The sequence below is a fragment of the Protopterus annectens genome, chromosome 6.part0 (genome assembly GCF_019279795.1).
Source record: "Protopterus annectens isolate FY-2018-M chromosome 6.part0, PAN1.0, whole genome shotgun sequence".
Classification (NCBI taxonomy): Eukaryota; Metazoa; Chordata; order Ceratodontiformes; family Protopteridae; genus Protopterus; species Protopterus annectens.
The window spans coordinates 586,768,575-587,056,932 of NC_056737.1; positions in this window are offsets into that span (position 1 = coordinate 586,768,575).

Sequence of the window (288,358 nt, forward strand, 5' to 3'; positions counted from 1 at the left end):
CGTCTAACGCTACACTAAACTAAGCATACACTACTATCTACCCACTTACCTTAACCCAAACCCTAACCCTAAGGTCCGTCACTATCGCACACTCACCTAACCTGCGCCCTAACCCTAATTCACTTAACCCGCCCCTAACCCTAATGTACAAACAATAGCACACTTACCTGAACCTAACCCATAACTTTCCACCACAGCGCTAAGAATAGCAAAGCCACAGAAACGGCCAACCGAATTCTTTCCCGAGAAAATAATTTGCTGCTCTGCAGCTTCGCTATTCTTAGCGTTCGCTGAATAGTGTTCGATATCAGAACATTCGAAGTTTTAATACTTCCATGTTCTGATATAAACCCGCCTAAAAGGTACCCTGGCTTTTGCCACCAAAGAAAATTATTTTCCTGTGCCCCTGTCAAGCAGAACCACAGAGGTGATCCCTGGGGTGAATTTCCTATTTCCCATCCAATCATCAAGATTTTTCTTGAAGAGTGCTAATGAGGAGCTTTGCTTGATATAGATAGGTAGTTTGTTCCAGAGTATGGGAAGTCTCTGTGACAGGAATCTATCCCTCAAGCATGTTCTGTTGATTTTGGTGACAAGATTTAAGTCCCTAGAGCATGTAGCTTGGAAGGATCCCTCCAGCATGTTCTGTTTATTGTGGTGACAAGATATAGGTCCCTAGAGTATGTAGCTCGGAAGGATTGGGATTTCTTTAAGTGGAGCATGTCCAGCAGCTCTGGGTTTGACATAGCTTTGTATGTTAGGCGGAGATCGCCTCTGAGTAGGCAATATGCGATGGAGTAAAGCTGGAGTTTTTTTAGATGGTCTGCGTAGGGCATCTGTTTGAGGCTGGTAATTCTCTTTGTGAGGTATTTCTGTGGCCTTTCCAGTTGTTATAGATGTCTTGTGAGGTACATACCAAAAGGAGCATTCTACTCTATAATGGGTCTAATGAGAGATGAGTAGAGGAGAACAATGACCTCTTTTTTCCTAGATGAGAAACCTTTTGTGATGAGGTGTGCCACATAGAAGGATTTCCTGACTACTGTGGCGATGTGATTATCAATGGAGTGACTACTGTCACCCTGTGTCCCAAGGTCTCTTATCACACTTTCTATGTTAAGTAGACTGCCACCTATGTGGTAGCTTATGGGGTACAGAGTTTTACCAAAGTGGATGACAATGCAATTTTTGGCATTGAGCTCGAGGTCATGGCTTTGACACCAGGCATCTGTCTCAGTGAGGCCCTTTTGTAGGATGTCCACATCATTTGGAGTTTCAATTATGGCTCCTAGTTTGCAGTCTTCTGCGAACTTCATTAGCCAAAGACCTTCTGTGTTAGCCTGTACTTTAGAAAAGTAGATACCAAACAGGAGAGGACCCAGGACTGAACCCTGTGGTAATCCACTTGTCACTGGTCTGAAGTCAGATTTGGAGTCTGCTACTTTCACAGTGTGGGTTCTGTCAGTGAGCCAGATGGCAACCCATCTTGTGACATAGGGATTTATACCTAGTTTAGTGAGTTTATCTATAATTCCAGAGTGGGGGATGGTGTCAAAAGCCTTGGCAAGATCTATATAGGCTGTGTGAACCACCTTACCCTCGTCTACGGCTTTGGTGGCTGCTTCAAAGAAGTCTATCAGGTTTAGGAGACATGATCTGCCTTTTACAAACCCGAACTGGGTGGGGCCTAGAGTTTGGAGATTACCAATGTCTTTGTTTATAAGTTCCATGATGATATGTTCCATGGGCTTGCAGACCAGGCTCGTTAGGCTAATGGGGCAGTAGTTCTCATGGTGCGTGGTGGCTCCCCCTTTGTGGAGTGGGATAACCATCACTGTGTGCCATTCAGTGGGCACAAAGCCTGAGGAGAGGCTATAATTGAACATGGTGTTTAGGTGAGGTGCCAGTTCATTCTGTAGTTCATGTAGAATGCAGCCTGGGATGCTGTCAGGTCCCATGGATGCTGTGGTCTTGGCTTTGGAGAGTGTGGTTTTTACCTGTGCAGCCGTGATTACAGGAACTTTGCATTCTTCCGGTATAAAGATGGGCCCTTTAGGGGGTGAGAGGGGAGTAACGTTAGCACTGAACCTATCTGCCAGGATGTTGGCAATATCAGTTGGTTATGTATATTTAGTGTCATTGTGCTGTAACTCAGAGCAGATCTGAGTGTTGCCATTGAGATTCTTGACATAGCTATAGAATGCTTTGTGGTTGTCTTTAATATCAGTGCTGATTTTGTTTTCGTAACTAGCTTTGGAGGATTTTATGAGGGATCTCAGCTTCTTACTGAGGCTGACCAGGGAGTTCCTTCAATCATGGTATTTTATGCTTTTTTGCAACAGTTTCTTTCTTCTGTTGTAGAGTTTGTTTATGGCAGGGGACCAACAGATTGCCTTCCTTTTTTTGGAGGATAGCATATTGGTTCTGTTAGGGTTAGCACAATCCATGCCTCGTGTAAGTGCTTATAAAGTGCATTTGTTTAGTCATACCTCTATTGTTCGTCTGCATGGGTTTCGTGAAGTTCACCACTTCTGTCTTAAGAAGTGTGAAGTTGGCTTTGGAGAAATTTTTTACAGTGGTTTCCCTAACTGGGGGTGGGGTGGGATGTGGATGTCTAGGGTGATTAGCTTGTGGTCAGATCTGACCAACAAGGAACTGACCTCTGGTGTGGAACACCAGTCACCCATGTTGGTAATGACCAGGTCTAGGATATTGCGGCCTCTGGTGGGGGTGTGGATAAGTTGATCCAAGGCATTGGAATTTATGAAGTCCAGAAAATGTGGAGCAAAAGAGTTGGTACATGAGTACTTTTCCCAATTAATGGTGGAGTAGTTGAAATCACCCATTATTAGGGTGTTGGGATGTACCCTAATATTTTCCAGTGTATTAAGAAATGAGGAGTGGGAATCCTGGGGCATGGTGGTGGATCTGTAGCAAGTTACAATTTGGATTGCGGTTTTGCCCAGGGATATTACACTTCCTTTCACTATCTTAAGCAACCTTGTGAGTCCAAACATTTTTCCTGTTAGACTCAGGGTTTCAGTAATTCTCAAGAGGAAGACAAGAGGTAAGGTATTATGCTACAGGTTTGATTTTCTGTTAAACAGAGTTGCAGAGAAGGTTGGATGATGTGTGAATAGTGAATCATGAAGTGCAGTGGATTAGCAAGGAGGAAGTAAGGATAGCTATGAAGAGGATGAAGAACGGAAAGGCTGTTGGTCCAGATGACATACCTGTGGAAGCATGGAGGTCTTTAGGTGAAATGGCAGTGGAGTTTTTAACTAGATTGTTTAATGAAATCTTGGAAAGTGAGAGGTTACCTGAGGAATGGAGAAAAAGTGTTTTGGTACTGATTTTTAGGAATAAAGGTGATGTGCAGAGCTGTAGTAACTACAGAGGGATTAAACTGATCAGTCACAGCATGAAGTTATGGGAAAGAGTAGTGAAAGCTAGGTTAAGAAGGGAGGTGATGATTAGTGATCAGCAGTATGGTTTCATGCCAGGAAAGAGCACTACAGATGTGATGTTTGCTCTGAGAGTGTTGATGGAGAAGTACAGAGAAGGTCAGAAGGAGTTGCATTGTGTCTTTGTGGATTTAGAGAAAGCATATGACAGGCTGTCTAGAGAGGAGTTGTGGTAAGGAAATCGGGAGTGTCAGAGAAGTATGTAATTGTGGTACAGGATATGTATGAGGGTAGTGTGACAATGGTGAGGTCTGCGGTGGGAGTGACGGATGTGTTTAAGGTGGAGGTGGGATTACATCAAGGATCAGCTCTGAGCCCTTTCTTATTTGCAATGGTGATTGACAGGTTGACAGACGAGATCAGACAGGAGTCCCCGTGGACTATGATGTTTGCAGATGACATTGTGATCTATAGTGAGAGTAGGGAACAGGTGGAGAAGACCCTGGAGAGGTGGAGATATGCTCTAAAGAGAAGAGGAATGAAGGTCAGCAGGATTAAGAGAGAATATATGTGTGTGAATGAGAGGGAGGATAGAGGAATGGTGAAGATGCAGGGAGTAGAGGTGGCAAAGGTGGATGAGTTTAAGTACTTGGGATCAACCGTTGAGAGTAATGGTGAGTGTGGAAGAAAGGTGAAGAAGAGAGTACAGGCAGGATGGAGTGGGTGGAGAAGAGTGTCAGGAGTGATTTGTGACAGACGAGTACCAGTAAAAGTGAAAGGGAAGGCCTACAAGAAGGTAGTGAGACCAGCTATGTTATATGGGTTGGAGACAGTGGCACTGACAAAAAGGCAGGAGACAGAGCTTGATGTGGCAGAGTTGAAGATGTTAAGATTTGCACTGGGTGTGATGAGGATGGACAGGATTAAGAATAAGTATATTAGAGGGTCAGCCCAGGTTGGAAGGTTTGGAGACAAAGCCAGAGAGGAAAGATTACATTGGCCTGGACATGTGCTGAGGAGGGATGCAGAGTATATTGGGAAAAAGATGCTAAGGATGAAGCTGCCAGGTAACAGGAAAAGAGGGAGGCCTAAGATAAGGTTTATGGATGTGGTGAGAGAGGACATGCAGGTGGTTGATGTGACAGAGCAAGATGCAGAGGACAGGAGGAAATGGAAACAGTTGATCTACTGTGGCGACCCCTAACGGCAGCAGCTGAAAGAAGAAGAAGAAGAAGAGTAATATAACACCTGCATTAATAAAGACAGAAATTTACTCTGTGAAAGTGAATTGCATAGAAAAGGTGAATGTACTTTTTGTATTCATAGGGTGTGCAAATAAGTAATTGGAATATTATACCTGCTTCACTGACATGTAACAATAATGATTGCATGCTAGTGGCCACTGTGGCCATGGCAGATAGTTTATGTATGCCTGATGATATTAGTAGGCATTGTATAACAGGAAATGCAATTGCCCTGTACAAGCCAGGCCAAGCATCAACATTTGAAACATTGTGCATGAAACCCTGCTCAGCTTCAGACAGGATCTGCAGTGACTGATGATAGTGAGCAGGTGCAATTGCTTGTATCTGTTGATTTAATCACCCCATGGAAGATTGAGATGTCATCTGGGAATGACATCCATCACTGGCTACCATGAAACAAAGGACATACTTTTGGTGATCTTGCTTTACACAAAATGTCAGAGGGTGATGTCCTTGCACAACATGCTGACAGCCACTGGACAAGTGTTGAGGTACAAATGTGGACAGTATATGTCCTAGAGGGAGCTAAGTGGAATGTGTCCTGCACACTGGATGGTATGTGTGTGCACAGCAGGCCTGCACCATCAGACTACAAATGCAAGTGCCTATGGTTCAGCTGATGCAGAGACAGTCATCTGTACTTCACATATGTGCCATGATTGCCATGATGGTTGTACACTCAGGGGTGTTCTGACCGGACTTGTCAGGCAGTGTCCTTTCAGTATCTCTCAACATACTGTTATGTCTCCCTAACTGGTGCCTGTCTTAGAATCTGCCAAACTATTTTCTGGAACTCTTAGTGCTTGATTACAGGAATACCAGTGTATTTGTTGGGGGAGCAACATCTTCTTTGCCATACATGTGACAATGCTGCTGGTATTATACCCAGTCCCATTTGTATACGCCATGACCAGGATGTTAGATCTGTGACAGGCATGATTAAATTTCCCTGCAACCATTTTCAGACTCCTGCTTCTGATGTATCTGCAATTGGGGTTGTTGTGTAGCCACTGGTCAGACAGGGCAATATATTCATGGTATTCAACACAAGGATAGCAATACATGTGCTATTGATGGTTATCTCTGGAAGGCAATATTTTATTTCCTAACTATAGGACAAATGAAACATCTGATTCACGGCAATATTTCTGTGTCTGATGACAACTACACATTGGTCATCATTCTTATGCTTACCTTATGTATATATGCATGGCCTGCCTACATACTGAACATTATGAGAAGACGTTAAATAACTAAATCTTGCATGTTTCTGGTCCTTGTCTGACACTGCTGCATCCAGCCTCCTATAGTGCTAGTGCATGCAGCTATATCCAGCCTCATATGCTGATAGCGCATGAACCTATATCCTGTCTCTTATACTGTTAGTGTATGCACCTATATCCAGCTTCCCATGCTGCTAGTGCATGCACCTATATCCAACCTCCTATACTGCTAGTGCATGCACCTATACCCAGCCTCCTATACTGCTAGCACATACACCTATATCCAGCATGCTATGCTGCTAGTGCATGCACCTATATCCAGCCTAATATACTGCTAGTGCATGCACCTATATCCAGCCTCCTATACTGCTAGTGCATGCACCTATATCCAGCCTCCTGTACTGCTAGTGCTTGCACCTCTATCCAGCCTCCTATACTGCTAGTGCATGCAGCTATATCCAGCCTCCTATACTGCTAGCACATGCACCTATATCCAGCCTCCTATACTGCTAGTGCATGCACCTATATCCAGCCTCCTATACTGCTAGTGCCTGCATCTATATCCAGCCTCCTATACTGCTAGTGCCTGCATCTATATCCAGCCTCCTATCCTGCTAGCGCCTGCATCTATATCCAGCCTCCTATACTGCTAGTGCATGCACCTATAATTACCCTTCATCTTTGTTGGCAGGCTGTCCAGTATTCCATGGCTGTCAAGGTGTTTCATCAAGGCTGGAGGGGTTCATGCCACACTTCTTGGAGCATACAGTATGCAATCAGTGTTTTACATGCTTCATCAGGACTGTACCTCAGCATGGCACATGTCTCATCCAAGCAGTGAGAACTCATCTTCAAGTAACCAATCACAGAGTGTGTACAATTTCAAATCCAACAGTGTGCTTTGCTGAAAGCCTCCTTTGACAAGACAATATCATGAATTTTCATTTGGTCAGCCTTGTGGGATTTTTCCAGTTTGGAAGCTGATGTTTACTGATGAGAAAAGAAGGCTACGCATTGTGGCATTTTGTACAATTTTACATACATGTACTGTCCTGCCACTGTGGTTATAGATTATGTTCATTGAAACATATTTGTGCAAGTTTACCTAGCACTACATGTACCGCTTTCCTGGATAATCTTTCTCTAACCTTTGGGCCAAACAAGGATGATCTGTCAAAGGGTGCATTGATGAACGCAGACTTAAATGGCTCTGCAAAGTCACAAATTCACATCCAAGCATGTCTCCTTATGGCTACACTTGAACCCACTGCTCTGGTAGTCCCTTCAGCTGCATGTGCAATGAGCTGCATGGTTGAATTAGATACAGACTCCATGGTAGCAAACTGAAAGGCAACTTTGTCTTGTACCTCCACAGATACAGGTCCTGCCAGGGTTCCTGAGAGCTCCTTGATCAGATCCCTTTGAAGCCTGGTGAAATGTGTCAGAAAATTCAAAGACTGTAATACAAAGGTCAATGATGTGTAAATCTGCTTGCCAAACCTATCCATCATCCGGGATTCTCTGCTGGGTGGATGGATAGGGGAACTTTCCTCAGCCAGTTCCTTTTTCATGAAAGCCAATTATATATATACCGTGATATGACCAAAATGGGCACTACAGTGCCAATCCAGGTTTGTATGAGAATTGGTCTACCATCAGTGCCATATGACTGCATCTTACATAACTAGCTCAGGGTGCTTCTCCCCATATGTTATCTATTCAGTGTCCTGACATGTCATTGTGGAGTTTACCAGCAGAGCACATTACAATGAGGCAATATAAGTCACATCTATGCACTTTATTTTAGATTTATTTATAAAAAATCTTGACATTTTTGTTAAACTTTTCAATAATATTTGCAAACAACACTTTCTGTGTCTCAGACTTTATCAGGTGAAGGGCAACTGTTAGCTGCAGCTTTATTTAGCTACACGTTTACTCTCAGGCGACATCATGCAGCAATATGTGCCTCATTCATGCATATAGATATGTATTTATTGTTAACAGTCATAACAGCTACTATAAACAATCATTTTACCAGGCAACTAGTCATAAAAGTAATGAATTGCAGCAGAAGGCACCACTAAATAACCACTTACATCACAAAAAACAACCAGGTAGTAATGTAACATTATTGCAAGGTTCACATGATAGCCTGTTAAAAGTGTGTGTGTGTGTGTGTGTGTGTGTGTGTGTGTGTGTGTGTGTGTGTGTGTGTGTGTGTGTTTCTTTTGTTTCTTTCAGAAGTCATAATAAGAAGTATAATACACATGCATGCTTCATTAAAAGCAACATGGATTGTATCTGGTTAGTAGTGCAGCTGATCATGACAATAGCATGATGATACACACACACACACACACACACACACACACACACACACACACACACACACACACACACACACACACACAATATTCAAATATACTGTGGACAGGGACTATGCATTAACCTCAGAATGTACAGTGTAGGACATCTGCTCTTTGGACTTGACAAGGGACTAGCACACATCATTGCATAGCTGCACAATTTCAACATGTTGTGGAATGCCACTGTGCATTTATATAATAACAAAATGGTAGTAAGGTAATAAAGGTGGTCACATACCTCTCAGCTGTACATCTTATGATAGAATGTCCTGATTCTTGCCTCATATTTTTGGTCAATTTTTTATAAAATTGTGGTTTTCTAGCAAATTAGTGGCAAATCATTAATGACTGAAGTTAGAAAATAATGACAAACACAAGTTTCAGACTTCATAGCCTTTAGAAAATGTATGCTAATGCAAAACCTGTTATTCTAGCAACCTTCTAAGTTTATAAGAGCAATATTTAAAAAGTATCCCTATTGTTGAGCCTTTGTCCCACTTTTATTTATGACTTTGTCCAGATTTCTTGCTGTAAGAGGTTGAGAGGTACGGTGTATAAATAGTTACTGCAGGAGGCTAAGATGCTGAAAGATGATTATGCAAGAAGTGAAGGTAGCTCTCCATCGTTGGAAACAGGCACTTTTGACAGAGACAGAAGGAATGAGATAGTTTTACAGTTTGATGCTAGAGAGCAATTATACTGACAGCAATGGCCTGGCATTGTTTCTGTACTTTTTTTTTTTTTTTATCAAACAGACTGGTTTGAGGGTACCATTAGATTCATAAGGGAGGCTTGCTTCTTCTGGTTTATGAAGAAGGGGGTCAGTAAGTGGGTAGAATTTCACTATGGGCACAAGAGGATCTATCCCTGCTCCAGTATCAGGTACCAGTCAAGCTGAAGACTGTCCATGTAAAGCGTGACCACAGCATGGACATACTGGTGGTCATCATAACTTTGTGCCTGAAATGAGCAGCATCCTTTATGGTACTGCAAATGTTTCCTGGAGTTTTCATTTTATTTTATTTGACTTTTTTACTGGAGTAGAACTCTAATCTCCAGAAGTAAAAAAGTATGAAAACAAAAGTATATCAAATATTACAATGAAGAAAACATAGTCACACTTGAATAAATTCAAACTGGAAATATTATTCAGGTCAGTAACACACTTAAAGGGCTATGTAAAAACAGATCACAATACACACAGTACTACACATTTACACATACACATTATGTACAAAACAAAAGAATCCGAAGACCTGTACCCATAAAGTACAGTTATGTACACTTACCATAAATGCAGATGTTCGAGTGTATTCACTGTTGCAGTCATCACACTTGGGTTATCTGCCTGCAGGTAGCCCTCAGTTGGCCGAATACCAGAGTCTTGGGATTGCTGCGTTGGATACTGTTGCCTCTTCCATGATGTCAGATCATCAGGGGTATAAAACATGCAGCCGATGCCATAGCATCAGTTTTTCTTGCACCAGATGTCAGGAGCCCCCAAAATAGGAAGCAATCACATGGTGTGGAACACCTCCAGTAGAAAGTAAATACCATTGCCATAAGATATGGCCAAAAAAGAGGATAGGTGAAAAGTATAGAAAAGACAGGGAGCTGGAGGGATGGTAACCAGGACCACAACAGTGAATACACTCAAACATCTACATTTATGGTAAGTGTACACAACTGTACTATGTTCTTCATGTTTCACTGTTGCAGTCATCACACTTGGGTTGATTCCCAAAGCTGAGGAAGGGTGGAGGCTGTCAAGAAGTATTAGGGCTGGCTAGCAGGCCTTGTAAGACTGCTGTGGCAAATCCAGCTCTGGATTTAGAAAAGCTAGGTAAGTGGTAATGTTTGGTGAAGGTGTGTACAGAACTCCAGGTTGCAGCTTCCAGGATGTCCCTGGTAGGGACTCCCCCGAGAAATGCTGTAAAGGTTGAGGTAGCCAATGTGGACTGAGGTCTGATCCCCTGTGGGGTAGGTTTTCCATAGTGTTTGTAGCAGAAATGGATGCAGTGTGCTATCCATTTAGAAATGGTTTGCTTTGAAATGGCCTTGCCATCTGCCCCTGTAGCAAAGTTGACTAGCAGCTGGTCAGATTTTTCTGAAAGGTTAAGTCCTGTCAAGGTAGAACCTGAGTTGAGTCTCTTTTTGGACTGTGGGTATTCCTGGCATTCCCAGCAGAAATGCTCTCTTAGGGTATGCAAGGTTTCACTGAAAGAAAAGTCCTCTGGGGGGGAAGGCAGAGGGAATGGAATCCTCTGCATCTGAGTCCTCATAGGTAGATAAGGGTATGTCCTGGTAATCACAGTGGTCAGAGTCATTGGACACATGGTCTGTAGAATCAGAAGGAAAATCAATTCTTTGTCTTTTAGAGGGGGAAGGCTGGCTACCCCTAATTAAAGTAATAAGGTCTTCAGCCATTCTAACCATTTGTTTCTGTGGCATGTGAGCTTGAGAATGCACTTTGGTCGTCGGTTTCCTAGGCATAGTGTGAACTCTGGGCCTGAGAAATTTGGTAGTTTTAGTCATAAATTAAATCATCAGTTTAATACGAACATCGGAAGGTCTGAATATACCCACAGAAGCCGGTGCCTGCACAGCGGCTCCGGACCCATCCGAGGTAGAGACATCCGCAGGTTCCATAGTTGAAGAAGCATTTTGCGGCATACTGGACTCCAAATGTGTCTCAGTAGAGGCCTGCGAATCTGTAGAAGTAGGTAACGGGCTGTGAAAGCACCTCACTGAGTACTGGTGGATTGGTGACTAGCTTAACGGAAGCGTCATCGGCAGTTTGGACCTATGCGGTCTGTCTCTGTCTTTATCCTTGCATTTTTTTGGAAGATCGGTAGTCAGATGGCTTATCAAAGCCATTTCAGAATATGGTGAATGAGAGCAAAAGAATTTAGTGACAAAAATAGCCCAACGATAAATAGTTCAGGTGTTGAACAAGGCACAAAACCAACAGTGAGGGATGTTGTGGTCTGGGCCTAAACAGGTGACACAGTAAGAATGAAAATCTCTGTGAGGTATTTACTTTCCACATGCAAGACAATTGTTAACTTTTTCTGACATCGGTTAGAGCAAGAAAAAGGGATCCCCAATGGGGTACTTAGCTTTAGAAGACTTCAGGTTTGAAACTCGAAAAATGAAAATTTCAGGAAGTGGTCGACTGTCACTTGCAAACTGCTTCGGGCTCCCGCGCAACAAGAAAAGCTGATGTAATGGCATTGGCTGCATGTTTTATACCCCTGACAATCTGACTTCATGAAAGAGGTGACAGTATCTGATGCAGCAATCCCAAGACTCTGGTATTCGGGCCGACTGAGGGCTACCTGCAGGCAGATAACTCAAATGTGATGACTGCAACAGTGAGACACGAAGAACATCTGTTGTCCTCAGTGCATAAACTACTATATAAATCTGACCATTAATTCCGTAGTGGGTTAGTATCAGGCTTCCACAGGCTAGGCAAGATTCCTATGACCTATTCTCTCCTGTCCAGCATACCTCACTGTCTCATTCATTTGCAGTGAGAGTCAAGCAATAGGGTGTGGGCCAGCTTCCAGCTCCGATGAGGTAGTCTATCCCTCTGCAGCAGAGCACCTCGCTCCCTCATGGCAACTGTAGAGAGCATGCCTCAATGTGCTGTCTTAGCTGCATGCTAACGCAATTGGGCAGCACACTGCTCATGCTCTCATGCTGCACAGATGCAATACTTAGAGCTATCAATAAGTGTCACCCTGCATGGTGAAACAAGGTAACCTCCTTTTCCCCACAATGGGTGATCCAGCTGCAATCTCCTATCCCCTTCTCTGCCAGTTCTGACAGACACCCAAGTTGATAATTGAACATTGGTCTACTCAAGCATAATCAGGGTTATATCCCTCTATACCTCTGGAGCTGGCTATAGTGCTATGCAGTTTAGCAACACAATAGCCACTATAAATAGAGGGATGACAATTCACCATAATATATTCTCTATTCCACAGTCATTGCAAAGGACAGTTCATAGAAGATTCACCTCTTTGTCCATGACAGCAAAGCCGGATGAAGATGTATATTATGCAAATGAATGGGGCTTATCACTTTGTAGTGCCTACTGGTAGAATCAATGCAGTGTCATTCTGGGCTGGGCACAACAGGTTTTGCTAGTCATGCAGAGATGCTGTGCTTGGTATGCCTTCCAGCACAGACTCCAAATCAGCTCTGTACACTGTCATGTTTTGATGCAATAGCTTTTGTGTTGTGTCCTTATTTCACCAAGTTCCTTTGAAGACAATAAATGTTCCAAGATCATTATATAAACTGGTTTGTTTTTTTTCCTTGTTGCAGTCAGTTAACAGTTGGAATCACATAAATTTCAGATTCAGATATGCTCTATACTTCACATTTTACATATTTGTGAATCTCAGATGATACTGAAAAATCTTTCTTTGCATGCTTACAATGTACCTAAATCCCACTAGGTGTACAGTAGTGCATGCAAGCATTTCCTGGCTATACAGGACATTTGTAAATTGTGTACATCTTGGGTAGAAGATTATCTGTTGTGTACATGTAGTAGGCAGTTGAACACCATGTTCATGAATTCTGCCCCAAAACCTTTGTGTGATCTATGAATATGGACTATAGCTTCTGTTAAAAAAACTTACTTATGATGATTCTGCTAGTCACAGGATACAATGTTACTCTTGTCCTGATGACTTTCTCACCGTAAAATATAACAAAGTTTGAGTAATCTTCAGAATTTTAAAAAGACATAAAGCTACAAAGTGCAAAAATGCATATATCGGATTGTGAGCTTAAGTGAGAGATTTCTATGAATTTCTGATGTGTTTATAGGATAATATTTAATGTGTTAGAGCAGCCTGGTTTTTGAAACAAAGTTAAATAAGTCTACTAACAATAACTGCGTGACAAGGAAAAACATTAAGACAGACATTAAATGACTTAATACATAGAAAATATCAAGGTGGTGAAAGAAGAATCAACTTCTCACTTATCTGAAGGATTAATAGGAAAGAATAGGCTGGATGCATTCAAGTTCTGTTCATGAGTTTTATTCACATTATAAACTTACAGAAGTTAATCCATTTGCTGTGTCTGCAAGATGTTAAGTAGTAATAGTAAGCCAGCAATTTCTATCAAAGGGTAATTTTTCAGGAGGGATTACCCAGAGCAGGTACAGAGTAGAACACTGTTTATTTATTAGTAAAGATTCAAAATACACATACTGATTATTAAAGATTCATGGAATATTTCAGACTTTCAATATTGTATAGATGTTGGCAGCTTAGAATGCATGCATGCATGTATGTATGTATATATTTAGAGCCTGACTTCTCATTCCTTAGTTTGGATAGTCATACAAAAGTATAATACATGTAATAAAAGGAGTCGCTACATTCATGTCATTAAATTCACTAGTTACCTAATCAATGCAATATTTTCTACATCCTTAAGACAAACATTCTGGCTACCTACATGTACTTGCAGTTAGACCTGACTTCAGCTAGATGAGGTTAGCTTGGTAAAGCATGTCCTTCCCTTTTCTCTGTTTTGCAACAGGAAGATCTTCTCCATCACCTACTGTTGTCTACTCCATGGAGTGGCAGCTGAAAGCACATTGCCAGGAAATTATAAACAGGGTCTCTTTTTCCATTCCAGCACAGCTGCAGCATTTTGAATGTTGCCATAACTGTGTTTGAACCTGCTGATTCTGTATAATATGATGTAGAAGACAAACGTATAATTTCAGTATGCTGTAATTTATTGTTGTTTAATTAGCACCATTTTAAGATCAAGAAATACCTGTTACTATTAATCTGCACTGGCCTTCCTTGGTTGTAATTCCTGGTAGCCATTTCAACATGAATGTTACTTTCCTCTATCAAATCTCACAGAAATGAATTCTCATTATCTAGAACAGGCTCCCCATCAATGTGAAACAGAGTTCTTCCTTATTTAAGAGCAACTTGGACCAATGGATGGGTAACTGGAAATCCACCTCTGGTCTGGAGGCTATACCACAGATAGACAGAGGTAGTCAGTAAATCATCCCCTATATAAATGAAATTTGTGGGTCATGTTTGGGTTGCAGGGCTTATAAGGGCCGTAGTGGTCATTAGTCTAGTATACATCTATGAACACTGAATTATTTTTCTTTGTGCTTCTAAAAGATAGAGATGAAATGATGACAAGACACCATTTGAAGCTGTATGTTTGCATTGGTGGTTTAGTGGTAGAATTCTTGCCTCCCATGCAGAAGACCCATGTTGAATTTTCAGCCAATGCCGCATTTTGGGTTGTGGGAGGTTGGCTTAATGGTTAAGGTTATTATCGGACAAGACCAGCTTATTAAATTGTATATTCATTTCAGTTTATTAATGATCCTATAATATGATTGTTAAAAAGCAAATATAATTTGTATGCAGGGCTGGGAAAAATACAGCTTCATATGCCCACAGTATTACTGTTTTTTTTTTTTATTGCATTTTTTTAGTATGTAATAAGAGAGAATAGTACATGTTGCATGAAGTGAGGCATGTAGCTATACAAAAAGGAATTTGTTAGCCTGACTCCTCCAGACTAAGAGTGCATTGTTGCTAAAGCAGGTTTGAAACATCCAAGGTCATAAACAAGACCATTTGGAAGCAGGTGAATCATGTATAGGAAGGTGTTCACGTGAAGTCTAAAGTGAAAATCACAAGGGATGAGAACATTTGCAAAATTTTCTATAAGACACAGTCATTATAATGTCATGAAACTGCATGAGCAGTCTGCTAAGAAAATGTATAAAAATTACAGTTTTTGTATATAAAGTGAGAATGCTTTATCAACAATTATGAAGAATAACTCCCAGCACTGTAAGAATAAAATTTCTGTTTGCACATCCTGAAGTGTTGTTCCTGACTAAAGACATATAAATTCTTAATGTTATTTATTTATGACTTTAACAATTTGGTGCTGTGACTCGGATGTGAACTTTGGTATTGCTGCAGGGCAGTTCTGGAATAGGGCCCATCACAAATTTTCTGTGAATTCCACTCTGCTTTGTATGGAATAGTCAGAGACTCAGATGTGCAGCTATTCAGGGTGTGCAAACATACTAGCCTTGGCAGGGAAATTGTTTTCTAAGGAAAAAGGGTTGGTTTGTGTTTTTTTTCTCTCTCTCTCTTTTAGACAATTTTAGCAAAATGTAGTATAAGTGCATGACTGTGTTTGTAGAATAAATGCATAACTGTGTTTGTAGTATAAGTGCATGACTGTGTTTTTGTTTGATTGAGTGGTTGTAAGATATACAAGTAATAGTGGGAGAACCCCACAGTAAATGAGTATAGTAAATGTATGTGCACATACAGTAAAGGACAAATTAACACAAGGAGGCACCTTGTGTCAAGGGCGGTACTCTCAGGATTGAAAGGTAAGAAGTATGAGAGATGTTTTATTCTGTCAATGTATGAATGGATGAGAGAAAGAAAATAAAAAGTTAAAAGTTAAAGATAAAGTTAAAACAAGTTCATGAGCCTACCACATTTTTGGGACGTAGACTGTAAACTGTTAAAACAAGTTCATGAGCCCACTGCATGATTGGGACATAGACTATATACTCTTAAAACAAATTCATGAGCACACCGCATGATTGGGACATAGACTGTAAAGTTCGAACAAGTTCATGAGCCCACGACATGATTGGGATGTAGACTGTAAAGTTAAAACAAGTTCATGAGCCCACTGCATGATTGGGACATAGACTATATACTGTTAAAACAAATTCATGAGCACACCGCATGATTGGGACATAGACTGGACTGTAAAGTTAAAACAAGTTTATGAGCCCACGACATGATTGGGATGTAGACTGTAAAGTTAAAACAAGTTCATGAGCCCACTGCATAATTGGGACGTAGACTATACAACAAGTTCATGAGCCCATAGCATGACTGGGACATAGACTATATACAGTGAAAAGAAATTCATGAGCCTACCGCATGATAGGACATAGAGGTATGTGTTGTTAAAATAAATTCACGAGCCTAAAAGCACGTTGGGACTTAACAGTGTGATTGTGTGGAAGTACCCTCAGAGGGTCCGAAAGAGTGGTCAGTTCTGGACACAGTACCTATCCGCCTCGTTATCCCGACTGCAATGCTGGAGCTGTAATGTTTGAGCTCGCGCAGGGACAAAAGCAAGGGGGTGCTGTGGGAAAAGGCTGATCAAAACCTCTCCTCTGTTGCTGCACGGTGACAGACTTGTTCCTACCCTTCCCTCCCTGTATGGTGTGTGGATTACTACAGTTATTTTCTGTCTTCGGAATTGCCAGAATCAAGGAGTTGTAAGGTAAGACTAACATTTTTATTATTACTTATTTATAAAATAAGAAAAATGGGAGCAAAAATAAGCAAGCAAGATCAAATAACAGCTGCATATTTTATGTAATTTAACTATGGGAAGGAAAGTTGTAAATATTTGCATGACTGGTTTCAGCTTACTAAGAATTGTACTGGTGGGGTATTTCCATTAAATGGAACTTATGATAAGACTAAATTGCTGACATTGAAAGGTATTTTGGAAGAAAAGAAACGCAAAGTAAGTGGGGAACAAATGACAGCATTTTATTCTTGGTACAGTGAAGCACTTAAAAGGGAGAAGGAATCAGCATTAAGAGGGTTGCAGGATGTTAATAAGAAATTGTTGCAACAAGTAAAAGAGGTTAAAAAGGCAGTACAGACCAGTAAAATGGGATCCCTTTATCCTGTCTTAGCAGGTTTGGAAAAACTGAGGATGGCCCAAAAGCAGAACCTTCTGAAGACAATGATAATCCTTCAGTAACTACTGCACCCCCACCCCCATATGCACCAGTACGGGTACCTCTTGTACAAGACTCCGCTGTTTCTCAGACTCCTACCTTTCAGTCTACTGTCCATTGGACACCCAATTCACGTGATACTGGTACATCTCAGACTGCTTCCCCTGTTCAAACTTCATCTTTTGAACAGGCATCAGCATTCAAGGGGTGTTCTTCTTCCTATCCTTCTCAGATAGCTTCTACTTCCCCAACAGGGGCATTAGTATTTGACACTCCTGTATCTTACCATACACGCTCACATGACAGAGTACAATAAGAAGAGATTACAACCTCTAGAGGGGATCTGTTGGGACCTCTCAGGGAAATTTTGGGGACTAACAATAGGGAACTTGTTCATCGTCCTTGGACCCCTGCTGATTTGCATACTATGTCTAAAACTTTTCCAAATATTAGAGAAAATCCATTAAAATTCAAAGAAGAATTAAAAACTATAACAGAATGCTACAATTCTACTTTGACATATTTAAATCAACTGCTGAGGGTAGTTACTTCACATGAAATAAGAAAGCAGTTACTGGAAAAGGCTGAAATAGATTTCATTCTCATAGGAAATGCATTAATAGATAAACGAACAGCATTGTTAAACAAGATTACAGATGTGTGTCAAGTTAGGACTGACTGGTCTAAAATACAGGCATGTAAACAAAATAAAGAGGAAGCCCCTGCAGACTATTTGGGTCACCTTAAAACAGTATTTGCTAGACATTCAGGAATACTAGACCCAGAAGAGCAAGCTAAGCCAGCTATTGCAGCAGCCTTTGTGCAGGGTCTACAAGCCCCTGTACAAAATCAAATAAAGCAGGTGCTCACAGACTGGCAAGGAAAGGACTTAGTGTCTTTATTAAGTGCTGCAAATCACTGTACAGTGTATTAAGAAAAACGAAGGAAGGATACTGAGGATAAGCTGTTAACTTTACAAATCAGGCAGCTGGAAAACCCAAGGGGTCGAGGTAGAAGCAGGGAAAGGGGTAGAGGAATTGCTAGAGGATTTAGCAAAAGTGCTGGTCAAGGGGAACAAGGTGCAGCTGGTTGACAACAATGAGCTGGCAGTGCCCCTCCAGCTTCATCTAATACATCTTGCTTTAACTGTGGAGAAGAAGGACATTGGAGAGGCCCACACAGGCAAATGCAGAGAGCCCAAGATACTTGGACTGAGTGGCAACCAAATTATAATAATGCAGTTTTTCCTCCACCACCTCCTCAGACTGAAAGGAGTCAAGAAGCTCCATACTGACTAGGTCAAAAAAATAATACAGAAGTGAATCTTAATCCTCTACTGCCAATAGATCAAAATGGTCCCTACATTAAGATAAAAATTAATTCAAAGAAAACCCCATTTCTGGTGGACACTGGAGCTACTAGGTCAGTGCTAAAATTTACTTCAGATAATAATCAAATACCAGTATCAGAAAAGAAAGTAAAGGCAGTTGGAGTAAAAAATACTACGGTTATGTATCCTGTTTCAGAACCCATCCCCATTTCTTTAGATCCGATTGAAGAAAAGCATTCTTTTCTTCTGAGTACTACTACACCAGTAAACCTACTAGGAAGAGATTTGTTATGCAAGCTGGTTAACTTGTGGGCTAAGCATGCAAATGAAGTAGGTATACTGAAATCAGCAGAACCAATAAAAATAAAATTAAATCCATCAAAACCTCTCCCCAGAGTTTCACAATATCCACTAAAGCCAGAAGCAGAGCAGGGAATCAAACCTGTAATTCAGTCTGTAGTACATCAAGGAATAATAATACCAGCTAAAAGCCCTTGTAATACTCCGATTTTTCCAGTGAAAAAGCCGGAAAAGAAAACGTATAGATTTGTTCAAGACTTAAGGGCTGTAAGTAATGCAGTGCAACCTACTTTTCCTGTTGTTCCAAATCTAGCAAAAATACTGAGTTGCATACCACCTACAGCTAGTTACTTTTCTGTGAAGATTTATGTTCAGCATTCTTTTCTATACCTATTCACCCTAACAGTCAGTTTCTGTTTGCTTTCACTTATCAGGGACAGCAATATACATGGACACGGTTGCCACAAGGATATACTGAATCTCCTTCATTATTTTCTCAAATTCTAAAAAAAGATTTGGAGAATGTGACATTTCTAGGTGGGTCTTTGTTAGGACAATATGTAGATGATTTACTAATAACATCAAACTCCTTTCAGCAATATCAGCAGGATACCTTGCATCTTCTGACTATCCTTGCAGAAAAGGAACACAGAGTGTCTAGAAAAAAACTACAATTGTGGTCATCTCAGGTACATTATCTTGGTCATTTAATTTCCCAGGGTAGCAGGCAAGTGTTACCATCTTGTATTGATGCAATATCTAAGGCCCCACGTCCGGCTACTCAGAGACAGCTTAGGTCTTTCCTAGGTATGACAGGATACTGTAGACAGTGGATCCCTAAACTATGCAGAAATTGCCAAACCTTTGACAAATCTTTTAAAGCAGGATACACCAGAGCCTCCCCTTTGAAATAGTGAAGAGAAAATCTCATTTCAGAACTTGAAGCAAGCTTTAGCTACTCCCCCAGCTTTAGGTTTGCCAGACTATGATAAGACTTTTATTTTATTTTGTCATGAAAGAAATGGATTCGCACAAGGAGTACTTGCCCAAAAACATGGGGACAGCTATCATCCTTTGGCTTATTACAGAACAGCACTTGATTCTGTTGCAAAAGGTTTTCCACCTTGTTTAAGGGTAGTTGCCACCACTGCCATTCTAGTTAATCTGGCACAATCGTTGGTGCTTGGGAATGATCTCACAGTAGCTGTCCCTCATTCTGTATCATCTCTTTTGCTTAAAATGAAAACTCAACCACTCTCGACTGCACATCTAATTAGATATGAACTTACACTTCTTTCTGATCCATCTATTTCTCTGATCCGCTGTCCTGTTCTAAATCCTACATCTCTGTTGCCTACTGCTGAGGATGGTGAAGAGCATGATTGTGTGTGTGTGTGTAACTAACTATTTGCTTTCTCCTAGGGAGGACTTAAAGGACTCTCCTATACCCAATGCTGACATGCATCTGTTTGTGGATGGTTCCTGTGGAAGAGATCAAACAGGAAAGTTGATCTCATGAATAGCAGTCTGCACCGAGGAAACAATATTGTTGCATCAAAGATTAGAGGGTGTTCACTCTGCTCAAATAACTGAGCTAGTGGCTTTGCAAAGAGCCTGTGAGTTAGCCAAAGACAAGGTGGCCAATATTTTTACAGATAGTCATTATGCTTTCGGGATGGTACATGACTTTGGGCAACTTTGGAGAGAGAGAGGGTTTTTAAAGTCTTCAAAAAATCTAATTAAAAATTCAGGATACATAAAATCATTGTTAGATGCACTTTTGTTACCTAAAAAGCTGTCTGTAATCAAATGTTGTACAAATCAAAAGCTGATAAATGTTGTTACAAAAGGTAACAACTTAGCAGACTAAGCTGCTAAACAAGCAGTAGTGAATTGTTGTAAACATCTTTGTATGTTGACAGCAACAAAATACAACAGTAATGATGTGTTTAATTTCGTAAAATGGTCAGCCTTTCAAGCTGAAGCATCACAGGGAGAAGTTCTGAGGTGGCTCAAGGATGGATGTAAAAAATCCTCTGATGGCATATGGTGACATCTGGATGGCAGACTGGTGGTGCCTGCCTCTTTGCTACCTTACCTAGTAAGGGCATATCATCTACCAGCCCATACAGCTTTATTAAATCAAATTACCCAAAGTTGGTATGCCCCTCATGTCTCCTCTTTGATACTTCAGTATGTACAAAATTGTAGTATTTGTTTGAAGTATAACATAAGCAAACATGCCAACAGCAAATCTGCATGTTTACCTCCACCCTGGGGACCTTTTGTTAATATACAGCTGGATTTCATCCAAATGCCTAAGACTAATAATTTACAATTTATTTTGGTGGTAGCGGATATGTTCTCAGCATGGGTTGAAGCTTACCCATGTCACAAAGCTGATGCAGTCACAGTTATTAAAAAATTGTTATCTGATTATATACTGAGATTCGGTATATCCAGCATTGTTAACAGTGACCAGGGAACTCATTTTAATAATAATCTGTTTAAAGAGTTATGTAAAGCTTTTAATACTAAGTTGAGTCTTCACTATCCCAACCATCCCCAGTCATCTGGATTAGTGAAAAGGGTAAATAGGACCCTTAAAAATAAAATTTCGAAGATTTGTGCTGAACCCACTTAAAGTGTCCCGAAGCCCTTCCTTTAGCATTGATGAGTATGAGGGCCTCACTGAATGCCATCAGGAAATTGAGTCCATATGAGATAATAATGGGGAGGCCCATGGACCTTCCAGTTAGCCCTCCAATGGGAAATTTCGATTTAACTTTGTCAGATGATGCTATGATTTCTTATTGTAGGAGACTCCTCAAAATTTTGCAGCAATATCATCAAACCAGCGTTGGACCAGCGTTACCAAAGCCTCCTGACCAACCCTGTCACCAACTACAACCAGGTGATTGGGTTTACGTTAAAAAGTTTGAGAGGAAAAACTGCCTGAGCCCAAGGTGGAAGGGCCCTTTCCAGGTCCTACTCACCACTGTAACCACAGTTCGCTGTGCAGGACTACTAACCTGGATCCATTCATCTCATTGCAAGAAGACCTGTCATATAGGGACCCCAGATGAATCATCGCAGCCAACAGAGGGAGATCAAGGTGTGACAGATAAATCATTTGCCCAGTGAGAAGGTCAACTTCAGTAGCAGTCCATGATGAATCCAGCGACAACAGGTACTTTTGCTTTGCTTCTGCTGCTGTTCCCTTCTATAAACCGATCGAGAGAAACAGTTTCTTGCTGGTCCTTCGACAATATGCCAAAAATTTAAACAAAGCAAACTGCTGGATATGTTCACATATACCTCATCATTCCAAGGCAGGGATTCCCATGATTCCCATCCCTGCATCACAGGTGTCATTTGAAAAGGACCTTAATGACATCAGCTTAATCTGGCATAATGTAACTGATTTTTCAAAGGTTGTGTCTCTTCAGCTTACAACCGCACAACATGGAGACACATGTTATGCCAGAAATGGGACTGTACCAGTAGGGAAAAGCAAATGTAATGACACCAAGCATAAAAGTTTGTTAGACTCTTTGCACTTAAAAAGCTATGACTGGGGGCATGGCATGGGCATGATAAGTGACCATTACTACATCTGTGGTAATCGTGCCTACCCCTGGTTGCCTACAGACTGGTCTGGATGTTGCTTTGTAGGCTATATTACTCCTGCTATTCAACATTTCGAACACCCACCAGCAGGTAGACTGAAAAATAAGTGAGTAATCCACTGGACTGAACAAGTATTTTCAATTTTTAGTCCTGGGTATGGAGTACAAAGGACAATGCTTGAAATCACCATACTTGCCCAAATTCCACAGGAGGTGGCCAACAAAACTTCACATCACATCAGGATGGCAAATCGAAAAATGACTGAAATGTGAATTGTGGTGTTACAGAATCAAATGGCAATTGATATAATGCTTGCTGCAAAAGGGGGGTCATGTGCCCTCATAGGGAGCCGTTGCTGTTCATATATTAGTGACTATCATGATGAACAGGAAAAACAGTCAAACGTCATGGAAAAAAGGGCCAAAGAGTTGGACAGCACATCCAAAAGTTGGACACTTTTTGGATTGCTGGGCAGTATTTTTGGCAACCTGGGAACTAGCATAATCCAGGGTATTGTCATTGTACTTTTTATTATATTTGTAATCATTTTAGCATTTTCTATTCTAAAGGCTGTGATTACAAGATGTTTAACCTCATCTGCACATGAAATGCCAGTGCATGCACAAATCAATGACAGTTCTATTTTGAAAAAAAAATGATGATGACTACTATGACGCTGAAGTGTATTTTATCAAGTTAAGAAAAAGAAAAATATAATTATATGGTATGACACTGAAAGTGTTAGAGGGAGAAAACTGTTATGGGACAAGACCAGCTTAATAAAATGTATATTAATTTCAGTTTCTTAATGATCCTATAATATGATTGTTAAAAAGCAAACATAATTTATATGCAGGGCTGGGAAAAATACAGCTTCATAAGTCTCAGTATTGCTGTTTTTTTACTGCATTCTTTTAGTATGTAATAAGAGAGAATAGTACGTGTTGCATGAAGTGAGGCATGTAGCTATACAAAAAGGAATTTGTTAGCCTGACTCTTCCAGGCTAAGAGTGCATTGTTGCTAAAGCAGGTTTGAAACATCCAAGGTCAGAAACAAGACCCTTTGGAAGCAGGTGAATCATGTATAGGAAGGTGTTCACGTGAAGTCTAAAGCAAAAATCATGAGGGATGAGAACATTTGCAAAATTTTCTATAGGACACAGTCATTATAATGTCATGAAATTGCATGAGCAGTGTGATAAGAAAATGTATAAAATTATAGTTTTTGTATGTAAAGTGAGAATGCTTCATCAAAAATTATGAAGAATAACTCCCAGCGCTGTAAGAATAACATTTCTGTTTGCACATCCTGAAGTGTTGTTCCTGACTAAAGGCATATAAAGTAAATTCTTTATGTTATTTATTTATGACTTTAACAAGGTGTTTACCTTACAAACACAAGATGTAAGGCTTGATTCTCACCTGCGGTATTTGGCTAGACTTAAAATAGCCAATAAGGGCAGTTTGCCTAGTACTAAACTATATATATATATATATATATATATATATATATATATATATATATATATATATGTGTGTGTGTGTGTGTGTGTGTGTATACTGGTTCAAAAAAAAAAAATAGCAACCTCTTACAATAAGTGACCAGTCTGTTGTTAATGTTTCTGTAACAAAAAAAAAAAAAAAACTTTCAGAACACAAAGCAACATTTCTAGCTGGACTCTCCAGTCATGAAGCACTGGTACAACTTCAGTAAAGCTCCTTTGTATCAGCAACACATATAAAAGACGCATGAGTATTTATTCATCTCACAATTTAATGAGCGAATCAGGAACTGATGTTGAATTAAATGTACTCAAAAATGTCACAGAGAGTCATAACAGATAGAGTAGATTTATTCACATCATAACATAATGGATTTGTTTAATCAATTTTAATTATTGATCCTTGGACTTATTTAATCAGTTTTAGCCATTGATTGTTACTTAAAATTTCAAATACATTAGGTTGTATTATGAGGTATAGTCAAATCTCTTATGATCAAGTCAGTACTGATTTTTTTATCCTGCATTTCAGTGCATTTTCTGATCTCTAAAGACCTAGCCCCATTTTCATGCTGTCGACAATTGTTTGGGTTTGTTATGCATACATACTGGACGTTAACACATTATTTTATTTTTCTTCCATTTCTCATTGTCTATAAAACAAAAACGATCAAGAAGAAAAGTAATCTGTACAGCCTCCATATGGAGTATTACATGTCCCTGCTGATCTTATCGGCATTCTTTACTAAAATTTCTATGAGTTCTCTAAGGACATAAAGGAAAAACAATTCTTGTAGTACTCCTTTATTCAATCATTCATGTTCTTTTTCCTTTTAACAGCGCCTGTTTTTCTGTCAAGTTAATTGGCACTTCACATAAACTTCCCAGTTATCTCTTGCCACTCTACTCCAGCTTCAGACTCTACTTGTGTAGAACATGTGGTTTGTAATACTAGCTATGTTATATGTACAGTTTTTTCTCTGATTTTTAGCTGCCCACGCTATGGCATTGTTTTGACAAAGAGCTGATATAAGTGAGATTTTTGAAGAACACTCCATTTGCAAAGAACTGCTGTATTGCTCAGTAATGCTCAGATCCTCATTCTTCAGTGAGCTACAGAGGACATCAAACTAATTAAAGACAACCTGAATACTAATGAAACTTTAAGTATTATAGCAATGACTCATCAGTACTAGAACTGTGTGCTGTCATGCTCAGGACTTACTTATAGCTAGTCAACATATCTCTAAACCTCTTAGAGCAAGAAATCTGGACACTGCCATAAATAAGAGTGGCACAAAGGTCCAAAAATAGGAACTATTTTTAAATATTGCTCTTACAAACTTAGAAAGTTGATAGAATAACAGGTTTTGCTTTAGCATGAATTTTCTGAAGGGTATGGAGTCTGAAACTCAAATGTCTGTCATAGTTTTCTAACTTCAATCTTTAATGAATTGACATAATTTGGCAGAAAACCACAATTTCATGAAAAACGGACCAAAGATATGAAACAAAAATCATGACATTCTGCAAAAATCTGTACAGTTGAGATGTATACTAGTCAATGCATGTCATTAATATTTTTCTACATAAAAGAATCATGTTGCTGTAACTATTTTGTACATCTATACATTTCTTGTTTCATGACAATAATTTTGATTCTGTCAATAGCTGTAGCTAAAACAGTTATTCAAACTCCATTTCTTGATAAAATAATCACATAACTTGTAAGAAATGAGTACTGTTTTTCCAAACACCTGCTGAAAGACTACAAATGATAAGTGCTCATTTTCAACTGTTTTCTGCACTTTCTGATTAACTAAAACAATACTTGTTGCATATCTGCTTGTTTTAACTGTGCAGCTGTATTTTCCTGCATGTTTTAGATTGTCTTCTATATGAATTCCTCTTACAACTGTAATTACTGTTCATCTGCTTGTTTTGATTATTTTACTTGCTTGCTGTACTTCAAAACACTAGCTTAGACTAGGTTCAGGCTTTTGCTGACTCTAGTGCTGTTTGTGACTCCTGAGGATTGTAAAGCAGTTAATCTTTTAATCTTTTGTTTGGAGAGGCTACATTGTGCCCTGGTACAGTTTGGAGAATTACTGTTGGAGGGCTCTGTTTAGGGTTTTTTGATTGGATAATTTGAAGTTTGGCTGTTTCCTGTTTTTCTGCTTTAAAAGGCCTGTGTTTGAACTGGGTTGTTCTTGTTTGTGCATCATGCAGCATTGTGCACTACTGCTCAGAGGGACTGCCTGCTGTCTAGCCTTGCAAATATTACCTAAACCAGAGCTCTTCTGACCTAAACCTACTAATTCCTTTCCCTGCTGTATTCTGTCTTCAACTGTTATAGCCAGACCAAGGTTATTCCTGGGACCATGAATGGTCAGATTCCCTCTTTTTCTCCAATTAGGCTGGTTGACATGGGTCTACTGAGGCAGTGTAGTAACTGCCTCATGTACACTGACAATCCCCTACTTCTAAATCATTCCTGTACCATTTGTGAGATGCACCTAAATTGTGAAACTGGAATCACAGCTCTCTCACTCACTAGCTAATAATATAGAGCAGGTTGTCAGCCCAGCTACAACAACTCCTACTCATGACACACAGGATACACATAGACTGACATATGCAAAGGTACTCATAAAAAAATCTACCTAAACACCAGAGACCTCCAAAACACATACATACTAAACCAACCATAACACCCAAAACACACAATACACATAATGACACAGGCACAAGTGTCTCACCATCAAAGCCCATAAGGCAACGCACATCCACACCAAATATTTTAGTCATAGAAGACTCTATACTGAGACACCCAGATGTTCCCCTTCACCAGACTGAACAAGGAGAAAGTCATGGTCAGTTGTTTTTCTGGTGCCAGGATTCGTCAGATCACACAGGCACTCAAGTCTCTCAACATCAAGTACCACTGTGATTTGGTCATACTAAATGCTGGTGTGAACAACTTAAGACATACCTCCCTGGACTACATGAAGAGAGACATGACTGAGCTCTCTGATTGTGTGTTACAGGGAGGTATGAACCTAGCCTTGAGCAGTATACTGCCCTCACCTAGGATGATACCACAATATAAACAGAAAATCATTGACTTCAGTAATTGGCTCAGCTTCTGGTGTCATTCTAAGGGAATCCAGTTTCTGGCATTCTAGGATGACATAATCAATAGACCTCTATGCTTTGCCAGAGAAAGTTTTCATCTGTCACCCTTGGGATTTTGGCTACTGGCAAAGGCTCTTGCCAACTCCATAGTGCCTTTTTTGGCAATGCCACAAGGACAAATTTCCAGATGCAAAAATTTCATACAAAAAACACTTTAAGGTTATGCTGCTAAATGCCAGGTGTCTAAGCATGAAACTGCACTCGCTGGAAGTAGCCCTTACCTTGGAATATACTGACATCTGTACAGTCATGGAATCCTGGTTCAAGGCTGTGGACAGCACCCCAGCCATACTGGGTTATACCTCCTACCACACATTCAGACCACAAAAGGAAGGTATGAAAACTAAAGGATGCTGTGTATCAATATTCATTAAAGTTAAATACACCTCCAGAATGGTTAAACAGTATAATTCCCTGGAGACACTTCAGGTGCAGTTAACTGTTGGTAGGACACCTATTCAAGTCATTGCCAGCTACAGGACCCACTCCATGAATCAAGACACCCATTCTGCCTACCTGGATCTACTAGAATCCATCAAGGTACATCCAAACACCATGGTTCTGGGTGATTTTAAATACCCATCCACTGATTGGGTAAATTATTTGTGCTTACATTCACTTGCCCAAAGGTTTCTCAAGTTCATTAACTCCAACGCCCTGGACCAGCTGGTAGGCACCCCGACTAGGGATGTCAACATCTTGGATCTGGTGCTTACCAATATGGGGGACCACTGTAGCACCCCCACTGTGAGGTCTTCCTTTGTCAGACCTGACCACAAATCAGTCTCATTTGAAGTAACTATAACACTGGACTCCCCCCCCCCCCCCCAGCAGCAACTATACCAAACAAATTCTCCAAAGCAGATTATATCCTTCTAAGGGATGGTATAAATAGCTTAGCTGCATCTCCCCCTCAGATGGACCTGTCAGCTATGCTGAGTCCTACATCAATACTTTTTACAAAACACCCGCATAACTGCACTGATGTGGTTGTACCAGATAGGACCAAAACAAGCTCTTTAAGGAAGAACAAACCTGCCTGGTGGACAACTGATATTAACAGGCTTTACAATAAGAGAAAAAAATTGTTGTTAAAAAGTAAGAGGGAGCATGCACTAAACTGGAAACACTCCCTCCAAATCTTAAACAAGCAATAAGACTTCTTGTGGAGTCCTACAAATCATACTACAAATCCAAATTAGCATCCTTAACTAAGGGCAACCATAATGCTTTCTTTAGTTACATCCGTAGCCTAAAAGGTAAGACCCAGATTTGCACTGAACTGGTAGTTAATGATACCATATACACTAAGCCTATGTACATAGTAAAATTGTTAGACATCAGGTTCTGTGAAAACTACAGTCCCCTGTCCCCACTACACATAGTGCGTGACATTCCTTCCACCTGTCTCCCATCTTGTATTGCTAGAGAACAGGTCATAAATACCTGTCTAAGGCCAAAAACACAGCATCTATGGGACCTAATAACATCCCAGGCTACATCCTACATGAGCTCCAACAAGAATTAGCAACACCATTGGTTACTCTTTTCAATCATAGTCTAAGCACAGGCGTCACCCCCGCTGAATGAAAACAGCCACCATTATACCCCTGCACAAAGGTGGTCCTTCCACTGACCCCGGAACTATAGACCTATGACTAGCCTTATCTGCAAGGCCATGGAGTGACTCATCATGGACCATATCAGCAAAAATATAGGTACTCAACAAACACTTGACCCTCCTCACTTTGAATTTGTCAAAGGGAGCTTGTTGCTCATCTCTGTCTCTCTACTATAGATGATGAACAGGCGGGGTACTTTATTTATATCCTTTATTACATGAAAACACATCAGGATGAATAGCAGCTGAGCAAATGCTCTTCATGACTCCAATCTGATCATAACCTTTCGATGTTTGCATCCTTATCACTTCTCCCTCTCGTAATGGATTAAGTGATTTGCTGGTCTTATCGTAATAGGACTTCTGGGATAAGCATTTCTTCAACAGATTGGCTTTCACTGACCTGTTGTTCTTGACACATGGAGCCAGCAATTTGGTACTGACTGGTAACATGGTTCTGGTTTGTCTTAACAGAAGTCTCTGAGCTATGGGTGCTGGAACCATAAAGCCCACCCCCACCACTTTTACAGCTGCAAGACCTGTCAGGAAAAATTAATGAAGTGGAATTTTCATGCTAGTGTGGATTTGCATGAGGAAGTTAAACTAACTAAACTAGCTGTTCTTGTTCTCTTATTGTTCTGTGTTACAGGAGTTATGCTGCTGCTGTTCCACTGGTGCTGCCAGAGTTATGCCGGTAAGGAGAGTTATGCTGCTCCCATGTGTGTAAACCGCCCCAGTTAGGTATACCTAGTGGTTAGTGTTACTCAGTCTCAAACAAGAACCTGAATTCTCTACCAATACCACCACTTGTGATTCAGGGAGTTGATTCCATAGTTGTCCACTGTCCAGATTTTCACAGAATATTTGGCTCATATGTTTGGTCTGTTCCTCTAAAGATTTGTGTATTTCTGGCAAATCAGTAAGAACTGACTTCACTAAATAATGATAGTTCTTTAAGTTTCAGTCTTCCTATCTTTCAGGGAACATATGGTAACACAAAACACAACTTTCTAAGATTATACAAGTAATATTTAAAATGTGTCCCTGGTTTTGTGCCTTTGCCCCCAAATACATTTTGGCTTTTTCCAGATTTCTTGTGCTGCGAAGTTGAGAAATTAAGTTGATTGTCAAGTGGATTTTATAAGGAGCTGAGAGCTTCAGGGGAAGAGCAGTTTAATGCTACTTATGCTAAGTTGTTTGCATTGTTAGTAGCACAACAGGTAGTTTACTTGCTTTTGATGTAGAAGGCTGTGGGTACTACTCCCACAGTATGCAGATGTATCACTGATACTGTACTGTGTTGTACTTTAATGGGAGTGGATGCTGCAGTCCTATGAATGTCCTCCTTTGGAAGAGTTACTTAGTAACTATGAACCCGTTATCAGTTTGCCATCCGTTCCCCATTGCAAAACTACTAGCTTATAATTTTTTAATGTAGCATAGGCAATTTATTCTTCAAGGGCAACAGGTGCATTATTTGTAGATGAAACAGTGAAAGATAAAGTTGTTTGCTAGCAGCAACCTCTTCATTAGTTACAGATCCCTTTAATATGGAATTATTTAGATGACTTACTTCTGCAGAGATTTTGCATATTTACTGATATTGATGGAGTGTAATGACAGAAGTTTGAGTGGCCTTTTATGGTTGAAATTTTCTGAAGTGGGTAGTTTTGTCATTATTGGTTCATACATTTTGTTTCATTGCTAACTAGAAGACTGTATCAAACTACAAATTTAAAACACATTCTAACAAGTGGTCCTGTATTATTCAAGGAATATAATTTAATACAATCAGGTTAATAAATCAGGAAGGTGAATCAAAGAACGTATACAGGTATGCTTGCTCACAGGATGCAGGAGATCAAAACAGGGGAAGACACCAGTCACCAATGGTGTTCCCCAGGGTTCGGTGCTGAGACTTTTTCTGTTTGGCATATACATCTCAAAAGTAAAAGGAAATACCAAGGGGCTTTGGCCGACTAAGTATGAGATGACTGCAAGCTAGGAGCAGTTATTGAATCCCAAAATGATTTAACCATCATGCAGGAAGGATTGTCCCAAATAATAACTGGTGCCAGAATTATGAATTGAAACTAAACTCCAGGAAATACATTATCATATCCTTTTGGAAGTCATCTGCTCCAGGGAACTGCCAAACTGACAATGCCCCTTGAGAACTGACCCAGTTGTTTGGTATCTGGGAACTTGTGGAAGAAGAATTTCTCACTTTCATAACTTCAAAATCAAGTGGCTCATTCTCATGCTGTTCAGTAGTAGTACTGGGTGATCTGCATAATGTATCAGCAAGATAAAGAAGTTTGCCTTTCTTGTAGACAACATTGAAATTATACTTTTGCAACTTCAGCATCATGCATTGCAATCTAGCTGGAGCTGTATGCATTGGCTTTTTCAAAATAGAGGTTGGTGGTCTGGTTTGATCAGGATAAGTCTGCCATAAACATAATCATGGAACTTCAAACATGCAAACACAATTGCCAAGAGTTCTTTTTCTATCTAAGCATACTGCATTTCAGTTTGAGTAAGAGTTTTGGGTACACAGGCAACAGGTTGACCCTCTTGCAGAATGACTGCACCAAGACCAAATTTTGAAGCATCACATGAAAGAGAAACTGGCTTGTGAACATCATAGTATCTGGGAGTTGGTGGACTGGCAAGTTTCTGTTTCAGGACATCAAATGCTGCCTGGTGTTGTTCTAACTATGACCAGAATACATCTTTACATATCAGCTCTCTGAGTGGTGCTGATACTTGACTCAAGTCTGGAATGAACTTGCCTAGGTAGTTATCCATCCCAAAAACATTGCAGGACTTGAACATTGCCTGGAGCTGGCATCTCCAGAATAGTTGTTTGCTTGGAAGGGTCTTGTTGTAAGCCTGAACTGATAAATAAATGACCAACATAAGTGACTGCTCGTAGCCTGAATTTGCATTTCTGAGGATTTAGCTTAGGATTCACTCACTAGCTCTTTCCAGAATTTTTCTGAGGTTTCTGTCATACCTTCACCATTACCTCCTAGTAGTATAGCAACTACTATAATAACACATGAATACCCAGAAAACAATTTGCTCCTTTGCACATTGAAAGACTTCACTGGCAGAATTAATCTCAAATGGCATTCTTAAAAATCTGTATCTTCCAAATGGAGTACTGAAAGTGGTTAGTAATGAAGATTTTTGGTCAAGCAAAATTTGTCAAAATGAACTCTTTGCATCTAAGACAGAAAAAACAGTGGCATTTGGCATAAGTGCTGCAAACTTCCTCGACTGTGCACATTGGATGATGAGGTCTCTTCAGTGCCTTGTTAAAATCTCATGGATCAATACATATTCTGATGTCATCTGAGCTTTTCTTATGAGTTACCACCATTGAGGTACCCATTCAGTCAGTTCATCAACTGGACAAATCACACCTTGTTGCACCAATTTGTTTAGCTCGGCTTTGACTCTGTCCTGCATGGCTACTAAAACTTTCTGGGCTAGTCTGACAACTGGGCTGACATCTGGGTCTAACTTCATGGAGTACACAACTGGAAGCTTGCCTAGTTTGTCTTCGAAGAGATCAGCATAGGTAGAGAAAATATACTGGGCGAAATTAAAACAGTGGTCTTTTAAGTTAACATGGTGGACTTCCTTATTAAATAAAAGCAGTCCTATTTTCAAACTGTCTCTGAGGTCTAATAATGACTGGATATGCCTCTTGACCACATAAAAAAACAAGTCATAGCTTCTCCTAGGAAAGTAACATGAAAGTACAACTGAGCCTTTGGTTTGAATCTCTTCACCACCATAAGCAACAAGCTTCGCACATTGCTAAATCAAGCCTCTCACCAGCACACACTCTAGCAAATGTTTCTGCAGACATTTTTTTTTTTTTATTTTATTTAAGTTTGATGACTGGGGAAGTCCGCTGGGCCAAGAAGAAACAGTTTTCTGTGGAGGCCTGGGGAGAAAAGCTCCACAATAATTGCAAGTTACATTTCACATATTACAAAAGGACATAGTTTATACTGCTAGTTAAACATTTATAGATAAGTTCCATGATATTTGCAATTGGCTTGTCACATTGTTACAAAAATGTAAAGACATAATTCAATACAGAAATTTCACCATTTACATAAAGTGAATATTTTTGTTATAAATTTAATTGTAGCTACTAGCCATTAGTAGGGTAAAAATATTATGCATGGGGAGGGTAATAGTATATTTGAGATTGGAGAGTATAGTACAATAGATATTAGAGAGAAAATTAGTTTTTGGTAGGGGAGGGATTGTTTTGGGTGGGATGAAGTAATCGTAGAGGTAGTTGGATAAGTCAGTGCAAGGTGGAATGAAACATAACATTGCACTTTGAACCTGTGTCAGCTTTGAGCTCTATAGGTTTTTCATTTATCTAAACAGTACAAAATACTTCATTCTTTGCCCACAAATCCACTGCATCAACTGTTTCACTAAACACTGACACAACATCAACAAAGAAAGAAGGATCACAGGTTTCTAATTGATCAACTATTTCTTGAAATGTTCCCTTTCAATAAAAGAATGTGGGCCTATTGATTTACATAACCTTTTGAAATGATTCTACTTATTGCACTTGTGGCATTGTTGACCAAAAGCTAAGCATTTCTCCCTTTTAGACATGATTTTCACCACAATTGTGACAATTAGCAATGAAACTGGGTTGGGGCCCATTCTTTGAGTTTGCTGACTCCCTCTTGTGCTTCACTGAGACTGTGTGAAATCTGGAATTTGCTAGAAAGCTCTGAGGTTTACCAGTGAGTGCTGCAGTGGTGATAGTTGTTGCCATGTGCCTGGGCCTGTTTCTTTTAACCATGTGCTGCATATTATCAAAATGAGCTTTAGAAGTTACTGGAATGATGCATTTCTCATTTGTAAGCATATCTGTGTGCTTTTCTGTGAGCTCATATATCTGACAAGTCTCAATGGCCTTATTCAAAGTTAAATCACTGTTACAAAGCAAAATCTTTCTCACAACATCATCTTCAATACCACACATAAATATGTCTCTTGTCAACTCATCCCTTAAATTACCAAATCTACACATTTTAGCTTTGGTTCTCAAATCAATTATATATGCTGGAAAAGTTTCACCAGGCTTTTGATCCCTTGTGTAAAATAAGTGCCTTTCCATTGTAATATTCATTTGGGGGTTACACATTTCTCTAAATTTACATTTTAAGCACTCTGTGTCTTCCCTTGACTCAGCTGGTACAACAATATAATGGTTCCCCCCTCCTGCAAACACAGCAGGTGCATACACAAATGAACGCTCCCTTTCAATGGTTTCTGAACCAGCTAAATTAAGCAGAGTAAATGCTTTTGTATGATCACCTTTTTCAGAAAATGCATCCTGTATAAAAATATTGTACTCTTGCTTAAACACGCTCCAATTCTCTGCAATATTAGTATCAGACACATGTGGACTTGGTTTTCAATATCCATCTGCCATGGCAACAAAGTATGCACAAACACACTGTAAAATATGGCCCTTGTAATTATATATGAACAAGCTCTCACAGCAGCTTGTAATAACATTCAAATGCAGAATAAATTCTTCAAAATACTCCACTTTGCAAGATATGCTTTGAAATGGCTGTATTTTGCAAAATAACTGTACTGTAGTACTGCACAAACATGTGCACACTTCATTCACTTCTGATATCTCAGATAGCTTTAATTAGTACAAAAAAAGTATCTCTAGTAGACTGGTGAAGCTGGATTCCTTATCCAACAATCTTCTCCTTTTTGGGGATGAAGGCAGACAAAGCAATTGTCTACGCCTAAGATCATCAATATGGTTCTGCTCCAACTGTACTGCATGCAGGATATCGAGCATGTACAATTTTTTTTACCCATTAAACTCCGTAGTCTCCTGTGCCACCCCTCGACTGCATTCTGACTGCATGGGTATCCCATCACACAGTTGCAATGTTGGTTCCAGAATGAGCGATCGAACAGAAGGGGTACTTTCTCAGATATATTCCCACGCATTCCATACCTACGTGGCCTGCCATGGATGTATGTTTCTTTAACATAGGTACATAATGGCTTGCCCTCCTCCGGCATGTCAGCCTCTATTTCAGCAAATGTGTTACAGATAACCTCAGGTGCCATAAATGCCAACACCGGTATCTCTTTGCATAACATGGCAAAAGACATACTGCTACCAAAGGTGCCCACCAGATGCAACTTCTGGATGCTCCGCTACACTATTTGACAAAAATGGAACCAACAGCCCTTAGCTAGGGTGTTGGGTAGGTGTCTCCTGATAGAGTTAACTACGGCACGTTCAAAATTGTTAAGGACCATGTTGGGTAACAGTGTCAGTTCATTGTCATTGCATAATTGCAGTATCATTCCCCAAAACTTATCATAACAATCCTCACTTTTACTGGGCATTATCCCATACATCACTGGCACTACCTTTTGCTCACTCTGCCATTAAGTGAACAATGTAATGTGTAAACCTGTCTGCATTCAGTAGTGCTGATGGGAAAGGTCCCATCTGTCAGTATATATTCTGACTCGCACATCATTCTAAGATTATCCATAGTGGTGATAACAACAACATTTGTGTCACTAGGTGTGTCTGTGCTGTGCCATATTACAAATGTACTTGTCTTCAAGGGTAGCATATCGGCTGTCAGTACCCTCAAGGAATGGAAGTCTTTGAACATGGCTGACCTCTGTTTATACCTGTGCCTCCCAATACTTTGCTTCAGTGCTGTGGTATTTGGTAACTCATTCACCACATCCACTGATGTACCTGCTAGCACCTCAGCAACAATTTTACAGGGTTCTTCTACAGACTGCTCTGCTCGATGTTTGAGATGATGTTTAACTCGCATTACCTCCCCTTGCAGCACATCAGGTGCATGATAATGGGAGTTGCTCTTAACCAATTTATAACCATCCTTGTCTGAGTCTGTAACACATCTACCCTTACATTTTTCCTTGTTTTTACACGTACAACACCAATACTGCCTAACTTGTACACACTTCTCTTGGTAGTATTGAAACCCATCTATGATTAGCAGTTCACATCCTTTCTGAGTCCTGTTTGTAGTGTACACTGTACTCACCGTACCTGGCACATACTCCTGTGAACTACCTTCCCCAGGCTGAAAGACAGGTGACAGCACACACTTTATTCAGTGAACAACAACAGATAAGACATATTAGGACAGACATGACAGCTATGATGACATTAGGGAATGCACATATTAACTTTGCTTCTGGTGTTTGCTGTTCCACATTATGCACTTACAAAGCACAATTAACCTTGCCACTTACTGCACCATTTTACATACCATCACATACATGAGCCAAGCATTACAGGATTACCTGACCCACTATATAGAATACACAAACACCATGCTCTCTATCAAATACAGTTTAGGCATTCCTACATGCGCTACAACAGCATTTGCAACTGTGAGACACACATATGGCTGGAATACTTTCCATATTATGCCTGTACTGTACATTAAACACTATACACGATATGACTCTAAGGTCACTTCATTATGTATGGATTTCACATAGTTGCACTTGCGGTTACTATCTGGTATGCTATAGAGATACATCACATGGATATTTACTACAGATAGCATGATCTTTACATATGAAAACACATTGGAAACTGTGCAAAACTAGCAGCAGTAGCTACATTGCAGTCTTTCTTTATAATTTCCCTTACAACAATCATTAACAATACTTCATACCTCTATCCTGCATTGATATCTGCTGTACACAATAATCCAAAAGAATGAAAAGCAGGATTTCAGCTTGCTGCAAATGAATTTTGAATAGTACTTGCTCAAACAGAATATAGAAATGACGTACACACGTATACGATGTCCTTTAAGGTCGTACTCATATTGTATGAATGTTTAATGGCCGAATGCAATACAGCATTCAACCTTTATTCTTTCGAACATTGTCAGCTCGATATTCTGTGATTTTGAAATAGTACTTTTGAACATTTGCTGTTTGCATGAGTGATATCCACCTTTGTAAAGATAAACCTATTCACGCCTCTATATTCCTCCAATCTTAACTGAATGCCTCTTGATCTTGAATCGGGAGAAACTGGATCCCATTCTGGCACTATGTCGCTCATCTCTCTCTCTATATAGATGACAAACAAGCAGGGAAGATCATTTATATGCTTTATTACAAGAAAACACATCAGGATGGATAACAGCATTATAAAATATAAACAAACTGATTAACTGAAAGACTATATAGACATACATGCTTACAGCTCAACAGCTTACTACAAAATGGCAGTCAGGCTCACACATGCTCGGTATTTATACACTTGTGCTAGCCCCTAGATAGATTCTTAAAGACATACACACACACTGATCTACAGAGATCATACCTGTTAAACCTGGAGGACTTGTTCGAGACACTCACCAGAGCCCTGAATAAGAGGGAAAATGTGCACATATACTACCTGGACTTGACCAAGGCTTTTGACACTATTCCCCCACTCAGGCATTATTAACAAACTCACCCAGCTAGGTATCAACCCTTATATCATTAGGTGGGTTGCTAACTGGCTTACCCATAGAACCTATACGTCAAAATAGGGGAGTCCACCTCCAAAAGCAGACCCATAAACAGCGGTGTTCCACAGGGATCAGTCCTGGGACCTCTACAGCTTGGAATCTATTTTTCCAAAGTACAAGCAAAAACTAAAAGTCTGTTGCTGACAAAGCTTGCTGACAATTGTAAACTGGGAGTCGGCATAGAATCCCCAAACGATGTCAACATCCTACAAGATGGCTTTATGCAAACAAATAATTGGTGCCTGAGTCATGGCCTTAAACTCAAATAAAAAAAAAATATTAACATCCCTTTGGGTAAGAGCAATGTTCCAGCTAACCACCACATCAATAGAAACATGATAAGCATGCACAGAGTGGTGACAGACCTGGGCACACAGGTTGACAGCACCTTTACTTTTGATCACTATGTCTCCACAGTAGTAAGAAGGACATTCTATATTGCTCATCTCCTATGTAAGGGCATTGCCTCCTGAAAAAAATAAGTTATTACCTCCCTATACTCTTCCCTTATCAGACCAATAATTGAGTACAATGCCAGTTTTGTTGTGTACCTTTTCAGGCACCTGCAACAATTGGAGAGATCACAAAAGTTCCTCACGAGGTGAATTCAAAGTCTTCAGCATCTGTACTATGTGGATCAGCTGAAATCACTCTCAGTTTATTCTGTTTCATACAGACTACTGAGAGGCAATCTCTGCCTGGAATATGGGACAATCTCTGACTCTGCTTTATTGGAAATGCTACATATCTGTAAGTCCAACTGCTCATGGGTTACTCGCTCTAAAGACGTTAACCTGGTATGTGACATTAATAGAACCTGCTAAAGGGACAGATTTGTCTCCCAGAAGTTACCATACCTCTAGCACAGACTCCTAGTTCATGTCAAGCAGAGCACTTCTTTGGCCCTCTTCATGCGCAATGTAGATGACTGGATGGGTAACCATAAATTTACCCTTGGGGTTCCCCCTGTGTCTCACTTGGACAGAGGCAATAGGTACTTATGGTGGAAAGAAGGGCAGAACTTGTTTAGGCTTATAAGGGCTCTTGGACCATTAGCATAACAAATTTTTATGATCATATGGTATGTCAGCTAGAGGATAGGATAATGTATGACTAAAATTCTTACAATTTAAGATGGAAGGGAAAAGACTTGGGAACATGCTGGATGAGGAAATATAACTGCTCTGTGGATCAGTCCACATGTATGGTCATGCCTCCATGACAAAAGCATAAATGGTCCAAAATAAAGAACTATAATAATATGGGGCTTCTTGAAAAAGAAACTTAGCATGACCTGCTCCAATGAAGGGTTGATGTACAGTTTGTAAATGGGTTCTTCCCCAGGAGAGTAAAGTAGTGGGGTGGAACTTATTTGATTTAGGTCATGATGGGTTTTCATTTCTCTCTGTAGTTAGATTGGATGTCCAGTAGTTGTAATGATCAGTATGAACCCCCCATGTTAGATATATCAAAGAAAGAAGACATGAAAAGCTGTGTGTAGGGTTTTATGAGCCTTTAAAGGTACCAAAGGTTTTCAGGCAGAATCATGAAAGTGACTAGGTTAATCTAAATAAGCAACACCCACACTGGCTCAGAACTGTGAATCAACTATAGGACCTATATCAGTTAAAAGGGATACTTTTACATAGTCAGATGAGGTTTGTCCCGATTTGGGGGTCACAGCTAAAGTTGCACTGTGATGCACTGCAGCTTATCGCAAACATGAACAGCCTCTAAAAAAATCTTTTTATTGAAAATAAAGTGAAATACAAAAATTCTGAGCTTACACCCCATACATACTAAAATAAAGCATGCAGTGCCATATAATATTACCGTAAAAACATATAAATATTATGAACTTGCATCTTTTAAAATAACAAATGCAAGCAAGCTGTTCGTAAAGTTTTTTCCTGTTGGAAGGTTGTGGACCTGAGTACATTTCTTTTAAATCTGAACCAGACTCAACCATCACTAGAAACACAACAGCTCTGTGTTATGACATGTCTGCATGTTCTAAGGTAAATAAAGACAGCTTGCCATTTTAATTTAGTGAGGACAATGGCAGCAGTGAAAGGTATTAGCAGCAATATGAATACAAGCTTGAGAGCTCCATTCTGTAAGTTTAAAACTCATACAGATAAATAAGATTGTTAAATAAACTACTAGAGGTGCTTTTACCGCATACTAAATAATAGAAAAAAATTCCATATAACAAACTACTGCATAGAATTTAACTACCTGTTCATTTAATATTACTTTTTTTTCTGGAAGTCAAATCCCTCTTCACCCCAATGTAACGTGCTCTGCAACCAAACCTTCAATTTAAATATTCTATTTTTGAAGTTGTGTTAGATGTGGAGAATGGAAGAAATGTTTTTCCTGCTTTTTTTGCAAAGTGACACTCCCTTGGAGTTACAATATTTATGCAGAGGCAAATATACCGTGCGTCCCTGCATATCAATGGAGTACAAGTAGCCATGCCTTAGGAGAAGAAAAATTCAGACATTTTATTCTTCTAGAACAGTGGTTTAAAATGTCCGGCCCTGGGGCCAAATCCGGCCCTCGACGCAACACCATCTGGGCCCCAGAAAGTAACCAAAAATTTAAAAAGTGAAAAAATGCTATGCCTTACTCCAGTCATGCAAACTTTTCAGCACTGTCTTACTTACCTAATTGACTGCAGTTGTGCACACCTTTAATTTTAGCTGTGGAAGTAACTGTTCTTTGTTGTTTATAACTTGTAGTCTGTAAACAGTAGTAACTTTATGCAAAAGTTTTACAAAACAGAGAAAAACCACAAATTTTTCTGAAGAAGTTCACAAATTAAAAGTGAATGAAAGCACTAACTGATTGTCCGGTGGTGGTCATTTGAGTTGAACAGGACTGTTTTTTCTCTGTTTTGTGGTTCGTGGTAGAATTCAAGGTGTTTTGGATTATTTATGCAAGAGTTTGTAATAAGTCATGGCTGCAAGCCAAAATAAAGTTAAATGCAATGTTGATGTACAAAACAGGCAATTTCATGACTGCTGTCAAGTAAAAATGGCAGTCACCAGTACATATTGTTAACCTATAACAGCGTACTATGTTTTGAGGTGGCCCGAAGATGCCTTAAGAATTTGTGTAGTGGCCCTCCCCACAAAAAGGTTGCGCACCACTGTTCTAAAACATAGTTATATTTTAGCTTGTGATTTAACATAGCTTTTGGCAGGACTGATTATCTCACAAGTTTTTTTTTTTTTCTTTTTTTTCACTGATGAGCTGGCATGTATTGGCAAATCTGTTGTCTGTTGAGTCTTGCTGCAATAGCATACCATTTTATCAACCTGTACAAAATTATGCCCAGGGTGTCTGACTTCAAGAACTGTTACATTAAATAAGGTGTACATGTGATGCTTCAATGTTTAATGAGGACCAGTGCATGGGCTGCTGTAAGGTCATGGCCCCTAGCAGCTAAAGGAGCAAATACACATCAGTGACACCATATGGAAAACAACTGGGCATACACAAATAATGTACGTACAAACAGTAATGGAACCACACAGGACCAGCCAATGCAGCTCAACTCAGGCTAATTTATTAATAACTATATCAGAAAACACTGTATACTAACAGCCACCAACATACATGTAATACACTGCACAAACAAAATCAGCATGCAACACTCACCAACACAGTTATAAGTGTCCATTTTGCAGCATATACCACATAATGCATGTGCTCACCACAGCTGCATACAGTGAGATTGAAAAAATATGTCACATGATGGAAAGGAAAAGATACTGTTCATGTGAAGTGTGCTATCTTATCCACAACAATACTTCATAAAATTTGGTAGTAAACATATAAAACTCTGCCTGTCTTTATCAAAAGTTAGGGCACCACCAGTAACCCATGTGGGACTCAGACAGTAAATCCTGTGACCATTCTTTTCATATTCATGTCGCTCAGTTTTTCTCACTGAGATCAGATAAAACTGGTATCTGTTGTTTACATTTGCCTTGTGACAACAGTGAGCAATGTTACACCATCTGCACTACACATAAACTTAGGCAGTGTCGTAGGGAACTGCAAAGATCTGAAACTGTCACCTTCTCCACATTGTAATTCCTACTAAGGACCACATTAAATGGCTATACTGTGGTTGTAAGCAGGTAGCCATGACAGATGATTCACTTCACTGACACCTGATGACTACCACTAGGAAATCACAACAGTTTTTCTCTGCAGTTCTCCACTACACTATGCTTAAGCTTCACACCATATTTATAAAGACATATCCTCACACAGCAACACGCAGCAATATGCAGACATATGAGCACACACACACAGACATACACACACACACACACACACACACACACACACACACACACACACACACACACACACACACACACACACACAAACACACACACATACATACACAAACAGATATACCTTGCACACCACACTACACACTTTCTGTCACCGTCACCCATAGACTAACATCTCCAGAAGCACATGCAATCACTTGTACACACACATTCTGTAACACACATTAGCATCTTCTTCACCATAGCTGCCACCCCCCCCACATACACAGCCACACCTTCCCACTACACTATACACTTTCTGTCACAGTCACCCACAGAGTGACATCTCTAGTAGTATATACAAGCACATGTACACACACCTTCTGCATCACAAATTGGCATCTGCTTCACAATTGCTCCCCACGCATGCACACAAAATAGAGACATATGCACAATACATGACTAATAACCCTAATTCATTGTCCACTTATAATCACAATACATGACTAGTAACCCTAATTCACTGCCCACTTCTCAATCTCACATGGATACCACACTTAAAAGGGACATGGCATCTGATGTATTTCTTATCAAGAGCAGATCGGTGGTTTCAGAAAAAAACAGGTATGCTGACACCAACTGGCCATACCTTCAGCAGCAAGCAGCTGTTATTATGCTTCTGCTCAGCAGTTCTCAGCTGCATCATGAACTCTTCATGCAGTAATACTTACATCTAAATGAAAATATGAGGATAGGGGGTAATTAATTGATTCTGAAATTTAATTCTAAAAGGACAGGACTTGCCCACACTTCACTTTTACTATCCAAATCTTCCCTTTTCCCTGAAGTGGATGTGCCAAAGGTTATCAAGAGTTTATCAGCACTACTGTCCACATTCCCATCTCCAGCTTGGGATAGCCAAGTACACTGGCCTGGTCATGGCAATTCCAGCACTAAGAAAGACTACTCCTGCATGGTGCTGACCGGCTGACCAAAGCTGCTACTTCCCTCACTGAGGAAAGCTAGTGTGGCACCAGCCACTTCCTCTTCCAGTTTCAGAGATACTAGTTGAAATCAGGTTATCAAGGTCATAGAATACTTTTCTGTACCTCAGTACTGGACTGCAATGCAGCTTATGAACTGCAGATGGTTGGACAAATCAAGCACTAAAAAGGAAAATGTGACAGTGTACGAGAATTCTAAAAATGAACAAGGTGAATGTAACGGTGATTATATATTTATTTAGGTGAAGAGAGTGTGCTTAAGTGATATATAAAATTACATATATATATAAATATATATATATATACACACACACACACACACACACACACACACACACATTAAGAGCCAGAAGACAGATAGGTTTATACAGATGCACGTGTTTGTGTGTGTTTATCATGTATTACAGACACACACACAAATATTAGACGTCCACACCTGCACACACACACACACACAGACACACACACACACACACACACACACACACACACACATATATATATATATATAGAGAGAGAGAGAGAGAGAGAGGGACAGAGAGAGAAAGAGATATTTTTGGGGGAACCCTTTTCTTTTAATAACAATTAATGGCATAAAATCTGTATGTGTATTATCCTAAGCTGAAGGATATCTATCCCTAGTTATGTAAACATCTTAGGTTCATAGGTTCATAGGTAGGCACTAGGCTATCTGCCCAAAGGTAATTATATGCCTAGCCGGAATGTGTTGGCTTTCGCTGCCTCCTTAGACTAGTTCCCTGTGCATCTGTCCAGCAGAGCCATTGAAGTGATCCCTGGGGTAAACTTTCTGTTTCCCATCCACTCGTCAAGGCTTCTCTTGAAGAGGGTTAGCGAAGAGCTCTGCCTAATGTAGATTGGAATATTGTTCCAGAGCATGGAAAGTCTCTGGGACAGGAATCTATCCCTCCTGCATGTCCTATTTATTGTTGTGGTGAGGTTTAGATCCCTGGAGCATGTGGCTTGAGGGGATATGGTTTTCTTTAGGTGGAGCATGTCCATCAATTTTGGGTTGAACTTGGCCTTGTATGTCAGGCAGAGATCACCTCTGAGTAGGTGGTATGCAACCAAGAAAAGCTGGAGTTTCTTCAGTCAAGCTGCATAGACATCTGCTTGAGGGCAGTGATCCTCTTGGTGAGAAACTTCTGTGGTCTTTCCAGTTGTTGCAGGTGTCTTGTAAGGTACATCCCAAATGGGGCATTGTACTCTATGATGGGTCTGATGAGTAATGCATAGAGGGGCCCAATGACCTCTTTCAATCTGGATGTAAACCCTTTTGTGATTAGGTGGGCCACATAGAAGGATTTTCTAACCACTTTGGCAATGTGAATATCAAAGGAGAGGTTACTATCTACTTGGGTCCCCAGATCCCTTATTATGTCTTCTGTATTTAGGGGCTACCACCTATGTGGTAGTTAGTAGGTACGTTGTTTTTTCCAAAGGGGATGACTATGCACTTTTTGGCATTTAGCTTGAGGCCATGCTTTTGACACCAGGTATCTGTCTCAGTGAGACCCTTTTGGAGGATGTCTGTGTCAGCCGGAGAATCAATTATAACCCCTAGTTTGCAGTAGTCTGTGAACTTGGTCAGCCACAGTCCTCCTGTGTTTGCCTGTACCTCTGAGAAGTATATGCCAAACAGGAGGGGTTATAGGACTGAGCTCTGGGGAATGCTACTTGTAACCGGTTTAGAGTCAGATCTAGCTCCTGCAACTCTTACCATGTGGGTTCTGTCCGTGAGCAAGTAGGCAACCCATCTTGTGACGTAGGGGTTTATGTTCAGGCTGGTGAGCTTGTCTATAATACCTGAGTGGGGAATGGTGTCAAAAGGCCTTTGTAAGGTCTAGGTAGGCTGTGTGGACCACCTTTCCCTCGTATATAGCCTTAGTAACTGTCTCAAAGAAGTCCACCAAGTTTAAGAGGCATGATCTGTCCTTAAGAAAGCCAAACTGGGTAAGGTATAGTGTTTGGATGTTTCCAATGTCTTTGTTAATGAGATCCATGATGATGAGCTCCATAGCTTTGCGGAACAAGCTAGTCAGGCTTATAGGGCAATAGTTCCCGGGGTCCAATGTGGCACCACCTTTGTGGAGCAGAATAACCGTTGCTGTGCACCACTCTGTGGGCATGTAGCTTGTGGGGAGGCTGAGTTTAAACAGTGTGTTTAAGTGAGAGGTTAGTTCATCTTTGAGATTGTTTAGGACGCAGCCAGGGACACCGTCCGGTCCCATTGATGCTGTGTTTTTGGCTTTGGAGAGGGCTGTTTTAACTTGAGTGTCTGTGATTTGAGGGGCACTACATTCTTCTGGTATAGTTATGGGCCCTTTTGAGGGTGAGAATGGGGTGAAGTTTGCACTGAACCTGTCTGCCAGGATGTTGGCTATATCGGTCGGTTCGGTGTATTTTGTGCCATTCTGCACTAACTCTGAGCAGATCTGAGAATTGCCACTTAGATTCTTGACATAGCTAAAGAATGCCTTGTGGATATCTTTGGAGTCCATGGAAATTTTTCTTTCAAAGCTAGCCTTGGATGATTTTATGAGGGAACGTAGTTTCTTGCTGATACTGATCAGGGATGTCTTCCCTTCTTGGGATTTTACTCTTTTCTGTACTAGTTTCCTTCTTCTGTTGTATAGCTTGTTTATGGCAGGGGTCCACCAGACTGGTTTCCTTTTCATGGAGGAGTGAGTCTTGGTTTTGTTTGGGATAGCACGATCCATGCATTTTTGTAGGTGCCCGTAGAGTGCATTAGTAAAGAATTTTGCAGCTTAGACAGTGTTACCCTTTAGCATGGGGGCTTTGAAACTTCCCACTTTGGTCTTAAGTAACATGAAGTTTGCTTTTGAAAGTTTTAAACGGTGGTTTCTTTGACCGGGGGTGGTGGCCAAATGTGGATATCCAGAGTGATTAGTTTATGGTCAGATCTAACCAGCAAGGGGTTGACCTCCGGTGTGGAACACCGGTCGCCCATGTTGGTGATGACCAGGTCCAATATGTTGTCACCTCTGGTGGGGGTGTTGACCAATTGATACAGGGCATTTGAGTTTATAAATTCTAGGAAATGTTGGGGAAGGGAGTTCATACTTGAGTAGTTCTCCCAGTTAATTTTTGGGTAATTGAAATCCCCCAATATCAGGGTGTTTGGTAGGACCTTTATGTTTCCCAGTGTTTCCAAGAATGCAGAGCGGGGATCCTGAGACATGATGGGTGATCTGTAGCAAGCTACAATTTTATTTTATTTTATTTTATTTTATTTTTTTTTATTTTTTTTTGACCGAAAGTCCGACTGGATACATGTCCATTTTCAGCGGAGGCCCGGGGAGAAAAGCTCCACAATGACAATAATGTAATGCATAGATATAGTATTTGAATAGCAGTTTTGCCCGCTGTTAGTTGCACTTGGCTGATCTCTGAAGCATTGTGCTGTGCCACTAACCTGGAGGTGTGGGTATCCTTGATGAATATGGATACTCCACCGCCTTTTGTATTTCGGTCCAGGTTTTGTGGCTGAAATGTATGGTATGAGTTGTAGCCTGGTAGTGCTAGGGTGCTCTCTGGAGCCTTAAACCAGGTTTCTGTTACTGCACATATATCGATTTTCTCCATGCTGAGGAGTGCCTCGAGTGCATGCATTTTGAGGTTTAGACTTTTGGCATTGAGCGGCATTACCCTCAGTTTTTTCTTACTTGTGCTATTTATGATGGTGGGTTTGTCTTTTGAGCCTTGCCTAAAAAAGGCACTATTGGGGTGGCAAGAGCCTTGGCCAGTATTCGAAAGCCTAAGGGTGACAGATGCAAGCTGTCTCTAGCAAAGCAACATGGCTTGTCAAGCATGTCATCCCAGGATGACAGACACTGGATCCCTTTTGAATGACACCAGAAGCTTAGAAAATTGTTGAAATTGATAATTTTTTTCTCTATACAGTGGTATCATTCTTGGTGAGGGCAGGATGCTACTCAGGGTCAGGGTCATACTGGCCTGGGCTATGTTATCAGAGAGCTCCTCCGTGTTTCTTTTCATGTAGTCCAGGGAGGTATGACTCAGGCCATTCACACCAACATGGACAATGACAGAGTCATATCTGTACTTGTTCTGGAGTGACCCAAGTGCTGGTGTTATGTGGCGGATCCTGGCAACCAACAGGCAACTAACAGTAACCTTCTCCTTGTTCAGCCTAGTGAGTGAGACGTCAGTGTGCCTGACTATAGAGTCACCTATTACTAGTCTGTTGGGTATGTTATTTTGCCTTAAGGGCTGTGATTGTGTGGCACACTGGTTTTGTGAAGTATGTGTTTCATGGTTTGTGTTGGGGGGTGGAGGCTGCTTGGATGTCTGCTTTGGAGGTCTCTGTTGCTTTTGCAGATCTTTATTTAGAGCCTCCGAGTATGTTTTTCTGTATTTATGTTTGTTTTTTGCCAGTGCTGGTTTCATAGGTCTATGTGAGACTGGTGGTTTGATGCAAGTAATTCCCTTCTGCTCTTGACTGCCTGGTCCAGTCTTGGGTTGAGAGAGCGTAGCCTTCAGTTTGGCTGTATAATTGCATCTCTCACATGTATTAGTGTTTGGTGGAAGGAGGAGAGGGTTGTCTGTGTACATGAGGCAATTGTAACATTGCCTCAAAATGCCCAGATTCACCAATTGGATTGGAGAGTACACCTGAAACTGCCCATTGGGCATGCCTGGATAGGTACAGTGAACTGTTTTACTGATTGGCTGGTAAGGTCGAATAGAGAGCCTTGTCCTTCTCTACAGTATAGGGGGGCCTAGTGCTAAGGTTTATTAGTGCTTGCTATGAGTTTTGGGCAAGTGCAGGGATGAGAAGAGAATGATATGAGTGCTTAAGTTGAAAGTTTGTCTAATTCCAAGGGAAAAATTGAAGAGTAGACTTTGTGGAGCCGGGAACAGTTATACCCTAGCTAACAGGTGCTGCCCAGCGTGCAAAACCATGCAAATGCGGGGTTTATAGCAGGGAAATGAAAGAGATAGAAATTGGCCCAAAATGGCCAATAAACTACTAATTTTGGGGCTGAAACCACTCCTCCTAGGACAGATAGGCTGCTCAAAGCTCCCTCTCTCACAGTGAACAGAGAAACTTCCTTCTATCCAAGTAAGGTATGGGCAAACAGAGAAACTTGTAACACAGCCATAAATTCAGCACAAACCAGCAAACTGGACTAAACTAGCTTAGAAATGGGGGAAAACAAGTATTTTTTTTTGTTTCTTTCAGAAAATAAAGCAGATACAATAAAAAAACACTTTAAATGCACAGAAATGGCTATCACACTTAAGTGTGTAGCCTACAACAGTTAAACAGGTAAATTAAACACAAAAATGACTTTGGAAAAGTGCAGGCAAAAAATAAGTACAGTATGTCGCTGAAACAAGCTTTTTAAATCACAGAAACTCTAGAAAATCGGTATTTTAGGTGGAATTAGCTAAAAGCAGCAAGAAAATGCAGAAAAATGATACTTAATCACTCCAAAGTCTCTCTTTTGTCTCTCTGCTCCTGTAGAACTATGCAGGGCACCAGGCAGGAGCTTGCTGAGCTGTATACTAGCACAAAACCTTGCAAAGGCAGGTTTTATAGCAGGAAAATGAAAGAGATAGAAATTAGTCAACAATGGCCAATAAACTACTAATTTATGGGCTGAAACCATTCCTCCTAGGACAGATAAGCTGTTCAAAGCTCCCGCTCTCACAGTGAACAGAGAAACTTCCTTCTATCCAAGTAAGGTATGGGCAAACATAGAAACTTGTAACACAGCCCTAAATTCAGCACTAACCTGCAAACTGAACTAAACTAGCTTAGAAATGGGGAAAACAAGTATTTTTTTTTTTTTTCAGAAAATAAAGCAGATATAACCAAAAAAACACTTTAAATGCACAGAAATGGCTATCACACTTGAGTGTGTAGCCTACAACAGTTAAACAGGTAAATTAAACACAAAATGGCTTTGGAAAAGTGCAGGCAAAAATAAGTACAGTATGTAGCTGAAACATGCTTTTTAAATCACAGAAACTCTAGAAAATTGGTATTTTAGGTGGAATTAGCTAAAAGCAGCAAGAACATGCAGAAAAATGATACTTAATCACTCTAAAGGCTCTCCTTTTTTCTCTCTGCTGCTGTAGAACTCTGCAGGGCACCAGGTAGGAGCTTGCTGAGCTGTATACTAGCACAAAAACCTTGCAAATGTGGGTTTTATAGCAGGGAAATGAAAGCGATAAAAATTAGCCCAAAATGGCCAATAAACTACTAATTTCTGGGCTGAAACCACTCCTCCTGGGACAGATAGGCTGCTCAAAGCTCCCTCTCTCACAGTGAACAGAGAAACTTCCTTCTATCCAAGCAAGGTATCGGCAAACACAGAAACTTGTAACACAACCCTGAATTCAGCACTAATCTGAAAACTGGACTAAACTATCTTAGAAATGGGGGAATACAAGTATTTTTTTTTCAGAAAATAAAGCAGATACAATAAAAAAAAACACTTTAAATGCAGAGAAATGGCTATCACACTTGAGTGTGTAGCATACAACAGTTAAAAAGGTAATTTAAACACAAAAATGACTTTGTTAAAGTGCAGGCATAAAATAAATACAATATGTAGCTGAAACAAACTTTGTAAATCACAGAAACTCTAGAAAATTGGCATTTTAGCGGGAATTAGCTAAAGGCAGCAAGAAAATGCAGAATAATGATACTTAATCACTCAAAAGTCTCTCTTTTGTCTCTCTGCTGCTGTAGAACTCTACAGGGCACCAGGTAGGAGCTTGCTGAGCTGTATACTAGCACAAACACCTTGCAAACATGGGTTTTATAGCAGGGAAATGAAAGAGATAGAAATTAGCCCAAAATGGCCAATAAACTACTAATTTCTGGGCTGAAACCACTCCTCCAGGGACAGATAGGCTGCTCAAAGCTCCCTCTCTCACAATGAAGAGAGAAACTTCCTTCTATCCAAGTAAGGTATGGGCAAACACGGAAACTTGTAACACAGTCCTGAATACAGCACCTGTAAACTGGACTAAACTAGCATAGAAATGGTGGAAAATAAGTAATTTTCTTCCAGAAAATAAAGCAGATACAATCTAAAAAACACTTTAAATGCACATAAATGGCTATCACACAACAGGTAATTTAAACACAAAAATGACTTTGTTAAATTGCAGGCATAAAATAAGTACAATATGTAGCTGAAACAAGCTTTTTAAATCTAAGAAACTCTAGAAAATTGGTGTTTTAGGTGGAATCAGCTAAAGGCAGCAAGAAAATGCAGAAAAATGATATTTAATCACTCCAACATCTCTCTTTTGTCTCTCTGCTGCTGTAGAAATCTGCTGGGTTCCAGGTAGGAGCTTGCTGAGCTGTATACTAGCACAAAACCTTGCAAAGGCAGGTTTTATAGCAGGAAAATGAAAGAGATAGAAATTAGTCAACAATGGCCAATAAACTACTAATTTATGGGCTGAAACCATTCCTCCTGGGACAGATACGCTGTTCAAAGCTCCTTCTCTCACAGTGAACAGAGAAACTTCCTTCTATCCAAGTAAGGTATGGGCAAACATAGAAAGTTGTAACACAGCCCTAAATTCAGCACTAACCTGCAAACTGGACTAAACTAGCTTAGAAATGGGGGAAAACAAGTATTTTTTGTTGTTTTGTTTCAGAAAATAAAGCAGATACAATCAAAAAAACACTTTAAATGCACAGAAATGGCTATCACACTTGAGTGTGTAGCCTACAACAGTTAAACAGGTAAATTAAACACAAAAATGACTTTGTTAAGGTGCAGGCATAAAATAAGTACAATATGTAGCTGAAACAAGATTTCTAAATCACAGAAACTCTAGAAAAATTGGTGTTTTAGGTGAAATTAGCTAATAGCAGCAAGAAAATGCAGAAAAATTATACTTAATCACTCCAACATCTCTCTTATGTCTCTCTGCTGCTGTAGAACTATGCAGGGTACCAGATAGGAGCTTGCTGAGCTGTATACTAGCACAAAAACCTTGCAAATGCAGGTTTTATAGCAGGGAAATGAAAGTGATAAAGATTAGCCCAAAATGGCCAATAAACTACTAATTTCTGGGCTGAAACCACTCCTCCTGGGACAGATAGGCTGCTCAAAGCTCCCTCTCTCACAGTGAACAGAGAAACTTCCTTCTATCCAAGCAAGGTATGGGCAAACACAGAAACTTGTAACACAACCCTGAATTCAGTACTAATCTGAAAACTGGACTAAACTATCTTAGAAATGGGGGAATACAAGTATTTTTTTTCAGAAAATAAAACAGATACAATCAAAAAACACTTTAAATGCAGAGAAATGGCTATCACACTTGAGTGTGTAGCCTACAACAGTTAAAAAGGTAATTTAAACACAAAAATGACTTTGTTAAAGTGCAGGCATAAAAATAAATACAATATGTAGCTGTAACAAACTTTGTAAATCACAGAAACTCTAGAAAATTGGCATTTTAGTTGGAATTAGCTAAAGGCAGCAAGAAAATGCAGAATAATGATACTTAATCACTCAAAAGTGTCTCTTTTGTCTCTCTGCTGCTGTAGAACTCTGCAGGGCACCAGATAGGAGCTTGCTGAGCTGTATACTAGCACAAAAACCTTGCAAACACGGGTTTTATAGCAGGGAAATGAAAGAGATAGAAATTAGCCAAAATGGCCAATAAACTACTAATTTCTGGGCTGAAACCACTCCTCCAGGGACAAATAGGCTGCTCAAAGCTCCCTCTCTCACAGTGAACAGAGAAACTTCCTTCTATGCAAGTAAAGTATGGGCAAACACGGAAACTTGTAACACAGCCCTGAATGCAGCACTAACCTGAAAACTGGACTAAACTATCTTAGAAATGGGGGAATACAAGTATTTTTTTTCAGGAAATAAAACAGATACAATCAAAAAACCACTTAGTTCATAGTTCATAGATTAGTACTAAGCTAACTGCCCATAGGAGCCATTTTAAGCCTAGCCAATTATCTCTTGTGAGATTCAAGCTCTGCACCTTGTGCTTGTAAGGCAAACACCTTAACCATTAGGCCACCCTCCCAACCCTTTAAATGCAAATAAATGGCTATCACACTTGAGTGCATAGCCTACAACAGTTAAACAGGTAATTTAAACACAAAAATGACTTTGTTAAAGTGCAGGCATAAAATAAGTACAATATGTAGCTGAAACAAGCTTTTTAAATCTAAGAAACTCTAGAAAATTGGCGTTTTTGGTGGAATCAGCTAAAGGCAGCAAGAAAATGCAGAAAAAATGATATTTAATCACTCCAATATCTCTCTTTTGTCTCTCTGCTGCTGTAGAACTCTGCAGGGCTCCAGGTAGGAGCTTGCTGAGCTATATACTAGCACAGAAACCTTGCAAATGTGGGTTTTATAGCAGGGAAATAAAAGTGATAGAAATTAGCCCAAAATGGCCAATAAACTACTAATTTCTGGGCTGAAACCACTCCTCCAGGGACAGAGAGGCTGCTCAAAGCTTCCTCTCTCACAGTGAACAGAGAAACTTCCTTCTATCTAAGTAAGGTATGGGCAAACACAGAGGCTTGTAACACAGCCCTGACTTCAGCACTAACCTGAAAACTTGACTAAACTAGCTTAGAAAGGTGGGAAAACAAGTATATTTTTTTTTTTTTCAGAAAATAAAGGAGATATAATCAAAAGCACTTTAAATGCACATAAATGGCTATCACACTTGATTGTGTAGCCTACAACAGTTAAACAGATAATTTAAACACAAAACAACTTTGTTAAATTCCAGGCAATAAAATAAGTACAATATGTATCTGAAACAAGCTTTTTAAATCACAGAAACTCTAGAAAATCGGCGTTTTAGGCAGAATTAGCTAAAGGCAGCAAGAAAATGCAGAAAAATGATACTTAATCACTCCAACATCTCTCTTTTGTCTCTCTGCTGCTGTAGAACTATGCAGGGCAGCAGGCAGGAGCTTGCTGAGCTGTATACTAGCACAAAACCTTGCAAACGCGGGTTTTATAGCAGGAAAATGAAAGAGATAGAAATTAGCCCACAATGGCTAATAAACTACTAATTTATGGGCTGAAACCATTCCTCCTGGGACAGATAGGCTGCTCAAAGCTCCCTCTCTCACAGCGAACAGAGAAACTTCCTTCTATCCAAGTAAGGTATGGGCAAACATAGAAACTTGTAACACAGCCCTAAATTCAGCACTAACCCACAAACTGGACTAAGCTAGCTTAGAAATGGGGGAAAACAAGTATTTGTTTTTGTTTTTTTTGGAAAATAAAGCAGATACAATCAAATAAACACTTTAAATGCACAGAAATGGCTATCACACTTGAGTGTCTAGCCTACAACAGTTAAACAGGTAAATTAAACACAAAAATGACTTTGTTACAGTGCAGGCATAAAATAAGTACAATATGTAGCTGAAACAAGCTTTTTAAATCACAAACTCTAGAAAATTGGCATTTTAGGTGGAATTAGCTAAAAGCAGCAAGAAAATGCAGAAAATGATACTTAATCACTCAAAAGTCTCTCATTTGTCTCTCTCCTGCTGTAGAACTCTGCAGGGCACCGGGCAGGAGCATGCTGAGCTGTATACTAGCACAAAACCTTGCAAACATGGGTTTTATAACAGGAAAATGAAAGAGATAGAAATTAGCCCGCAATGGCCAGTAAACTACTAATTTGTGGGCTGAAACCATTGCTCCTGGGACAGATAGGCTGCTCAAAGCTTTCTCTCTCACAGTGAACAGAGAAACTTCCTTCTAACCAAGTAAGATATGGGCAAATACAGAAACTTGTAACACAGCCCTGAATTCAGCACTAACCTGAAAACTGGACTAAACTAGCATAGAAATAGTGGAAAACAAGTATTTTTTCCAAAAAATAAAGCAGATACAATCAAAAAACACTTTAAATGCACAGAAATGGCTATCACACTTGAGTGTGTAGCCTACAACAGTTAAACAGGTAATTTAAACACAAATACGACTTTGTTAAAGTGCAGGCATAAAATAAGTACACTATGTAGGTGAAACAAGCTTTTTAAATCACAGAAACTCTAGAAAATTGGCGTTTTAGATAGAATTAGCTAAAGGCAGAAAGAAAATGCAGAAAAATTATACTTAATCACTCCAAAATCTCTCTTTTGTCTCTTTGCTGCTGTAGAACTCTGCATGGCACCAGGTAGGAGCTTGTTGAGCTGTATACTAGCACAAAAACCTTGCAAATGCGGGTTTTATAGCAGGGAAATGAAAGAGATAAAAATTAGCCCAAAATGGCCAATAAACTACTAATTTCTGGGCTGAAACCAATCCTCCCGGGATGGATAGGCTGCTCAAAGCTTCCTCTCTCACAGAGAACAGAGAAACTTCCTTCTATCCAAGTAAGGTATGGGCAAACACAGAAACTTGTAACACAGCCCTGAATTCAGCTCTAATCTGAAAACTGGACTAAACTATCTTAGAAATGGGGGAAAACAAGTATCTTTTTTTCAGAAAATAAAGCAGATACAATCAAAAAACACTTTAAATGCACAGAAATGGCTACCACACTTGAGTGTTTAGCCTGCAACAGTTAAACAGGTGATTTAAACACAAAAATGACTTTGTTAAAGTTCAGGCACAAAAATAAGTACAATATGTAGCTGAAATAACTTTTTAAATCTCAGAAACTCTAGAAAATCAGCATTTTAGGTGGAATTAGCTAAAGGCAGCAAGAAAATGCAGAAAAATTATACTTAATCACTCCAAGTCTCTCTTTTGTCTCTCTGCCACTGCAGAACTCTGCTGGGCACCAAGCAGGAGCTTGCTGAGCTGTATACTAGCACAAAAACCTTGCAAATGCAGGAAATGAAAGAGATAGAAATTAGACCCAAATGGCCAATAAACTACTAATTTCTGGGCTGAAACCACTCCTCCAGGGACAGATAGGCTGCTCAAAGCTCCCTCTCTCACAGTGAACAGAGAAACTTCCTTCTATCCAAGTAAGGTATGGGCAAACACGGAAACTTGTAACACAGCCCTGAATTCAGCACTAACCTGAAATCTGGACTAATCTAGCATAGAAATGGTGGAAAACAAGTATTTTTTTCCAGAAAATAAAGCAGATACAATAAAAAAAAACACTTTAAATGCACATAAATGGCTATCACACTTCAGTGTGTAGCCTACAACAGTTAAACAGGTAATTTAAACACAAAAACAACTTTGTTAAAGTGCAGGCATAAAATAAGTACAATATGTAGCTGAAAGAAGCTTTTTAAATCACAGAAACTCTAGAAAATTGGTGTTTTAGGTGGAATTAGCTAAAGGCAGCAAGAAAATGCAGAAAAATTATACTTAATCACTCCAAAGTCTCTCTTTTGTCTCTCTGCTCCTGTAGAACTCTGCAGGGCTCCAGGCAGGAGCTTGCTGAGCTGTATACTAGCACAAAAACCTTGTAAACATGGGTTTATAGCAGGGAAATAAAAGCGATAGAAATTAGCCCAAAATGGCCAATAAACTACTAATTTCTGGGCTGACACCACTCCTCCATGGCCAGATAGGCTGCTGAAAGCTTCCTCTCTCACAGTGAACAGAGAAACTTCCTTCTATCCAAGTAAGGTATGGGCAAACACAGAGACTTGTAACACAGCCCTGAATTCAGCACTAATCTGAAAACTGGACTAAACTATCTTAGAAATGGGGGAAAACAAGTATCTTTTTTTCAGAAAATAAAGCAGATACAATCAAAAAACACTTTAAATGCACAGAAATGGCTATCCCACTTGAGTGTGTAGCCTACAACAGTTAAACAGGTAATTTAAACACAAAAATGACTTTGTTAAAGTGCAGGCATAAAATAAATACAATATGTAGCTGAAACAAGCTTTGTAAATCACAGAAACTCTAGAAAATTGGCGTTTTAGGTGTAATTAGCTAAAGGCAGCAAGAAAATATAGAAAAATGATACTTAATCACTCCAAAGTCTCTCTTTTGTCTCTCTGCTGCTGCAGAACTCTGCAGGGCACCAGGCAGGAGCTTGCTGAGCTATATACTAGCACAAAAACCTTGCAAACATGGGTTTTATAGCAGGAAAATGAAAGATATAGAAATTAGCCCAAAATGGCCAATAAACTACTAATTTCTGGGCTGAAACTACTCCTCCAGGGACAGATAGGCTGCTAAAAGCTCCCTCTCTCAAGGTGAACATAGTAATGTCCTTCTATCCAGGTAAGGTATGGGCAAACACAGAGACTTGTAACACAGCCCTGAATTCAGCACTAACCTGAAAACTGGACTAAACTAGCTTAGGAAGGTGGGAAAGCAAGTATATATATATTTTTTTTTTTTTCAGAAAATAAAGCAGATACAATCAAAAAACACTTTAAATGCACATACATGGCTATTACACTTGAGTGTGTAGCCTACAACAGTTAAACATATAATTTAAAAACAAAAACAAATTTGTTATATTGCAGGCAGTAAAATAAGTACAATATTAATTTGAAACAAGCTTTGTATATCACAGAAACTCTAGAAAATCAGTGTTTTAGGAGGAATTAGCTAAAGGCAAGAAGAAAATGCAGAAAAATGATACTTAATAACTCAAAAGTCTCTCTTTTTTCTCTCTGCTGCTGTAGAAATCTGCAGGGCACCAGGTAGGAGCTTGCTGAGCTATATACTAGCACAAAAACCTTGCAAACGTGGGTTTTATAGCAGGGAAATGAAAGAGATAGAAATTATCCCAAAATGTTCAATAAACTACTAATTTCTGAGCTGAAACAACTCCTAAAGGGACAGATAGGCTGTTCAAAGCTCCCTCTCTCACAGTGAACAGAGAAACTTCCTTCTATCCAAGTAAGGTATGGGCAAAAACAGAAACTTGTAACACAGCCCTGAATTCAGCACTAACCTGAAAAGTGGACTAAACTAGCATAGAAATGGTGGAAAATAAGTATTTTTTTCCAGAAAGTAAAGCAGATACAATCAAAAAAAAACACTTTAAATGCAAATAAATGGCTATCACACTTGAGTGCATAGCCTACAACAGTTAAACAGGTAATTTAAACACAAAAATGACTGTTAAAGTGCAGGCATAACATAAGTACAATATGTAGCTGAAACAAGCTTTTTAAATCTAAGAAACTCTAGAAAATCAGTGTTTTAGGTGGAATTAGCTAAATGCAGCAAGAAAATGCAGAAAATGATACTTAATCACTCCAAAGTCTCTCTTTTGTCTCTCTGCTGCTGTAGAACTCTGCAGGGCACCAGGCAAGAGATAGAAATTAGCCCAAAATGGCCAATAAACTACTAATTTCTGGGCTGAAACCACTCCTCCAGGGACAGTAGGCTGCTCAAAGCTCCCTCTCTCACAGTGAACAGAGAAACTTCCTTCTATCCAAGTAAGGTATGGGAAAACACAGGGACTTGTAACACAGCCCTGAATTCAGCACTAATCTGAAAACTGGACTAAACTTTCTTAAACAGATGGGAAAGCAAGTATATATTTTTTTTTGTTTTTTTTTTTTTGTTTTTTTTTCAGAAAATAAAGCAGATGCAATCAAAAAACACTTTATAAATTCACTGAAATGGCTATCACACTTGAGTGTGTAGCCTACAACAGTTAAACAGGTAATTTAAACACAAAAATGACTTTGTTGAAGTGCAGGCAGTAAAATAAGTGCAATATGTAGCTGAAACAAGCTTTTTAAATCACAGAAACTCTAGAAAATCGGCATTTTAGGCAGAATTAGCTAAAGGCAGCAAGAAAATGCAGAAAAATGATACTTAATCACTCTGAAAAGTGAATGCCCTACATACTTTATGGTGATTCAGTCATTCACCTCAGACTGACCTAAACGTATCCTTTTTTAATGTAGATACTGAGTTGCCATACATAGTCTCGCTTGCATTTTGATTTTGCTGCATTGTAGATGAAAAGGAAAATTCCAGGTTTTTACTGCAGTGGTAACTGCTACACTTTTGTATACAACTCCTAATCAGGCTGCTTTCTTTGAATTCACAGATGTACATATGCCTTTTGCAGTGATATGCCAAATTGCTATTCCGTGTGATTACTGATGCTGACTACATTTTGATTTGAATGTTGATACTGTTATACTAAATAGAATACAGTACAGTGCACCTTACTGATATCCCATCTTAGTTTCTTTAAATCTATCACTAGCAGCAGCTGCAGCACAGTTTTGTTCATAGAGCAAAATATACAGAAAAAACATGTTGCATGTATCAAAATGTATTTGTTACTGTTCTACTGCCCTAAGCTTTAGTTTAATATATTTTCATGTACACTTGGCAACCTTAGAGGCTGCAGTCACCAGTCACTACAAAACATGCCTTAATAGCTGTTTTTATATATGAAATTAATATTTGCTATCTTTCTACCAGTCATCTATATTTAAAGCTTTAGTTCTGTACTAGTTATTATATTATAGCTTTATATATGCCACACAAATAGTTTGCATTTGATCTATGACAGCTGTACAATACTATACTACTGCTTTACTAACCAAATAAAGAAGAAAAAAGAATCACATCTGACTGTTGGTGGAATCTGATCTTTCAATATTTAATTGCACAGGTGCATTAGTAACTTATATGAATGACAGATGTAATGGTCACCATTGGGATAATCTCATGATCCAAACCACAAGCATCAATATGTGAGGACTAAGAGGTCATGGTCCTTCAAGCCACTTCACTGCCGCAATAATTATTGATAAATATCAGCAAAGAAACAAAATAAAATAGAAAGATATACAAATATAAATCAGCATATATCAGTAAGTGAAGTTTGGACTTAAGAGCATGCAAAAATATGCACCATTTCACAAGCTTATGGTACAGCCCCACCACACTCAAAAAAGTTCCAGAGTGAAAAACACAGAGCAGTGTTATAGGTCCTGGCTTCTTAAGCCCTAATCACATCTCGGTCTAATATTAATGCCTTAAAGTATTAAATTATGTACATATCTTTTTTTAATCGCTGCCTTTAATAAGACCACTCATTTTACAAAGATAGACAGACCACATGCAATAGTGTACTTATCTTAAGTTGGTGACTGGCTCTTTTTCTCAAAAAGAGATTCTCCATGTGCTTTTTTGTTTAGATTCTCCATCTTCCTTCCTTCTCCTGACAATTTATGTAGACAGCCAATCTATTATCAACTGTTACAATGCAAACATTTCTTTTGACACTTGCCACATTGCTGTAGTATAGTCCCATGTATGGGGTGGTTTATGGAGTTTCCTGTTCTACACTCAGTTCCCTTGGCCCCGCTCTGTCTTATTTAGTTCTCAGGCTTAGTCCTTATTCTTTTTTACTTCCCCTCTGCATCAGTTCATTGCTCTTTTCCCTTAAATTGAGTCTTTATTTCATCCCATTGTTCCCAGTTCTTTTTATGGTGTCTGTCTGTCTTTCCTCTAAGCAGTAGCTTCTCCTGTTGTCTAATTTATTTTATCTATTTTTTGACCTCCTTGATTTTTGGCTCATCTTTTAACTTCCATTTTCTGGTTGTCTCTTTTTTAGATGCCAGCACCACCAGCAGTGCCTGTGCTTTATTTGTTTGGTTACCGCCTTGCCTTTCCATAAAATTTATCATATATTCTCCTTCATCCATTTCCCAGGTGTGCCATAAAATCTTCCCTGTTCAAAGTTTTAAATTCTAATTGAATTTTCTCAGTTTGTTACAAGCATACCTGCAGTTTTGGAGTCACTTGCCATACAGCTCAGCACCTTACTCATGGTTGATTTTAATTATCCTACCATCGACTGAGAAACTTACATGACCAAAAACATGATGGCTCAGAGGTTCTTGGTCTTCTTCCATGCAAATGCACTGGAACAGCTAGTCAGAACACCCACAAAGGGGTCTAATGTCCTGGACACAGTACTCACTAATGTGGGTGAACATTGCGCCCTCCCCACCATGTGATGTCCTATCTGGTAAGATTGGAACATAAATCTCGTTCAATGTAATTATAAGGGCAGATGCCTCTTCAAGTTCCAAAACACTTAAGAATTTTTCAAAGAAAAATGTCCTCCAACTAAGCAGTGATAAAAGATGTTTCAAAGCCTCCTCAAACATAGATAACACGGACTCCTGTGCAGAGGTATACACAAATGCCCTGTATAGCACTTAAGCAGTTGTATAGAATCATCTGTATCTGACCTGATAAAAAAACGGGTCTTGTCAAAAAAATAAGTCACCCTGGTAAACCCGTAGAATAAACAGGCTATACAAGACGAGAAAGAAACTAATGTCCATGAACAAGAGGGAACTGGCTCAGCAGAGGAAGAAATCCCTCTTTAGCTTAAACAAGCAAATTAGAGATCTGCTCAAGTCCTCCAAGGCTAGTTACAAAGTAAAAATAGCCTCCCCAGCTAAGGATAATCACAAGGCATTCTTTAACTACATCTGACATCTAAAAGGGAATACTCAGCTATGCACTGAACTGGTTGTGGGTGGCACCACCCATATGCAACCAGAGATAATAGACAACTTGATGGCTGACAGATTTGGAGTAAATTTCACCCTCCCCATCCCCACCGATCATTCCCCAAAGTATACTTGCCACCATTCCTCAGCCAATTATCTCAAGAGAGCAGGTCATCTCTATGTTCTTCAAGGCCAAAAACATGGCATCAATGGGACTAGGCAACATCCCAGGTTGCTTTTTAAGTAACTTAAAACATGACCTAGCAGACTCACGTGGATCCCTGTTAACCACAGCCTGCAAACTGGCTATGTTCCACCACAATGGAGGACCACAATCTGTCTTTGCCAAAAGGGAACCATCAACTGACCACAGGGATTATAGACCCATAAACTGACAAGCCTCTGCAAGGCCATGGAAAAATCATTATGGAACTTATCAGCAAAGACACAGGTAATCTCCAAACTCTGGACCCAACCCAGTTTGGATTCATTAAGGGTATATCATGCCTGTTAAACCTGGTTGAAGTCTTTGAGAAAATCACCAAGGCTCTGGATAAGGAAAAGACAGTGCATATCACCTACCTTGACCTAGCCAAGACATGTGACAGAATCTCCCACTCAGGTATTGTAAAGAAACTCTTCCAATTGGGAATTAACCCCTACATCACCAGATGGGTAGTCAATTGGCTCACTGGCAGGACATATACTGTCCAAGTAAGTAACTTTACCTCTAGTAAAAGACCAGTCACCGGTGGTGTACCACAGAGTTCTCTGCTGGGCCCATTACTGTTCAGAATTTATTTCTCAGAAGTCTAGGCAAACACAGACAGCCTGTGGCTGACTGTGTTCACTGATGACAGCAAATTGGGAGCAATCATTTGAGTCCCTCAGTGATGTTAATATACTTCATTAATGGTTAATGCAGACATGCCTTCTGTGGAAGGTTGGGCACTGGGCTGGCAACTCAACGCTGTAAAACTCCACTGCCAATCATGAGTGGACAGGTGATCTGCTGTGGTGACCCCTAACCGGGAAAAGCCAAAAGAAGAAGAAGAATGGTTAATGCAGACAAATGATTGGTGCCAAAGCCACAGATTAAAGCTAAATGCAAAAAAAAATGCATTATTAAACCCTTTGGTAAAGCTGACACCCCTACTAATTACATTAGAGACAGCACCATGTCCAAGTATAGACCCAGTGGTACATGATCTGGGTACTCAGGTTGATAGTCAGAACTTTGACCACCACATATCCTTAGTGGTAAGGAGATCCTTCTATGTGGTACATCTCATAAGTTAATGCATTGCATCAATATCTAAGGATGCAATGATTAAATTATAATTATAATTATAAATAATTGACCAATAATTGACCATAATGTTCTCTTTTGCATGTACCTCATGAGCCACCTGCAACAGCTGGAGAGACCACAGAGGTATCTCATCAAGAAAATACAGGGTGCACAAAACAAGTCGTATGGGAAAGACTGAAAGCCCTGTTACTGTATTCTGCCTCCTACAGGCTGCTTATGGGTGACCTGTGCCTGGCTTACAAGGTGGTCTCTGACCTGGCCCTGAGGGAAATGCTACACATTCATAAATCAAACTGCATGGCTTTCTAAGGAAACTAAGCAAAAACTCAACCTCAGGAACAAATACTGGCACAGATCATGCTTAACTAAGAACCCCATTGACCTCCAAAACTTTAAACAATTAAGAAATGAAACAAAAAAAGCCATAATGACTGATAAACAAAACTACTACCTTCATTCACAGCAATCCCACCACAATAAACCACAAAAATTCTGGGCAAGCATTAATGAACTATTACACCCCGGTCAATCTATTACACCAAATCCACAAGGCTCTGACCACAACAACACCAAACAAACTGCCAATACCTTTAATACCTTTTTCACCGAAACTATTCAAACTCTAGCCAGTCAACTCTCGCCACAAAATTCAAACACATCTACGACTGAATCCAACCCACCTCCCCCATTTCACTTCCAACCTGTCCCTACAGCTTTTATTCTCACCCTTCTACAGAAACTCAAACCTTGCACTCCCACTGCTGACCAACTACCTGCAGAATACTTACAGCTTGCAGCCAAATCTATTGCCTACCCCATCTCCATTCTCATCAATAGAAGCATTACTGAAGGATACGTCCCCATTCTTTGGAAAGTCTCACATATTATTCCCCTTCACAAAGGGGGAGACTCCACTGACCTTTCCAACTATCATCCCATAGCCATACTCTCCCCTTTATCTAAGGTTATGGAAAAGTGCATCCACAGGCAATTATTAGACCATCTTCTCCATAACAACCTGCTCTCCAACTCCCAACATGGCTTCAGACCTTCCCACAGCACTACTACCACCCTCCTCTCCTTCATGGACACCATCAACAAAAACCGCAACCTTAACATGCTCTCTTCTGCCCTCTTCATTGACCTGTCCAAAGCTTTTGACATGGTAAATCACAATATACTCATAAACATTCTGAAATCCATGTCACTTGATGCACTAGCTATAAAATGGTTCCTATCCTACTTAAATAACAGACATCAAGCTGTGCTCTGGAATACCACTCTTTCAACCCAACTACCCATTAATATTGGTGTCCCTCAAGGGTCCATATTAGGCCCACTCCTGTTTTCCTTATTCATCAGTGACCTTCACAAAGCAGTTCCCCAAGCTACATGCATACAATACGCAGATGATTCTACACTTATATGCTCAGCCAAATCTGAATCTGAACTTCACTTCCTTACACAGAACTTATTTAGCTCAGTAGAACTATGGTTTACAAAACACTGTCTCTTATTAAATCCCAAAAAAACTAAACTTCTACTTTTTACACCTACCAATAAATCCTCACCAATTGACTTCACTATAGCCTCCAATAATAGCACCATTATATCCCAGGATCTTACTACCAAACTGCTAGGTATCACCATAGACAACAACCTTAACTTTGACACTCATATTAATAATATCTTGAAAACGACTAACAGAAAACTAGGCTCTCTATATAGGATCAAACCCTTCCTCACCCCTGCAACTAGAATAACTATTGCCCGCACCCATCTAATCTCTACCCTACTCTATGCCTCTCCCATTTTCACTAATCTGTCAAAAACAACCTTAAAAAATTAGAAAACACCTACAACAACATAGCCAGATTTGCCACTGGTAACCCTTTTAAAACACGCCACTGTATTAATCTAAAATACCTAGGGTGGCTGGAATTAGAGCAACAGCTGAAATATAATCAACTGACCATTGCCCATAAAATTCTTTATCAGCCTGCTAAGACACCCATACTATCTAACCTTATTCATCCCTACAATAACCTGAGATCCCTAAGATCTTCACATAAACTCCTCATAAATATTGTCAAATCAAACAATAGAGCTGGAGACTCTCTCTTCACTAACACTGTTGGGAAAATCTGGAACTTACTCCCCACTGAACTTTCAACACTTCCCTCTATTTCCTTGTTCAAAAATAAACTTAAACTCTTCCTTAAAACTCATTGGATGTGCCCCTGTACTAAACCTGACTAACCTACATACTCTCACTATTTGTTTCAACCCCACCTTATATGATCTAGCTACCTGTTTCTACCTCACTGTCTCTGCTCAGTAACACTCTCATCTAGAACTCAACTACCATTCTACCTCTACTACCTAACCTTTCCAATTAGTATACTCTCATAAAAGTTCCAATCTTCCTGATTACAACTTTCTTACCCATCTTCTGTCCCAATCTTACCTTCCTTTTCTCCCCTTCTTATATCTGGAATTATATTATGTGCTTTACTATCAATCTTCCTAACAGTTAAAATACAGCTTCTTGATAAATTGTATTATGTTTAGTCAATATTTTGTGTTATTTACTCTATATACCTGTAACCACTTCTTATCTAATACTGCCTTTCTTATTATTAATGTAGTTGATCTCATGTATTTACTTCTGTAGATATACTGTTATTGAAGTTTTGTACTGTTATTGAAGTTTGGAGCTTATCTCCCTGGGCCTCTACTGAAAATGGACATATATCCAGCTAGACTAGCCCGGTCAACAAATGTAAAATAAAAATAAATAAAAATAAATGAGGGTCACTTGCTCCAAGGATCTTAACCTAACCTCTGACAGAAACAAATCAGATGAGGCAAGAGATACATATCCTGAAGACTGCTACTTCTCTGGAACAAGCTTACAATTCATGTGAAGCAGAGCCCCTCCCTGACCCTCTTCAAACACAACATAGATCAATGGATGGGTGACTGCAAATTCACACCCGGGGTCGTGCCCATGTCCCTCCTGGACAGAGAAAGTTGGTATTAACCACCACAGACCTTTACCTCTATGAACTTCATTCACCTAACCACAGACAACTGAGACACTTGGGATAAATATGGCTAGGCTTGTAAGGGCTCTATGGCTGTTAACCTAGTAATCTTCAATGAACCTAAGAACAACCCAAAAAACATGTCTCTAGTCCCCAAGCCTATTCTGACCAAGTCTCCAGCAGTGTGGACTAGTCCCTTGGAACACTATACTTAGTCTACTTAGGGTATAAAAATATTCCTGAAGACATTTCTAGCCAAACAGTTGAAACTTCCTAGCTTTTGTGACTTTTAGTGGAACCTCACAAATATCTTGCCAAAAGTCTCTTAGTCCTACTCTGTGAAGTGATTTTTGTCATCTAGTAGTTAAAAGTATTTCCACCTATTCCTTGCTAGCCTCTGTTATGGCCCTGTACATTTTACTGACTATTTTGAAATTCAAGGCAGAGATGGATACAGCTTTATACAGTACTTTAATCAATTGTGGCCTATCCTTTCCACTCTTTATAGCTTTGCTGTCATAATTATCTTATATTTTTAATAGGCTTCAGCAATGTAGCTCCACATTTCTCAATATATCATAGGTTTCACAAAGCAACTTTTTAGTCTCCCTTCTTTAACTGTTCCCAGAAAAAATATATATTTTATCATTTTTAGGTTCATAGGTTCATAGATACGTACTAGGCTATCTGCCCAAGGGCATTTATAAGCCTAGCCAGAATGTGTTGGCTTTCACCACCCCCTTAGATTAGTTCCCTGCGCCTCTGTCCAGCAGAGCCATTAGTTCCCTGTGCCACTGTCCAGCACAGCCACTGCAGTGATCCCCGGGGTAAATTTTCTGTTTCCCATACACCCGTTAAGGTTTCTCTTGAAGAGTGTTAGTGAGGGGCTCTGCCTGATGTATATTGAAATCCTGTTCCAAAGCATGGGGAGTCTCTGGAATAGGAATCTATCCCTCCAGCATGTCCTATTTATCATTGTGGTGAAGTTTATATCTCTAGAGTGTGTGGCTCTCTGGGATTTGTTTTTTATTTAGGTGGAGCATGTCCATCAATTCTGGGTTGGACATGGCCTTGTATGTCAGGCAGAGATCACCTCTGAGTAAGCGGTATGCAACCAAGTACAGCTGGAGTTTCTTGAGTCGGGCTGCATAGGACAACTGTTTGAGGCCAGTAATCATCTTGGTGAGGTACTTTTGTGGTCTTTCCATTTGTTGCAGGTGTCTTGTAAGGTACATCCCAAATGGGGTGTTGTATTCTATGATGGGCCTAATGAGTGATGAGTAGAGAGGCACAATAACCTCTTTTGTTCTAGATGCGAACCCTTTTGTGATTAGGTGGGCCACATAGAAGGATTTTCTAACCACCTTGGCAATATGATTATCAATGGAGAGATTACTATCTACTTCGGTCCCCAGATCCCTTATTACATTTTCTGTATTTAGGAGACTACCACCTATGTGGTAGTTCACGGGTACTTTGTTTTTTCCAAAGGGGGATGACTATGCACTTTTTGGCATTTAGCTTGAGGCCATGATTTTGACACCAGGCATCTGTCTCAGTGAGACCCATCTGGAGGATGTCTGTATCAGCCGGAGAATCAATTATGGCCTCTAGTTTGCAGTCATCTGCGAACTTGGTCAGCCATAGTCCTCCTATGCTTGCCTGTACCTCTGAGAAGTATATACCAAACAGTAGGGGTCCTAGGACTGAGCCCTGGGGGGTGCCTCTTGTAACCGGTTTAGAGTCGGATGTAGAGCCTGCAACTCTCATCATTTGGGTTCTATCCATGAGCCAGTTGGCAACCCATCTCGTGACATAGGGGTTTATGTTCAAGCTGGTGAGCTTGTCTATAATACTAGAATGGGGAATGGTGTCCAAAGCCTTTGCAAGGTCTAGGTAGGCTGTGTGGACCTCCTTTCCCTCGTCTAATGCCTTGTTAACCATCTCAAAGAAGTCCACCAGGTTTAGGAGGCACGATCTGCCCTTAACAAAGCAAAACTGGGTAGGGTCCAAGGTTTGGAGTTTCCCAATGTCTCTGTTAATGAGTTCCATGATGATGTGTTCCATAGCCTTGCAGACCAGGCTAGTCAAGCTTATAGGGCAATAGTTCCTGGGCTCCGTTGTGGCTCTACATTTGTGGAGCGGGATAACTGTTGCTGTGCACCACTCTGTGGGTACATAGCCTGTAGAGAGGCTGAGTTTGAACAGTGTGTTTAGGTGAGGGGTTAGTTTATTTTGGAGCTCTTGCAAGACACAGCCTGTGACACCGTCCGGTCCCATTGAAGCTGTGGTTTTGGCTTTGAATAGGGCTGTTTTAACCTGTGTGTTGGTGATTGATGGGGCCCTACATTCTTCTAGTATGGTTATCGGCCCTTTAGGGGAGTGAGAGTGGGGTGAAGTTTGCACTAAACCTGTCTGCCAGAATGTTGGCAATATCAGTCGGTTCAGTGTATTTTGTGCCATTCTGCACTAACTCAGAGCAGATCTGAGAGTTTCCACTTAGATTCTTGGCATAGCTAAAGAACACTTTGTGGTTATCTTTGGAGTCATTGGCAATTTTTCTTCTGAAACTAGCCTTGGATGATTTAATGAGGGATTGTAGTTTTTTGCTGATACTGATCAGGGATGTCTTTCCTTCTTGGGATTTTACTATTTTCTGTACTAGTTTCCTCCTTCTGTTGTATAGCTTGTTTATGGCAGGGGTTCACCAGACTGGTTTCCTTTTCTTGGAGGAGTGAGCCTTGGTTTTACTTGGGATAGCACGATCCATGCATTCCTGCAGATGCTCATAGAGTGCCTTTGTAAAGGTTTCAGCAGCTTGGACAGCACTGTCCTTTAGCATGGGGGCTGTGAACCTTTCCACCTCGGTCTTAAGTAATGTGAAGTTTGCTTTTGAAAAGTTTTTCATGGTGGTTTCCTTGACTGGGGGTGGGGGCGGAATGTGGATACCCAGAGTGATTAGTCTATGGTCTGATCTAACCAGTGAGGGGTTGACCTACGGTGTGGAACACCGGTCGCCCATGTTGGTGATGACCAGGTCCAATATGTTGTTCCCTCTGGTGGGGGTGTTGACCAGTTGATCCAGGGCATTCGAGTTTATAAATTCTAGGAAGCATTGGGCAAAGGAGTTAGTACTTGAGTAGTTCTCCCAGTTTATGTTTGGGTAATTGAAATCACCCAGTATTAGGGTGTTTGGTAGGACCTTCATATTTCCCAGTGTCTCCAGAAATGCGGAATGGGGGTCCTGGACCATGGTGGGTGATCTGTAGCAAGCTACAATTTGGATTGCAGTTTTGCCCGTTATTAGTTGCACATGGATGATCTTTGATGCATTGTGCTGCGCCACTAACCTGGAGGTGTGGGTATCCTTGATGAATATGGATAAACCCCTGCCATGGATACACCCCCACCTTTTGTGTTCCGGTCCTGGTTCTGTGGCCAAAAGGTATGGTATGAGTTATAGCCTAGTAGTGCTGGGGTGCTCTCAGGAGCCTTAAACCAGGTTTCTGTTACTGCACAGATGTTGATTTTCTCCATACTGAGGGGTGCCTCGAGTGCATGCATTTTGAGGTTTAGACTTCTGGCATTGAGTAGCATTACCCTCAGTTTTTGGTTACTTGTGCTATTTATGGTGGTGGGTTTGTCTTTTGAGCCTTGCCTAAAAAAGGCACTATGGGGGCGGCAAGAGCCTTGGCCAGTATTCGAAAGCCTAAGGGTGACAGGTGCAAGCCATCTCTTGCGAAGCAACATGGCTTGTCAAGCATGTCATCCCAGGTGGACAGATACTGGATCTCCTTTGAAGGACACCAGAAACTTAGCCAATTGTTGAAATTGATAATTTTTTCTTTATACTGTGGCATCATTCTTGGTGAGGGCAGGATGCTACTCCGGGTCAGGGTCATACCGGCCTGGGCTACATGATCAGAGAGCTCTTCCATGTCTCTTTTCATGTAGTCCAGGGAGGTACGTCTCAGGTCATTCACACCAACATGGACAATGACAGATTCATATTTGTACTTGTTCTGGAGAGACCTGAGTGCTTCTGTTATGTGGCGGATCCTGGCACCCGACAGGCAGCTAACTGTAACCTTCTCCTTTTCCAGCCTAGTTAGTGGGACATCAGTGTGCCTTTCTATAGAGTCACCTATTACTAGTGTGTTGGGTATGTTATTTTGCGTTAAGGGCTGTGATTGCATGGCACACTGATTATGTGAAGTATGTGTTTCATGGTTGGTGATGGGGTGTGGAGGTTGCTTGGATGTCTGCTTTGGAGGTCTCTGTTGCTTTTGCAGATTTTTATTTAGATCCTCCGAGTATGCTTTCATGTATTCATGTGTGTTATTTGCCGGTGTTGATTTATTAGGTCTATGTGAGACTGGTGGTTTGTTGCAAGTATTACCCTTTTCCTCTTGACTGTCAGTTCCAGTCTTGGTTTGAGAGAGCTTTGCCTCCAGTTTGGCTGTATAATTGCATCTCTCGCATATATTAGTGGTTGGTGGTAGGAGGAGAGGGTTGTCTGTGTACATGAGGCAGTTGTAACATTGCCTCAAAATGCCCAGATTCACCAGTTGGACTGGAGAGTACACCAGAAACTGCCCTTTGGACATGCCTGAATAGGTAGAGTAAGCTGTTTTTCTGATTGGCTGGTGGGGACGAATAGAGAGCCTTGTCCTTCTGGACAGTATAGGGGGGGTCTAGTGCTAGGGTTAATTAGTGCTTGCTATGAGTTTTAAGCAAGTGCTTGACTGAAATGAATGGTTTGAGTGCTAAAGTTGAATGTTTGTCTAGTTCCAAGGGAAAATTTGAAGAGTACACTTTGTGGAGCCGAGAATAATTACACTCTAGCTAAACGGCGCTGCCTGGTGCACAAAACCGCACAAATGTATTTTTTTATAGCAGGGAAGTGAAAGAGATAGAAATTAGCCCAAAATGGCCAATAAACTACTAACTTCTGGGCTGAAACCACTCCTCCAGGGACAGATAGGCTGCTCAAAGCTCCCCTCTCTCACAGGTGAACAGAGAAACTTCCTTGTATCCAAGTAAGGTATGGGCAACACAGAAACTTGTAACTCAGCCCTGGATTCAGCAGTAACCTGAAAACTGGACTATACTAGTTCAGAAAGGCGGGTAACAAGTGTTCTCAGACCATTGCCTTATATTATTTCTAAACTCTGGTTGTCCTTGGCCAATTAGTTGTAGTCCAAAGTTCCAACACTTTCCTAATCTCCTGGTTTACCCCCTCTTCTAACCACCATAGTAATTTAAAGTTCTGTCTATTTCAATTTGTGCTTTTTCTTAACAGTGCTAAAATCCCTGTTTTCCTAACTAGTTGGCTGGGCACATTTTCCAATCATATTAGATCTTCCCAGTTAGAGAAGTAGGCTCTATCCTGCAAGCTGTAACATAGCCTTAGTTGTGCTGCCTCAAAGTTTGCTGGTCAATCAGGCATCATTAATTCCCTTTCCACTTTTGGTTTGTTCAGAATTTCCATTCTAACTTTAGGCTTCTGTTTTTCCCAGAAATATCTAATAATAAAGCTTGTCAAATGTTTGCACTTTTTTGTCAGGGTGATATACAAATGCCTGACCTATGCACTATAAGAGTGACTATGAACATTTTGATTGCTTGAACCTTTTGATCTAGATCAACGTTTCATCTTCTCCCTGTCTCCTTATTATATTAGAAACTTTTATTAGCATTTCTTCCCATGTTATCTCTGGTGAATCTTTTGCCTTTGCTGATATCCAAACACCCATATATTTCAATTTACTATGTTCCCACAGGCTTGGGAAATTTTGCACCCGTTCATGTGTAGGAGTATAATTAACACTTATTGCTGAATTGTTTTGTTCACCTTTTATCCAGCAATTACAATAAAGTGTTTTCACACATGAAATAAACATTCTAACTCCTTATCAAGATTGATTAAAAAATGTATATTACCTGCAAACATTGCTGATCTATATTCCCTGCCAACTGTTGTCCACCCTTGTATGTCTGATGATTTTGACGTTTGAACTAGTGGTTCTAAGCACAGAGCAAGCAGTAGTGGACAGAGTGGACAGTACGGCTTTGTGCCCTGTCTTACATTAATACTTGGTATAATTTTTCCATTCACTTTAAACCTGGTCTAAACATTTCTGTACATTTCCTTAAACATCATAATCAAATCCTGAGGGAATACATACACTTGGAAAACTTCCTACATATATCTCCAGCAAAGCATATCAAAAGCCTCTCAGTGCCTAGTCCTACCATTAGAAGTTTCACAGTTGACTCTGCCTCCTGATGTATTGTGATAGTCAGTAAGATGTTGTCAAATGTTTGTCTCTCTTTAATAAAGCCACATTGACTCTGGTAAATTATCCTTGGGCATATGTTTGCTAATCCACTGTTATTGATTGCTGTAAATACGTTATAATCCTGATTTAATACTGCTTTAGGCTGATATGAGCCAGGGTTTATAAGGTTTCTCCTCTCCTTAGATACAACTAAAACTACAGCCATTCTACAAGATTCTAGTATACACTCTTGTTCAAAACTTACAGACTATATCAATTCTCAATGAGGTCCTGGCCTCCCAAATACCATACTTCCACTTGTAGTCCATTTCAACCCAGGGACTTTCCTTTATTATTTAACATCTGGGTTGCAAGGCTTATAAGGGCCGTAGTGGTCATTAGTCTAGTATACATCTATGAACATTGAATTATTTTTCTTTATTCATCTATAGAAGTGAAATGATGACAGAATACCTTTTGATTCTACATATAAATATATATACTGGTTCAGAAAGAAAAAAAATAGCAACCTCTTACAATACGTGATTAGTCTGTTGTTGATGTTTCAGAACACAAAGCAACATTTCTAGCTGGAGTCTCCAGTCATGAAGCACTAGTAAAAATTCATTAAAGCTCCTTTATATCAGCCCTTTGCAATCAGGTGTCACAAAAGATGCATGCATATTTTTATATCACAATTTAATGAGAGAATCAGAAAATGCTGTTGAATTAAATGCACTCAAAAATGGCATAGAGACTCATCACAGATACAGCAGATTCATTTACATATCATAACATGATGGATTTATTTAATCAGTTTTAGCCATTGATTGTTACTTAAAATTTCAAATACATTAGGTTGTATTATGAGGTATAGTCAAACCTCCTATGATTGAGTCAATACTGATTTTTTTATCCTGCATTTCAGTGCATTTTCTGATCTCTAAAGACCTAGCCCCATTTTCATGCTGTCGACAATTGTTTGGGTTTGTTATGCATACATACTGGACGTTAACACATTATTTTATTTTTCTTCCATTTCTCATTGTCTATAAAACAAAAACGAACAAGAAGAAAAGTAATCTGTACAGCCTCCATATGGAGTATCACATGTCCCCGCTGATCTTATCGGCATTCTTTACTAGAACTTTCTGTGAGTTCTCTAAGGACATAAAGGAAAAACAAGTCTTGTAGTACTCCTTTATTCAATCATTCATGTTCTTTTTTCTTTTAACAGCGCCTGTTTTTCTGTCAAGTTAATTGGCACTTCACATAAACTTCTCAGTTATCTCTTGCCACTCTACTCCAGCTTCAGACTCTACTTGTGTAGAACATGTGGTTTGTAATACTAGCTATGTTATATGTACAGTTTTTTCTCTGACTTTTAGCTGCCCACACTATGGCATTGTTTTGACAAAGAGCTGATATAAGTGAGATTTTTGAAGAACACTCCATTTGCAAAGAACTGCTGTATTGCTCAGTAATGCTCAGATCCTCATTCTTCAGTGAGCTACAGAGGACATTAAACTAATTAAAGACAACCTGAATACTAATGAAACTTTAAGTATTATAGCAATGACTCATCAGTACTAGAACTGTGTGCTGTCATGCTCAGGACTTACTTATAGCTAGTCAATATATCTCTAAACCTCTTAGAGCAAGAAATCTGGACAAAGCCATAAATAAGAGTGGCACAAAGGTCCAAAAATAGGAACATTTTTTAAATATTGCTCTTACAAACTTAAAAAAGTTGATAGAATAACAGGTTTTGCATTAGCATGAATTTTCTGAAGGGTATGAAGTCTGAAACTCAAATGTCTGTCATTATTTTCTAACTTCAATCTTTAATGATTTGCCTCAAATTTGCCAGAAAACCACAATTTTATGAAAAATGGACCAAAGATATGAAGCAAAAATCATGACATTCTGCAAAAATCTGTACAGTTAAGATGTATGCTAGTCAATGCCTTTCATTAATATTTTTTTTCTACATAAAAGAATCGTTGCTGTAACCATACCTCCCAACTGTACTGAATTGCTTAGTTATTACCGAGTTTTGGGGTCAAATAATGGGGTGCCATGATTCCCCAGTGGCACCCCTTCATTTCCGATTTTCCCCGCTTCTTTTTTCAAATTTTTTATTTTCTGAGTTTTTAGCTGACGTCATCACTTGTGCAATGATGTCAGCTCTGTCAGCCTGTTGGAATTGAGCGCCTTGCATGCTTCGTGCATGCATTTCAAGTGTTGAACGCAAGTGGGAAGGAAATTTTTGAATGCGAGTGGGAGGAAACGCGACTGACTTTCAGGTACATGACTGCTGCTCTGAATGGATCTGCTGCTGCAGGAAAGAAATGACATTTCCTTCATGACTGCTGGTCTGCTGCTGTGGGAAAGAAATGATGTCTGCAGCAGGAAACTCCCAAAAAGATGATAAGGTAAGTTAGATGTGCTCTTAAAGTCTCTTACATCTGAAATGACTTGCAAGGAAGAACATCTCTCTCGCTCTTCTGTTACTGGATATAACAGCAGCTATGGTTCTTAAAGAGCAGTTTCTTCTTATTCTATACCCTCTCAAAATATACACTCTTGAACGTCTGTTTATTAGAGTTTCAGCATGTTTTATGTAAGTGTGAATGTGACCATTTTTAAATAATATAACGTTTCGTTTTTTTTTTTTTTTTTTTAATACCAAGTAGCTGAATACTGACACACATTTGCACAAGTAGTAATCACTGTTTGGGTTTAGGTGGACTAGTATTTACCTGTGTGTGTGTCTGAGTTATACCATGGAGATAAAAACTTAGTGGTTGAACAGAAGCACAAACTGGCTATTCTGTCATGATGCCACCAATGGCTAATGCTTTTTTATCTTGGCTTTCCATTCATCCGTGTTTTACTTTTTTTGTTGACTATTGCATACATTTTGTTGAGAAATTCCTCTAAAATACTCCTGAATTTTTGGGTGGGGATTGCCTTAAAAAAGGGAATAAACAGGCTGTGAATGTGACAAGAAAATATAAATGTTAAACTAGCCAATGCATGTTACACTTCTGTTACTGCAAAAATGTATAAAACACATTGCAGCCCGCACTTTCTTAGTGATCCCTTAATTAGACTAGCATGTTTATACGGCTAAGCTTCTTATGTAATCACCTCCACTATAAACAGGCTAGTCGAACGGTGTTCGGTGTACAAAGCCACATGTTGTAAATATATTTAATAAAAACATTTTAATTTATAGCTAACCATTTTCTTTTGATTACAACAAGTATTTTATCTGTTTACTTTTAATTTATTCATTATGTTAGTTTTGAGAAGCATGCTTTATTTAATTTGCTTCTTTAACAACAGCTGTCATAAGTAGCAGTGTGACTTGATGTGAAACTACCAGGGTGATGTCCCTGTTGAAAGTTAAATAACAAGAGGTGCAGTCTTTGTAACTGTGATGATTTAACTGCATGTAAAGGAAAATTATAGGCCAAGTGCCAGAATGCTGTATCCGTCTCATTCACGACTGCTGCTTTTGAATAGATCTGCTGGAAAGAAACGACTTTTAGATAGGGAACCGGTGTGTGTGTGTGTGTGTGTGTGTGTGTGTGTGTGTGTGTGTGTGTGTGTGTGTGTGTGTGTGTGTGTGAGTGTGTGAGAGTCTCTCTCTTTGGAATGTTTGGCTCATACATACTTTTGGTCTGTTCCTCTTAAAATTATTGTTTTCTGGCAAATCCAATGAGAACTGAATTCACTAAATCATAGCCATTTAAGTTTCTGTCTTTCTGTCTTTCAGGAAATGCATGGTTGGTAACACAAAACATTTTATACTAGCAACTTTTCTAAGATCATACAAGCAATGTTTAAAATGTGTCCCTGGTTTTGGGCTTTTGTCCCCTTCCCAATAAATGTTGGCTATTTACAGATTTCATATGCTGCATAGGTCTTCAGGGGGAGAGATATGTAATGCTGCTTATGGTAAGTGTGTTTGTGTTGTCAGTACTAAGATGGGTAGAATACTTGCTTTTGATATAGAAGGCTGTGGGTTCTACTCCCGCAGCATGTAGATAGATTGCTGACACTGTACTCTGTTGTACTTTGCAGCCCTGAGGATGTCCTCTTTGGCAGAGATACCTAGTAATTATGAACCTGTTATCAGTTTGCCATCCATTCCCTGTTGTAATATTACTAGCTTATCGTTTTTTTTTATGCAACATAGGCAATTTATATCTCAAGGGCAACAGGCACTTTATTTGTAGATGAAACAATGAAATATTAAGTTGTTTGCAAGCAGCAACCTCTTCATTAGTTATATATCTCCTTAATGTGGAATTATATGACTTTTACTTCTGCAGAGATTGTGTATATTTACTGATAATGGTTTATTGTAGATATTACAGACTTTTATGATGGAAATGTTCTGAATTGGGCAGTTTAGTCAATTATTGGTTCATGCATTTTGTTTCATTGCGTACTGTAAAAATGTTCAAAACAAATTTAAAATGCGCTGTAAAAAGTGTGCTGTATTATACAAGGAATATAATTTAATACTGTCGGAAAGATGTATCAAAGAACACACGTATGTTTTGTGTGCAAGGGGGCCTATGATTTGAAAACAGTCCAAAGCTAGTCTTTAACCACCACTGGCCAAATGCATTTTCTTTGAATGTGGGTATCAATGCTGTTTCAATGAATGTGAGTTTCAAGGGCAGAGAAGTTATAATGCTAAGTCTATTTTAATTGTGAGACTGTACTGCTTTGTTTAGCAGAGGTCTAGTAGTGTTTATGCTATAAAATGTAAAATAAAAATTTTAAATGAATCCAAATAAACATTGTAGAAGTAAAGCAGTATGCACATTATAGTGTTTATGATAAATAGGGCAAAATAACCAGGTAATGGGTCATTGGAATGGCTGCAGGGAGGCTCTGGTGCCATATTTTGGTTCTGTTCAGTTTGCGTTTGAATGTTTATCCCACAATTCCATTGGAGTGGGTGGGGTTACATAATTATGTATGCAAATTATATGTTAATCAGCATACAGATTTGTACCTATTTTTCATGGGCCTTGTCCAGATTTTTGATATTTCCATGTTGAGAGATATGGCTGTAACTGTTTTGTATGTCTATACATTTCTCATTTCATGACAATATGATTCTGTCAAGAGCTGCAGCTAAAACAGTTATTCAAACTTCATCTCTCCATGAAATAATCACATAACCTGTAAGAAATGAGTGAGTAAGGCCCTCTGTCCTTGCTGTACTGTTTTCCAGATACCTGCTGAGAGACTACAAATGATAACTGCTTATTTTCAACTGTTTTTACACTGATTAACTAAAACAATATTTGTTGCATATCTGCTTGTTTTGATCATTGTCTGCTAAATGAATTGCTCTTACAACTGTGATCACTGTTCATCTGCTTGTTTTGATCATTTTACTTGTTTGCTGTACTTCAAAACACTAGCAACGACTAGTTTCTGGCTTTTGCTGACTCTAAAGCTGTCTGTGACCTTTGAGCTTGTAAAACAGTTAATCGTTTAATCTTTTGTTTGGAGAGGCTACATTGTGCCCTTGTGCAGGATGGTACAGGTTGGACTGATCTAGCTAGAGTTACTGTTGCAGGGCTCTGTTTAGGGTATTTTGATTGGGTAATTTGAAGTTTGGCTTTTTCCTGTTTTTCTGCTTTAAAAGGCCTGTGTTTGAACCAGGTTGTTCTTGTTTGTGCCTGTTTGTGCATCGTGCAGCATTGTGCACTACTGTTCAGAGGGACTGCCTGCTGTCTAGCCTTGCAAATATTACCTAAACCAGAGCTCTTCTGACCTAAATCTACTAATTCCCTTCCCTGCTGTAATCTCTCTTCAACTGTTATAGCCAGACCAAGATTATTCCTGGGACCATGAACTGATAGTTTCCTTCCTTTTCTCCTATCAGGTTGGTTGACATGGGTCTACTGAGGCAGTGTAGCAACTGCCTCATGCACACTGACAGCACTCTACTTCTAAATCATTCCTGTACCACTTGTGAGATGCACCTAAATTGTGAAACTGGAATCACAGCTCTCTCACTCAATACGTCTGAGGGTCATGCTGCTCAATGCTAGAAGTCTAAATCTCAAGATGCACTTGCTTGAAGCACTCCTCAAAATGGAGAACATCGACATTTGTGCTATAACAGAGACCTGGTTAAAAGCATCAGAAATCACCTCTACACTACCAGGCTGTAACTCTTTCCACAACTTTTGGCCCCAGAACATGGACTGAAGCTCCAAAGGCAGTGGTATCAACATATTCATAAAGGATATGCACACCTCCAGACTAGTAGCCCAGCATAACACAGCCGTGATACTTCAGGTAGAACTAACATTGGGTAAGATGATGATTCAGGTCGTAGCCTGCTATAGGTCCCCAACCATGTCCTAAGACACTCACTTCACATTCCTAAGCACCCTGGAAACTATTAGGGTCCAGCCCATCACTCTCATACTAGGTGACTTCAACTATCCCTGGGAAAACTACTCATGCACTAATACAGTGGCCCAATGCTTCCTGGAATTCATCAATTCCAATGCCCTGGACCAGCTCATTCTTACCCCCACTAGAGGAAGCAACATCCTTGACCTGGTTATTACTACTATGAGCAACCATTGCTCTACACAAATAGTCAATTTGTCCCTGGTTAGATCCGACCACAAACAAATCACTATGGAAATCCACATCTCACCCACACCCCCTGCAAAGGTAACCACCATGAAAAACTTCTCCAAAGCTGAGTTTGGGCTCCTAAAAAGAGAGGTAGTTAACTTCACGGCACCTATATCAATGGAAAATAGATGCATGACTGCTGAATCATACACTGATACACTGTACAAACATGTGCATAAATGCATGGAACTAGCCATATCCAACAGAACCAAGGTGCTCTCCCCCCAAAAAAGGAAGCCAATTTGGTGGTCCCCTGCCATTAATAAACTCTACAACAGAATGAAGAAACTGTTGCAGAAAAAGGTGAAGTCCCAAGACTGGAACAACTCCCTTAATAGCCTCAACAAAAAGTTGAGATCCCTCATCAAAACCTCTAAAGCCAGCTATGAAGGCAGAATTGTGGCAGACACAAAGCCTTCTATAGATATATCGAGTATCTCCAGGGCAATATCCAGGTTTGCTCTGAGTTACTGCACAATGGTACCTCCTATACTGAGCCAACAGATATTGCCAACACACTGGCCGACAGATTCAGTGCCAACTTTACCTCTCTCTCCCCCCCTTAAAGACCAATCACAGTACTGGAGGAATGCCAGGCACCCAGCATTACTGCAGCACAGGTTAAAGCTGCATTGGTCAAGGCCAAGAATACAGCTTTCATGGGACCTGACAATATCCCTGGATGTGTTTTACATGAACTACAAAGTGAACTGGCATTACATCTGTGTGCCCTGTTCAGTCACAGCCTCTCCTCAGGCTTTGTCCCTATCAAATGGCACACTGCTACACTCATCCCTTTCCATAAAGGGAGAGCGACTACAGACCCTGGAAATTATCACCCCATTAGCCTGATGAGTCTGATATGTAAGGCTATGGAGTGCATCATCATGAACCTAATTAACAAGGATATATGGAATCTCCAAACTCTAGATCCCACGCAATTTGGTTTTGTTTAATGTAGATCATGCCTGCTCAGCCTGGTTGACTTCTTTGAGTCAGTCACCAGAGCTGTGGATGAGGGCAAGGCAGTTCATACAGCCTACCTTGATCTGGCCAAGGCCTTTGATACCATTCCCCACACAGGAATTATTGATAAACTCACAAACTAGGCATCAACCCCTATATCACTAGGTGGGTTGCAAACTGGCTCACAGATAGAACCCACAGTGTGAAAGTAGCGGACTCCAAGTCAGTTTGCCAACCAGTCATGAGTGGAGTCCCACAGGGATCAGTCCTGGGTCCTCTCCTGTTTGGCATCTACTTCTCAGAAGTCCAGGCCAACACGGAGGGACTCTGGCTGACTAAGTTCACAGACAACTGCAAGCTGGGAGCCATTATTAACTCCCCAAGTGATGTAGACATCCTGCAGAAAGGCCTCACTGAGACCAAGGACTGGTGCCGAAACCATGGCCTTAAGCTTAATGCCAAAAAATCCGTTTTCATCCCCTTTGGGAAAAAATCAGTTCCCACTAATTACCACATCGATGGGAGCCCACTGAACACTGAAGGTGTTATAAGAGATCTGGGGACACAGGTTGACAGCAACCTCTCCTTTGACCACAACATTGCCACTGTGGTCAGAAAGTCCTTCTATGTGTCACATCTCATTACCAAGGGTTTTGCATCCAGGAAGAAAGAGGTCATCATCTCTCTCTACTCTTCCCTCATTAGGCCAATCATCGAGTATAATGCCCCATTTGGCATGAACCTCACTAGACAGATGCAACAGCTGAAAAGGCCACAAAAATACCTCATGAAGAGGATCATAGGCCTTAATCACATGTCCTACACAGACAGACTCAAAAAACTCCAGCTGTTCTCTGTCTCATATCATCTACTAAGAAACAATCTCTACTTGACTTACAAAGCCGTATCTGACTCAGCTCTGTTAGAAATGCTACATCTAAAGAAATCCCAATCCCTCCGCACCATACACTCCAGAGACCTCAACCTCATTACAACAATCAACAAAACATGCTGGAGGGACAGGTTCATAACTCAGAGACTGGTCATGCTTTGTAATAGACTTCCCATACATGTCAAGCAGAGAACATCACTGGTCTTCTTCAAGAGAAATCTTTATGAGTGGATGGGAAATAGAAAGTTCATCCCCGGGATCACTCCAGTGGCTCTACTTGATAGAGGCACTAAGAACTAACATCAGGCGGCACAGTGCCATGGCACTTCTATGGGCTAGGCTTGTAAAGGCTCCAGGGCCATTAGCCTAGTACACACCTATGAACTATAAACCTATGAATAGATAGTAATATAGAGTGGGTTGTCAGCCCAGCTACAACAACTCCTACTCATGACAGACAGCATACACATAGACCAACATATGTAAAGATATTCATAAGAAATCTACCTAAACACCAGAGACCTTCAAAACACATTCATAATAAACCAACCATACCACCCAAAACACACAATACACATAATGACACAAGCACAAATGTCTCACCATCAAAGCCCATAAGGCAACACACACCCACTCCAAATATTGTAGTCATAGAAGACTCTATAGTGAGACACACATATGTTCCCCCTCACCAGACTGAACAAGGAGAAAGTAATGGTCAGTTGTTTTTCTGGTGCCAGGATTCATCAGATCATACAGGCACTCAAGTGTCTCAACTACAAGTACCACTGTGATTCGGTCATAGTAAATGTTGGTGTGAACAACTTGAGACGTACCTCCCTGGACTACTTGAAAAGAGACATGATTGAGCTCTCTGATGGTGTGTTACAGGGAGGTATGTCCCTAGCCTTGAACAGTATACTACCCTCACCTAGGATGATATCACAATATAAAAAGAAAATCATTGACTTCAATAATAGGCTCTGTTTCTAGTGTCATTCTAAGGGGATCCAGTTTCTGTCAGCCTGGGATGACATGATCAGTATACCTCTATGCTTTGCCAGAGATGGTCTTCATCTGTCACTCCTGGGATTTTGGCTACTGGCAAAGGCTTTTGCCACCCCCATAGTGCCTTTTTAGGCAATGTTCCCTGAACAAAATTCCTGCTGTAAAAATTTCATAAAAAAAACACCTCAAGATTATGCTGCTAAACGCTAGGTGTCTAAGCATAAAATTGCACTCGCTTTAAGTAGCCCTCAACTTGCAATACACTGACATCTGTGCAGTCACGGAAACCTGGTTCAAGGCTGTGGACAGCACCCCAGCCATTCTGGGTTACACCTTCTACCACACATTCAGATGACAAAAGAAACGTGTTAAAACTAAAGGATGCCATGCATCAATATTCATTAAAGTTAAATACACCTCTAGATTGGTTAAACAGTATGATTCCCTGGGGACACTTCAGGTGCAACTAACTGTTGTTAGGACACCTATTTAAGTCATTGCCAGATACAGGACCCCATCCATGAATCAAGACACCCACTCTTCCTACCTGGATCTTCTGGAATCCATCAAGATACATCCAAACACCATGGTTTTGGGTGATTTTAAATACCCATCCACTTACTGGGTAAATTACTGTGCTCAAACTCACTTGCCCAAATGTTCCTCGAGTTCATTAACGTCCACACCCTGGACCAGTTGGTGGACACCCCAACTAGAGGTGCCAACATCTTGTATCTGTTTTTTACCAATATGGGGGACCACTATAGCACCCCCACTGTGAGGTCTTCCCTTGTCAGACCTGACCATAAATCAGTCTCATTTAAAGTAACTATCACAATCACACTGGACCCCCCCCCTCCCCCAGCAGCAACTAAACTAAAAAAATTCTCCAAACCAGATTATAACTTTCTAAGGGATTATATAAATAGCTTCACTGCATCTCCTCCCTCAGATGGAACTGGAAACTATGCTGAGTCCTACACCAATGCTTTTTACAAAACACCTGTATAACTGGACTGATGTTGCTATACCAGATAGGACCAAAACAAGCTCTCCAAGGAAGTACTAACCTGCCTGGTGGACAACTGACATTAACAGGCTTTACAATAAGAGAAAAAAATTGTTGTCAAAAAGTAAGAGGGAGCATGCCCTAAACTGGAAACACTCCCTCCTCAGCTTAAACAAGCAAATAAGACTTCTTGTGAAGTCCTCCAAATCATACTATGAATCCAGATTAGCATCCTTAACTAAGGACAATCATAATGCTTTCTTTAGTTACATCCGTAGCCTAAAAGGTAAGGCCCAGATTTACGCTGAACTGGTAGTTAATGATACCATATACACTGAGACTATGGACATATTAAATTTGTTAGACAACAGGCTCTGTAAAAACTTCACTCCCCTGTCCTCACCACACATAGCCCATGACATTCCTTCCACCTGTTTCCCACCTTGTATAGCTAGAGAGCAGGTCATAAATACCTGTCTAAGGCCAAAAACACAGCATGTATGGGACCTAATAACATCCCAGGCTGCATCCTACATGAGCTCCAACAAGAACTACCAACATCATTGGGTACTCTTTTCAATCATAGTTTAAGCAAAGGCTTCATCCCAGCTGAATGGAAAACAACCACCATTATATACTTGCACAAAGGTGGTGCTTCCACTGACCCCAGGAACTGTAGACCTATGACTAGCCTTATCTGCAAGGCCATGAAGCGACTCATCATGAACCTTATCAACAAAAATATAAGTAATCTCCAAACACTTGACCCCCCCCCTCCAGTTTGAATTTGTTAAAGGGAGATTGTCACTCGTCTCTCTCTCTACTATAGATGATGAACAGGTGGGGTACTTAGTTTATATCCTTTATTACATGAAAACACATCAGGACAGATAGCAGCATTACAAAATGTAAACTAACTGATTAATTGTCAGACTATACAGACATACATGCTTACATCTCAACAGCTTACTACAAAATGGCAGTCAGGTTCGCACGTGCTCAGTATTTATACACTCATGCAAGTCCTTAGATAGCTTCTTAAAGGCATACACACACATTGATCTACATCCTCCCTCTTAAAAAGACTGCCCTCAAATGAAATGAAGTTGGAATAAGATATGCAATGATATAGACATTAGAAGCAAACACAATGTTCATGTCCAAGTTGCCGTGTATCTGTGAAATGGTCTGGAAATGCAACCTGATCTAGTAGCATAGTATTTTGAACTGGGTTTAGCAACAGGGACAGTCTTCGGTGAATAACTCGTATCAGAAACTTCAGGATTCATCTCTGGAACAGGGATATTTACTGGAACATCTTCTGGAACTGGAATTCTGGACAACTCATTCTGAGATATAGAGTCATTTTCACAGGCTATATGCCGCAGTATAGGCTCGGACACTGGCATCAAATGTTTCTGATTCCGCCCAAATTCTATGCCTTGTGATTCCACAATGTATGATCTCAGTTCTGAGCAAATACTCTTCATTACTCCAATCCAATCATAACTTTTCAATGTTTGCATCCTTACCACTTCTCCCTCTCATAATGGATTGAGTGATTTGCTGGTCTTATCGTAATAGGACTTCTGGGATAAGCGTTTCTTCAACAGATTGGCTTTCACTGACCTGTTGTTCTTGACACATGGAACCAAAAATTTGCTACTAACTGGTAACTGCTAAGCCCCCCCCCCCCATCAATCTACCAATCTAATCCTTACCAAAGTGTTTAGTAGAGAGGGAGCCATTTTTAAACTCACTAGCAGCTTCAAATCCTTCTTGGCGTAGGAAGCTCCCACAGTAAGAAATCTATTTTGTATTTACCTTAACTAAAGTACTAAATATGTGCTGTTTTGGCTCCTGCCATTGATGAAATGTGTTAATAACTTAACTACTGCTGACTAATTTAAACTGAAAGGCTGTGAACTGCTGCCAGATCTCGAAACTGTATATTCTCAGTTACTGCCTTTGCTCAGCCTTAATAGTTATGTACAATCCTACATGTTGGCTTGGGCACTTGTCATTATTTTACTGCTGCCAAGGAATAGTGTATTGTGCTTTTGGGAACATCTGCTTATCTGATGCTACATTCTTGTTCTTTTTACTGTATGATTGTATTAGTGTTGCTAAACAAACTATTCAGAGCCGCCGAACTCAAAAACAGTATTACGTTAGACAGGAACGGCTCGCATACTGCAGGAACGTTAATTTGAGTAGTTTTGTTTAAATAGCTGTAGTGCTGTACAGAGTTTTTTTACTGGAAGAATGCATTATTGTTGCTAAGCAAGCTAATTCAGAGCCGCCAAACTCAAAAACAGTATCACAGTAGATAGAAACGGCTCGCATACTGCAGGCAAAGTTAATTAGGGTAATTTTGTTTAAATAGCTGCTCGTAGTGTTGTTATAAAGAGGTCTGGCCTGATCTAAATAGCCAAACTCAATATAGTTAACTTGATATACCAAAAAGCAGCATTCATTAGAGGAGGAATCGGTTTGTTTACTACAGGCACAGTTAATCTGGGTAGTTTTGTCTAAAAAAGCTGTTCATAGTTTAGTCTAAATACAAGGTGCACTCCAAACCTAGTCCAACTACACTTAAGATTGATTACATGGACTAGCTGTCTCTAATTATTGTCCATGCATGGTATTTATGTATAGGTTTGCCTGGATGCTGTATTAGAACTGTGATTAGCGACAACGCTCCTCAGGGGCTTCCAGCCAGTAAGAGGTGCTCATTAGAACATAAGACTGCTAACATATGTGAACTAAATGAATGTGCTGAGTTTTTGAAACTGTATTCCTATGTATACTGCCTTATCTGAGTACATTATGGTAAAGGTAATATAAAGTGAGTGTATATACTGCACGTGTTGACTATTAAACTTTTCTCCTCTCCTAGTAACCAACCCTTCCTCGCTACCTCCCTGCTGTACACCTTTCCCTACAGCTGGCATGTGGTCAGTTTTTACATCCTAAGGACCCCCAACAGCAACCGCGGACACCTAATTAATGGGACACTGGGCTGAAAGAGCCTCAAACTTCTAATGAAAGTGCTTTGTGACTGTGTAAGACAAAGCCAATATTTTTTTCTTACTACTACTACCTAATTACTGCCAGGCTGCCTAATTTGTAAAGGTTTTACTAGGGAAGCATCTTGCCAAGAGGGATAGCTGCTTAGTTACATTTAAATAACCCTTGAGCACTATATGCTCAGCCCTGCCTTATAGTTAGCTTATACTACAGGCCCAAGCCTGCTTCATATCTATTTTTATGACCCATAGAGCACTATTTGCTCAGCCCTGACACAAAACCTATTAAACCTACCTGTACTTAGGCATAGCTCACTCTCTACATATACTATCATTTATACTATAGCAGTGTACTCAGTTACCTGATTGTTTCCATCCCCTCCTAAGAGCTACTAACAGGGTCTCTTGCCCGCTTCACTCCCCTCCCTGCCCCCAATTTCCACCCCCCCCAGTAGTCCTACCTTTATTGGTAACAGTAACCACTCCCATCTTTCAAACAGCCAACCACATCACTTACACATCTACTACCTCCTCCGTCTTCCCACTACTATCCCTCCTGCTCTGCTAACATGTACAAGCACACCATACCTATAGTCACCACATGCACACTCCTTGCTAATATCACATCTTACCAAACCTACACCATTCCCCCACTCAACCACGACCACTGTACTACTACACTCACCACCACTCATACCTCACCCCTACTCTACTACTCTCCCACCAGGTCAAAAACCTTCCCTATGCACCCTCCACATAGTCTATCAGTCACAGTACCTAAACATAAATCATCCCCACAACTTAACATAATAACCCTACCACCATACCTATTACATACAGAACATAATCATAAAATTCCCCTTATAAGCAAGCATATTCAAAAGTTGATAAAACTAATAATCTCATCCATTTCTAAACTAGCACTCAGTGGAGACATCCACCCCAATTCTGGCCCCTCACTCTCCATCCCCACTCCTCATAATCAGACTAAAAACCACAACTTCTCTCAAATCACAGCCGATAGAAAACCAAGCGACCTCCTTCTGCTAAGCCTAAATATTAGAAGCATATCCAACAAGGTACATGAACTCCTTGCCACCATAGACTTGTAGTCCCCTGATACAGTGATCCTTACAGAAACATGGCTAAAACCACACATTACCAATGAGCAAATCCTCCCTACCAGTTACAGTATACTAAGAGTAGACCGGCTAAACAAGAAAGGAGGTGGTAAAGCTATAATATTTAAACAGCATCTAAACATCCAAATCTTAAACTTAGCAGCTCCCCAAATAGGTAAGGAAGAAATAATATATACCAACCTTAAAATAAACCAAAATAAAACCATCAACATAATAGGATGCTACTTCCCACCTGACCAAAACATCCCTCTACTAGAAAACCTCCTCAACTGGACTACCGACCATCTCCCCCAAGAAACTATAATTTTAGGTGACTTCAACACTGAGTATCAACCCTGTTCTAGCAACCACCCAATCCATCATATAAACCTTCATGGCTTCACCCAACTAGTCCAGTCACCTACTAGGATAAATAAAAGCATCAACAAACACACTACCCTGGACTGGATACTAGTCAGCAAGAGCCCCCAGTCATATATAGCAGGCTGCCTAGCGGACAGCCTCAGTGATCACTCTCCAACATTCCTAGTCAGAAAACACCTATACCAAGCAAAACCTGTCATCTACCATCAAATACGCAAAAAAATAAACTTTAACCCTTTCTCATTCAGCTCATCCCTTAAAGAATGTAACTGGCAACCTCTAAAGTACCTCAGTCTAGATGACGCAGTTGACTACTTTAATAATACCTTCCTGAGCATCCTTAATTACCACGCCCCCATAAGAATTTCCCAAACCAGAGTCCAACCATCCCCATGGCTACAGAAAACCACTAAGTCTGAAATGAAAATCAGAGATAAAGCCTGGGAGCACTGGCACAAAACCAAAACCCCCTCTACTAGACAGAAATTCCTAGAACTACGCAATAGAGTCAAAAAGCTAATAAAACAGGACAAAATCCAATACTACCAGTCTGCCCTTACCTCCTCCCAACACAACCCCAAACAGTTCCGGTCCTCAATAAACTCCATCCTTCACCCAGGTAAAGTAAGTACCCCTACTCCTAACATCACTCACTCCTCCAAAAATATTGCTACCTCTTTCAACACACATTTCACACAAACCGTACTATCACTAGCTAGACAACACAACCCTTCCCCCCCTCAAACCCACACCTTCAACTTCAACTAGCAATCTCCCCACTAGCTTCTTGTTCTCTCCTATTCCTACCTCCAAAATAAAAAAAAACTGTTAACTAATCTGAAACCCACCAAAGTAGCAGCAGACAACCTCCAAAGTGAATACCTACAACTCGCAGCTGATGCTCTAACCTACCCAGGATCCATCTTGATTAACAGATCTCTACCAGAAAGTTACGTTCCCACACTTTGGAAAGCATCACATATAATTCCCCTTCACAAAGGCAGCTCCTCCACAGAGCTAACCAATTACCATCCCATAATTATTCTCTCTCCACTCTCCAAAATACTAGAGAGATGCATCCATTCTCAGGTCTCAGATCACCTCCTTGCTAACAACCTCCTCTCCAACACCCAACATGGTTTCTGACCAAACCATAGCACCACCAACCACTGCCTTACTCTCTTTCACTAACACTATCCTACAACATAAAAATGCTGGTTACCTTTCCTCAGCTAGTTTCCTAGACCTATCTAAAGCTTTTGACATGGTACCACACAAATAACTCATCTCTCTTCTCAATAACCTATCCTTCTCTCAATCAGTCACCAACTGGTTTCAAAGTTACCTGCCTGACCACCAACAATCCATTGTATGCCAGGACGACCTATTCCCCCCGACTACCTGTCTCCATAGGGGTTCCCCGAGGGTCCATCCTTGGACCCCTACTCTTCTCTGTTTTCACCAATAATCTAGCCTCTGCCACCACACATGGCACACTCATACAATACGCAGATGACTCAACCATTATCTGCTCAGCCCACTCCCTACCCGAGCTGCAAAAAGTCACACAAGATGCCTTTTCCTCTGTTGAAACTTGGTTGTCTGATGCCCAATCAATACTCAACCCAAACAAAATTAAATTACTAATCTTCCAACCCACTAAACTTACCCAAAACCTCTCTCATTTTAACATCACAGCTAAAGACAACACCACTATCCATCCTACAGAACACACCAAATTGCTAGGAGTGGAAATAGACAATAAACTGAAATTTGACATTCACATATCCATGACCATTAAAAAAGTCCACAAAAAAACTAGGAGCATTATATAGAAATCAGCAACTACTTACCAAAGCAGCAAAGATCTCAGTAGCAAATTCTCACCTTATCTCCACTCTACTTTATGCCTCTCCAATATATACAAACCTAAGATAATGCGATCTAAATAAGCTTGAAACCTGCTACAACAAAATCACCAAATTCGCCACAGGGGCATCCTACCGTAGTCAGCAACTGTCTCTCACTGGCAGAGCTGGGCTGGCTAGAGATCCCTCACCTCCTTCAATGGTACCAACTCACATGCGCCCTTAAACTAGTAAACCATCCACTAAAAGTCCCATCCCTTCAGAATCTACTCCAACCCTCTCTTACCACCAGACCACTAAGATCCAGCAACAAAAACCTCCTACAGGTCATGAGAGCCAATAACTCTGCTGGAGAAGCATTATTCTCCTGCGCTATAGCCAAATGATGGAATTCCCTCCCACCCTCAATTACCTCTGTAACATCTTGCACCCACTTCAAAACTTTACTATAAGTGGACCTACGAACTTGCGGAATATGCCCTTGCAACTTCCCCTCTAATAGCACCCACTTCACCCACCCACTACCTCTCTCTGCACCCCACTAACTACCTTGATTATAGCAAGCTCAGTTGCTCATTAACCTACTTACCATGCAGATAATAACTTCTTATTGTCTGTTATTACCTCACAAACAACATTGTTTCAGTTCTCTACTGAGGAATTACGTTCTACATCTGTAACTATGTTCAACACCTGTCACTATGTTTTAAACTTGTATTTATGTTGTATAGCTATTTACCACTTTGTTTTAATCTTGTATTATGTTCTACAGCTGTAACAATGTCTATAATGTTTTTAAAATTATATGTTTCTCAAATTGTATAATGTTTGTAACATTTGAATGTGGAGCTTTTCTCCCCAGGCCTCCTCTGAAAATGGACCTGCGTCCAGTCGGACTCTCCCGGTCAATAAATGAAAATAAATAAATAAATAAAACATGGTTCTGGTTTGTTTCATCAGAAGTCCCTGGGCAGGTGAACCAAGATGTTTATTATGAGAAATATTCCTGAGATACAAAAGATTCAGGAAAACATCACTATTGTCTCTCTTTGACTTCTCTAGTAATTGTTTTAGACTTTAACTGCACATTCTGCCAAGCCATTTGACTGTAGATACTCAGGGCTGCTCATGACATGAGTAAAGTCCCACTTTTAACCAAATCTTTTTAGCAGTTGGCTTGTAAACCATGTGTCATTGTCAGAAATAATGTGCAGACTACCATGGACTGCAAAATGATGCTTCATCTTAGTAATGACGGTACTGGATGCTAGATTAGGAAGTAGGTCACTCTCGAACAAATTTGAATAAGAGTCTACTAATATCAAGTATTGCTGACCATTCCATTCAAAAATGTCAGTGGCTACTGTCAACCAAAGTAGTTCAGGAATCCTTTTAGCTGAAGTTGTTTAAACTCTTGATGAAACAGTACTATTACACACAGAACAAAATGATAGCACTTTCTCAATATCTTGTGACATAGAAGGCCAAAATACTAGTCTTCTGCCCTTCTTTTGGTAGAGTTTGCTCTTGGGTGACCACAGTGTAAAATAGTAATATACTCTTGTTGCAAGGACTTTGGAACAATAACTTTAGTACCTTTCATGACGATACCATCGTCAAGCAAAATCTGAGCTCTGTATGGAAAATAAGTGTGCACTTTAGGTAAACAAGATTGCTTTACTGGCTATCCTTGTTTGATAAAGTTGATGAGCTTCTGTAAAACTGGATCTGGGGGTGTATGTCTTCTCAGCTCATCAAGACATGTGGAAGAAGAATTTCTCACTTTCATAACTTCAAAATCAAGTGTTTCATTCTCATGCTGTTCAGTAGTAGTACTGGGTGATTTGGATAATGTATCAGCTCATGCACTGCAATCTGGCTGGAACTGTATGCATTGACTTTCTCAAAATAGAGGCTGGTGGTCTGTTTCAATCAGGATAGGTCTACCATAAACATAATCATGGAACTTCGAACATGCATACAACTGCCAAGAGTTCTTTTTCTATCTGAGCATACTGCATTTCAGTTTGGGTAAGAGTTCTGGATGCACAGGCAACAGGTTGCCCTCTTACAGAATGACTGCACTAAGACCAAATTTCGAAGCATCACATGAAAGAGAAACTGGTTTGTGAACATCATATCATCTGAGAGTTGGTGGACTGTCAAGTCTCTGTTTCAGGACATCAGATGCACTCTGGTGTTGCTCTAACCATGACCAGGATACATCTTTACATGCCAGCTCTCTGAGTGGTGCTGATGTTTGACTCAAGTCTGGAATAAACTTGCCTAGGTAGTTAACCATGCCAAGAAAACATTGCAGGGCTTGAACATTGTCTGGAGCTGGCATCTCCAGAAAAGGTGCTTGCTTGGAAGGGACTGGTTGTAAGCCTGAACTAGTAAATAAACAACCAACATAAGTGACTTCTCATAGCCTGAATTTGCATTTCTGAGGATTTAGCTTAAGATTCACTCATTAACTCTTTCTAGAACTTTTCTGAGGTTTCTATCATGCTTAGCTTCACCATTACCTCCTACTAGTATATCAACTTCTATAATAGCACAGAAATACCCAGAAAAATTTGCTCCATTGCAAGTTGAAAGACTTCACTGGCAGAATTAATTCCAAATGGCATTCTTAAAAATCTGTATCTTCCAAATGGAGTACTAAAAGTGGTTAGCAATGAAGATTTTTGATCAAGCAAAATTTGTCAAAATGAACTATTTGCATATAAGACAGAAAAAACAGTGGCATTTGGCATAAGTGCTGCAACTTCCTCAATTGTGCACATTGGATAATGAGGTCTCTTCAGTGCCTTGTTAAAATCTCATGGATACATATTCTGATGTCATCTGAGCTTTTCTTATGAGTTACCACCATGGAGGCACCCGTTCAGTCGGTTCATCAATTGGACAAATTACACCTTGTTGCACCATTTTAGCTAGCTTGGCTTTGACTCTGTCCTGAATAGCTATTGGAATTTTCCAGGCTAGTCTGACAATTGGGCTGACATCTGGGTCTAACTTCATGGAGTACACAACTGGAAGCTTGCCTAGTTTGTATTCAAAGAGATCAGCATACGTAGAGAAAATATACTGAGTGAAATTAGAACAGTGGTCTTTTAAGCTAACATTGTAGACTTCCTTATTAAATGAAACAGTCCCATTTTCAAACTGTCTCTGAGGCCTAATAATGACTGGACATGCCTTTTGACCACATAAAATAACAAGTTATAGCTTCTACCAGGAAAGTAACATGAAAGTACTACTGAGCCTTCGGTTTGAATCTCTTCACCACCATAAACAACAAGCTTTGCACACTTTGCCAAATCAAGCTTCTCACCAGCACATACTCTGGAAAATGTTTCTGCAGATATAACATTGCACTTTGAATCTGTGTCAACTTTGAGCTCTATAGGTTTTCCATTTATCCGAACAGTACAAAATACTTCATTCTTTGCCCACAAATACACTGCATCAACTGTTTCACTAAGCACTGACACACCTTCAATACAGAAGCAAGGGTCACAGCTTTCTAATTGATCAACTCATTTCTTGAACTTTTTTAAATGGTTTCACTTATTGCACTTGTGGCATTGTTGACCAAAGGCTAAGCATTTCTCCTTTTTAGATTCATGATTTCCACCACAGTTACAACAGTTAGCAATGAAACTGGGTTGGGTCCCATTCTTTGAGTTTGCTGACTCCCTCTTGTGCTTCACTGACACTGTCTAAACTCTTGACTTTACTACAAATGTCTGGGGTTTACCAGTGAGTACTGCAGGGTTACAGTTGCTGCCATGTGCTTGGGACTGTTTCTTTTAACCACATGCTGCATACTATCAACATGAGCTTTAGAAGTTACTGGAAGCATGCATTTCTCATTTGCAAGCATATTTGTGTGCTTTTCCGTGAGCTCATATATCTGACAAATCACAATGGCCTTATTCAAAGTTAAATTACTGTCACAAAGCAAAATGTTTCTCACATCATCTTTAATATCACACATAAGTCTGTCTCTTATCAACTCATCACTTAAATCACCAAATCTGCATATTTTAGCTTTGTTTCTCAGATCAGTTATAAATGCTACAAAAGTTTCACCAGGCTTTTGATCCCTTGTGTAGAATAAGTGCCTTTCCATTGTAATGTTCATTTGGGGTTACACATTTCTCTAAATTTATGTTTTAAGCACTCGGGGTCTTTCCTTGACTCGGCCGGTACGACAATATGATGATTCCCCCTGCCCTGCAAATACATTAGGTGGTTACACAATTGAACGCTCCCTTTCAATGGTTTATGAACCAGCTAAATTTAGCAGAATAAATGCCTTTGTATGATCCTCTTTATCAGAAAATGCAGCCTGTATGAAAATATTGTACTCTTGCTCAAACATTCTCCAGTGCTCAGCAATATTAGTATTAAACACATGTGGACCTGGTTTTCAAAATCCATCTGCCATGCCAACAAAGTATGACAAACACACTGTAAAATATGGCCCTTGTAATTATATGTGAACAAGCTCTCACAGCAGCTTGTAATAATATTCAAATGCAGAATAAATTCTTCAAAATACTGTACTTTGCAAATATGCTTTGAAATGGCTGTATTTTGTGAAATAACTGTACTGTAGTACTACACAAACATGCGAACACTTCATACACTTCTGATATCTCAGCTTTAATTGGTATGAAAAAAGTACATGCTGAGTGAAAAATGCGGTCGTTTGCTTTATTTTATTCATTTTATGCAATTCTGACTTTATTTCAAACATTTTCTGTAGTAATTCGAATATATCTAGCAATATGAATCCAAAAGGCAAACTAGAAATACCAAACCACAACAAGGAAACCATTTGCTGCTTAAAAACACTCATTTATTGAGTCAAAACACAAGGTTCTTCTAGCAATATGTCACAGTATCAGACATTTCATTAACTTAAAATGTCATTTACAGCATTCTGTATGCTTTATTTCATATTTTAAGAATAAGAATTAATTTGAGAAAGTTTTAATATCTAAAATTCGTTTCTGACCTGTTTTGCGAGTTATATGTGCAGTAGGGATGATTTGCTCCTCTATATTCTTTCAGTCTTAATTGAATGCCTCTCAGTCTTGAATCTGGAGAAACTGGATCCCATTCTGGCACCATATCATTTATCTCTCTCTGTTATAGATGACAAACAGGCAGGGTAATTCATTTATATGCTTTATTACATGAAAACACATCAGGATGGATAGCAGCATTGTAAAATATAGACAAACTGACTAACTGACAGACTATACAGACATACATGCTTACAACTCAATAGCTTACTACAAAATGGCAGTCAGGCTCACATGTGCTCAATATTTATACACTTATGCAAGCCCCTAGATAGCTTCTTAAAGACATACACACACACTGATCTACAGTGATCATGCATGTTAAACCTGGAGGACTTATTCGAGACACTCACCAGAGCCCTGAATTATTTATTTATTTATTTTATTTATTTGCAGTTTGTTTGCCAGGATAGTTCATTGGGCTACACAGAGCCCGTTTTCAATGGAGTCGTAGGAAGAAAAGCTCAAGAAAAATACATATACACATAAAAAGTACACATTTTACATATACATTACAAAAAGATATGCAGGAATACAGAGTAAATATGCTACTTAACAAGAATATATCAAATAAATTTCAATAGAGAGCAAATATAAATACAATATAATTATTTTTTTTAAAGCAAGGGATAACTATTCAGCAGTTGGTAAAAAGAGATGAGAGGGCAGTTTTGGAATATTTAGTTTGTAGGAGAGTGGGGAGGGTATTAGAAGTATCAGGTAGGATGGGAGCAAGAGCACTCACATTATGAAGTAAGGTGTGAGTGAAGTGAGCTTTTAAAAGAGGGGAGACTGCTGATAGAACGGATAGTGGGTGGTAAAGAATTCCAGAGGCGTGCTAGAGAGAAGGGCATTAGTTGATTTTCCTGCTGGACATGGTTTGTGCAACTTAATTAATTTTTGAGAATTAGAATTTAGAATGCAGTCTGGCTCATGCATTGTCAAGGTAGTGGCTAAGGAGGGACAAATAGAGAGGTTGTAAATCACTTTGTGTACTTGGATGAGTTGGGTGAAAATGAGGAAGTTAGGTAGCTCAAGCCAGCTTAGTTGGTGAAGGGAATTGCAGTGGTGGGAGCTAGTTCTGTGACCAGCAGCAAATTTAGATATCTTGTTGTAACAGGAGGAGAGTTTTGTATTGAGGGAGGATTGCAGGTTGGAGGGGATAGATGCACCATATAGGAGGGATGGGACGAGATAAGTATTTGCTAGCGTAAGCTTGGTGGAGGGGGAGATATAACGATTATGGTGGTAAAGCATGCCAAGTTTTTAATGTTTTTTTTTTAATATTTACATGTAAGTCTTTGTCGAATTTTAGTTGATTGTCAATGATTAATCCTAGTAGTTTGGTGTCAGAGACTATTTCTAGGGAAGTATTGTTTTTGCTAATGACTACTAATGAGTGTATATCTAGGGAGAACGTTTTGGTGGGGGTGAATAGCATAAGTTTGGTTTTAGTTGCATTTAGTGCCAGATGGTTGTCAAGCATCCACTGCTCAGTAGAAGAGAAAGCGCTTTGGGTTAGTTTGTTAAGAGTGGAGCTAAAAGGGGAGTAGCAGATGATGGTGGAGTCATCAGCATATTGGATGAGGCTGGAGTTTGGAATGGCTTGACAGAAGTCGTTAATGAAAATGTTGAATAGTAAGGGGCCCAGAATGGAACCTTGGGGGACTCCTGTGGGAGTATTAAGGAAGGGTGAAATAGCTTTGCTCCATTTAACTGCTTGCTGTCCGTTTGTAAGATATTTGGAGAACCACTTGGTACAAGAGGGGGATGGGTTTAGTTTGGAGAGTTTGTTAAGAAGTAGGTTGTGGGAGATAGTGTCAAATGCCTTGGAGAGGTCAAGGAGGAGGGTGGACACGAAATTGTCAGAATCTTGGGCTTTGTTGATTGTTTCTAGGAAGGAGAGGAGTGCAGTGGAGGTGCTATATCCGGGTCTAAATCAATGCTGGGTGGGGGTGAGAAGCTGGTTGTTTATGAGGTAAAGTAAGAGTTGTTGTTGGATATATTTTTCAAGGAGTTTAGATATAGGGGATAGGATGGCGATAGGGTGAAAGTTTGAAATGTCATTATTATTGCCACCTTTATGGAGAGGAATAATAAAGTCTTTCTTCCATAACTGGGGACCTGGTCTTCTGAGATTGATTGATTTATACGTTTGCTGATGAGGAGAGCAATTGCTTCTGCCCCTACTTTTAGGAAGTAGGAGGGAATTTCATCTGGGGCATTGGTACCAGATTTTAATTTTTGGAGAAGTTTTTTTATGGTGGATGCAGAGACAGGCTTGATAAAGAAAGGAGGTGAATGGGGAGAAGGATTAATGGGTGAAGAAGGGGCTGATGTAGGCTGAGGAGTGGTTGCTGAGTTGTTTGTGATGGATGAAGTTAGCTTATTTATGGACTCTATGAAGAATGAGTTAAATTGGGTGGCTAGGTCAAAATTTTCCCTAGAATGAGGAGAGATGAGATTCCTTTCCAAAAGAAGTTTAGGATTGGTATTATGGTTGGTTTGGAGAGTGAAGAAATAGGCTTTGCGGTCTGAGAAAATACATTTTTTTACTTTATTATGTAGTGTTTTATATTTGTTGATGTGACAGTGTTTTTATTTTTATGGTACCGTAACCATGTTTTGTCACAAAGTTGCATGGTAGCTAAGGTACTTTTGGTTAGCCAGGGTACAGGGTTACTTTTTGTACTTTTGGTTTTTAGTGGAGCAAAGGAGTTGAGCAGGTTTATGAAAATAGAGTTAGAGTAGGAGAGAGCATTATCAAGGGGAAGAGTTCTTAATGGGTTCCAGTTAGTGTTTTTTAGGGAATTTGAGAAGGCTTCTGAGTTGAAGTTTTTTAGGCAGTGTGTGGATATATAAGTATGAGTTTGTTGTATAGATAAGGGGAGACGGTGGGCAAAAGTGGGGTAATGGTTGGCTAGTGGGTCTGGGAGGATACCACTATCTGAGATATAGTGAGAATGGCATACTAGAATCCAGTCAATTGTACTTCCAGTATTTCAGTTGTTGGCAAGCCTGGTAGTGGAGTTAATTAGTTGTGTGAAGGTGTATAAGTTAATATTGAGTGAGCTAGAGGGGGATTGTATTGTGGCCCAGTTTATATTTACATCAACCGGGTTTATGGTTTCATGAGTGATGTTGATGGAGACCTAGAAGAGAATGTGTTCCAGGGAGGAAATATTATAGCCAGGGGGATATTGAGGGAGAGAACAAATATTAGTTTGTTTGAGAGGGAATTAGTTTGAATGAGAGGGGAAAAATGTGCATACCTGATCTTGGCCAAGGCTTTAGACAGTATTCCCCACTCAGGCATTATTGACAAACTCACCCAGCTAGGTATTAACCCTTATATCGTTAGGTGGGTCGCTAACTGGCTCATCAATAGAACCCATATGTCAAAATAGGGTAATCCACCTCCAACAGCAGACCCGTAAACAGTAGTGTTCTACAGGGATCAGTCCTGGGACCTCTACTGATCAGAATAAATTTTTCCGAAGTACAAGAAAAACTAAAGATCTGTGGCTGTCACAGCTTGCTGATGACTGCAAACTGGGAGCTGTCATAGAATCCCCAAACAATCTCAACATCCTACAAGAGGGTCTTATGCAAACAAATGATCGTTGCCAAAGTCATGGTTTTAAACTCAATGCAAAAAAATGTATTAACATTCCTTTTGGTAAGAGCAATGTTCCAGCTAAGCTTCAACAGAATCATGATAAGCATGCACTCAGTGTTAACAGATCTGGGCACACAGGTTGACAGCACCCTTAGCTTTGATCACCATCTCTCCACAGTAGTAAGACAGATATTCTATATTGTTCATCTCATAAGTAAAGGCATTGCCTCCAGAAAAAAAAGATGTTATAACTTCCCTGTACTCTTCCTTTATCAGACCAATAATTGAGTACAATGCCAGTTTTGGTATGTACCTTTCCAGGCACCTGCAACAATTGGAGGGATCACAAAAGTTCCTCACAAGGAGAATTCAAGGTCTTCAACATCTGTCCTATGTGGATCAGCTGAAATCACTCTCACTTTACTCTGTTTCATACAGACTACTCAGAGGCAATCTCTGCCTTGCATATAAAGCAATCTCTGACTCTGCTTTATTGGAAATGCTACATATCTGTAAGTCCAATTGCTCATGGGTTACTCGCTCTAAAGACCTTAACCTGGAATTTGACATTAATAAGACCTGCTAGAGGGACAGATTTGTCTCCCAGAGGTTACCACACCTGTGGAACAGACTCCCAGTTCATGTCAAGCAGAGCACTTCTTTGGCCCTCTTTAAGCGCAATCTGGACGATTGGATGGGTAACCATAAATTCACCCTTGGGTTTCCCCTGTATCTCACTTGGGCAGAGGCAATAAGTACTGATGGTGGAAAGAAGGGCAGAACTTGTTTAGGTTTATAAGGGCTCTAGGGCCATTAGCACAGCAACTTTCTATGATCATATGGTATGTCAGCTAGAGGAAAGGATAATGTACAACTAAAACTGTTACATTTTAAGATGGAAGGGAAAAGACTAGGGACCATGCTGGATAAGGAAATAGAACTGTTCTGTGGATCAGTCCACATGTATGGTCATGCCTCCATGACAAAGGCATATAGGATACAAAATAAAGAACTATAGTAATATGGTGGTTCTTGAAAAAGAAACTTAGCATGACCTGCTCCAATGAAGGGTTGATGCACAGTTTGTAAATGGGTTCTTTCCCAGGAGAGTAAAGTAGTGGGGTTGAACTTACTTGATTTAGGTCATAATGGGTTTTCATTTATCTTTGTAGTTAGATTGGATGTCCAGCAGTTGTAATGATCTGTATGAACCCCCCATGTTAGATATATCAAGGAAAGAAGACATGCAAAGCTGTGTGTAGGGTTTTATGAGCCAGAATCATGAAAGTGACTAGGTTCATCTAAATAAGCAACACCCACACTGGCTTGGGACTGTGAATCAAATATAGGACCTATATCAGTTAAAAGGGATAGTTTTACATAGTCAGATGAGGTTCGCCCTGATTTGGGGATCACAGCTAAAGCCGCACTGTGCTGCACTGCAGCTTATCACAAACATGAACAACCTCTAAAAAAAATATTTTTTATTGAAAACAAAGTGAAATACAAAAATTCTGAGCTTACACACCATGCATACTAAAATAAAGCATGCAGTGCCGTATAATATTACCATAAGAAAATATAAATATTATGAACTTGCATCTTTTAAAATAACAAGTGCAAGCAAGCTGTTCGTAAAGTTTTTCTTGTTTGAAAGTTGGGGACCCGAGCACATTTCTTCCAACTCTGAACCAGACTCCAACATAACTAAAAACACATATAGCCAAAATGGCCCCGTGTTATGACATGTCTGCATGTTTTAAGGTAAATAAAGACAGCTTGTCGTTTTAATTTAGTGAGGACAATGGCAGCAGTGAAAGGTGTTAGCAGCAATACGAATCAAGCTTGAAAGCTCCGGTCTGTAAGTTTAAAACTCATATACATAAATAAGATTATTAAACAAACTACTAGAGATGCTTTCACCACATACTAAATAATAGAAAAAAATACCATATAACAAACTACTGCATAGAATTTAACTACCTGTTCATTTAATACTACTTTTTTTCCAGAGGTCAAATCCCTCTCCACCACAACGTGCCGTGCTCTGCAACCAAACCGTCTAGTTAAATATTCTATCTCTGAAGCTGTGTTAATTTGGAGACTGGAAGAAATGTTTTTCCTGCTCTTTTTGCAAAGTGACTCTACCTCAGAGTTACAATATTTATGCAGAGGCAAATATGCCGTGCGTCCATGCATATCAATGGAGTACAAGTAGCCGTGCCTTAGGAGAAGAAACATTTAGACATTTTGTTCTTCTAGAACTTAGTTATATTTTAGCTTGTGATTTAACATACCTTTTGGCAGGACTGATTACCTCAGAAGTTTTTTTTTTCTTTTTTTTTCCACTTATGAGCTTGCATGCTAATGGCAAATCTATAGTCTGTTGAGTCTTGCTGCATTAGCATACCATTGTATCAACCTGTACAAAATTATGTTAAGGGTGTCTGACTTCAAGAAATGTTACATTCAATAAGGTCTACATGTGAAGCTTCAATTTTAATGGGGACCTGTGCATGGGCTGCTGTAAGGTCATGGCCCCTAGCAGCTGAAGGAGTAAATGCACATCAATGACACCATATGGAAAACAACTGGGCATACACAAATAATGTACATTCAAACAGTAATGGAACCACACAGGACCAGCCAATGTAGCTCAACTCAGCTAATTTATTAATAACTATGCCAAAAAACACTGTATACTGACAGCCACCAACATACATGTAATACAGCACACAAACAAAATCAGCATGCAACACTCACAAACACAGTTATAAATGCCTGTTTTTGCAGTGTATACCACATAATGTGTGTGTTCACCACAGCTGCATACAGTGAGATTGAAAAAATATTGTCACATGATGGAAAGGAAAATATACTGTTCATGTGAAGTGTGCTCTTTTATTCACAACACTTCATAAAATTTGGTACTAAACAAATAAAACTCTGCCTGTCTTAAATCAAAAGTTACGGCACCACCAGTAACCTATGTGGGACTCAGACAATAATTTCCGTGGCCATTCTGTTCATATTCATGTCGCTCAGTTTATCCCACTGAGATCAGATAAAATCGGTATCTGTTGTTTTCATTTGCCTTGTCACAACAGTGAGCAATGCTATATAAACCTAGGCAGTGCCTTAGGGAACTGCAAAGATATGAATCTGTCCCCTTCTCCACATTGCAATTCCTACTATGGACCACATTAAGTGGCTATACTGTGGATGTAAGCTGGTAGCCATGACAGATGATTCACTTCAATGACACCTGATGACTACCACTAGGAAATCACAACACTTTTTCTCTGCAGTTCTCCACTGCACTAAGCTTAAGATTCACAGTACAGATACAAAGACACATCTTCACACAGCAATACACAGCAATATGCAGACATATGTCCACGCACACACACACACACACACACACACACACACACACACACACACACTCACACAGACACACATTACCAACTTCTTCACCAGGGCTGCACACACACACACACACACACACACACACACACACACACACACACACACACACACACACAGACAGATATACCTTGAACACCTTGAACACCACACTACACACTTTCTGTCACCATCACCCATAGACTGACATCTCCAGAAGCACATACAATCACTTGTACACACACATTCTGTAACACACATTAGCATCTTCTTCACTATGGCTGCTCCCCCCACACACACAGCCACAGCTTCAACACCACACTAGCCACTTTCTGTCACAGTCACCCACAGAGTGACATCTCTAGTAGTATATAAAAACACATGTACACACACCTTCTGCATCACAAATTGGCATCTGCTTTACAATGGTTGCCCACACATGCACACAAAATACAGACATATGCACAATACATGACTAATAACCCTAATTCATCGTCCACTTATATGCACAATACATGACTATTAACCCTAATTCATTGTCCACTTCTCAATCTCACATTGATGCCACACTTAAAGGGGGCCACGGCATCTGATTTATTTCTTTTCAAGAGCAGATCAGTGGTTTTAGAAAAAAAACAGGTATGCTGACACCAACTGGCCATAGCTTCAGCAGCAAGCAGCTGTTATTGTGCTTCTGCTCAGCAGTTTTCAGCTGCACCATGAACTCTTCATGCAATAATACTTACATCTAAATGAAAATATGAGGATAGGGGGTAATTACTTGATTTTGAAATTTAATTCTAAAAGGACAGGACTTGTCCACACTTCACTTTCACTATCCAAATCTTCTCTTTTCCATGAAGTGGATGTGCCAAAGGTTATCAAGAGATTATCAGCACTACAGTCCACATTCCCATCTCCAGCTTGGGATGGCCAAGAATACTTGCCTGGCCATGGCAATTCCAGCACTATGCAAGACTACTCCTGACCAGCAGACCAAAGCTGCTACTTCCCTCACTGAGGAAGGCTAAGATGGTGCCATCCACTCCCTCTTCCAGTTTCATAGATACTAGATAACTTACTTCATAATGTGAGTGCTCTTTCATAGATACTGGATGAAATCAGGTTATCAAGGTCACAGAGTTATACCTTTCTGTACCTCAGAGCTGGGCTACAATGCAGCTTATGAGCTACAGATGATTGATCCAATTCCAAAATTGAAAAGGCAAACGTGACAGTGTACGAGCAGTCTAAAAATGAACAGGGTGAATGCAATGGTGATTATATATTTATATAGCTGAAGAGAGTGCCCTTAAGTTTATATATATATATATATATATATATATATATATATATATATATATATATATATATATATTTATATATATATATATATACACACACACACACACACACACACACACACAAATATATAAATATATGTATGGTTCCACTTCTAACCATCGAAATTTCAAAACATCGAAGTTCTGATCGACACCAGTAAAGGGAAATCTCCCATTTAGCGCTATATGCAGAAGTGCTAAACAGGAGATTTTCCATACCCTATCTGTAGTGCCATCACACAGATGGCACATACACACAGTATGCAGGGCACCTTGGTGCCCTGCAAAAACACAAACATTCTCCCACCTACACTTACCTTTTTCTTCCCCTTCAAACCTTCGATGTTTTAAAACTCAATGTTCTGGTCTCGATGATCTGAACTTCGATGTTTGCAACGTTCAATGGCTTAAAGGGGAACCATATAAATATATATATATATATATATATATATATATATATATATATATATATATATATATATATATAGGTCTATATCACAACGTCGAAGATGCATTACTTCGAATGCGTCTTCATTGAACCCATAAAAACTAAATCTGAAAACAGTGAAACTACATATGAGTGATTTCTTTCCCTGGGAAAGAAATCGCTTGTCCAAAAAAAAAAAATATATATATATATATATATATATATATATATATATATATATATATATATATATCAATACATGCAAAACAAAGTGAGGGGATCATATGCCCCTTCGCTGTATTTCAGTTTTCGTTATTTTAAGTTTGGCAAAGACACATTTGAAATTATGCATCTTCGACGATCGAATAGGAACCCTATATATATAGGGTTCCTATATATAGTGAAGTTTGGTCTTAAGAGCATAAATTAATATTCTCTATCTTTCTACCAGTCATCTATATTTAAAGCTTTAGTTCTGTACTAGTTATTATTTTACAGCTTTAATTATGCCACACAGATAGTTTGCATTTGATCTATGAAAGCTGTACAATACTATACTACTGCTTTACTAACCAAATAAGGAGGGAAAAAGAATCACATCTGACTGTTGGTGGAGTCTGATCTTTCAATATTTAATTGCACAGGTGCATTAGTAACTTATATGAATGACAGATGTAATGGTCACCATTGGGATAATCTCATGATCCAAACCACAGGCATCAATATGTGAGGACTAAGAGGTCATGGTCCTTCAAGCCACTTCACTGCCGCAATAATTATTGATAAATATCAGCAAAGAAACAAAATAAAATAGAAAGATATGCACATATAAATCAGCACATATGAGTAAGTGAAGTTTGGACTTAAGAGCATGTGAAAATATCCACTGTTTCACAGGCTTATGTTACAGCCCCACCACACTTAAAAAATCCCTAGTGTGAAAAAACACAGAGCAGTGTTATAGGTCTTGACTTCCTAAGCCCTAACCACATCTCAGTCTAATATTCATACCTTAAAGTATTAAATTATGTACCATAATTTTGTTACCGTTGCCTTTTATCAGACAGCAATCATTTTACAAAGATAATCAGACAACATGCATAGCGTACTTATATTAAAAGTCCATAGGTTCATAAGTGTGTACTAGGTTAATGGCCCTGGAGCCTTTACAAGCCTAGCCCATAGAAGTGCACAGGCATCATGCAGCCCAACGTTAGTTCCCAGTGCCTCTATCAAGTAGAGCCACTGGAGTGATCCCCGGGGTGAAATTTCTATTTCCCATCCACTCATCAATATTTCTCTTGAAAAGGACCAGTGAGGTGCTCTGCTTGACATGTATGGGAAGTCTATTCCAGAGCATAGGCAGTCTCTGGGTTATGAACCTGTCCTTCCAACATGTTCTGTTGATTGTGGTAATGAGGTTGAGGTCTCTGGAATGTGTGGTGTGGAGGAACTGGGATTTCTTTATATGTAGCATTTCTAACAGAGCTGGGTCAGACATGGCTTTGTAAGTCAAGCAGAGATCATCACTTTGTAGATGATATGAGACAGAGAATAGCAGGAGGTTTTTGAGTCTGTCCGTGTAGGATCCTCTTCATGAGATACTTTTGTGAATTTTCCAGCTGTTGCATGTGTCTAGTGAGGTACATGACAAATGGAGCATTATACTCAATGACTGGCCTAAAGAGGGAAGAGTAGAGAAAGAGATGATGAACTCTTTCTTCCAAGATGCAAAACCCTTGGCAATGAGAGGTGCCACATAGAAGGACTTTCTGACCACAGCGGCAATGTGGTGGTCGAAGGAGAGGTTGCTGTCAACCTGTGTTCCCAGATCTTTTATAACACCTTCACTGTTCAGTGGGCTCCCATCGATGTGGTAATTAGTGGGAACTGAGTTTTTCCCAAAGGGAATGACGACGCATTTTTTGGCATTAAGCTTAAGGCCATGGTTTCGACACCAGTCATTGGTCTCAGTGAGGCCTTTCTGTAGGATGTCTACATCACTTGGGGAGTTAATAATGGCTCCCAGCTTGCATGGTCAGCCAGAGACCCTTTGTGTTGGACTGGACTTCTGAGAAGTAGATGCTAAACAGGAGAGGATCCAGGACCGATCCCTGTGGGACTCGACTCGTGACTGGTCGGCAGTCTGACTTGGAGTCCACTGCTTTCACACTGTGGGTTCTATCTGTGAGTCAATTTGCAAACCACCTAGTGATATAGGGGCTGATGCCTAGTTTAGTGAGTTTATCAATTATTCCTGAGTGGGAAATGGTATCAAAGGCCTTGGCCAGTTTGAGGTAGGCTGTATGAACTGCCTTGCCCTCATCCACAGCTCTGGTGACTGACTCAAAGACGTCAACCAGGTTCAGCAGGCATGATCAACCTTTCACAAAACCAAATTGCATGGGATCTAGACTTTGGAGATTCCCTATATCCTTGTTAATTAGGTTCACGATGATGTGCTCCATAGCCTTACATATCAGACTCATCAGGCTAATGGGGTGATAATTCCCAGGGTCTGTAGTTGCTCCCCCTTTATGGAGAGGGATGACTGTAGCAGTGCACCATTCAGTAGGGACAAAGCCTGAGGTGAAGTTGTGATTGAACAAGGCGCACAGATGTGGTGCCAGTTCACTTTGTAGTTCATGTAGCACCCATCCAGGGATATTGTCGGGTCCCATGAAAGCTGTATTCTTGGCCATGGAAAATGCAGCTTTAACCTGTGCTGCAGTAATGCTGGGTGCCTGGCATTCCTCCATTATTGTGATTGGTCCTTTGGGGGGAGGGAGTAAAGTTGGCACTGAATCTGTCAGCCAGTATGTTGGCAATATCTGTTGACACAATAGAGGAGGTACCATTGTGTGGTAACTCAGAGCAAACCTGGGTATTGCCATGGAGATTATTGCTATAACTTTAAAGGCTTTGTTGTTGTTTTTAGTGTCTGCCACAATTCTGCCTTCAAAGCTGGCTTTAGAGGTTTTGATGAGGGATCTCAACTTTTTGTTGAGGCTAATAATGAAGTTTTTCCAGTCTTGGAACTTCACCTTTTTCTGCAACAGTTTCTTCCTTCTGTTGTAGAGTTTATTAATGGCAGGGGACCACCAGATTGGCTTCCTTTTTTGGAGGTGAACATCTTGGTTCTGTTGGATATGGTGACTGTTTCTTTTTCCGAAATAGATATTCTTCATGTTCTTTCTTTTTTAAATTCTCCAACTTCCCTCCTTCTCCTGACAATTTATGCAGACAGCCAATCTATTACCAACTGTTACAATGTAAACATTTCTTTTGACTCTTGCCACATCGCTGTAGTATAGTCCCATGTGTGGGGTAGTTTATGGAGTTTCCTGTTCTACACTCAGTTCCCTTGGCCCATCTCTGTCTTATTTAGTTCTCAGGCTTAGTCCTTATTCTTTTTTATTTCACCTCTGCATCAGTTCATTGCTCTCTTCCCTTAAATTGGGTCTTTATTTCATCCCATTGTTCCCATTTCTTTTTATGGTGTCTGTCTGTCTTTCCTTTGAATAGTAGCTTCTCTTGTTGTCTAATTTCTTATATCGATTTTTTAACCTCCTAGATTGTTGGCTCATCTTTTAACTTCCATTTTTTGGCTGTCTCTTTTTTAGATGCCAGCACCACCAGTAGTGCCTCTGATTTATTTGTCTGGTTACCACCCTTGCCTTAACACAAAATTTATCATATATTCTCCTTCATCCATTTCCCAGGTGTGCCATAAAATCTTCCCTGTTCAAAGTTTTAAATTCTCATGGAATTTTCTGTTTGTTACAAGCATACCTGGACTTACTGAAGTCACTTGCTAGGCAGCTTAGCACCTTACTCATGGTTGATTTTAATTATCCTACCATTGAATGGGAAACATACATGACCACAAACATGCTGGCTCAGACGTTTTTGGACTTGTTCAATGCAAATGAACTGGAAATGCTAGTCAGCACACCCACAAGGGTGGTATAAGCAATGGTATAAAAAGTTTAAAAGCCCCATCAAACATAGATAACACAGACTTCTATGCAGAGGTGTACATAATGCCCTCTATAACCACTTAAGCTGTACCTAAACTAATAAAAAATAGGTCTTGCTGAAAAAAAACAAGCCACCGTGGTAAACCCCTAGAATTAAAAGGCAATACAAGGGTCCTCCAAATCTAATTATAAAGCAAAAATAGCCTTCCTAGCTAAGGATAATCACAAGGCATTATTTAACTACATCTGAAATCTAACAGGGATACCCAGCTATGCGCGTAAGTGGTTGTGGATGTTACCACTCATACTCAACCGGAGGTAATAGCCAGCCTGCTAGCTGACAGATTTGAAGCAAGCTTCACCCCACCCCCCCATCCCCACCAATCATTCCCTGAAGTATACGTGCCACCATTCCCCAGCCTATTATCTCAAGAGAGTAGATCATCTCTGTGCTCTCCCATGGCCAAAGAACTGGCATCAATTGGACTAGACAACAATCCAGGTATCCCTTTAAGCAACTATAACGATGACCTAGCAGACCTAGTTCAATCCCTGTTTAACCACAACCTGCGAACTGTCTATGTTCCACCACAATGGAGGACAGCAGCTGCAGTCACTCTGCAAAAAGGTGCCCATCAACTGACCCGGGGAATTATACACCCATAAGCTTGACTAGCCTCATCTGCAAGACCATGGACAGTCATTATGACACTAGTCATAAGTGACTCGATAGTGAGGCACATTGATGTCCCACTCACTAGGTTGAATAAGGAGAAAGTAACAGTCAGCTGCCTGTCAAGTGCCAGGATCTGCCACGGAATGCATGCATTCAGTTCCCTCAGCAACAGGTACAAATATGACTCTGTCATTGTACATGTGGGTGTGAATGAGACGTACCTCCCTGGACTACATGAAAAGAGACATGGAGGAGCTCTTGGATTATGTAGACCAGATGGGTACGACCCTAGCTCTGAGCAGCCTCCTACCATCACCCAGAATGATACCACATTACAAGCAGAAAATTATTGATTTCAACAATTGGCTAAGTTTCTGGTGTCATTCTAAGGGGATCCAATCTGTCTACCTGGGATAACATGATTGATTGACCTAGATGCTTTGCCAGAGATGGCCTGCATCTGTTACCCCTGGGCTTTCGGATACTGGTCAAGGCTCTTGCCACCTGTATAGTGCCTTTTTTAGGTGGTGTTCCAAAGACCAAATTACCACCATAACAGCTACAAACAAATGCAATCTGTGGGTCACCCTGCTCAATGCTAGAAGTCTAAATCTCAAAATGCGCTCACTCAAAGCACTCCTTAAAATGGAGAACATTGACATTTGTGCTGTAACAGAGAAATGGTTCAAGACAGCAGATAGCACCCTGCACTACCAGACTATAACTCATTCCATACCTTTCGGCCCCAGAACTTGGACCAAAGCTCCAAAGGCAGTAGTGTTTCCATATTCATAAAGGATGCGCACACCTCCAGACTGGTAGCCCAATATGACGCATCAGAGATACTTCAGGTGCAGCTAACATTGGGTAAGACAGCGATTCAGGTCATAGCCTGCTATAGGTCCCCAACCATGACCCAAGACTCACACTCCATGTTCCTAAGCACCCTGGATAATATTAGGGTCGAACCTAACACTCTCATGCTGGGTGACTTCAACTACCCCTCCATTAACTGGGAAAACTACTCATGTACCAATACACTTGCCCAACGTTTCCTGGAATTCATTAATTCCAATGCCCTGGACCAGCTCATTCTTACCCCCACTAGAGGTAGCAACATCCTTGACCTGGTCATTACTAACATGGGTGACCTTTGCTCTGTACCAATAGTCAACTCCTCTCTGGTTAGATCTGACCACAAACTATTCCCCTTAGGAATCCACACCCCCCACCACAAAGGTAACCACCATGAAAAACTTGTCCAAAGCTAACTTTGGGCTCCTAAAAACAGAGGTGGCTAACTTCACGGCACCCATACAATTGGAGAACAGCTGAGTGACCGCCGAATCATAAACTAATGCTCTGTACGAACACGTACAGAAATGCATGGCTCTAGCCATACCCAATAGAACCAAGATGCTCTCCTCCAAAAAAAGGAAGCCAATCTGGTGGTCCCCTGCCATAAACAAACTCTACAACAGAAGGAGGAAACTGGTGAGAAATAAGGTGAAGTCTCAAGACTGTAAAAACTCCCTTATCAGCCTCAACAAAAAGTTGAGATTCCTCATCAAATCCTCTAAAGCTAGCTATGAAAACAGAATTGCAGCAGATAGTAAAGACAACCACAAGGCCTTTTTATAGTTATTTAAAGAATCTCCACAGCAATACCCAGATTTGCTCAGAGCTGTTGCACAATGGCACCTCCCATACCAAGCCAACAGATATTACCAATATACTGGCCAACAGATTCAGTTTCAACTTTACCCCTCTCTCCCCACCAAAGGATCAATCACAATTTCAGTAGATTACCAGGCACCCAGTATTACTGCTGCACACATTAAAATAGCACTATCCAAGGCCAAGAATACAGCTTCTATGAGACCTGACAATTTCTCTGGCTGTGTTCTACATGAACTACAGAGTGAACTGGCACCTCACCTGTGTGCCCTATTCAATCACAGCCTCACCTCAGGCTTTGTCCCTAGCGAATGCCGCACTTCTACAGTTATCCCTCTCCACAAAGGAGGAGTGACTACAGACCCTGGGAACTATCGCCCAATTATTCTGACAAGTCTGATATGCAAAGCTATGGAATGCATCATCATGGACCTAATGAACAGAGATATAGGGAACTTCCAAATTCTGGATCCCATACAGTTTGGTTTTGTGAAGAGTAGATCATTCCTGCTTAACCTGGTCGACTTCTTTGAGTCAGTCACCAGAGCTGTGGATGAAGGCAAGGTGGTTCATATGGGTCTATATTAGAACACTGAAGTGTTAAAACATCAAATGTTCTAATATCGACCCCTATTCAGCGAACGCTTGAAATAGCGAAACTGCAGAACACCGAATATTTTCCTAAGGAAAGTATTCAGTGTGCCATTTCTGCAGCTTCACTATTTCCTCGACTGTGGTGTGAAGGTGACAGACCGGGTTAAGGTAAGTGTGCGAACAGACTGAGGTAAGGTGAGTGTGTGATAGTTGGGGACCTTAGTGATAGGGAGCAGGTAAGGTGAGTGTGCGATAGTTAGGGACCTTAGGGTTAGGGAATGGGTAAGGTGAGTGTGCATTAGTTAAGGACCTTAGGGTTAGGGAGTGGGTAAGGTGAGTGTGCATTAATATGGGACCTTAGGGTTAGGGAGCGGGTAAGGTGAGTGTGCGTTAGTTAGGGACCTTAGGGTTAGGGAACGGGTAAGGTGAGTGTGCATTAGTTAAGGACCTTAGGGTTAGGGCGTGGGTAAGGTGAGTGTGCATTATTTAGGGACCTTAGGGTTAGGGTCGGGTTAAGGTAAGTGTATAGCTAGTAGTGTATGTACGGTTTAGTGTAGGGTTCTGTGAAGTGTGTATGTGTATGTGTGGATTATGTATTTTGGTGTGCTTGTGCTGTGGGTGTGTATTCTCGGAACAGAAAATTTTTTTCCCTTGGAAAAAATTCACTGTTCTGAGCGTTTGAGTATATCACATTTTGAAATTCCAAGGTCAAGCTTATGATGTTTGATATTTTGGAATTTCAATAATGTGATACAGACCCGGTTCATACAGCCTACTTTGATCTAGCCAAGGCCTTTGATACCATTCCCCACTCAGGAATCATAGAAAAACTTACTAAGCTAGGAATCAACCCCGATATCACTAGGTGGGTTGCAAACTGGCTCACAGATAGAACCCACAGTGTGAAAGTAGCTGACTCATAGGTTCATAGGTTCCTAGGTAGGTACTAGACTAGCTGCCCGAAGGCATTTATAAGCCTAGCTGGAATGTGTTGGCTTTCGCTGCCCCCTTAGATTAGTTCCATGTACCTCTGTCCAGCAGAGCCATTGAAGTGATTCCTGGGGTAAACTTTCTGTTTCCCATCCACTCATCAAGGTTTCTCTTGAAGAGGGTTAGTGAGGAGCTCTACCTAATGTGGATTGGAATCTTGTTCCAGAGCATGGGAAGTCTCTGGGACAGGAATCTATCCCTCCAGCACATCCTATTTATTGTTGTGGTGAGGTTTAGATCCCTGGAGCATGTGGCTTGAGGAGATATGGTTTTCTTTAGGTGGAGCATGTCCATCAATTCTGGGTTGGACATGGCCTTGTACGTCAGGCAGAGATCACCTCTGAGTAGGCGGTATGCGACCGAGTACAGCTGGAGTTTCTTCAGTCGAGCTGCATAGGGTATCTGCTTGAGGCCAGTGATCCTCTTGGTGAGGTACTTCTGTGGTCTTTCCAGTTGTTGTAGGTGTCTTGTAAAGTACATCCCAAATGGGGCATTGTACTCTATGATGGGTCTGATGAGTGATGCGTAGAGGGGCCCAATGACATCTTTCAATCTGGATGCAAACCCTTTTGTGATTAAGTGGGCCACATAGAAGGATTTTCTAACCACTTTGGCAATGTGATTATCAAAGGAGAGGTTACAATCTACTTGGGTCACCAGATCCCTTATTACGTCTTCCATATTTAGGAGACTACCATCTATGTGGTAGTTTGTGGGTACTTTGTTTTTTCCAAAGGGGATGACTATGCACTTTTTGGCATTTAGCTTGAGGCCATGGTTTTGACACCAGGTATCTGTCTCAGTGAGACCCTTTTGGAGGATGTCTGTGTCAGCCGGAGAGTCAATTATAGCCCCTAGTTTGCAGTCATCTGTGAACTTGGTCAGTCATAGTCTTCCTGTGCTTGCCTGAGTATATGCTAAACAGGAGGGGTCTTAGGACTGAGCCCTGGAGAATGCCACTCGTAACCAGTTTAGAGTCAGACCTAGCTCCCACAACTCTTACCATGTGATTTCTGTCCATGAGCCAGTTGGCAACCCATCTCGTGATGTAGGGGTTTATGTTCAGGCTGGTGAGCTTGTCTATAATACCTGAGTGGGGAATGGTGTCGAAAGCCTTTGCGAGATCTAGGTAGGCTGTGTGGACCACCTTTCCCTCATCTATAGCCTTGGTAACTGGTTTAGGAGGCATGATCTGCCCTTAACAAAGCCAAACTGGGTAGGGTCCAGTGTTTGGAGGTTTCCTATGTCTCTGTTAATGAGATCCATGATGATGTGCTCCATAGCTTTGCAGACCAAGCTAGTCAGGCTTATAGGGCGATAGTTCCCGGGGTCCATTGTGGCTCCACCTTTGTGGAGCAGAATAACCGTTGCTGTGCACCACTCTGTGGGCACATAGCCTGTGGAGAGGCTGAGTTTAAACAGTGTGTTTAGGTGAGGGGTTAGTTCATCTTTGAGCTCATGTAGGACACAGCCTGGGACACCGTCCAGTCCCACTGATGCTGTGTTTTTGGCTTTGGAGAGGGATGTTGTAACCTGAGTGTCTGTGATTTCTGGGGCACTACATTCTTCTGGTATAGTTATGGGCTCTTTTGGGGGTGAGAGGGGGGTGAAGTTTGCACTGAACCTGTCTGCCAGGATGTTGGCTATATTGGTTGGTTCAGTGTATTTTGTGCCATTCTGCACTAACTCTGAGCAGATCTGAGAATTGACACTTAGATTCTTGACATATCTAAAAAATGCCTTGTGGTTATCTTTGGAGTCCATGGCAATTTTTCTTTCGAAGCTAGCCGTGGATGATTTTATGAGAGAACACAGTTTCTTGCTGATACTGATCAGGGATGTCTTCCCTTCTTGGGATTTTACTCTTTTCTGTACTAGTTTCCTCCTTCTATTGTATAGCTTGTTTATGGCAGGGGTCCACCAGACTGGTTTCCTTTTCTTGGAGGAGTGAGTCTTGGTTTTGTTTGGGATAGCACAATCCATGCATTCTTGTAGGTGCCCGTAGAGTGCATTAGTAAAGGATTTTGCAGCTTGGACAGCATTATCATTTAGCATGGGGGCTTTGAAACTTCCCACCTTGGTCTTAAGTAATGTGAAGTTTGCTTTTGAAAAGTTTTTCACGGTGGTTTCTTTGACTGGGGGTGGTGGCAGAATGTGGATATCCAGAGTGATTTATTTATGGTCAGATGTAACCAGCGAGGGGTTGACCTCTGGTGTAGAACACCGGTTGCCCATGTTGGTAATGACCAGGTCCAATATGTTGTCACCTCTGGTGGGGGTGTTGACCAGTTGATCCAGGGCATTTGAGTTTATAAATTCTAGGAAATGTTGGGCAAGGGAGTTTGTACTTCAGTAATTCTCGGGTAATTGAAATTACCCAATATCAGGGTGTTTGGTAGGACCTTTATGTTTCCCAGCTTTTCCAAGAACGTGGAGTGGGGGATCTGGCACATGGTGGGTGATTTGTAGCTATAATTTGGATAGCAGTTTTGCCTGTTGTTAGTTGTATGTGGATGATCTCTGAAGCATTGTGCTGTGCCACTTACCTGGAGGTGTGGGCATCCTTGATGAATATGGATACTCCCCCACCTTTTGTATTTCGGTCAAGATTTTGTGGCCGAAATGTATGGTATGTGTTGTAGCCTGGTAGTGCTGGGGTGCTATCTGAAGCCTTAAACCATGTTTCTGTTACTGCACATATATTGAATTTCTCCATACTGAGGAGTGCCTTGAATGTGTGCATATTGAGGTTTAGACTTCTGGCATTGAGTAGCATTACCTTCAGTTTTTTGTTACTTGTGCTATTTACGGTGGTGGGTTTGTCTTTTGAGCCTTGCCTAAAAAAAGGCACTGTGGGGGTGGCAAGAGCCTTGGCCAGTATTCAAAAGCCTAAGGGTGACAGGTGCAAGCTGTCTCTAGCGAAGCAGCGTGGCGTGTCGAGCATGTAATCCCAGGCTGACAGACTCTGGATCTCCTTTGAATGACATCAGAAGCTTAGCCAATTGTTGAAACTGAACTTTTTTTCTCTATACCATGGTATCATTCTTGGTGAGGGCAGGATGCTACTCAGGGTCAGGATCATACCGGCCTGGGCTACGTGATCAGAGAGCTCCTCTATGTCTCTTTTCATGTAGTCCAGGGAGGTACAGCTCAGGTCATTCACACCAACATGGACAATGACAAAGTCATATATGTACTTGTTCTGGAGTGACCTGAGTGTTTGTGTTATGTGACAGATCCTAGCACCTGACAGGCAGCTAACAGTAACCTTCTCCTTGATCAACCTAGTGACTGGGACATCAGTGTGCCTGACTATAGAGTCACCTATTACTAGTGTGTTGGGTATGTTATTTTGCCTTAAGAGCTGTGATTGTGTGGCACACTGGTTTTGTGAAGTATGTGTTTCATGATTTGTGTTGGGGGGTGGAGGCTGCTTGGATGCCTGCTTTGGAGGTCTCTGTTGCTTTTGCAGATTTTTATTTAGAGCCTCCAAGTATGTTTTTGTGTATTTATGTGTGTTTTTTCCGGTGCTGGTTTCATAGGTCTATGTGAGATTGTTGGTGTGATTCAAGTAATTCCCTTCTCCTCTTGACTGCCTGGTCCAGTCTTGGGTTGAGAGAGCTTAGCCTTCAGTTTGGCTGTATAATTGCATCTCTTGCATGTATTAGTGTTTGGTGGAAGGAGGAGAGGGTTGTCTGTGTACATAAGGCAATAGTAACATTGCTTCAAAATGCCCAGATTCACCAGTTGGACTGGATAGTACACCTGAAACTGCCCTTTGGACATGCCTGGATAGATACAGTGAACTGTTTTACTGATTGGCTGGTAAGGTCAAATAGAGAGCCTTGTCCTTCCCTACAGTATAGGAGGGTCTAGTGCTAAGGTTTATTAGTGCTTGCTATGAGTTTTGAGCAAGTGCCAGGATGAAAAGTGAATGGTTTGAGTGCTTAAGTTGAAAGTTTGTCTAGTTCCAAGGGAAAAATTGAAGAGTCGACTTTGTGGAGCCGAGAATAGTTACACTTTAGCTAACCCGCGCTGCCCGGCACGCAAAACCTTGCAAATGCAGTTTTATAGCAGGGAAATGAAAGAGATAGAAATTAGCCCAAAATGGCCAATAAACTACTAATTTCTGGGCTGAAACCACTCCTCCAGAGACAGATGGGCTGCTCAAAGCTCCCTCTCTCACAATGAACAGAGAAACTTCCTTCTATCCAAGTAAGGTATAGGCAAACACAGAAACTTGTAACACAGCCCTGAATTCAGCACTAACCTGAAAACTGGAGTATACTAGCTTAGAAAGGTGGAAAAACAAGTATTTTTTTTTTCAGAAAATAAAGCAGATACAATAAAAAAAACACTTTAAATGCAGAGAAATGGCTAACACACTTGAGTGTGTAGCCTACAACAGTTAAACAGATAATTTAAACACAAAAATGACTGTTAAAGTGCAGGCAGTAAAATAAGTACAATATGTAGCTGAAACAACCTTTTTAAATCACAGAAACTCTAGAAAATCAGCGTTTTAGGTGGAATTAGCTAAAGGCAGCAAGAAAATGCATAAAAATGATACTTAATCATTCCAAAGTCTCTCTTTTGTCTCTCTGCTGCTGTAGAACTCCCAGGGCACCAGGCAGGAGCTTGCTGAGCTGTATACTAGCACTCCAAGTAAGACTGTCGACCAGTCACGAGTTGAGTCCCACAGGGTTCGGTCCTGGGTCCTCTCCTGTTTGGTATCTACTTCTCAGAAATCCAGGCCAACACGGAGGGACTCTGGCTGACAAAGTTTGCAGATGATTGCAAGTTGGGAGCCATAATTAACTCCCCAAGTGATGCTGACATCCTACAGAAAGGCCTCACTGAGACTAATGACTGGTGTCAGAACCATCGCCTTAAGCTCAGTGCCAAAAAATGTGTCATCATTCCTTTTGGCAAAAACCCAGTTCCCATGAATTACCACATCGTTGGTAGTCCACTGAGCACAGAAGGCATCATAAGAGATCTGGGAACACAAGTTGACAGCAACCTCTCTTTTGACCACTACATTGCCACTGTGGTCAGAAAGTCCTTCTATGTGGCACATCTCATTACTAACGGTTTTGCATCCAGTAAGAAAGAGGTCATTGTCTCCCTCTACTCTTCCCTCATTAGGCCAATCATCGAGTACAATGCCCCATTTAAATACATAAATAAATACCTACAACAACTGAAGAGGCCAGAAAAATACCTCACAAAGAGGTTCTTAGGCCTTAAACACTTGTCCTATATGGGCAGACTCAAAAAGCTCCAACTATTCTCTGTCTCATATCGCCTACTTGGAGGCAATCTCTGCTTGACTTACAAAGCCATGTCTGACCCAGCTCTGTTTGAAATGCTACATCTAAAGAAATCCCAATCCCTCTGCACTATATACTCCAGAGACCTCAACCTCATTACCACGATCAACAGAACAAGCTAGAGGGACAGGTTCATAACCCAGAGACTGCCCATGCTATGGAATAGACTTCCCATACATGTCAAGCAGAGCACCTCACTGGCCCTCTTCAAGAGAAATCTTGATGAGTGGATGGGACATGGAAAATTCACCCTGGGGATCACTCCAGTGGCTCTACTTGACAGAGGCACTGGGAACTAAGGTCGGGTGGCACAATGCCAGGTTAAACCTATGGGCTAGGCTTGTAAAGGCTCCAGGGCCATTAACTTAGTACACACCTATGAACCTATGAACCTATATCAACAAAGACATAGGTAATCTCCAAACTCTGGACCCAACCCAGGTTGGATTCATTAAAGGTAGATCATGCAAGTTAAACCTGGTTGACTTCTTTGAGATAGTCAACAAGGCCTAGGATGAGGAAAAGACAGTGTATACAGCCTTCCTTGAAGTAGCCAAGATATCTGACACAATCCCCCACTCAGGTAGTATAGAGAAACTCTCCCAATTGGGAATTAACCCCTACATTACCAGATGGGTAGCCAGTTGACTCACTGGCAGAGCACATACCCTCCAAGTAGGAGACTTCTCTCTAGTGAAAGACCAGTCATCGGTGGTGTACAACAGGGTTCTGTGCTGGGCTCTTTACTGTTCAGAATTTATTTCTCAGAAGTCCAGGCAAACATGAACAGCCTGTGGGTGACCACGTTCACTGATGATTGCAAATTGGGATCAATCATTTGAGTCCCCCACTGATGTTAATATACTTCATTAAGTGTTAATGTAGGCAACTGATTGATGCCAAAGCCACGGATACAAGATAAATGCAAACAAATCCATTATTAAACCCTTTGGAAAAGCTGACATCCCTAGTAATTACATTATAGCCAGCAACCCCCCCCCCCCCCGTAAGTATAGACCCAGTAGTACATGATCTGGGTACTCAGGTTGATAACAATCTGAACTTCTACCACCACTTATCCTTAGTGGTAAGGAAAGCCTTCTATGTGCCAAATCTCATAAGTTAAGGCATCACATCTAGATTTAAGGATGCTATAATTATTTTATACTCTGCCCTCTTCAGACCAATAATTGAGCACAATGCTCCCTTTTGCATGTATCCCACTAGACACCTGTAACAGCTGGAGAGACCACAGAGGTATCTCACCAAGAAAATAAAGGGTGCATAAAACAAGTCCTATGTGGAAAGACTGAAAGCCCTGTCACTGTATTCTGTCTCCTACAGGCTGCTTAGGGGTGACCTATAAGTGGCTTACAGGGCAGTCTTTGACCCACCCCTGATGGAAATGTTACACATTTGTAAATCAAATTGATGAGGGTCACTTTCTCCAGGGATATCACCCTAACCTCTGACAGGAACAAATCATGCCGAGGAGAGAGATGCATCTCCTGAAGAGTGTTACTTCTCTGGAACAAGCTTCCAATTCATGTGAAACAGTAACATTTCTTCCCATGTTACTTTTGGTGAATTTTTGCCTTTGCTGATATCCAAACACCCAAATATTTAAATTTACTATGCTCCCACAGGCTTGGGAATTTTTGCACCCTTTCATTTGTAGGAGTATAATTAATACTTATCTCTCCATTTTTTATTTGTTCACTTTGTATTCAGCAATTACACTGAAGTGCTTTGACACATGAAATAGACATTCTAATTCCTTATCAAGATTCATTAAAAATAATATTTGCAAACATTGCTAATTTATATTCCCTGCCAAGTGTTGTCCAGCCTTGTATGTCTGACAATCTTTTTTTTTCTTCAAAAATGTGTTTATTGCAGTTTTTAAGGTTATAACATATGACATTTGACAACAACAACACATAGAACATACAACAAACCATAACAACCTATATACAATATATACAAAGAAGCCACTTCAAGAATCCAATTTTTTTTGTACTAACCACTTATTCTGCTGTGATAAGAAGAACAAAATAGTAACCATTAGCTATTTAGGGGATATTATGAAGGAAAGATAAACTAAAACCTTTACATAGGGTACATCTATTTGTGAACAGCTTATCAACATAAAGATTTATAAAATGGCAATGATAATAAGGTTCTAAATATATCCTTATTGACTTTCTTACATATATTGAATATTTCACTTTTAACATTAATATTTTTACTTCTTGAGAATGAAATCTAATGGGTATTCCCAATACTCTTGGTAGCATTTACGTTTCTTAGAAACATATAGTAGCTTGTGGGAGGAGATGTATTTGATTGCTAAATTGCTAAAACCTTCCCATGTGAGTGGGGTTGCAAGGGTCCAATTCTTTGTAATATAGAATTTGACAAGAGCACATATGGTGATGAGAACATGCTTTAAGACTATTGGAAGATTATTTATATTAATGTGCAGTATAGCCATTTCCCAGGATAAAGTACTTTTTTGGTAGCCCATGTTCTCTAGTCTTGCCCTTAATGAACACCATAGGTTATGAACTTTATTGCATTCACACATAACATGGAGAATGTCGGCTGGTTGCTTAGTGCAGTGAGGACATTCAGGTGGGTATTTGTAATTAAATTTACAATTTTTTGAGGGGTAAAATATGCATTATTGTTAATCATAAGTTGTGTGTAAAGCAACTTTTTGAATGGACTGAATTTGAGCATGTTTTCGATGGCATCTTTTTTAACTTGTTCAGTAATTTGTGGGGTTTTCTTTTGCCAGTATGAGGAAAATAAAGTACAATTCTGATGTTTTATATCAATTATTAGTTTGTAGACTCTGGAAATTGTTATCCCCTTGGTGGCTAGATTTTTGGAATTAACTGGGATAAATTAGTGTTTTGTTTATCAAAATTATCAGGTGGAAATTTGGTGTTTAGAAGGTATCGGAGTGAGTTCATAATATTTACGTATTTCTTTGGGAGATTTAATTTCTCTCATAATTGTGTTATATCACATTCCTTCCATTTGTAAATTTCCCATACTGTAAAATCTCTTATTAAGGGATAATCCTGCAAGTTTATCAGTTGATTATTTAAGAGTAAATTAGGATTAAGGTGTATAGGTTGCAGTAAAAGGATGGCATTTAATAATTGTACAGATGAAAAGAGCTTTTGAGTAGTTAATACCATTTGTTTAATAAGTGGATGTAAGCTCTTAACATAGATAGATTTTTGATTTAAATTTAGGAATAGGAGAGCCCTAGGATTGCACCTAAGTGTCTTAATTTGTTCATACCAAATTCTAGACCATAAGGGGGACCATACATTTGTGTTTGATTTGTAATTTAAAATTTGACATAGCCTATATGCATTAATAATACTGTAGTACAGTTTAAAATCAGGTAATCCTAAACCACCTTTAGTTTTGGGAAGTATAAGCTTTTCATATTTGATTCTAGTATCTTTGGGATACCAAATAAATCTGGATATAGTTCTTTCTATATCTATAAAAAAATTTTGGGGTATAATTGTGAAGGTAGCATTCATTTGGAAAAGAATTCTTGGTAGCAGGTTCATCTTAATGACACTACTTTTTGATAACAAAGATATATTGATATTTTTCCATCTGTTCATATCATTTTCAATAGTATTCCAGGTGTGAGTTAAATTATTTTTAATAATGTCACTAAAATTAGGAGTATATATTACCCCTAAGTATTTTAGTTGATAAATTAGCTTAATCACACTCTCTGGGAAGTAAAAGTGCATATGTCCAATGGGATTTAGTGGGAAGATATGAGATTTGTTGGAATTTAGTTTGTAATTTGAGATCTCTGAGAATTTGTCAATGGCTGTCAGTATTTTAGGAAGATCTGTTGTGGGGAGTTGTAGGTATATATTTAAGTCATCAGCAAATGCTGAATATATAATTTTAGTATTTAATACTCCTTGAATGTGTAGAAAAGATTTTTGTGATATAAAAAGAAGTAGGGGTTCAAGATATAAATTAAAGAGGTAGGGAGAAAGTGGACACCCTTGTTTTGTGCCATTTGAAATGGGGATAGGTTTTGTTCTATTATTGTTAATCTGAATGGAAGCAGAGGCCATCTGATGTAAGACCTTGACTTTATTAATAAATTCTTGAGGAAATCTGAATAAAGACATAACATTAAATAAAAAGTGTAGATTTACTCTGTTGAAAGCTTTGCTAGCATCTGCGGGAATTTGGGATATTTATCTGTTTTAAGTAATCTGATAGTTGTGTCTAGTAACAGAGTGTTATCGCTTGTTTGCCTATTTACCATGAAACCCAGCTGATTATGAAATATAATAGAGGGGAGTATATTCTTCAACCTGTTGGCTAATATTTGGACAAAGATTTTAAAGTCAGTGTTTATGAGGGCTATTGGTCTATAATTAGTAGGGTCCATCGGGTCAGAATTTGGTTTAAGTAGAAGGGTGGTCTTAGAGTTATTTATATATATGTCTGTTATCCTATGTTGTATTATATAATTATATACTTTAAGTAGGATTTTAGAAACAGGTTCTGAGAACATTTTATAAAACTCAGAAGTGAATCCATCAGGTCCTGGAAATTTACCTGGCTTGAGATTTTTTATTGCTTCTTTTATCTCTGTTAGGTGAAGTGTTGCCCCTAAAAGTTTTTGCTGTTCTTGTGTAACTTCTGGAAATTTTAGGTTTAATGAACTCTTTAAATTTCTCATTCGAGGGTGGTAAGTGCATGTTGTACAGCCTTTTATATATGCCCTCAAATGCATTTAAAATGTCTTGGTTTTCCTGAATTATGCATCCTTCATAATGTAATTCTTTGATTCTTGGTGGGCCACTCTTAATATTTATTAGTCTGGCTAAAAATCTTGAGGGTGTTTGTGCCCATTCTGAGTATTGATATAAGGACCTGCTTTCTAAAAAAGTTAAGTTTTCTATGTAATGTTTATGTAGTTGTTTTTGCCATTCCATACATTTTTCCTCTAATTCTTTTGAATATTTTTGTTGTACTTCTAGTTCTGCTGATGCAATTTGCGATTCTAGTGTGTTTTTGGTATTATTGTAGTTTTTCTTAAACCAAGCAGATTTTTGAATTATGACACCTCTAATAACTGCTTTAGCAGCTTCCCATTGCTTATCAAAAGATATTGGAGTAGTTATGATTTCTTCATCTAATTGAGTGAGTATCTCTTTTGCTACATCTTGTTTCTGAATAATTTTTGGATTTAAAGTCCACTTATTGAAAAAAGATATGTTTTGGTTGAGGTTTAGCAGGTTTATGAATAGACTGATTTTTGAATGATCTGAGATAGATCTAGGTGAAATGCAATATTTTAATTCATATGACCGAAAGAACTGAGAGAGTAGGAAGGCATCTATTCTTTACCAAGATTTATGAGATGTATAGAAGAAGGTATATCTAGATATTGTTTTGTCATGTTGGAAATTCTCATATAGATCGAATAGATCGAAAGTATTTTGTAGTTCACTAAGGGCTATATTTATGCTATGCAGTTGCTTGGTTTCTTTATGGGATCTTTGTCAGGTTCCAGTAATGCATTCCAGTCACCCCTGATTATATATAAATGGTTAGGGAATTCAATAAGTAAGTTAAAGTTTTCATAAATAAAAGTTTGTTGGTTAGAGCAGGGACTATGGATATTTAGGAAAAGTCATGGTTTATCTATGCTATGGTATTTAGAGGTAAACAATGCCCATCTGCCATTTAAGTCAGTTTTCGTGGAAACAATTTCCCCCGATATGTTTTGTTAATAATAATAGCAACCCCTCTAGAAGTAGAATTATGTCCAGCAGCTACCATATGCTTGACCCATTTACTTTTTCTCTCCCTGTCCCAAAGTTGTGAGATCAGGTGAGTTTCTTGAAGAAAGGTTATCATTGTTTTACTTTGATATATAATATGCATGACTAGATTCTTTTTACTTTTGTCTGAAACCTCCTTAATGTTCCATGAATCTAGAGATATCATTTCTGAAAGTTTAAAAATATTTCTTGATTAGTGTTAATATAGCATAATAAGCAATTGACATCATAAAGAGATACTGTTGTTTATTTGTGTTAATTAGTACTTTCTGTATAGTGACTTCTGTTCTCCTACCCCCAACCTATGAGTGCCTAACCACCCATCCCTCTGTAACAATAGATAAACAAAACTTATAAAATCAAAATCAAAATCAAAGGATATTTGTGACTGGATCTGGGTAAAAATCTTATACAGCAGAGGGATGTCAAAATTACCTACTACTTTCCAAACGTACACAACCATATGCATCAACTCTGCATAGCAGTCTCCCTATACCCATATTCAGAATCTATTTTTTAATATCTTACCAATTTTAAACATATTTAGTATGTTAGCTAATATACTCAAAATACTTTGGATAGTCTTATAACTAAAGAAATATACTAAAACTCCAATTAAGATCATTAGTTCTTAGATTAAAACCCTTGAAACCATAGAAACATTCCTATGTCATTTTGTTTTTAAGCTATAACAAGTCAGAAGGTGCATGAGTAGTTATATACATACGCCTGACTAATAAAGACAAAGTAAAAAATAATAGAAAAAACACTGTACAATATAGTCTTATGAACTAAATCTATGAATACCAAAGATAATACTAGAGATGCATTACTGAATATTACTACTGTCAGTCTAACAACAAAATAATAATACTTCTATTATTCACCACCAATAAATGTGTATTACAGAGACGTATCCTTTAGCTTCATTGCTTCCACTATATACGAGCATTTGCTTATTAATACAACCTAAAATAAGATGTTTTAACTGGATATATCAGTTCTACAATACTAGGAGACTCTGATAACTTTTCCTAGAGAAAAATACACATTCCAGTGACATATTTTACCTTAAGGTGTTTAACAGATAGAGCAGGTCTGTTTTAGGTGCAAGACCAACATCAAATGTAATTTTGTAACAACACATATGAGCATGCAGCTGCTATCTAATATAATTATCAGACTCTTCTTTAAATATCTAACTCTGCATTATATACACATGATTATAGGAAGATGTCACCTAATAATTCAGTTGAAAAGAAAACAAATGTTATATTCCACACAATCATCAGCTTAATATGGTCAAGCACTTTCATTGAAAAAACAGTCTGCATTTGCACATTTAAATTAACTGTATTAACTTCACAATTCTCTAGCTTGCAAATTAAGTATTCATAAGTCTAGCTGCTTACATTTTGCTGCACAGGTTCAGTTATTATGCTTAGCAAGCAGTCTGAGTACATTTCCAACTATTTGGATGGATTATTTTCAGGTAAAAATGCAGTTTTATGTACAATACTGTACTCGCGATGCATTTCTGCTGTTTAGATCCATTCTCAGTAATGCACTGGGGCTCCTAGGTCGTTTTGATGATGAAACTAGTTGAAAGGTGAAAGGTTATTGCAAACACTTATGGCTGCATGGAATTGTGGGTAATGGAACATCGCAATGCTAACGGACCTCGCTGCCTACTCAGAAATGGAAAAATAAATGGATTAAAGTATTTACCTCAAGAAAAAATTGAAAAAGGCAGGATTCAGCCTAAAACAGAAGAGGATGTCATTCAGATGTTTCAGCAAAGGTGGGTTGACTTTTTTCAAGCTGGATTTACATTGTAGAGACGGAGAAAAGTGACTTTTGCTTCTTCAGGTGTATCTATGGATATTTTTTCATTTTTATGGTAGAATATTAATGTAGCAAGATATTTCATCTGAAAGCGTATGTTTTTTTTCTGTCAGGTAAGCACAGTATTTATTTAGTTTCTGACAATTTTGCTTGACTTCAAGAGGAAGGACTTGGCTTATTGTTATTCTGTGTCCTCTGAGTCTCCATGTGAGGGTTTTCCTGGTTTTATATGCAGATAGTATTAATTGTACATGGGCTGAATTAAGGATCCTGACCTATATCTGTCTTGGATAGTCTGTGTTTTGTGAGCATCTTATGGATCTGTGAGCTCTTTCAATTGTTATGTCCTCCAGAAGTTCTTTATCCTGCAGTAGTGTGCTTAGTATTTCTTTAATAATTGTGTTTAGTTGGGTGCTTTCAACAGACTTTGGTATTCCCCTGATAATGAGATTATTCTATCTGCTTCTAGCTTCTAAGTCCAGGACTTTTTGTTGCAATTCTGAAATATTCTTTGCACCAGCTTGTATGCTTTTATTCAGGTCTTGTATTTTCAGTTCATTGTCCATGATTTTTGCTTCATTTTGCTCTAATCTGAGCATAATTTGGTCCATGTTTGAGCTGAAAGTATTTTGTTTGTGCGAAAATCCTTGGACTTCTTTTTGCAGTGGTTATAATGCAATGTTAAGGTCTTCCAATGTTAATGCTTGTTCTTGCTTTGATCTAAGGACAGGTTTAGTCATTTCTGACTGAATTTTATTTGTTTTTAGCCATTTTGACAAAATATCTTTTTCTGGTGTAACTATATTTGATAGTTTAGATTTGGTAGTTACTGCTTCCATGTGTTCTGGTTGATTTTCCATTTCCAACATTGATTTAGTTGTTTTTCAGATAAAATATAGACAGCTAAACAAAGGTGCAGAAGGTTGTTTTTATTCTGGCAATTTTATGTTAAAACAAGTCTTTTTTTCTTTCTCTTTTTCACTCAGGCCTACTTATCTGGAAGAATCCACACCATATGGTTCAGGGATCTGGTTGCAGTGAGCATTATTTTTCTTGCAAAAAAGGTTATCCGACGTAAAATACAGCTGAAATATTTAAGTAGATTACTTGTTGCCTTTTCCTCTGTTGAAAAGTTGATAGTTTTCCTCAGGATGCGCAGGCAAAATGTCAGATATTGTTGAAAGTTAAGGGAGCTGCACAACTAGAGTGCTCACTGGCCATCCACCATTTTGGAATCTATATGTCTGACAATCTTAACATTTGAACTAGTGGTTCTAAGTACAGGGAGAGAGTGGAGAGAGTGGACAGTCCTACTTTGTGCCCATCTTACATGAATACTTGGTATAATTTTTCCATTCATTTTAAACCTGGCCTCAGCATTTCGATACATTTCCAGAATCAAATCCTGAGGGAATGTAGTCACTTGGAAAACTTCCCACAAATATCCCCAGCAAAACATATCAAAAGCCTTCTCAGCTCCTACATACATACATACGTACATACATACATACATACATACATACATACACACACATACTCTGCTTAACCCAGCACACACTCTAAAGGAGCATGGTCCAAGATCAGCCTGGGGGAATATTGTAGTACCTCTGCCCAAGTACTCATGTTCAGCCAGAACATATATCCTATGCAGCCTTGACCAACTGCTATTACTTTCTGAATAAAATATATAAAATCTCTTATTCATTCCTTCCTTCTTTTCTAAATCTTATAATCCAAAATGTTTGCACAGTTGCAACAGATATTTAACCTCTGGGATGATGTTTTTAGTCTTCCTTCCTCCATGAACATCTGTTATGTCTAATTACATTCCAGTCACCTCCTAGTATCAAAATACCTTGATGGAAACTTTAAAAATAGATGTCATATCTGCTTTACTCATTTTTGGAGGGAGGTATATATCCCCTATGGTTATTCTTTCATTTTCCCAGTTTCCCTCATTAGCACAAATCTGTTCTCTTGATCAACTAAATTATCCTCAATGTCCAGGTGACTTCCCCACTTGATTAATGTAGCTACCCCGCCTTTCTGTCCTTTATTGCCCCCACATAAAAGCTGGGAGCTTTGGCAGTATATTATCTGCAGTAAGATCTCATTTCCCCACTTGCTTTGTTTCCTACATTATTACTACGAGTCACTTTTGAAAATATAGTGTCTGGCCCTTTTTTCTTCATGTCATCATGCAGCCCATCCATATTACCAGTTTTAACGACCTACTTCTACTGTATGGTCACTACCATTTGCCATATTCCTCAGCTCATCATTTACCCTAGTCCTTAATTAATCAATGTGCACATTCTGTCAAATTCGCACACCCAGCCATATGCGTGTTGTCTGTAGTTACTATACTGTCACCTCTGCCTTTATACAAACATCATTCCTCTTCAGAAAAACCTCAGTCGACCCTATAAAAAACAAGTACATAATATCCCTCTTCATCACAGATAAAACGCTATGTCCTAACATCTATCTGATGCTTGTGTCTTTTGTTTAGTTGCTCCAACATTGTGCCTCTTTCTCAGCATTTTGCTACTTTCTTTGCGCAGTTCCCCTTATCTTTGTTTCTGTCTTCTTCTTGTCATCCCCATATAAGAAGCCCATACTAATGTGTGCACTGACCCAGTACAAGCACAATAAACTCTTGTAATAATTTACTGCCCATACCTATGAATCTTTATTAGTAAACTATACTTAGCAAATTTCAGTGGTATATGCCAAGCACAGGTCCACAGATACGACAGTGCAGAAAGCAGCACTGGGATCATGCATACTGTGCATTAAAAAAGTAAACTCACGGGAAAACTTTGTTTTATCATTTTATATGGTCAAAAGTATGTTTTTCTTCTTCAAAAGATGAATAACATTAAGAAAAGAATGCAGTCAAGAAAACATTTCACAGCTAAGGGACTTCTAACATGTTGTAGTGCAATGGACCCCTGCTATCTGTAGCTTGTCTTTGAATTTCATTGCACTCAGAATAACGGTGTGCAAACAATGATTTAAAAAAAAGATTGACACATTTTATTTTTATTTTTAAACTCATACACAGAATATGAACAGAACCATTAATTAAGGTATAGATATACAGGAAACAATATTGAATAGGAACAAATTTAGACCATAATACATATTATGTTCCACAAAAAGCATACTATGAAATAACCATAACAGCCATGCATAATAACCGTGCATACAACAAGCAGTCTGTAGAAATTCATAGCAGCAGCTATAAGACCAGTGTACTCCAGTAAATGATACTGGTTATAGAACATTCCCAAGCAGCACTGTTATAGCCAAGTCTGCACAGTGTCTGCTTTAGTGCACCAGGGAAACCTCACATTTAATATCTAAACATCCTTTAGTGCTCTCAGGAAATCTTTCACACAGTATCTAAAAATGCTTATGTGTATCTTGGGAATCCATCATGTGATTAGTGCTCATAAGAAATCTCTCATGTGATATCTAAAAGTGCTTTAGTGCTCCTAGAGAATCTATCATGTGATATCTAGAAGTGCTCAGAATCCCAGAACTCTGCACATTTCTGAAGGCAGACTGAAGATTCCCAGATTTTGTTCTTATAAAATATCTGGTGCTATTATTTAACACTCTGTTAAAATATATCGTATATACCTTTTTTCTGTGTTTTGATGAAATAATTAATCCTTGTGGACTAACGTTAGTTTATTAACACAACTATACATAAAACTAAAATAAAATAAAATCTAACCTAAGGCCAGTGACCCTGAACAAACTTTATTTGAATCTTAGTGCCTCAGCTTAGTAGAGGCCTTCACAGAGATTCTTTGCTGTTCTTCTTCTTTTGGCTTTTCCTAGTTAGGGGTCGCCACAGTGGAACTTCGGTCCACTAATGACTGGCACTAGATTTTTACGGTGCTGAGGTGCCAGCCCAACACCCAACCTTCAACGAGGGCATGCCCATTCATGCATGTCTTTCGAACGCCACTCGACCACGGGGAGGACATGCAGACTCCACACAGAAGGCGCTCCAGCTGCCAATCGAATGGGAGAACCTCTTGCTGTGAGGCCGCAATGCTACCGCTGCACCACTATTCTCTGCATTTATCTGGCTCCAGAAATTTTAACACATCATCTCAGATGTGAACATTGTAGTCAAGTCCAAGTGGTTTTAGGCAGCGAAAGGGGATTCTGGTTAAGCAAATGAAACAAAATGCAGTGCAAATCAATGAGACAGTGTAAGGAGCAATTGACTGCTCAGGTCCCTGGCCACTACAACTCAGTGAAAAACAAAGCACAATGTAAAAATTAGTATCCAGAATACTGTATATGTTGAAAAGATACAAATGGTGAAAACAGATTAACAGTCAAGTTCTGCACACTGTTTCAAGATAGTCTTCCCTTATTTATGCTGAAATATAAAAAAAAATGAAGCAGCACAGGAATCTGCTTAATTCCAACCTCGCCAACACAAGTCTTAAATTAAAAAAAAAAGAGCGGTAGTGTTCCAAAGCAACAAACCTTTGTTTGTCACAGACAAGTGATCCTCAATAACAAAAATATGAAATCTATAAAGACTTGTTGATTTGGAACACTATCTGGGTTTTATGATTTTTGGAAATTATTGTGACTGAGCTCATCAGCAAAGTCTTAAGACCACTAGTTTCTCTGTTTTTTTTTTTTATATGTTGAAAGTTGCAAGAAAGAATGGAGGTAGGAATTGAATGCACCAAGAAAGAGTTTGTGTATCTCTACAGCCTTTCTTCACATCTAGGACTGTTACTCTCATTTTGCAGAAATAATGCATAAGCCTTAAGAAAATAATGAAATCCCAACTTGATAGTAATGCCCTCTGAGCCATGTAAAAAAATAGTAAGTTCATCACATATACTACTGCTACAGAAATGGGTTGCGTCAGTGGATTCTTATTGCCATTTTAAGTTCTGCTTGTCTATTCCAAACAATGCAAGAGTCTCATCACCACTAAAAAATGTATTTGTCATCGCTGTATCAATCAAGAAAATGAATCATGTTAATATCTAGGCCCGGATAAGCAGGGACTATGAAGATTTTCTGATGCTGTGAGATTTGTTTTTTATTGGTTTATTATACTGATGCAACCAAATGTAAGGACATATGGACTGTACACTGCGTACCTGAAAATGCAAATGTCATTGCTGTATCAATAAAGAGAAAGGACCCTGTGTTTAATATCTAAGGCCTGAATAAGCAGGCAGTTTGAAGGATTTCTGCTGCTGTGGGACCTGCCTTCCACAGGTGTATTCTACTGAGGCTGATGAACATACGGACATCTGGACTGAAGATTGCACTTCTCAATGTGCAGTGTTCTGGGATTCTAATTAGTGTGGTACACAGCTGGTACATATCTGTTACAAGCTGCTGTTTTCATACTCAAATTCTGAATACAATAGAGTGACAGCTGGGGTACGCAAGGAGAGACATGCTTGTAAATCAACAGAAAAACAAAAAAAAATATGTACCTGCACTGCCATGCAAGCTCATCTGTTAGACACAGCAGCAGTGAAAGTCATAGTCATGTTCCATTGCAAGTTGTTACACACACACACACACACACACACACACACACACACACACACACACACACACACACACACACACACACACACAGTATTTACTCTGTAACCAAACATAGGCTGCTACCTAGGATAACTTATTTAATGGATCAGTGAAATCTGATAGTAAGCTTTGGGCTACTGAAACATTCTTTTTAACTTTTACATATGCTTTAAGTGCTTTTTCCCCTATTGTTAGGCATTATTCTTTTTTACAATGATCTTAAATTGCATTATTTTGGGATCTGGCCTCTAGAAGTAGTCTCCACCATGGACCAGTACCATTTCAGCCATGAAATACAGTTCCAAGATATCCCTTACACTACCTTCTTCCACACCTATATTACTCCCTAGTCATGTCTTCCCTCATATGCTTTACACAATTATCCACGTAATTTGAGAAAGTATTTTCCATGCACCCTTACCTGACACTGTATGCAGAGGTTTATGTTTAACAGTCTTCTTTTGAAATTTTTTCCTAACTTTTGCGTAGGTTCCTTATAAAATAATTTGAATGGATTTAAATAATGCGATTTAATTAGGAATCTTGACATCTGCATGTTTCTTTAAGGATATTATGTAAGATCACATTACGTATTTCATTAATTTCAGTTAATTTCAAGAAAGCTGACATGTCACCCCCTAGACATTCTAGAAGTTCTTCAGTGCCCACCGCATCCCTTACAAATATTGACCTTTTACAGATTTATCTATCAAAAATAAAAACGCATACATTCTTCTTTAGTGGCATCTAACTGCACCCACTGTTTGAATATTTCCATATCCCATCACCCTCTGCTTCTATTATATAAACACCACCTAACAAAACCTAGAACCTCACAGATTGCTGTGTGGCTGGTATGTGCATCCATAACTGCTCTGTGAGGAGCAGAAATTATTTTTAAGTATTTAAGATGATCACTTCTACCTCTCCCAATATCCACAACCATTGTGCCTTCATTTTCAGGCAGCACTATCTACTGCCTTTTATTCTATCCCATGGTAAATTCATCCCATGAGAACCACCCAATGTTTCATCATCACATCAGTTTCAGCTGTTTAAGAAACTTTACTTGCAGACATTGTACACAAAAATATTTCTAACAAAGTATTTAATATTTATACAGAAAGCAATGTACTTGGTAATGATTACATTTGAACAATTTGACTGTTTGTTTTTTTTAATCACTAGCAGTTCATTGACATCAGCTTCAATAAAAGGATTTATCTACAGCATTACCTTTCAGCAAATGCATTTTGCCAACTTGCTGCAACAAAATAATTTATTATGTATTAAAAATTGCTATTGTTTAATCTCTTTTAAAGTGCAAGGCACTAAAATTTATTTAACAATGCACTGTCACACAATATTTCAATGAAAAGGCATCAACACATTTAGTGGTTATATTTGCAGTTTTGATTAACTGTTATACATTAAGTACCTTATATCAACTTATTTTTAAGTTTATATTGTTTATGTAACAGAAAAATCAGTATCAAGATGCATTTAATGAAAACCCTTGGTATGATTCTTAACTTTTCCTGCACTTTTCAATCTTTTCTCTTTTTTTCTCTGCTAATAAGTTCAGAAATACCATTAAAGAATACAGTTTCAACAATCGTATCCAGGATGAAGACATCAATTGTTAGGTTTGAAAATTACTTTTCTATAGCATTTATCACATACACGATCATGGGGTCACCTGACATTTAATAGTTCTACGGTCTGCCATAGTGATCCAGTTTTATTTTTTTAAAGCATTTACCTCATACACAATCTTAGGGTCACCTGAAATTTAATAGTTCTTTGCTCTGCATAGTGATCCAGTTTTAATTTTCTATAGCATTTACCTCATACACGATAGCCCACGTTAGTGGTGCTGCAGTAGCGTTGTCGCCTCACAACAAGATGTTGGCGCATTCGATTCTCAGCTAGAGCATCTTCCGTGTGGAGGCATGCATGAATGGGCATGCCTTCATTGAAGGTTGTGCATCAGGGCAGGTAACTCGGCACGTAAAAATCCACTACCAAACGTTAGCGGACCGGAGTTCCGCTGTGGCGACCCCTAACCGGGATAAGCCGAAAGACACAGCAACAACATTTACCTCATACACGATCTTGGGGTCACCTGACATTTAATAGTTCTATGGTCTGCCATAGTGATCCAGTTTTATTTTTTTAAAGCATTTACGGCATACACAACCTTGGGGTCACCTGACATTTAGTAGTGCTATGGTCTGCATAGTGATCCAGTTTTATTTTTCTATAGCATTTACCGCATACACGATCTTGGGGTCACCTAACATTTAATAGTTCTACGGTCTGCCATAGTGAACCAGTTTTATTTTTCTATAGCATTTACCTCATACATGATCTTGAGGTCACCTGACATTTAATAGTTCTAAGGTCTGCCATAGTGATCCAGTTTTATTTTTCTATAGCATTTACCGCATACATGATCTTGGGGTCACCTGACATTTAATAGTTCTACGGTCTGCCATAGTAATCCAGTTTTATTTCTCTGCAGCATTTACCTCGTACACGATCTTGAGGTCACCTGACATTTAATAGTTCTATGGTCTGCCATACTGATCCAGTTTTATTTAATAATGTATTCATTCATTTATACATATATACACACATATAGGTGCTAACTGGATAAATGCACCGGTTCTTTTCAGGCATGATCAAACACAGAAAACATATAACAAACAATGATCTTGCATAATAACTAGAACAAATGTTGTAATATATACGATAGTAGCTGATATAACAACCAGAAGAAATGAAGTTGTGCATTGGCATTAGTAAACAAAGCTTTATGTAGTTAAATTAGAAACATGAAAACAGCAGAGAAGGCAATTTCCAGAAGAAAACTGATATTTATGAAAAAAGAATGAGATGGTGGAAAATTATAAAAGATAGAGTGGAAGACCAATAGCAAGGTAAATAAAAGTTCAGCAGAATGAAGGGGTGTAACTTAAATATCATATGCAAGGAGAATGCTAGACCTATATAGATATTACTGGTATGAAAGACAGCTAATTCAGATGATGTATAAAGCCAGTTAACCCTAATTATTATAAGATACCAAGCTATGACAAATTTTACTTATTTATTTATTTTATTTTACATTTGTTTACCAGGATGGTCTGATGGGGACAGTGCCCATTTTCAGCGGATGCCCAGGAAAAAAAGCTCCAGTCTAAGTTTACTTAAAAATTATCACAACAAGTAATAGAAATTATAAACAAAATTGACAAAAAAATGAGTGTTAACACAATGTAAAAACAAAAAATATATGCATAGTATCAAATAGAACAAGACTTTAAACACTTGAATATAGACAAATATATGGTTGAACTTATATATGTGGAGGAACATAACATTAGTTAGGGAATTAAGCATGGATAATCACTTAGGCAAAGTAGTGCATAGTTAGTAATACTTCCATGGTGACAGTTGCAGCTAGGACTACTACTTATAGAGAAGTAGTGTTGTTAGAAGGGATAGGTTAACAGAGTTAGTACGTGCAGACAAATTATATAAGTAATGCTAAGTTAATAATTAACCTGAAGTGTTACATGTGCAAAGCCAGGATTCAAACAAGTGTCTTTTGAGAGATATTTTGAAATGATTAAGATTGCTTATGGATCTAATACTATGTGGAAGGGTATTCCAATTTTTAGCAACAAATATAGAGTAAAGCTAATTGCCTACTGTATTGGATACTTTGGTTACTTGGAGTAAGTCTTTGTTAGATGATCAAAGATTATGAATGTTAGAGTAGGGCTGTAGAAGATTTTTTAGGGAAAGCATGTTGTTAGGATTGTGCATTATTTTGTGAGCCATTATTAACTGGTTATAGTTCATAACATGAGGTAGTTCCAACCAAGAAAGATGTAGGCATTGACAGTGATGAGTTGAATGTGTGGAATCTGTTGCAAATTTGGCAATCTTATATTAACATGATTCTAATGTACTTAGTTCTGACTTTTTGAGGTTGGTAAGTATGGGGATGCATACAGGAAGGAGGAGGGAAGGTGTGTTCTAGCTATGGCTATTCTTGCAGCATCTGTTAAGAATTTTTTTTTTCTATACCTTGTTCCCATTTTCTTGTGAACCTTTTTGATTGTGTTAGAAATGTGTATGTCAAATTTCAGTCTGTTGTCGATTATGATGCGTAATAGTTTTGTTTGGGAATCTGGGAAAATCCTAGTATTATTACTGGCAGTGATATAAAAGTTATCTGGGAGGTTAGTAGGTTTAGAATGATGAAAGATCATATGTTTACTTTTATTAGGGTTGAGAATGAGTTGTGAGTTTGCTAGCCACATCTCAATATCAGAGAAGGCTTTTTGTGTGACTGTAAGAAGATGAGTTATTGTGGATTCTGCACATATGAGGGATGAATCATCTGCATATTGTATGATAGATGATTGAGAGGAGGCAGTATTAAAATCATTTATGAATATGCTGAAGAGAAGAGGTCCTTGGGTTGAATCCTGAGGGACTCCAAGTGTAACAGGAAGGAGTGTGGACAGATCCTGCTTCAATTTCACAGCTTGCTGGTGGCTAGATAGATAACTTTGAAACCAGTTAACAGCATCAGGGTTGATACTAAGATTTTTCAGAGTGGATAGTAACTTAGGATCGGAAACTGTATCAAATGCTTTAGACATGCCCAAAAAGACTAAAGACACTATTTTGCCATTGTCTCTGAATTTATTTATAGTATTATTGAAACCTAGAAGAGTTGTACTAGTGCTTTGATGTGGTCAGAATCCATGCTGTGACGATGAGAGAAGATTATTGTTTAGAAGGTGTTTAAGAAGTTGAAAGTCTATCTATTTTTCCAGAATTTTAGAAAGTGATGAATGTATAGCAATGGGCCAATAGTTTGTTAGTGCTGTTGAATTACCTCATTTGTGCAATGGTGTAATACATGCAATTTTCCAAATAGCTGGGACATACTGTTTTGTTATAGAACAGTTTATAAGTATTGACACAGGGAAGACAATAACATCTGCTGTTAATTTTAGATATTCTGCTGGCAAGTTATCTGCTGCCAGTGAAGTGGGTTTTAGCTTTTTTAATAGATTACCAATAGTTTGTTTTGAGACTGTCTGAAATGAGAATGCATCTACAATATTGCTTGGATTGTTGGGTGCTGGCATTGTGGGATAATTGATAGTCTTAGTCAGTGCTAAAACACTTTCAGTGAAGAATATGTTAAATTGTTCAGCAATATTGTTTGTGTTATCAGGTAAGTTGGGGGGGGGGGGTTGTGGTTTGGCCAAGATGAAGTATGTTATTGATTGTGTTTCAGAATTTTTGTGGATCCATTCTGTATTTCCATTGTAAATTACAATAGTAGTGTTGTTTGTCTAGTTTAATTTCGTGTTTGGCACTGTTTCTAAGTTGCTGGTAAATTAAACAGTTTTAGAGAGATTAATTTTTGCCCAAGTTTGCCATGCTTTGTGCCTTTGTTTTAGCAGGGTAAGAGTCTCATGGGTTAACCATGGTGCGTATTTGGCTTTGACACAAACTGTTCTTGGAGGTGCAAGTCTGTTTAGAATAGTAAGGAAGGTGTCATTGAAGTGTTGCACAGCAGCATTTAAGGGCAATTGCTTTAGAGGAGTCCAGTCTACTTTTTCAAGAATATTAAGTCGAATCTGTAAGTTAAGATTTTTCTTATTACGAATTTGGAGGAAGTTGATTAGTTTAGTAGGGTTACTGTGATTTCTCAGGAAGTAGGTTCCAAAGTGGTCACTTAAGTGATCTGGGAGACAACCTACTATTTGGTAATACTGTGGTTTATTAGTTAAGAACCAGTCCAAAATTGATTGTTTATCTGTTTTCTTGCCAGTTCTAGCTGTGTGAAAAATCATTTGAGTGAAACAATTGAGGTTTAGGTAGTTATGAGGATTGTCAGAGTTACATGTCATCCAGTCTGTGTTAAGCTCTCTTGCAATAATGGTTTCCTGTGATATGGCTTTTGTGATATCTTGGAGAATGATTTCGATTGTACTGGAATTGTTTCCTGGAGGGATGTAGATGGTTATTATATATATATATATATATATATATATATATATATATATATATATATATATATATATATATATATATATATATATATATATATATATATATATATATATGTGTGTGTGTGTGTGTGTTTGTTCTGGTTTAGTTGTAATCTGGTTATGAGTAGCTCTGCATTATTAATGTTAGTAATACTTATGTTTATTGCTTGTAAGTTGAGTGTGTTCTTAAAGAGAATTGCTACACCACCTCCATTCTTTTCTATTCTATCAGCTCTTAGAATATTGTAACCAGGTGGGGTTATTTCTATGTCTGGTATATGCGGTTTCAACCAGGTTTCAGTAAGGATGGTAATGTCTGGGTTCTAAAGGGAGAGATTCACATGGAGTTCATCTATTTTATTCAGCATACATTGAAGATTTAGGTTTAGTAGCAGTATTTCAGAACTTTTATATAGAGTAGGTAGTTCGATTTGCATTGGAGAGTTTAATGAGATCATGCATTCGGCTCCTGGGATTGAGTGGATATCACCGTTAAGCATAAATTTGGCTGCTATGTGACTGAACACCTGAAAAAGTTTGAATAGTCTTTTGTGAGTTTTAAAGGAAATATTATGGAGGTTTTCATTTGTAGAGTAGTCGGTATTGTTTCAGGTTTGTAAGTGTGGTTATAAACAATGATGGGGACACATAAAAGCACTTAGTTGCTGTTAGGGTAGGGTTATTAAATGTTGTTGCTTGCTTTATATACTGATTGTCTAGTTGGAAATGGTAAGTGGTGAGGTTAGCTGTAATTGTGAGGAATAAAGTCAATATAAGACCATGTACAAACATGATAGTATTTGTGTTTGATAAATTATTTGAAAAATGATCAGTATTGAGAGAAGTTAAATTCTTGTTTGTTAAGGTATTAGTATATTACAATGTCACATATTTCAGGTTAAGGGTTACGTATAAAATGTTTGGGGTGTTTATATGTTTCTGTTGGGTAGTCACTTTTATGTGTGTGTGTGAAAATGTGTTGTAGATAGCTAGTAATTTGTAACGGGAGGAGTTAGTTGTAATTAGTCTAGCAGATTGGGTGATTTGAACTTGGTGGGTGTGGCATGGTTACGTTTAAATTCTGAGTATTGGGGGCGGGTGGAATATAGGGGCAGGGAGTAGAGTGAGCCCAAGCATTGCAAGGGCAATTGGAGTGGGATGAGTCAAGATCCAAGCAAAGGCAAACTATTTGTCAGGTGGAAACCAGCATATCCTTGTATCTGTAGGCTAATGTGCCCTCAATTAAATTAACAAACACACACAGTATTTGATCAGTTATGGATACTATTTCCTCACAGGAGTGAGTAAAACAGAAGTGGAAGGTGAGTGTGGTGGTGGGGGCTGCTTACAAGCCAAAGCAGAGTGCTCTCCAGAGGATTATGAATATTAGCTCAAACAGGTAGACACATGCACAAGGTTAACTTTAGCTGTTTATGTTTGCAGACATTTCAGACCCAGACTGCGCTTTTCATATAACAATGTATCCATTGGTCAGGTTAAAGATAAAGGTGTGATTGCAGCTGATTGCTTAGAGTGGTGTTAGGTACAGAGTTAACTTTAGCTGTTTATATCTGCAGACAGTTCAGACCCGGACTGCGCTTTTCATATGACAATGTATCCACCAGTCAGGTTAAAAATAAAGGTTTTATTGCATCTGTTTGCTTAGTGGTGTTAGGTTGGAGAGACACTGAGCACTTTGTGGGGCCAGTAGCAGAGTGGTTGTAGTCAAGTCAGCAAACACCCGAATGGGCAGTAGTGATATATACACTGAGCCTAGAGCATCCACTTTACCTGCCCCTACCACTGGAACATCCCTTTATTATTCAAACATGAGAGTTTGATCCTCAATAAATCCAAGGGTAGAGTCGCACTTGACTTTTTTTTCAATTTCATCTTAACTCAGGAGTGTTTCTTCTTCTGAACTCCACATGCAAACACACACATGTACGCATGCACACACAGGCACTCACATACTCAAATATATACCCTCTTACCCATCGTTGAAGAAGGAGAGCTACCCATTAACAAATGTTACTGAGGCAACACATATTCAACAACATGGAAAGAAACTACTCTTATGATGTATTCTTCCTGTAATCTCCATAATATAGTGAACAAAATGTATGTAATATACACAGGGTTGTGTTTAACAAATGATTTCATTATTGTTTAGACCCACTTCCTCCACTCTGGGTGGTATACTTCTAAGAGTTTACAATCTCACACCCTATATTGGCACTCGTCTAATGTAGCCACTTACTGATTTTCTGCATGACAAAATGGCTTAGCATGTCTTCCAGGCCATCTTGATAATAGTGGGAAACAGAAAAAACAGTGCAATGCTGCCTAATCAAATAGGCAGAGATCTTTATTGGAAATATGATGAGCCATGCCTGCAGTTTTAGGGTAAGATGAGAAAAAAATAAGCAAACTATTTTTCCCTCCTTAACCTTACATTAGCAGTTTCAGAGTTAAGCTGAATGCGAGACAGCTGGTGATTATTACATTCCTTGGTACATAATGTACCGTACATTACCTGAAATTTGGTCTGTATATGTGAAAACAGCAGGTCATTATGTCTGCTAAATACAACTCATGTGAATGAAGAAGTGTGTCAACAAACTAAGTGCTCTGAATTCCCAGTATTATTGGAATAAACAAGAGACATTGAGATTCAAGAAAAAGAAATGTGAATGAGAGAGGAACAATAAGGAAATAGAAAATAAAAATACCGAAATAAGGAAAGAAAGACCTTCTAGAGATTCTTAGTACCACGCAATGTAACGTCATGTGTACTAGTAGTGAAAGCCCAAATTTTACCAGTTATCTTTACAATTCAACAAGGTGTTCTAGTGAGGTATAACTGAGTCACAAAGGTTTATAATTAGCAAAAGAATCTGGCATACTCAGCTATGCACCTCCTACCCACCTAACACACCTTTAGGACTTCTTCAAATTTTCATTTAGAAGGATATTTTGAAATTCAGTTTGTTAATATGCAGGCTTAGTCACATTTTTCTGACATTGCTCCTGCTTTATATTTTTCCCTCTTGAACACACCCAAGCAGATACAAATAAATACAAAATATCCACTAAACTGTTCCATTCTTAGTAAATGACTTCACCTTTATCATACGCTGCTGAGACAAAAAAGAATCTGCATGACATCATGACAGGAAAGACACTTTTCAAGAAGTGCCATTCCTGTTATCTTCAAAATGTGCCATATATAAAATAAAAAAAAAACACAGAAAGAAAATGTGCAGTATATCTAAGGCATGATTTCAATGAATAAATGCTGTATTGTCAAAAAGAAAAAAAAAAATATATATATATATATATATATATATATATATATATATATATATAAATTGCATGTGCTTTACATAGTGTGTTTATGTTCTCAGGCCTTATTTTAAAAAATATTCTTCATGATAGATTTGAGTTGGCAGGTCTCCAAATCCACCTTGAAAGTGATGGCAAAGTAGAAGGTGACCAATGCAAAAATTATTAGAAATCAAGCATTTACTTGCAAATAAGGCTGAGACTCCTTGCTGAGTACTTCATGGCTGTGCAGGATAAACAGCAAGCAGCCCATATGGCAACATGAGCTGTAGCTACTCGAGTATGTAGCATGGCTGTTATAGCACAGGCTGACCAAGATGATAACTGCATAGTAAGGAAGTAGGGCAATGCTATTAGGCAGTTCAGTGGATGAACTGCTGTAGAAAAATGCATGGTATTAGATTGTCCTACATCAAAGGTAAAGAAGATCCTGGGAACTACCGCCCCATCAGTCTGACAAGCCTAATCTGCAATGCCATAGAACATATTATCATGGAACTTATAAACAAAGACATTGGCAACCTTCAGACACTGGACCCCATGCAGTCTGGGTTCGTGAAGGGCCAATCTTGTCTCCTGAACCTGACTGACTTCTTTGAATCAGTCTCCAGAGCCATGAACAAGGGTAAGGTGGTCCACACAGCCCATCTGGACCTCCCCAAGGCCATCAACACCATCCCTCACTTTGGAATCATAGATGAACTTACTAAGCTGGGCATTAATCCCTATGATGGGTTATCAACTGGCTTACTGACACAACCCAAACTATAAAACTAGATGATTCCAAAGCCAGCTCCAGACAAGTGACAAGTGGAGTACCTCAGGGTTCAGTCCTGGGACCACACTTGTTTGGCATCTACTTCTCTGAAGTACAGGCCAACACTAAGGGACTCCGGCTAACAAAGTTCGCAGATGACTGCAAACTGGGAGCCATTACTGGATCCCCAAATTATGTGGATATTCTACAAAAGGGCCTTACAGAAACAAATGCTTGATGCCAGAGCCATGGGCTCAACCTTAGTGCCAAGAAATGTATAGTTATCCCCTTTGGGGAGAAAACATGTACCTGTGAATTACCACATAGGTGGCAGTACACTGAACATTGAAAGTGTGATAAGAGACTTAGGGACACAGGTGGACAGTGGTCCCACATTCGATAACCGCATCACCACAACAGTCAGGAAATCCTTCTATGTGGCACACCTCATCACTAAGGGCTTTTCATCCAGAAAAAGGAGGTCATTGTCCCACTGTACTCATCCCTCATTAGACCCATTATAGAATACACTGCCCTGTTTGGTATGTACCTCTCAAGACATCTGCAACAACTGGAAAGGCCATAGGAACACCTCATTAAAAGAATCACAGGCCTAAAGCAGATGCCCTATGCTGACCATCTAAAAAAACTCCACCAATACTCTGTCGCATATTGTCTACTCAGGTGCGATCTCTGCTTAACATTCAAGGTCATGTCAAACCCAGAGCTGTTGGACATGCTACACTTAAAGAAATCCCAATCCCTCAGAGACACATGCTCCAGGGATCTAAACCTTGTCATCACAATGAACAAAACATGCTGGAGGGATAGGTTCTTGACCCAGGGACTTCCCAGACTCTGGAATAGACTTCCCATACATGTGAAGCAGAGCGCCTCTTTGGCCCTCTTCAAAAGGAACCTTGATGATTGGATGGGAGAAAGGAAATTCACCCCAGGGATCACGTCAGTCGCCCTGCTAGACAGGGGTCCAGGGAAATAAATATTGTGGGAAGAAATATCCAGGGAATTGTTATGGCTAGACTTGTATAGGCCCTAGGGCCGATAGCCTAGTACCAACCAATGAACCTAAGTGTGGTTCACACACACACACACACACACACACACACACACACACACACACACACACACACACACACACACAGTGGCAGATGACCCAAGGAGGACCAGAACAGCAAGGTATCAACCTGCTTAAAATAGTGAGGACACTGGGAATAGAAAAGTCAGAAAAGGGGTATAGCAAGCAAAGAAAAACACTGAAGGGCAACCACAAGGAATGATATGTGGAGAAGGGAAAACATTTTTATATGAGAAATACTCCTGTTTGCACTATACGGATATAAAGGGTAGGTGGGGAAGGTAGCAAGGAATAGTTATGGAAGAAATAGGTTTCTTTCAAGAGTGAGTACACAAACATAAAATGCAGACAGGGTGATGGTGTAGTGAGACCACAGTTGATGGACACAGAGTGAACACCTGGCAAACAAGAGGGTTTGGAAACAAGATATGGAAAATGACACATAAGGCAGGAACACCTTGGCAAACTTCTGAGTGTATTTTAAGGGGAAGAGTTGCATGGCTTGGTGCTCTATATAGCTGTGTTGTTTTCAGCTGCATTCTGTTGAGTTGCACAGATTGAAACATGTGGGACCTGACTAGCTGTGCTGTGTTTTACAGTAGGTACTGGTGGCATACAGGCAAAGCCTTCCATAAAGTCAAAATAAACTCTCTATTACCAAACTCCTTTGTGTCACCAAATTAAGGTAATAACCAAAATATAGCATACTGAGGGTCCATAACAATCATATAAGTTCTGTTTCCATTTCTCAGTTTATCTTGTAACTTAAATTTGAAGTTGTTGCTGTTCCTTTCTTTTTGGTGGTTTGCAGTGAGAATGCAGAAATACTGAAAATGGTAATTGTGTCGGTTTTATTGGGCTTTGTTAAGAATGATTACTGATTTGCCAAATGTTTTAGCAGAATGGTATATTTAATCAATAATATATATTTTTTTCTGTTTTTGTATTCAAGAAATAATATTTTGGTGTAATGTGAAGATGTACTCCAAAGGTATTACAATATTTATGTTAGGTACTGCATGTAAGAAATTGATTTGTTAACAGCATTTTAAAATGTAAAACGAGGTAAATGGTTTTACCTTTTGTTTCATTAGTTGTGTCATCTTTCAAGTGTGTATCGAAGTGTCCATGTTTATTGACAGTTTGTAAGTAAGGCAGTACGGCAGGGAAGTAGACCCACATAGGTGTAGTTGTGTGAAATAGATTTGGAGTAATTTGAAACTGCTTTTCCAAAAGTTTAACTGCTGAGTGCTGGTGTTGGTATTTATGTTGCTGTCAGCATACTATTTGATTGGTGCATATGTACAAATGCATGAATGGAAATTGTAGTTTAGTAGTCAGATAGGTTAAAAATTTGATGCCAGTGTGTGCACAGCTTATATTTTTGCAAAATGTAAAAAGAAATATAACATATCACAAAGTATCACAATGCAAAAAAGGCCACCTTACAAACCTTAATTGCTAACAAATCACAGCATCAAAATCCGATTTTTAAACACAATATCTTGAAAAGTGAAAGCAAAAAAACATCAAAAGTGACCTTTTCAACATTTCTAACATTTAATATTTATGCTAAAAAACAGGTGTGAAATTATTATTTTCAATATTTGTGAATTCCGCCTTTTTGGTGGCCCAGAAACTATTTTCATTTTGCTAAGCTCTCCCTGTTAATGCTGAAGCCAGTATAATGCACATGTCACTGGAGAAACTTCATTTATTGCTGCAACTGCACTGTATTGTTTTGCCCTTCCATTTATATTGCTACTAAAGTGCTTCCGTCTTGCCAGACTACACTTAATGCAATTCTAGCATATTGTGCTGCTGTTGAATATCTTGACTGAGTTCCATAATTTTAAATGACTAAACCATAATACCTGATCTGCTCTGACTGAACACAGCACTTTATATGCTTTTGGTTATCCATTTGTGAATGTTGCTACTTGTATTGTTACTTAAATTGCTTCGGTGTTGTTAGATACCTTGCTCTTCTGCTCACTTGCTGTGTGCCTTCCCTGCCATTGCATTAAATGAATTGCATTATTGAGCAACTCTGACTAAACTCTATGCCTTAATCTTGCTATTGTATTTATCAGCTAATTATTTTGCTACCAGGGACGGCTGTTCTGATGGACAACCACTCATGGCCATTATCAGTGGTAAAGCTATGAAATGCTGTTATTTATCACTCAGTTTTGGTGTTCAGACTACTGTGGTTCCAGGGACTGCACCATTTATAATACTGCACTGTATATTAGTAAAAGCCACTAATACCAGCGGTACTGTGGTCATAAAGACTGATTCCACTTCACTTTAATGTGGTTTTGATTTACTTCTTCAGACTGGAAGATAACACAGTCTTCTTATGGTTGAGAATCTTGGACTCTTTTTAAATTTCTCCTAATAGTGTATTGGGGATGTTAAATTTAGCTTTCCCTAAAGTTTTCAGAAAATCTAAATCACAAAGTATAGCTACTACACAAGTAACATTTTATCATGTTCCTTTAATGCTGTAACTTTTAACCACTGTACCTTAGGCATTACAGTGGGTGTTACAGTTTAACATGATTTCCATTATTGGTAGCTTAATTCCTTCAGAGATTACTTTCAATTAGCATACATCTCATCGTCACAGTATTACTTCTTACACTACCATGTCTATCTTATAGAATTTTAATCCATGGCTCTGCTATAGTCTACTTGCAGCAATCTACATAGTCTGCCCTTACTCCTTTCTGTGACCAGCCTGCTAGTACTTGGAATTTTGGGACACAGCACAGCACACCACCTGCTACCTTATGCTGAGGTAGTTAGGAAGTTCCTACACAGTCCTCCTAGGCAATACACTAAGAAAATTCAGCATCCATGTCTACGAAGTCCATACTAATCAACAGTAATGTTTTGGTCATAACTATATTCACAGTTACCACCACAGGCACCACGCCTTCATCAGAATGGACAATAATCAGGTAATGGTAGCAAAGGTGTTGCCAAAGTTCATTGATACCAATCAGTGTGGTTTTATGGAGGAAAGGCAAACATTTAACAACATTAATAGAAAAATGATGACCCAGAATGAAGCACACTGTAAGAAAATACTGCTACTGTCTGTGGGTTTTAATGCAGAGAAAGCATCCAACAGCTGGGATTTTATGAGTAGAAATAATGCAGGCATTTGAATTCCCTGATACAATAATAAGGTTAATTAAGGGGATAAATGAGGGGTCAGTGGCAAAAATTAAAGTGGGAGGGTTCCTTTCTGACAAGTTTTGTCTAAAGAGAGGAACCAAGCAGGGGTGTCCTCTTTCCCTTTGTTATTTGCTTTATGTTTACAGCCATTGGCAAAGAAAATAAGTGTCTCAGAAATTCAAGGATAAAATTGGTATGGTAATCAAGAAACGTTGGCTTTATTTGTAGGTGATATTATTTTGTATCTGATAAAAGCAGAACAGGACATCTCAGTGTTGTGGTACATCTTGTGACAGTTCCAAATCTTTTGGGGATATAAAATTAATGAAGATAAAACAAAAGCTATAGCTGTAAGCTATGTACCTACACATGAATTGGTCCAGCATTATGTATCATTATGTGGACATGATAAATGAAGTATTCAGGAGTATGGATTAAAAAGCATTCTGTTATGGCAGCTAGAAATATGTGGGAATAGACTTACAAAAGATATTACAAAAAAAAAACTGAGAAACTAGAAGCTCTTGTTTATGGATATTGAAAGCAAGATACAAGCAGTGAAAATGTTTTTAGTCCCCTTAGTTTTATATAAAGGTCAGACATATTTGTATCAACCAGAGGAGAAGCTGTGGACAATAATTAATAACGACTTGAAGGCATTTGTCTAGGAGGGGGAAAGGGCAAAGGTCAAATTGGATAAGCCAATCATTCCAACAGAACAAGATGGTTAAGGATTACCTGATTTGAAGAAATATTTTAGAGCTACACAGTTAAGATTCACATAAATAATGCAAGCATAAAGCTATAATTCAAAGTGGAAAGGGATGATGATGAAATGGGGGGAAATAGAAGAAATAAGGATAGAGTAGGATTTTAAATTCAGATCCTTAAGGAAACTAACAAAAAACATGCAAAATATTATGTTCATAAAATAGCAGAAAATATTATAAGAACTAATTTAACACAAAAATGGAGAAAGGAGATTTTGCCAATAGGGATGACTGCAACTGGGGGGTACAAAAATAGGCAAGAGGAGGCTGGAATTTATTGGATAAATCTGGTAAAGGAATCAAGATAATGGAAACAAATAACCAGAGTGTAAAAGGTAATACAACTGGAAGAAGCTAAGACGACATTTGGACTGCAGGTTGGAGACTGCCTTCCCTATCAGGGATTGATATCAGAGTATAGGCAAAGATAATGGAATAGGGGAATCATAAGTGAAAGACCTACTGTGGTAGAGTATTGAGTTGAATTTAGAACAGAAGCTGCTGTTAAAAGGGGATAATTAGTAGGACATAAAAATATTGCACAATGCTTTATGAATCATTCAGAGGAGGTTCGAAAAGATTAACAAGAGAGACTGGATAAGCAGTTCACAAGGAAACAATGAGAGGACATATGTATGGCCCCCAAGTATGCAACAAAGTCTAGAAGATTTAGTGTTTTTGCTTGGAAGTGTTTGAATAGGTATTTTTATATCCAAAGCAAAATCCAAAGAATTTTCCTCGGGTAGACTGCAAATATTGGAGGTGTGAAGAGGAAGATAGGCGTAACTGTTAACATACTTTTTTGGAGTGTAATTAGTTGGCAGACTTTAAAAATTCCTTACAGAGTATTTAGAGATATTGGGTGAGCAAATGAGTGTAACTAAGGAAACAATTTTTTTGTGCTGGGATACCAGATTTGAATTGCCTAAACATAGTAAGGCCTTGCTAAGTTAATTTTGGTGGCTGCCAACATAGCAATTGCCAGAAAATGGAAATCAAAGTCTAAAACAACTGACTCTGAAGTACTGAATATTGTTACCAGAGATAAATGAACTGGAAATGGATTCTTTAGAAAAGAGTAGGAACAGCTTACATAGAAAAAAAGGAAATTGTGGAACAAGACATGCAGAGTTATGTTTTAGGGGGAAAGTGATATTTAAGGGAAAGCAGGACTTGAGCAATTTATGTAAAGCTGGATTGATGATAGTCCTACAAAAAAACACGTGACATATAATATTTTAACTAGAAACATATTAATATGGTTTTAAATATATATATATATATATATATATATATATATATATATATATATATATATAAATATATAGGGGGTTGCCTATGTCTTAAGTGATAATTCAATAAAGATGTTAAAAAACAAACAAAAAAGAATACGGTGATAGTAAGTTGCATTTCTGAAGCCAGGATCCATGATGCAGCAAGGGCAAGCATGTATATATGTTCTGATGGTAGTTCATGTGGTGGTGAATGACCATAGCTGCTCTACCCAGAGGGATATGTAGAAAGATATGATGGGCCTTGTGTGGTACATGTCTGAGGTTGGGAACACTCTGGTCCTCTGTGGTATCCTTCCTTCTCCAGGAATGATGGCACAAGTCAAAGGTAAAGTATTTATCTTTAAAAACTGGATCAGCAGCTGTTATCATTCTAAGGGGATCTGGCATGTGTCAACATGGGAATAGATGTTGGACATTTTTTTCCTTCTTCCCCAGATATAGCTTGCATGCTAAAGCTTTTGCTGGCTTCATAATGCCTTTTTATGCAGAGTCTGTCTCTTAGAGATTCTTGTATAATAAGTTCTAATTCAGATTATATCAATGTTAGGAGTCAAAACAAAAAGTTACCCAAACACATCCAGGTCTGCATAACTACATAAAATTGGTATAATTGGAGTGACAGTGCTCCCCTATACCTAAGATCAGTATGCAAATTGCATGCACTCATCTGAATGGGATTTCTCATTTTCATATCAGATTGCAGTCATTTGCATGCTGTGCATACCACTTTCTTTTACACATTGCCCAGCTATACTATGTCTCTGAATTACCTATGCCTTGTGCATTGATGACACATGTAAAGATCTGCATTACACATTGTGATAAGTGATTACAAATCCCAGACATTCTTTTACACAGAACTAGACTCCAAATCTTTGGTAACCTTAAAATAATAAGAAGGACCGTGAAGACAGGAAATGCTTCACCTTAAGTGATATACTGCCAGGTGAACGTTTCCAACAACTAATAAGAGAAATGAATGATGTACAGTGCTAGCAGTAATACACGTGTCTATTCTTTGATGATTCACTGCTTTTCCCCTGCAGTCTGAGGTAATTCTGTATAACAGGGCAGAGCTACCTTTTGTAAAACCGCAGAAATTATATCTAACACAGGCCACCATTGCTGATGCTCTGTAGCAACATAAGGCCTATCTGTAGGCTGTAGGCTTAACTCCAGTTGTGTGGTTAGGCCTTTCATGCTATTGCTTCAGATATTAGTAATACTATAGTAATATCTGAAGCAATAGCATGAAAGGCCTAACCACACAACTGGAGTTAAGCCTACAGCCTACAGATAGGCCTTAGACAAATGATCCTAATATGGCTTTCATAGGTCTTAAGACTAATATTCCTTAAACAGTTTTCATAGGTCTAAAGACTAAAATTTATTAAATGGTTTTCATAGGTCTTAAGACTAATATTCCTTATATGATTTTCAGTCTGACATAATTCAAGCTTGCCGTTCAGTGTTACACAGGAAGTACTATAATTTTATTTTATATGTTGCAGCCCTCATATACTTTACATGGTTTGTCTCAAAAGGTAACCTGAACCATAAATGATTTTACTTAAAGCCTAAATGGCACCTCCCCTCCTCTCCAACAGTAACTCCATCCAGGATAAGTCCAAAGTTCCATGACTGACTAACTGAATTTTCATCACTCAAGCACCTCATTATTTTCCATCAGGCATCATTGCTGCACAATACACATTTATCAATCCAGACTTATTTTTTTCTAATTAGCAAAGTGCAACAGTTTACTTTCCTTTGAACATTTCCTTCCTGCATAATCTAATTGCAGACCCCACTAACCCTTTACTCAAATTAATAGTCTACCCCCAAATCTTCTGTTTCATATCATTAACACCCAAGCAACAGTCACATATATTTTCACATAATATTACACTCCCACTTAAATAGATGATATTTTCCTGAAGCTACCAACACAGGGCTGTTACACCACATTCGGACCTGCAATATCAACTCCACAACATGCCAAACAATTAACGTGTGTAGAAGGTAGATGGGAGACAGCCTGCCTTATATATGTCTCTCACAACATGCCTTCTGTATAGAAATAACACAAACCTGCAACCAGGGATAAGATTCTTCCATCATGTGCATTGAACAGTGAATTATTTTCAGTTTTCTATCATTGTCGTACATTTACAAATCTCAGTATGATTAACAAAGATCACTAATGCCTATGGCAAGGAGATACATCACCAGGCAATGCAAGAATGGTACATAAGCTAGAAAGAATTTTTCCCGGAAGTTTAGCTGAGCAAGATTTGTATACTACACTAAAGGATACTTCACCACTCGAATAAACACCGTGTGATCATTAACACCCAAGCAGAATAGACTGAAATGGGATTCAACTGGGTACCTGTGAAGTTTTCTATTTTAAGCTGTGCATGTCAGTTTGGACTTCTAGACAAAAGGAGTAGACCAACAGAATTATCTGTTGCTCTCTATCTGAACTATTAAACAAAATCACTTTAAGCATTAGTGACAGAGATAGCCTTACCAGTCACAAATCCAATTTTTTCCTTCTTTTACATTTTGGATTTTTTGTATATTATCCACAGTTATAATACATGTGCATGTTTTTTTCTGTATGCATATCCTTGAAATGCTTTCAGTTAAAAATATGCAGGCCAGACACCATGTGCAATGCTTTCCACTGCTTTAACTCTCTGGAACTTTAGTATCACACTTTACTCTTCCTTATATTTGAAATACATTCTTCTAGATAACAGCTCAGCTGATTTTCTTTGTGTGTCCCATGCTAATAAAACAACACCTCTCTTACATTCCATTAAATTATGGAATTCTTATATTTCTTATTAGTATTCACCCTTTCCTCTTAGCTAAGCATGTGGAATTTTCCTCAGGGAAAAGCCATAACTAATGTCCTAATCATAGAACTCTTACTTCCTTTTAATTATTACTGCTCAGCGCATATGTGGTGCAGACAACTACTGTCATACCTAGCATGTGCAATATGTAGTATTTTTCTGTAGCATTAAATTATAACAGATGTGTATAACATATATGTCCCATGTTTAATTTTAGACATGGGATTACTTTTCACATAGGACATTTCCTTGGTCCCAGTTTTTAAAACAAATAAAAATAATTATATAGCATATCATTTTAGTTAATAATGCAATTATATTTGTTAAACATTATAAATCTAAACATGCTAGATGCATGTTTCCCTAATCAGAGTACAGTGTAGTGCAAGTCGCTGTAGCAAGAGCAAAGCTCATTTAAAGTAGTAAAAGAGAAACTTTAATGAAAAAGATATAATATAGTACTCAAAACTAGAATGTGGATATAAACTTCAGATAGCATTTATTTATTTAATGGAGATCATTAGTGCAACAATAGCATGAAGTGATTCTGATCAAAGGACATGTCATCTGGATGATGAAGTAGTTTTCTCCTTGGATAGCAAGCTACGAGATTACACTAAATGAAAGTCACCTGTTGGCATTTTCCACTTCTTGAACAATTGGCAAATATCCCATGATTGATAAGAAAGCCACAGGCCTGGCTGATATCCCAGTAAATTGCAACAGGATATTCATCTTCTAGAAACAGAACTTTGACATTTACGTGCAATTGTTTATTACTGCATGAAACATGCAACTCTTGCTGAAACATTTAACCCCCACACAGCAGTTACAAAGCAAGAAAGTGTAACAAGTGGGTAAAGAGAAAAAAGCTAGAATACAGCAAAACAATAACTAAAAATAATTGTAAAAGATAAAAACAGATATAACTACAGCATGTTAAATGCCAATGAAATAAAGCACTTGTTTCCTCTTAACAGTAACAATAAAGGTCTGCCAGCAATACCATTTTCACATCAGTTTGTGGCCTAATACTGCCTCAGTGTTCTCCCCTTTCATTTGTAACTCACTAAATTATGTCAATGATGCCTCTCTTGAACATACTCGGACAAATTCTAGTCCTTAGTTCATTACCTAGTCACATTATCGGTACCTAAATCCAAAATCCAGTAAAACATTTAGTCATTCCTGCTTCTTCGTCCACCTTTGCAAAAAAAAAAAAAAAAAAAAAATAGGCTTCTGCTTAGAATATTGTACATTTGCTGCATGCATGCATTCAAAAACTTACCAGATTCTTTCTCCTCACCAGCTAGATAGACTGTTTGGAGTAAAATTTAAAAAAAACTGCTAGAAGAGGTACATTTTAATTAATATTTTAATTATTTCTCTCTTGATGTATGTACTTGCAATATGATACTTGAGACATAGCAGCAAGGAGTAGGAAATTTATATTTCACTCCCAGTAAGAGGCATTTTTTTGTCCATGGAAGCAGAGCATGAATGGTTAAACAAGACATGCCCCCATGAATGTTGTTGTTTGTCTTTCGGCTTTTCCCGGTAAGGGGTCGCCACAGCAGAACTCCGGTCTGCTAATGATTGGCAGTAGACTTTTACGAAACGCTGAGGTGCCAGCTCGACGCCCAACCTTCAACGAAGGCACGCCCATTTACGCACACATGTCTTTCGAATGCTAGCCAACCGCAGGGAGGACATGCAGACTCTATGCCTCCATGAATAAGTATATGAATTGCTCATGATCTTACTATGGTATATTTGCATTATATACTAGCACTTGGAAAGAAACATCTTACTTTTATTTTAAAACGATGTCCCTTTACAATGCAAACAATACAGTAGTTCTACTTCCGTGCTATTGTACAAATCACTGACAATGTCAATGCAAGATTATACCCACACTTTCTGCAGTTTTATCACTCACCAAATAAAATACTTTTTATATAATTTATGGCAATAACCAGATTTTGACTAAAAATAAAGAAACTAGATATTCAAGTTTTTTGAAGGATGGCAACAGTTTAACAAAATGTTATTCTATATGGTAAGAAGTGCTCTTGTTTTGCCATGTATTTGAGTTCTTGATCTCTGATATAATTCAGATTGATAATTTTCAGTGACAAAAAGAAGAACATGTCGCCTTCACCTTGAAGAAACAGTGGACACAGAGTTTTGTTGAGCATGGTTCAGAAATACTATAACTAATCAAAACCCATGCCATTGAATGCCAATTTAAATGATCCCTAACCATGCAAATCCAGGTTTTTTTCTTCTTCCCTAATATGGTATGATCTCAGAGTCTGTTTATTAGAGCACAGAGTTATGCCCAGCAACATTCAGGACAGGAATTTTCAGCTGTGAAGAAGACAGATGATTTTACTGGGTTGGGTTTCAATGAAATGAACAATGAAGAAAATGCATTTTGACTGCTCATAGTGAAACCCTCAGAAATGTTCCGACTATAACTGATTCTTCCCCAAAGTATTTTGATTAAAATGTATTACAAGTTTAAAAAACTTGGACATTTGAAACATGCAGTACATTCAAAGGAGTTAGAGAAAGGGATAAACGTTCATAAAATGTACACAAGCATATCAACTTTACTAGTGACCATTTTCATGAATGGTGCACCTTTACAGTCCCATACAGTATCCTTCTTTCATTCACAGGGTTTTGGAGTTAAATAATAGTGCTAGTTGCATTGTCTAGGGAGTAACAGTTCACCAACTGGTTTATAAATTAATTTTTCAGCAAAAATATACAGGTAGCTATTTGGGGGATATTTGTAAATAAACAGTACACTACATTAAAGAAAACAGAATGGTAAGAGACAAAATCCAGGGCGGTGGTAATCCAAAGTCACATGCAATATGAGCATTCCATAAGAAAAATAGTGTGCTCTGCATCACATGTAAATGACTGCAAAATGGCACATAAATGACTGCCAGTATGGCAGTGAGACAAACATGGTGGCACAAATCAGGAAAATATAATGTTTCTGTGATCAAACTGTGATTAGCTTACCTAAACACCATAATTTCTTGATAAACAGGTATACCTCTTCTACTAAGATGATAGGAGTAGCATCATCTTTAGCTGGTTAACATGTGTTTGGGGCTGTCTTGCTAGTCAATGTCCATGATGCTGAATGCCACCACCTTCCATGTTACAGAAGAGTCCAGCAGTAGCTGAAATGTCAGCACCATACAGGGGCTAAAAGGCATATGCTATCCTCACATGGGATCAGGGGGGATGCATATATTGCTTATGCCAGTGGACAAAATGGTGTGTGTAACATTACCCATCCTTGCCATGAGATTATTTCAGTGTCTGACAGGGGACACATTAGAAGTTTTGCAGGCCCAGTTCAATGATGTGATGCTGATGCATGTGGAGGAGCATATTTGCATTTCATAGACCGCTGAGGAAAGAATCACCACTTTGCAAGCATTCAGCAAAAAAAAAACTATTTTCCTTATGTGTTGGGGCCATTAACTGCTGTACCCACACCACTAACAAATGGCACGCAGTGTATATAGTGTCCAGTGCCCACAGTATTGCATTTATTTATTTTATTTATTTTATTTTACATTTGTTGACTGGGATAGTCCGACTGGATACATGTCCATTTTCAGCTGAGGCCCGGGGAGAAAAGCTCCACACACTAATTTTGATATATAGAGTACATTGTGACAAACAGTGAGAGGCATACATAAGACATAAGACATGAGAATAAGTAACTGTAGTTTCACATATTTACACTGTACATGGTAGGTCATAAGTATAATACATTCCTTCTTTAAGTCATTTATCCAACACTATCCAATTGAGTTAGAGTCTATGGGACATGGTTGAGTCGAAGTCTTAGGAACAGTGAGAAGATCGTAGTCAGGTTTAGCACAAGGACAGAGCCAGTGTGATTTAAAATGTTTTCTGAGATTTTCTTTGAATAGAGTTAGTGAACAATTAAGAGTGAGGTCGGGTGGTAGTTGATTCCAGATTTTGCCAGTCAAGTTGGCGAATAAGGCTTCACCAGCTGAGTTTTTGGATTTGATTGTTTGGATAAGTAGTCTATTGGATGAGCAGAGTTTGTTGTGATTACTATATGGGGTGACAATGCTTTTGAGGGATGGAATATTATCTGGGTGGTGTAGGGCTTTATGGGCTAATGTGAGCTGAGTAAACTGAAGAAGGGTAGGAAGTTCATACGATGTGTCTTTGTACCACCCAGACATTTCCCATGACTCCCACATTTAGCACACATGCAAGCAATACCAGTTCTTTTGTGAGGAGGAACTTTTCAAGGGTTATTTAACTGATAAACACATATATGCATTGCCAGTCTTAGAAGCCTGGAAGGTCCAGTCTCAGGAACAGTATGCATATACATGGCTAGGGGATATGTTATGTGTGGGATCTGCAGTGGCTTTGCAGATCTTCCAGAGGTAGAACACTTTCTGGGTGCACCATGTGATTGTGTATTGTAATGTCTGGAGACAGCAGGTCCACAGGATGACATAGCAAGTTGGTTGCACGTACATGAATGTCACTGTGGCCTCCACTGTGGTATTGTAGCATCAACAATGCTATGCTATGTCTGGGCATGGCTTTTGTTACCTTTAATAAGAGTACTGGGGAGTGGGCTGGCATTGAACTGCAGCACCCAGAGTGGGTTGCCTGGTGGGTTATGCCTACAGTGGAGCCAGACAAGCAGTCATGTCCATGAGAGCATCCATGGCCAGAGATGAAGACCAAGTGGATCCAAATGAGTATCAACCACATTCAGGTAAGCACCCATGACCAAGGGTGAAGGCCAAAGAGGACCTTATGAGCTTCAGCCACATCCAGGTAAGTGCCCATGACTATGGAGGAGGTAGCCATGGACAGTGTGGTCATCTTGCGAATGATGTGTGCTATCTTTTTTAAACTACTTTGCACTTCTGCAGTGCAAAACTAAACACTACATGATCAAGATGTCTAGTTTCCCACAGCTGCATGGCTGCACTAATGGATGCCAAATGTGCTGCCTCTGTCCTCCATGTACATGGCTTCTCCAGGTCCCTATAAACAGTGGTTCTGCCTGCAATGATTGAAGGCCTTCCTATGCACCGTGTAGCACTCTTATGACCACTGACATAGACTTCGTAGTGGCCATCTTTGCTTGGATTAAATACCTGCAAATCTACAGTCTGATGCCAAAGTCAGCACCCATGTCAAGGAATGCTCTGGAGTCAATGGTGCCCCCACATATCTCTTCCCAATGATGTGTATGTGTGTATGTGTGTACACAGCAGTGGTGGTGAAGCCACATAATGCTGCCTGCAAAGGTGATAATGGTGTATCGGGGTGGGACTGACATGGACAGGGCAACATATGCTAAACAAAGATTATGCCAGGGGTCCCTCCTGGTTCTCTGCAACTGCCTCAGCTGTGGAGGAGTGGAGTGTGCTTTCCACAGATAGCACTTATGACAGTTCCATAGTGTCCTTGGACTATGCTAGTTGAATGGTGCCATCATCATCAACCTTAAAAGACTTCCTGGCATCAAGCAGGAGACAATTTGCTGTGATGAATCCTCTGTCAATCTAACCTGTGACTACCTAAAGGAAACTTACCAGTGTTAAAGTTAGTATAGATGTGTGCGACTCCAACAACCTTATGGCATACATATTGATGCATGCCAAGAATACACATAGCCTGTGGCACATACATACTATGGAATACAGGTTGTGTCTGTTGCAACATTGATGTCCTTATCTGACAAAAATGAGGTTGTGTATATCTCTGTTAATCATACAGAGGTGCTAGGCTATGTTCTATAGGATAGACATTTCTCATTAGTCACCTGAGAAATCCCTTACAGACAACTCAGACAGTTGCACCTATACCTTGTCATGCAAGTTGCTCCTGTTGCAGCTCCAATACCCTTGAGTGACATCAATGCAGAGAGGTACACTTGAAGTAACACTGACAAAAATGCTAGCCAGTGTCTTACAAGAACAGCATGTGCCTACTTCTCACCTGTGCCATCCCCTCCAGACTTTCAGGCAGTTGTCTCCAGATCAGCTTTCACAACCAAATCCACTACCAGATATGAGGTTTCTGTCACTGCCACCAGTGTCTTTTAGTAGCTGCTGCTGCATTGAAGATCTACTCCAAGTGGTCAACATGATCCTAGCTTTGTCCTGAACTTTGTTCCTTGCATTCAGGATCATATCAGTGAACTTTCAGTGCACCTGTAACCTCATTCAGTTATGATCAGCAAATACATAGATATCCTGCATTACTCCCTGCCATGGCTGGCTCCAGAAAACCATATCTGCTTTACCCAAAAACATGTCCACAATATGTGCCTTGAGCCTGTATTAATACCTCCATCTCATGTGCTGAATATCTCTTGATATAGCCAGACCTTTGGCCACAAAACGAGTCAGATACACCTGTAGGTACACATCTGGACCAGTGGGACTCTATAGAACCATCCATTTTAGCCAACACCTGTCTCTCTATTGACCCTATAATCCCATGGAGAGCACAGCCTTATATACTGCTACAACATAATAAATATGCCACTGTGCCTTAGTCTGGCAGCTTTGTGTATTGGAGCCATATATGCTGTCACATGTGCCTCTGCCAATAGTACCATGTTCATCCAGTGTACTGGATGCCAGTAGCCTTCCCTACGTTGTTTGCATATGCAACAGTATATGCACACTGACATGGCAGGGCTGTGACTAAGCCCAACTGTTATCCCTGTGTCATAGATGGATGTACACCCCACCTCAGAGTACTGCAACCTCTCATGCATATTCTTTGTTCCCTGGTTAAATGTACACAACCTACATGACTGCAAACCCTACTGTCTGTCCCTAGTGTGCTGGGTGTGGGAACACCCCCCACAATACTGCACATTCTTTTGGGGATTTGTTTTTTTTTTTAGGTGGAGCATGTCCATCAGTTCTGGGTTGGAGATGGCCTTGTATGTCAGGCAGAGATCACCTCTGAGTAAGCGGTATGCAATCAAGTACAGCTGGAGTTTCTTCAGTCAGGCTGCATAGGATATTTGTTTGAGGCCAGTAATCCTCTTGGTGAGGTACTTCTGTGGTCTTTCCAGCTGTTGCAGGTGTCTTGTAAGGTACATCCCAAATGGGGAGTTGTACTTAATGATGGGTCTGATGAGTGATGAGTAGAGGGGCACAATAATCTCTTTTGTTCTAGATGCAAACCCTTTTGTGATTAGGTGGGCCACATAGAAGGATTTTCTAGCCACCTTGGCAATATGATTATCAATGGAGAGATTACTATCTACTTGGGTCCCCAGATCCCTTATTACATTTTCTGTATTTAGGAGACTACCACGTATACGGTAACTCACAGGTACTTTGTTTTTTCCAAATGGGATGACTATGCACTTTTTGGCATTTAGCTTGAGGCCATGATTTTGACACCAGGTATACATCTCAGTGAGACCCTTCTGGAGGATGTCTGTATCAGCCAGAGAGTCAGTTATGGCCCCCAGTTTGCAGTTGTATGCAAACTTGGTCAGCCATAGTCTTCCTGTGCTTGCCGGTACTTCTGAGAAGTATATACTGAACAGGAGGGGTCCCAGGACTGAGCCCTGGGGGACGTGACTTGTAACAGGTTTAGAGTCGGACCTAGAGCCTGCAACTCTCACCGTGTGGGTTCTATCCGTAAGCCAATTGGCAACCCGTCTTGTGATGTAGGGGTTTATGTTCAGGTTGGTGAGCTTGTCTATAATACCAGAATGGGGAATGGTGTTGAAAGCCTTTGCAAGGTCTAGGTAGGCTGTGTGGACCTCCTTTCCCTCATCTAAAGCCTTGGTAACTGTCTCAAAGACGTCCACCAGGTTTAGGAGGTATGATCTGCCCTTAACAAAACCGAACTGGGTAGGGTCCAATGTTTGGAGGTTCCCAGTGTCTCTGTTAATGAGTTCCATGATGATGTGCTCCATAGCCTTGCAGACCAGGCTAGTCAGGTTTATAGGGCGATAGTTCCTGGGGTCCTTTGTGGCTCCACCTTTGTGGAGCAGGATAACTGTTGCTGTGTGCCACTCTATGGGTACATAGCCTGTAGAGAGGCTGAGTTTGAATAGTATGTTTAGGTGAGGGGTTAGTTCATTTTGGAGCTCATGTAAGACACAGCTTGGGACACCGTCCGGTCCCATTGAAGCTGTGTTTTTGGCTAGGGATGTTTTAACCTGTGTGTCAGTGATTGCTGGGGCTCTACATTCTTCTGGTATGGTTATGGGCCTTTTAGGGGGTGAGAGGGGGCTGACGTTTGCACTAAACATGTCTGCCAGAATGTTGGCAATATCAGTCGGTTCAATGTATTCTGTGCCATTCTGCACTAACTCAGAGGAAATCTGAGAGTTTCCACTTAGGTTCTTGACATAGCTGAAGAACGCTTTGTGGTTATCTTTGGAGTCCTTGGCAATTTTTCTTTCGAAACTTGCCTTGGATGATTTTATGAGAGATCGTAGTTTCTTGCTGATACTGATCAGGGATGTCTTTCCTTCTTGGGATTTTACTCTTTTCTGTACTAGTTTCCTCCTTCTATTGTATAGCTTGTTTATGGCAGGGGTCCACCAGACTGGTTTCCTTTTCTTGGAGGAATGAGTCTTGGTTTTGCTTGGGATAGCACGATCCATGCATTCTAGCAGGTGCTCATAGAGTGCCTTTGTAAGGGATTCAGCAGCTTGGACAGCATTGTCCTTTAGCATGGGGGCTGTGAACCTTTCCACCTCAGTGTTGAGTAGCGTGAAGTTTGCTTTTGAAAAGTTTTCACGCTGGTTTCCTTGATTGGGGGTGGGGGCAGAATGTGGATATCCAGAGTGATTAGTCTATGATCTGATCTGACCAGTGAGGGGTTGACCTCCGCTGTGGAACACTGGTCGCCCATGTTGGTGATGACCAGGTCCAATATGTTGTCACTCTCTCTCTCATCTCTCACCTCTGGTGGAGGTGTTGACCAGTTGATCCAGGGCATTTGAGTTTATAAATTCTAGGAAGCGTTGGTCAAGGGAGTTAGTACTTGAGTAGTTCTCCCATTTAAGGTTTGGGTAATTGATATTTGGGTAATTGATATACTGTGCACCATCCACTTTGTGCGTTAGTGTTTGTGGTAGCCTTGGCCACTGCAGCATTAACTACAATGGTGGTATCCATTAAATATATACTGTTTGTCACTTTCCCTATATGGCACTCTGATATCCACTTTGCATTACAATGAGCAAAACAGACAATCTGATCAGTCTCCCAAAAATGGCAATTGTGTTTTTTTATCTTGCCGAAATGGGGCTTGTAGCACAGTTGTTATATTATTGATGTGACTTAAAGTGATCATCACAGAATCACATGAATAACATAATGTGTTATTACTCCCTACTCCATGCTACTGGACCTGGTCCTACTTGTAAAGGGGCTTTAAGTTAGGTATGGTATGCACACATCAGAAGCCTGGCTACACTCATTATAGCTTACATCGTGCTAATGACCATGGCCTTCCTGCTACCCTGCTGCTCTACCCATCATGTTCACACTTGGGCATGGAGGTCATGCAAGGTGTACATCCCCATGGAGCCTAGTCATGCAAATATCATCCCTCCAAGACTACTGACTGTGTGAGCTGCACTTAGATGGGCATCAATCTATTGGGCTACACATTGATGAACATCATGTGATATCTACAATGTGTGGTCATGTGATCCTGCTATCATTTGTGTTCATAGACTTGACCTGGCAAGTGGAAATGACTTCAGCATGGTCTGATTCTGACATGGCTCCCAGATTGTGCATCAGGGAACACAACATCTTTTACACCTGTCACAAATGTAGCATAGGGAGTGCCTGCATGGGATTATGAGGGTTAAAAAAATGAATGCCTGGTACATGCTTGCCAGGGTGAAGAGAAACGAGATGTAATTGGCAACAATAGGTCGGCTGAGATGTGTCGGCATAAATACAGTGATCTGCTAAAGTGACACCCAGATCTTTTCTAACAGTGGGAGGAAGATGTTAGGGTTAGAGAGAGAGAGAGAGAGACTCGGTATTACTCAAAGCAATATGATTTTGCTCAGTGACTATACAGTAGGCCTGATAACTATAGCTATAAATGCCTTCTGCTACTACGAGCATGCTGTTCTCCTTAATGTCTTTTTCTGGTTTGCAGTGGTGCAGGAAATTGCAAAGAACAGGATCATCTCTCAGAGCAGGCAGGTCAACCTCTGAAGGTGGTGCAATAAGTGTATCTTATTACTATCATTAATGTATAAATGTATATAACCTATTTGTCCTAACACTGAACAATCGTTTTTTTGTGTCATTTCTGCCCCATCAGTCTTTCTGTTATACATTTGTATGTCTGCTCCTCATGCCATCCATATATTCTCTTTCCTGCCCATACCTTCTCCATGCTAGGTTCCTCTCTACCCTTCTTATAAAAATAAAATAGAGCACCTGTCCCACAAAAAAAAATCCTTTTTCCCCTACCCAGATACATCTCTTCCTCTCCCATTGTCCTATGTGTTCATGCGATTGCTTTTCTACCTTTCTGACTTCTTCCTTTTCTTCCCACACTTATGAAAAATTCAGATAGCACGCTGATGTGTAGCTCGCAATAATGCTTATAGCTGTGCCTGTGTAGTGGCTATGTGGTGCTATGATGCACGTGTGGACAAACAGCACAGAGAAAGGTACCATCATTTCAATGCCGTGGAGTCAAGTGACCATGCATGATAACTGCCATTTTCACTACTGTGAGACTTCATTATACAGCACTCTTCTTGGCATGTTTGCATTATGTCAGCACTCACACATACTTAACCTCCTCAGGCCACATCATGCTATCTTGATCATGCTGTTTGCCCCAGTTTAGATATTTTATGCCTCCACTGGCCTGCACAGTGATTTACTTCATATGGAACACCAAGCTGGATATTTTGCTCTGATTGACACTGATGTTTAGCAGCATTGTAGATGCACAATGTAAAGGCCGGGTCTGCAAAGCATTTAACAACAATCAATGTAAATGCACCTGCACATGACTTCATATCTGTTTAACAACCCATAAGATTAATGCACAGTAAAGGAAATAGTGTGAAAGGGTAAATGAAAAGAGCAAACAATGCTGGATGTATTCTCAAGGGGACAGACTTCAGAAGCAAAGATTTTAATTTAGTATAGTGGCACTGCTGTCCTGGGAATGGAACTTGTACCGTGATGAGAAGATCTTGAATTACTGGTACATCTGTGAATAGTTATATTTGATCACATATCCCTTATATGGTTTTGTACAGCTCCATTCATACATACAACTGCATCAAAATAATTCTCTGATATCCACCTCATTAATGTGAAAAACTTCTTTGATTGCTAGTTAGCAATATGATACAGTCTTTAAGAATGTTAAAGGCCATACATGGAAAAGAACAGGCACAAGGGACTGCATGGAAAGGAAATGCTTAGATAAAGGAAGTGGTAGAACTGTTTGCACTAGAGACCAGAATAAATGGTAAAGGGCAAGATATGAGTGTACAAGACCATGTGACAGAGATGTGAAGGGTTTATCCTAAAGAGGAAAGATAAACAGGAAATAAGGTAGGCAGGCAGTAGCTTATTTGGGAACTGCTCACTTGCTTTTCATAAATATTGTATTACAGACAGGGTAGTAGATACATCTGATGAGAAGCAGAGAGAGAGAGAGAGAGAGAGAATCCACAGAAGAATTAATGCAAGACTGAAGTGGAACAAGAGTGAGGGGGTGAGGGAGAAGAAATGGATGAAGGTTAAGAAGAATAATAAGTATACTTTCTTGACAGACTAGATTTGTTTATTGTCTCCTTCCAACATCAAACAAATATAATATAATGAAAATATAACATCTCTTGCTTTCTCTTCTGACATATATTCATCATTTGGTCATATTCATCACAAAAAGTAACATTTGTGTTGCTAAAAATAACTTATGGTGGGTCCAGCTCAGTTCATCAAAGGTTCTATTTAATGAAAAATCGGGGTGGGGGGGGGTTAATAAAATATATCAAATGCATAGTTTATCTGATGTAGTGATCATTGAATTATGCTGATGTTGAACAGAGGAAGATGGATTGCTGAAGGTAAATATGAGTTTGTGATGTTCATTCCAAAACGTTCATATATATCAAAAGTTTTGACATTAGCAGGTAGGAGTATATGAGTGAGTGTTTGTTATTTTGAGAGATGGGATAGGTAAGGGAACAGATTTAGTGTTTTTGTGTATGTTGATATATGTGTGTGTCTGAAGGTTTTGTGTAGTGGTAGTGTCACAGAAAGTTTTCCTAAGGTAAGGTGTCAGGTTAGGGTTAAGGGCAGGGTTTCGGCTAGAACACATTATGCCCATAATCTTAACCCGACACCTTACCATAGGAAACCCTTTCATAACAGTACCACTGTTCAGTCAAATTTGGTCGAACTGTGTTCCTCGGGATTCAATAACGCCTACACTAAGCATACACTGTTCTGAGTAAACAGACAAGAAAGACATAGCTCACACCTTCTTCCTCTTAATTTTAGTTTTCCTACTGATATTCTTACAGCTTTAAATATTGACAGGGCTTTACAAAGATTATCACAAAGTGTAGATTGCATGTTAGTATAATATTTCTGAGTTAACAGAAAGCACGAAAAATATGATAAGAATGTTCTTGAATACATATCACGTTCACTTAGTATAGGCTTTTTGAATCTGGCCGATCTTTTTTGTTTTTTTGTTTTGTTTTTCCATAATTATTTTGGAATACTGATGTTGATCAGTCGTGATTTGATGTCTGTGTGTTTCATCTGATAGCTATAAACCTATTATGATATATCAGTAATTTATTTATTTATTTATTTAACATTTGTTTACCAGGAAAATCTGACTGGGACAGAGCCCATTTTCAACGGAGGCCCAGGGAGAAATGCTCCAGGTACTTGTCTTTGGAATGTGGGAAGAAACTGGAGCACCTGGAGGAAACCCACATGAACACAGGAAGGATATGCAAACTCCACACAGAAGGTACCCCATCCAAGAATCTAACTGGAGAACCTCTTGCTATGTGGCGACAATGCTAACCGCTGCACCACTTAACTTCCCAATTGAAGTGGAATATATTACATTGGGTGCATATATATATATATATATATATATATATATATATATATATAGAGAGAGAGAGAGAGAGAGAGCACTGTTTTTTTCCAGTATTTAGTACACTATTTCCTTCGCATCCTGTAATACAAAATCCAGTAGTCTTTTGTTTTAATTAACTCAATGATGACATCACAGTATTCCCTTTATTTATTACTTATTCCAATTCCCTGCAAAAAAATATTTGTCTCTTGACAAATATGTTGTCTTCTTACCAGCACTGAAATGTTAATCTAAAATTCCTTACAAGGCAATTTTTTTTGTCCTTTCCTGATCAACCTTTCCCAGAACTTCTTCATTTTCCCAAATATAGTTCTTCTATTTTCCCTCAAATAAATTACAGTCTATGTGCCAGTCACACAAAGTCTGTATTACTCTTTTTCAAAAATACTGCCGTTCTGGAGAAAAAAAGTGAACGCCTAAAGAACTGGAATCTTACAAGGAATGCTCAGAGAAGCATGTCTATGTCCCTTCCCTTAATTTTTATTTCAGTAAAATATCCTCAGTGGTCACTGCACTATAACATTCTCCACTACTGATCTCACCTGGTCTACTGTCCTTTTACCTGTCAGAGTCACCAGATATTTCCATTACTTCAGACATTTCTTCACCACAGATTTGTTTTTTAATCAACATCTTGCTAAATGTCTAACTAGAGTTTCTCCTAGTTAGATGACTGCATGCCTGATACTTCCTGAAAGCTTAGGTAGGGCAGAATCTAGCAATTATTTCTGATAATTACATTATATTCATGTCAGGACCATATCTTGTTTTTTTTTTCCTCCTGTTCATTCATTTTGTCAAAGACTCACCCTGTTTTCTTTTTTTTTCTTTTTCTGAAAAAACATTCACAAAACCCCTTGCTAAAAGAATAGGGAACTGTCCCCACTACTCTGGCCAACTACCCCTAGTCACAAAAAATACCACACTAGGTCTCCCTTGGTAACAGTCAATTGAACTGGTTGGACTAGCCCAGTCAACCAAAAGGAAAATGAAATAAAATAAAATAAAAGATTGTAGCGTGTCTTCCAAGACTAGTAGGTACAGATTGCATAGCCACGCTTGTATTACAGACTATCTCCTTATTTTCTGAGCTGAAAACACTGAATGACAATCAGAAAATGTACTGATTCTACCATGTATGTGATTAGCCAGGCTTGACTGTCCTTCAAATATACTGGTTCCTTCTCGGGTAATGGGGATTGCCAGATATTCCTATGCCTGTCCCCCAACACTACTATCACACACATGTAAAAGTTATTCAGTGGGTGTGGATAAATCAGTCGAAATATGGAACACTTTCAAGCAAGTTAACTCAATCTCAGCATGGTTAAATGTGTTATTTTATGCTTGTAAAATCCATGGAGGATTGAAATTTATGAGTCAGTGTTATTTGCCTTGAAGTTCTGCATAGAAATCTTAACACTGTGACAAACAGTGAGTGAAATGGCAATTTTCTAAAACAAAATGAAGAAGACATCTAATGTATGTTCCGCTAAGAAATGTACAGATGTCAATCAGTGTTTTAGCTAGTACTCTGCATTGATCTGTGAAAATTCTCGATCCCTGAGCAAGAATCTTTCTGTCAAAGTCCTTCCTGACTGATCTTAAGATCCACCTTTACTTAGAACTTTTTGATATGTACAAAAAAGAAAGGTGTAACTGAATGTTTAATCTTATCCTGTGATGCTTCAGTGTTATAGCATTTAATCAACAGTTGACATTTTTGTTGGGACTTTAATTTTCTAAAGCATTTAAAATGGTGCAATAAAAGTTTACTGATAAAAGTTAACTGACCGATTGTTTAATTGACTATAATGTGGAACAAATACCTCATGCTGCAAAAGCACTTTGTTATAGCTTAACAAGAAAGTAACTCCAGTAATAATTATCAGTGTACTGCAGAATCTGTTAAGAGTTTGCTAAGAATATAATATATGTAGAAAGTACCAGAAATAAAGTGCAGAATAATAAATACTGCAATACTGCACAAAACAGACAACTGTTACCATGGGCCTTTTAAAATTAATATAAATGCATTATAATTTTTTTAGAATTTAAAAGGCAGCTATGGTTTAGCCTGAATACTATGTAAATTAATGTAACATAATTGGTAACACAAAAGCTTATGCAGCCATCAAACAAGTAAAACTTTTAACTAAAATACTACCTGTAGAACAACACTGAATAATCCTAAGCATGAAGGATGTGATGTCATGGAACCAGAGAAACAAGATAACAAAATGAGCATGCAAGATTCAACAATATTCATGTGTCTGGAAAATGAAAACATACAACATAAAAACCATCTAAATAATATCAGAGATAACATGCAAAATATATGTCTTATATAAAGCTACATGTAAACATTTGAGAAAAGAATAAAAAGCACCTTGCAAAACTGGTCATATAGAACAAGGAAACATTATTTGGAATTCATAAAGACTTCCTGAAGAGCACAACTCATGCTGCTCAGAGATGCCTCATTGCACTTCTTTGCAAACTACTAATTCATAAACATGAAAGAGCAATATAGTGTTAAGACTCATCGAAGGGAATTCTGCATTTCTATGAATTGCAACAGAGTTATGTGTGCAAACCTACATGCTACATTAACAGCTGCATTTATCTAACAGGTGACATAAAGTGGGTTGGGGGAATAGCACTTTACTCAGCCGACAACCAAAAGATGGAACCTGTAACATTTTGCTTTGACATTGGCAATAATCTTAGTCCACCATCATTTATTTATTTATTTATTGACATTTCATTACCAGGAAAGTCCAACTAGGTAGGAGGCCATTTTCAGCTCAGGCCAGGTAAGAAATGCTCCAAAGTATTGCAAAACATTTTAAGAACAATAATTTTACAGTCTTTAAAAATAATACAAAAACAATTACAGTTTAAATAATTATACCAAATTAGACATAACATGAAAACATTGGTTAAGAATAGATACAAGTTATATGACAATCATTTAATATTTAAAGAAATATTAGCCAGTTTATAGAGAAATTAAAGGTCATTTAGTGTAATGTTGTTTTCTTTTTGGCTTTTCCTGGTTAGGGGTCGCCACAGCAGAACTCTGGTCCACTGATGATTGGCAGTAGATTTTTATGGTGCCGAGTTGCCAGCCCAATGCCCAACCTTCAGCGAAGGCACGCCCATTCACGCATGTCTTTCGGAGGCCACTCGACCGTGGGGAGGACATGCAGACTCCACACAGAAGGCACTCCAGCCGAGAATTGAACAGGAGAACCTCTTGCTACAAGCCGAAAAGAAAACAACATTACACTAAATGACCTTTAATTTCTCTATAAACTGGCTAATATTTCTTTAAATATTAAATGATTGTCATATAACTTGTATCTATTCTTAACCAATGTTTTCATGTTATGTCTAATTTGGTATAATTATTTAAACTGTAGTTGTTTTTGTATTATTTTTAAAGACTGTAAAATTATTGTTCTTAAAATGTTTTGCAATACTTTGGAGAATTTCAAAGGTCATTTAATGTAATACAAACAGGAAATTCAATAAGAAGTGAGAGAAAAGCAGACTTATGGCATATTTACACAGGAAGCCAGGGGAGATAAATTGAAAGAAGGAAGTGATTGAGGAAGATAGAGTAGGGAGGTGTAAGTTACCAATAAATATTTGTTCACATTTAGGGATATAGTTTATCCTGGTGTTGAGCAAATACACTGCCAGCATTTGGCTACAAAGTCTTTCAAAACAGTTTGGAAGGATGGTAAGGAGGGTATCGACCTGATGAATACAGGAAAGGAGTTCCAGGCCTTCACAACATATTGCAAGTACAGACAATGTCCAGCAGATTTCAGAGGTTTGTGGACAGAAAGGAATTTTTGTTCATTGGATCATAATGACCCACAGGGAACACAGCTGTGTAGAATGTTATTTAGTGCTGGACTAGCAGATTGATTCTGGATAATTGTATAGGTGGTAATAAACTGTGTATATGTTAGTTGATGAATAGTTCTTACCAATTTGTGCTTTTTAGTGCCATTACATTTGATGTGGTTCTGGTCACCTTTAGTGATAATTGCTTGGCTCGGTATGTTAGGTACTTGGAAGCTATAGACTGCTTTACTGTAGCTAGACTAACTATTTCAGACAGTGTCATCACTCTTGGAGGCTAATGCACCATACAGTGGTAACAAAGGCAGAAGCAATCCTGAAATTCCAGTGCAAAGGTGTAGATTCTCCTGCTGTTGCTAAAAAAATATTCCTGTTATTTTAGATGATCTGCTTCTAGATATAGCTAGTGTACAGCATGCACATTTATCCCTTCTGCTCTTCAGTGACTTTTTATACTGGGAAGCAGCAACAGCAAACTAAAGCCTTGCTCAGGTATGCACTGCAACAAATTAAAAGTCTGTGGCTAGGACTTTGGGGTTTTTTAACTCATGCTATGACTCTGCTAAGGTGATATCTGTGGGAAATGGTTGCACTATGTACTTGTGCATGCACACGCGCACACACACACACACACACACACACACACACACACACACACACACACACACACACACACACACTTGCGCAAATTAACATCTGAATGTATCCTGTCTAGTAAAGCACCTCAGCAGCAACTACAGATTCTGTGGTGGATGTCATGGAAAGTTAAGGACAAGTCTTCTTGAATGTATATTACACTAGCATGGCACAATATTATCTGTGTGTGTGTGTGTGTGTGTGTGTGTGTGTGTGTGTGTGTGTGTGTGTGTGTGTGTGTGTGTGTGTGTGTATGGTTTATCAATCTGTGTACATAGGATACTGTGGGGATTACATATCCCAAGGGGTATGTAGTTCCATAGCTGTATGTAGACGCATGCATACAGACTCTAAATGGGAGGTGAGGCTGCGCATAGCAACAATTATAGCTGTTAACCAGGTGCATCAAGAGGGAGAACCAATGACTATACTGATGTACATGCTACAGCACAGCATATACATACAGCAATCAAGATGCTTCAGGTGTGTAGCCACTTGATTGGCCATTTGGGAGATACAATGCCAAGCAATGTTTAGTAGCCAGGAAATGAATTGCTACTGAAGGCCCTTCACACTCTCACACACACACACACACACACACACACACACACACACACACACACACACACACACACACACACACACACACACACACACATACACACACACACACACACACACACACACACACACACACACACACACACACACACACACACACACACACACACACACACGACAACTTCCTTGAGTAATGGTGCTACAGACAAGCATTTTCAGAACTGTATTAGGGAGGGACTGATGCAATATGTGAATGCTGTAGACAGCCATAATAGGTGTCTATAATAGGTGCAACAGAGGATTATTGATATGATTATCCATAGAAAAGAATCAGATCAATAGCTAGGTAAGTGGGTACTTAGGCAGACTTGCACCCCCCTAAAGTATGAGGGGCAAATGAGAAAGAAAGAAAGAAAGAAAGAAAGAAAGAAAGAAAGAAAGAAAGAAAGAAAGAAAGAAAGAAAGAAAGAAGCTCTTGTTCTTCTAAGTTCTTCTATTATAGTGTACATATTTAAATGTCCAATGCTCAGCCTCAACTATTTAAATGAATAAACAGAATGTAGCTACCATATTCCAATCCTCAGTGAATACTAGCAATCCACTTCCATGTTATCAGTCTCAGCCCTAATGACTGGTGCTTGAGGCAGCTGCACTATTTACCTGTCATAGGTATGGATCTGAAATGAAAAGGCAAAGGGCACAGTGACAGAAATGTCCACTGCAGGAGGTGGACCACCAACACAGCAGTGGCTACCAGATGTTGTGGAGTTTTTGGTGGTGCTTGCCAGCCAGGGTGATCAGCCTCTCATACCTGGTTATGGCTTGGATGTGGGTACAGGCTTGACAATAGCTTCCTATGTATCATTAGGGGAACTGTCACCTTAGTAATGTCCATTGCAGTAAATTACAGCATACCCAACTGCATTTTCCAAGTCAGGGACTGACCAAGGTCTACCTGCAATCTGTCCTTCTGGGCACTGTTAATCTTCATGTCTATGTAAATTCTTCAATATATTCTGTAGAATGGTTTCCATGTGAACTGGACTGCATGCCACAGGGGGTTCTGGAAGCATTACTGAGTGGACTAACACATGTGCATTTATGTTCCCATAGTTTCTACTGGTAGAGAGTCCAATAAAAAAAGACAACATAGGTCTGATGACAGCAGGGCATATTTCACTGTCAATAGCCATGTAAGTGTGTTACAGTCCAATGATGCAGTGATTGCAGTGATACTGTCTGTAACACTACACATTGAGGGGTCACTAACATCTACTATTACAGAGGTCCCTGCAAAAGTAGTGACCATGTACACAGTCTCACTAGAGCTTAACAGACACCCTGCAGCTGATAAACCCACACAAGCTCTACCTATGTCCCCAGACAACACAGCATGTTACGTGCATCACCTCCAAGGTGGCCATACCCACCAAAGTAGAGACATGTAGAGAGGTGCTGTACTGCCATGAAACCAGGACCATCACTGCTATGGCTACAACACTCAGAATCAATAAGTGTACATGCAGGTCAGGGTTCAAGGGATAAATGGTTGCTATTCACAGCACTGTGGGCATGGCACATGTGCTCTGTGGCTTGTGGAAATATGTATGCCTACTACACAGTGACCTGGTATATAAGGGCTGGGAGCAACAGTTGACCTGAGGTCCCTAATGTCAAATGTCACTTCCATAGATACACCCCGAGACACAAGCTTTGTACCGTGAGAAAGAAGGACTGCAACGGTTATCCCACTTTACAAGGGTGGACCATTAACTAACCCCCAAAAACTACAGACCTATTAGTCTGGCTTGTCTAATATGCAAAACCATGGAAATGACAAACAAAAATATATGCAAACTGAGTTTGGCTTTGTCAAAAGAAAATCATGCTTACTGAGCCTGCTGGACTTCTTTGTAAAGGTCACCAAGCCAAAGCATGAGGAGAAATGGTGCATACCACCTACCTGGATATGGGTAAGGCAGAAAGTCAGGATTGGTGATACCTCCTCCACTAAGAGACTGGTAATCAGCAGGGTACCTCAGGTCTCTGTGCTGGGACTGCTCTTATTTGGCATCTACGTCTTAAAGGTAAAGGCTGTGTCATGTGCCTTTGACTGACCAAGTTTGTGGATGACTGCAAATTGGGAGCTATCATGAATTCACTAAATGACCCAAACATTTTGCAAGAGGGTCTAACACAGACAAATGACTGGTGCCAAAGTCACGGACTAAAATTCAGTGCCAGGAAATGCATTATAGTGCATTCGGGAAAACTGCCACCCAGGCTAACTACTCCATTGATAGGACACCCCAAAGAGTTGAGCAAATTAGTCAGGAATCAGGAAATATATGTAGACAGGAATTTGGCCTTTGACCAACATGTGGCCAAGGTAGTAAGGAAATTATTATATGTTGCTTGACTTACAAGTAAGGGTATGGCATCCAGGTCAAAGGAAGTCATAGTTTCACTTTATTTGGCCCTTATTAGGCCCATCATTGAGTATAATGCATCTTTTATCATGTACCTGACCAAATATATGCAACAGCTGGAACACCCACAAAGGTTCTTTACCATGAGAATCCATGGTTTAAACACATCATCCTATTCAGATCAACTTAAAGCCCTATCTCTATTATACTCTGTCTCCTAAAGGTTACTCAGAGGTGAGCTATGCCTGACATATAAGGAAGGCATCCTTGTATCTAGCTCTGATGAACCACATCAGAACCACAAGATCCAAGGATTTAAATTTTGCTTGTGACAAAAATAAGACATGTTGGTGAGACAGATGTGTGTCTCAAAGGATCTTTATGCTCTGGAACAGGCACCACATCCATGTGAAGCAGACTCCATCCCTAACCCTATTTAAGCATAACACTGACTGATGGATAGGAAATTGGAAGTTTATCTAAGGTCTGGCCCCCATATCTCTGACAGATAGAGCATGCAGTAATGCCCAAATTAACATATTATCCCCACATAACGTCTAAAAACTTCCTAACATACCCCCTCCTAATAAACACCAATGATATATAGGGACACAGTTGGGTTGGATTGCATGGCTAGGTTTATAAAGGCCCTGGTGGTCTTTAGCCTAGTATACTGGGCTATGAACCTATGAATATTGCAAACACCAATTGGTCTGCCTTCACAAGCCATGCAGTCCATAGCTGTGGGAGGGTCCTGATATGAGATGATGGAGGTTAAGCTTTCCTACATCAGACTACAGTGAAATGGCAGTAGTGTCACCTGAAAGCACTTGGCCTGCCATCCATGGTTATGTGCTGCATCATGGTCATGTATGGAGCAAATCCTTGTGCTCAATATTTGGGAAACCTCTTTAAGGTGCTTAAATGGTTCAGTGGTTCTATCCCTTCCCTACTTTAGACTGGATCAAGATCCATCACTAGAAGCCACCACAGCAGACACTGACAATAGTAATATCATTGCATCATGACACCAACACTTGAAGATGTGATGCTTAACCCCACACAAACTCCCGCAGTATGTGGCTACTATACTCAAATTCTTTAAACTTATCCAACAATCCATTGTTGCAGTGACCTGGCACTATGTCCCCACCTAAGAAAATGATGATTGTGCACTGCCCAACCCTATCCTGTTTGGGTATGTTGATGTCTGATGCACAGCATGCCCAGTCCATGCACTACCATACATAGCCTGAGAATGACACTGGATGGATTATTTTTTTTCTGTGTTGTCTGTGTCATGGCCCATAGCTGTGGACCAGACACCACCACTATTCCAAGTGCTTCATTGTATTGCACCTGCCTCTGCCTCAGCTGAAGTTGTGTTATTGTGGGTTTCTCCCCTGCCTCTTTTCACTGCCCTTCTGCTGCTGTGACTCGTATTTAAAGTCCTACTATGATGACAGTCTCTTGCTCCATTTGCTTAGGCAATGCTGTAATGTAGAGCATGGCACACGCAACACTTATCTTGCTGCGTACGTTCAGATTATAATGAAGTGCTCCTCTTGAGGTGTTTAACCATCAGGAGTGAACCCTCACCAGTATAAATACCTGCTCAGCTATGTTTTGGGGTTTTCCACATTTTCATACTTCCTTTCTTGTGTCTTTCTTTCTTTTTTTTTTATTTTTTTTTTATTACTATTTGTTCACCAGGTAAGTGGACTGGTTTGCTGACTATTTTTAGCCATGACTTGAGCTTAAATAGGAGAAAATACATTAGGATCCAAACTAATAAACAGTATCATATACAGAATAAGTAAATAGTAGTTGTTGTTGTTGTGTCTTTCGGCTTTTCCCGGTTAGGGGTCGCCACAGCGGAACTCCGGTCTGCTAATGATTAGCAGTGGAACAGTAAAATAGTAAAATTCTATACATAATGGCACATTTAATGTAAGATTAAAAAGTGCAGTCAGAGTGCATTGAGAAATGTATAAAGAAAAAATAGAAAGCCAAAATATATATAAAATGCAGTGGAATCATACATAAAATGCATCAAAATATACTCATATATACATGTGAAATATATACATGTGAAATATATACCTATAAAATACCACATTAAGAGGCAGAAAAATGTTTCTTAAATGTATTCTGTTGTATGTGACATGCAGGGACTGAAGGTTGCATATCAAAGTTATCAAACATGGCTCTAGGGCATATTGTGCGTGCTGCAAACAACATATTATTTATGGCCTGCTTCTTTCATGCATGGTACCTGTGTGCATTGTATCAGATGTGTTTGTATACCTACTAACCAGGTGACTGTGTGGAAAGTCCTATCACTCAAACTGGTTGTAAAGGTCATATGTGGGCCAAATATATGAATCGTAAACAACTAAAGTGGTGCATTAACACATTACAAATAATGTCAATATTACAGACCACCTGATATGTCAGGGAATAGAAGCCTATCCTGTTTCTGTATCCCATGTCCTTTGGGTACTGCAGCCAATGGCTCCCATGACCTCAAGGAAATGAGTTATGTATAAGAAGACCCATATGTTGTTGGGTGTCTCCTCTGCTGTCCTGGGAAACCAGATATGACCTTCTACTTTCTAAGATAATGTCAAAGGGCTGATTTAGGATTCATGAATTTAATGCCTATCATGCCTAACACCTAATGTCCCTAACATGTTTTCTCTAGGTCACTGGAAGATCACTGCAGCTAAGATGTTTAAGGCTACACATAGCTTTGTACCTCTCAGTTCTGCACAACACAGTTTGACTAGGTCCCTTAAAGTATCCCTGTCCACTTAGAAATGATAAACAATATTTTGGCCTGTCAAGTGTTTTGTGTGCATTCTCCATCAGCACAGACAGTCACAGCATATATTTGTATACACTGGTTCTAACATGTGCCTTCCAAAACTTCCTGCTGTGTTTCTAGAGGAAAAACTGGGACATAAGGTCAACTGGATGCAGTTCATCAGTGCTACCTCAAATGGAGATGGGAGAAGCAACCACAGCTTAAGGAATATAGTCTAGTGCAAATCATTGCCAATGATCTGTGTGGGCTGATGCTAGCACACAGAAGCTACATAGATATTTATTTATTTATTTACTTATTTATTTTATTATTTATCTACATTTCTTTGCAGAGTAGTGTCTGTCTGGGCCAGGAGCCTGTTTTCAGCAGAGACCCAGGGAGAAAAGTTCCAGCAAGCAACAGACAGAAAGTAGCAGTGGAAAATACAACAGACTATTACATGCAATATACTAATTCAGAAAATTTTGATTAAAAGTACAAGTAGGCTAGTTCACAATATGCAATCTAGTGAACAAATTTTGATAAAAAGAAAGAAACAGGCAAAATAATAACCTCCTTTCTCATAGGAGGGTGTAAGATGGTATACATACAAATTGATCTAGTTAGAGTAAGAGATAGCATGCTGGTGTAATTATCCTGGGACTGTGCAGGAGCATAGTCAATGATTAGTGAGGGGTTCTTTTAGCAGTAGTTTGAATTTGTGACTCTGGATTTTTTAGGATGTGTTGGGGTAGTGAGTTCCAGATTTTGGATATTTTATTAGAGTAAAGGTGGTCTCCATAGTAGTTATTGGGTTTTAGTTACCTTTAGAATTAATTTATCAGATGATCTAAGGGACCTAAGGTTAGTATTAAGCTGAACTAGGTCAAGGAGAGCAGGGCAGTTGTTGAGTTTATGAATGATACCGTGGGCAGTGGTTAGCTGGTTGAGAGATAATAGGCTGGGTAGTTCAATCCAGTTTAGTTGTTAACACCTATAAATAAGCCTCCAGTCACTCTCACTCATTGAAACGGTCACCCACACACTTGCATGCACAATTCAGCACACACACACTTCAGCCTCATTCATGCCTCTACAGAAACACACACACACACACACACACACACACACACACACACACACACACACACACACACACACACACACACACACACACACACACATTCACATAATGACATACGCCAACTCCCAGGACTCCATAGTACTAACCTGCACTTTGAATAATACTCCCACTGAAGTGAACGAGCAAATGCCATCTTTTGAGTCAGAGAGGCTTCCCTGATGTAGAAACTTTCAGGATAAGGCTTCTGTATTATGGTCAGCTTGTCTGAACTCCCCTCAGTGACTTCTTCTTCTTCTTTTGGCTTTTCCCAGTTAGCGGTTGCCACAGCAGATCATCTGTCCGCTCATGATTGGCAGTGGAGTTTTTACAGTGTCGAGCTGTCAGCCCGGTGCCCAACCTTCCACAGAAGGCACACATATGCACACACTCACACCTATGGCCAATTTAGAGTGTCCAATCCACCTACTGCATGTCTTTGGGATGTGGGAGGAAACCGGAGCACCCGGAGAAAACCCACGCGACCACAGGTAGGACATGCAGACTCCGCACAGAAGGCACCCCAGCCGAGAATCGAACCACAGAACCCCTTGCTGTGAGGTGGCAAAGCTAACCGCTGCACCACCGTGGCCGCCCAACTCCCCTCAGTGACTACTTTGTGTAATTTACTTAAACAAATTTAATTTATTCTTTGTCAAAATTATGTCACTGAGACTCATAACAATGACACATCATTAATACAACTACCACACCACAATGTATAATGTTTAAATGTACTAGTAATTATCCATTCAATATTATCATCATCTGAAGGTTGGAGCCACCATGTTATTATACTAATCGATTAATATTTGATGTAATACAGTTTTAGCAACTGAACCGCACAAAAGAACTTCTGTCTCCTGACATTAATCCTTGACTAGGATAAAATGGACATACATAAATACATATATACTTGGTCAAGAAATAAGTTACTTTTAAGCTCTTACAGACTCTGTAATTCAAACTGCAGTAATGGCATTCTGATGTTACTTAAAAGCAAACAAGAAACCTAAATAAAGTTGTCATTTTGTCAGATATACTCAGACAGTAGGTATTGTACAGCACAGACTTTGAGACTATGAGCAAGAAATATGAAAGTGTACTTCAGAGAAATAGAACTCCATCCTTTAGTATTTTGTTCATTCATGTGCAAGAAATAATCAGACATTTTCAGCTACCATATGTACTCCTTCAAATTCATAACATATAAAAGTAAAATCACTTATTATTCACACAACCAACAGATGTTTTTAAGAGTGCAGTTCCCAAGAAATTAAAATAATCTTATAAAGCATTCATTAAATGAAACCAGTTCATTAAGACCATAAAATGTCTGTAATACTACACATAAGGAAAGTCCTTGATAGCAAATGCATATAAAATACCAACAATATCGACAGTAGAATGAAAACCAAAAAAAGAACGGTGAAATAATAACATGGATACTTCAATCAAAGAAGTTTACTTCAGTTTTTGGGGTTGCAATTTTAAATTGCTCATTAATGAAGCAAAGACTACTATAAGAATCCTATTTCTGAATGTTTTAATACATGTGTCCAAATAGCATTCCAGATACACAGGAGAAATCAAATTTCTATAAATGTTTTTCAAAAATCTGAGAATTTCAACTTGTAAGTATAGCACTGTTTCCTTGTAAAAGTAAATGCAATAGCAAAGCTACACAATCATTTAACATACCCACAACTCACTTAAGAAGACTGACTGATTATAATGTTTTATAGCTGTAATACTTAAAAAAATATATTTTAAAACGCAGTCACATCAAACTAAGACAGCGCATAATGCAGACACGTGAAAATACTGACACTCAAAATATTGACAATATATACCCAAAGTACACATTAATCACAAAAAAAAAACAGTAAAAGACACTTCTTCTATCATCACTTTGCACTAAAATATATTAAAATAAAACAAAACCACTAAACCATAGCAATGCCAAAGAACATGCCCCCAGATTCTCTAAAGCTTGCATGGCATGCAACATCCATGCAGGAGCTCCAGCAGGCAATATGTCTGCCGTGCGATCCATGAACAGCCTGCAGCGGCGTGCACGAGCACTCCTGCACTAATCCTGCATGGACTAAGCCCTTGTATGCGAATCACCCTATTTGCAGGAGAAATCAATGCAAATATGGTGATTTTGCAATCCAGAAAGCTTGCAACCATCCGTGCAGGACCAGTGCTATCTGTGGAAATGTACTGAGTTAGTAACTGAGTACATTTCTGCAAAATCCTAAGCGGAGCTGTGACAGCTCCAAATAAAGGCTGCATATCATGTAGTAAGTATGCCAATGGCCAAGTATAAAGCTACTGACATTGGAAACTGTAGAAAAAATACAAAAAGCAACTTTTATTTTTTTAGCCGATCTCAGCTGTTTAAGCGTAGGGCAGTGGCGCGCAAACAGGATCGAGGGGAAAATAACAAAATGAACCTAAATTAATTATTCTAACTAAAATCACAATTCTGCCATGCAAGTCAATGGCAGACAGAAGACAACATGGCCAGTGAGTAGTGGTTGCCAAGGGGGGAGGCTCAGTGTGAGACATGTAACTATACATTAGCAGGCAATCCTATGCAAATGAGGGGAAGGATAGTGAATCCCAGTTTTCCCCAGCATGTGAGCCAGGTCCCAACAGTGTAAGAGTAGGAATAGCTTGGTGCAAGCCTAGGAGTTAGGTGGCATCATGGGGGTGTGTGTCAGGCATACTGTAAGTGGATTGGAGCCCTGTGGCTCGGGTTTGCACCTAGCTTAGGGGGTGTGTCTAAACCTGCCTAGCACTCTTTACAATGCCTAAGCGGGTGTGTGCACCACACACCGGGTTTTAAAGGCAGAAAACAAAAGTTAAACCAGGAAATAGCAGCACTGTGCACATTTGAGCACTCTGTTTGCACGGCGTGCCCCCGGGCTTAAACAGGAAGGTAATGGGAAGGGAGAGCAGGAGTAGGAAGCTAATCAAGGAGAACTAGCATAGCTCGCAGGAGAAATGTATCAGAACCAGCCAATTACACAGGCTGCAGACCAGCCCAGCCCAGAACACTACTATAAACTATGCAAACACCTTCCCCTCTGGTTTTCCCCACACTCTACACCACCGGTGTAAACAAGTGGGGAACTTTAACACTCACAGCAGCAAAATTATAAGGGCTGCAATAGCTATCATACAACAACTTGTGGAAGAGGCTGAGGGTGGTGAGGATGTGAATGCTGTCGACCAACCCACAGTGAGGAGATGGGGAAGAGTGTACAGACCCAGGGTAACCTACCAGGGACTACATGAGCTGGAGATAGTGGAGTTCTATAGGATGTACTGGGACCTCCTAGAGCAAATTGTTGAGCTGTGCCGGCCACGCCTCACACATAGAACTAACAGAGTGGATACCAAGGTATGTATAGGCCTAAGAATACTAGCTACTGGTACCTTCCAAAGGCCAACTGGGGATATGATGGGGATCTCACAGGCATCAGCATCCAGGGTACTCCATCAGTTCCCGGATGCCATGTTAGCACATGTTGGTGAGCACGTATATTTCCCCAACACCAGTGAGGCATTGTCCAGCAATATGCAACTGTTCCACCAAGTAGCAGAATACCCTGAGGAAGTGGGTGATATAGACTGCATGCACATATGCATCAAAGTACCACCCAGTGAGCAGGGTAGGGTCTACATCAACCGCAAGGGCTTCCCATCCATCAACTGCCAGGTCATGTGCGATGCCCAGGGCATAATAATGAATGCATGTGCTGGATGCCCTGGAAGCTATCACAATTCCCACATCTGGCATCTGATGCAGCTGTACCAGAGATTTGCCAATGGGGACATCCCTGACGGTCACCTAGTGGGGGATGCTGGATATGTACTGGAGCTGTGGCTGATGACACTCATCAGAAATGCACACACACCCTAACAAGAACTCCATAATGAGGCACAAGCACAGACAATAATTATAGTAGAGCATGTGTTTGGGATGCTCAAGTCATGGCTCTGGTGCCTGGACACATCCGGTGGAGCCTTGTAGTACTCACCAGCTACATGTACCCAAATTGCTCTTGTATGTGCCATGCTACACAATATGATCCTGCAGAAACAGCTGCAGCAGGAACAGCATGGTGCAGGGCCACACAGCCCCCCATCATTGCCATGGCCTGCACAGAGTGACTCAAAGGAGGAACAACCTGAGCCTGTCCCAGTAGGCAGAAGGAGGTGTGCCCGGTATGCCCTGGCCTTGGCAAAGAGGCAATGCATAGCACATGCACTGACACAGGAGGGACCCAGGGAATGACAACTCTCTCCGGCTCTCACATACGGTAAAAGGGATGCCAAATCTGTGCTCAACCATGAGTGGGGAGTGTACTATTTCCATCCGACATAGGCAGCCCTGCAGCACCGCCCTCAGTAATGGGACACCGACAAGGTAAGTGACTCACACATGCCAGTCAGGGGGGTTCACATCCCCAACAACAACCATAGCCAACAGGACAGGTGTAGACAAACACAAACAAAGGCTGTGCTATGGCCTCTGAATGATGCCTATGGGTACCCCCCCCCCAGGCCTACACAGACAGACGACAGCAGATCAGGCAGTGGGTTGTCACTCCTGAAGGGTAGGAAGTCTGAAACTAATATGTAGGTAAATAAAAGCTAAGATCTGTAGTACACTGGTATGCCTCTAGGCAGCATGATAGGTAAGACTACAGAATGAAATGGAGGACCTGACATACCAGTACAGCCATAGCAAATGTGTACAAGTGTCAGGTGTGCCCCTCCCCCATCCTACATAGACCTGAAGTAACAGATATGTGCCCCCCAATCCTGTGTAGGCATGTAGAAGTAGTGAGGTGTGCCCCCCACCCTATATAGAAATGTAGTAACAGTCAGGTGTGCCCCCCAAAGCCTGTGTAGAAATGTAGATATAGTCAGGTGTGCCCCACCCCATCCTACATAGAAATGTAGTAACAGTCAGGTGTGCCCCCCAATCCTGTGAAGAAGTGTAGAAATAGGCACGTGTGCCCCCCATCCCATGTAGAAATGTAGTAACAGTCAATGCCATGTGATCGACGGACACATTGCAGAAGCGGTATGCTACCTATAGGTGTACAACACATAGGTCAGCACTGCAATACAGACTACCTGGACTTGATCCACACATTCAGTAGAGATAGGCATACTGGGCATACTCACACACTTACAGAAATGAAGGCAATGTCAGTCAACAACAAACTGAAAGGTCATACTGGGGATGCTCACACACTTAAACACATGAAGGCCCTGTCTGCAAACACCAGTGGACCAGACATAACTGGCAGTTGCAGATGTTAGTGCAGACACTCCTCAGTATGCACCACACATGCTTTGCACACACAGTGGACAGGAATACAGACATATATCTAAGGACAGCACACTATAATAAGCCAAAGGTAGATGTACATAGATGTGAGGAAGAGGGTGACTGTGACAAGGAGCCATCCAGGCCTGTCCCACCCAGCACAGAGCCAAAGGGCCACAACCACATGAGGTTCAGAGGTCACTCACTGTAGATACTAGCCACGGGTATCTGTCAGCAGTACAGACTATGTGGTGCATGTGGTAGCTGTGCAACATGACTGTACAAGGAAGGTGTCATCTAGCATCTGTATACATGTACCTCATGAAATATGACCCTGTATGTGCCCGCATGTGGTGTGTCAATCTCTAGATGAATGGGTTATGGCCCATACACACACACTGTCCTCCCCATAGCCCTACAATGACAAGCCTGCTGAGGTCATTCACTGTGAAATACACCTTAGGGAGAGTTGTAGCCCAGTAATCTCCATGGCTCGTCCCACACTTCCTACAATTGAAATGCACTAGTTTAGTAAGGCTGCCGATGTCATCCACCTAGAAATACACCTCTGTGAAAGTTGTAGCCCAGAAATCTCTGTAATGTGTCCTGAAACCGTGCTCTGCTGTAATGTGATAAATTAGTTAGGTAAGTCTTCTAATCCCACACCTGGCAAGTGTGAGTGTCTGTCTGTGTAGAGAGTGATGCTTTTTAGGATAGTCACACTCCCCACAATTCAAATGCTCAACTTTGGCAAGGCTACTGATGTTACCCACTTAGAAATACACCTCTGTGAAGGCTGTAGACTAGAAATCTCTGTAGTGCATCCTGTAACTGCATACAGCTTTAGTGTGATAAAGTAGTGGGGTAGGTGTTCTAACCCCAGACCTGGCAAGTTTGTGCTGAAAACAATGCTTTTTAGGGTAGTTACACTCCCCATAATTCCAATGCTCAACTTTGGCAAGGCTGCTGATGTCATCCACCTAGAAATACACCTCTGTGAAGATGGTAACCCAGTAATCTCTGTAGAGTACCCTGTAATGACATACTGCTGTAGTGTAATAAATTAATTAGGTTGGTGTTCTAATCCCAGACCTGGCAAGTGTGTTTGTGTGTGTGTCTGTCTATGTAAAGCGCAATGCTTTTTAGGGTAGTCACACTCTCTACAATTCAAATGCTCAACTTTGGCAAGGCTGTTGATGTCATCCACCTAGTAGTACACCTCTGTAAAGACTGCAGCCCAGTAATCTCTGTAGCATGAGCCATAACTGCGTACTGCTGTAGTGTGATATAGAACTCTGGTAAGGTTCTATTCCCACCCATGACAGTTCTGAATGTTTTGTGTGTGTTTCAATGTCTGTGTAGGGAGAAATGCACTTTAGGCTAGTCATACTGAATACATTTCAAATGCCCTACTTTGGCAATCCTGCTGATGTCATTCATTGTGAAATACACCTTTGGGAAGGAGTTCTCCAGTAATCTCTGTGATGCATCCTGTAATAGCTCCACTCTGTAATCCATGCGGTGCATCCTGTAATAGCTCCATGCTGTAATTCCTGTGGTGCATCCTGTAATAGCTCCATGCTGTAGTGTGATACAGACCTCTGTTAGGGGTTTTATACCCATGCATGTTGGTTGTGGATGTTTTGTGTGTGTGTGTGTCACTGTCTGTGTAGGGAGCAATGCATTTTAGCCTAGCCACACTCACTACAATTCGAACGTCCTGCTATGGCAATCCTGCTGATGTCATCCAATGTGATATACACCTTTGGGGAAGGAGTACTCCAGTAATCTCTGTGGTGTTTACTATAACTGTGTAGTGCTGTAGTGTAATAAATTAGCTAAGTAGGGGTTCTACTCCCAGACATGACAGGTGAGTGTGTGATGTGGCATGGGTTTTGCAAATTTCTTATATGGTGGCCCTACTATATATCACAATGTCCACCATACAGGGATAACAGATGTGAAATAGTCGAGAGGCTGGGGTGCAAATCCATACCCATACATGTGACATCAAGGCCAGGCAATCACAGTTAGCAACTCCAGTATTACGGAGAGCACAATCTCAACCCATGTCTCATACACACACACATGCCTAGGCAACAGCCGATATGTGGGTAGTACACTGCATACTGGCCACTGATAGTAACTATGGAGTGATTGCAATGGGCTACAGAGGGCATGGCACCCTGTCCATCTGTCCAATAGGCACGTGCATGCAGACAATGCACCTTCCCTATGTTCCCCACTGGACACCTGCAACACCTGTGGTGCCATCACATGTGACCCACAAAGGACATATTATGCCTGAAAACATGCCCTGTATGGAAAGATGCCACTTACACCAGGGAATGCTGTTAAAATGCTATCAATGTAGGTGCAGGGTAAACCTGCTGTCCATTACCGGTTCCCCTCACAGGTGGCCAAAACTGGCACATCTGATGATAATCTGTATACACAACATTGGCCAGACACCCCAGGTACAGTCCCACATGTCACTGTACATGCATGTGGTAGGTGTGCACATCCCAGACACCGTCCATGTCATGGACTAAGGAACACATACATGGCAAGTGATGCACAGCATTGGCCACACACAATAGTCACCCAGGTGACTGGATGGGGGATACAATACTCACCTGTGTGGGCAAATGCAGAAACTACAGCCCTGAGCCACAATGCAGACCATTGTCATGTGGCCTGATGCCAAGGTATACCCATCATCTAGCCTTGTTTAGCTATCTGGCACAGTCAACCACCACACACCCCTGCAGAAATGCACCCATGCATGTCAGTACAGGCACCCTGTGTGTTTGCGTGTGTGTTGTATGATGCATATGATCACAGCCACACTCACTACAACCCCATTGGCATAATGAAACATGCTGTCTGATGTCAGACACCTCCCCATACCCTTTGCCCATATAACCTCCGTATGACCCATGTGATGCATGTGATACCTGCACAGTAATGTGTTGTGGCAATCTCACTAGTAATGAGTTGTAGTCCTGGTCCTGCCAAGTGTGTCAATGTGTGCGTGTCCCTGTAAGAGTGTGGCTGTGTTGACACTGGCACCTGTTCATGCAGACAGGCATGTGTACTTCACCTACTGTATAGCTACCATATCCCTGTTGCAGATGTCACTCACCATCACATATATGTTCTGAGAGCTCCACAACAGGTAGCCTATGTGGCACATCCAATAACTGCATAGAACTGTGATATTACGTCATCAGGGGTTTGATACCCTGTGCTGGTAGGTGTGTAACACAAACATGCTTAAGTTTTACTCTCCCACCCCTCCCTGACTTTTCTTTGCCTCTGTCTGCATCTCTCACTCCCTCATTGTTGGATGTGGAGACCTACACCTGCTTTGCTTAGGCAGCAGCATGTGTATTTTAGGTAATGCTCATGATCAGCTGATGGCCTCTGCACGAATTGCAGTCCTCCCCTAGCTGATTGCATGTGGAACAGCTGTCGTAACATTCCCATAGCCAATTGCATGGAAACAAACTCCAATATCTAGGAACATCATGTTGGTGTTGGGCCTTGTCATTCACTGTGAGCAGGAACTCGATCTGTTGTTTGGCAAACAGCATCTCAGATGGATTGGGGATTTACCTTTGACAACATACACTGTGGAAACAGGCCAACACACAGGAGGGAGATGTGCCTGACCTGACTACAGACTGTAAGTGCTGCTATACTGCATTCGGAGTAATGTTGGTTTAACATGGTATGTGCGGATATGGCTATCCTACATGTATTAATACCTGCTATGTCAGTTCTATGTTTATGAGGACTCCCCATCTGTAGGGTCACCTGCAGACTGGGCAGTGTGTGTTGCCTTTGGTTTCATGTGTTACCCACAGAGCATGTATCCGTGAACTGCAGAAGGTAGTGTGAGGATTGCTGTCTGTAGATGGTAAAAGCTGTGAGAGTTACTGACTTCATATCCCTCATATGCTGCGGCAAACCCTGTTACAACAGTAAATGCATGATGTTATCACAGCAACATGTCAATATCGGCCCTGTGTATGCACTTCCAGCCACAACTCTGTCACCCTTTGTACACATGTCATGCATTAAGAGGTGCATATGTGCTGTACACCATAATTAGTGTCATCATATCTGATAACAAGCTAGTGAGATATCAGACTGCTACACATGTTATGTACAGTAGGGGTTATATTTGATAACATAACCTGGACATTCTGTGGTTGTATTTACAGTACTGAGGTCTTTGTACTTATGGTGAATGTCGAGTGTGTGTGTATTGTTAATATGTACCTTGGCCTGTGTACAGACTGTGGTAGATGTCATCGTTCTAGGTCCTGTCCTATCTGATGTTACATGCTGCTCCACTGTATGTTACTGCATTGGCTTACATGTTTGTAGGACCATACACACATATGTCCCATACCACAGACAGGCATCAGGTCACACTGTGTAGTGGTCCAGTATATGTAGATTAGTGTGTGAGTGGCACATATGAGGATGGTGTTGGACAGAGAGTCCATATACTGTCATATTATGCTAGCTTACCATATGTGGCTGTGGCTGTGTTCAAATTTGCTGTGGTTATGCACTTTCACACAGGTGTATCTTACCATATGCTGTGACATGCCTGTAGAGCCTGCTATATATGCAGGTACATGTGCATTCCCCCATAGGAGATGTAGGCCAGTGCTGAGCCAGTTTGCCTGTAGCCTGCACAGTGCTTTGTTACATGCCTAGCAGCTTAGTGTACTTACCCAGTGAGATGTCATGTCCAGATACTTGCCAGATGTACTGTTGCCACGCCTCCCTTAACAGTCATGTATGTCAGACAGAACGGTGGGATGCTGTACAGATGTATGTCAATATCTAGTGGGTAGTATGTGGCCATGGCACCTCTGTACCAGCAGTTATTATGTGTCAGGACAGACAGGGGTGCATGAATGCATAACCTATGGGGGTGAATGTATACCAGTCGTTATGTGTTATACCCATCTACATGGCTGTTAACATCCATATTGTCAGGCTTGGTCCACATGTTCTGCACTAAGGGGTTCTGTGTATATCTCTGGACTGTACAGAGTGTGTCAGAATGTCCACATCTATTGGCCAATATCTCTGCTGTCGTCCACAGGAGCATTACATGCTTTCAGCGGTACTGTACTATGATCTCCTTAGGATGTCTGTCAGTAGGCAATGGTGCTCATGTGAAAAGCAGATGTGACCTTCCACACACACCATGTCTGTGAAGACAATCCCTGTTACAGTAGCAATAGTCTACTAATATACCCGCTATACATACCTGACATCCCCTTGCACTACAAAGTTGTGACTATAGGGGCTGAGGTAGGGCTACACCCTATGTTCAGAACATATGGTGAATATATATGTACATATGATTATCCAGATATCTATATAGATAATTACACATGTACATATCAGCATATATAGATGGGTGCGTATATGTACATAGATATGCATATACATACCCAGATATATACATATACAGAGCATTATATGTCTACACATATACAGATAGTGATACATATGCACATATACATATACCATGCTACCATTCCTGCCATCAGTCCACTGCTGTTGTATCCCCCACACATATGGTGAGGCTGGGGCCACCCACAGAGCATGTATCCGTGAACTGCAGAAGTGTTACAACAGTAATGTGTGTGTATTGTTAACATGTTTGTGTCCCATACCACAGACAGGCATCAGGTCACACTGTGTAGTGGTCCAGTATATGTAGATTAGTGTGTGGTGAGCAATATGGATGGTGTTGGACAGAGAGTCCATATACTGTAATATTATGCTAGCTTACCATATGTGGCTGTGGCTGTGTTCAAATTTGCTGTGGTTATGCACTTTCACACAGGTGTATCTTACTATGTTCTGTGACATGCCTGTAGAGCCTGCTATATATGCAGGTACATGTGCATTCCCCCATAGGAGATGTAGGCCAGTGTTGAGCCAGTTTGCCTGTAGCCTGCACAGTGCTTTGTTACATGCCTAGCAGCTTAGTGTACTTACCCAGTGAGATGTCATGTCCAGATACTTGCCAGATGTACTGTTGCCACGCCTCCCTTAAAAGTCGTGTATGTCAGACAGAATGGTGGGATGCTGTACAGATGTATGTCAATATCTAGTGGGTAGTATGTGGCCATGGCACCTCTGTACCAGCAGTTATTTTGTGTCAGGACAGACAGGGGTGCATGAATGCATAACCTATGGGGGTGAATGTATACCAGTCGTTATGTGTTATACCCATCTACATGGCTGTTAACATCCATATTGTCAGGCTTGGTCCACATGTTCTGCACTAAGGGGTTCTGTGTATATCACTGGACTGTACAGAGTGTGTCAGAATGTCCACATCTATTGGCCAATATCTCTGCTGTAGTCCACAGGAGCATTACATGCTTGCAGCGGTACTGTACTATGATCTCCTTAGGATGTCTGTCAGTAGGCAATGGTGCTCATGTGAAAATCAGATGTGACCTTCCACACACACCATGTCTGTGAAGACAATCCCTGTTACAGTAGCAATAGTCTACTAATATACCCGCTATACATATCTGACATTCCCTTGCACTACCTTGCACTGGCAAAGTTGTGACTATAGGGCTGAGTTGAGGGGGCTACACCATATGTTCAGAACATATGGTGAATATATATGTACATATGATTATCCAGATATCTATATAGATAATTACACATGTACATATCAGCATATATAGATGGGTGCGTATATGTACATAGATATGCATATACATACCCAGATATATACATATACAGAGCATTATATGTCTACACATATACAGATAGTGATACATATGCACATATACATATACCATGCTACCATTCCTGCCATCAGTCCACTGCTGTTGTATCCCCCACACATATGGTGGGGCTGGGGCCATATATGTGTGGGCTTCACCTACCCAGTACATGAGTGCCCATATGCACTCCAGAGGCCAGTGTATGTAACAGTGGTATATGGCCCTGTATTATTGAGTCGGGGGGGGTGCACCATACATAATCTAGGCTGTTAAAAACGTGGAGATAGGGGTGAGCTGCCTTAAGGTATCTGGATGTACAGTATCATACATTTCACCTAACTTGACATTACTTACATAAAGTGGGTTACTGCAGGCATACTGCCTTCTGCCATACAGACTTTTCTGTTTGCCAGTGTGCCTGTGATGGTGTCAGTTATGCTTTGTTATGTAACAGTTACATCCCATTTGGTCAACTGAAGTCTTTACCACCTAGTGATTGTGTACAGAGTGTAGCTAGAGGCTGCTGGACTATACACCTGCATCACTTACTGTTGATTGTGTGGTATCCTGTGGCCCAGTCTGTCTTCATTATTGTACGATTTTGAGGGCTTGGCCTGGACAGCAAGAGTTGTGGACCTTTCCAGACTACTGCATTAGTATAACTGTTTCACAGTTACATTACTCTGTTAATATGGATGTCAGTGTCTGAACAGCTATGTGACATGGCATATACATGTGTAATAGTACACAAATAGAGATATTCCATTTCTGCAAGCCTGTGTGTGGTGTTTTATCCTATGTGGGTATATGTTGCAGGCATCGAATGTCATTTGTATGGGTGGCTCATCCAGTGTCCAGTTGTTAGGGTGTTAACTGTAGGCATACTAGTTGTTCCATATTGTGTGCACCTTCTACATATGTATCTTACTGTACATACCTTTGCATGTGTATGTGTAGTCACATGTATATATATATATATATATATATATATATATATATATATATATGTATATCTGTATCTGCATATATGTGTTTGTGTATATGTATCCTGGGGATGTTGAGAACTTCCACATTTTATATTTCCTATGGGAGGCAGACTGTATTGCATTATATGTTGCCAATACCAGCCTGACATCATACAGATGGGATGTAGTACTGTTAACATCTTGTGCCCATGTCATGTCAGGTCCTGGTTATGGAATCTGCAACACTTGGTAGTGTATTGCAGGGCAGCCGTGTTTGGCTGTTGGGGGGGTATGCCTTTTCGTACAAGACGTAAATTGTTTGGGGCCTCTCAAACCCATTAACAGTGCATGTGGACATATATGTTTTTGTTAATCTACCATTGCTATCTGTAGATGTATTACCATATATACCTATATAGATACATATATCTGCTTACATATATATAACTATGTCCGTATATACCTACATAGATATATATCTGCGTACATATATGTAACTTGATGTGTATATGTAGACATATAGGTGTAGACATATATATGTGTCAATGTAGGTATTTGCATGTATATATGTTCATATATATTTATATATATGTATATATTTCTACATATATACATATATATATATATATATATATATATATATATATACACATATATATGTTGTATCTGTTTAGATATTAATATATTTACACACACATATACATCTAAATGTTGGTATACATTCTCTGTACTGTTGCATGACTGGGCTGGATGATATGTTTCAGAAAACAACGGATTTATGCATGTGGGGCATGGCTTAGTGGAAAATCACTTTGTCTTTGATGTGCAGGCTCCTGGATTTGAGTCTTCCAGAGGCTGTTTATTTTGTTGCTGGGCAGAACATGGGGCATTGGATAACAGAGTGATTAAGGCACTTTAAAGCAGTTGTAAGCGGGTTTTCGTGGCGGTAAGCACTGCTAACTTCCAGTTACAGTTTCTTATACTCAGTTAGCTTCTAAATTGCTTAATCTGTGTAGGCAGTGCTTACCCCCGTGCAAACAGGCTTAGAACCGCTTACTGCTGCTTAAAAGTGCTTACTCCCACTTATCCCCGTGCTAATTTCTTTAAAAGAAAAGAAAAAAGGGTTGATAGAAAAGTGGTGAAAAATGGGCACAAAGAGGAAAAGACAGTGGGGAAAATAGCTAGGGATGATCAGGAAGGGTGTAAGGAAGGTCCATAGCTGCCCATTTCTTCTACAGCAACAGCTGTGCATATACACTGAATTTGGAGGTAGATTTTGACACTCAAACCCCTGGGAGAGGAGTGAGGACAACAATAATAAGTTGTGATGCCAATTAGACCAGATTACATGTGTCTAGTAGACATGTGCGAAATGGACAGCTATGTATGGGGCGAGATTTTTTTGTGGGAACAGATTGCCCTTTTTATTTTTTTTTAGGTGAGAGTGGGATGTTGGGGATGGGTAGTAGGTATATTTGGGGAGGTAGGTTGGGTAGGTTAACAGACAAGGCACACAAGACACATACAAGGGCGGTATATGACACATGTGGGGGGTAAACACCTTGATGGGGAGGGGTGTTGAGATATCAGAAGCCCACAAGCCCCCTAGTGGTAACAGTGGGACTAAAGTCCCCACCCATGGGCAGTCACCACTGCACCTTCACAGCCCCAAAGGTGGCTGTGCTGGGAGCTGAGCCACAGAGCCAGGCTGACTCTCTAATCACGATACATGGCCCTCGAGCTGGCGTAGATCACCAAGCTGCTCGTTGATTGCTCTACGCACCATGACCCCGACCTGGTGACGGGTGACAGGTGCCTGTGCGTGCCCACTCCTGGGGGGGCAATCCCCATCCCCTGAGGTGGTTTCACCTGAAGGTGGTGCAGGACCAACAGACAGGGAGGCCCAGGGTTGGGCCCCAGACATGCTGTTGCCCAGTGCCACGGCCAGCTGAGGTAGGACAGGTGGGTCCGCTGGGACTGGCCTTCCCAAGCGTGCTACAGTATTTAGATTTCATCATCCTATATGGGTTAGTAATAGTCAACACATTTCAGGGTTAGGTATAACAGCATGCATAGATATTCTCATTAACCCAGACACCAGATACGGAACAGTTGCATAGCAAACAAAACACATGCATATTTGGGACCACAATGGTAATAAGAACAACATGCAGGTATGTTGATGGCACCATGTCAACAATGTTGGAATAATTCAATATGGCACATGCATGGGAACCATTAAAATATTTATTAAACAACTGGACATTATCAGAGTCAGTACATACCAGTTGGGGTGGGCATGTTGACTATTGTTGGTGATAAGGTGGGGGGGGTAGATGTCAATTAACAAGTAGTATATTCCTGTAGTCCACATTACTTTCCTAGTCAGTGGTGTTATCTGTACCTTTCAAGTCTTACTACACTACCCTATAGCCTTATTGTGGACAGTGATATGGCTGTTGTCGTCATTACACATGAACCAGTTTTAATTGCAGTATACACCTCTTACCTGGTATACCTGTGGAGGGAATGTTTGTTAACACTGACTAACTGTTTGTACACATACGCCCGGATTCTGGGGTGATGTTTTGCACTATGCTATCCAACTCTTTCTGCACAGACTCTGGCCATGGGTTGACCACATGCTGTTGTGCCTGGACATATCTAGAATATTGCCCTCTTTCACCTTTAGTGACCTGACACACACATATACATGCTTTCCTACACAGTTATATTATTTAGCACAGTGTGGGTGACAATGACCAGTGATACTTTATTATTCAGAGAAACTGCAACACTCACAATCCCCTACATTACCAGAGTGGACAGTACTAGCACAGGTTATATTGGTCTGTATTTCTCAGCACAGTGTCTGTATCCAACGTACTTGTGGGAGCAATGGTTGTTAGCACTACCTGACTGTTGCCACACAAAGTTCCAGATTGCACATTAATATTATGCACATACATCTCACTCTGTTACTGTACACATTCTGGTCACAGCTTGACACATGGTAGTGTAGATAGGACATACTTGAAATATTACTCTCCTAACAGTTTTGGGGGCTGCTACAGTGACAGGTGTGTTCTCATGATGGTTGACAATCACTTGTATTCCCTGTTTGCTGGCTACACATCTGGGATCATCCCACAGACTTACCAGGGGGACAGGCAGCAGATATGGGCACATATACTGGACATTCTGGCCTCATGTGAACAGTTGTGGGGTATGAATCTGTATGCAGTCTAATTCCACTCCCAGGATTCAGATCATGGCTGTGTCTGCTACAAGTTAAAAACTGTCCATCACAGTTGTGTCTGCTATATTGATATTGCTGTATATCTCCAATCTGCTTTCTGTCTTATTAAGACCCTGTGCTTATGCATTCTGACCTTGTATAACAACACTCTTATACAGACTTCCTAGACAGTTATATGTTGTAGGCCATTGTGGGTGACAATGATGTGTAATACCTCATTATTCACAGCAACTGCATATCATTCTTGTATTTCTGGGCACAGTGTTGGTATTTGACAGACGTGTGAGAGGAATGTTTATTAATAATTAATTAATTAATAGACATTCTGGACATATCTGTACAGTTGTGGAGTATGATTCTGTATGCAGACTATTACCACTGGCAGGATTCGAACCATGCCTGTGTGTTCTAAATAAACAACAGTTCACATCTCAGCTGCATGTGCTATTCATTTTTTGTTGTCTGCATTTTCCCTGTTTACTGTCTATGTGTCTTTCAGTTGTACTAAATGGCCTCTGGGGATTACACCTGTCATATACAGGCATTCCTACGCATTCAATTTATGGTGCATGGTGTGGGTAACAGTGCTTAATTCAACCGTACTATTACATGATTGCAAATCTACATTATCATATGATACCAGAATATACACATGCAGTCCAGCAGTTAGACCTGTTTTGTCAGGATATTACACTTTTATTGATATACAAACAATATGAAACTCTTCCTGCCATATTCTCTAGTGTATGCAGTACTTGCCTTGAACAATACAGGTTTTATACTAGCAATTAATTTACTACTACTTTTATTTTTATTTCCTATGACAGTAAAAGTATGATTATTACTGAACTGCCTCACATTGCAAACTCGCCAGGTGGCTGAGGTGGGCCTCCTGGTTCGTGTCCCACTCCATTGCAGCTGTGGGGGACATAAGAGGAATATTTAGCCATACCTACCCATGATATATCTGAGCTGGCAATTATTAGACACATACTGGGGTGATACTTATACATGTCTTGCACATCCCCTGATGCTCTAGCCTCTTGGAGTCACTCCTCCAAGAGGTCCCCTTTCCACCGCTTCAGGTCAGAATAGTGGTGCCTGACCTGCTCACCAGTTCAGGGTATGCCAGTGGCACTGGTGAGGTCACGGGCGAGATGGTCCTAGGCCTCTGCCTTATACTGGGAGCCCTGGTACTGGCTCTGCAGCAGTCTCTGTGTATGGTCTTTAACTAGGAGTCCTGCCATGACCTTGGAATCCTGGATGCACCAGCGCTGCACCCGGAAGTGCACTCCTTCTCCCCTTACTGCCATAGTGCCTGTAAGGGGAAGCTGCAACCAGTTATGAGATGTATTCCTGCCTCTTGGGTTTAAGTAGGGCTGATTACCTGCACTTTTCCGTGATTGGCCAGTTTTGAAAAGGCTACAGTATGGGCTAACCTGCTTCCCTCAGATTGGCATTGTTTAAAGGGTTATGCTCCACAAATTTACAAAAACATTTACAAAAAAAAATAAACAAAAAAAGAGGAAAGAAAGAGGAAACAAAAATAGGGGAATGGAAAGATAGGGGGGAGGACATCATGAATACACATAACATGGATGACATCACAAATTTCAATACCACAAATACAAGTTAAAACTAAATTTAATTATATTTTTATAGGAAGGTTATCTGAGGAGAGTAAAAGAGAGGAGAGAAAAAACTGAAGAGAAAGAGTGAAGATGAAAGAAAACAAAAATATATAAAGAGAGTAAAAATAAAAACAAAAGGTAAAGATAATAGAGAGTTAAGTTAGAGAGTTAGGATGGTCAAAGAGATGGTCATACAGAAAGTAGAAGGAAAGGAGGAGAGGGAGAGGGAGGAGGAGAGAAGGAGGAGAGAGTTAGTCGTTAGTTAGGGAGAGTTAATGGACATAATTTTTGATTTTTAAGGTAGCTTTTGTTTTTTGTTTGAAATGAATAGGTTGAATGAAGTAAGTTCAGTAGGAAGTTGATTCCAGTGTTTGCCAAGGGTGTTAGAGAAGAGGGAGTCACCAGCAAGGTTGTTGGATTTAGTTAAAGTTACTAGTAGTTTACTGGAGGAACAAAGTGAGTTCAGGTTAGAGTAGGGGGTCAAAAGTTTGGAGAGTGCAGGAGTTATACCACTTGGCACAATGAGTTAGCTGGTCTACACATTGCTCACACCTCCTAAGCTGGCCTGTGCAAAGCTTAGCGTTACTTACATTAGACTTTCATTATAATGCCTTTTTGGCATTGTGGTATTATTCATTTCACCTTATATGTATGCCTGGTATCCCTGATTGATGTGTACGTACACTCTGTGGGGTTCTTGTGTTTTATTGGGGACTTCAACACTCTATTACAATTACACCTCACTTCTGGGCTTACTGCTGTACTCCATTTCACATACTTATGTTATGTAGTGGATTATGGCACATATGACTGTATACTGATGCCTTTTGCAGTTTCAGTTTGTTTATACTATGGTAAGGACTTATTTGCTACTACCTCATTCTTTTGTACTTCTGTGATGGCTTGATGGATAACTACTGGAACTATGGTGTATATGGTCCTGGGTTCGAGCTCTGCATGGCTGTTTATTTTGTTGATGGGCAGAACAAGGGCTGTTGGATACAGAGTGATTAAGGCACTTTTGGGCAGTTGTAAGCGGGTTTGCACAGTGGTAACCACTGCTAACCTGCCGTTACATCTGCTTACAAAGAGTTAGCTTGAGAACTGCTTACTAGTGTAGGCATTGCTTACCGCCGTGCAAACGGGGTTACACTCACTTACTAGTGCTTACATATGCTTACTACTGCTTACTGGTTCTTAGGCCTGTTTACTAGTGTCTTATTCATTATGACACTGACACCTCACATGTGCATTTACTGCAGTACTCCATTTCATAAATATATGTTATTGAGTTATGCAACAAAAATATTGGTCATAATATGCTTTGGCATGTAAAATTGGATGTGCTGCAGTGGGACTCTAACCAGGAATGTCTCCTGGTAAGGTGAATGCTCTGCCTGCTATACTATTACTCTGCTGCTTCATTTGCATATATCTTCCTTGTTAACCTCTTCAGCTTTTTAAGCTGCTTTAACTGTAGCTAAGCGATGGGCACCTACATATAGCTGTAATCAGATGCTTAAAAAAAAAGGTTTCATCATTTTATTTCTATATTTTGTTGCTGTTATACACAAGGGGGACTGTTAGTGGGGATGTGCGGTCACCTGTGAGCAGTCTCACTCATTGCATTCCCCTTTCTGCTGTTCTACATTGTGGGGACGTGTTTATTCTGAGAGCTCTGCTCTCAGACACGCCCCCTGCACTCTTACACGCTCAGTGTAAGCTTAGGAGCTCGGGCAGCATGCATCATTAATATGCATGGCACGCTGCCATCCTGCTCCTAAACCATCAGTTCCATGCAGGACTAAGCTAGTCCTGCATGGAAATTTAGTAAATCTGGGGGATGGTTTCTCTGAATAGCGCTACTGTTATGGAAAGTTTTTTTTTCATAAGGTAAGGGGCAAGAGCATAGTTAGGGTTAGCATCTGTTAGGAAAGTGGGCAGAGAGGCTTTGCCCTAAACCTACATCTTACCTCAGATACACCCTTTTTTAACATTACCACTACACAAGACAGGCTCAGGTACAGACAAATCTGCCAACAAACAAGCACAATACTAAAGTCATCATCCTTAACTAACCCTGTCTCTAACCCTAACCTAACAACACTCACACACAAATACATAACATTAAAGCTAGTTTCCTTACCTAATTCTTTCTTTAACCCTAATCTGACAACACTCACACAAACACATTCCCACCCACTAATATCAACCCACTTATCTCTCTATAGTCAGAACTGTCTACATTCTGATACGGCCCTTCTGAGTGCCTACATTCTGAATTGCTACATTCTGAAGAGCAAAATAATTAAATTAGTCAAAGCCAGCCCCCAACCTGTAGCCAATCCTCTGCCAAAGAAAGATGTGGAATAATCCACAATGGCCACTGTGACCAGTTTATTCAACCATTCATTTGTAATAACTGTTCTATCTCTTCAGTTGCCTACGTTGTAAACTGTGCATATAAATGTTTTCATTTTGTAAATTTTTCTTATATATTATTGTCATTTTGGTCTTGCAGTTCATGTAATGACCTAAAAGGGTCAGTTCGCTTAGTCCAGCTACCTGGTTAACAAATAAATAAACAACGAATGAAACAAGTCTGGAAATCCAAGTTTAATAGCTACATAAGGAGACAACTGCAAACAAAATATATGTTTTGTTCGTAGGTGTCTCCTTATGTAGCCATTAAACTTGAATTCCTGAACTTGTTTCATTGGAGGTCTTTATAGTGCCTATTTTGTGGTTATTTGTTTTATTTTGGCATCTGGCACTGTTCTCCCATTGTTTAGTTTACCATTTTTTTTTCTTTTTCGGTAAATACATAAATAAGCACCACAGAAAACCCTGACTTTGGATATGCCCAACTTAAATTGGATTCCAAGTAAAAGTTGTTCTGTCTTGATTAGATCCAGCATAAAAATCTTGGATATTGTTTGACACTAGTATAAATTCAGACTGTGATTCATACACAATCATTTCACTGAGAAAAAGTCCAAGTGCTCCTACAAAGAACCTTGAGCTGATTGTGAATGCGTACAGTAGTTGCCCATGTAATGCAAAGTCTATGTACTCGCAGCTGTAATACAGACAAAAATTACAAACGACAATTGCTTGTATAAAACTGAAGACTTATACACAGCTAATGTAAAACTTTCCGTGAAATTGATACAATTCAGGCAGCCCTTATAAGAGGTAATACTCTGGCTAGTGACTTTCCACAGTGTATGAGATTACTACAATGTTGTATCACTCAAGATAAGTCAACTGGACTCACACAGTGTTCTGTGATTTGGTAGCAGATAAAGTCAATCAGAAAAAAAAATATGTTGAAACTAAAAAGTTATTAAAAACAATACTATGAAAATACAAAAGCAGCACTGAGCCTCACCATCATTTGATGCCACCTCTGACTAGATTGTACTTGGCCCCTAGTGGCAGAAATAGGCACAACATTTTGAGAGCAAAAAAACAAAGAATCCCCTGGATTCTGCAAGCCTTGCACGGTGTGAAGGATTAGTGCAGGAGCTCCAACAGGCAATATGTCTGCCGTGCAATCCAGGAATAACCTGTAGGGGCGTGCACGAGTGCTCCTGCACTAGTCCTGCACAGACTCAGCACCTGTATGCAAATTACCCCATTTGCAGGAGAAATCCATGCAAATGAGGTGAATCTACGATCCAGGAAGCTGGAAACCAGCCGTGCAGGACTAGTGTAATCTGCAGAAATGTACTCCACCAGCAACGGAGTACATTTCTGCAAATTCCAAAATGGAGCCATGACAGCTCCAAATAAAGGGTGGATATCATTTAGAAAGCATGCCAATGGCCAAGTATAAGGCCATTGGCTTGGAAAACATTTGAAAAAAAAAATTCAACTTTTATTTTTTTTTAGCCAATCTCGGATCGGGTTGGAAATAAGAAAATAAACTTATGTTTGTTGGGAAATCGGAAGCCCATGAGCCCCCTAGTGGAAACAGTGGGACTGAGATCCCCACCCCACTGCACCTTCACAGCCTCGAAAGTGGCTGTGCTGGGGGGCTGAGTTGCAGAGCCAGGCCAACCCTCTAGTTGCGACACATGGCCCCTGAGCTGGCGAAGCAGATCTCTGACCTCCCTGTGGAGCTCACTACAAACCATGACCTGGACCTGGCAACGGGTGACAGGTTTCTGTCCGTGCCTGCTCCCGGGGGGGGGGGTGAGCCCTATCCCCCTGAGGCGTCTCCATCTGAAGGTGATGCAGGATCAATGGATGAGGAGGTCCCGGGTTGGGCCCCAGACATGCTGGTACCTGGTGCCATTGCCAACTGAGGTGGGAAAGGTAGGTCCGCTGGGACTGGCCTTCCCAAACATGCTATAGTGTTTAGATTTTATCATCATATGTGGGTTTGTAATAGTCAACACATTCCAGGGTTAGGTATGACAGCATTCATAGATATTCTTATTAACCCAGACACCAGATACAGAACAGTTGCATAGCAAATGGAACACATGAATATATGGGACCACAGTAGTAATAATAAGAGCATGCAGGTACATTGATAGCACAATGCCGTCAATGTTAGAATAATTCAATATAGTACATGCATGGAAACAAATTTAAATATAGATCAACCAATAGGACATAATCAGAAGAGTGGAGTCATTAACATACCGCTTGAGGTGGGTATGTAGTATATTATTGGAGATATGGTGGGGGAGAGAAAGATGTCATTTAACAACTAGTATATTCCTGTAGTCCACATTACTTTCCTAGTCAGTGATGTTATCTGTACCTTACATGTATTACTACACTACCCTATAGCCTTAGTTTGGACAGTGATATGGCTGTCATCATCATTATACATGAACTGGTTTTACCTGCAGTTTACACCTCTTACCTGGTATACCTGTGGAGGGAATGTGTGTTAACACTAACTGTTTTTACACATACCCCCAAATTCTGGGTTGATTTTGTGCATATAGCTATCCAACTCTTTCTGCACAGACTCTGGCCATGTCTTGACCACATGCAGGTGTACCGGGGCATACCCTCTTCAACCTTTAGTGACTTACCACTCACATATACATGCTTTCCTACACAGTTATATTATGTAGCACAGTGTGGGTGACAGTGATCAGTGTTACTTTATTATTCTGTGCAACTGCAACACTCACAATTCCATACAATGCAAGAGTAAACAGTACCAGTACAGGGTATCAGGGTTTTTATTTATCTGCACAGTGTTCATATCCGACGTACCTGTGGGAGCAATGTTTGTTAGCACTACCTGAATGTTGCAACACAAAGTTCCAGATTACACATTAGTATTATGCACATACATCTCACTCTGTTACTGTACACACTCTAGTCACAGCATGACAACATGGGGGTGTAGATAGGACGTACTCAGCTTATTACTCTCATAGCAATTTCAGGAGCTGCTAGAGTGGCATATTTGTTCTCATAGATGTGTGACAATCAGTTGTATTCCCTGTTTGCTGCCTGAACATCTGGGATCATCCCACAGTCTCCCCAGGGGGACAGGGTGACAGACAGCAGATATCGGCCCATATACTGGACATTCTGGTCTTATCTGTACAGTTGTAGGGTATGATTCTGTATGCAGCCTACTTCCACTCCCAGGATTCAGACCATGGCTGTGTCTGCTACAACTTAAATACTGTCCATCAGAGTTGTGTGTGCTATATAGCTATTGCTGCATATCTCCTATCTGGTTTCTGTCTTATAATTCTCCTGTGGTTTTGCCTTCTGACCTTGTATTACAACACCCTTATGCAGGATTTCCTAGACAGTTATATTTTGTAGGGCAGTGTGGGCGACAGTGATGAGTAATACCTTATTATTCAGAGCAACTGCATCAGTCACAATGTCATACAATACCAAAGTAAACAGTACCAGTACAGGGTATCATTCTTGTATTTCTGGCCACATTGTTGGTATCTGACAGACCTGCGTGAGAAATGTTTGTTAGCACTACTTGAATGTTGCCAGACACAGTGCCAGATTCCACATTACTATTATGCACATACATCTCACTCTGTTACTGTACACACTCTGGTCACAGCTTGGCAACATGGGGGTGTAAATGGGACATATGCGGCTTCTTACTCTCATAAGGTTTTGGGTAGTTGCTAGTGTGCCAGCTTTGTTCTCATAGATGTGTGTCAATTAGTTGTATTTCCTGTTTGCTGCCTATACATCTGGAATCATCCCACTGATTTCCCAGGGGGTAAGGTTGACAGGCAACGGATACGGGCCACTTTACTGGACATTCTGGACATATCTGTATAGTTGTTGGGTATGATTCTGTATGCAGACTACTACCACTGCCAGGATTCGAACCATGGCTGTGTGTGCTAAAAATACAACAGTTTACATCTCAGTTGCATGTGCTATTTGGGTTTTGTTGTCTGCTTTTACCCTGTTTTCTGTCTATGTGTCTTTCAGTTGTACTAAATGGCCTCTGGTGATTACAGCAGTCATATACAGGCATTCCTACACATTCTATTTATGGTGCACAGTGTGGGCAACAGTGCTTAATACAACAGTACTATTACATGATTGCAAATCTACATTATCATATGATGCCAGAGTATACACATGCAGTTCAGCAGTTAGACCTTTATTGTCAGGCTGTTACGCTTTTATTTGCATACAAACTATATGAGACTCTTCCTGCCATATTCTCCAGTGTCTGTAGTACTTGTCTTAAACAATACAGGTTTTATACAGGCAATAAATATACTAATACTTTTAGATTTATTTCCTATGATTGTACATGCAAGAGTATTACTGACTTGCCTTGCGTCACAACCTCTCCAGGCTACTTCCATGGGCCTCCTTGTTCTCAGCCCACTCACTTGCAGCTGTGGAGGACATAACAGGAATATTTAGCCATACATATCCATGATTTACATGAGCTGGCTATTATTATATACATACTGGAGTGATACTTACAGAGAGCTGGGACATCCCCTGCCGTTCTAGCCTCCTGGATCCACTGCTCTAAGAGGTCCCCCCTTACGCTGCTGCAGGTCAGCATAGTGATGCCTGACCTGCTCACCAGTTCAGGGTATGCCAGTGGCACTGGTGAGGTCACAGGCGAGACAGTCCTAGGCTTCCACCTTATATTGGGAACCCTGGTACTGACCCTGCAGCAGTCTCTGCTCATGGTCTTTGTCAAGGAGTAATGCCATGACTCTGGACTCCTGGATGCACCAGTACTGCCCCTGAAAGTGCACTCTCTCTCCCCTTTCTGACATGGTGCCTGAAAGGGGAAGCTACAACTGGTTATGAGATGTATTTCCGCCTGTTGGGTTTACGTAGGCCCGATTTCCTGCACTTTACCATGACTGGCCAATTTTTTAAAGGCTAGGCTATGAGTAAACCTGCTTACCTAAGGCTGGCATTTTTTAAAGGGGTATACCACTGGGCACAATCAGTTAGCTGGCCTACACATTGCTTACACCTCCTAAGCTGGCCTGTGCAATGCTTAGCGTTGCTTACATTAGACTGTGCATTATATTTTCTTTTTGGTATTGATTTCTTATTCATTACATCTTATATATCTGCCTGATATCCATGATTCATGTGTAAGTACACTGTATGGGGTCCTTGTGTTTTATTGGGGACTTCAACACTCTATTATAATTACACCTCACTTCTGGGCTTACTGCTGTACTCCTGTTCACATATTTATGTTATGTAGTGGGTTATGGAACGTACTGCGGTGGTGGTGCTGCGGTAGCATTGTCGCCTCATAGCAAGATGTTGTCCCATTCGATTCTCAGCTAGAGCATCTTCTGTGTGGAGGCATACGTGAATGGGGCGTGCCTTCGTTGAAGGTTGTGTGTCAGGGCTGGTAACCTGGTACGTAAAAATCCACTACCAATCATTAGCGGACCGGAGTTCCGCTGTGGCGAGCCCTAACCTGGAAAAGCCGAAAAACACAAACAAACAAGTGGGTTATGGAACATATGACTGTATACTGCTTCCTTTCACAGGTTCAGTGTGATTTTACTATAGTGAGGACTTGTTTGATGATATCTCATTCTTCTGTACTGCTGTGATGGCTTGGTGGTTAACTACTGTGACTATAGGGTCCTGGGTTCAAGACCTGCAACGCTGTTTATTTTGTTGCTGGGCAGAACAAGGGCCATTGGATACAGAGTGGTTAAGCCACTTTTGAGCAGTTGTAATTGGCTTTGCGCGGTTTTGCGCGAGGGTAAGCAATGCTAACCTCCTGTTACATATGCTTACAGAGAGTTAGCTTCAAAATTGCTTAACCTGTGTGTGCATTGCTTACCCCCATGCAAACAGGCTTAAACTCACTTACTAGTGCTTAAATATGCTTTCTACTGCTTTTTGGTACTTACACTTGCTTACTAGTGCTTACTCCCACTTACAAGTACACTGATATGGACAGTTATATCTCATGGTTCTTGAGAAGGTGGGGGATTTGGAAGCTGTATGGAGTTGTCATTCATTACACATTTTACCTTCCATTTGTATCCATGATTCCTGTGTACATATACTGTATGGGGCACATGTGCTTATCTGAGGACTTTGCAATATTATGACACTGACACCTCACACATGCATTTTATGCAGTACTCCAGTTCACAAATATATGTTATTTAGTGGGTTATACAACAAAAATATTGGTCATAACGTGATTTGCCATGGAAAACAGAATGTGCTGCAGTGGGACTCGAACCAGGAATGCCTGCTCGTAAGGCGAATGCTCTGCCTACTACACTATTGCTATACTGCTTCATTTGCATATATCTTCCTTTTTATCCTCTTCAGCCATTTAAGCTGCATTAACCGTAGCTAAGCGATGGCCACACCTGTGCACCTATGGTTAGCTTTAATCAGATTTTTAATTTTAAAAAAAAAGGGTCTGTTCATTTTATTTGTATTTACTTGCTGTTGTACATGTGGAGGAATCTTGCTGGGGATATGCGGACACCTATGAGCAGTTTTGCTCATTTCTTTGGCCTTTCTGCTGTTTTTCATTGCGGGGACGTGTATATTCTGAGAGCTCTGCTCTCAGACACAGCCCCTGCACTCTTACATGCTCCATGTAAGATTAGGAGCTCAGGCAGTGTGCCTTCATTAATATGCATGGCTCGCTGCCATCCTGCTCCTAAATGACCACTTCTGTGCAGGACTAAGCTAGTCCTGCATGGAAGAATAGTAAATCTGGGGGAATATCTTTCAGTTTCTCCCATTAGGGGTCACCACAGCAGATCACCAGTCCACAGATTGAAAGAATTTCAATAAATATAACTGAGGCATTAGACTTTTTTCTACTAATCTTTATAATGAAACTAAAGCCTAAAACTGTGCATATACTGAGCTACTAAGGAAGTTCGTAGAAACACTAATCTTATAGTGAACACAGAAAGATACTAAAGATGTTTGAAAAGAAAGTCAATGGTACGGAATAGATACATACACCAAATAAAAATGCACATTCTTGTTTGTCTTTTCGGCTTTTCCCGGTTAGGGGTCGCCACAGCGGAACTTCCGTCCGCTAATGATTGGCAGTAGATTTTTTATGGTGCTGAGTTGCCAGCCCGATGCCCAACCTTCAACGAAGGCACGCCCATTCACGCATGTCTTTTGGAGGCCACTCGACCGTGGGGAGGACACGCAGACTCCACACAGAAGGAACTCCAGCCATGAATCAAACAGGAGAACCTCTTGCTGTGAGGCAACAATGCTACCTGTACCACCGCAGCACACATGTACAGAAAAATTAAACCTGACTGAAAAATACATAATAGCCAAAATAAGAAAACTACAAAAAGCAGTAAATATGCCTGTCTGAGGAAAAGTGGGAAACTGTTTTCTAATAAAAATGCATGCCCAGCTAGAAGAAAACTATTTCATTCAAGAAGCAAAATTAAAAAAGACAAGACCTATCAAATAAAGCATAACTATACACCACACTTAGAAATAAAATACTAGGCATCAGTAATCAAATTGCAAGAGTAACAAAATGTGTATATAGTGCCAATAGTGCAATAAAGGTAGACCTAAAAAGGACTGTTTACCATTAGAATACAACAGGTTTATTTCTTAAAGACTTTGCTGTTAGTTTTATCATCATAAAGTAGCTTTTCCAGCTTGAATCTAAAGCCATTTTAAAATATTTTAATATTATGATCTTTCTTAATATCAGGAGACAGCATCTGCCAACCAAATTAGTATCTAAAATCACAGTCTCAAAAACAGTACAACATCAAGATAATGTTTTCCCAGTTAACTCAGAACAGTTAGCAACAGTTAGATTAACAGAACAGTGTTTTGAACCAGACACTGAAATAGCTCTCAGCTGAGCCTTACATGACTCAGTTTAGGGAGGGGGGGTTGGGAATGAATTCCTGGTGAAAGATGGACTACTTCCTGTAGCTCCATTGGAATGTAAAACTCAGACCAGCAGCTGCCTTGGCATTTTGGCAGTCTTGGAGACATCACTACCAAGGGTAGGTTCATAGGTAGGTACTAGGCTATCTGCCCAAAAGCATTTATAAGCCTAGCCGGAATGTGTTGGCTTTCACCGCCCCCTTAGATTAGTTCCCTGTGCCTCTGTCCAGCAGAGCCAGTGAAGTGATCCTCGAGGTAAACTTTCTGTTTCCCATCCACTCGTCAAGATTTCTTTTGAAGAGTGTTAGCGAGGAGCTCTGCCTAATGTAGATTGGGATCTTGTTCCAAAGCATGGGAAGTCTCTGGGACAGGAATCTATCCCTCCAGCATGTCCAATTTATTGTTGTGGTGAGGTTTAGATCCCTAGAGTGTGTGGCTCGCTGGGATAAGGTTTTCTTTAGGTGGAGCATGTCCATCAATTCTGGGTTGGACATGGCCTTGTATGTCAAGCAGAGATCACCTCTGAGTAGGCGGTATGCAACCGAATACAGCTGTAATTTCTTCAGTTGAGCTGCATAGGGCATCTGTTTGAGGCCAGTGATCCTCTTGGTGAGGTACTTCTGTGGTCTTTCCAGCTGTTGCAGGTGTCTTGTAAGATGCTGTTACACCATGACTTATTGAAGGCAATGGTCAAACACGTGATGGAAAAATGTAAAGGAGTTATGGCTATAGCCCAGTCCAGTGGCAACCTATCTGAGAAGCAGAAGCAGTTGTCAGTCTGATCTTCTCCTACTTCCACATTCTACTTTCACTAAGTTTGGGGGATCACTGGTGGCCCCAACCTGGGTGTAACTTGTATTCCCTGTCTGAACAACCACTGACAGTGGAAGCAGAACCTCACAGAGAGGATTACTGCAGAACATCTAAAAAGCAGCTCACAATTACCTAAGAAAAAAAACAGGGAATGTGGAGGATCAATAATTTACCTATCCCATGTCATTGAAATATTGTTTGAAATTGAAGCACTCAGTAGAAACTTATATGGATACAAGAATGATATCCATACCCCAATAACAAACACAGCATTTGACAACTGAAATGAAAAAGCAAACAATATGAGGCAAGAGTGTCCAGTGCTGCACCACTGTGCCTTCTTAATCTGAGATTGGATGTTAAAATGTAAGTAAACTTCTTAACCACTCAACTTTGCACAGAGTGCTCTGGTTTTGATGTTTATGACAGCACTTGTTTGTCAGTTCCACTTTGAACGATGATTGTAATTTCAGTTCTGTCATTAGTTCAGCCGCAGTTAACCAGTGGTTCTGAAACAGTCTAAAATTGTCTAGCAAACTCAGGAAAAACAAACCATGGAATTTCCATACAAGAAACACCCATATAATGATTTTAAGTATAAACAAATATCCAAATACCAATATTTATGTTAAGTATCATATTCCTTGTGTCTATAATAATAATAATAATAATAATAGTACAAGATAATATCTGTTTATATGTTTGCTTATATATGTTGACCAGAGTGGTGGACTGATCCACAATGACCCATCTTAGTCACAGACAAGGAAACACAAAAATGAGTATCAGTTGGTACAAATGAATAACAGTATAGCGAAATAAATTTAAACTGAATATAAAGAGTTACAACAGAAAGTTAGTATGTATACAATTAAAGTACAGTAAAATAAAAGTTCACACAGTAGCTACTGTAGGTTACTACACTGCGATGAATATTTGGGAACATATACAAACCAAATGTATGAGACCTTTTTCTTTTTAGCAAAAGAGGAATCAGTAAGAGTGTATAAAGTTACACAGCTGTTAATATAAACATCAATAAGGATGAATAGGTAACAAACAGAGTGGCAGGTTAAAAAGAGTAGGAGGTGATTTCAATAAGTTTCAGCAGGTGTGTGACGTTAGAGAAAGAGGTAAAAGTAAAAGCTAGTAGAGGGGTTATGCAACTGCAGATGTTTCTAAACAGTGGTATGTAACACTCTTTGTATTGAGTGTGTGTAGAGTGCTTTCCTAAATAATTTGTATAAAATTCAGTTACGGATATCTGCTGATAGTGAGCACCACAGTTTAAGTACAAGAATGTGGAGCAGGCTATGCTGGAGATGGAAAGGTTATATGGTGGCCTAGTTAGCAGTAGTACATTCCTAGCAGGGGAGCATAGACAGTATGGAGCATTCTTAAGTGACAGTTCGTGAGTGAAAGGGATATGTGTCGCTTTTGGGAGCTATGTATACAGGTTAGAGAAGGAGATCACTGGGTTCTTTTATAGGGAATTAATTTACACAGTAGTGCTCCATGTGAGGTAATGGAATAATGAAGATACAGATATGGTTAGGAAGGGCTTAACAGGTTTTTACGATTCATACTGGAGGTAGAGTTAAGTAGAGTTAGATCATACTCTAGTAGGGGTTGCAGATTTTTTTTTTTGCCAGTGTCCGGATAGACTATAACCATCAAGCCGTATGATACTCTGCTGCAGTTGTACAGGAATGAGTTAATCTTAAGTGTTATTTAGGTACAGATACATTTATACTAGGGGTTAAGAATGATCTATAAACTTGTAATGAAATGAATGTTTGACAGATTGGTTGCTGTATGTTAGGGGGTGTTATAAGGCAAAGCATATTCTTAAGTCATTGTAGTGCTCCAAATAACATCAGTTTTGTTTTCTTAGCATTAACTGTTAGTTTTTTTTTTTCAGATAACCACAGGCGTAAGTTGTTGACAATGGCTTCAATGTTATGCATTATAGATGTATGTTTACTTGCAGGTCAAAGAAGCTAGGGCCATTGACATAACGTATAAGGTCCAGAGGTGGGGCAATAATGAAGATGCTGAAGAAAACTGAACAATGACAGAACTCTGAAGTTCCTGTTCTTAACATGAATGAAAAACTATCCAACAGCAGAGGGAAAAAGCTGGAGTAAGTGAGAGAGTTGACAGTAAAGGATGGTTCACAAAGCATACCTCTCAATTGTACAGATTTTCTCACAATGTCCAGATTTTCATCTTATATTTTTTGTCCCTTTTTCATAAAATTATGGTTTTCTGGCAAATTAGTGGCAAATCATTAAAGACTAAAGTTAAAAATAGTGACATACATTTGAATTTCAGTCTTCATACCATTCAGAAAATTCATGCTAATGAAAAAGCTGTTATTCTATCAACTTTCTAGGTTTGTAAGAGTAATATTTAAAAACTGTCCCTATTTTTGGGCCTTTGTCCCACTTTTATTTATGTCTTTGCCCAGATTCACTGCTCTAAGAGGTTGAGAAGTATGTCGCAAACTCAAAGGTTTCCTGCTTTCCTGAGGCAGCCTTTGTTTTTGTTAGCAAGGAGTGCGTGGATGGGTCTACATCGGAAGCTCTGTATACATTTGTTTTTCAAAAAATCATGGTAGCAGTGTGAGAATACATTGTATTTGTAAATAAGTTCAATGAGCTGACTGCAGACTGTTTTTCGAATAATCCTAGTATGGTAGGAGGCATATAGGGTGAACATTTGATGGATAAGTAGGTTTATAGCATTTATGTATGGATGTGATGATGGCCTTTTTTACAGATCTAATCATTTTTTTATTCATCTTCTTTTGCTTAATATTTCAACTGTAGAATATTTTAATTGTCCTCCCACACCCAGCTCTTGCATATGGTCACAGCACATTCAGGACATCGTACCTATTTAATAGGAAAATATGTGACAGCTCTCTAAACTGTCCCATTCTGTCTTGTGTTTGGTTCACTAATTTGCTGTGATTCTTAATGTTTCCCCAAGATACTAATGTTTCTTCCAACAGATTCCTGTCCTGGAGGTCTTCCCTGTGTTTGTTATTCAATGAGCATTTTTTTCACAATGAATCTACGACGCTCCTTAGGCACATAGAGTGAATATTCTTTTAGATAGTTTCTAGAAGTTTCTTATAGCACTGTCCCTTCCTATCCCGTCATCTACAGCCTTAATTTATCAGTTTCTATAATTCAAATATAAAATTACATTATTTAAATAATTTATTTTGAAATGTTCCTCATCAAGAATAATATTTTTAACATCAATAAAGTAGTTTTTATTTGGATTAGCATGCGTATTATGCAAAAATCTTTACAAGCGGCTGCATTTTCTCTGAATACTACATACAAAGCCTTTTGTAAAGTACTCCTGGTACAAATCATAAGTACTCTCAGATGGGAAGTGAATACCCATCTTCAGTTATTCACAGTCACAATGGCTTTAAAATATAATTCTATAACAATATCTCCCTGACAAGGCCTGCTTTGCGTTTGGAATTTGAAGTGCAAGATAAAATCTTCTTTGTTATAATTTGTTGCATGTTTTACATTGAGAAACAGCTCCTGCAAATGTTTTTGTTGAATTACATCCTAATGCTGTTTCTACAATATTCATTCCAGGAGCTTACACTGCTTTAATACATCTGAATCTATCCTAAAAATCCTTGACCAGTGAAACTGCAACTTATTTTGCCGAAAATACCATCAGTATCATCCTTGATAGTTTGTCTGATATAACATCTCCTATTTTAATACTTTCATCAGCATCACTTCAGATCAAGTCAGGTCATAAAACTTCACCCTTCATGGCTTATGATTCAAAATCAGCATTCAGAAACCATATAGTAGAATCACCTTTTTTAAACACAATCTCAACAGAAAACTCAGAAGTTTCCTTTTTTTTCTCTTCTATCTTGATAGTCTCTCTCATAGGAATCAAATAAGTTTTGAGGCAAATTAGTCTTATGATTGCCAATGCCTTGCAAGTATCCACTTTCTCAAGAGTGGCAGGCTGGTAAGCCTGATGTAAACTTGAGTGTACTCATCCAGTCATCCATCTTGTGGCTGATAGATGGTAATATATTCTCCTGCTGCAGGGGTAGCTTATTCCTGAGATAGGGGATGCACTGTCATTCTCTAGAGTCCTAAGGGATAGAGGCTTCTAGTCTCTCTTGGTACCTCATGTTCTTTAAGCCTGAAGTTTTCTTAGTTAGGAATTACTGCTACTTCTGTTGTTGTTTGATATGTCAAATGAGGTATGTCCTGAAGGGGGGACTGCACTTTATAATTGGTCTAATCAATGCTGAATATAAAGGAATGATGACATTTTTAGATCTGGATAACATACACTTGGTTGTTAGTTGTACTAAGCTGAAGCATTTTCTATCTAGAATAGCAATATGATGATCAAAGGAGAGGGAATTGTTAATACAGGTACTCAGTTTGCTGACTATGTTTTTATTTAGTAGTAGAGTATTGTCTGTATTAAATTATTGAGGATATGAGATGTGTGCCAAATGAAATTATACTACACTTTTTCATGTTTAATTGTGCCCATTTTCAGTATACTGAGTATTTACTAGAGTAAATTCTTTCTTGAAGGGTACAGATGTCGGGTGGGGGAGAGGCCTTGGCAGCATCACCCAAGGAGTAGTCATCTGCAAACTTAGTTAACCAGATGCCCTTATTCTCAACTTGGCGATCAGAGAAGTAAATGCTAAAAAAGGAGGGATCCCATTTCAGAGCCCTGAGAGAATCCACGGATTACCCTTATACCTTCAAGAAATGAATCCCCTACCACAAATTATTTGAGTTCTGTTTTTTAGCCTGTTTGCTATCCATCTTATCTCATGCACCTATATTTAAAATATTTATCTTTCCCTACAGAGCTTATCTTTTCTGCTCCCTCAGGGGTACAATAAGTGAAGCTCCTTCATGTCTTGGACAAATTACTTCCAGTAAGAACAACTCCTCGTGTTTCCCCTGGAAACACACCATAGTTTTACTGGGGTTAGCACTGTTGACAAAGAAAGAAATAATACACAACTTCTGCAAAATAGTAATACTAAAAAATGAAACATTTTGATTTGCATTTAAATACATTTTAAGGAAGAATAAAACAAGCGTTGTAAACCCTTTCCTTAACCATCCTCAAAATGACATTGCTAGCAGCTTCTACTATTCTAACAGAATGGAGAGTTGTTTTTTTTTTAATTCACTTGGTTCCTAGATGTAAAATAAATAAATAAATAATGTCTACTACCCAACTATTTCATTGCCAACACACATCACTTAAGTTTGATACCATAGTTTCAGCATGTAAGAAATGTGGATATGAGTCATTATCACCTTTCACAAGCAAACACAAGCCTGGCAGGAAAAGACATTTCCATTAATATTCATCATAAATAAAAGTCAAATACAAAGCAAAGTACAATCAATATGGAAAAAAGAGAGTACCCTTGTAGAAAAACAGAGCACTAACAAAACCCATTAAGTAAAGACCACTTAACATCATCTTTCACCTACAAAATTGCCTGAAAGGATAATAAACAAGCATAGCAGCATAGCATTATCTCAAACGTCCAGCAGTGCTTTGAGCAGTGCTTTGATAGTGAGACTGCAGTAATCAAACTCATGGACATGACAACTAGGGAATTATGTTCAAGGCATTTTGCAGGAACAGTATTCCCTGATTACTCCAAAGCATTCACTCAACTCCATTACTCACTGCTGAAAACAGGCATGTTAGTAAAGGACTTTGACTCCTCAGCTCCGCATAGTTTTCTGACTACTTCCCATAATCAGAAGAAGCAACATTATAAAACAGTACCAAAGAACAACAAAAAGTCAATACTGAAAATTCATCGAGGCTGTTTACTTGGGCCTGTATTATTTTGCCTCTTTAAATCAGACAGACAAATAGAAAACACTCAGTTTATCCATTTCACACACACACATTAACAAACCTTATGCATGCCTAATGGCGTAATACACAATGCTTCAGACTGGTACTGGAACACACTCAAACTGTGTGTAGGTCTCTATTCAATAGAAAAAATAGATGTACACACAGAGAGATACATATACACAATATAAGATGTACATACATGCTATGTGGAAAATGGATCTAACCTTTAACCAGGAATTCAATATTGAAAGTATATAGTTGCTCACAAAATATCTATAAATTATATCTTGATGGAAGGACACCGACATATCAAACATTTTATAATCCTAATAGACAAAACCTGACAGTGATCATAAAAGTACAGTACTGCAGAAAACTGTCCATCCATTTTATTTTTCTCCCTATTTACTTTTATTTTCCCTCACATCATGTTCTGAAGACAAAAATTAGAATTGTAGTTTCATTCCATTTCCTTTTCTAAAACAGTCTTCAGCATTCTTACTATTTTAATCTTTTTGACCTCCTTGACCATACCAAATTTTTGTTACTCGGTCACATAATTCCTGCTTTGTTCTTCCCTTGATGGCTTACTGCTCAGCTCCTTCTCTAGGCCTCTATTTTTTATTTTTATTTATTTATTTATATATTTTGTATGCTTTTTTTTGTCTCCTGCTGCCTAGTAACCATCATCACTCTGTGACCAGTTCATTTACTCTCCATAGGGCAAGAGGAAGTTTTATAGGCTGCCATTCTCACAGCCATCAGGGTTTTTCAATTAGGCCCTAACTGTGCTGTTTAATGGCTGGTGTTAGTCTCACTAGTAGAGTGACCTCTTTGCAGTGAGAAGCAACGTGGTATTTATATTAACTAGGGGAAACTTTGACAAGGCACTGGGGAACTTCCTACATGCCTCCTATGCCCTGTGTCTGAATGTGAATGCTTCTACTGCAAGCTGTGGAGGGCTGATATCACCAGTTCAGTAACTGAAGCTCAAATTTGGGTTCAGGCACCTAGGCAGCAAAACATTTCCCTGTGGTACATTTGACTGGGGACACATGGCTGAAGAGACATTCAGCTGCAGAGAAATATGGCTGTTTGTAAATTCCCTGTGAGCAAAGAGAAGCATACACTGCCATGCCCACAGCTTTAATAACCAAATGCACAGGGGGAAAATGATGTCCATGGTCTCCATGGGAACATGAGACAACAGGCAATATGGCAGACATCAGCAGCAGGCTGGCCAAAGGGCATGTCAGTGGCAGTAAAAACGCAGTGCACAATGGGCAGTCCTTTATAATTGGAGTGCGTGGACCACTGCCCCCTTCACAGTGTCTATGGAACATTAACTAAAATGCATACTGGAGCATAAATGTGACTAAAGTAGCCTGCAAGATTTCCTCCATGCTGTAGCACACTTCTACATGTTGTAGTTATATACGTATGTACTGTACACTGAGCTCAACACTCATTACTTCTTCTGCTGCCATGCATTTGGCTATTAAAGCTGTGAGCATGGCAGTGAGTACTTCTCTTTGTCCACAGGGAATTTGCAAACAGCCATATTTCTCTGCAGCTGAATGCCACTTCAGCCATGTATCCCCAGTCAAATGTACCACAGGCAAATGTCTCGCTGCCTAGGCGCCTGAACCCCTCAAATTTCTGATTACACCTTTTCCATTCGCAAGCCTCCAATAGAGATGTGGTAAAATAGACACTAGGCTACCATTCCTACACCACAGAGCAGACAAGCCAACATATGTTGCTCACTTCAACCTTTCCCTGCAATTTCTAGATCTTCCATCTGAGCCTCTACTCTATCTCAAGCTATTTGGGTCATAGTAGAGGCTCTATACCAAATAGCCAGGCCTTGCCTCTTGATTTTGAATCCTTTTCTCTAATTATTTGATTATTTTTTTTGTTTTGTTTTCCTGATCCCTCAGTGATTTTCAAGCCTCCATCCTGTCTACCCAAATAGCCCATTTATTTCCCCAGCAATTCAGAGTCTTGTGGCCCATTAATTCTACCCACAGAACAATGCTAGAGTGATGGCAGTCATGTTGTCATATGCTACAGGACTCAGATGGAGTTTTATTTAAATACTATCAGTTCCCCAGAGTGAACACATCTTGTCCCAAGGAAAGACAAACAGTGGTTGAAAGCAAGGGTTATTTCTCCTACTTTTGCAAGAATTACCCATTCTGTATCTTTACCATCTTGAAGACAATCTATCACTGGAATTTTAGCATGGCTGTCACACATTCAGGCATGTGCACTGTGCCCTATCCTAGCGAAAGGTGAATGTGCAGTGCCTTGCCATTTATCTCTCTTCTGTAGTCAGTTCCTGCAGTTCTTTTTTCACTAATCCTACTTGATTTGGCAGGATTATACATGGGGGCCTCATCCATCTACACCAAGGAAGTGGCCTAATCAACTCCATTATTTAATTCATCTGCTTGCTTATTACCATTCCTTCCAACTTCTCAAAAATTAATTCAGGATTATTTCTGAATTTGAGTTTTCACTGGTTTTACATTTACAGTTTGATATTTTGTGTTTAAGTGATTTGTGATTTGAGAATGTGAACCACAGTCTAACAATGTACCATAGTACTTTATTTAGTTATTTAATTTTACATTTGTTTACCGGGCTAGTCCGACTGGACAACAAGTCCCTTTTCAGCGGAGGCCCGGGTAGAAAAGCTCCACACAAAGAAATTCAAACAGACAATTAAACAGCAAAATGGATTTACAAGTGATAACAAGTCTGACAGATTACAAGTAGGCAAGATATACAATTGGACATAAAATAAAGCTTACAATGATTGATAGTAACGATATATACAAATTTAGATACATCAGGTATAAAGTACATGACAAACAAGGAGAGTAAAAAAGTAAACTTTGATTTATATTTATGAACTTGTACATATTAGTTGAGTTCACTTGGTTAAGTTAGTAGTAATAATATTACACAGATCAGCTAACTCAAGATAAAAGTTTATTGTGAAGAAAGGATTGTCTATGCATTTTATTTGTACTTTGTGAAACAGATAGATACTTTTAAAGCCAGTTAATTTATTTTATTAGTGGTAATTGATTTCATACTGTTAATGCTGAGAGGTGTTGCACATTCACCTGAAGTGACCAGATGACCAAATATAATATTCAGCTTACAAAAGGATCAGAAATGGAATACAGTAATGTACCTCTAAACTGAGAGCTAGAGAGAAATATATTATTGCCAAAAGATCAAGTTAGATACTGTTTTTACAAATATCAAATAAAAGCATTGCCGTTTAACCCTTTATGCTGTAACTCAAAAGAGGTAGCCTTGCCATTTTTGAACTTGACACAACATTTCTGTAACCATAGAATTCAAATTAGACTTTTGTTGTTTTTGTTTCTAGTTTATAACCACATAATTCTGCAACTAGTAATAATCCAGATTCTGAAATCACATCCTGGATCCATCTTAAATACTGCATAGTAGTTAGTGTACAAAAGTAGCATATATGACTGCAAAGTTAAGACACAAGTGACATTACTATATTCAAGATTTTACAGGCTTCTTACAGTTCATAGGCCGTAAAATGAATGGCCAGTTTCAGAAACATCACATTTTTTTAAAACATAGTAGCTGCAATTATTGTGGATTACTGACAGTTTTAAATGTGCATAAAATGTACCTAAGGCAGTAGTTTTATGAAGCAGAGGTAGCCATACAACTTGAAAAAGTTCATTAGACAAAGTCCAGAATCTAGATTATACTTAGAGTTTATACTGTTTTAAGAATAATTCGCAGTACTGTATGAAATATTTCAATTTTACATAGCCAATCACAGAAAAATAGCCTGTAAAAATAATTGCACAGAAAGTCAAGGAAAGCTAAACTGAAGTCAATAATTGTTTATTTTATAGATATCCAGCAAACAAAAAACATATTATATTTTTTCTGAAATTAATTGATAAGTACACATCTATATATGCTGAACAAACTTTAAATTAATAGCCCTTCAGACTCATTCACACTTACAAGAAAAGTTTTCAAAAGAGTTAAGAGTGCATCTTGATAATCTTAATTCAGGCTCAGACTAATTTCGGAATTAGTGCTTCATAATGCGTTTAAATCCTTAACAACAAAACACACCATTTAACATATAAAGGTACAACAGAGTTTAACAGCCTGAGACATTTTGCCAATTAGTGTTAGAAGATGTGGGAAGGGAAAACAATCTGCTTTACACTAATTCAGTAGCTTTCAAGAGCAATCCAGCATTTCTACATGAGCCAGAAAAGCTATAGGACGGTATTCACAGATGTTTACACAAATGCGTTAAGGTTATCTGCGATGTCCATGAATGAGCACAGCTGATCTGCATTTATGTAAATATGCAATGACCTCAATGAGCCTTTGCAGCGGCACTAATAATGAGATGTAACGGAGGAATGATGTAAGTCACTGTATGCTAACGAAGTATTCTCTATACCATTTGTGATTCATAGCACAATTTTCAGGCTTGTTTAAGCTCTCTGCAAATGCATTAAATAAAGGGAAGTCTAGCCAACCTTATCTGAATTGCAATCCAGGATAATCCTGCTACTTGCATTTAGCATTGCTATTTCCAGGTACAAGTTGCTGGTCTTGGTGGGGACAAAACCACTTGCATCCAAGTAAAAAGGTTACCGGAACCACGAGGAACAACAAAAAAACTGTTTATTCACAAATAAAAGGAACTGCTCCAATAGTGCACTTTTTCAGTCAAAGCTGCTTCTTCTGGCTTGTAGAACAGATGCTAATACAGATGCACTTCAGCATTTAAATACATAAGTAATAAATCAGTTTTGATATAACATTAGCTCTTAAAGAAACATAACACCTAAAATGAATGTTAAAAACTAATAATATACTTAAAAACAAGTTTATTTAATATTGTTATATAAATGCTTTAATTCTGGTTTCAAGGTAAAAACTTCATTTAAACCTGGTGGGTAAAATGAAATTAAATGTAAAATCCATTTATTTTCATGTAATTCTGTCAAATATGAAATGTTACCACCTCTGAGGTATGTTGGAAAATGCTCTAAAATTAAGAAGTTAAACCCATGAGTGTTGTCCATGTCCTGTATATGTTTATACAATGAATTTGTCAGCAGGAGCTAAGAGTAGCTAGGCTCATTGAACCTGCTGGTAAGTTATGACTACAGTTCCATACAATAAAATTTAACTGATGTCATTATATATTATATTAATCACAACTGAGTTAATAGTGGGCATTCATTCATTACATTACTGAAACCAAGACTGACATATACGTCAGTACACAACTGCAGTATTTCTGTCTTAAACTATTTCTTAGTGTGTATGAAAACTATACTCCGACCACCTTAAACTAATGCAGTGAAATCATTACAAAACAAAACAAAATTGAGAGACATGTCAGTGTATAACTGCTGTAGTCTGTCTTAAACTACTTTCTTTAATGGTTATAAAGAAATACTTTTAGTGCATTTTACCCGAAAGAACTACAGTAAAATCATTACTTTAGCAAATGTAATGGATATGTCAATATAAACTGAATTATTTTGTCTTTAAGTGATTAACCATAATATTTATAAATGGTGTTTTTAGTACTGTACTGAATATTGTATACAGAAACATGTATAGAACTTGAGAGGAACACACTGCCTTACCAAGTACTCACAAGCAATTCCCATGAATTCATCTGAAGTAATCATAAGCACTATTCATATTATTATTCCCAGTTACACATGCACTTCCCAAATGAGTACTCCCATTGTGTGCATAAGCATTTCCCGTACACAAGTTTTACTTATATTGTAAAATTGTTTTAAGAAATGAAATTGCATGTAGAGTGATGTCTGGATTTATTGTGCATTGTCTCTTTCATCCCCTTCACTTTTTTCCCCTCCGTTTTTATTATTTTCATTATGCATTTCTTTCCCATCACTATTTTGTTTCTCTCCCATTTATTTTAAATTTTTTTACAGATTCAAATCCCTCAGGAGCAGCCCAGGTATGTACCTTCGTGGTTAGGGAGTGCTCACCCTCTGCCTAGCTGGGGATAGCCTCGCAGTGTCAGGACAGTGGCATTAGTCCTGCAGGCACCATGGCATGTGGCAGCCTTTAAAGCCTCACAAGACGGGTGCTTCAGACATTGGTAGAGGGAGTTCTAGAGCAGGTAGTGGACAGACACATTCAGTCTATCGAAGTTTCTCTTCAGCATATTGAAGAAATACTCTCACAGTTGGTGCCGACTAACGTATACCCTTACCCCCTAAGCATCAGTGTCCTTCACTTCACCACCACCCGGCGGTTGAAGTGTTTGAGGCTCTGTGGACTATAGACTCTTACACACTCTCTTCCAAATCCCTACATTCTTTATCTTTTGTCCATTATCCTCTTACCAGTTGTCCACCCATACTACCCTATCACCAAAAAAACTTTAAAAATTGGGGGGGGGTCTATCCCTTGACAAAAACATGGTACCTCTCCTTTCCCTCCTCTTCCAGTATAAATCAGATTGATGTTTACCTTGTGTGCTCCCCTCTTTTTTGTCTCATCTTTTTCCAGTCTTTCTTATATTCTTCCTTCAATTCTTTAATAAAACAATCAGGGTGTCCACATATGGATGCCCCTATTTAAAACATTATAAACCGACCCCTTATTCTTAAAAACTTCAATTATAAATGCTTGTGCTATAAATAATCATGTTTTTAAAAAGAGCTTCACTTATGCTCATTCATTTCAAATTACCTGTGTTAAGTTATTTACATATATGTCTAGAGGCGCTATTTGCAGATAACCGCTAGGCATGTGTGAAGTCCCAGACTATGAACACCAGTCATAGTTTCACACACCACAGTTCTAAATGTAAAACAAAAAGATTACATCTATAAAACCAGTGAGTACAATGTAATTTATTGGAAGCCCAGTAGCATTTTAAGCCTCTTTCATCACTAAGTTGGATGAATAAAAACGTTGATAATCCTGCCTAGTATTGTAGGAACAAGATACTATCAGTGACTCTTGGTACAAATGAGCCTACCATGCTTTAAGAGTGGGCTGGATGATAGAATGATGTGGTGCATAGGCATATAAACATCACCAGGCAAGGCAAAAGAACAAAGATTCACATGAGTGATATGTGCTGGAGACCTGTGGAGCCAAGCACTTCCAAAAATGTTAATCAGATGCCATATTAAGCTGACCTGGGTACACCAGAGAGAACCCACACATGAGGTGCTCCAAAAAGCCACTGTCTCTCTCTGCATCCAGTTTATTGCCATTGAACAGCTCCCTGTATGGGTGGCATTATTCCATGATGTTTATGAATGCTGCATGTCAGTCCTCGGTACTACAAAGAAAGGGAAAATTAAATTTAAGTTGCAGCAAATCCAAAGGTCTAACATATGTGTACAGGTGAGCATAAAGCAAGGGTTAAAAAAAAAAGAGTACAAAGTGTGATAGCTTGGTAATTACCACATTTGCCTTAACACTAACACTCTGACCAGTCACTTAACCAGTGTTCCGATGTCGCCCCTGAAATTGAGCACTTTGTTCAATGGTCTTACCTGGTTAATAAATTGATTTAAAAAAAAGATTGTTTGGGAACTGTTTAAGCAGAAGGCAGTGCTTACATCCCAATGTTAGCAACTCATCTTTATTTATAGAATCCTGTAGGCCAAGATCTTTGCATGAAAAAAAAATAAAAATCTGTATCAAAATGCAGGCTTGATTTTGCAACTTAAAGCCTACAGTAGTTTTCTGCCATTTCTTCTTACATAAGACAAAAGAGCAATGGCTGTAATAAGCATTTCACAACTGTAGTTTAATTCATATCTAGAGATAATATGTTAATCAAACCTACAGCTTTAATCAACTTGCTATGACTATATTAAGTATAGCTTTAGCTATCCATAAGGGAGAACTGCATAGCAGGTGCATATTTTTGCCAATATATTCTAGTATATTATTTTGCATTTATCAGCCATTTTTTGTGGTCAAGGCTGGTATAATAAAATCCTTTAGAAAAGTACTCACACAAGCATCAATTCATAAAAGGTAAAAGGCACAACCAGAGACAAGCATGGAGGTTTGCAATGCAGAGTCAAGTAGTTTATGGAGATCACTGGAGATGCATTCCAGTGACTTCCATGGTTGGAATATAAATGCTCCCTGATACTGATGAGATCATAAGCTAGCAAAGGGGGTAGCAGTCATGCTAGCAAATTCCTACTGGAATACTAACTATTAAGAATACTGCTAGCTACTTTAATTGTTAAATTAATAAGGGTCTGTTGATTATGGGGTTCACACAGCTTGGATAGGATGTGCAACCAATAGCTTTGTTAGGGATGGCTATTTGATACGATTGTTAAAGCATATAGCACTTCATGCAGCTCAAATAACATTCTCATGTGATAAGTCAGCATTAGGTGTGTTTTATCCAGGTGCACTTGGCTGTGCTTTATATTCAGTGTTTATGGATGTGAACTAGTTGCCACTAGAGACTGTGACGTGATGGAGTCTTGTGCTACAATGTCATGACGATTATAAAATCTTTGCTACATGGAACAGCCACTCCAGTTGCCACTTCTACAAAGAGAAGGTTTCACTATCATGCTGAAAAAGCGATTAGCGTATCGTAAAAGTGCTAACCATTCTTGTTTGATATTAAAGTTTTTTGTGGTCTTATTCAGCCCTGGTGGTCATTCATCTTTGTTTTTGGATTATCATTTCATTGTGGTATTCATGACCTTTACCCAGTACCATGCTTCTTTTTTTCATTTATATCATTCTAGAGACCCAAGTGTGGAGGAAACTCCACTGCACAATTTGGTCACTGTTGATAGGCTACATCATGGGGATTTATGCTGTACCACCAGAATCACGTTATTTTATTGGAAGTGGGACTATTTGACCCAGTCCGTGGTTTATAAATTCTGTATCATACTGCTTTACGTTATGCCACAAATGATTTTTTTTCTTAAATTCACCCCTCCCCCTTAAGCAAATATACAAGTTATTATGTGACTACCTACAAATTCAGCTAGTGAAAGATACTTGTTAGAGATGAACCGCCATTCACAGTGCTATATTATGCTCCAAAATAAACCCTACTGCCTCTATCAGTTAGAATAAAAGATCCATGTCTTTTTAAAATCTGAGGAAAATGTCAGCACTTTGGTACCTTGAAAGTGGTGTGTGCAAGCACTTCATTCATTCTTTTCAAAGGTAAAAATCCATCATGCCATAAGATTTCAAAAAATCTAAATTTTAACAACAAAGGAAGTGTTTAGAAGATACCTGGTTTACTTTACTGAATTCTGAATGTGGTATAAAAAGTATGTAGTAGAGCAAAGGTCTGAGGTCAGGTCATTTTTTTCTGCCTCTCCCCACTGTGTACCACCCAGCTGACCATCTACTGTTCCTGAGTTTATTGCCCTAAACTAGGAAGAGCTGCTAACTTCATGCACATTACCACAGCCTTTCTCTCTAATGCTGAATTTTTACAGCCATCCTTCTTTGATCATGGCATCCTGCCATCAATGGAGGAGCTAAAAGACATACAAAAGTCCCACGCCTCCCTGCCAGAATGGTACAGCTGATAAAAATACAACTCCTTCTCAACCTTGGCAATGATCAAGGCACTTAATAAATCTGTTGTCATTTTGGCCACCACTAGAGCTCTACTCCTCTATAACACAGAGACAGGTACAGGCCAGGTCATTTTAATGGCAATCTGTTTCCAGTTAAACAATTAACTACAAAAAACAACTAGCAGACTAGGGGAGTAGCCCTGGGCTGTGAAACCAGAAGAAATGCTACATACTAATATCACAGATTTTTCTTGGCTTCTGAAACAGTCCTGATATTTGGCCAGTTAAAGCCAAATGACTGGATTCCACAAATTCTTACTAAACATGTCATTTAAAAATATCAGCTCTTTACAGAATGCAATATAAGAGGAAATATTTGCCCACTTTTTATTTTAGCTGTAATAATTGAGATATTCCTAGTTACAATGCCCCTTATATTTAAGATTATATTTTTCTGAGCTAAACCACAAAACTCCATTATAGTAAATGGGAGCTTTATAGTACATTACTTTTTACAATACAGTAGGTTCATATGTAAGTACGAGACTAGCTGCCCTTGAGGGCCATTTTAAGCCTGGCTAATTTTCCAGTTTGTGCTCAAGTTAACCTATCCCATTTGGTCAGAGGGGTGTCACAGTGGTGTGGCGGTTAGCATTGTTGCCTCACATCAAGAGATTCTCTGGTTTGGTTTTTGGCTGGGGTGCCTTCTGTTTGGAGTCTGCATGCCCTCCCTGCATTCGAGTGGGTTTCCTCCAGGTATTCTGGTTTTATCTCACATTCCAAAGACATGCAGTAGGTAGACTGGACACTCTAAATTGGCCCTAGGTGTCAGAATGTGTGTGTGTACAAGTGTATGTGGTGCACCCTCCAAGGAGGGTTGGGCCTTGGGTTAGCAACCTGACCCCGTAAAACCCATAACTGCTACAGAAACAACAAGTGCTGAAAGGTGCTCATTGCCCAATGTACCACATGGTGTGTAAATGGGTAAGAGAGAGAGACAGAGAGGTTTGGTTAGAGATTGGTCTTACCCATCCCATGGTCAATAATTATATATTACCCCTAATGAAAATAACCGGGATCTGGTTAATAACTGAAATCATATCATAGCTAAACTGAGGGGATCTGTGCATGGGATAAATCATTTAGGAGCTGCCTCTGTCCATTTGTAGCACAGGTGGCAGTCCTTGGGTAAATTTTCTGTTTCCTATCCATAGATCCAAGTTGTGCTTGAAGATGGACTTTCTTTTATGTAGATGGGGATTCTGTTCCAGAGCAGTGGTATCCTTGTTAGATATACCTGTCCCTCCAAACTGTTGATGTTGCAGAAGAGGTTTAAATCTCTATATAGAGTCTTTCTTATGCCATTTGACTTGCTGGTGTGCATTAAATCCATCAGTATTGGGTCAGAGGATGCCTTGTAGGCCAGAAAGAGACGTCACCTCTAAGCAGTCTGTAGGATACTGAGTATGGTGAGTTTAGTGTATACTTTCACATCAAGTAGGACTGTGTGTAATTATGAATCTCTAGAAGAGCCTTAGTTCATAAATTAATTAATTATCTTGTTATCATTTACTACAGTCCAGGGTTACAAAGAGTGGAAGCCAGTCCTGGCACACAGATGAACTTATTCCAAACAAACTGCCAGTGTATCACCAATTTACCTAATGGCATGCCTTTGGGATGCTACAGGAAATCAAAGCTGTCAGAAAAAAACAAAGCAACACAGGCATGCAAAATGTGTAGAGAAGGCACCACAGCAAAGAACCAGACTGAAGAACAGTGTTGTGAGTAACCTTAATCACTATAGTGTTGTGCCATTCCACTACTCTAAACAACATCCCAAATGCAAGTTGTTTTGTATGTTGTGGCTCCATCTTATTCTGTTTGTTAGGCACTATAAAATGTTAAAGGAGATAGTTATTAAAAGAATTCTAACTATTCCATTTCTAGTACAGCTCCAAATCTGGCTTCTTGACTATCTGGTCCTAAATAAGAATGCAGTGGTCTCCTGGGTTGTTATTATCAGCATATTATTATTTTAAAGATGCAGCTCATGCCATTGTAGAAGTATTTGTATTTACCTTTGTGTCCCCTCACCCTTCTCTATTATAGTCATTTAAATACTTAAAACTATATTTTTGCTATCAAAGCTGCCAACGGCTATCGGCAAAAACATTGCAAGTATGAAATGCTGGTCCACTGAAGTATTTACTACCAATAATGCTATTACCTGGCTGTAAGATGTTACTGTAAAACATCAACAGGTTAATTTCCCTACAGTGTTAAGTCAAGAAGTAAAGCTTAAAACACTGGTGGTGTTATTTAGAAATGCAGAATATGGTGTGATAATGAAGCTGTGACAAAATGTAACTTCACTTCAGGCTTTTTCTTTTGACAGAGCTCCGTCTGAAGTGACAACATCTGGACAAGTTTAAATTGGCACTGTGACAGTCATAACCATTTTGATTTCATCATTTTTAAACGGATTGAAACTTGTGTGTAAACTAAATACTGGGAATCTGATTACCCAAACACGCCTTCTGTTTTATTCAACATATATTTTTAAATGACATATTTAGTAAAACTTTGTGGAACCCAGTCATTTGGCTTTAAGATCCCAAATATCAGACTGTTTCAGAAGCCAAAAAAAAAAGAAAAATCAGTGATATTAGTGTATAGCATGTCTGCTGGTTTCACTGCTTGCCCTAAGGGAATAGACATACAGAGTGGGGAGTTGCCATAATGATGAAGGTGTTTACCTTAAAGCCACAAGGTACAGGGTTTGAGTCTCACCTTTGAAAGGGAAATTGGGAAGGCTTAAAGTGGCCCACAAGGGCAGCCAGCCTAGTAATCGCCTATGAAGAATGTGGATTGTCAGTAGTTATGAGGACTTTCTCATTTGAACAGATCTTTATTAACTCCGCAGCCAATGCTTATATTTAGTATTAAATCTACTACTGCTATATTTAAATCCCTCACTATGATTCTATAAAGTATTACAAAGACGTTTACACCATCAACACTTTTATAATACACAGATATTTTTTAACTTAAATTAAGAAAATTGTGTAATATTTTTACACTGATGCACTGATTTTTTTTTCTATTCAAGTGCATGTAGACCCAATGGTCAAAACATTGACTCAGTCAGAAAACCCTGAAATTGTTGCACTTGCTATGATTACTTGCATGTTATTTAGTCAAGCTACAATAATCATATTTAAAACATTTAGCACACATTATATCACATACAAAAAACAACAGAAAAAAAATCAACGTTATAAAGCAATTATTTTTGCAAGATGCTAAGCATTCTACACTCCTTAATGTAGAGACATAGAAATCTATCCATATACTAACACTGAGATCAAACAAACTTGGAAAAACAAAAAAGTATAAAATAAAACATACCTTTTCTTTGTTCTCTGACTCTCACAGCCAAAAACAAAAGCACAGCATCTTCAATGACCCCGCTGTGCTACTCAGGTAAATCACTTGTACCAAGCTGTTGTGGCAGAGTCAAGTACGTATTAGCTGCTTTGCATATTTGTTAGTTGTTGCCACATTTTTTACTCACTTGTGCCCTTCATTTATTGATGCTATATGCATATAATTGTAACTCTGGTGGTTTGACTCCATTCATTCTATTTTTATAGTATACAGACCCTTCCTACAAATTCATTTCATTAAAACTCATTAGAACTTCCTATTTCATCAGGCACTAAATAGCATGAAGTCACACTGTCTGTTGCCAGACTGATTGCAATAGGAGCACTGAGGCAGTGCAAGGACTGATTTATGCTCACTGAAATAGTTTGAGTCTTCCTATAGATGATTCTAAATCTGAGAGGCACAAGTATCTAATAATGATGAAGGACAACCTCTCTTAAAAGACTATACACTGTACCCAGCACGTTGCCAGCTTCAACACCCACCTCATGCAGTCATGCCTATCTTTTCAAAGACAATGTACTTCCCACACTAATAGACTGGTTGAAGTCCATTAATGTGATTAGCTTATCAAGAATGTGGGATGGTACCTAAGGTCTTATCCAAGTCCAGGTATGCAGGGCAAACAAATATGCCCTAGTCTAATGCATCAGTGACTCGCTCAAAGAAGCCCACCAAGTTCAGGAGGCAGGATGCACCCTTACCAAACCAAACTGGTTCAGATCTACAGCTTATTGGCTGCTTATGTCCTTAATAGCCTCCATAATGACATATTTTATAGTTCTAGATAAAGTTGGTGAGGCTTGCAGGCTGATAGTTTGCTAGATGAGTAGCAGATAACCCCCCCCCCCCCGTGGAGTCAGATGATTACCACAGTCCTGCATTCCTCCGTCATGAATCCACTGGAGAGGCTGAAGTTTAATAGGCTTAGTGGTGAGTCTATCAGACAGTGTCTGCTGCTGATAAGAAGGCAGCCTGGCACATTCTCAATACCCATGGAGCTAGGGTTTTTTTTGATTTGGACAGACAGTATTCAGGACTTGCTTGGAGATGATTAGAGGGGATGGTGTGGGTGTTCTAATATGCTGGGGGAAGTTAGTTGTCGATAGGGAATTAAAGTTAAAGCTGAATTTATCCAGTAATATGTTGACTATATCCTTAGGGGATTAGTAAGCAATGCTGTTATTCATGTTTTCTGATTGCTGGGCATTACCTCTAAATTTTCTGACATAGCTGAAGAAGGCTATGTGGTTGTCCTTAGCAAAGGTGGCAGTTTTCAATACATACTTACTTTTGAAACATTTTATTTTGTTTCTCATTTCTTTGTTGATCATTTTGAGATCAGCTCGAGATAATTGGGTTATTAAGTTTGCTTTTCAGTTTCTTCTTCTTCTTGTATAGTTTGTTTTGGATTCCACCATAGTCATAATCATTTTTTTCTAACATTTGACATCATATTTATGTCTTAATGGTACAGATGTCTTGATGCATTCTTTGAGGTGGGCATAGAAATTATTCGTAAATGTTGTAGCATGCAAGATGGGGGCATTGCGGTGAGAAAGGCACTTACATTTCATCAGGTTGTCAGTTACCTGGATGTTTACAGAGAAGAGTTTTATGGTGTGTCAGGCTTTACCCTCATAGTGAGGATTACCAAACAATGGTCACATTTGACTAGTGATGTGTTCACTGTAAGTGTTGAGCATAACATGGCTGTTTGATGAGAAACAAGGTTGCTTATATGAATTTACTCTGCCTATCTGGATCAACTTGAGTGTATCAAGATACATCCAAACACCATGGTTTTGGGTGACTTTAACTACCCATCCATTGACTGGGTAAATTACTTGTGCTCAAATTCACTTGCCCAAAGGTTCCTCATCTTCATTAACTGCAATGCCCTAGACCAGCTGGCTGATACCCACATAATGGGTGCCAACATCCTAGATCTGGTGCTTACCAATATGGGGGACCACTGTAGCACCCCCACTGTGAGATCTTCCCTGGTGAGATCTGACCATAAATCAGTCGCATTTGAAGTAACTATCACACTTGACTCCACCCTACCAACAACTAAACTAAAAAACTTCTCCAAAGCAGATTATAACCTCTTACGGGATGGTATAAATAGCTTCACTGCACCTCAACCCCTCAGATGGAACTGGCAACTCTGCTGAGTTTTACACCAATGCTTTATACAAACACCTGTATAACTGCATTGACTAAGCCGTACCTGATAGGACCAAAACAAGCTCCTCAAGGAAGAGCAAATCTGCCTGGTGGACAACTGCCATTAACAGACTTTACAATAAGAGGAAGAAATTGCTATCTTAGAATAAGAGAAAGCAAGCCCTAAATTGGAAACACTCCCTCCTCAGCTTAAACACACAAATAAGATATTTTGTAAAGTCCTCCAAAGCAAACTATGAATCCAAATTATGAAAAAACAACTATAGAGTTCCAAAGAAGAAAATATGACAAAAGGCCAGAGACACCACGAAATATACCAGCAAGCACTTTATTCAACAAGAAAAATATCTCTTCTCTCTAGAGCTTCGGCAACAAATGCCTTCTACGAGTATATTGTGAGAAAAAAAAAAAAAAAAAATATATATATATATATATATATATATATATATATATATATATATATATATATATGGATGAAACAACGAGAATTTTTAAATTGAGACTGCAGGAGCACATCAGAGACATCAAACTAGAGAAGGCTGCTAGGCCAATTGCTATGCATTTCAAGCTATTTCATAATAGTAACCCAGAGTTCTTGAAAGCCAGTATTTTAGAACAAGTTAATTGGTGTGTTGGTGACTCTGAGGTAAAAAATAAAAATCATCTTTTGTATAAAAAAAGCATTTATATTTTAAAATATGACACTTTAACCCCTCATGGGTTTAATATAGAATGTTCATGGAAACTCTTGATGTAATTGTTTTTTATGGTTTATTTTATTATAATGGGTTCATTATATTATTAAATGTTTTTGTAATAGATTAATTAATTAATTGATGGTTCTTAATTAGCTTATGTTTAAAATGGCACAATTTTTTTAATGAGCCTGTGGACATAGCCAGCCTTTTGGCCAACAGGTTCTGTGAAAACCTCACTCCCCTGTCCCCACCACATGTTCCCCATGACATCCCTACAACCTATCTCCTACCTTATATCAATAAAGAGCAGGTCATAAATACTCTCTCTAAGGCCAAAAACACAGCATCTATGGGAACTGATAACATCCCAGGATGCATCCTACATGGGCTCCAACAAGAATTAGAGACACCTTTGGGTATTCTTATCAGCCATAGTCTAAGCACTGGCTTCATCCCAGATGAATGGAAAATGACCATCATTATTCCCTTGCATAATGGTGGTGCTTCCACTGACCCCAGGAACTATAGACCTACTAGCCTGACTATCCTCATCTGCAAGGCCAGAGTGAATCACCATGGACCTTATTAACAAAGATATAGGTAATCTTCAAACACTTGACCCTACTCAGTTTGAATTTTTTAAAGGGAGATCATGCCTGCTAAACCTAGTGGACTTCTTTGAGACAATCACCAAGGCTCTGAATGAGGGGAAATATGTGCATACAATTTACCTAGACTTAGTCAAGGAGTTTGACACTTTCCCCCACTCAGGCATCATTGACAAACTCACCCAGCTAGGTATCAATCCTTATATCATTAGATGGGTTGCTAACTGTCTTACTGATAGAACTCATGTAGTCAAAATAGAGGAATCCACCTCCGACAGCAAACCTGTAACCAGCAGTATTCCACAGGGATCAGTCCTGGGACCTCTACTGTTTTGAATCTATTTCTCCTATGTACAAGCAAAAACTAAAGGTCTGCATCTGACAAAGTTTGCTGATGACTGCAAACTGGGAGTGGTCATATAATCTCTAAATGATGTCAACATCCAACAATAAGGTCATACACAAACAAATGATTGGTGCCAAAGTCATGGCCTTAAACTCAATGCAAGAAACTGTATTATCATCCCTTTCAGTAAGAGTGATATTCCTGAAAACTACCAAATCAAATCAATAGCAACACCTTAAGTACACACTCAGTGGTGAGAGACCTGGGCAAACAGGTTGAGAGCAACCTTCCCTTTGACCACCATGTCTCCACAGTGGTAAGAAGGGAATTCTATATTGCTCATCTCATAAGTAATGGCATTGCTTCCAGAAAAAAAGAAGTTATAGCCTCCCTGCACTCTTCCCTCATCAAACCAATAATTGAGTATAACACCCCTTTTGGTATGTACCTTTCCAAGCAACTGCAGCAATTGGAGAGACCACAAAGGTTCCTCACAAGGAAAAGTCAAGGTCTTCAGCGTCTGTTCTATGTGGATCATCTGAAATCCTTGTCACTTTATTCTGTTTCATACAAACTACTCAGAGGTGATCTCTGCCTTGCATATAAGGCAATCTCTGACCCTGCTTTATTAGAAATGCTGCATATCCGCAAGTCAAATTGTACATGGGTTAGTCACTCTAAAGATCTTAACCTGGCATGTGACATTAATAGTACCCACTGGAGGGACAGATTTGTCTCCCAGAGGTTACCATACCTTTGGAACAGACTTCCACTTCATGTCAAACAGAGCACCTCGTTGGCCCTCTTCAAGCACAAGCTGGACGATTGGATGGGTAGCCATAAATTTACCCCGGGGGTTCCACCTGTATCCCACTTAGACAGGGACAATAGATGCTGATCATGGAAATTAGGGTAGAACTCAGCTAGGCTTGTAAGGATGCTAGGGCCATTAGCCTAGTAACTCTATATGATCCTATGATCCTGTGATCCTATGAGCCTGTTTTCTAACCGCAAGTTGGGACTTGAAACATTTGGTCTAGGGAGCTGGCATTAATAAATCCAATAATCTTTGTAATTGTTTGAGGTGGTGCAGGTTTCCCAGTTAAAAAGGGATAGTTGAAGCCACCCAATTGAACAGTGTTAGGCTGGATATAATTTTGTTAAGATATGCCTCATGGGCTTCAGGAGACATTGAGGGGGGTTATGAGAGTTGGCTATGACATGGTAAGAAGTTACATTTACCATGAAAATGATATGAAGGAGTTCAAGGCTGTTGTCCTGGCTTTTGAGTCTGGAGGTGAGATGGCTTCTTAGAAATGCAGAGATGCCCCCTCCGGTAACAGCATTATTTTTCACATTGGGTATGAAAGAGTGGTAGGCTTTGAAATCCTGCACTGCAGGGATGCTATTGCTGTTCTGAAACTGTTTTAGTACCTACACAGATATGTATACTTTCAAGAGTTTTGAATGCCTGTGAGGAGTGTAACTTCTTGCTTAGGCTTCTAGTATTGAGCAGTGCCACCATAATGTAATGTTGATTTTGATGAGCTATGTAGGGAATTTGAGGAGGCTGACCTTGCTTAACAAGGGGACTATGGGAGACAAAAAAGTTCTGGCCAAAATGCAAAAGCCTTGAAGAAGGAAGTGCAGACCAGGGTTGTCAGTCGTCTACTCCCAGTGTTATAAACCGGATCCCTTAGAATCACACCAATAACCAAGCCATTAAATGAAGTCAGTTACCTTTTGTTTGCATTGGAGCATCATCATTCTTAGTGATGGTAAGATACTGCCCAGTATCAGTTTTGCACCAATTTCAGATACATATTCTGACAGCTGCATAATTTTCCTCTTCATACAACGGTCTTGTGCACTTACACTGAAGGAACTTAAGACCTCTAGTAACACTGCAGGGATTCATTCTAGGAACACTTTTCTTTGGTATTTACTTCTCTGATGTCAAACAAGGACCTGTGGCTGACCAAGTATGCAGCTGATTGGAAACTTGGAGCTGACATTAACTCCCCATCAGACTTCCAGATTCCTCAAGAGGGACTAACAAGCACCAATAATTTGTGCCTGGATCATGGCCTTAAACTAAATGATAAGAAATGCAGCTCTTTGTCATTTGGCAAACTGTGCACTAATGTACCTACCACACAGGTGACACCACCATAAAGGCTGATTCAGTTATTAAGGACCCAGGTACTTTCACTGACAATGAACTATTGTTTGATCAACATGCAGCCACTGCTGTTACTGTACTTAGAAAATCATTTACCTAGCCAGACTAATTACCAGGGATATTTTTTTGAGATTTAAGGAAGCTATCATCCCTCTGTACTGCTCCCTCATCAGGTCTGCAATCACCCCTTTTGGTACATATTGGTCTAAGCTTATAACCCAGCCTGACAAGCTGCACTATTTCCTCACTAAGATAATCAATGGCATGTCTTCTGTGAGCTACCCAGGCTGCCTTACAATGTTCCACTTTTTGTTTCCTACAGACTCTTGAGATGTAACTTTTGTCTAGCACAGACAGCCTCAATCAGAGTCCTTTGTGGCCTCCTGCACATTTGCAAAACTAATATCCTAAACACACACTGAAGAGATTTTAACTTCCAGCAAACTATAAACAAGACCTTCTGGTAAGACAGATATATACCCCAAAGAACCCCTCTTTTATGGAATAGGTTACTCTGGATATAAAGCAAAGGTAGTGCAACTAAGAGACAATTGTGATGGGTAGAAAACATACAAACTCGTAAAATAAAGATGCCAGAGGCAGAGCCTGTGGCCGCACTGGTGTAAGTCCATAAATAGTAAATATTCAGAGTTACAAGAGTATATCTTGTGGTCTCTTAAGCAAAATGATGCATTACTGGGGAGTTAGTATAAGAACCAAGTGGTGGTGAATTTGGAAAAGGTGGAGGTGAAAAGAGGAATGAGCCACAGTTAAAGGAAATGTGTTCTTATGTAGAGCCTGGCAAAAACTTTAAAAGCATGGTACTCTGTATTTGGAAAGGGAATCCATAGCAGAACTGCATGTGTTGTGTTAGCAACACATAACTCAATGTAAAGTTACAGAAATACAGGGTGTGGAAACAAAGTCCACAGCAAAAGTAAATGAGTTGTTAAAAAGGCACATTCCTCTGCATAAAAACAAGTGATGAGTTGTGAGAAATAGGGAGACAACAAAAGTTCAGTGGAAATCTTTGTTTGCGAGTTCACAATGTAAAAATACCACAGTTCAATATAAAAACAAAGAGATGTTAATCCAAGTGAAAGGAAGTACCAGTATAAAATGTATTCTGAAAATGGATCTCTTTCAAAATGCAGGCATGTTGAAAGTGTCTATTCAAAACCTTAGAGAAGGATTGGTTTTGATTAATACAGCAACATGAAACAAATGAAAACAGGCAACCTAAAATAAATAATGCAATAAAACAAAGGCAGACACAATCAGGAAGATTTATGTGCTGCCTTATAGTATGCAGGGAAAGAAACAGCAGATAATAAAACCAAGCAAGAGAGTGGCTGTCATGACGGTCTATGAAAGAAGAAAATACCCCAGTGAGTAAAGGCATAAACCAAACAAAGCAGGTCATAATCAGTTGAAATGTCCCGAGGTAACAAACAAGGGAAGACCTATGTTAGCAAATAAAACAGAAGGCAAATAGTTGCTGGTGGTTTGGCCTATATCACAGATGAACAAAGCTTGGAAAACTTTGCCAGCTTTCAAAATACACTGTACTATGAAATAAAGAAACTCTACTATCTAGGAAATTTGGCTTTATAGCATTTCAAAAGCCAATAAATACTGCAAATGCCAAGGCAGCAATGAATGGACTGTGGACAGAGTGACGGTAGGTCTATTTGTTTATAAGACTTCTACCTTGGGATGCCTCTATAAGACAATGACTTGGCAATGTCTAGATTATACTACCTAATAACTTGTCTTGCCATGCGGGAAGTTATGTAGCTCATACCCCAGTTCAGAGCTGGGGAGAAAGGTTATATAATAAAGTGACAACCTGTCATTGAGTAAAATGGTCCATAGATGGAGACAGACAGAACTAAAATATGTCATGTAGCAAGATGGCTTGTAGGTGAAACTGAAATAATATATCTCACATAAAAAGACTATGGAGGATGGAAGCAAAATAAATGATATTACAGCTGGGAAACAAATAGTGGCCTGATTACTTAGATAAGGGCCTGTCCAACAGAGTTATATAAGTGAAAGACTAACAAAAACACTCTTAAAAAAGGATGGAAGATTCAACCCAGGGCTGGACTGGAACATCAGAGGCAAAGGTGAGCGACTGAAGCTAGCCTGAAGCAAGCTCAGAGACACAGGCAAGAAAGTCCTTTGCACTCAGTATTAATGACATTGTTATGATCTGTGAGGTTTTGAATGTTAGCGACCTGTTTCAATTCTGTCTCTTAAATTTGAAAATCATTACTTTTCTGAAAACATTTCAAAGAATTATCAAACTTAAATATGAATGGAAGAAGTTTATTCAGTACAGGCATGATTTTATATATCTATTATATATATTATATATATATATATATATATATATATATATATATATATATATATATTTATTTATATAAATATATATATGTATATATATATATATTTTTAACTTTAACGAAACTGTACTTAACCGAAAGTGCACTTTCGTGTAAATCAGTTAACTGAAGCATGGTACAGTGGGGATAAGGAAATGTATCCTTTTCCCCACTGTAGTGCAATCTTGGAGTTACTATATATAAGTAGCGGGGTGTTGGGGTGCAAGGGTGCACCTGCAAAAATGTGTTTTACTTTGCTAGACATACATACCTCCACTACTGATATATATATATATATATATATATATATATATATATATATATATATATATATATATATATATATATATATATATACTAACTGCAAGATTGCACTACAGTGGTGAAAAGGATATATTCCTTCTCCCCTCTGTACCGTGCTTTGGTTAACTGTTTTATGCAAAATTGCACTTTCAGTTAAGTGCACTTTTGTTAAAGTATGTCAGGGATATCTGTTCTTTGAAGAAGTGAGGAGCTCAGTGTCTCTCCAGTAAGTGTTTTACAACTGTATATGCCTATTTATGGTGAATTGTGTTAGACATTTTACAACTGTATATGTTTATTTATGTTGAATTGTGTTAGACATCTAATATGATTTATGCTTTATTATTGGAAGTTACTATGGCATGCTAGGATTTTGTCTGCACCAAGTTGTTTTTAGTATAATAGTATGATCTATTTGCATAGCTGCACCTTGTTCACAAATGTTATTCATGTGCATGTGTTGTGTGTAGACAGCTCATACTGGTGTCTAATTATTTCTATATAATTGTGCTGTTACTGGTGGATAGAATCACATTAGAGACCCAGGACAGAGTGCTGCTCGCTATATTTTTATCTGTGACTGCATAACTGTCTGATGAGGTTTCTTCTAACAGATGTTTTTCCATTTGGCTTAGTATCTGCATATACTAGTAGTTGGTTCAAGACATATTTTCCTGTATGCAGTAGCTATTTGCTCAGTTTGTTTTTTGTAATCTTTATAATATATCTTTACCATCTCAAAAGTGCTTTCTCCTCTCTGTACCCTTCTTTTCTAGACCTAACACCACTCTTAGGTATTCAACTGCGGTACCACTTTATCATTCTTATAAGAAAAGCCCAGTCCGGGTCTGAACTGTCTGCAAACAGCTAAAGTTAACTTTGAGTATGTGTCTACCTGTTTGAGCCAATATTCATTTTCCCCTAGAGAGCACTCTGCTTTGGCTTGTAAGCAGCCCCCCCCCCCACACACACACACACACTCACTCATCTTCCACTTTCTCTCTTATTCCCTTCTGTTAGCAAATAGTATCCATAACTGATCAATACTGTGTGTTTATTAATTTAAACTGAGACCACAGTAGTCTACTGATACAAGGTTATCCTGTTTTTCCACCTGAGAAATGGTTAATAAATGACTTACAGTTTCAGAGCAGTTCTTGGTCAATTCTGATTGTTTCTTAAAGACAAACTTGTCTTTGCTTTGGCTCATTAGCAGCAGCACAAAATAACTGCCTGCTCAAACCCTTGCTCTCTACCTCCCTCTTCCCTGTTTATTACCTTAAGCCAATCCCAAAGTTAATAAATATTACCTGTGGCAGGCACCATTTTTAAAGCTACAACCACCCTTTGTCACTATCATATGTTCATTTATCAGTTTACTCTGTTACCTGATTGTTTCCAGCCCCCCTCATAAGAGCAACTAACAGGATCTCTACCCGCTTCGCTCCCCACCCTGCCCCCTATTCCCTTCTGCCCCCAGTGGCCCTACCTTTATTACACTCACAAACCCCTCCCATCTTTCCAATAGCCAACCACAGCACTAATCCAACACTACCTCCTCCATCATCCCACTACTATCACTCCTCCTCATCTAACATGTACAAGCATACCTTACATATGCTCACTGCATGCACTCTCCTTGCATATCTTACATCCTACCAAAGCTCCATCATTCCCCCACTCAACCACTACCACTGTACTACTACTCACACCACCACTCATGTCTCACCCTCACTCAGCTCCCCTCCCACCAATTCAAGAACCATCCCTATACACCCCTCGCATATTCTACCAACTATATTACTCAAACATAAAGCATCCCTACAAATTAGCATAGTAACCCTCCCACCATACCTATTACCCACAGAGCATAATCATAAAGTTTCCCTAATAAACGAACATATACAAAAACTGAGAAAACTAATAACCTCATGCATATCAAAACTAGCCCTAAGTGGAGACATCCACCCCAACCCTGGCCCTACCATCTCCAACCCCAATCCTCATAATCAGACTAGAAACCACAACTTCTCCCATATCACAGCCAATAGAAAGCCAAGTGACTTCCTTCTACTAAGCCTAAATATTAGAAGTATATCCAAAAAAGTCTATGAACTCCATGCCACCATAGACTTGTACTCCCCAGATATAGTTATCCTCACAGAAACCTGGCTAAAACCTCACATTACCAGTGAGCAAATACTCCCTACTGATTACGGCATACTAAGAGTAGACCGGCTAAACAAGAAAGGAGGCAGTGTAGCTATAATATTTAAACATTTATTTATTTTATTTTATTTTATTTTACATTTGTTGACCGGGCTAGTCTAACTGGATATATGTCCATTTTCAGTAGATGCCCGGGGAGAAAAGCTCCAAGATAAACTAAGTGAAAAAAAAAAAACTTAAAAACCATTTTAACATAGGATTAGAAGAAGAATAAAACATATTGAGATATACATTGCAAATTACAAAATAAAACCTTCGAAGGATAAAAAGTAATAAGGTAACTATGTAGTTGCATACATTATGTACTATGCAAAGGATAAAAAGTAATAAGATAACTATGTAGCTGCATACATTATGTACTATGCAAAGGATAAAAAGTAATAAGATAACTATGTAGCTGCATACATTATGTACTATGCAAAGGATAAAAAGTAATAAGATAACTATGTAGCTGCATACATTATGTACTATGCAAAGGATAAAAAGTAATAAGATAACTATGTAGCTGCATGCATTATGTACTATGCTTCTAGCAGGTTATAATATGGAAATCAGAGAGGGCAAAGCAAAGAGCTTTAGTGCTAGAATATTATACCAAAACAGCGTGAAATGCAGGTAATTATACAATAAAGAAGGGCAAGTGATGAAAGAGTAATTATGTAAAATGTGCAACTAGAGTATAGAAGAAAGAAAATCTTCTGTAAAGAGAATTTAGAGAGACAGAGGATAGTATGGCTAGAGAGAGAGAGACTTTGTTTAGTAGTAAAGAACTTTGTTTATTAGTAAAAAAATGTATTTGTTCTAGAGTAGTGTAAAAGGTGGTATTTATAGGTTAAGAAAATAAAATAGTGCATATGTAGTCAATAGTGGCAGAAACTTAGGTAAATCTTGTTGGCTAGATGCCTAGTCTGGTTTAGAACAAAGGCACAGCCAGTGTGTTGTTAGGTAAAGTTTCAGTTTGTTTTTAAAAAGTGAGGGAGAGGGGAGAGAGGAAAGATCACTGGGGAGAATTCCAAGTTTTTCCAATAGCATTAGAAAAGAGAGATTCTCCAGCTTTGTTATTGGGTTTGGAGGTATGTACAAGGTTTTTGTGAGAGGAACATAGGGATTTCAGATTTATATATGGTGTGATGAGGGTGGATAGAATAGGAGTAGAGGAAGGTTTATAAAGGGTTTTATGGGCAATGGTTAGTTGGTGAAGTTTAATCACGTTTTGTAGTTCCAGCCATCCAAGCTGTTTTATATTTATGCAATGGTGGGTTCTGTAGGGGTTACCTGTAGCAAACCTAGCAATATTGTTATAGGAAGTTTCCAGTTTGTTAAGGTTCTTTTTTGAAAGGTTAGTAAAAATTGGTGATGCATAGAGGAGAGTAGAGGTTAGATGAGTGTGTGCTATAGTTGTTCTAGCAGTGGGGGAGAGGAAAGGTCTAATCCTATATAGGGAACCCAGTTTTTTGTTGACAGTTTTTATTGTATTATTGATATGGGTGTCAAAATTGAGGTTGTTATCTATGATAATGCCTAGAAGTTTGGTGGTTGGGTCTGGTGATATAATGGTACCATTAGTGGATTTAATTGAGAAATCCAATGGAGAGGAATTTTGAGTTGGAGTAAAGAGGAGGAGTTTAGTTTTATTAGGGTTCAAAAGAAGGCAACGCTGTGTAAACCATTGTTCAACTATGTTACATATGTTCTGGGTAAGAGAGAGAAGTTCAGATTTGGATTTGGCTGAACATAAAAGTGTGGAGTCATCAGCATATTGTATGCAAGTGGCTTGGGGGATGGCTAGATGAAGGTCATTGATGAAAATTGAAAAGAGAAGAGGCCCTAGTATGGATCCCTGAGGGACACCTATGGTAACTGGTTGAAGGGTAGAGAGTGTCTTATCCCAGATTACTGCTTGTTGTCTATTATCAAGGTAGGACTGGAACCATTTTATGGAAGGTGTATCTAAAGAGAGGGATTTGAGTATGTTTATGAGAATCTGGTGATTGACCATGTCAAAAGCTTTAGACAGGTCAATGAAGAGTGGAGAGGAAAGGTAATTAAGGTTGTGTTTTTTATTTATACAATCTGTAAAGGACAGGAGGGCAGTGGTAGTGCTATGTGAGGGTCTAAAACCATGTTGACAGCTGGAAAGTAAGTTATTTTTGGTTAAGTGTTCAAGTAGTTGCTTATGGATGCATTTTTCCATGATCTTTGCCAGAGGTGAAAGAAGGGCAATAGGACAGTAATTAGAGAGTTCAATGGATTGTTCACCTTGATGAAGAGGTATGATATGAGATACTTTCCATAGGCTGGGTATTTGACCTTCAGTGAGAGTCCTATTGATCAGAATAGAAATGGGATGAGCTATAGCTTTGGCTGATAGCCGTAGGAAGTCGGCAGGTAGATGGTCTGCAGAAGGACAGTAAGGTTTAAGTTTTTGTAATAGGGTTAGAATATATGAAGTTGGGATGGGTTGTAAATGAAAAGGAGGAGGTGGGGTAGAGTTATAGGAAGGGAGATTAAAGATATTGGGTGATAGCTGAGAAGCTAGAGTTTGGATAGTATTAGTAAAATATGTATTAAAAATGTTGGCTGTATTGATGGGGTTATTATGGTCAGTATTTTGAGGGTTAGGAGTGGACGTTTTACCTGGATGGAGTAATTGGTTAACGCTAGTCTAGAATTTATGAGGGTTGTTTTGATGTGGTTGTTAGAATTTTAGGTAGTAATTTTGTTTATCTGAGAGTATAGCTTTCTTAGTGTCATTTCTTAGTTGTCTGAAGGTTAGGTGGTCAGCTGGGTTTTTAGTCATTCTCCATTTTGCCCAATATTTGTTTTTAAGATGCATTTTGTGTTTAGTTAATTTAGGAGGCCATGGGGCAGACTTGGTTTTAACTCTAATAGATCTGGTTGGTGCATATTGGTTAAGAATGGCTAGGAAGTTAGAGTTAAAGTAATTGATGGCTTCTTCTAAAGGGAGATGTTTTACATCTAAACATCCAGATCTTAAAATCATCAGCTCCACAAATAGGCAATGAAGAAATAATATATACCAACCTCAAAATAAACCAAAACAAAACCATCAACATAATTGGATGCTACTTCCCACCTGGCCAAAACATCCCTCCACTAGAAAACCTCCTAAGCTGGTCTACCCACCATCTCCCCCAAGAAACTATAATTTTAGGTGATTTCAATATTGACTGGCAATCCTGTTCTGGCAACCATACAAACCATCATGTAAACCTTCATGGCTTCACCCAACTAGTCCAGTCACCAACCAGGATAAATAAAAACTCCAGCAAGCACACTACCCTGGATTGGATACTAGTCAGTTAGAGCCCCCAGTCATATATAACAGGCTGCTTATCAGATAGCCTCAGTGATCACTCCCCAACATTCCTACTCAAAAAATACCTATACCAAGCTAAACCTGTCATCTACCATCAAGTATGTAGAAAACTAAACTTTAACCCACTCACATTCATCTCATCTCTCAAAGAACGTAACTGGCATCCTCTAAAGTTCCTCAGTCTTGATGACACAGTTGAATGTTTTAATACTACCTTCCTGAGCATCCTTAATTACCTGATAAGACTTTCCAGAACCAAAGCACAACCCTCCCCATGGCTACAGAAAACCACTAAGTCAGAAAAGAAAAACAGGGATAAAGCCTGGGAGCACTGGTGCAAATCCAAAACCCCCTCAACTAGACAGAAATTCCTAGAACTAAGCAATAGAATAAAAAGCTAATAAAACAGGACAAATTCCAATACGACCAGTCTGCCCTAGACTCCTCCCAACACAGCCCCAAACAATTCTGGTCCTCCATAAACTCCATCCTCCACCCAGGTAAAGTCAGTACCCCTCCTCCTAACATCCCTCACTCCTCCAAAAATATTGCTACCTCATTCAACACACACTTCACACAAACCATACTATCACTAGCTAAACAACACAACCCTGCCTCCCCTCCAACCCACACCTTCAACTAGTAATCTCCCCACTGCCTTCTCTTTTTCTCCTGCACCTACCTCCAACATAAAAAAACTCTTAACTAAACTTAAGCCCACCAAATTAGCAGCAGACAACCTCCCAAGTGAATACCTACAAATCGCAGCTGATGATCTGGCCTACCCAGTATCCATCTTGATTAACCGCTCTCAGTCAGAAAGTTACGTTCCCACACTGTGGAAAGTATCACATATAATTCCCCTCCACAAAGATGCCCCCCCCCACAGAACTAACCAATTACCGCCCCATAGCTATTCTCTCTCCACTCTCCAAAATACTAGAGAGATGCATACACTCTCAGGTCTCAGACTACCTCATTACTAACAACCTCCTTTCCAATACTCAGCATGGTTTCCGACCAAACCATAGCACCACCACTGCCTTACTCTCCTTTACTAACACTATCCTTCAGCATAAAAACAATGGCTATCTCTCCTCTGCTACTTTCCTAGACCTATCTAAAGCATTTGACATGGTCCCACACAGAAATCAAATTGCTGTTCTCAATAACGCATCCTTCTCTCAATCAGTCACCAACTGATTTCAGAGTTACCTGTCTGACCGCCAACAATCCATTGTATGGCAGAATGACATATCTCCCCAACTACCTGTCTCCATAGGGGTTCATCAAGGATCCATCCTTGGATACCTACTCTTCTGTGTTTTCACCAATAATCTAGCCTCTGCCACCAAACATGGCACACTCATACAATATGCAGATGACTCAACCATCATCTGCTTAACCCAGTCCCTACCCAAACTGCAAAAAGTCACACAGGAAGCCTTTTCCTCTGTTGAAACTTGGTTATCCATTGCCTAATTAATACTCAACCCAAATAAAACTACTCATCTTCCAACCCACCAAACATACTCAAAATGACTCTCACTTTAACATCACAGCAAAAGACAACACCACTATATACCCAACTGAACACACCAAATTGCTAGGAGTGGAAATAGACAATAAACTAAAATTTGACATTCACATATCCATGACCATAAAAAATGTCCACTAGGAGCATTATACAAAAATAAGCAACTTCTCACCAAAGCAGCAAATATTTCAATAGCAAATACTCACCTTATCTCTACCCTACTTTATGCCGCTCCAATATATACCAACCTAAGGCAATGTGATCTAAACAAGCTAGAGACCTGCTACAACAAAATCGCCAAATTCGCCACAGGAGCATCCTACCGTAATCACCACTATCTCTCACTTGCTGAACTGGGCTGGCTTGAACTCCCTCACCTCCTTCAGTGGTATTAACTCTCACTCACCCACAAACTAGTAAACCATCCACTAAATGTCTCATCCCCCCAGAATCTACTCTAGCCCTATCGCACTACCAGACCACTAAGATCCAGGAACAAAAATCACTTGCAGATCACTAAAGCCAATAACTCTGCTGGTGAAGCACTATTCTCTTGCACCATAGCCAAATTATGGAACTCCCTCCCACCCACAATTACTTCCATACCATCATGCACCCACTTCAAACCTTTACTAAAAGCGCACCTAAAAACATGCTGGCTATGCCCTTGCAACTCCCACTCTAATATCACCCACCCCGTCCAACCACTACCTTTCTTTCCAGCCCACTAACTACCTTGATTATAGCAAGCTCAGATGCTCATAAGCCTAGTACTTATTATACAGCAGGAACTTCTTATTGTAACATTTGTTAATGTCTGTTATGTACTTTGCAGATAAAGATTCTAGTTGTCTACTGATGTACTATGATCTTCATCTGTAAATATGTTTGTAATCAATTGCTATGTTAATCAAATTGTTAATCGCTATGTAATCCAATGTAACTACTGTCTGTTTATTTTAACTGTGGCGCTTTTCTCCCCGGGCCTCCGCTGAAAATAGACATACGCCCAGTCGGACACTCCCAGTCAACAAATGTAAATAAATAAAATAAAATAAATAAAGTGTGTAGACTTTTATATATATATATATATATATATATATATATATATATATATATATAGGCTCTATAGTAATCATCAGCATAAATCAGCATTGAAATTAAATATATCAAACACAAACCACTGAATTTTGTTATTAAAGTTGAACTCGTGAAGAGTGAATCCACCATACTGGAAGAGTCATACAAATTCACCAATACTGCCTATTTGTTTTTGTAAGCTTAGGCAAAGGAATATAACCATGTATTCTGGAATATGTTGTGAGATGTTCTTCAATAGTATAAGTTTCCAGAGCTTGCTGTGTGGCATTTGGTTCCTGTATTTGAGCAATGACATTTTGCTTGAATTGTTGGTGTTGTCAAATTTGTTTCAAGTGAATATAGGACTCCACCAAGGATGTGTCTGGTCTCCCCTTTTGTTTGCAATTTTCATGACCAGGCTATCAAGACACACATAAGGTCTGGAGAGTATGCAATATGAAGCTATGACAGCTGCACAGGATGATGTCCTGTTATCATCAGGTGACCATTATAACATCCAGTGATCACATAGGATGAGCTAGAGACAGTGGTGTCTGGTCTAATTTGCTTGGTTTATTACCACATGACCCTCACCATGATAAGCATTTCAGGAAATGAGAATGATGAAGATGATGATGACATGGTGAACATTTTATGACATATAGTCATAAAATAAAAATGATCACTATATCATCTTAATGAAAATCCCCATCAACAGTCTCTAAATCATTCTGTGTGATCCATACACACCCCCAGCATCCTGCAAATGTGCTGGCACCCAGTCTAGGATTAGTGGGTGATCTTAGCCCAAGAATATCTGAAATGTACATATCAGGACTATGCCCCACAGTACAAGTATTCTCCCAATAAAGGCACAGCCTTTAAGGGGGGATAGGATGTATCTCTTTAATAAGGTTTTATAAAACTTAATTTTAAATTGGTGGTGACCTTCTGCTGCCAGCCTGGGGATGCAGGGGAGGTTGCATACTGCAAAAAAGAAACTTCCATTAACTAAGTTTCCTATTTTGACCTTTTCATTTTGTTCACTGGAAAGCTAAATCCACTGGCATTTGGATAACCACCTTGCTAGGCACTTAAATATTAGTATGTTTATAATATTGTAATATGTGTTTTATTAAAATATCTTTTACAACCAAAGTGCCTGCATACTAGGTTTATTTACAACTGTGTTTTGGTCAGATATATTCACCATCACTCAAGTAGAAACAGTGTTATTATTTAATATTTATTTCTGCATAAAATTTTCATTCCTAACACACTGGTTACCTTGAACATCATTTTGTGCTTCTTTTCCCTTGTAGTTTTACATTCTGTTTCAAAAGCTTAATTTCTATTTTTATATGTATCCATATACTTACAATGGCATTCAAATATAAGTTTTAATACATATCTGTGTGAGACCTGTAATAATCTAATTGCACATTTTAAAATGCTTCCTTTCTAAAGCATTTATATATCTACCCGTTTCAATACTTAAAGATGAAACTGCATGATAATCAAAATTCATAGCATACCCAAGGCGCGGAAAGGTACAGTAGTAGGGATATCGCAATGTTTTGTGTGTGTGTGTGTGTGTGTGTGTGTGTGTGTGTGTGTGTGTGTGTGTGTGTGTGTGTGTGTGTGTGTGTGTATGTGTGTATGTGTGTTTGTTAGGAACCTGCACAGATTTGTTTTGATGCACTAGTCTGCAGTCCTATAAAGATCTGTCAAGAAGGTCTACATTTTTATGGAAAGACAATTAATTTGAATTTCTGGGTCTGTAACTATACTAAAAAGTAAACAAGGTTTTTGATTTTCTTTGTGTTTCCTTTAGTTTTAGTTATTTTCTTACTTATACTGATTGAATTAGTTCATCTAGACCTTTGGCCAAGTTTCTGTGAAAGTGCTGCAATGATATTCATACTAACTAGCAGGATCTGGTAATGTCACCAGTCAAATTCTCCCTTTCTTTTTTTATTAGGTGTCAATGACTGGTTTGCATTCATATAAGCTACAACCAACTTGAGTAAGATGGGAGTTCAGTTTGACATTTCTTATTACTGATAGAGTATATCATTCCTCATTCTTCACTACAATGTTGGCACAGTAACACAAACCTAAGGAAACTGTGGGAGCAGAACCTACAGTCTCTTACTGATTATTGTAAAATGTCATAACTTTAGATATCTCTTTTTTTTAAGATTTTATCAAAATGTGGAAAAAACATGACAGATTATTCAGATAGTGAAATTAATTACATGATTCCTGACAACCCATAATTTATTTTAAGGTACCACAGTGTATTAAATAACATTTCATACATCACAATGCACATAAGAGAAGAGAGACTATGTCACCATACACATAAATACAGATGTCAAAAAGTATGCAAATATGTTTATATAAGAGATACATTTTGTACACCTAGAAAAAAACACAGCTGCTGTAGTTTTATTATATGTAGCACAAGTACACCAGATTTGTTTGGCCAAATTAAGTGTGCTTTTTATATAATAAGACTTTTTATGAAAATATATTTTTATATCACTAAAGGCATCCCTTATATAAAATTAGCCAAAATGCGTAGTACATTAGCTGAATATCTTGGTCCTTCGAGATATGGGCAATAATTCTGTTTTTAAGGACTACATAAGTTTATGAATGTCATTAAAGTAGACATGCTGTTAATCTCAGTAATAAACTAAAGTACAGGTTAATTGCACGACTTACCATGTGTCAAAAATATTGTCGCTCTGCTTTACTTAAATCTATTTGAGGGAAAATATTGGCTATATAAGTCTTATGTTGGATATGTTCTTGAATAAATACTTTCTGTCACAATCTTTTATAGGTTTGTGATAGCCATGTGACTTTTAGTGCATTTGTTTAAAAGTTTAATTTGTGGATTAAAACTATCTCAAAATATGAAAGGAATAATATTTTGAGAAACCGATAAAATATCTGAATACAAATTATGTACATTCGTGTGTGTGTGTATGTGTGTGTGTGTGTGTGTGTATCTGTGTATGAATGCACATCTTTTTTGAAGATAATAATTTCATGCCCTTGAGCCATGCATCTTTTAGATATCCTACATCCCAGTGGAGAATGTATTTTAATTTTAATTAATTTGTGTTCTCATTCTGAAAATATAGCTAAACCAATGATCCAATAATACTTTTAGGTCTACAATTATCTTCTTTGCACACTGTTGCCTACACTCCATTTAAATGAAGAACAGTTTCAAGCATCAAGGGGTCTATATATATATCATTGTCTAGTAGGTAGACTAAAGAAGTCCCATCAGTTAATAACAGACATGGAACTTTTTCTTCTCATTATGTTATTAAACCTGATTTATTTAAGACACACTGACTGAATGAGTTGATGCTGGACAAAAGTCTTACACAGGAAAAGCCTACTACATCTCTACAGAACAGGTCTGCATTCCCTGCACTTTCTATTACACCCAACTCTGAAGTCTCTGTACCTTGGGCAAAATTATAATGTTTATCTCAGTCCACTCAATCTTTTTGTCTCGAAAGAATGCACTTCTATGAAATGGTCTGTGAACATATGTCAGAAAGAATGAAAGTTCTTTTCTAAATAATATACTCCATTTAAATGAATAATGACATTTTAAGAGTTCCTTAAATTATACTACTTTGTTAACACATAATCACAGTATCTATTTCATCTCTTAAAATATTCATGGAAAAATAAAAATCCAAAACGACTCATCAAAATAGCCTGCATGAAAAAATAGTGGAGGGGTCTAGCATGAAAACATGTCTACATTTATTAGCTGCTCTCTGAAAATAGCATTCTAGTGGTTTAAATTATGTTAATGAGCATTTTGGAAACAAGGTTAATGGAACTGTTGTACATGGAGCATGGTGATTATGCTCTGATACTGGGAAAAAGACAAACCATTTAAGAGCTTCTACAACACAAGACCAAGTTCTAACAATTGTTAAACACCCCTGCTTCAATTGTTAACACTGAACATTATACTGGGCAGTTAAATCTGAAAGCTTTGGCCAGGAAATGATAGTAGCAAAATTAAAAACAAATTTCTTTCTGCCTGTTGTCTGTGCCAGGTATTTGTCCCTGGCTTTCTTTAACATATGACAATGTGTTATGCTGTCTTTCTGACAGCATTCGCTAAGGCATGTTACTCTGCCTTTCTGACAGTGGTCGCTAATTGCTTTATGAAAGCCAACATAACACTTAGCACTTTTTTTTCTCTTCTGGAATTAGTTGTACATGGAGTTTTATCTGCTTATAAGACCATATCATAATTCTTTGTAGTGCATGGAGCTTTATCTGCACCATGTACTACAAAGCATTATGATCTGGTTATCGATCATAACCCTTTAGAATGTGTTCTCAACAGGGATGCCAGGAGTCACCTTTTCTTGGCATGCATGTCTTAGAGTTGAGCACATAGTAAGTTGATTATTATCAGAGACCCAGTCATAATCCTCTATGTTAGATTTACTCATCTCTGTTAGTCTAATGCATTTTCATTGTAGCACTGTTCCAGTTACTCAAGTTCCCAAAGTTAGAAAGAATAAAACACAGTTTTGAATTACCTTTTCAAGCTCTGTTAAAGGAACAGATAAGCCCTCTCTCCATGAACTAAGATACCACTATGATAGTGGGGTCAGCTATGGATGAAAATGTGTCACCAGCTCTTCACCTACTTAGATGACTTCAGGTATAAAGCTATTAAAATAAATAACCTCATATATAGTATCATTAAAAGAAAAATCCTGATTTGTGAAATGTCATTTTAATGATGTGTGTAGTGAATGTGTTCCTATGAATGAAATGAAATATTCTAGCATTACCATGTTGAATACAGGAAATTGAGAAATAAGTTTTGCGCAGACTTTCAATGAGTTCATCTTAGCAAATAGATGTGTCTTTTGCTGGGTGTTCTGACCTATAAGCTACTATGTCACAGCTATAGTTCCTGTTATGGACAATCCATTCCTTCAAAATCTAATTTCTGATATTATCTGTAGGTTATATAGAAAGTAAGATATTCTCTATTTCTGGTTCAACTCTGTGAAACAGAATTACATATTATAATTGTACTTTATTTATCTTCACTGTTGTGTGTGGTTTGTCTCCATTCCTCAGTATGATGTGAAATTCTCCATGGATCATGCTGCCATTGTAATAACCCTTTATTTTAAAAATTATAAACAAGAAAAAATGTTAGTAGCTCAGCTGGTTAAACACTCCCCTGGATTAACTAATCGTCCATGCAGGACTAGTCTAGTCCTGCATGGAAGCGGCCGCTTAGGAGCAGGATGGCAGCGCACCATGCATAGTAATGAAGGCACGCTGCCTGAGCTCCCAAGCTTACATGGAGCATGTATGACTGCAGGGGGCGTGTCTGAGAGGAGAGCTCTCAGAATAAACATGCCCCTGCAATGCTGAACAGCAGAAAGTGGAAATAAATTAGCAAGACCGCTCATAGGTGTCCACATATCCCCACCAACAGTACTATACAAAGCATAACACAACTCTACTCACACTCTGTCTGTAGTTCCTGAACCTCCTACAAATATGTGGCTGCCCTGAGTGTGCCGGTTCTCCTGTAAGAGGTATTGCTACCTGCTGTCTGTAACACTGATGCCCACACACACGTACAACTGTACAAACATCCACAGAATGTCCAGGTTATGTTATGAAATATAACCCCTACTGTACATAATATGTGAAGCGGTCTGATATCTCACTGGCTTGTTAGCAGATATGATGACACTAATTATGGTGTACAGCACATGCGCACCACGTCATTCACGACATATGTACACAGGTTGGCAGAGTTGTGGCTGGCAGCCATACACAGGGCCAATAATGACATGTTGCTGGGATAACCTCATACATTTACTGTTGTAACAGGGTTTGTGGCAACATATGTCATATGAGGGATAAGACGCCAGTAACTGTCACGGCTTTCACCATCTACAGACTGCAATCCTCACACTACCGCCTGCAGTCCACAGATAAATTCTCCATTGGTAACACATGAAACCAAAAGCACAACACACTGCCCTGTCTGCAGATGACCCTGCAGATGGGGATTCCATATAAACATGGAACAGACATGGCAGGTATGGAGAAATGTAGGAAAGACATATTCACACACACACTGTTAAACCAACAGTATACCACATGCAGTATAGCAGCACTTACAGTCTGTAGGCAGGTCAGGCACATCCCCCTCCTGTGTGTTTCCCTGTTTCCACAATGTATGTTGTTAGAGGTAAACTCCCAATCCATCTCAGATGCTGATTGCCAACCAACAGATCTAGTTCCTGCTCACAGTGAATGACAAGGGCCAACACCAACATGATGTTCCTAGATATCAGAGTGCGTTTCCATGCAATTGGCTATGAGAATGTTACCACAGCTGTTCCACATGCAATCAGCTAGGGAAGGGCTGCGATTCATGCAGAGGCCATCAGCTGATCATGAGCATCACTTAAAATACACATGCTGCTGCCTAAGCAAAGCAGGTGTAGGTCTCCACATCCACCAGAGAGGGAGAGGGAGAGGCAGACAGAGGCAAAGACATGTCAGGGAGGGGTACGAGAGTAAAACTGCAGCTTGTTTGTGTCACACACCTACCAGCACAGGGTATCAAACCCCTAACAACTATGTACTGCTATCACAGTTCGATGCAGTTATTGGATGTGCCACATGGGTTATCTGTTGTGGAGCCCTCAGAACATATCTGCGATGGTGAGTGACATCTGCAAAAGGGATATGGTAGCTATATGGTAGGTGACGTACATGTGCCTGTCAAAATGAACAGGTGCCAGCGTCAACACAGCCACACTCTCACAGGGACAAACACACATTGACACACTTGGCAGGGCCAGGGGTACAACTCATCAGTAGCGGGATTGCAAAATCACTGTGCAGGTATCACATGCACCACACGGGTCATACAGAGGTTGTATGGGCAAAGGGTATGAGGTGGTGTCTGGCATCAGACAGCATGCTTCAGTATGCCCATGGGGGTTGTAGTGAGTGTGGCTGTGAATATACGCACCATACAACACACAGACAAACACACAGGGTGCCAGTACTGATATGCATGGGTGCATGTCTGCACAGGTGTGTGGTGGTCGATTGTGGCAGCAGACTATACAAGGGTAGGTGATGGGTATACCTTGGCATCAGGCCACATGGCAATAGTCTACATTGTGTCTCAGGGCTGTAGTTTCTGCACTTGCCCACACAGGTGGGTATTGTATCCCCCATCCAGTCACCTGGGTGACTATTGTTTGTGGCCAATGCTGTGCATCACTTCCCATGTATGTGTTCCTTACTCCATGACATGGATGGTGTCTGGGATGTGCACACCTCCCACATATATGCACAGTGACATGTGGAACTGTACCTGAGGTGTCTGGTCCATGTTATGAATACAGATTGCCATCATATGTGCCAGTCTTGCCCACCTGTGGTGGGGACTAGTAAAGGGCACCAGGTTTACTCTGCACCTACATTGATAGCATGCTGACATCATTCCCTGATATCAGTGGCATATGTCCATACAGGGCATGTTGTCAGGCATGGTATGTCCATTGTGTGACACATGATGGCACCACAGGTGGTGCAGGTGTCCATTGGGGAACATGGAGGAGGTGCACTGTCAGCATGTACGTGCATATTGGACAGATGGACAGGGTGACATGCCTACTGTAGCCCACTGCTGTCACTCCATAGTGACTATCAGTGGCCGATATGCAGTGTACTACCTACATATTGGCTATTGTCTAGGCATGTCTGTGTGTATGAGACATGGGTTGAGAGTGTGCTCTGGGTAATGCTGGGGTTGCTAAATGTGATTGCCTGGCCTTGATGTCACATGTATGGGTATAGCTTTGCACCCTAGCCTCTCTGCTATTTCACATCTGTTATCCCTGTATGGTGGACATTGTGCTATATAGTAGAGCCTCCATATAAGACATATGCAAAATCCGCTCCACATTGGCCACAGGTGTCAGACGCTCACAACCACCTCTACACTGGATACGAGTTACAAACACACACATGCACACCTGTTATGTCTGTGAGTAGAACCCCTACCTAAATAGTTTAGTACACCTCAGCACTACACAGTTACAGCAAGTGCCACACACATTACTGAAGTACTCCTTCCCCAAAGGTGTATTTCACAATGAATGACATCAGCAGGATTGCCAAAGTAGGCCATTTGAAATGTACTGTGGGTGACTACCCTATAATGCATTACTCTCTACACAGACATGGACACACACAAAACATCCACAAATGACATGCATGGGTATAGAACCCCTGCCAGAGTTCTATACAGCACTACAGCATAGAGCTGTTATAGGATGCACCATGGGGATTACTAGAGAACTCCTTACCCAAAGCTGTATTTCACAATGAATTACATCAGCAGGATTGCCAAAGTGGGCCATTTGAAATTTACTGCGTGTGACTGGCCTATAATGCATCACTCTGTATACAGACATGGACACACACAAAACATCCAGAACTGCCATGGGTGGGGATGGAACCCAACCACAGTTCTAAATCACAATTCAGCAGTATACAGTTACAGGACGTGCTATAGAGATTACTGGGCTACAACCTTCCCAGTTGTGTATTTCTAGGTGGTTGACATCAGCAGCCTTAACAAAGTTGAGTATAGGAATTGTAAGGAGTTTAGCTTCCCTAAAAAGCATTGCTCTCTACACAGAGAGAAAGACACACACACTAACACACAGTTGCCACATCTGAAGTTCGAACTCCTACCTATCTACTTTGTCACACTACAGCAGTACACAGTTACAGGATGCGCTATGGAGATTATTGGGCTACAACCTTTCCAGAGGTGTATTTCTAGGTGGGTGACATCAGCAGCCTTGCCAATGTCGAGTATAGGAATTGTAAGGAGTGTGGTTACCCTAAAAAGCATTGCTCTCTACAGAGACAGACACACACACACACACACACACACACACACACACACACACACACACACTTGCCACGTCAGGGGTTAGAACACCTACCCAGCTACTTTATTACACTAAAACAGTACTCAGTTACAGGACGCGCTGCGGAGATTATGGGGCTACGACCTTCCCAGAGGTGCATTTCTATGTGGGTGACATCAGCAGCCTTGCCAAAGTTGAGTATAGGAATTGTAAGGAGTGTAGCTACCCTAAAAAGCAATGCGGTTCACACAGACAGACAGACACGCACACAAAGTTGCCACGTCTGGGGTTAGAACACCTACCTAGCTACTTTATCACACTACAGCAGTACACAGTTACAAGACATGCTACAGAGATTACTGGGCTTCACTTTTCACAAGGATGTATTTCAACGTGGATGACCTCAGCGGGTTTGTCATAGTAGGGCTATGGGGAGGGCAGTGTGTGTGCATGGGCCATAACCCATTCATCTAGAGGTTGACAAACCACATGCAGGCAAATGTCAGGGTTATATTCCACAGGTGCACATATTCAGCTGCTAGATGACTACTTCCTTGTATAGTCATGTTGCACAGCTAGCACTTGCACCACATAGTCCGTAATGCTGACAGATACCGGTGGCTAATGTCTACAGTGTGTGACATCTGAGCATTATGTGGTTGTAGCCATTTGGCTGTGTGCTGTGTGGCAAGCCTCATAATGGTTAGCTCCTTGTCACTGTCACTCTTTTCCACACATCTATGGACATCTGCCTTTGGCTTATTATAGTGTGTTGTCCTTAGACATATGTTTGTATTCCTATCCACTGTGTGTGCAAAGCATGAGTGGTGCATACTAAGGAGTGTCTGCACTAACATCTGTGACTGCCAGATATGTCTGGTCCACTGTTGTTTGCAGACATGGGCTTCACTTGTCTAAGTGTGTGAGCATGCCCAGTATGACCTTTCGTATGTTGTTGACTGACAATGCATTAATTTCCTTAAGTGTGTGAGCATGCCCAGTATACCCTTCTGTATAGGATGTGTGGATCAATTCCAGGTAGTTTGTACTCCAGTGCAGACCTTTGTGTTGTACACTTACAGGTAGCAATGTGTTTCTGCAGGGTATCCGTCGATCATTTGGCAATACGGGGACAAACTGTGCAGGGGATAGTGTGTACTGTAGGTGATTGTCTGTGCTGCTTCAGCTGCATGGTATTACTGTTAGCAGAGATATTCAGACATGTGTACTGTTATACACAGTGATGTTGTCTGTCTTCATGTACTGTCAGGTGGACATTCTTGCTCACAATGCTGTCTTGGGGGACAAGGGTGACTGCAGCTGTGTCCGGTATTATGGGAAGACACCTACGTATCCATGGTAAGTTATGCCATTCTGGAGGGGAAGCTGCAGACACTTGTTGCTGGGTCTGTGTATCTGGTTCAGCACCTTAGTACAGTGCTGGCAGAGGATTCCATACTTGTACACCCATTGACATGACAGTATGGGCTTATCTTGCTGTGGCAATGCCTCACAACTGTACAGATTTGCACAGGTTACCCAGAGGCAGGGGACATGGATCAGGACATTAAGCCTATTGTGGTGTATGGGCAGGTGTGTAGCCACCCATTTATGTGTTTGCAGCCAGGGATAGTGTGGGCACATAGCTTGGTGTCAAACCCTGCACATTCCATGCTGCCCATTCTCCCACCCCCCTCTGTTATTCTAACCTCTTCCATACATTATGCATACATTCTCTGAAACTTTCCCTAAGGGTATCACCCCATCACAGGTGTGTGTTAGTGATGGTCCACAGTTCATGCAGTTGGGACATGGTGGACATGTTACTGTGGTTTGTCCACATGGCCTTGCATATGGCTTATGTGGAGTGTGTTATGTTGTTATTTGGGTATCGATGACATAACATGCACTGGCAGTATGTGTGAGACACAGGCCTTTGGCAGAGGCCTGTGGGACATTAGGTGTTGCTGTGGGCAACATATGGCAGGCCATTGCATTCTGTCAGGCCTACAGTCTCAGACCACCATACAGTATATTCCCCTGGGGTGACAGGGTAGGTGTGATAGGTGTTCATGCAAATACATTCGATCAATCTTGATCAGGTGGTGTGGATGCTGGCAGGGTGCTATGTACAGCTAGGGACACACCTGCATGGGACATCTGCACTGCCTGCTGCATTCTTCCACTATTGCCATATACAGGTGGGGTCATACTGTACCCATTTCCCACAGCAGGGTTATGACCAGAGAGGTACCTGTGGGTATTTTTTGCGTGAGCTGGGTGCATGTGTGCTATGGATACTACTAGCATCTGACACACAGATATGCATGGGGCATTCCAGTTATTCTGGCATGTGCAGGTACATCAGCTGTTTCCCAATACATCAGTCCTACCTCCTTTGTGATCTGCAGGTGTTCAGGCAGAGATCACCGGTATACCCTACTACAGGACCAGTTACTGTGATGCATATCTGTATGTACAATTCCAAGGGTGTCTCCCTTTTACAGTGATACAATATATACTGTACGTCTGGGGTACTCTTCCCTGTGTACTGCTTGTATATCTTGCCCAACAGCCATGTCATGTCAGTCTATCAGATGGGGACACATATTACCACCATACATTTACAATGGCTTACTGCTAGCAGGTGTTATACTGGTGGGGATTGTCCTTGGTAATGCAGTTGTGAGGGCTTGTCCCTGTCATCAGCAGTAGTGGGCAATGGCCACCAGGTCTTACCTCAACATGTATACATACTGACCACTCTCACACAATATGAAATGCACATCATCCTAGCACACACAGACCTGCATATTGTGCAAATGCTACAACCTATCCTGCTACCTTGGCCACCTCTGGGCATCTCTGCTCCACTCATATTATACCTACTCATACATGTTACTACATTTCTACACAGGATTGGGAGGGCACACCTGACTGTTACTACATTTCTACACTGGATTGGGGGAGTGGGCACACCTGTCTGTTTCTACATGTCTACATACGAGTGGGGGGCACACCTGCCTGTTACTACGTTTCTACATAGAATTGTGGGGGGACACACCTGACTTTTTCTACATGTCTACACAGGATTGGGGGCACACCTGACTGTTACTACATTTCTATGCTGGATTGGGGGTAGGGGCACACCTGACTCTTTCTACATGTCTACATGAGAGTGCGGGGGTACACCAGACTGTTATTACATTGCTATGTAGGATGGGGTGGCACAAGTGACACTTGTACACATTTTCTATGACTCTACTGGTATGTCATGTACTCCATTTCATTTTGTATTGCTAACTATCATGCTGTCTAGAGGCACACCAGAGTACTGCAGATCATGGCTTTGGTTGCCCTACATATTATTGTCTGATGTCCTACCCTTCAGAACTAATATCCCACTGCCTGCCCTGCTGTGGTCTGTCTGTGTAGACCTGGGGGTGGGGTTAACCATAGCCATCATTCTGGGGCCATGGCACAGGCCCTGTTTGGGTTTGGGTCCACCTGTCCTGCTGGCTGCGATTGTTGTTGGGTATGTGAACCATCCTGACTGGCATGTGTGAGTCATATGGACACACATTTTACTCAGCACATTTTTTGCAGTGGTTTTTGTCACCCTGTGTAGTACTGGCTACTATGGTGACTCCAGTATGTGTTACACATGTCAAGGTGCCACTATGGGTGTCTACTGTCTGCTGAGGTAACATTAAGCCACCTACTTCCCTTGCATGCTCACATCCATACCATAGCTACAGGTGACAACACATTCTACTCCATTTGGCAATTGGTAAGTTGATTGACTTACCTTGTGGGTGTGCCAGAGTTGCGGATGGTGCTGGAGGGCTGCCTATGTCAGATACAAATAGTGCACTCCCTATATATGGTTGAGCACAGGTGGTGTCATGTTTGGCATCCCTTTTACTGTATGTGCAAGTCAGAGAGAGGTGTCATTCCCTGGGACCCTACTGTGTCAGTGCATGTGTTATGCATTGCCTCTTTGCCAAGGCCAGGGCATACTGGGCACACCTCCTTCTGCCTACTGTGGCAGGCTCAGGTTCTTCCTCCTCCGGGTCACTCTGTGCCTGTGCAGGTTTTGGCATTGGTGAGGGGCTGTGTGGCCCTGCCCCATGCTGTTCCTGCTGCAGCTGTTTCCACAGGATCATATTGTGTAGCATAGCACATACCATAACAATTTGGGTATATGTAGCTGGTGAATACAGCAAGGCTCCACTGGATGTGTCCAGACACTGGAACCATGACTTGAGCATCCCAAACACATGCTTTATTATATGTCTGGCCTGTGTGTGTGCCTCATTATGGCATTCTTGTTCAGGTGTGTGCGCATTTCTGATAGGTGTCATCAGCCACGGCTCCAGTGTGTACCCAGCATCCCCCTAGGTGACCGTAGGGGATGTCCCCATTGGCAAATCTCTGGTACAGCTGAGTCAGATGCCATATGTGGGAATCGTCATAACTTCCAGGGCAGCCAGCACACACATTCATTATAATGCCCTGGGCATCACATAGGACCTGGCAGTTGATGGAGGGGATGCCCCTGCGAATGATGTAGGCCCTACCCTGCTCACTGGGTGGTGCTTTGATGCATATGTGCGTGCAGTTTATAGCACCCACTACGCCAGGGTATTCTGCTATTTGGTGGAAGAGACGTATATTGCTGGTCAAAACCTCATGGGTGTTGAGGAAATATACATGCTCACTGGCATGTGCTGACATGGCATCCAGGAACTGGTGGAATACTCTGGATGCTGATGCCCATGAGAACCCCATGATATCCCCAGTTGTGCTTTGGGAGTTACCTGTGGCTAGTATACCTAGGCCTACACATACCTTGGTATCCACTGGGATAGGTTCCCCTTGGTCAGTTTGGTGTGTCAGTTGTGGCCGGCACAGCTCAACTACTTGCTGTAGGAGGTCTCTATCCACCCTATGGCATTCCACTATCTCCAGCTCATGTAGCCCCTGGTAGATTACCCTGGGTCTGTACACTCTTCTCCGTCTCCTCACTGTGGGTTGTTCGGCAGCATGCACATCCTCACCACCCTCAGCCTCTTGCACATGTTGTTCTATGTTGCGTGCTGCGGCCCTTCTCATTTTGTAGGTTTGTTTGTTAAAATTTCCCCACTTGTATACACCAGTGCTGTAGACTGTGGGAAAAAACAGTGGGGAAGATGTTTGCTTAGTTTATAGTAGTGTTGTGGGCTGGGCTTGGCTGCTGCCTATGTAATTGGCTGCTTCTAATACATTTCACCTGCCAGATATGCTAGTTCTCCTTGATTACCTTCCTACTACTGTTTTCCCTTCCCATTGACTTTCTGTTTGGGTCCGGGGCCACGCCGTGCAAACAGAGTACTCAGATGTGCACACTGCTGCTGTTCCCTAGTTTAACTTCTTTTTTCTTCCTGTAAAATCCGGTGCACAGCGCGCACACCTGCTTACACTTTGTAAAGTGTGCTAGGCAGGTTTAGACACCCCCCCTAGCTTAGCTGTGCTAGGAGCATACCTGAGCCACAGGGCTCCAATCCGCTTACAGTATGTGTGACACACCCACCCATGAAGTCACCTACCTCCTAGTCTTGCACTCAGCTATTCATACTCTTACACTGCTGGGACCTGCCTCACATGCTGGGGAAAACTGGGATTTACTATCCTTCCCCTCATTTGCATAGGATTGCCTGCTAATACATAATTATATGTGTCACACTGTGCCTTCCCCCTTAGCAACCACTATTCACTGGCCAGGTTGTCTTTTGCCTGTCATTAACTTGCATGGCAGAATACTGATTTTAGTTAGACTGCTTTTTTTAGGTTTATTTTATTATTTTCCCACCGATCTCATTTGTGCGCCACTGCCCTATGGTTAAACAGATGTGATCAGCAGAAGTAAAATAAAAGTTGTATTTTGTATGTTTTGCATTGTTTGCAATGTCAATGGCCTTATGCTTGGCCATTGACATGCTTCCTTAATGATATGCAGCCTTTATTTGGTGCTGTCATGTCTCTGTTTTGGACTTTGCAGAACCATTTCTACAAATTACACTAGTCCCGCGTGGCCTGATTCCAGCTTCCTGGATTGCAGATTTACCTCATTTGCATGATTTTCATCTGCAAATGGGGTAATTTGCATACGGGGCTGGGAACGTGCAGGTCTAGTGCAAGAGCACTCATGCACGTCAAATGTGCACATACGTGGATCACTCGGCTGCCATATTGTCAACATTACCTCTTACACTAATCATGCATGCCGTGCAAGCTTTTGTGAATCCGGGGGACTCCCTTTGACATCATAAAGATCAGAAGGCTCTGGGTTCTATCTCAACAATAGGTGTTTGGATTCCTAGCTCAAAACAAAAAATCCCTACAATGGTGAAATGTACTCATGCATATAAAGCAATGAAGGACTTTAGTTTCATTCAGAACTAACCTAGATGACATAGGTACTCATGGGGCCTATTTTTTGTGACCCTCCTTAAGCATAGAAATAACTTCCGGTGTTGGGTGTTCGGGTCTATATTGATAACATTCTAATGCATGATTGCCTGGTATCAGCTTATAATCCTGTTGTGGAGATGTTAAATTCTTGAAGTGATGTCCTTCAAATAAGAAATTAAAAATGTCTAATCTAGCTGTGCTCATGATACTTTAAGGGGATTTTAAAGTCCAATTGTAGGAAACAGAAAAGGGAAGGATTTTTTTATAAAATCAATTTACAGAAAGTGTCTATTTGCATAATACAGTCACAGATGAAATTCAGAAAAATAAGAAAAAATACTTCAAAAATAGAAAATGTCCAACTTAGCTGTGTAAAAGAACAAATAAATCAGCAATATCCCTTTTCATGCAAGTCTTCTGTATTAGTTTCATAGTGTATTATTCAAATAAATACTATTTTTCTTTTTCTTTTTTAATCTCAAAGGGATTTTGGATGCAGAGCCTTGAGAAGAATAACAACCGCCACACAGAATATTATATTCCTAAAGATGCAGAAAGTGTTCTAAGAATTAAGCCAACACGGGAATAGAGAAAACATATTTTGCCAGTTGGGGTGACTGCAAGTATGAGTACAGAAAATAGGTAAGAGGGAGCTGGAATTTATTGGAGAAAACTGGCAAAGGAATTAAGGTATTGGGAGAAAATAACTAGAGAGGGAAAGGCAATACAATGCGATGAGCCAAGAAGAATTTTGAACTGCAGGCTAGAGATTGATGTCCCTACCAGGGATTGATATCAGAGTAGAAGCAAAGAGAAAGGCATAGGGGAGTTCAGCAAAATACCTGCTTTTAGTGAAATCTTGATAGGAAATGGATAATTAGTAGGACATATAAAATACTGCATGAGAACTATGAGAGTCAATTAGAGGAGGCTAGAAACGATTGGGAAGAGAATCTGGAAAAGCAATTTACAAGGGAACAATAGGAGGACATATGTATGGCTCCCAAGTATGCAAAATCCATAAGGATTAGAATTCTTGCCTGGAAGGTAGAGAGCAAATGTTGGACATGTGATGAAGAAGAAAGAGATAAAAGGAAACTTTTTTTTTTTTTTTGTGGAGTGTAAAGAGCTGGCAGAGTTTAAAAATTCCATACAGAATACTCTGCCAGATATACTGCAGGAACAATTGGTTGTAATTAAGGAACTGATTTTTCTGTGTTAGGACATAGGATCTGAATAACCTTGGCATAGTAAGGTCTTAATAATTTTAAGTCTAAATAGCTCAGTTAGGAGAGTGTTAGACTGAAAATGCAAAGGTCCCTGGTTCAATTCGAAGTTTTGGCATGCAAACATGCTCACTCAAATTCTGCCACAACTTGCTATGAGGGGAAAAGTTAGTTTTTGCTTTTTGGTATTCTCTGTTGCTTCACTACCTTCTCCAATTTTCTGTATTGTGGTTTATTTTCTTTACACTGTGTTTTACTTGTATTCTGCTTTTAATTGCATGTTTAAACTAGGAAAGAGACCACAGCTGTGTTTCTTGTGAGGCGCACAGAAATTAGAGCAGGTCAGCTAAAGTTAATTACTTCTGAACTGGGGGTAGACCTAGTAACTAAACCTTCTGTTTAAGAGGTAAAATAAAACAGTTCAAGCCTTTACTGAAAAAGCTCACCCAGACTCAACCACAACTTTCTGTGAGGAAAAGTTATTTTTTTCCTTGTATATTGTACTGCTTCATTGCCTTCTTCTATTTTCTATATTGTTATTTGTGTTCTTTACACTGTTTTACTTGTATTCTGCTTTTAACTGCGTATTTAAACTAGGAAAGAGTTGTGGCTCTTGTGAGCCATAGAGAAATGACATTTTCCTCACCCTCTCACCCTGATGTTGTTGTGCTTTTAAACTCAACTGTCTTTCTAGTTGCCTGCATCTTATGTTAATTTGACCACATATCCCCTTCTATCACCTCTTTCATTGGCTATTGTGAGCTATTTAAATTTATTGGCCATCCCACTGCATTCCATAGAACCAGAAAACAAAGTGCCCACTTTCTTCCACTCTATCTTGCCTGATCCTTTAAAATTAGTGGCTCTCCACTTGGATATCTAAAGCTTAAGTTACCCCCTCTTGCATATCTAACTACTTAGTACACACCACACCTCTTAGGATAGTAACCAATTTTTCCATCTTACCATTAAAATCTGCACACATCTACTCCAAGACCACCAATTTTTGCAGCCATCTTGGGATTAGGGCTTCTGTTTTTCTACTGGTGAGAGAAGCAGCATAGGGGCATTATTCCCTGGGGTCTACTGATCACCAGAAAGCCTAATAACTGCTTCATGCCAGCTTAGAATTTGTCCTTTACATTTTGCTCCTGGTGAGAGAAGAAGCAGAGTGCATTAATTCCTGACTGTTCTGAATAGGCAGTAGGTGCCTATGCTTGACCTTCCTGATTGGTCTTGTTGCTATTCAAGGCATCTACCAAGAAAAGGCTACAAAAAGCCTACAGACCCTTGCATCATCTGGGAGAAGACGGTTGATCACCCTGTGACCTGCTTCTTATTTTGAGATTGGACCTACTGTGTTGCTTATGGCGAGAAAAAAGCAAAAGGAGCACTGTATGTCAGCAGTGTGAAGCTGTGGTGAAACCGGCAATAGCAGTAGCCAGGCAGTAACCATTCATGTAAATCTCTTTTCATCATTCTTGACAAACTAATTCTTTCTTTTTAGTAAGTACTGCTTGATTTGCTTGCTGTCTAACCTAACGTCACAATATCTGCCTAAATACCTCATCAACAGATCATCAGGGTTTACTTATTAGTTTCTCCTCAACTGTTTGGCCATGTCCTGTATGAAAGCAGATGCTGTGAGTTGACATTTGTCCTATAAAAGCACCACTGAAATTTCACCAGTACCTAGCTGCACACAGGACAACTAGAATAGAGTAACAAGCATTGCCTCCAGAGTTGCAAACCAGATGCTTCTGGCATTAATTTATATTTTTACTCCAATTGTCTAATCAATAAAACAGGGTCTGTTGCTAAGGATATGAACTTTCCTGCTATCTCAGTTGCCAGCTTAGTAGATATGGAATCCTGAGGCAATGTAGAAATTGCCTCATGTTTACTTACCACAATTTAATTCTCAAACAAATGGATATGGTACATGAGAGATGTATTTACACAATGTCAGTGGAGGTACAGCTCTAACATAAAAGTACTCAATGTCTATCAGGTTGTCAGTAGTACCCATGCTGCACCCATCACACATAGTTCAAAGCAGACACATAGACATACATATGCTGAGGCACTCAAATGTAACCTTCCTAAAACCCAAAGACCTCCTAGACGAAGTGTACATCACAAATAAACTCAGCAGCCCTTAATGCACTCTTTCAAAACAACACCCACATCAACACATACAGCCACATCTCTTGGAACCTCTACTTCTAAGCCCATAAGCAAGGCAATCCACCACACAATAAAACTCTTGGGTCTTTGTTGACTCCATTGTGAGACACACTGATATCTGTTTCACCAGGATCTGTAAGGAGAAAGTCACAGTCAGTTGCTTATCAGGGGTCAGGATGCACCACATTACACACACATTCAGGCCAGTGGACTACAAATACCAGTATGACTCAGTCATAGTCTATGTGGGTGTAAATGGTCTGAGACATACCTCCTTAGACTATATGTAGAGAGGCATAATGGAGCTCTTAGAATTTGTGGCCTAGGCTGGTGTGAGTCAAGCCCTGAGCAGCAATTTACCTTCTCCAAGATGATGCTATAATATGAGCAAAAGATAATTGAGTTCAATTAACTTAGTTTCTAATATCATTTAAGGGGTTGCAATATTTGTAGCATGGAAGGAGATGGTCAACAGACCATGCTGCCTTGTCAGAGATGGCTTGCAGCTCTCCCCTCTAGGCTTTTGAATATTAGTTAAAACATTGTCCTCTCCCATACTGCCTTTTTTAGGCAATGCCAAACTGAAAGTACAGCCAACATAGCAAGTCAAAACCAAGAAAATCTAAATGTTACTGCACAATGCTAGGAGTCTAAACAAAAAAACTCCACTCCCTACAAGTTCTCCTCACCTTAGAGAATGCAGGTATCTGTGTGGCCACTGAGACATGGCTTAAGTCCATGGAGAGCACACAACAGTAAAAGGTTATAATACCTTCCACACATTTAGACCAGTAAATAGACAGGGACTAAAGGTGGAGGTTTCTCAATCGCCATTAAAAATAAATATATCTCAAGGCTGGTCAAACAGGACAATGCACTTGAGCTTCTTCACATTCAAATCACCATAGGCAAAATCCCACACCACTTCCTTGCAAGTTATAGGTTCCTCTCTATGACACAGGAAACCCATAACATGTATTTAAACTTACTGGAAACATTCACCATTCAACCCAGTTTAACCCAATACCATATTCATAGATTACTTTAATTATCCCACTATTAACTGGGAATCATATACGACACAACATACAGGCACAGAGATTTCTGGATTTTGTAAACATAAATTCCTTGGAACAGATTGTCAATACACCAACCAGGGATCCAACCATACTGGATTTGTCCTCACAAATATGGGAAGTTTGTGCACATTCCCGAGTGTAATGTCTTGTCTGGTAAGATCAGACCACAAAATTATCTCCTTGGAAGTGAAAATAAAACCTGGAACCCCAATTAACTCTAGAATATTTATGAACTACTCTAATGCTAACTTCCATCTATTAAGTGTTTGCCTGGCAAAATTTTAAGCCTTCCATAAACCATCAGAACACTTCTGGCTATGCAAAACTGTTCACAGAAACCCTATACAAGCATGTTAATAGTTGCATAGCGGCAGCTGTACCCACCAGGAAGAAGTACAGAGCTAACTCAAAAGACAAGCCACCCTGGAAGAATCATAACATCAATAGACTGTATAACAGAAATAAGAAAATCATGGCAAACATAGGGAGGTGCAGCACCCAACAGGATAAAAGCACTCTCATCAAACTAAACAAACAACTCAGAGGACAAATAAAGTCTACCAAAGCCAAATTTGGCCTCCCAGTCCAAGGACAACCACAAAGCATTCTTTAGCTACATCCACAACATTAAAGGCAATGCACAGTTGTGTTCTGAGCTCATTTTTAATGGATCCACATATACTGAGCCAGAAGACATAGTAAACCCACTGGCTGACAAATTCAGCTCCAACTTTAACCCCCCTTCTCTCAGGAAATTATTTGGAATCTTGGATATAATTAATCCTGGTCCTAGGGGGGGGACTGGAAAAATGCATTGAAGAAAAAAGAAACAGAATGGCAGCTTGGGCTAGCTGCAATGTTTCCCCAGGCTAAAATGACACAATTTCTATTTTACCCATTTTAAATGAAAGAACAAGTAAAATATAATTTAAATTAGATGGGCAGATTTTTAATGTTAAGATGAAAATTGCAATATTTATAATGTGTAGTTTCTTTATAATAATTGTCTTTATCCAACTATTTTTATTCTTTTTATAAAAAGTTAGTGGTTTCTTTCTTTAAAAATTAATGTCTTTTCATTGTTTGTAATTGGTTCTTGTATGTGATTGGTAGGCAAGGAAATGAGTGAATATTTAAATAGTACAATTCCTATTTCTGATTTGTATTCTGATGAAGTCTCTTCTTCACTGAGACGAAAGCGCTCAATAATTTGTGTATTTTATTAAAAACAGTCATCCAGTAGCTGCGGTTGTGGTTTTCTCTGATTATTTTTTTATTTATCAGTTGTTTTTTATGTTTTTTTTTGCTTTATTGGTGGTTTTGTTCCCTCAGGAAATACCATCAGATATAACTCCCCCTATTATCACTAGGGAACAGGACCTTAATGTTCTTTCTAAGGCCAAGAACAGTGCATCAAGGGGTACAGACAATATCCCAGGATGCCTTCTAAACAGCAAAATATGACCTATCAGGGCCTCTGGAATTGCTGTTTAACTCTACTCTCCTAACAGGCTTTGTGCCTCACAAATGGAGAACAGCAACAGTCATCCCTCTACACAAAGATGGGCCATCTACAGACACAGGAAACTACAGACCTGCAAGTCTCACTAGTCTCATATGTAAAACCATGGAAAGAATTATCATGGACATGACCAATAATGACATAGGAAACCTCCAGACACCAGACTCAACTCATTTTGCTTTTGTCAAGGAAAGGTCATGCATACTCAACCTGGTGGACTTCTTTGAGAATGTCACCAAATCAATGCATGAGGGAAAATGGTTCACACTGCCTAGCTTGACCTGGCCAAGGCATCGGACACAAAATCCCTCTTGGGTATTGCTGACAAATTCAAGAGGTTAGGCACAAACCCTAATGTCACATGGTAAATAGCCAGATAGCTCATAGACAAGACCCAGAAAGTTAGAATGTGGGAGTTCATCAATACAGAAAGGCCAGTCACAAGTGGAGTCCCTCAGGGATTGATCCTGGGACTGCTCCTTTTTGGCATTTACTCCTCTGAAGTCAAGGCCAATATCAATGGACTCTGGCTAACTAAATTTGCAGATGATTCCAAAGTAGAAGCTGTCACTGAATTCCCCATCAACACAAATATTTTCCAGGAAGAGTTGACACAGACAAATTGTGGGTGTTAAAGACATGGGCATAATAGTATCCTTTGGGAAGTCATCCACTCCTGGTAATGATCATATTGACAACACACCTCTAGGAGTTGGCACAGTAGTCAGGGACTGGGGACACACATAGACCTGCTGGAGAGATGGGTATGTATCCCAGAGACTACCGCTTCTCTGGAACAGGCTCCTCATTCATGTGGAGCAGAGTTCCTCCCTAACCAAATTCAGTTGTAACTTGGACAATTTTTTTGAGAACAGGAAATTCATCCCTGGTTTGGCACTTATGTCTCCGATGGACACAGGCAACCTGTAAATAGTTTGTCTCCCAGGCTCCTGCTTGTAAATGTTTAATCTTCCAAGTCCCTGTTTGCACTTATCAAGGGTAAGAGAATGTGTAAGAGATTTGGGATGCATGGCTAGGTTTAAAAAGGCCCTTTTAGGCTTAGTAAACACCTATGAACCTATTAACCTAATTGAATTTGCTGAAAAAGTAGTTAATAGAAAATGGAAATCAAAATGTAAAACAACTCTGTTTGAAATACTGAATATTGAAAAAAGATATGAAATAACTGGAAAGTGGATCTTTATAAAAAGGACAGTACAAATTACATATATATGAATGGAATTTGTGGGAACAACACATGGAAAATAATTTTCAGGAGGAGGAGTGAGGTTGAAGGAATGGCAGGAAGTGAGCAAATTATGTAATTTTGGACTAAATGAGATTTGTTTGTATATGTAAGTGTGTGTGTGTGTGTGTGTGTATATATATATATATATATATATATATATATATATATATATATATATATACACACACACACACACACACACACACACACACACACACACACACACACACACACACACACACACACACACACACACACACACACACACACACACACACACACACACACACACACACACACACACACACACAGACACACACACACACATACATAAATTAAAACATTAATATGATTTGTTTTTGTTCTATGTCTATGTATGTCTATCCATTAAATGTTAAAGTGTTAAAAAAGAAAAGGCAAGAAAGGAAAATCAAATAGACCGAAGCATGTTTAACATTGTGATGAAATCCAGAAAATAAGGAGCAAAATGAAAAGCTATCAAATACAGAAGTACTAAAACGCAAACACTATTTCCTTAGTACAAGTAATGGACCCAAAATTCTTAAGCCTCTCTGCTTCAGAATGGAAAAGGATGCTTCAGAGAATAAAGAGATAAACCACAAAAGTTGAAGTTCATCATAAAGCCTTTAAAGTGTTCACCCCACTGTACTACCTGTCAATGCACTTGTACTCCATGCATCTTATTTATACTAACTCTGAGATTACTGTATCTTCAAGGAGGGGATTACCCAATGACTTTGTATACAGAATAGAAGAAAGACCAGAACTGTATATATGACACATATAAAGATGGACAAGATTTCTAAAAACTTTCCTTGAAAGCTGAGAAGCATATGAGGAGGTGTGGGAGCAGAATTAATAGAGGGGGACTTGTAGCAGTGTGAGAAGATAAAAGGTGAAAAAAAAACGGCATTAGAAGCTAAAGAGAGAAACTGTGGAATGAGTTGGATAGATATATGGGGAGAGTACAACAGAGAATTAACTCAATATATATACTGCAGACAAAAAAATAACAATATAACAAGATTAGACTTTTTTCATGAGAGAGAACACTAAAGAACAGCTAAACATTGTCAGAAGAGATGAAAGAGCTGCACTTCACTATGACATAGTAGTAGTAGCAATAATCTTATTTTAAAACAGTGAGGATCAGAAAGTCACTATTTCAGGGAGCATGGCCAAGATGCCAAGGAGTTAGCTGCACTTTCTTGATGCTCTGCCTGAAATTATTTTTTTTTTCTGACAGGATTTTTCTATTTTAACTCAAAAAATATTGAAGAATTTTTTCACAACTACTCATCTTGATATTGTGAACAACTTTACCAGAAGAAATCTTAATTTTGTTAGTTATTTATCAAGTTATTTCCTGTCAGAAGGTATGTCACTAGTTAACAGACTAAAACAGCTATGAGTCACTCAAAGATTTCTCTACAAGACAGCACTATGAAAAAGGAACTTCAAACAATAATTACCAGCATTCAAGATCTTTCTATGAAAATGGATAACTTAGAGAAGATTATGGAAAATATGAAGAAAGAAAGTAAGAAACAAATTTATGACTTAAAGGAAATAATTACTGCTTACTTTGACCAAACAACAGCTATAGAAGAATCAGTAAATGAAACAGATGGCAGACAAATGGAAAATGATAACCAGATAAACACTTTACTAAAACAAAACAATCAGTTACTAGAAAAAGTGGAAGACCTGGAGTGTAGATCCAGAAGAAACAACATCAGGATCTATGGAGTTCCAGAGAAAATGGAAGGAAATAATATGATCCTCTTTCTAAATGAATGGCTACCAAAAATACTAAATCTCCCTGAAGCTTTATCTTTCTGAAACTAAAGAGCTCACAGGTCCCTGTCATATACACCTACATCAAAAAATTCAACTTTTGTGAGATCCATCATTGTAAAATTCCTATCTACACAAGACAAAGACTTAATACTAACAGCTGCATGGTCAGGAAATCCAGTCCAAGTCGATGGGAAAAATATAAGATTTGACAATGATTACACGTCCACAGTAATCACAAAGAGAAAAGCATGTGCCCCACTTATTAATGACTTAAAAAAAAGCTAACATTAAAGCCCAGATTATGTTTTTGGCCAGAATCAAAATTACCCTTTCAGATGGTCAAAAAATATTCAGTACTCTTGAAGAAGCATCAGCCTCTGTGAGGAAAAGTAATCTGCTTGCGAAGGTAGAAGAAATGGACCTCTCCTCGCCCAGTCCGAAAAGACAAGCTACCAATGGCAAAATAACTACAGCTGACAAATCTAGTAAAAAGCTTAAGGGTAAATAGCTTAGAAAACCATCACTCTCAAAATTTACTAACAAACAATACTTCTGAAAACACAGGAAACAAATGAAACCTCAAGGTATAAAGTTTCTTACTTATTTACTATATATACATATAGTCAAGATTACTTTCTTCTATATTACTTTTTTCTATTTCTCACTTTGGGTCTATATTAGAACACCGAACATTCAAAATGTCAGTTGTTCACATATCAAACCCTAGCAATCGAAAAAAAAACATCGAACATTTGGAACAGCAAATTTTTTCCTAGGGAAAAAATTTGCTGTTCCAAAGCACATACACACAACACAAGCACACCAAACAAACAGCAATCCACATACATACACCCAAACTCTAACACCTAACCCTACACTAAACTATACAAACACCACTAACTATCCACTTACCTTAACCCAAACCCTAACCCTAAGGTCCGTCACTATCGCACAGTCACCTCACCCTCGCCCTAACCCTAACTCACCTAACCCGCCCCAACCCACACGTCCACACAATCGCACACTTACCTGACCCACGCCCTAACCCTAACTCACCTAACCCACCCTAACCTACATGCCCACACAATCACACACTTACCCGAACCTGACCCGTAACTTTCCACTAGAGTGCTGAAAATACAGAAGCAACAGAAACGAACAACCAAATTCGGTTTCCTGTTACTTCGATATTTTCAGCATTCGCTGAAAATGGGTCGATATTACAACACCCGACATTTCAAATGTTCGGTGTTTTAATATAGACCCCTCACTTCTGCTCTCCCCTTCTTTCTTCCTTTATCTTTCATTCTCTTCATTTTATTTAGCATAATAATCTATACATGTTCTAATTATTTTAATATAAACAAACTTGTTTAAATATTTATTTAAAAATAAGTTGTAGCATTATAAAAACTTTACAACAAACATTTATTATGCAGGCTATACATTATATCAACTGTAACATATCATTGCTATATTGATATATTTTTTTCGTATTCATCTGCACTTTTCTATTAATCTCACAGATGTAGTTAGCAACAGATAATAGCCCTCAAATAACAATTCCACATAGTATACAAATGATACACACTATCTCAACATGCACTTATTACTATTAACACACCATACCCATTACATAAAGTTATAGTTTGATTTCTATACAATGTTTGCATCTGTTGCGATCATATAGACATTTTACACAGACTTTAGGGTCTATTAATCAACATGAGATAGATGACAGAAATTTCTTTATTTAATAAGCAAATAGTGCTAATGTTACACCAATAAAGTCTATTAAAATTGAGGGGAGTGGAATGGGAAGGAGTGTTTTAAAACATACAGATTTATGTGTTTAAATAGAAGTATTTTGAATGTTTTACTGTATTATTTAATTAACTCTCTCTGCTTGCTTTTTTCGTTATGCACGAGAGCCATACAATATTTTTAACATAAACTACTTGTTTAAAATACCTTTTGTGCTATATTCTGCCGCTGAAATTTCAAAAAGCTTCAAAAGAACAGTTACTTGAGCCTAGAACTCTTTCTGCTTGCTTGTATGTTGATTCCATCACTGTAACAGAGCAAATAGATGTGCAGGGTGACCTATGACCTCCTAGCGCATCTAGATGATGTTGTGTGACAAAAACAAGGAAGTTAATGCCATAGAATCATTGCAAACAAGACGGCTACTAAAAAATGAAAAGATTTACTCTATGTAAGTGCTAAGTGCTGAATATTGCTACAGAAAATTTTTATTTGATAGTGGTTAAATCTCGATCTTGCTAAAATGCATATTCTGCGTTGCAATCAATTGTAATAATGTGGTTACTTAAACAAGCATTTAACTGAAGTTTACAGATAGCCACGCAGAAAGGCTTTTATATGTTCAGTTAATGAAAAAACTGAAACCAGTTTCAATTAATATACAGAGAGAGTTGCGTATTTGTTTTTTTGACAATTATTATTTTTTCTTCAGTTTAACTGATCTACTTGTATGTCCAGCTTGATGAAAGTAAGATGTGTATGTTTCTAAAATACCAGGGTTCTTATCTAAATGTATTCTGTGAAAAAGTACCAGTTCTCATTAATTTACAGAGAGAATTACGTACTAGTTTTTTGATAGCTATTGTGTTTTCTAGCTTAATAGATGTACGTTTATGTTCAACTTAAAGAAGACAAGATGTATATACTACCAAAAGGTTATGGTCCTTACTTAGTTATATTTTTCATATAAAGTATATGCATAGCATTAATTACTGAAACAATACAATTTTCTAAGTATAGTCAAAGATATGTGAATGCAAATATACAACTATAGACATAGGTTCATAGGTTCATAGGTAGGTACTAGGCTATTGGCCGAAGGGCCTACGTAAGCCTAGCCAGCAAGGTTCCATAGCTTACACCACCCAAGAAAGTTATTTTCCTGTGCCACTGTCCAGCAGAGACACAGAAGTGATCCCCAGGGTGTATTCCCTATTTCCCATCCACTCATCAAGATTTTTCTTGAAGAGTGCTAATGAAGAACTTTGCTTGACATAGATGGGTAGCTTGTTCCAGAGTATAGGAAGTCTCTGGGACAGGAATCTATCCCTCCAGCATGTCCTGTTTATTGTGGTGACAAGGTTTAGGTCTCTAGAGCATGTAGCTCAGAGGGATTGGGATTTCTTTAGGTGGAACATGTTCAACAGCTCTGGGATTGACATAACTTTATATCTTAGACAGAGATCACCTCGGAGTAGGCGATATGCTATGGAGTAAAGCTGGAGATTTTTGAGGCGGTCAGTGTAGGAGTGTAGGGCATTTGTTTGAGGCCAGTAATCTTCTTTGTGAGGTACTTCTGTGGCCTTTCCAGCTGCTGCAGATGTCTTATGAGGTACATTCCAAAAGGGGCATTGTACTCTATAATGGGTCTAATGAGTGATGAGTAGAGGGGAACAATGACCTCTTTGTTCATGGATGAGAACCCTTTTATGATGAGGTGTGCCACGTAGAAGGACTTCCTGACTACTGTGGCGATGTGACTATCAAAGGAGAGACTACTGTCCACCTGGGTCCCAAGGTCTCTTATCATGCATTCAGTGTTAAGTAGATTGCTGCCTATGTGGTAGTTCATGGGTACAGAGTTTTTACCAAAGGGGATGACACTGCACTTTTTGGCATTGAGCTTGAAGCCATGGCTCTGACACCAGGCATCTGTCTCAGTGAGGCCCTTCTGTAGGATGTCCACATCGTTTGGGGACTTGACTATGGCTCCTAGTTTGCAGTCATCTGCGAACTTCATTAGCCAGAGGCCTTCTGTGTTAGCCTGTACTTCAGAGAAGTAAATATCAAACAGGAGAGGTCCCAGGATGGAACCCTGTGGTACTCCACTTGTCACTGCTTTGAGGTCAGATTTGGAGTCTGCAACTTTTACAGTGTGGGTTCTGTCAGTGAGCCAGTTGGCAACCCATCTTGTGATGTAGGGATTTATACCTAGTTTAGTGAGTTTAGCTATAATTCTAGAATAGGGGATGGTGTCAAAAGCCTTGGCGAGGTCAAGATAGGCTGTGTGAACCACCTTATCAACATCCACAACTTTGGTGACTGCCTCAAAGATGTCGATCAGGTTCATGAGACATGATCTGCCTTTCTCAAACCCGAACTGGGTGGGTTCCAGAGTTTGGAGGTTACCAATGTCTTTGTTTATGAGTTCCATGATGATACGTTCCATGGCCTTGCAGACCAGGCTCATCAGGCTAATAGGTCAATAGTTCCCGGGATCAGTGGTGGCTCCCCCTTTGTGGAGTGGGATAACTGTTGCTGTGTGCCATTCAGTGGGCACAAAGCTTGATGCGAGGCTATTATTGAACATGGTGCTTAAGTGTATATATCACAATTACCCTGAATTGTTTAAACATTACTTGATCTGTCAGTTTGCCACATAGGGGTTAAAAAGGAGTCAAAGTGATATCAGTCATTCCTTTATAATGTAGCTCAATGTACATACACAAGCACTACGATCACCTACACAGCTTATACTCATAAATCAGCTGTTAGAGTAATAATCTGGTAATATGGGGATACCTCTCTCAAATAAATCAGGTCAATAGCATTTTATCAGTTAGTAGACCTACAGTTATGTATGTAGCTATCTAGCGAATATTGTAACAAGATCTTCTATGTAATACTGCTGAGTTAATATTCCTAGTAGTTTGCTGTACATGTATTTATAAATGAGAAGCAAAATATTACTTAACAAAAATGAATATTCTGTTGATATTGATTAACAGAGGTAGAAATGAGAGAGAGAAGAAACATATACAACTTGTGTGTGCTTCGTTTATGTATATACTACTTTTTTCATGAAATCGAGAACACAATATTCTAATGCAGTTCTAGGTGAACTACATTATGCATTCTCCTATTACTTAACCTGGTCGTCATTGGTTGTTGACTACAGCAGGAAGAACTTTTTGTTATACACCAGTTTACTGGAAATAAACTTTGTGGCACCTGTATTGTCAGATTTTCCTTTATTGAATTTTTTTTCGGATTGTAGAGCATTCACTTTATATATGATTGCAAAAGGTTGGCACAGTTATGCAGAATTTAGAGTCTCATATCGCTTGGTTGCTTGATTTGTTTCCCACTCTCACATGGGATACTTTTGTTGTGGAGTCTGTGTATCCTGTTTGTGACTGCATGAGATTTTGCCAGGTGCTTTAGTTTCTTTTCACATCCCAGAACATTAGTAAGTGAACTGCTGATTCCACAGAATGCCAATAGGTGTAGCTTTAGAGATTTATTTTCCTTAATATCATTCTGTTTTTTAATGATAGAAAATAGTAACATCACATAGATGCAAATTATTGAGCCAAGTATAGATATAAGTGATCTGACTACTTTAATTATTTCTCTGGAATCTTAATAGCTTTTATTTAAAATTGCTGATATTTTCGAGTTTTTTATTAAATATATCTGAAAAATTTTTAGACTCATAGCTACCTAAATGCATTAATACTTTTCTACTTCTGCAGTAATACACATAGATCCTTTGTTTCAAGATAAATCTAGGATTTAGTTTCACAAAGATAATTGCATTTAATATACATAATTACCACACATAATATGTTAAACTTAATCACACACTTTTTTATATTTTATTATTCAAGTCAGTAATAATTTTGAGGGGTAGCCCTTTCTTTTTTCTTTTTTTTCTCTTCTTATTACATTTTGTACAGTTATTGTAATGGCAGTAACACATAATGGATGAAGATTACTGTTCTTAGGATGGACGAAGGTGGTTTAGATGAGTCTCTCATCAAACCAGGAATTAAATATTCCATGTTTAGAGTTGTAAATAGTTTTAAATGTTTTACAGTTATGCTCAGTTTACATATGTTCATTAACAGAATCTTTAGTATCTAAGAAAATCTACAGGAATGTTTTCTTATAAATGCATATCTTTAAATGTGAATGGACTCAACAACCCTATAAAGAGAGGAAGCTTAACCAAATATTTGAAAACTAAGAAAGTAGATATTGCATTCTTGCAATAAACTCATATAATAGAAGAAGATTTAGACAGGATGTCTTTTAATGGCTACTCAATACTTGCAGAATCCTACTTTTGGACCAAAAGAAGAGTCACCATGATATTATGGAGGAAAACATTACCAGTACCTGAAATAATTGACACATATTCAGACAAAAATGCCATGTTTTGCTTAATTATTCTATAAATAAATAAAAAACTAATCACATTAGCCAACACTTATTGGATATCTAGTATTGGTGCTGAAACAGCAAATAAATATCTTGATTTACTTTCAATTAAATCTAAAGGAAATATATGCAGCAGATTTCAACTGTATTTTTTCTAGAAGTGACACTACTAAATGTGATAATTTTAAGATATCTGTACCTGCTAAAAGATTGAATAATTTCATCACTCTTTCAAATATAAGAGATATTTATGAAAAAATAGAACCTAAATCCCTAAAATACACACATAACTCATAGAGATTTGGTACACAAACTATTATTGATAAGGTATTGGTTACTGATAATTTATTCTCTAAAATTCAGGAAGTTTTCATTAGCTCCTGTCCAATTTCCGACCACAATGCTATTTTCCTTAAAATCAACATGAAATCTACTCATTTAGTATATTGGCAAAGAAGACCAGCATACATTGTTAAACTAACCGGGTTTAAGGAATGGCTGCTGAAAGAAATAAAGATATTTCTTGACGTAAATGACAATGATAGTACTTCTAAAGTTATTGCCTGGGATACATTAAAATCTTACATTTTTGGTAAACTCAAAACCTGGCACCAGAACAAAACAAAGGAATGGGATAGTGCACTATCGAAAATGCAATCAAAAATTGATGAACTAAAAAGAAATCTAAACAATAAGGACATACACACAAATGCAGAACTGAAACAATTAAACCTAGAATACATGGAAATTCTGAATCACAAAGTGGCAATAAATTTAGAAAGAATCAAAATACAGTCTTATTCTGTTAACCCAAAAACAAAATGCATAGATTAGCTGTGAAATCAAAAAACTTAACTAATGTTAAACATATAAGAGAAGTTTTTGATGAAACTAAAAATAAAAATAAAATTGTAACAGATTTAGAAGAAATTCTTGAGACTTTCAGAAAGCATCACAAAATAATAAATAACATAAATCCAAATATTAACAATAACGTCCTAAAAGATAATTTCTTAAAAGAAAACAAAGGCAATAAATTATCAATACAACAAAATACCAAACTTCTCAAACCAATAACATTAAGAGAACTAAAAGAGAGGATTCAAAGTCAAGAATAATAAAACTCCTGGATTAGATGGATTAATAGGAGAAATTTATAAAGTACTCCCAGACGAAAAACTAAAGACACTTTTAGAAGCTTTTGAAGAATTTAGAAAAAAGACAAGTTCATTCCCCTCCTGCTAATATGCCATGATTTTTCCTATCCTAAAACATGACAAAGATCCCAAACTAGTAACATCTTTTCGTCCCATTTCACTATTAAATGTGGACTATAACATTTTTACATCAATATTTGCTAACAGATTAAATCAATTGATGTTCAATCTAATAGTTGATGACCAAACAAGCTTCATCCTAAATAGAAGAATACAAGATAATGTTATCAGGCTCCTATCCTTAGTAGATCATGCTAACAAGAAAACGAAAACTGTCAATTATTAGCCTAGATTTAAACAAGGCATTTGATTCCATAAATTGGTCTTTCTTATTTAAAATATTAGAAGTATATAACTTCTTCCCTGATTTTATTGATATAATTTACAGATTAGACGTAAACTCAATATCATACATCAAAATTGGTGCTTTCTTATCAGGTCCACTTAACATCCTAAAAGGTACTAAGCAAGGCTGCCCACTCTCCTCCTTATTGTTTGCCTTATCAGTAGAACCTCTAGCTAACTACATAAGAGCAAACTCTAATATAAGGAGACTTTCTGTTAACCCAAATTACAATTCCAAAATACAACTTTTTGCAGATGATATGCTAACAATTGGAAATATAGATTCTTCTATAGATCATATAACAAAATCCCTGCAAGGTTTTGAAGAGGTTTCAGGCCTAAGGTTCAATCACACCAAAACAGAAATATTATTAATAAATAAAAAGGTAGACACTTTATTAAGAAAGCATGGCAATTTTAACTGGGCAAATGACACTCTTAAATACTTAGGAATATACATAAAATCAAGCTGGAATAATACTTTAAAAATAAACTACAAATATTTATTATCTACAGTTAAGGAATGTTTAAATAGATGGAATAAAATGTATTTCACGATAGAAGAAAGACTGTCATTAATAAAAATGATCATATTACCCAAAATGTTCTATTTCCAAACTTTAATTGCCTCTCCATCCAAAAAAATTAATGAAGCAATTAAATTCTATGTTAATAAATTTTCTTTGGTTTCCCCAAATCCAAGAATTAGTCATGTGTGGCATTACAGAAGCTGGAAAGATGGGGGAATCGCATTTCCAAATTTAGAACTTTATGCAGAATCAGTCATACTTAATGTGATAAGTCAATGGTTAAATTCCAAATATATTTCTAACTGGAAAAATCTTCATGTAAGTATTTTATTATCTGACATAGATACTATTGACAATAATATGTTCTCCGAAAATAAAAACATCTTTCTTGTGGTCAAAGACCATATCTATAATACCAATAAAAATGAAAAAAAACTCTCTTTTCATCAACTATATATTGGATAATTTTAAAAAGATAATGAACAAAAATCATATGACAAAGAACTTAATATTTTTAATGTTTCCCATAGCATACATGAAGACATGTCTTGATTCTTTCAATGTAGTTAAAATAAAAGAAATGGAAGACAATGGATTAGTTTTCTGGCACCAGTTTTTATGTAATAATAATATACACAAACCATATTCCCTTATGGCCAAATATAACATAAAGCATAACAACTGGTTGAACATACAAATATTTAGAGAATACATAGTTAATGAATTTAAAATATGCCATATGACCAATACAACACCTATACCTAAGATGCTTTCCCTCTTTTGTGAAATAAACACCTTGCACATTAATAATAGTCTCTCATTAAGAATATTCGATCTTTAAGAACTGACATGCAAATCACAGAGGACTCCTTATAGAATTTTGCAGAAAGAATAAACAAATTCATTTTTTCAGAAAATGAAAAAGAATTAGTACTTAAATCAATGACACAATGTCATCTCCTTTTTGGAACTTTTTCACTTGGAAATACATCCATAGGAGCTTTATTGCCCCACATAAAATGGATATGATATAAAAAAATAATCTTAATAAATGGAGATGTGAGGAAACACTTTGTGCAGATTGGGTACACATGTTTGTTATATGTAAAATAGTAACTCCATTTTGAATAGAGTTCAGAAATTTTATAAAAGCCTTGTGGTCAGATAAGTGCGAAGTGTCTGACTCATTATTGCTATTCAATGCACCAATACCAACACATATCCCCAAAATACAGGTGCGCCTTCTTTGGTCCTGACTTGCAATTGCAAGAAAAATCATTACGTCAAATTGGAAATGTAAAAAAATCCTATCATTAGCAGATTTTTTTATTATTAGCTAAACTTGCATGTAATAGGGAGTTACAAACTGTTTCAGAAAAAACTACTAAGATGACATAAGAAATTAACTTGGTTAAAGCTTAAAAAAATTACTAGATAAAATGTAATCACAATAATGACAATATATGTGCTATGGACATTGTAAATAGTTATCATTTCATGTTATGATGTTCTTAAGACATATGTTATGTATATTTATATATCCTATTTCTTGTATTATTATATTTCATGAAAATCAATAAAAAAATTATTAATAAAAAAAAGAAAGTCACTATTTCATCTCATCTCAATTCCTCTAAAGGTCAAATGAGAGAAAAGGGAAACTAGAGAAAGGGATCAGAAGTATGCTGAAAGAGAAAATAATTAGAAAGACAGAGGGAAACTCGTTAGACAGAATAAAAGCAATAATACAAGAAGCAGCCAGGTTCTGAGACAAGTAGAGGATGACGTAAGGCAGACAGAGGAGCAGTTATGAAGAAAATAAAGAAGTGGGGGGAATGAATGGAGTAAGAACTTTATAGAATAGGACAGGTTAGGTTATTATGTGAATAAGAGCTCAGATAATCCGAATAGATGCTATGAAGAAAATAGAATTTATGGGGTAGGAAAGAGATAGCAAGGAGACTATTAAAAAAGGTGGCAAACAGATGGATACAGGCAAATTTTAAAATGTTTGTCAAAACTAGGACTACACAAGAGGAGGAAAAGACATAGTTTGAAAGGAAGAATGGACCTAAATGAGGAAATAACACAGTAAGGCCACCAGGTATCTAAAAGGAAGAAAGCAGCAAGCCTAAACAAAGACACAGTAGAATTTTATTAAACAGCAGAAAGGGAAGTTAAAGGAGAATTAGTAAGAATTTCTAACATTTATCATTTAGAAGGAGAATGCCAAGTACCAGGGCAACAGCAAAGGCAGTGCTACTGGCAGAAAAAACAGAATAGAAAAGGGACTAAGGTGGGGTGGGAGAGATTCAGGCCATTAGAAATAATAAATGCAATTACTATGACACTAGAAATTATCTTGATAACAAGAGTATAGACAACATTCCCAAAATGGATTCCTTACACCTTCTCAGGCTTAGACTGTATGATGTGCTGACTGGTTGATTGAGATGAGGTCCACAATCAAGGTTATCCATAAGAAATCATTGCCAGTAAAGTTTCTAAGTGTGCACAAACAAAAATTCATTTATTTGGGAGATTTCTCCAAGTGTAACTCAATGGGTCATAGTGGAAACTACTAAATTGCATTCAGAAAGGACAGGTGGGATTTGTCTAGGGGGGAGTGTTAGTAGACATTTGATGATAATTGTTGATATTTATGGAAAACTGTTAAAGGAAAGCTGCACATTAAAACTCAAAAAAATCTATTTTTTTCACTTTATCTTCATTTTCTGGGCTATTTTAATACCTCAAAGTCTTTCCAACTGCTTCTTATAAAATTATAATATGTTTGCTGCAAAGTGGCAGCAAATGTGGCTTGAAATATCAATGTGATCTTGTTTTTCTTCAAGCCATTCTCTTTTCTATAATTCATTTCAAGTCTTCTTTATAGGAGTCATCCTAAACATAAGGAGGTAGTGGTATATTCCCATCAAATTGACATATAATGGGATTAGTGTCACTCACTGTCATCTTATATACCTTCTGTAACAGCACTGCTCATTTTATTTCTTGAATTGCCCACGTTTGTGTGTTTCCCACGGCGTGTTTTACAGTATACTAAGGAGTTATACAGCTGCAACCAAAAAAGTAGATAGTAAATTGCAGGTCTTTGTTCAAAGTTTATTTTTGTAGTTCAAGATGAATTAACAGTGCTCTCCCCCTCACTTTGGTTAATGTGTTGATATATAGGTTCATAGGTATGTACTAGGCCAATGGCCCTGGAGCCTTTACAAGCCTAGCCCATAGATGTGCCCTGACATCGTGCTGCCTAGTGTTAGTTCCCAGTGTCTCTATCAAGTAGAGCCACTGGAGTGATTCCCCCGGGGTAATCTTTCTATTACCCATTCACTCAACAAGATTTCTCTTGAAGAGGGACAGAAAGGTGCTCTGCTTGACCTGTATGGGAAGTCTACTCCAGAGCATGGGCAGTCTCTGGGTGAGGAACATGTCTCTCTAGCATGTTTTGTTGATTGTGGTAATGAGGTTGAGGTCTCTGGAGAGAGTGGTGCAGAGGGATTGGGATTTCTTTAGATGTAGCATTTCTAATAGAGCTGGGTCAGACATGGCTTTGTAAGTCAAGCAGAGATTGTCTCTAAGTAGGTGATATGAGACGGAATAGATGGAATCTTTTGAGTCTGTCCATGTAGGACATGTGTTTAATGAATAGGATCCTCTTCGTGAGGTACATCTGTGGCCATTCCAGCTGTTGCAGGTGTCTAGTGAGGTACATGTCAAATGGGGCATTATCCTCAATGACTGGTAAAATGAGGGAAGAGTAGAGAGAGAGAATGACCTCTTTCTTCCTGAATGCAAAACCCTTGGTAATGAGATGTGCCACATAGAAGGACTTTCTGACCACAGTGGCAATGTGGTGGTCGAATGAGAGGTTGCTGTCAACCTGCATCCCCAGATCTCTTATAATGCCTTCAGTGTTCAGTGAGCTCCCACAGATGTGGTAATTAGTGGGAACTGAGTTTTTACCAAAAGGGATGATGACACATTTTTTGGCATTAAGCTTAAGGCCATGGTTTTGACACCAGTCATTTGTCTCAGTGAGGCCTTTCTGTAGGATGTCTGCATCACTTGGGGAGTTAATAATGGCTCCCAGCTTGCAGTCATCTAAGAAACTTGGTCAGCCAGAGTCCCTTTGTATTGGCCTGGACTTCTGAGAAGTAGATGCTGAACAGGAGACGACAAATGATCGATCCCTGTGGGACTTCACTTGTGAATGGTCGACAGTCTGACTTGAAATTCGCTTCCTTCACACTGTGTGTTCTATCTGTGAGCTAATTTGCAACTCACCTAGTGATATAGGCTGATGCCTAGTTTGGTGAGGTTATCAATAATTCCCAAGTGAGGAATGGCATCAAAGGCCTTGGCCAAATCAAGGTAGGCTGTATGCACTGCCTTACCTTCACCCACAGCCCTGGTGACTGACTCAAAGAAGTCAACCAGATTGAGTAGGCATGATCTCCCTTTCACAAAGCCAAACTGCCTGGTCTAGAGTTTGGAGATTTCCTATATCTTTGTTAATCAGGTCCATGATGATGTGCTCCATAGCTTTACATATCAAACTCATCAGACTAATGGGGCAATAATTCCCAGGGTTTGTAGTCACTCCCCCTTTATGGAGAGGAATGACTGTAGCAGTGTACCATTCGGTAGGTACAAAGCTTGAGGTGAGGCTATGACTGAACAGGCACACAGATGTGGTGCCAGTTCACTTTGTAGTTCATGTAGAACACAGTCAGGCATATTATCGGGTCCCATGTAAGCTGTATTCTTGGCTTTGGACAATGCAGCTTTAACCTGTGCTGCAGTAATGCTGGGTGTCTGGCATTCTTCCAGTATTGTGATTGGTCCTTCAGGGGGGTGAGGTAAAGTTGGCACTGAATCTGTTGGCCAGTATGTTGGCAATATCTGTTGGCTCAGCATAGGAGGTACTATTGTGCAGTAACTCAGAGCAAATCTGGGTATTGCTGTGGAGGTTCTTGATATAACTATAGAAGGCTTTGTGATTGTTTTTAGTGTCTGCTGCAATTCTGCCTTCATAGATGGCTTTAGAGGATTTGATGAGGGATCTCAACATTTTGTTGTGGCTAATAAGGGAGTTTTTCCAGTCTTCAGGCATCACCTTTTTCTGCAACAGTTCATTCTTTTTTTTGTAGATTTTATTAATGGCATGGCACCACCAGATTGGCTTCCTTTTTTTGGAGAAGAGTGTATTGGTTCTGTTGGATATGGCTAGTTTCATGCATTTATGTACATGTTCGTATAGTGCATTGGTGTATGATTCGTCCATCATGCAGCTGTTTTCCATTGGCATGGGTGCCATGAAGTTAGCCCCCTCTGGTCTTAGGAGTCCAAAGTCAGCTTTGCAGGAGTTTTTCAAGGTGGTTACCTTTGCAGGGGGTGTGGGTGAGATGTGGATTTCCATAGTGATTAGTTTATGGTTGGATCTGTCCAGGGAAGGATTGACTATTGGTGTAGATCAACAATTGCCCATGTTAGTAATATCCAGGTCAAGGATGTTGCTTCCTCTAGTGGGGGTCAGAATGTGCTAGCCCAGGGCATTGGAATTGATGAATTCCAGGAATCCTTGGGCGAGTATATTGGTGCTTGAGTAATTTTCCCAGTTGATGGAGAGGTAGTTGGTCTCCTAGTATGAGAGTTTTGGGTTGGACCTTGATAGAGTCCAGGGTGCTTCAGAATGTGCAGTGTGAGTCTAGGGGCATGGTTGGGGACCTATAGCATGTTATGACCTGGATCGCCGTCTTACCCAGTGTTAGTTGTACCTGAAGTATCTCAAATGCATTATGCTGGCTACTAGTCTGGAGGCTATGGAGACACCACTGTCTTTGGAGCTTCAGTCCATGTTTCAGGGCCAAAACATGTGGAATGAGTTATAGCCTGGTAGCACAGGGGTGCTTTCTGCCACTTTAAACCAGGTCTCCATTACAGCACAAATGTCAAACGTCTCCATTTTGAGTAGTGCTTCAAGTCAGTGTGTCTTGAGATTCAGACCTCTAGCATTGCATGGCATGACCCTCAGATTGCACTTATTTATAGCTGTTATGGTGGTAATTTGGTCTTTGGAGCATTACCTAAAAAAGGCACTATATGCATGGCAAGAGCCTTAGCCAGTACCCAGAAACCCAGGGATGACAGATGTGGGGCATATCTGGCAAAACATCGAGGTCTGTCAACCATGTCATCCCAAGCAGACAGATACTGGATCCCCTTAGAATGACACCAGAAACTTAGCCAATTGTTGAAGTCAATCATTTTTTGTTTGTACTGTGGTATCATTCTGGGTGATGGTAGGATACTGCTCAGGGCTAGTGTCATACCTGCCTGGGCCACATAATCCGAGAACTCCACCATGTCTCTTTTCATGGGGTCAAGGGATGTGCATCTCAGCTCATTCACACCTACATGGATAATGACAGAGTCATACTTTTATTTGTTGTAGAGTGACCTGAGTGCATGTGTTATGTGTCGGATTCTGGCACCTGATAGACAGCTGACTGTTACCTTTTCCTTATTCAACCTAGTGAGTGGGACATCTGTGTGCCTCACTATTGAGTCATCTATGATTAGTGTATTAGGCAAGGTGTTTAGCCTTGGGGGCTTAGGTTGAGGGGCACACTGTGGAGGTGAGCTATGTGTCCTGTAGTTTGTGCTGTGTTGTGGTGGTTGAGTGCGTTTCTATCTTTGAGGTCTCTGATGTTTGGGTAAATTTCTATTGAGAGCCTCCATGAAGGTAGGTGTGTGGTTTGTATTTTTATGTGAGAGCTATGATAGTGGGTGTTCTGGAGGGCTATGTGTTCCATGTAGTGTGGTGCAGGTGTTGACCTTCTCCTCTTGACCAGCTAGTCCGGTCTTGGCTGGAGAGTGCATAGCTTCCAATTTGGTGATATAAGTGCATCTCTCACAAGTCTGAGTGTTGAGAGGTAAGAGGAGAGGGTTTTCTGTGTACATGAGCCAGATGCTACACTGCCTCAGAATGCCCAAGTGCACCATGTTAATAGAAGAAAGCACAGGGAACTGCCCTTTAATCATACCAGTAGGGGTGGTCATAACTACTAAGTACTGGAGCTCTTTCCATGACAAGCAACTAGTGCTGATGACACTTAGATGTGCTATAATAATTGCTACAAAAACCTGTTGAAGTGTAAAGCAATTAGGCTATCTGAAGTGCAAGAGAGAAAGAACTAGCAAGATCTAAGGGAAAAACTGAAGAGCAGACTTTCTGGCACCAATAATAGTTTACCTCAGCTCAGCGCCGCTGAGCAGAGCTTAAACAAGTGCAAACACATGCAAACACGGGTTTTTAACCCAGAATTACAAAAAAATATATTTTCCAACTTTTCTCTAAGTGTCACAGACATCTTTGATACTGCATTTATGTCATCTTAAAATGTAAAGCAGTATAAACAACAAACATTTAAAGTTTAAGGTTTAGCATTTCAATACTGTGATGCTGCTTATGTAAATTTGTCAAAAGAGGTAACAACTACCTTTGAACCATTGACTAATCTAATTGCTCTGTTTTACTATAAAAAGCATGACTTCATTGGAAGCAACTGTAAATCAATGTAACTTCTCTTCCTCTCTGCAATAAAGACAATAGAAAACAGTTTCACACATCTTGTCTTTTTTTTACAGCAGCTGCTGTGATCTCAACATTGGCAGGATTAACTACCAGTAAAAGATTGTCAGCAGCACCTGATTACAAATTTCTCAGAGTCTATGGTATGTCATGCAGGCACATACAAATTGCTTTGCAAATTATGTGAGAAGTTAAGCTTAAAAAAGTGGATGGTCTTTTCCCTTCCTTTGATTCCAAGGCAACAAAATGAAAGTTTTAAACAGTACAAACAAGTCTTTGGTGCATACACAATACTGGAACCATATTGTAAGGCGAAAAGCATCCTAAGAGTTGAGTTAAGTTGTAGCAGAAGGTGGAGTTTTCCTTTAAAGAACAAACAAGAGGTAGAACTAGTGCAATTGCTATTAAAATGTTTCATTCAGTATCATAGACATTAATTATATAGACCATATGAAAATTTGAAGTGGGGAATACATTTATAAAATGGGAAAAAATAACTTACAGGAAACCAAGAGCAACATTAGTGCTATATACATGGCTGACAAGAGATGTAAAAATTCAAAACGGTATCCACTATCTCCAGAATTATTCTTAACAGGTACTTCCAGGAGGACTGAAACAGGAACTGAGGGAGATAAGTGAAAGGAAAATAACCTACTTCATGTTCTTTAGTGTAAATTGCATTTTTATAACCAAAAATATGAATTTAGGAGGTAGTATGTAATCAGTTTGAAAGGTTCAGGAGGAAAAGTGGTCTGAAATGTAACCTACATAAAAGAGTAATGATATTGATAAAGAAAACAAGGAAGGAATGAGGCTAAGGCCGCAGGAAAGTATCTCTCTTTAGAGGTATGGGAAACAGGAAAATGAATGACAAAGAAAAATACAGAAAGTTAAACACGAGGGAGAGTTGAAAAGCATGGAAAATAATAGGCAGGGTAAATATTATTGAGATGTTGATCAGTTCTAGTGTAGGCTGTGTGTTAAGACCCATATCAATGATGAGGAATGAAAAGATAATTAAAGAAATAAATAGAAGCTGTGACAAGTTCATCTGAAAAGGATGCAAAGGAGGGTGGCAGCTAAAATACTATATTTAGAAACTGAGAAAAAGGGAGGAGGCTCTAAATTTGGAATAGTATATAGGATCTGCTAAATAATGAAAAACGATAGGGCAGAGCAACTGGAGTGGGTTATGCTGGGACTGGAAGTAGAAGGCCTGTAAGGACTACAAAAGAATAAAGGATAATTAACCTGGCAAAAGTAGAGCAGGGGTTAAAGAGGATAGAAGCAATAAAAAGACTAAACAGATTTATTGGTCTGGAGGGGAAAAATTATTGTAGAAAACAAAACCACAAAGAAAATGTGCAGGAAAAGGAGATAACAGAATAGCAATAAATATGGAAGCTAAACCATGTAGTGTAAGATAATGAGGAGGAGAAAACAAAAATAAACTAAAGGAAAAGCAAAAGAACTAGGATGATGACATTTCAGTATGATAAGAAAGACTTATGTAATATAAGTAATTAAAGATTTAGGAAAAGATGCAGGTATGTCAGCTAAGAAGGAAGGAGAAGTAGAGAAACTTTCCACCTTTCACATTTTTATTAAAAGTAAAGTAAAGGGATGGAAGCTCTATATAGATCTGGAAAAAGTAGGACAAAGATGATATGCAGAGGTTAATAAAAAGATGGAAGATAAAGAAGAAATGGGAAGGAACTCAAGCAAAAGCAGATTGTCAGGTTTCTAAAAGTCTTACAATAATTATGACACCAGCAACCAAGAATTATTCATAAATGATTTAAAATGACACAAGGCTGAAAACTGAAGTAAAAATAAAAGGAATGAGTTGGGCAAGATATTTAGGTTACAGCAATGTAAGTGAGCAAAGGGGGTATGGTTCTCAGAAATAGAGTAATGGGAAATAATCTGGAGGGGAGAAAGATGGAGAGCAGTTAGCAGCTATGATTCCTTGTGCTGGATAACAGACAAGAAACTAATGACAACAGAATAAAGATATAAACACAACCCATAAGTGGTATAAAAAGCTACATAATTTCAAACTAGAAAAGGAAAGGAAATGAAGGAAATGCAATGTGAAAGAGATTAATAACCAAAATTAATAAAATAGTTAGCAAAATGAAATACGGGGTGCAGGAAAGGAAAGGCTGAAGTTGGGGAAGATTGGCAAAAATATGGACTAAATCTAAATGAAGAAAAGGTAACAGGGACAGAAAACACCTTATGAATATGCATTGTACTATGCTGAAAGCTCCAGATGAAAGGCCAACATCACATAGGATCATAGGATCAGAGGAAGTTACTAGGCTATTGGCCCTGAGGCCCTTACAAGCCTAGCCAAGAATTTAGCTAATGTTCCAACAAGTAAGCACCTATGCCACTGTCCAGCAGGGACACAGTTGGAATCTCAGGGGTGTATTTTCTGTTCCCCATCCAGTTATCCAGGTTGTGCTTAAAAAGGGTTAATGAGATACTCTGCTTTATGTGGAGGGGGAGTCTATTCCACAAAAGTGGGAGTCTCTGGGACACAAATCTATCCTGCCAACAAGTCCTAGTGATGTCATAGACAAGGTTGAGGTTGCACATGCAGGTTACTCGAGTGGAGCTTGACTTGCTGATATGCAGCAGTCCCATCAGGGTGGGGTCTGAGATTGCTTTGTATGCCAGACAAAGGTCACCTCTGAGGAGTCTGTAGGAGACTGAGTAGAGGGACAGGGCTTTTAGCCTATCTGTGTAGGGTAGATTTTTGAGGCCCTGGATTCCCCGGGTTAGGAACCTCTGTGGTCTCTCCAGCTACTGCATGTGCTTTGTGAGGTACATGCTGAAAAGGACATTGTACTTAATAATGGATCTTATAAAGTAAGAATAATAAGGGAAGAATACAAGTATGTTATTATCACCTTGTTCCTGGATAAGATACCCTTACTAATGAGGTTGGCTATGTAGAAAGCTTTCCATACAATGGCGGCAATATAGTGGTCAAAAGTCAGTTTGCTATCAACCTGGATGCCCAAGTCCCTCATGACTAATTATGTGCTTAGGACCTTATTATCAATATGATAATTTGTGGGGATGTCACTCTCCCCAAAAGGGTTATTGATGGATTTTTTGGCATTCAGTTTGAGGCCATGTTTCTAGTACCAGTCATTTGTTTGGGTGAGACCATCTTGGAGAATGTCCACATCACTAGGGGAATTGATGACAGCACCCAGCTTGCAGTCATCTGCAAACTTGGTCAGCCATAGCCTACTAGATTTGGCCTGCACCTCTGAGAAGTATATCCCAAACAGCAGAGGCCCCAGGACCAATCTCTGGGGTACACCGCTTGTTACGGGTCTACTACTTGAGGTGGATTCCCCTATTTTGACAAGATGGGTTCTATCAGTGACCCAGTTTGCTACCCATCTGGTAACATATGGATTGATGCCTAGTTGAGAGAGAGTTTATCTATAACACATGAGTGGAGAATAGTATCAAAGACTTTGGCCAGGTCAAGGTAGGTGGTGTGCACCATCTTCCCCTTGTCTATGGCCTTGGTGTCTGTCTGAAAAAAGTCGGCCATATTTAACAGGCATGGTGTCCCCTTGACAAAACCAAACTGTGTGGGATCAATTGTCTGGAGGTTGCCAATGTCCTTGTTTATGAGGTCCATCATAATCCACTCCGTGGCCTTGCAGATCAGGCTAGTTAGGCCAATGGATCTATAATTTCCTGGATAGGTGGACTCTCCACCTTTGTGCCAAGGGATGAAAGTGGCTGTCCTTCACTTAGCTGGGATGAAGCCAGTACTCAGGCTTTGGTTGAATAGCGTGCCTAATAGTGCTACAAGTTCCTGCCTGAGTTCATGTAGGATGCAGCCTGGGATGTTATCAGGTCCCATGGAGGCTGTATTTTTTGCCTTTGAGAGGGCAATGATGACTTGCTCCCTAGATATAAGGGGAGGGGGGCAGGTACTGGGGATGTCCCGTTTTTCTGATGGGGGACAGAGTGAAGTTTTCACTCAACCTTTCTGCCAGCAGGTTGGCTATATCTATGGCATTTGTGTATGTGGTGTCCTTGACCACCAGTACTGAACAGATTGTGGACATATGTGAAGAAAGCCTTATGATTGTCTTTAGTAGATGTGGCTAGTTTGGACTCAAAATTTTCTTTGGAGGATTTCACTAGTGCTCATATTTGCTTGTTCAGGCTAAGGGGATATTGCTTCCAATTAGGCAACTGCTCCTTCTTGGTCCTGGACAGCAATTTTTTCCTTTTAGTATAGAGTTTATTTGTTGTAGATGTCCAACAGACAGGTTTACTCTTCCTTGAGGAGGATGATTTCATACTGTCTGACATTCCTGATTCCATGCAGTTATGTAAATACTCATATAGTACTTTGGTGTAGATTTCGACATATGTGCCAGTTCCTATTTGGGGGGGGGGCTGTGAAGCTGTTTATATCTTCCCTCAGGAGGCTGTAATCTGCTTTGGAGAAGTTTTTGTTTGACCCTAGCTGGGGGGGGGGGGGGGGGGTTGGGAAAGATGGTGACTTTGAAAGTGACTCCTTTGTGGTCGAATCTTACCAAGGATGATGGCACTGTAGGGATGCTGCAATGGTTACTCATGTTGGTTAATATCAAGTCCAAGATATTTGCACCTCTTGTGGGGGTGTCACCTAACTGATCCAAGGCATTTGCTTTGATGAAATCAAGGAATCTCTGGGCATTTGTGTCTTGGCATGAGTATTTCTTTCAATCTATGGTTGAATAGTTAAAGTTGCCCAGGATTAGGGTAAAGGGTTGAATACTGATAGATTTGAAGAGGTCCAGAAAGGTGGAGTTGGCATCTTGAGTCAAAGTTTGAGGCCTACAGATAGCTATGATTTGAATCGGGGTCTTGTCAATTGTTAACTGCACCTGGAGTGTTTCCTGTGCATCACACTGTTTAGCCAGCCTAGAGGTGTGTATGTCTTATATATATTACAACTCCACCTCCTTTTGTTTTGCTGCCCATGGTGTGGGGTCTGAATGAATGATAGGATGAGTAACCTGGTATGGCTGGGGTGCTCTCTGCAGCTTTGAACCAGGTTCTGGGACTGCACAAATGTCAGCTTCTTCCAGAATTAAAAATGCTTGCAATGAGTGTAGTTTCATGTTTAGACTCCTAGCGTTTAGCAGCATGAGCTTTAATTTACATTGTGATGAAATTTTCATAATGGTAGTTTTAACCTCATGACATTGCCTAAAAAAAGGCACTAGGCAAGAGCCTTTGCAAGGAGCCTAAAGCCCAAGGGAGACAGATGCAGGCCATCTCTGGCAAAGCATTGTGGTTTGTCAGTCATGTCATCCCAGTCTGTCAGGTACTGAATCCCCTTGGAATGACACCAGAAACAAATCCAATTGTTAAAGTCAAACATTTTCTGTTTGTATTGAGGCATCATTCTGGATGATGGTAGAATGCTGCCTAAGGCTAGGAACATACCTGCCTGGGATACATATTCAGCTTGCTCAGTCATGTCTCTCTTCATATAATCCAGGGAGGTATGTCTCAAGTCATTCACTTCAACATGGACTATGACAGAGTCATTACAGTACCTGATGAGAGACTTGAGTGCATTGGTGATATGGCAGATTCTGACACCCGACAAATAAATAACTGTGACTTTACCCTTATCCAGCTTGGTGAGGGGCACATCTATGTGTCTCACAATGGAGTTTCCTGTGACTAATATGTTGGGTTTATGTTTAGGCCTTAGTGGCTGTGAGACACAGGTGTGTGGACTATGTGTGGTGTGTGGTGTGGTGAGCAGTGAAGTTTGCATGCGTCTATGCCTCTAAGGTCTCTTTTATTTGGGTATGCTTTTGTTGAGGACATCCGCATATGTGGGGGTGTGTTGTGTAGGTGTGGGTGGTGTTTGAGGTGTGGTGTTTGTGTTGCCAACCTTCTCAATGCCAGATATACTGGTTTGTGGGGGAGACAGCAATGGCACTAGGTGCTTGATGTAGTTGCATCTCTCACAAATTGTGTTCCTAGATGGTAGTAGTACAGGGTTGTCCGTGTACATGAGGCAGTTGCTACACCATCTCAGGATGCCCATATCAACCAGACTGGCAGGAGAAAATGTAGGAAACTGTCCATTCATATTTGTCAGAAACTGAGGGAGAGAGATCAGCAAGCTTGGCTCGATGCTTCTTGCAGTAAGTTTCTTACAGTATGTGAGCATCCAATGTTCCTGCATTTCTCAGGGATTTCAAGCTGTTTCTTCCTTGAGTCTCTGTGGATTGCATAGACATATAATGTCAGTGTACCAGTCTCCAATTGCATGATCAGTCATCCGTGCAGTTCAACAGGAATCAAACAGGTTGTTTAGCAGTTGAGGTCTTTCTTTACCATTTTTGCTGCTAGCACAATTATCCTTGTTTGCATTTTGGATCCATTTATGTAATTCTTTTTACTTTTGGATCTACTTGTGCATATTTTACTTTTTACATTCTGACAGTTACCACAACCAGAAGAAATAAAGGAACAGGTATGGATAGTAGCTATGGAAAGGATTTGTAGTTTTAGAACTATATTACTAGCTAGGTAAGCAATAACACTACATTTCGTAGAAAAAATTTGCAAACAAATCTTACAACAAAAGTCTTTTTTAGCCACATATTTAACATGTATTACAAATAAACTGTAAAGCAACAATTAGTGAACATATGTGTATTTGTGAGAGGCAAAGCATAACTACGTGATGCATGTCTGTAAGAGTATACAGACTCTCAAACGTTGGTCAGTAATCACTTTAACAGCTTGTTTGGGAGATATTGAGTAAGTTTATGAGCAACATTTTCAAATACATTATTGTTGCCTCCATGACTATCATTTTCTTCACAATATACCATCAAAATCATCTGCAGAAACCGATTAACTTTTTGAGGGTATGTCAGGCTGTATGTGCAAACAAAGGGCACCTGAATGATCATTAATATGGATTATTTGTGTGACTGTGAGCATTACATATGCCTGAGTACAACAAGTTGATGTACATTACAGCAGCCATTATTTATGAGACTTTTCAGTCAGAAGTAGCGTACCCTCTCAAAAGGAATAGATTCTATGGGAAAACAACTCAAGACAGTGCTGTGTTTTAGAAATACAATGAAGAAATAACCAGTGGTTTGGGTTTCAAGTTTTGTTTTATTGTAATTTCACACTCCTTTTAATTCCATGTGTAATTATATTCAGTTAATATCAAATGTACACATTTACTTTTTCTCACAATAGGCAAAATATGTAATTCATCAAATCACAAATATATTTTGTTTTCTTATACCATAAGAAGTAAAACCAGTACTTCTTTATTGATAAAACTGATGACACTGTTTTTTTGTCACATTCCAAGACCTTTGGTAAGTTAATTACCGATTATACCAGATTGTGCTTAGGATTGTATGTTATCTGTGAGTGTGTATGTGTCTGTGTGTCTGTCTTGTCTGCCTGCATGCATATTTTTAAGAGCTTGTGGTTTAGTGTCCCATTCAGTTTCACTGCCTTGTGCTCACTTAGTGTTGTGATAGGCTCTGGATTACCATGGCCTCACCTTGAATTAAGCAGGCTATAAATAAATGGACTCATGAATGAATGACTATAAAACTGAAATATTTATCAGATGTCTATTTATATATACAGATTAACAAACTGGGAAAATACTTAAAATGCACCATACCATAACTAAAAAACCCTATGGCTTCTCTAGGCCAAATGGCTATCAGACTCCAACCCAATTCAGTAAATTTTCATTACTGAAGATGTCTGTGATTGTTTAAATTCAGCTGTCTTCTGCTTATTAAAACACTCTTCTAATTCCATTATCAGCCTTGCCTGAATTTTAAAGTTAGCCTCCTAGCAACTTCTAATTAAATTATTGCTGAACTGAATAGAGGCAGTTTTAAGAGGATGACTATGTGATTAGCAATGCAGCAGATATCAAGCTATGTATGTAAGTATGTTTTGCCTTCAGATTTGCATGAGCAGCAATATTTGCCCTGAAACAAAGTGGTTTACTGTGTTTTACATCAATGTGTGCAACCAGAGTGCATTGCCACTGACTACTGTGAATCACTGTTTACCCCAGCCATTGCAAACCATAGCATAACACCTGAAATGTCATACAGAATGCATGAATGTAGTTCTAAATAATTATTTCGTCCCTGAAAATGCAGCAGTTAGTTGCTTGTAGCTTTGATTTACTGTATATCTCTGTCAACAGAACTGTACTGCTGACACTGGCAGTTTCACAAGGCTCTTTTCCACAGTACTTGACTTTGATTATTTCCCATAAATCTGTTTGGCTAGAAAAGTTTGCAGACCCCCATTTTAGATTGCAAAAACAGACAATATAGGTGCACCATATGGAATGCATGGGTATTTATTTTTTATTTCTATTTTTTTTCAATTTCAATAAACATGGAACGTTGCTTTTAAAAGTCTGGCCTCTAACATCCATTAAGAAAGTAAGCAATTATTGATTTTTTCTTCCCAAAATTCTGATGCAAGTTTAAGCAGGATATTACCATTACAAAATATTTAATCCAATTCTTTTAAATGTTAATTAGTTCTGCTTTGGCACTGGAGAAGCAGGTTTCTGCAGAGGGTCCATGGTACATGGGAGGAAGCTCTAACTATGACCCAGGAAACAAAGGTTTAAGTAGGTCTGGACAATGACAGAGTGAGCCAGGAGGAAACAGAGCATGTCATCAATGCAAGGTCTCCTTCCTGAGATGGAAAGTAAGGGTTTCAGCTATAGCTGGGGACCAAGACGGCGGGTATTGTAGGGTTTGCACAGTTCCAATAGCTGTGTGTGTGTGTGTGTGTGTGTGTGTGTGTGTGTGTGTGTGTGTGTGTGTGTGTATGTGTGTGTGTGTGTGTGTGTGTGTGTGTCACTACAGTGCTAGCAGTTATAGAAGGAGTACAGCAGATACCACTGTCCCACACATGAAATTGTAGTGTAACATGCATAGTGTCACTTCGCACTTGACCCTACTGGAAAGGGCTGGACTTTTTCATCCAAGTTCTGACTTCTACTAGTTAAAATACCCTCTCAGGCCACAGTAAGATGTTCCCTTTCCTTGTCCCCTCCCCCTTTAGGCACAGTGACATAAGACATGATATCATCCAAAGACATCTATAAAGATGGAGGACCTACCTGCTGAGAGGAAATGGCATGATATCACAAGACCAATGCAATTTCAAAATATCACATCCAAGCATTTATTCTTTTCCTAAAAATAGTTTCTTACTATTATCTAAACTATCATATTGTTGCCTCTGAACCAAAGGAGATGTCTAACTAACTTCTTAACTTGGAAGATTACTGGAGTATTTATTTTGGTAATATGTAGTTGAGTTGGAATTTCAGGAAACGCAGTGTAGGCCAAATTCAACAACAAATCGTGTATAGGGCAAAGATCAGTATCAAGATTACAGACATTGTCAGAAGTGTTGTATCTCTGGAAGAAGCTCTATGAATGCTGGATGGTAAAAAAGACAAACATTGGTCTTTGGTGCCTTACAGACAATTCAAAGACTATGTTCAACAAGTATCAGTTTTAGTAAGTAAATGGCATAGATACCTGTGGTCATACCGTAAAAGATGCAGATAACGTGGGCAGGTTCTTACAGTGTACATTACAATGCTGCAGCAACGGTTAATAGTATGCAATAGGTGCCTTTAGAATGCAGTGTTTTTGGTGTTTTGGTCAGACTTTTTTTCTGAAAACTGTCATCCCTGTATTTCTAATATCAGCAGTTCTGAGCACAACTGGGACGATCTGCTTATTTTTATAACATATTATCTGTATTTGGGTCTACTTTTTCTTACAGAAAGCTCATGCCTTCAAAAAGGAAAAGTACAACCCCATTTACGTGAAAGTGCACTTAAACAAAAGTGCACTTTTGTGATTACTGGTTCACTGAACCAGTAATATCAACAAAAAGAAAACACTACAAAGGCATTTTTGCAGGAGAGCACTGCCCATGTGAGGAGCTGCACCCCTGACACCCCCACCTCTTTATATATATACTAACTCCGAGATTGCACTACAGTAGGGAAACAGGTATGTTCCCTTATCCCCACTGTAACATGCTTCGGAACTGCAGTGTTTTTTTTTTGTTGTTGATGTTACCGGTTCAGTGAACCATAGTCGGAAAAGTACACTTTCGTTTAAGTGTACTTTCGCATAAATGGGGTTGTACTTTTCCTTTTCGAAAGCATGAGCTTTTGATAAGAAAAAGTAAACCCCTGTATTTGTATATACTGTTGTGACAATGTATTCACTTGAGGTTCTTAAACAGTGTAAGTTTCAGAGTGAAGTGTCTGTTGACTTCTGGACTCAGTGTGGATCCATCAGCATCTCAAAAGCTGATGGAAGCTCTTTGTGAGCATTCAGCCTTAAACTCTGCATTCTTTAAAGGCTGGCAGAACTGTTCTTTTCAGTGTAAGCCTTCCTCAGCTTGACCCAATTATCAGGAATTTGGATGTATATCTCAGAATTCTGATCTTAGTCTGGTGCCTTCTGAGATTACCATCAGTCTGTAGGAAGTATACTTGTTTATAAATTGGTTACTTTTCTCTTACAGAGTAACATCTTTAATGAACTATGGAATGAAACATGCTTCAGCCAGATACCCCTGCTTCTCTTAGGTTTGGGGCTTCACCTGCCCAGAAGCTCATG